We start from the raw sequence: 288,358 nt of genomic DNA, 5'->3' as shown, positions 1-288,358 counted from the left end.
TCCAACGGGTGCCTGCCTCATTGAAAACGCTGAATAGTGGTAGGGTTAAATTTACTATTGCTACTCCAAAGGGTGCCTGTCTCAGGGAAGATGCTGGATAGTGGTAGGGTTTAAAATTTCTATTCCTACTCCTAAGCGTCTATGAAAATGCAAAATAGTGGTGGTGTTAAAATAACTATACATTAAATATGATATGGCTATGAAATGAAATGTCCGCTATGTATATATTTTGTTTATTTAAAAATTACGTGCTCCATTAGGATGACGGGCGGTGGCCCCACCGCGGTGGTGGCGGGCGGAAAAACAGCATTTACCGCCCGCGGGCAGCGGAACTCACGTCCGCAACATTAGGATAGATAAACACAGGTCATTTCCCGTCCGCCGCGGAGCGGCGCGCACCGCCATCAAAGTGCACCTGCCACAGCGGTGGAGGGAGCCAATCGAGACCCTCCGCCGTGCCCGATGACGTCCGCCCCTCCCGCCAAATCAGGATGGCGCAAACAAGCAGACGCACCTCAGCGGACACACTGCACCGCTGAAGCAGGCGGAAAGTCGACAGTGGAGCACGAACGCCGAGACCCGACATGAACCCCATGGACCTAGCCCTCCATATGCATCCGGTAATGTACCTGCTGCAACACTATCACCAGATGGGCCTCCGCGGACGCCGCCGCAGGTACGTCACTACACATATGCACCACACAACACACATGCCAATACAGGGCCCAAGCACCACACAGGCAACCTGTTGGGGGGCACAACACATCCGCATGGGCACACACACATCACCCACCTCACAACAAGGCACCCCACAGCATCCGGAACACACAACGTCCGCCAACCAGCAGCGACGTCACGGTCACTGTGACGTCACCGCCGCACCCAACACATGCGCCCATGCAGAAGGCAGGGCCACACCAAGGCATGGGCAGGGCACAAACACCACAGGGACAGACCACCCAGAACCACACTGCACCCCACCTGAGCTACTCACAGTCCATGTGCTCATCCCGTGCACCCACATGCACACCAACAAGCATTGTAACAACAAGCCCAATACACACACAGCAACACACAACACACAGCCAGGGACCCAGGCACTGCAGGATTGGCTGACAAGGACAACACAACACCAGTGCACTCCCACAGCCCACACAATTGCATACAACCATCCACACAGGGCAAGACAAAACAAACAACAGGCACACAACTCCTGGCTGACACATGTGTGTCTCACACTATACAGGGGCACACATGCATACCCTACAAACTTACACCCTTCACACTGCACCCCTCTGCTACATCCAACACCACACATGACATGTAAGCCATGCCACCAGGAATAATGTCCAACACAAGATGACACATACACGCCTGGCCATACAGAAAGGAAAACACACACATACCTCATGACATCACAGCCAGCAACAAACCCACTGAACCGCAGCCCACCCTGTGCTGCCAGTGTCCCCCAACATGACCTGTGAACAGTGTATGCAACATTACCAAATCACCAACAAGAGAACAGCAGTCCTGTAAAATAGCCATCACAGAGTACAACATCAGTAGTGTCAGAATGGACTGAAGACCCTGTCGCTCCTGTTTACAAATCAGATGGCTACAAAGAGCCATGCAAGATTGAAATGATAAATAGAGCATGGTACACAGTCAAGAAAATGCAGACAAGACAATGAATTTAATCAGCAAGGAGACTGATAAAACACACACCAGAATTAACTGTATTTATTCACAAATTGCACAGATGTAGCAATACAATATTAGTAGACAACAGCAAGCCACAAAATCATGTACAAATGGCAGAGACCATGTACAAGTGAAACACAAACAAGAAGCCCAGAGTCCATGGCAGGTGAGACAGCAAGTACATGAGAGGCTGCACAGGGGAGAGTACAGCACATCAGAGCAACAGGCCCAGAGTCCATGGCAGGGGAGACAGCAAGTACATGAGAGGCTGCACAGGGGAGAGTACAGCACATCAGAGCAACAGGCTCAGAGTCCATGGCAGGGGAGACAGCAAGTACATGAGAGGCTGCACAGGGGAGAGTACAGCACATCAGAGCAACAGGCTCGGAGTCCATGGCAGGGGAGACAGCAAGTACATGAGAGGCTGCACAGGGGAGAGTATAGCACATCAGAGCAAGAGGCCCAGAGTCCATGGCAGGTGAGAGTACAGCACATCAGAGCAACAGGCCCAGAGTCCATGGCAGGGGAGACAGCAAGTACATGAGAGGCTGCACAGGGGAGAGTACAGCACATCAGAGCAACAGGCTCAGAGTCCATGGCAGGGGGGACAGCAAGTACATGAGAGGCTGCACAGGGGAGAGTACAGCACATCAGAGCAACAGACTCATTGTCCATGGCAGAGGAGACAGCAAGTACATGAGAGGCTGCACAGGGGAGAGTACAGCACATCAGAGCAACAGGCCCAGAGTCCATGGCAGGTGAGTGTACAGCACATCAGAGCAACAGGCCCAGAGTCCATGGCAGGGGAGACAGCAAGTACATGAGAGGCTGCACAGGGGAGAGTACAGCACATCAGAGCAACAGGCCCAGAGTCCATGGCAGGGGAGACAGCAAGTACATGAGAGGATGCACAGTGGAGAGTACAGCACATCAGAGCAACAGGCTCAGAGTCTATGGTAGGGGAGACAGCAAGTACATGAGAGGCTGCACAAGGGAGAGTACAGCACATCAGAGCAACAGGCCCAGCAACACACACAGGTCGCAAACAATGGTCTTCACTAGCACACTTGTGTGGGGCACAGGCGCATGAGTGTGTTGACAACTCACTCCTGGCTTTCATGCGGACTGGGACCTGGCTGTGTTTTGTGGACAGCAGGCCCACTTGACTGGGCTGAAAGAGGCCCATGTGATGTGGTAATAACAGAGGGCCTGCAAGGTGGAGGGCTGTGTGGACCAGGTGGCACAGTGGCACGTGGAGGTGGAGTCATGCACACCCCTGACACAGTGTGGGTGGGAGAGGTTGGAGGGGTGCCCTTCCACTTTTTTGGTAATTGAAATGGCTATCCTGTCTTGGGGTTGATGGGAAGTGGTGATGGCACAATAGGCACACGCACCAACTGTCCCACATCAGGAGCAGACACTGGCACTCCCTCTGGTGATGTGCTTGATCCAGCAGAACACTTTGGCTGGCTACGCCTCCGGACCACCTTACCCTCTCCGGAAGGTGTACCTCCTACAGTGCCCACCCACCCACTTCCCCAGGGGTGGTGCCTACAGTGCCCTCCTGTCCTTTCTTGCCAGGACTGTTCACAACACTGGCCTCCTTTCCCTTTATCACTGGCCTGGACCTAACACTGGCCTCCTTTGCCTTTATAACTGGCCTGGACCCAACACTGGCCTCCTTTCCCTGGGTCACTGGCCTGGACCCAACACTGGCCTCCTTTCCCTTGATCACTGGCCTGGACCCAACACTGGCCTCCTTTCCCTTGATCACTGGCCTGGACCCAACACTGGCCTCCTTTCCCTTGATCACTGGCCTGGGCCCAACACTGGCCTCCTTTCCTTTGATCACTGGCCTGGACCCAACACTGGCCTCCTTTCCCTTGATCACTGGCCTGGACCCAACACTGGCCTCCTTTACATGAGATCACTGGCCTGGACCCAACACTGGTTTCCTTTCCTTGATTTCTGGCCTGGACACAACACTGGCCTCTTTTCCCTTAATCACTGGGCTGGTCACAACAGGGCTCTCCTCTGCCTCAATGACTGGGCTGGTCACAACAGGGCTCTCCTCCACCTTCCTCGATGTACTGTGTTTCGGGTTGATGTGGCTGGTGGTTGTGTCCCTCTACTCCCCCCAGGTGTACTCATAACATGCCACACATCCTCTGTGGGCATAGGAGAGTCAATTGCTGGAGATGCCTCTGCATCAAATGAGCCTGATGTCTGCCACAATGATCTGGCATTGCTCTTCTGTGACTTTTCCTTGTCTGTGCTTGTTAGGGGGGCCCTGCTCTTGTTCGGGGATGGAGTCTGTGGACGTGATTGTTTTGTTTGGGACTGACGTGTGCTCCTAGTGTTGTATCTTGTAGGTGATGTAGTTGCCAAGTGGTGACTGTGATCTGATGTGGCCACTGAATGGCTGGTCGTCACAGACACATGAGCTTCAATGGGAGCAGGTGCCTATTGAAGGGCTGACGTGACTGTGGCTGACAATGCCTGGACTGTACGGTGTAGCCCACCCACGTCAGAGTGTATGCCCTCCATGAATGCAATCACCTGGCCTAATTTGTTATTGTGTGCACTAAAGGCATTGAGCAGGGCGGTCTGGCCCATGCAAATTTGGCGCAGGACCTCGACGCACTCTGTACTGAGGGCAGCAGGGGAGACAGGTGCAGGGGCAGCAGTGCCATGTGTGAATGCCATTCTTCCCCTCATAGTAACACGGACACGGCCAGCACCAGAGGAAGTTGATGGGAGGCTGGGCACTGGCCGCTGGTTGTCAGATGCAGCAGCAGACTCCCCATCCCCTGTGCGTGCTAACATGGATGCATCACTGCTGGCATCAGATGAAGTGGTACTCTGTCTCTCAGCCACGGATTCCTCCTGCATACTCCTGTCACCCTCAGATGCGCTGTTATGCTCACTGTCACTTGGCTCAGTCTCACTAGGCTCCGCTGCCGCTGTCGTGCTGGTCTCGCCACCACTGGTCTCCGGATCATGTTCCGCCGTGGTGTCTTGCAATTTTTCATTAGTGAGGGAAAACAGGATGTGCAAGTGTCATCATGTGGTCACACGATTACAGATCAATGCAGCACTGTACAGGCCTTGGGCTACATGGTAATCATCACACCCTGCAATTACTATGCAGCTACACACCATATATTCCACAACAGTGCCTGTCATGCCGACAAACTGCCTGGATTGAGGCATGTAGATGCCAAACAGCACAACACCCTGCCAGTGGATGGAGTGCCCCCACCCCACATAGACCTGCCCCATGGACATGATGTGGCCACAACACTCATCACCACTGACAGCCATACATTGAACCAGAGGGGAGCACACACACCTGTACTCACTTCACATACCACAATGCCAACCAGGCCACAGCAAGCACCATGTGCCAATCTGTATCCACATTTTCGTCGGATGTGTGGTCCTCAAACATAAAGGTGCATGCAAAGTACACAGACATGGAGTCACGTCACACCATCCCAATGAAGAGTGAGCATGTGGCCACAATAAATCTGTCACGGATTGAGGACTGCAGGCAGGAGCTGCGCAGTAAGGCCATGGTGGGCCAATGCCTCATACAGGCACACATTACAGTTGCCAGTCACATCAGGCAGCACAGCATGGCAACACACGCACATCACATGTGTCACCGCTGCCACAGGCCCTGTACACATGCATCCACTCCCAGACACACTATCCCTCCCCAGATACTCACCATCTCTGTCTTGCAGCTGATGCCCCTTCAGACGTGCAGCCAGGTCTGGATTGGTCACTGCCAGGATGCGTGCCATCTGCGGAGTCATGGTTTGCCGTGCCAAACGCCCTGTGCGTGGTAGCATCCCCAAGGTCATCTCTGCCACTTGCTTAGCCTGCCGGCTGATGTCGTCCCACCTCTTGTGACAGTGTGTGTGTCGTCTGTTTGATACCCCCAGGGCTCGCACTTTTGCTGCTATGGCCCTCCACACAGCCTTACGTTGGTGTGCCTTGAGCTGCAGGTATGAGAGTTAAGAAGGGCAAAATAACATTAATGACATGTGGAAAGTCAGCATCTATCAGTACAGCTGCCACACACTGACTCAGGACTCACAGTAACCTCCCTCCCTCCATAACTGGGGGTACCCTCACGAGGGCACTCAGTTTGACATAGACATTAGTGATTGCATGCACACATTGTGGTTCCTACTCTCAATGACATTCACACAAATGCATGATGCCTCAACAAAAATGATCTATCTCCAAACACAGTTGCCCCTGACACCATCAATCACAAAAATCTTTTTGTAACAGTAGTCCCTTTTATTGACTATGTATGTGTTCAATTATTTCACTTTTCTTTACTTTTTTTTATATATATCACATTTCCAATCGTCCTCTTTACTTTACATATAGTTCATTTACAATATTTCCAATGTTCTCACTGTACATTCCTATACATAAAACATTCCTATACATAAACTTTCATATTGTCGTGCTGTATATTTACAAGAACACCTCTGGTTGCTATACACAGTGTCCTACTTGTTTTAAACTGACAAGATATAACTTTTTCTTGGTCTTGTCCACCCTTACTGGTGTTGGTCCTATCTCATATGATCAAAGCAATTTGTCTTTCACTTTGTTTTTTCACTTTTATGGCACAAAATATAATTCTTTTGTATACCGTGTAAGTAGTCACACTATCTTACTTTTAACAAAACATTTTTTAGCTTTGTAACTCATATATATCGCTGACGCGTTTCGACCTTGTCGTGGTGGGACCTGCACGTATACTTTATCAAGGTCTTCCTCAGGGCTGTGATTACAGTGTTTGTAGGACAATATTCCAATCTATGGAATTAACAATAGATATATTTGTTTTAATAATGGACATTTACAATTCAAGGAGTACCTTACATCAACTTTCAATGTTTGTCTTTAAGTTGTACATACCCGCCTGGATGTTATCGCTGGGTATTTTGTCTGTTCTCACCTGTGTGGTAAGAAATGTTTATTACATTTTCTGTTGTTGGTGGTTTTTAGGCAGGGGTCATGTATGTATACATTTTAATACTTTGGAGTACATTACTACCTACCCTCTGTATCTTCTGTAGATCTTCCTCGAGGGGATCTGGAGTAGACTCTTATTTTTGTCTGGCAGTGTTTTCTTTATGGAGTACTGTGGAAGGACCAATGCGTATGGGTCAGTTAAATTTAATTCGCATGTGTGTTCATTTAATAAGCTGTTCTATATTTCATGGGGTTCGAGCATTCAGTCTTAAATTCACTGTGCGTGGCTTTACTTCAAACCGCTACCATGCGCTCTTGCCGGGATTCGAGCAATCCGTCTTAGATTCACTATGCGCGGCTTTAACTTCAAATGCTGCCTTGCGCTCTTGCCGGTTCTCAATCAATGTGTGCTTTGAACATTGCCTTGCGCTTGTGTTGGTGTTCTCGTTCAACCTCTACTGTTTTGTAATCAATGGGGTTCGAGTGCTCCGTCTTATGTTCAATATGCGCTTCTATACTTCAAACACGGCCTTGCGCTCTTGCCTGTGCTTTCGTTCTGCTTGGCACATATCGTTTACAATCTTTTAACTATGTCCCGTAATTCGAGCGAATATTGCCTCGCGCTCATGCTGGTGCTCTCCTTCAACCTCACTCGTATCACTTATATTCTTATATCTGCGTACCTTTTAAACTTAGTTTTCTCTGCTTGGTCCTTGCACGATTCACTTTCTCATCCAGCGTCTTTGTATAACTTCCGTGTTTGGGCGTCTTGAGACCGTGATCTGCGTGTGGAAATACTTTTTGATTTCATTTCCGTGTCACGTGGTCCACCGGTTTTCTGGATTTGTAGTTTCGGGTTTAACAGGTTGCCATTCGCCCGTATATCTTCGTAAAAGGCACTTAAATTACATGTCTTTGTAGTGTACACGCAGCACTTTCATTTATTTTACTTTATATTACTGTTATCCAGCAACGTTGTGCGCACATTGATTTTGTCTCTCAGGTCTTTTTATATGCAAAACTGTTTCGCCTTGCGGTCTTGTGTTTCAAATACAATTTGTCAATTCTGACATCTCGTTCAGACCGTTTTCTGTTGTCCCCAAGTATACAATAATTTTGGCTTCAAATTTGGACATAATATTTTCCACATTATTCCCTACAATGTGTTTAAGTACTGTCCATTTTATCTCTTTTTCTGAGTGGCCCATCTCGATGTAGTGAGCTACCATTGGTGCATTGGGTGTCTTGCATTTAATCCGTGACCGGTGTTGGGTTATTCTTTTTTTTATTTGTTGGCTGGTCTTTCCTATATATGCTTTAGAGCATGGACATACTACACAGTATATGACATTCTGCGTATTGCAGTTGGTAAATTCCTCATGGTAGATGTGTTTATTCCCCTATTGAAACTTTGTACCTTCAATGGTGTTAATACACGAGATACAGTTTCCACATTTCTTGTGTCCTTTCACGGGTGGTAAAGACAGCATGGACCTCAATGTTGTATTTTGTGTTTTTACTGAAGTATTTGCCCTCACTAGTTTGTCTTTAATACTTGAGTTCTTCTTTAGGGCAAAGATGGGCAAATTACTGAATAGCTCTAGACTTTTCACTGTATTCCAATTTTTCTTGATTATTTTCTGTATTTCATTTGTCACTCCAGAGAAGGTTGTGACACATACCAGCGGTGTATTAGTGTCTTTGTTTTTGGGAGTCAGAAGGGTCTCTCTCGGTGTGTACCATGCCCTTTTCATGGCTTTCTTTAAGAGCTTCTTTGGATAGTTTCTCTCTAGCAGTTTGGCAAGAAGTATTGTGGCATTCGCAAAATAGTCCTCCTTTTTGGTACAGTTGCGGCGTATTCTTATAAATTGGCTTAGAGGTAAATATTTCTCTCAAATTTCTCTGATGGAAGCTTTGGAAATGAAGAAATGTATTTCTGTCTGTATCCTTGGTGTATAAGGTTGTATATATATGGCCTTCCTCGTGTCTTATTAAAAGGTCCAAAAAGTTCATCTCTATTTTACTCTTGTTTATGGTAAATTGGATGTCTTGGTTTCTGTCATTTAACCAACGTGTGAAGTTTATTAGTTGTTCTTCACTGCCTCGCCACAACATGAACACGTCGTCGATATAACGGTACCACATTTTAATGTGGCCGTCATATGGATTGTTGTAGAAGATCCATTTTTCTTCGAACATTGCCATAAACATTATGGCCATCTCTGGAGCAAAGGGACACCCCATCGCGGTGCCCTTCACTTGTATGTATTTGGTGCCATTGAAAGTGAAAAAGTTACTTTTCAGACATATCTCAGCTAGCTTCAATATAAAGTCTGTGGGTACATTCTGAGGGCGTTCTCTTTTTTCCAGAAAAATTTCCATTACTTCCAAGCCCGCTTCTTGTTGAATATTGGAGTATAGGCTGACGATATCTAATGTGACTAGAAATTCATGTTCTTCTTCAAATGGATGATCTTCCAGGATTACAATTGCCTGCATCGTATCTTTAATATAGCTTGTTGTCTCTGCTACTAGGGGTTTCAGGAATGTATCGACATATTTTGCCGGACGTTCTAGTATGGAATTCACGCCTGATATTATGGGTCTTCCTGGAGGATTCCTTTGATCCTTGTGTATTTTTGGTAGTATGTATATTAATGGTGTCCGAGGATTTTCATTAATCATGAATTTGGCTTCTTTTTTCGATAGCCACCCTCCTTCTTCTCCTGTCTTTGTGAGTGTCTCTAATTGGAATTTGATTTTATTAGTCCAGTCTTCATCAGTTTTTCGGTAGTATTGTTCATCACTCAATTGTCTTATCACTTCTGCTTCGTATTGTTCTCGTTGAAGTATCACCAATCCGCCACCTTTATCGGCCGGTTTCACAATAATTTTATCATTCTTTTTCAAGTTCTCTAACGCCACTTTTTCTTGTTTGGGCATGTTCCATTTTGTGTAGATTCTTTTGTTTTCAAGGTTGGACAGATCTCGCAAAACATTTTTTTCAAAAGTTAACAACTCTATCGGCATATTTGTAGTATTTGGAAAGAAGGTGGACGGATTTTTCAAGCCCGAATAGTTTCTTTCTGTATAATCTGGTCGATCAGAAAAAAAGATTTTTAGTCTAATTTTTCTAAATAATTGTATGATTTCCAGTTTATTCAATCCTATGTCTGGTTTAACTGTAGGGATGAGTGAGAGCCCTTTTTGTAGGACACTTGTTTCTTCTGGTGTAAGTTCGTGGTCTGATAGGTTGTATATGGGGTTATTCTCTCCTCTTACCAACGGTAGACGTTCCTTCTCGTAGTTATTTGTCCCTGAAATTGGTTGGGTTGTGGGTTGTACCATCTCGGACCTCTTGCTCTGCCCCTTGCTCGGCGATTTCCTCTGTCTAAAAAAGGTGCCTGCTGATATGTATGTCCCAGTTGATTTGTGGATGCACTTGTCGAGGGTGTGTTGTCACTTGAGCTGTCCGATGAAGATGATGCGTCTGAGAATGATCGGCAGCAGTGTGTAAATCAGTAATTGTAAAGGGCACTGATGGGGCATATCTAATATTCAGTGTGCAGATACTGTAGCAGGTGAGTGTGTTGATGTACAACGTTTGGCAGTGCTGCCACTGAACCTACTCTGTGGGTCACATTGACTCTGACTACTGGGGCACCCACAAATGTACTCACAAGCATTCACTGTCCTTCCATCTAATAGGACAACAACCGTTGGTACTGTATGGGCGACAATGTAACACACCACAGTCACACATACAAGTACAGGGCTAGAATAGAGTTACATAGCAACACACACACACTCCCTCGAGGTGGATACAGCTTGTCTGTCAGTGTCTGTCATCACCCCACATCCCCAATCATATAATGCATCATCACCACTACACGTCTCACACCACCCTGCCCTACAGCTCCCTTCATGGTGACTTACCACAACATTGGGCCCACCGAACAGCCTTGGGTACTGTGCCAGCACCTCGTTCACAAGGACATCAAGCTCCTCACTCGTGAATGGACTGGCACGGATCTTATTTGTTCTTGACATCCCTGTGGATATGGCAGACCTGTGCCGGAAGTGAGTTGTGAGGGCTCCGAGACAGCAGGTTCTTGGTGCAGCAGCAGGGCAGGGTCCCAGGAAGCAGGCTCTTGGTGTAGCAGCAGGGCAGGGTCCCAGGCAGGAGGCTCTTGGTGCAGCAGCAGGACAGGGTCCCAGGCAGCAGGCTCTTGGTGCAGCAGCAGGACAGGGTCCCAGGAAGCAAGCTCTGTGAGCAGTGGAAATGTGAGACTCACACCCACAGATTTATAGCCCCCTGCGGTCGTTTGGAAGGTCAAAAGCTGCAACAATTGGTTGTCTGGGTCTGCATTGTTCAAAAGCAACCAATGACCGCCTCCGCGGTAGTGGAGCACACCTTCCGCGATTTTGAAATATGCATCATGCCACCGCCATCATCGCTGCCATTGGCTGCATGCAATGCTCCATGGCTGTGACGCACCGCGGGTGCCCGGGAAGCGCTACCGCGATGGTGCATCATTCAAAATCATCCAATGCCCGCCTCCACGGTTGCGGAGCACACCTTCCGCGATTTTGAAATATGCATCATGCCACCGCCATCATCGCTGCCATTGGCTGCATGCAATGCTCCAAGGCTGTGACACACCGCGGGTGCTCGGGAAGCGCTACCGCGATGGTGCATTATTCAAAATCATCCAATGCCCGCCTCCACGGTTGCGGAGCACACCTTCCGCGATTTTGAAATATGCATCATGCCACCACCATCATCGCTGCCATTGGCTGCATGCAATGCCCCATGGCGGTGATGCACCGGCGGTGCCCGGCGGTAGGTACCGCGACTCATGCGGCGGAGCATACCCACCGCCATATGCACATGTCCTCATGCCAATGGCTACCTTGTCGGGGGAGATGGTGGTGCTGAGGTCACACCGACGGGGCCCTGCGGTGTTACTCCCAATTTCGTACCCATTGGTGTGTATGTCAATCAAGGACACTATATCAGCACCCTGCAGCAACATGGAGAAGGGGACATCATTGTACACACGATGCCACACAGCCATGTCATCCACAGGTGGACGCACGTTCAGTGTGAGTCATTTGGCCTGTGTTTCAGACATTTTAGTGACACATTTGATGGCTGATGATGGTTGACAGACTTCAGCTGTTGTAAATCATGTCATTACGTAGAATGAGTTGATGGTCAATGCAGACCTTGACCTGGCTGGTGGCACCGCATTGTATCGGACCAGACTTCTGATCTCACAACTGCTCATGCACACAACCGGAAGTGTTCCTGCTACTGTGATCATTGTGTTGATGAATGTGTACTGACTGTACATGATGCCTTGAGGTGTGGCAGGTACAGCAGATGTGTATGATAGACATTGTAAGTCACAATACCTTGGCGGGTCTTGCTGCACCTTGTCTGCACATGTGAATTGTTCATCCATTATATCCGCATGACAGTGTGCATGCAACGTGGAGGTCTTGAGGCGGAAGCCGGGACCTGGTATGGAAGTTTGATGCTTTGCTCTAGCGGAAAACTGTTTTAAAACTTGTGAACCTTATCGCTTTTAAAAGAATAATTTTTTTTTTTTGGGGGGGCGTGGCCAAGATGGCGGGCTGAGAGGTCGCACTTGCCGAGAGCTCCCGGACCCCTGAATCCCTGCACCGCTTGTAACCGCTGATTCCCCCCCGGATCAAGCGGCAACTGAGCCTGGTGCCCACAGTGGAGGTGCGGAGCGACTGCTGAGCCTGATTTGCGCCGTCGGGGATGAGATTCTGACCGGTGCAGCCCGGGTCGGAGCCCGCTGAATGGCCCGAGGGAGAGCCGGAAGCCGCGAGTCTCCCGATCCTCGGAGCACGACGGAACGCCCGGCCTCCGGGGTGTGAAGCCCGCAGAGGTGCATGAACTGTCGGAGTGGGAGTCGGCAGCGGCTTCGCGAGCGGCTCGGAGTTGTCCGACGGCGGCTGTACGGAGCGGAGCGGAGGTGCAGAGCGGAGGCGGAGTCGGCATCGCCTCACTACACCAGCCCGTGGTTTGAGGAGGCCCGCTGGAGGAGATCGCTCCGGCCGGTTGTCTGTGTGGGACTGAGGAACGGGGCTCCCGGGGAAGATCTCTCCCTGAAGCTGCGGACCCCGGCGAACGTTGCACCGTGACTTTGCCCACTGGCCGGATTTTTGGATCCCAGATCGGAGACGGCGAGGGGATCTCCATCTTGGGCGTTGGCCCCTCAACATTACTGAGCGGCCATTTTGTGGGCTCCGGCCGGGCAGCTCGGCCTTCCTGGTGCTCTTTGTGTGGGCTGCTCCCGGCTGGCATATAGCTGCTTTCTTTGCTGGACAGTAAGCCTCAGCGTCCTCTACTAAGCTGCAATGTCGAATGCTAGGGGACAGAGACGGGGCGACCGGACCTTGCCGGAAATGCTGGGACGCGGCGCCCTACGCAGCGGAGGAACCCAACCCGCCACGACCTCCCCGGCCCCGACCAGGGGGGCAGATGGTGGAGAACCTCCGGTGACGAGATCATTTCTCGAGTCGCTGTTTAGCTCCCTTCGGGAGGACTTTCAAACACTCAAGCGTGAGGTGGCCGGGGAGGTCCGCGAAGTAAGGAGAGAGATGGACTCCCTGGGGGAACGTGTGAACACAGTGGAGGAAGCGGGTCACTCCAGGGATGAGGAGATCACCCATCTGCAGCAGGAGGTCCTGCGACTGCGGGAGCAACAGATCGAGTTACAGGCCCACGCCGAGGACCTCGAAAATCGTTCCAGGCGGAACAACATACGGGTACGCGGTGTGCCGTCCGGCGAGGAGGGTGAAGACGTGACGGCGTATCTGGTGGCTCTCTTCCGTGCGATCCTGGGAGAGTCGGAGGACTTTCGGATTCGCATAGACCGGGCACATCGGGTGGGTCGCCCCCGCAGAGCTACGACGCCTGCTCCGGACATTCTGGCCTTCCTCCCGAACTTTCCCTTGAAGGAGCGGATCCTCCGAGAAGCACGAGGGCAGCAACCTTTCCGATTCCGGGACCACCCAGTGACCCTGTTTCAGGACTTATCCACAGTCACGCTACAGAAGAGGAAATCCTTCAAGATCGCCACGGACTTCCTTCGGGAGCATGAGACACAGTATTCCTGGGGGCACCCTTTCCGTCTGATCTTTGGGTGGAACAGTGTTTTGCATCAGCTTCGGTCCCTCCAAGATGTCTGCGCGGTGCTGGGCCTCACAGCATCGGACACAGATACCCCGGCCCCGCGGCGGAGGCGAAGCACTCGTGACGGATGGCAACAAGCTGGGGGGGGGGGGGCCTCTCCTCCGGCGGAGCGTCCGGGCTCGCCCGCAATCCGGGCAGAAATGGCGGCCGCCATCCAGGAGGCCTCCAGAGTGGCGGCGAACGGCGAAGTGGCCCTGACGGCCTGAACTCACTCCGGGGGGAGTCTACTCTAGCTTATTCCTATTGCAGGTACGGGGATCCGGGGGGTGGGCTGGGAGGAAGGGCGAGTGCTGGAGGTGGTGGCTGGACGTCCACTAGACTGACTTACCACGGCCTTGCCTGTTACGGGCCGGACTGGGACAATGTCTTTTTCGAAAAGTTTGAGAAGCGGGGAATGGGGTTGGGACAGGCGGGCAGATGTTTTGATTCTGGGGCCTAGAGGGGGGGCCAGGTGCGGGGGGTGGTGTAGATTTGGTTGTGTGGGGGCAGGGGGGGGTTTTCTAGTTGTGGGGTGTTGGGGTTTGGGGACTGTACTGTGCCAGTGGGTGGTTCAAAGTTGCTCTGTTTTGAGGCCTCGAGTGGTGCCTTCTGTGTTTGCCTGCGGGGCTTTGCTTCTTGATATGTGCTCCTTGAACTCCCTCCTTGATGGCTCTTAAGGTGCTTACTCTCAATGTGAAAGGGCTGAATAATCCGGTTAAGCGGCGGGCAGTGTTATCCTTGTTGGAAAACTCACAAGCGGATATCTGCCTGTTGCAGGAGACCCATTTGCTGGCTAAGGATTGCTCGCGGATGCGTACCCCTAAGTTCCCCATGCAGCTGTTCTCCTCTAGCACCTCCAAGACGGCAGGGGTGGCAATCTTGTTTTCTAGGGGGTTCAGGGGGGAGGTCGTGTGCAAGGTAGCAGAACAGAAAGGGAGACTTCTAGTATACAAGATTAAGATGGGGGGTTTAGCACTGACTGTTGGCACCGTCTACTGCCCCAATGATCATCAGGACCAATTCTTGCATAGGGCTTTGGACGATGTTGCATCCACCTCTGATAGGCACATAGTGTTGGGGGGTGATTTGAACCTGGTTTTCGACGCGGCTCTGGACAGGTCTGTGCAGCGGCGCCATCAGTTGGGGGAGCTTTCGGGCCCGATTCGAACTCGACTTGAGGAGCTGGACCTGCATGACATGTGGCGCCACCTCCACCCCACCACCCGCGCATACTCTTACTTCTCACACGCCCATAGTTCTTATGCGCGCTTAGACCATCTCCTAGTGTCGGGCCCAATGCTCCTTTTGGCTTCGAGTGTGGACATGGGGGTCCTCTCTCTTTCTGACCACGCTCCGGTGGAGGGCGCTTTCACTCTTCCACCGGTGGTTCGGCCGAGAGGGGTCTGGAGGCTCCGGGACACGCTTTTGCACAGGCGGTCGGTGGTGGATCAGATCCGGGCGGCCATTTTGGATTTTCAGACCGTGAACGATAATGGGGATACTTCTCGTGCGACACAGTGGGCAGCCCTGAAGGCCGTGCTCCGAGGCGAATTTATCGCGATTTCCTCGGCCGAGAATAGGGACAGACAGCTCAAGAGAGATGAGCTCACCCAGCAGGTGAGGGAGCTGGAGCAGGTTCATCATAGGACAGGGGCCCCCAGGGTGTGGAGGCAGCTGAAGGCGGCGCGGAAACTCCTGGCGGCCCTTGACACGGATCGGGCGGAGTATGCGATGCTTCGCCTGAAACACAAATATTACACAGGGGGCGATCGGTGTGGGCGGCTCCTGGCTAACAAACTTAGGGTGCAGCACCAACAGCACCGAGTGAAGGAATTAGTGGACCCGACCGGAGGTAGAGTCACGGCCGATGAGCAAATAGCAGACGTCTTTCGCAGCTTTTATGCTGACCTCTACACCGGGGAGGCCCCTTCGGCCCAGGCTGAGGTGGACTATCTGGACTCGGTCCCGCTCCCGTCGTTGACACAGGATCAGGCTCAGTATCTGGAGCGTGACATCCGTATCGAGGAGGTGATCACGGCGATATCCCGGCTCAAACTGGGCAAGGCCCCGGGTCCGGATGGCTTTATCCCGCTGTTTTATAAAACCTTCTGTCAGGAGCTGGCGCCTCTGCTGACCCGCCTTTTCAACTCCTTCGCAGAGCCGGGAGCCATCCCCTCCGAATTTCTCCAGGCCACGGTTTCCGTGATTCCGAAGCCGGGTAAGGACAGGACCGCTTGTGGGTCCTACCGTCCCATTTCGCTGCTGAACACTGATTTGAAGGTGTTCACCAGTATTTTAGCTGCACGCCTGGCGTTGCACCTCCCGGGCATGGTTGACTCGGACCAAGCGGGCTTTGTGCCCGGTAGGCAAACAGTGGACAACACAAAGAGGGTGACACACATCCTCGAGAAGGCTTCCAGGATCCCTGGGGAGAGGATGCTCCTGTCCATAGACGCGGAGAAGGCTTTCGACAGGGTGCACTGGCCCTACCTAGAGAAGGTCCTGAGCAAATTCGGGATTGGGGAGAGGTTCCGTCATTTGATCTTCAATTGTTACCGGTTCCCCTCTGCGGTGGTCCGGGTGAACGGCGGCAGCTCTCGACCCTTCCCCATTGAGCGGGGTACGAGACAGGGGTGCCCACTCTCCCCTTTGCTCTTTGCCCTGTACATGGAGCCATTTGCCCAGAGGGTTAGGCAGAACCCCGACATTATCGGTGTCAAGATGGGTGCGTTCCGTCATGCGATTAGCCTGTACGCGGATGATGTCATTCTGACGCTGGATGACCCGCGGAGATCGCTGCCGGCCTGTGTAGAGGAACTGAACTTATTCGCTGACGTGGCGGGTTTCAAGGTGAACCTGGGGAAGTCGGCCGCCCTCGACATTTCGCTTACTAATGCCACTAGAGTGGAACTACAGAGGCTTTACCCTCTGAGCTGGTCCAGGGACCGGATCCCGTACTTGGGGATCCTGTTGGCGCCCTCCCTCCCGGAGATGGTCACGGCCAATTACGCGGCTCTGGGCGCGAAAATCAGGGAGGAATTGGGCCGGTGGGATAAGGGTACACTGTCGTTACTGGGTAGGGTGGCCGCGGTGAAGATGACCCTCTTGCCTCAGGTGCTTTATCTTTCAGAGCGTTGCCGCTCCAGCCCCCCGCGGGGTGGCTTGCGGAGACACAGACTGCCATTGCACGGTTCGTGTGGCAGGGCCGCAGGCCGAGGATCAAGAGAGGCATCGCTATGCTGTCACCGGAATCCGGGGGGCTGGGGATACCGGACTTGCGGAAATATTTCCAGGCCGCTCAGCTCCGCTATCTCGTGGAATGGAGCCGGTGGGAGTCTGATAAGCATTGGCTGTTCCAGGATCAGGCGGTGGCGGGTAGGACGCTGCAGGAAGTGCCATTCTTGAGGCGGGCCCATCGACCCCCCAATCTTTATGCGTCTCTGGTAACGCGGGTCCCGCTTCGGACGTGGGACTCGGTGGCTGCCAGATGCGAGCTTACCACCTTCCCCTCTCCCTTTACGCCGCTCATTGGCAACCCGGTCTTCGGCCCTGGGATGGAGCAGGGTGCTTATGAGCGCTGGCGGGTGGCCCGCTGCTGCACTTTGTATCACTTGTACTGCCCTGAGGGAGTTGTCTCCTTCCCGGACTTGAGAAGGGATTATGGCCTCCCGGAAACGGAGCGCATGCGATACATGCAGGCGCGCCACTGGGCATTACAACCCCAGGTGCGCGACGCGGCACACCGGGAAATCACGGCGTATGAGCGTTGGTTAATTACTCACACGTCGGACGCTAAACTGATCTCAGACCTGTATAAAATGCTGCAGCCCCCCTCCTTTCACATTCACAACCCCGGTCGGGAACGTTGGGAGCGAGAGCTCGGGCGCGTGCTGAGCCATAAAGAATGGGAACACATCTCCTTCCGCGCACGCCACTCGGCCTACCACACGGGTCTTACAGAGACCTTCACTAAAATCTCGACCTACTGGTACCGTACTCCGGAGAAACTGCACGAGATGGACAGGGCAATACCAGGGACGTGCTGGCGCAACTGTGGCAACACTGGTACACTAACACACATACTATGGGAATGCCCCCTGCTGGCTCCTTACTGGGAAGAGGTCTGTGACTACGGTAACATTCTTTACTTGGGCTCAAATCTTGCAGTGATAAAACGACTCCAAATGATCCAAAACGCGGCTGCACGACTCCTGTGTCAGATCCCAAAGTTTGAGAGAATATCTAAACATCTGAATGACCTACATTGGCTCAGGATAGAACATCGGATCAGCTTTAAAACCCTGACATATATGTTTAAAATTAAAACCAGAACTGCACCCGCCTACCTACAAACCCTGGCTTGTCCCTACCTTCCAACAAGAAATCTCCGATCTCTAACAGCAGCAAATTTTGCTATTCCTAGATTTAAACTCCAAAAAACGGGAGGGCGTTCTTTTGCTGTGAGAGGGCCCACTCTATGGAACTCACTTCCCCCTCAGATCCGGAAAGAAGAGAGCTATACGAAATTCCGGAAATATGTAAAAACCTGGCTGTTCCAGAAACAACTGCAGTAATACTACAATTTGGCAACTTTCCTTCTATCTAATCAAATGACTCAGGCGCCGGGAAACCCTTTTTGGGTAGCTGTAGCGCCATACAAATTTAAAAAATAAATAAATAAATAAATTGGGCGAGGTGGACAAATGCTTTGGGATAGAACTGCCTAGATTCCCTGCCTATGTTCTGCTAGGGTTGCCGAATGGGCTGATGTATCCCCTTAGATCTAAGAGAGGTAGACAGATCGCGATTGCGCTGGGGTCAGCGGTGCAGAATATTCTCATACACTGGCGCACTACCACACTTCCCTCTGTAGTTGGTTGGCTGCACAGATTATGGCATGTCCTTGGAATGGAGAAGATGTCCTTAGTAGCCCTGGGGGATACTGATACCTTTGAGGAACTGTGGGAGCCCTTTCACGGCCTGTTATGTTCCGAGTTTCGGGAGATCACTTGCCCTAGATACCTTAGGTTGTTAAGGCTGACGCCGCCACCGGACCCGCCTGCTTGAATGGGTGGGGTCGGTACTGTATAGCAGAGATTCCCAGAGAGTTGCATGTGGCGGAGACTGTAGACATTGGCACAGTACAGGGGGTGGGTTGGGGTAGGGTAGTTGGGGGTTCTGTTTGGTTAGGTAGGTTTTTGGAGCGGGGTTGCTTCTCCTCCCTTCACCCCTCCCCTTTTTCTTTTCCTCTCTTCCCCTCCCTCCCCCTTTTTCTTTTCCCTTTTTCTTTCGTTCTCTCTTTGTCCCTCCCCTCCTGATTTTCTTTCCTCCCCCCCATCCCGTCCCTCCCTCCCTTTCTCCCCCCCCCCCTCCCCTCGTTGTTTGTATGTGTCCACAGGTGCGAAAGCTATGCTCCCGAGTCGGATGGAGCTTCTTGCAAAATTGTAACTGCATTGTTGTACTTGCTGTATAATGCGCACTGGTGTGCGGTTCCTGTGGTTCACCTGTTCCTTGCCCCTTTGTGTCCTACCCCACCCTGCTTCAATAAAATACTTTAAACCTAAAAGAATAATTTTTAAAAGTGTTATTTGTGATTACTGTGATATTGACGCCTATGTTGGGCTACACCTCACTCCCTTGTTCCCGCCCCACCGCAGCTGTCAGGCGCTGCCGGGGACCCTAGCGGAAATCACCTTCAGGTGAGGAGCAGGCGAGCAGCACAGTGCTCGGCCCCTCCCACCTTTAACCTTTAAAAACCCCAGTGACAGCGCGAGCACCGATTGACAGTGTGCATGCAACGTGGAGGTCTTGAGGCGGAAGCCGGGACCTGGTATGGAAGTTTGATGCTTTGCTCTAGCGGAAAACTGTTTTAAAACTTGCGAACCTTATCGCTTTTAAAAGAATAATTTTTAAAAGTGTTATTGTGATTACTGTGATATTGACGCCTTTGTTGGGCTACACCTCACTCCCTTAATCCCGCCCCACCGCAGCTGTCAGGCGCTGCCGGGGACCCTAGCGGAAATCACCTTCAGGTGAGGAGCAGGCGAGCGGCACAGTGCTCGGCCCCTCCCACCTTTACGGCTACTAATGAACCACCCCCCAGGAAGCGACCCAGACGCTATGTGATTCACTTAACGTCTACTTCATCGACAAAATACATGACATCAAAGCCAGCATTCCCCAACCAGTGTGCCCCCTTACTTCTGGCATGTCAATTAAGCCTAACCATTGTATCCTGAGCAGTTTCCCACCCATCACCCAGGACCAATTTCGAGAACTCCTATCTAGAGTAAAATCCGGCGCCCCTTCTGATAGCTGCCCGCCCCACATCTTAAAAGAGTGTTTCCTGACCCACCCAGCTCCTGCCCTTACAATTTTGAACAAATCCTTGACTCTTGGTCTAGTCCCTACAGCTTTCAAAGAAGCCATAGTCATCCCACTTCTAAAAAAACCGGGGGCTGACCCAGCCTGCAAGGCCAACTTTCGCCCGATCTCACTGTTGCCCTACCTGGCAAAAGTCCTTGAGGCACATGTGGCCAAATGTTTATCTAATTTCCTCGAGGAATCCTCCTGCTTCGACCCCCATCAGGCAGGCTTTCGGCCTGCTCACTCTACCGAAGCAGTAGTCACGACAGTTCTGGACACCCTGCGCGACTGTGCGGACAGACGCTCTCCACAAGCCCTGGTGCTCCTAGACCTCTCGACCGCTTTTGACACGGTCGACCACAACATCTTGGTCGACCGTGTCGAACAAGCCGGCGTCAGGGATCTTGCAGCCGGCTGGCTGAGATCCTTCTTGACTGGCCGCAACCAAACTCTGCGCCTTGGTGACTTAATGGGCACCAAACAGGCCATCACCTGTGGAGTGCCACAGGGCTCCTCCCTGTCTCCTCACCTATTTAACCTGTACATACTCCCTCTGATCCAGACCTTGAGAGACAATCAGGTGAGAGTCTTCAACTATGCAGACGATTTACAGTTGCTGTTCACCATCGACAATACTGAAGACTCCATACGGCACTTCCAGTCCACAATGAGTTTCATCAAAACCTGGATGGACCAGAACCAGCTTAAATTAAATCCGGGGAAAACGGAACTAGTCCTGACCGGTGAAAGCAGCAAGTTCTGGGGCCCGCATTACTGGCCTCCCGAACTAGGCCAAGCCCCAACACCTTCCGCGTCAGCCAAAACACTAGGAGTCACTGTGGACCGTGACTTATCTCTTAAAACCCAAGTTGGTCAAGTGGTCTCCAAGTGTTTCTTCCAACTGAAGAAAATCCGGAAGGTACGCCGACTGCTCACACCCGAGGCACTCACCCAGGTGGTGATCGCTACTGTATTGTCCCATCTGGACTACGCCAACGCCATCTACCTCGGTCTTCCCAACTACCTAGTGAAGCGACTCCAGATGGCACAGAATCATGCCGCAAGGTTAATTCTGAACCAACCGAGGCGCCAGGCAGCCACCCCCCTCCTTAGGAAACTACACTGGCTCCCTGTGGCCCAGCGATGTGCCTTCAAAACTGGCTGCATAATCTTCAAGTCCTTATACTACAAAAGCCCATCATTCATCAACAACCTGATTTCCAAATACACCCCGTCCCGCAACCTTCGCTCACTCCACCAGAACCTCCTGCAGTCGCCTTCTTTCAACTTAAAGCGCGCAGGAGGCCGCAGGTTTGCCACCCTTGCCCCCCGCTTGTGGAACTCTCTTCCGTCGGAGATCCGGAATTGTCAAGATCTCCTCTCCTTCCGGAAAGCCTTGAAGACCTGGCTATTCAGACAAGCATTCCCATAATCCTCTTCCTTCGATGTTCATGTTATTGCTGATCATAGCGCCAAGCAACCAATCGGTGATAGTGCGCTCTAGAAATATTTTATTAACATAACATAACATAACAGCATGCACAGTCCCTGATGTGTGTGTGGCACTTGCGTATTGTCACTGGAGAGGCATGCCGTCTGTGTGTAGCTATTGGCCAGCCATGGAACCTGAAGTGTCATGCATCTCTCTGGCACTCGTTGTTTTCCCATGACATCATTGGTGTTTTGTGCTATGCCCATCTCATGATGCTTGTCACTGACATTTTCATTTCACTCCTCAACTAGGAGGAGGCCGGATCTCCTACGTCAACTAACAGTGCTGGAGGACATGGAGAATGAGGCAATCATCAGGAAATTCAGGCTGGACAGACCAACATTGAAGATCTTGTGTGATCTATTGGAGCCCCACCTGCTGCCTCGCCGTCACTATCCTACGGCATTCACACCCACCTACAAGGTGATGGCAGCACTCCACTTTTTTGATGTTGTTTGATGTTTGAGGGGTTTTTATATAGCGCACAAACACTCCAGGGAGCATCTTGGTGCTGCGACTTCATTGCTAATAGATGGTCAGATGATTTTAACTGAGCTTTAGATGTTGTAAGCAGTTTAGACAAGGGTTTTACACTTTGATTCGGCCAATCCATAAATCCAGGTTTTTAAGGATTTTTTAAAGGTTTGTTCTGATGTAGTTGCTCGGAGGTGAGCTGGAAGTATGTTCCAGGCTTTGGCTCCTAGAACTGCCAGTGATTTTCCACCCTTGGTGGCCAGTCTGAACTTGGGGACAGACATTAAGTTGGCCGTAACTGACCTGAGTTCTCTGTTCGGGTGATATCTGTGAAATTTATTGGACAGATATTTTGGGCCGTGCTTATGAAAGCCTCTAAATGTAATCACGAGGATTTTGAATAATATACGTTTCTGGATGGGAAGCCAGTGCAACGTGTCCAAGGCGGCTGATGCTGATGACCTTCTGGGCCATCTCAAAACCAGCCGGGCCGCCGCATTTTGAACCATCTGTAGTTTATGCAGGGTAGATTTTGCCACCCCTGCATACAGACTATTACAGTAGTCAATTCTTGATGTAATTAGAGCAATTGCTACTGTGCGGCGGGCAGGCAAAAGCAGGTAGTCAAGGAATTTGCGTAGGCCTTTGATGATGTTAAAACAAATGGCAGCTACTTCCTTAGTTTGTTGCTTGAAGGATAGCATGTCGTCGAATTTTATGCCCAGATTTCGAGTTGCACTGATGGTGTTTGGGGGAGCTTCCGCATCCGAAGGCCAACAAGTGTGTGGAGAAAAGAGATTGTTTTTTCCGAATGGAAGGATCTCTGTTTTAGCAGAGTTGCATTTAAGATGGTTATCATGCATCCAGATGAAAGTCGCAGTCAGACACTCTTTCAGGCCCTGTTGGGCCGTATCTGTATTATCATCCAGAACTAGGACCAGTTGAGTGTCGTCTGCGTATGCAACTGTGCTCACATTATAGGAGGCAATTAGATTGATCAGGGGTGCCATATAAAGATTGAATAAGGTGGGGCTCAAACTAGAGCCCTGAGGCACCCCTGAACCAATCTCCTTCTCCTCCGAGTGGAACTGACCTAATCTGATTATCTGTTTTCTGTGTATCAGAAAGTTTTTAAACCAGTTCAACACGGTGCCCCCTATGCCAGCTTCAACCAAGCGATGTAATAGAATGGCATGGGACACCGTGTCGAATGCTGCAGATAGATCAAGGAGAATTAGAACTGCCTTCCTCCCTTGATCTAGTGCAGCTCTTATGGTTTCTGTTGTTGACAATAGTGCTGATTCTGTAGAGTGGTTAGCAACTGGTTCCTTCCAGGAGACCGTGGCTAACGCTGCGGGATGTCGCAGCCCATGTTCAGCATGGTGCTGCGGGATGTTCTTGCGGCCATGATGCTATATCGCAATCGCTACATACATTTCCCCAGGGTACGAGAATTGGCTGCCGTGAAGGGTGACTTCTATCCCCTAGGGCGCATCCCACATGTAGTTGGTGCAATCGATTGCACCCATGTGGGTCTGTTGCCACCGATGGCGACGGAGCACATTTATCGGAACCGCAAACACTACCACTCCATGCAGGTGGTGTGCCTTGCGGACATGACCATATCACATGTGTGTGCAAAGTATCCAGGTTCGGCACTTGATTCGTACATCATGAGGAACAGCATGGTGCCACGGATGATGGAGAATCTGCATCCCGAACGTGCCTGGATTGTGGGTGAGTATCACTACTGCTATGGCGTGCTGTGTGTCACTTGCTGCACTCTGGCTGTACAACATTGCAATGTGTGATTGTCATTCACAGGTGACTTAGCTTATCCCAGTCGCCCATGGCTGTTGAGCCCACTCCGGAATCCCCAGACACCAGCAGACATCCACTACCATGAGGCACATGGCAGGACACGACTGGTGATCGAGCGGACTTTCGGCCTGCTGAAGTCAAGGTTCAGGTGCCTTGACAGGACCGGAGGCACACTGGCATACTCGCCTGGGAAGGTGTGCAAGATCTTTGTGGCATGCTGTATGCTGCACAACCTGGCCATCCACAGGGGTGTCCCCCTGCTCCTGGACGATGGTGATGAACCAGGGCCACCACCTGCTCAGGGACCTCAATCCAGTGATGAGGACAGTGGAGAGGAGGAAGGAGTTGACCTGCACCAACAGCTCATTGAACGCTACTTCACTTGAAGGTGGCTGACGAGATACGACATGTACATTGTCTGGTGTTGTTGCTCTTGTTATGAATGGCTATGCGCGGATGTAACCGATAGGCACATGTTCTGTCACCCATGTGTGTTATTTGTGAAATTGACGTTCATTGCCGAGATGTATATTGGACTGTATTTGTGCACATCTGCTAGACATTGTGCAATATGCCTGTGATGTCTTGGATATTTGTAGTGCTGTGATCTGTGTGTTGCCACAATGAGACCAGTGCCTGTTGTTCTGTTGTGTCTCCCTAGGTGCTGCAGAGGGTTCCTGCCCTGAATACTGTACATCATTTATACACATCATGGACATTATCAACAATGTAAATACTGGACTACATTAATCACTACACAAAATCTTGTGCTTCAGGTATTTTATTTTGTGAGTGGACATGTGATTGGTGCCGTAATATTTACATGAAGATGTGGAATGAGCAGTGAGTTGACAGTCCTGTTCAATGAAATGCTAGAGTAGACACCACATGGATGTGGTGACCCAGACCAACAGAGAGGTGCCATTGACAGGGCAATGTGGGGAAAGATAGTCCAAACAGTGAATGCAGTTGGCAAGAGGGTTGTCTTCACGGCTGACTCCGTGACTGGCGTGTGGTAGGTGCTTTGCCTCCAGAGACTCCCAGGCTTTTCTTCGGACGCCCCCTAGATCTTTTGGGCAGTGGGGGGCCTGCTGAATGGCCAGCAGCATCAGGGGAGTCGTCCCTCTCTGTTGGCGCAGGGGAGGATGGTGCACTGTCATCCTGCGGTGCAACAGAAGGGGACGGAGGTGATGGTTGTGACACAGGCCTGTCCCTCTGCAACGCCACTTGCTGGCCCATGAGGTCCACCATCTGTCCCAGGCGGTTGTCGATGGACCTCATCAGCAGGATGAGCTCCCTCAAAAGTTCATCCGACCGGCCACTTTGTCCCTGGACCTCTTGGTAGGCCTCCACAACTCTGGTGAAGTGGTCCAGGGATGGTGTCCACTCCTCCTGAGGTCTGGTGGTGACCCTGGCCCTCCCACGTGCTTTGCTGCCACGGACCTCTTCACTCACCACTGGGGGGCCATGCACTCTGTCCCTGCCCTCCACAGCTGTTGGTGTGGTATGGTCATCCCTTGGGACAAGGTGGGTGCTGCTGGTGGTACTGGTGGTCCTGGTGGTGTTGGTGGCAGTGGCGGTGGTGGCTGTGGTGGTTGCAGGGGTAGAGGCCGTGCCTGCAGGGGCCTGCTGCGTTGTAGTGGCAGCAGAGGTGGTGGTGGTGAGGATGGGGGCCTGGGACCTCTGGGTCTGTGGCACACCAGATATGCCGGGCTGGAGCTCATCATCCAAACTGTCCTGGGAGTCCACATCTGAGAGTCCATGTGCCGGGGGTGGAGACTGGCTCTGCTAGTCGTTGGTGTTGTCCTCAGCAGTGAGTTCTTCGTCACCTGTGGAGTAGATGGGGAGTGGTCAGCGTTTGTGTCATCTGCGTATCATCATCTGTCTGTACACTACTTACATATGCATTCATCAGTTGTACTAATCATGACAACACCGTGTAACATTTCATAGTGCTGAGGGACATCATAGTGTCATACATGTTGATTGTCAATGCTTTGGGTTCCATTGTTGTAGGTTTTCTGGATGCAGGTCACACACACACACTTCATGCGGATTTACTGTAGATACGTGCCTGTTAGGTGACTGTGCAGGATGCAATGGCTGAGACATGCTCCTGGGTAGGGGAGGCCTCCATGCTGCTGGGGTGTGGGACAGGGGGAATGGTGGGAGTTGTAGTGCAGGCCTCCCTCCCTCTCTCCCACACCCTCTCAGTGAAGATGGCTACCAACCTGTAAGTCTGTTTGTTAAACTGTGCAATGGCTGACACATGCTCCTGGGTGGGGGGGGGCTCCTTGCTGCTGGGGTGTGGGACAGGGGGAATGGTGGGAGTTGTAGTGCAGGCCTCCCTCCCACACCCTCTCAGTGAAGATGGCTACCAACCTGTAAGTCTGTTTGTTAAACTGTGCAATGGCTGAGACATGCTCATGGGTGGGGGAGGCCTCCATGCTGCTGGGGTGTGGGGCAGGGGGAATGGTGGGAGTTGTAGTGCAGGCCTCCCTCCCTCCCTCCCTCCCTCACACACCCTCTCAGTGAAGATGGCTACCAACCTGTGAGTCTGTTTGTTACACTGTGCAATGGCTGACACAAGCTCCTGGGTGGGGAGGCCTCCATGCTGCAGGGATGTGGGACAGGTGCGATGGTGGGAGTAGTGATACAGGCCTCCCACCCCACAAAAAACACTCCAATACATGATGGCTACCAACCTGTAAGTCTGTTTGTTAAACTGCGCAATGGCTGAGACATGCTCCTGGGCGGGGGATGCCTCCATGCTGCTGGGTGTGGGACCGGGGCTATGGTGTGAGTTCTTGTCCATACCTCCCTCCCCCATACATGCCTCCTCAGCAGGATGGCTGGCTACATGTTGGGTGGGGATTAATTAAAATTAATTAAAAAATTTTTATAGAGCGCGTAGTCACCCTGAGGTATCCCAGCGCTAAAGAGGATGGACAGTGTAATGGTGTTTGTGTATTGCAATGTAGTGATTGGCATTGTGATGGTTGTCATTTGTCTGTACTTACCAGCCTCCGCTCCCCCGGCTACTCCTGTGAGACTCTCTGGTAGCAGTATGGCAAGCACCTTCTCCTCCCATGGTGTGAAAATCTTCGGTGGGATGGGAGGGCCACTGCCAGTCTGGTGAGCCAGCGTCCAGTTCTTGCTCCTCCTCTCCTTGACAACCCTCTTCAGATCATGCCACCACTTCATGATCTCCTTCTTGGATCTTGGGGTGGCTCCTACTGCATTCACCCTTTGGACTACCCTTTCCCACATTTGTGTCCTGGTGGCTAATGGTGTCTGTTGGACCAGGCTACCAAATAGTTGTGGCTCTACTCTCACAATCTCGTTGACCATGACTGTCAACTCACTCTCGGTGAATTTGGGCATTTTTTGTGCTGTCATGGTGTGTGGGGGTTGAGGTGTTTGTGGGTGCAGGGGTGTGTGTGTGCAGGGCTGTGGTGGAGATGTGTGAGGTGGGTTGTGTGATGGGGGTTTGTTTGTGATGGTGCGATGGTAGTGTTGATGGTGGTGGTGGTGGGTGGGTGTGTGTGCTTTGCTCTATAGTCTCTCCTGTCAGGTGTGGTGTATGGCCTTCTCTTCTGGAGTGATGCAAAGGATTGTGGTCAGTGAAGGGGGTGGCTTTGTACTCAGCTGTGTGGGTGTGTCCCATTGGATTCCGGTTGTCAGGTGTGTTGTGGGAGTGGTTCAGTGGTTTTGTGTTTGATTTTACTTATTTATATTTATGTGTATGTGTGTTGTATATTTTGGGGGCAGTGCTACTTTGTTCATGGGATTTTGGCATCACTGAGGTGTTTACACATCGACCGCTATAGTTTTCATGTTTGTCCGCTGCGGTGGCTTTGCTGCTGCTTGAGCGGCATTTCTCCCATTCACTCCTGGGTGCGACCGCGCCGACACCCTCGGGGATATCGTAATTTACCGTGCGGTGTGTCCACTTTCCATGCGGTGGGATGTGCCTTTTCCGGTGATTATCGGTCGCCACGGCCACTTTTTTGCCGTCTCCGCCTGCGTCGGGCAGATTTGCTTGGCCCGCTACCGCCGCGGTCAGTCTTTTGTGGCGGTTCATCCTAATTTGGCGGACGGTATTTCCGCTGGCCTGTCGGGCGGTTGTTTTCCGCCTCCATGGCGGTCGGGGTGGTTTTCCGCCCGCTATCCTAATGGGCCCCTAGGTTTGTTAGATAACTAATTTTGACATCATGGTATATTATACACAGATAACAACTCAAAGAAAACAGACTGGAAAATCAACAGCGATATTGTGTATTAGATGCCATAATTCATCAAGATTACATTATTACAGGTAAATGCAAAATTCAAAGCTAGTGTTCCATACCTCTTTTGAAAACGCAGGAAAGTGCTGTTTTTAAAAAAATATTCCAACTATGGGCCTATGACAAAATTGATAAAAAACAAACCATTCTTTTTTATATTTAATAATAAAATAGTTTTTTTGTGTTTTTTTTATTTTACTCTCAACAGATCACAGCAATAAGAAAATCCACAGTCAAACAGTTTTGAAGAATAAAAAGTAACTGCAAACAAAGCACCAGAAATATTTTTGAAAGGTAAATATATATTACAATGTAACCAAAATACAGCTCAAAATAGAAATATATACAGTGAATCTCTTTTTCAAAATACAACTGTGTCTGCCTCTGGAAAAAACGTTTAAATTTAGATTATTTTTTTTCATTTAAAAGCAAGATACAATAACCATTCTTTTATATATCATCAAGGTCAAGATCAAGAAACAGATTCATTTTGTGAAAAAACAGTAAGAGATATTTAAATATGAAGATAAACCGTATATTAACTTTTTTTCTCCCTAGAAACAAAGTTTCCCTTTTTAAATATTTTTTAAAAAACATACTTTCTTCTTTTCCAGATACTACAATACTACACAAAAAACCTTTCTCAAAAGCTACTAAACACCACTCCAAAAGGTATAAATAATTTAAACTCTTTTTAAACTTAATATAATAACAATCTCTTCCAAAGTATTTTTTATATTAAATCATTCTCTCTTAAATATTAATCACAAATGTAATCACACTTTTTCAAATTCTTGAAAATGCATTTAATTAATGCATTCATGTCCTTCAATTTAAAGTATTTTACTCTTCAGCTCAGGTAAAGTCATAAAAAAGATCAAAAAATACATTCTTTTTTGTCTTTTTCTTGTCATTTCAGAGAATGTCTACATACCCAGAAGCAATCTACATAACCTCCAGCAGGGGAAACAGACTGCTTAAACATAGTGGTTACATTTATTATAAGGAGAGACTTACTGAACCCAGGTGTCATTGGAGGTGTGTGCAATACTACTCATCCCATTGTACAGGCAGAGCGGTTACTCTTGGTGACTCTGTTTTAAGAACCACTCTACCTCTGCAATGGAGATTGAAGTTTGTGAAACAATTGATGAGAATAAAGAAATTGCATCCACCTCTAATGAACCCTGTGGTACAATTTTGAGGGAGGTGTAGCCCAACACATTCCAGCAAATGTTGCAAGCAGTATGTCCATTATTCCTAATCTGAGACGTATTGTTCAACATAAAAAATAGGCATGTAACCCACAAAGAGTAACTCCCCAAACGTTTTCTGATATAATTTCTTCTGAACTGTCTCTTACTGTTTCTAATGAACCTTTCCTTTTGCATGACAATAAAAACCCTCAGAAGAGAATCCTAATCTTCAGCACACCACATAATCTTGTTAGGTTAGATAACAGTGATATTTGAAACGCGACATCCACTCACCCAAATATACACCATACATGCACACATTAACAACACAGTAGTCCCCTTAGTATACAGTTTGCTACCAGATAAACAATCTTCAATTTACACTGGAACAAAATCACCACCGACCAGCTTCTCACATCGCTCCACCAATACCCTCCTGCTTATTCATCAGACCCAAACCAAGCAGCCACCAACCTGGCACAATGGATCACCCGCAGCGCTGACGAACTAGCACCACTTAAAAACAATCCTACCAAGGTAAACCTCAAGAAAGTCCCCTGGTTCAACAATGAACTTAAAAAATCCAAGAAGACATGCCACACCCTCGAGAAAGCTTGAAAAAGAAACCCATCCACCGAAAACCTAGCCACTTTCAAGAACGCCACCCGTAAACACCATCAACTAATACGTTCCACTAAGAAAACAGCATTCAAAGATCGACTCGACAAAAACGCCCACAGCTGTAAGGAATTGTTCAACATAGTAAAAGAATTCACCAACCCCTCAGCCGGCACCAATGACATCACTCATTCCCAGTACCTCTGCGACTCCCTAGCCTCATTCTTCCACAACAAAATCGCCGACATACACAACAGCTTTGAAAACCAGTCGGGAGACCAGACCACCCCACCCACCTCAGAACCTAATCCCCCTCCTAACAACCTCTGCACCTGGAAACCAGTCACCACTGAGGACACTATCCGCCTGATGAACTCCATCCACTCAGGATCACCTACCGACCCATGCCCCCACCACATCTTCAACAAAGCAGACTCCATCATCGCTCCCCACCTTCGCAACATCATCAATAGTTCCTTCAACTCCACTACCTTTCCGGAAAGCTGGAAACACGCCGATCTCAGCGCCCTCCTGAAGAAACCCACAGCAGACCCCACTGAACTTAAAAACTACCGACCAATCTCGCTCCTCCCATTCCCTGCCAAAGTGATCGAGAAAGCTGTCAACAGTCAACTCGCCGCCTTCCTCGAATCCAACAAATCCCTCGACATATCACAATCTGTGTTCCGTGCCAAACACAGCACCGAGACCGCCCTCATCGCAGCAACAGACGACATCCGAAAACTACTGGACAACGGAGAAACAGATGCCCTCATCCTTCTCGACCTCTCTGCAGCATTCGACACAGTCTGTCACAGCACCCTTATTCACCGCCTCAGCAACATCGGAATTCAAGGAAAAGCACTGGACTGGATCATCTCATTCCTCGCCGGAAGAACGCAAAGAGTCCGACTCCCCCCTTTTAAATCAGAGGCCACCGAAGTCATCTGCGGCGTACCACAAGGATCATCACTCAGCCCCACACTCTTCAACGTATATATGAGCCCCCTCGCATCCATCGTTCGCAAACACAACCTCAACATCATCTCCTACGCAGACGACACCCAACTGATCCTTTCCCTTACCAAAGACCCAAACACCGCCAAAACGAATCTACACGAAGGAATGAAAGAAGTGGCCAAATGGATGAGGAAAAGTCGCCTTAAACTGAATTCGGACAAAACAGAAGTCCTCATATTAGGATCATCCCCCTCCGCCTGGGATGACTCATGGTGGCCACCGGCTCTGGGAAACGCCCCCAAACCTTCAGACCATGCACGTAATCTGGGCTTCATCCTAGACTCCTCCCTATCGATGACCAGACAAGTCAACGCCGTCTCCTCCTCGTGCTTTAACATTCTACGTATGCTCAGAAAAACCTTCCGATGGATCCCCACCGAAACAAGAAAGACAGTCACCCACGCACTGGTCACTAGCAGTCTTGATTACGGAAACACCCTCTATGCCGGAACCACAATCAAATTACAGAAAAAGCTCCAATGTATCCAAAATGCCTCAGCCAGACTCATTCTAGACGTCCCCTGCAGAGCTCACATCTCCAGTCACCTGAAAGACCTCCACTGGCTCCCCGTCAGCAAAAGAATAACGTTTCGTCTCCTCACCCACGCGCACAAAGCACTATACGACCTTGGACCCGAATGCCTCAACACACACCTCTCCTTCTACACCCCCTCCCGCAAACTCCGATCGTCCAACCAAGCACTCGCCGCAATACCACGCATCCGCAGATCCACCATGGGGGAAAGATCCTTCTTCTTCCTTGCGGCCAAAACCTGGAACTCCCTCCCCACCCATCTCCCCTTACTCAAAACCACCTCTCCTTCAGAAAACAACTCAAAACCTGGAAATCCCCCACCCTCCTCAAGCGCCTTGAGACCCTATGGGTAAGTAGTGCGCTATATAAATGCCGAACTTGAACTTGAACACTGAGCTATTATCAGTGGTTAAATCCAAAACATCCAACAAAAATCCTAGAAAAGTAATGATTGATTTTGAATTTGCAATGATTATTACTATTACCAAAATGTACATCGATACGTAAAAGTAAAGGATTTTTTTTTTTCACTTTTCTCAGGCGTATTGGCGTAAAATACAAAAAACATCCTTAGTTGTGGATTATTTTTCTGGTAGTAAACTACAATTTGAACTTAAAAAACTAATTGCCCTTTGCCTTGTTCCTTCCGACAGTGTAGACCAGTACTACACATCCATTACTGAATCTGATTACTTTACAACAAACAAGGAAACATTGGCACCACTTCTAAATTATTTTGAAGATGCATGGATTCGCCATCTAATCAGGTCAGGTCGCAGGAGAAAGGCACGTTTCCATGTGGAGTGGTGGAATTGCTACTCGACCTGCTTAGAAGGAGGAGCAAAAACAAACAATGCCATAGAGGGATGGCACAACTCATTCAATTGGCAAACCACATCCTAATTTCTTAAATTTTTTGGAAACTTTGAGGAAGAAGCAAAGTTTCCAAGAAATGAGATTATCACAAGCTTTGACAGGTAGTCTGAACCCACGTATATCTAAAAAAACTCGAAAGAAATGTCTGAGAGACTATTGGTTGCATTACAACAGTTTACGTTGTGTGTGGCTTCAGACTACCTTGAAAATCTTGCACACATCCTCCATTTCTAACTCACATTACACATTTACTTGCCTGTTTTGCCCTAATTTTAAAATCCTAAACAATTTGCCAATTTTTACATTTTTATATTCAAAAGTCGGGTCACCTTACCTTTTGTTGTTTTCTTTTTTCAAATCTTGGACTTTCTTCATGTCGTCTGTTCACCAAGATTCTTTTTATTGTAATTCCAAACTGAACCAATAATCCACAATTGATTTTCGAAATCCCATACCCGTTTTTTAGTTTTTCATCTGTGCACAAGTTTTTAAAATCAAACGTTGTGCACCCAAAAAAACGCACCCAAAAAACTGGTGCCTGTGAGCACAATGATGTACAATAGATATTTTTTATTTTCTTGTTTAAAAAAACGTACCCTAAAAAAAATCTCCAAAATGTTTTTTTTACTTTAAAAATGCAACAAAATCCAACGTTGCAATCCAGTCTTTTTCGAGAAACAACCATTACAATCCTTCTTTTTCTTGATCCGTTGTACCCAAGTTTCCATAAAAAACCCGAAAGAAAATGTGTTTTTTTCAAAATACGCTACAATTAGAATCCAGCCTTCTTTTTTAGAATTCAAAAATACCAAATCAGTCACGCTGAGCTCTTTTCCATTTTTCTTTTTCGAATTCAAAAATTCAGAAAATGTTTCATTTCCCAATAGAACTGTTTTTTAACATTTAATTAATTCTGCCAGTTATTTACCCAACAAAACGTAAATACGTATAAAAACACATGACCCGACGTGGGCCTACTCTTGCAACATGTATTTTTTTTTTATTGTAATTTGCCAATGATACACAGCTATGATGTGCCAATAACCCTGAGACCGGCAGCGAAAAAATAACCTCAGTCAATCAATAAGCATACAGCTTGAATGCCGACATCCCGGAGGCCCGGCAGCGAATATGATGTGATATGAAATGCACCAAAAGATACTATAACATTAACTTGCCTGCAGGTGTGACCTAAGAATATCAAATGTGTCTCATTGATTTCATATTTCCCAAAAATAAACTTTACATATACACCCACCCCACTGGCCCCCCTATCTGCCTTCATATGTCCAAACCCTAAAGTCATACTTCTTCATCTGCGCTGTCGGATACATGGCTACTACGGTCAACATACACATCATGGTACACTTCCTGAGTCCAATGGATATTGCGTGATCTTTATGCTATATGACCCCTTAACACTCCTTCTGGCCCTTCTGATATCAAAGGACCCGCCTCAAGTATTCATGCTAGGACAGTGGTCCACCCCCCCAACTCCAACCATGCTACATACGGCTCCCAAATGTCAACTGGCCGTGATCTGGTGGGCATTAGTTCCCAATACCTAGTCAGTTGGTCCTTACAATAAGTAACTGAATGAAGCCATCCAGCGACCACAGGCGGCCCCTCTCTCTTCCAGTGTATCGCCACCTGACGCTTGGCCAACAATAATAGCATCAATACTAACTTTCGGGAACCCTTCGGAATCTCTTGGATCTAGCCTAACAGTGTCACTAGTGGTGTGAGCGATATCTGAGCAGTGGTAATATCTCCAATGTGTCGGACCACCTCCCCCCCAAAATTGGGCTATTGGTCTACAAGCCCATGCCAAGTGTACAAACGTTGCATCCCGATGACCACACCGCCAACATGTCGTATCTGCAAAGAGGCCCATGTGGTGCAACTGTACAGGAGTGCGATATATACCCTATGTAGAAAGTTGAAATGTATTAACCGAAGTCTGTAGTTAGGCGACAGGTGCTCCAGCTGAGAGCAGCAGAATGACCATTGCTTCTCTGTGATTGAAGTCTCAATGTCATTTTCCCAGTCTGCCCTTGAGGTATATGACGCCATGGGGGATGTCTTTTGCGTTACACTGTATATACGCGTGATCAGCTTCTTGGGAGAGGGATTAGCTAGAATATTCTCCAATGCTGGGAGGGTCTGCGGTTCCTGGGGATACTCAGCGTATCGCGCTTTACACGCTGCCCTAAACTGGTAATATAAGAGTGTATCCAACAATGAGGGCGCGCGCTCTTTGCACATATGCTGTAGTGTTAGGAACGCGGGCTCTGGATGTAAATCACCGCCCGTTACCAGTCCGTGCGCTGCAGCTCGCAAAGTAGTGGCTTTGCCCAACAGCGGTGTGAGTAGCGGGTTCCCACCTATTGGCATGGATGGAGCATATAGTTCCTGCACTCCTGCTCGTCTTGCTAAGCCTTGCCATGCCCATCTCGTCGCCTATACCGTGTCAATTTCTTGGCGCGGTCGTTTATAGGCCTGGTACACTGCCGTATTCAATGGAATCGGTGCGACCCTATCCATCTCTATCGCTACATGCGGTTGGAACGGCGTTGGGTGTTGCCAAAAATATAGAAACTACGCCTGCGCACTATACGCATAAAGTTCGAAGTCAGGGGCCCCCAACCCACCTTGTTCAAAAGGCAACGTTAGCAAGTTCCAGGCAACACGTGGCTGCCTGTACGCCCACACAAACTCGAGTACAGCCGATCTGAGGCGCCGAAAAAAGTGTACTGTTAGCGGCATTGGTATATTAACGAATAAATATAGCAGTTTAGGAAGAAGAACCATTTTTGCGATAGCAATACGCCCTAATATTAGGAGAGGGAGTTGTTTCCATCTCTGTACCTTAGTGTTTATCCAGTCCATAACTCTCCTTTAATTGGCCAACCACAGGTCCTGCGTAGATCTACTTATAATGATACCCAGGTATCGCGTCTCAGACTCCACCCACTAATGGGGTACTCTGTCGTGCAAGGGTCCGTCCCGTCCTTGAGAGCTCTCTCTCGTGGATTTGGTCCAATTCATTTGTATCCCCGTAAGATCTCCATATCTGATCAGCTCCCTCATTATGGCGTTAAAATTGTCCTTGGTGTCAATCATATATATGGTCATGTCATCAGCGTACATCCAAATTAATAAACCCCTGGATGTAAACCCTATGCTCCTATGTGTGTGGTGTTGACGGAGCCTCGCTGCCAGAGGCCCAGTTGCGATCGCAAAGAGCAACGGCGACAGTGGGCATCCCTGTCTCGTGCCTCGTTTAATGTCAAAGGCGTCCGACACTTGTTCATTTACTCGCACTCTTGCCTTCGGGTTAGAGTATAAAATTTGGATTTGTTGAATAAAAGTCAGGCTTAGGCCCATGCGAGCCAACAATCTAAAAAGAAACTTCCATTCCAGTGAATCAAAAGCCTTGGTTGCATCCAATAATGCCGCCACTGCCTGTACATGCGGGGCTAGGTAATGTAAAACCCCAAACAGCGTGCGCAGATTATGTGACGTTGACCTTTCAGGTATAAAACCGGATTGGTCCGGTAGCGCGATTTGTGGAAGCATTGACTGCAATCTATTAGCCAGGAGCTTAGCATATATCTTAGCATCAAGGTTAATGAGCGACAAAGGCCTGTAGGAATCAGGGGAAGTAGGGTCCTTGTCGGGTTTTAGCAAAGTGATGACATAGCTTCCCTTAGCGTAGGGGGGAGCATGCCCGTGTCCATCGCTTCCAGGTACACATTCAATAGGCGAGGGGCCAGTAAGTCAGCGTACTCTTTGTAGAAGGAGGGCGATAGGCCATCCGCCCCAGGGGCTTTACCAGCCGGCATACTGCTAATCACCTGACGCACATCTTCAACTGTGATCAGCATATTCATATATTCATGGGCTCCGTCATTGAACCACGCAAGGGCTACAGTGTCCAAGTAGTCTGTAATTTCTGACTCCGATGGGCACATACTGGACGAGTAAAGTTTCTGATAGTATTTGTACATAGTTGCCAAGATATCCCTCGGCATCTTAGCCACTACCCCTTAAGCTGTTTTCAATTCAGTGATATATTCCGCACATCTAGGAGTACGCAGTAAACCCGCTAACGTCTTTCCCGCTCTATCGCCCTCACTATACCGTCTGGCCTGTGCATATTTGTGCAGATATTTTGTTTCCCTCTCTGCCTCTTCTTGAAATTCTGTCAGTTTTGACCTAATCTTTGCAGTGGTGGTCGGGGATGGGTTAACCTGAAAGTCTCTCTCCAAGTCTCCGATATCTTTCTCCAGCTGCCCCAGTGTATGTCTGATATCCCTTAACACTCCTGTTTTAGCGCTATACAGTGTCCTCTGATCACCACCTTAAAGGCTTCCCAGAGCGTCCCAGGTGAGTCCACTGAGCCCTCATTTAGCGCAAAATATTCGTCTATCTTTTCACTCAAGTTTTCTCCAAAGACCAGATCTAACAGTGCATCGGACGGGAACGTCCAGATAAAAGGTTGTACATATGGCTCAGGAATGCGCAGCGTCAACACAGTAGGCGCATGATCTGATAAGGTCCGGGGGTCGTGAGTCACGTCAGTCACCCAAGTGTGTATGTCTTTAGACACCAACCAATAGTCAATTCTCGACCATGAGCTCCTATGGTGTGTAATGCATGTGCCCTCCCGCTATGTGGGATGTGACGCCCTCCTGGAATCTACCAAATGGACATCTTGTAATATGCCCAATAGTGTCTGAGCGGCTTTGTGATGATGGTCTCGGGATACTCCTTCCCTATCTAGCGTGTGGGATACGACAACATTAAAATCTCCACCCCAAAGTATCGCCATCGGCCTCAGTGCCTGTATCCTGTGACAGAGTTGCTGGAAGAATTCCGGGCTATCTGTATTTGGGCCATATACATTAACTATCAATGTAGGGGTGTCATATAGCGTGCCCTGTAGGCGAATAAACCTGCCCTCGCCATCCACTATCGCCTGATGTGTCTTCCACTGTAGCCCCCTGCGTGTAAGAATGGCCACTCCCCTGGAATATGTCGAAAAGCCTGCCATTGTTATCTCCCCCCACCTGGAACTTTTCGCAATCTCTTCGGGCGGCGCTGGGGATGCTGCAGGATCCTCCTAATGCCCCTGCGGGACGGTGTCTGCTTCAGGTCCTTTCGTGACCTTCTTGTCGAAATTGAGCCTTGGCTGTCTAGTGTCTGGCTTCCCCATCCTTGGCGTGTAGCACTGTCCAGTATACCAGAGGCTTGGGTGCAATTCCTTCGTCATCCAGATGTGCCTGTAATTTTGTATTGCTAGTATGCCAGTGCATTCACCCAGTTATGCAGCGCTCTCCACTAGGCCGGGATCACACTCCTCCTCAACGCCGAAGCTTTGCGCAAATATTTGACCCTCAGAACTCGTATGAGCATCTTCAACACCTACTCATGCTGTACGCTTTTCATACATGGTGCAGCCCAGATAGATATCGCCGTGGACAAGCCGCTGGTGTCACCAGTTGGACACTGACTATTGTGGCTAGTCAGCGTCACCGTCGCATTAGCGCCACTCCGCTTTCAAATAGTGGCATGAGGGTGGGGCCACGGTGTCATGGATAATATGCGCAGTTTAGGGTGTTCTCCAACTATGGCATCCAGTATAATATGTTACATGGTAACTTTCTGCACCCCCCCTCCAGCTGCGAGCAACAGTGTGTGCTGCAATCTCCTTCCAGCTGACCAGTCCCGCAAGCTTTTAGGATGGACGACTTACTTAATGCGGCAGCTCCCGTGGAAAAGCTGGCCGTGGCGGGCATAGGTAGGTAGCATCGCTCAATACGCCCCTGCAAGCACGCCAGCGATGCAGTCTAGATGGCGGCTCCTCAGTTTATAGGGCTTCGGGGGGGGAGTATCGCCATCAATGTGGAACCAGTACAATCCTGACTCTCTGTCCCTAATTATCGAAGCAGCAGGCTCAGGTCGCCACTCTCTCCCCTCTGCGCACCACAGCGCCTGCCCGTTTTCATAGGTATTCAGCCTCGCACTCCCCCTGTCACCACGGATCGGCAGCGCCGAGCACTGCCGCCTCATCCTCCCACTGTGTTCTCCAGGCGCGGCACTTACTCCTTGCAGCTCCCACTTGGTTCTCAAGGCGTCGGGGTGTTTCCTGACCAGCTGCCGTTCCTTTCCCACTTAGTCTACCGGTTCAGTCGCGAACTCAATGCGCCAGTACAGAGGCGCCCAAGGGGAAAGCGAAATCGAGGTCCCGGCGCTAAACGAAAGTCCGGGCCGTAGTCCGCAGTCAGGCACGGAGCTCACCCAGCCGCAGCGCGGCTCACGCAGGTCGTGTTTCTTTGCTTCCAAGGTCAGCCACAGACGGTAGCTTGCGTGTGGAATCACTGGCCAGCGTGTGTATGCCGGATTATTGTCGGATTAATTGCCGGGCCGGCGGAGCCGCTCTAGTGTGCGGCCATTTGGCTTGCCAACCAAGCCACGCCCCCCTTGCAATAAGTATTTGAATGCATATATTCTTAAAAACATTTACGATTCACATAAACCGCATAGCGTATACCTAACTACCTCCCTCCTCTCTCTTTACAATACATTTTTCACCTAAACATAGTTTATTAAGTAGTATAAATTGTCTTACCTTAGCGCAGCTCTCCCTTGCTTCTGTTCTGGCTCGCGACGATCTTTGTCATGACGTGAATCCCGTATACGCGTCTACGTCATTGCAAACTGTAAAAATTAAAAAAGGACATTATCCCCCATTGACTGCAATGTTAAAGCATGGGAAACTTTATTTTTCTTTTTTTTAAATGATAAACTGTACCTTCAAATGTTTTAATTTATTTTTAATAAACCATTTACTAAAATTATTTTATAACAATTATTTGTCTTTCTCATAAATGTAATTATTTATAATAAATGTATATTTTGTGCTTTGTATTTTTCTATCTCAACTATGCCTGTTTGTATTAAACAAATATTTAATATTATATTTATTAAATATTTCATTTATTTAAATATTACACTTTATTATTAATAAAATATTGTCTATTTTTTAAAATATATTTTTAATACACTATTTAAATCTTTGTTATTTGACTTTTTTAAATACAAATCTATCCTAAATCTGTGATAATTTTAAAATAATACTTGAGTACTAATTTTCTCAATAATAATAAATTGTGTATTTTTTAAATATTATAAAACAAATCCCTTTAAAAATCTTTTTAAATAACTTGTCTTTTTATCAAAAAAATCCTTTTAATATCTTTAATAATTTTATCATTAATAATGGCGTAGGGAGGAGCCGAGATGGCGGACAGAACGGACGTGTGAGCTCCCGGCTCCGCAAACCGTCTGCTTTCCCATCGAAATCCTGACATTTATCCTCGCCTACATCGAGTTGAAACGGAGCCATGAACGCGCTGTTGCTAATCGCGTTCTTCTGAGGTCTCTGCCGGCTGTTTGGGTTGAGAACTCGCAGCGTTTGCCGACCTCCGACGCTGCCCCTGGAATCTGTCCCGATCGCCGCCGCTGGACGCCGCTGGACGTAGTCGGTAGGACGAGCTGGGGCAGTGCCGGTGTTTAAGGGAGCGTGGCCGATTGCGGAGATAGGCGGAATTGACTCTATCCATTGTGACGAGACTCCCTTTAAAGACGGAGTGTGTACTTGCGAGGCTGGAGCCGTACAAGCGACGCTTTCCTTTGTTACGCGACTTGCAATCTGAGCGGACTCCATCTTGGAGCACCTTCTCTGCCGTGGACCACCCGCACCAACAGAAAGCGAGGGGGCTTTCACTCCGAGCAGCCCCCGGACTGTGAGCCGCGTTTCCTTTGGTGGCTCTAACTGCTGTTTCTCTTGGTAATGGAGTCGCCCCCCTCTCTCCATTGTGGGCCAACTGAAGGGGTGGTGATGGCGCCTGCCTATCAGAACGAAACAGTGGCTGCTCCCCTATCCCCAGTATTTGCTGCCCTGCCTGTCCTCGAGCTGGAGGCTGTTCTGAGGGCATCGCTGCGCAGAGCTGACCGGCCAGTTTTGCGGAGAGACCTGACTTGTGGCGACATCCTGGTAGCCCTTGCAGACCTAAGGGCGACATGGCGGAGAAACGCCCGAGAGCTGGGGCGGAAGATTGAGGAAGCTGCGTCTGACATGGAGCGACTGCGGCTGGCTGGCCCCCTGCTGCCTCTCATTACTCCCGAGGTGGATACACTGCTGCAACATGAGAGTACGGAGGAACGACATGTCCCTGGCTACAGTGTTGAGTGTTTCCCTATTGACGAGGCTACAGTTACAAAGTCTCCCTCCACTCCGAAAACTGAGACTTTGCCTACGCAAGTGCTGCCAGGGCCTTTTCTACATTGTTGGAGTGTGTGTCATTCTGCGATAAAAGGGGCGTTCGTCAACTTGGACACTGAACTGGTTGGTGACTGGGGACACTCATCTCCTCTTCCTCTGCTTCTTATATGTCGAGAGCGGCCATCTTGCTCCTTTGTTCTGCCTGAAGTGCGCTCGCAGCGGTGGCCATGCTTGGAGGGGTTTCGACGTTCAGGCCAGGGCTGATGTTGTTTCTCTCGCTGGTTTTGACTGATCGGCTGGCTGGGACCCGTACTGGAACGCTTGTTGATATATTGGTTGCGTTGTATATGCTGCTCTCCCCCATTTCAGGTTGCAATTGCTATTATTTGCAATGGTCTTTTTCCATTTCAGGTTGCGATTGCTGTGTCCGATTTTTTGTTCCTTCCTAACGGGGTGGATGTTTTTGCGGGCTGGGGGTCCGGGGGTAAATGTTGTTGTTGGTGGTCTCGGACTTTGTGTCTGATCGGCTGGGGGGGACCCGGATTGGAACGCTATTTCGGTATACGTAGGGGCTCTATTTGTGATATCCCTCCCCACTTGCGGTTACAACTTTTGTATTCTTTTTGACCTTGTTGATGGGATGTAGGTTTTGTGCGGGTAGTGGAGCCCGGGATTCAGTGATTATGGCCCTCCTCCGGGGTTAGGTGTTTCATGGGAGTTTTAGATTAGGCTACTCTTTTCTTGCTCCCTATATCTTAGGTGTTATGATATTTCTCTTTTTCTTTCCTTCTCTTACTTTCTTATTCTATATTTCGGGTTTATTGGGCGACAGACACACTGCTGGGGGGGGTAGGCCGTAGCCTTCGCCTTCGCATGCGTGTAGGGTGGGGGTTGGGGGATGGGTTTTTAGTTTCTTTTCTGTTTCTATGGTGCCTTGTTTTTTCTTCATTAATTTATTTCTTCTTTTCTTTTCTACCTTGGGTCCGTGTCGATGTTGCTGGTGGGCGGGTGGCGGTAGACAATTGTTAGGATTTTGGCTCTGATACCCTTGCTGCACACCTTATGGGCCGCCATGCCGCCTGGGGGGATTTGACATTTGGGTTGCTGGGTTGTGTGTGACTCTGTCGCTATTGTTATATCACGCCTACATGGACCCTGCTCTTTTATTTTATAGTTTCTATTTTCAATTTAAACGGAACAGTTGGACTTTAATAGCTGCTATAGAAAACTTTTCAAAATTAACCTTCATTGCTCCTGAGGCGTGATAGCACGTGATCTACAGTGTAACTGCTGAATGCTCGCTTATTGATATTGATGTGCTATTGCGTCACCGTATTGCATGCACCTGTGCTTAAACAGTATTCGTGGCCGGCCTGAGGGTTGTGGGCCCGTATTTGTACTTTTGTGGATGCACTAATAAAGGTTTTCAAAAATTAAAAAAAAAAAAAATAATAATGGCGTATTACTGTTCTCAATATTAATACAATGTCTACTTTTAAAAAGCTTAATTCTTTTTTTAACAATTTTTAAAATAAATCTCCTTAGCTATCTATTAATAATAAATTGTCTGCTTTAAAATTAATACTTATTATTTGGAAAATTGTTATTCTTTTTTTAACATAAATACACCTTCTGTAAACTATAATAATTCTTTTTACGTTTTTTTGTCAAAGTTGTTTTTATTGTGGGTTTCAAAACATGACTCAGGGCACAATCCGCCCACATGCCCTCGCAGGGGTTCTCCAAAGTGCAAAGTCAACAGTTGCATCACTGGTATACAATAAATCTGAGCGCTCCTTAGCTACCATGGACCCATTTCCAAGCCATGTCACTTGAGTAGGTGTTGGTGGTGGGGCAAATGGGGAGCGGTTGACACTTCACATATAGGGGACCATCAGGAAGAATGCTACCAACTCACTGGGTGTCCCCACGTTCCCTCTTCCGTCAGCGCTCCCGTGACTGCCAAGAAGCCAGTTTGCACCACCGGCCTGCCAAGACCCCCAAGGTACTCGAAGAAGATCATCAGTGGGTAGTGCACATCGAGTCAAAAAAGAATAAAAGGCGCTAAACAAAGGAGAAAGAACCCCAACTTGTCCCCCCTCCCTCCAAGCCCCCCCAAAGAGCCCCCCTAAACCCCTCCACCCCCTCCCCTCCCCAGTGGTGGTGGATTGGCACTAAGGTGTGTTCCATATGTGGAGTGGATCTTAAATGTGAAATAGGTGAAGGGCCCTGATCGTGGAAGGGCATACTGCAGATGGTAGACCCTGCGACAGAAAGGAGACCAAAGGACCCCAACGGAATTCAAAGTTCTTGAAATCTTCACGTGCTATGTCAGTCATACGTTCTAAGCTAAGTAACTGCCACAGGCGGGAGTGCCACAGGGATATCGCAGGTGCTTCCTTCTTCTTCCACGCCGCCGCTTTGGCCAGTTTAGTCTTCCCCATACACAGCCACATGATCCTTTTATCAGCCCTGGTTTGATGTTCAAGTGTAGGGTCCCTAATTCCCAGTAGAGCTTCAGTCATAGAGGTCGGAACGGGGTACCCCAGGATGGATTTTATCTGTGCCAGGATCTCCTCCCAGAACGGTTGGATGGAGGGGCAGTCCCACCAGATGTGTTGGAAATCCCCCAAGAGGCCACATCCCCTCCAGCAGCAATCCGATGTGCCGGGAAAGATCCTGGCTAGTTTGGATGGGTATAAATACCAGTTCATCATTACTTTCAGGTGGGCTTCCCTGAGTGCTGTGGATTGGTTGAACTTAAGGATATCTGACCATAGATGGCTCCAGTCGTCCACCGAGATATCGCGCTGAGATCCTGAAAAAGTTCCACCTCATGACCTTGGAAGCAAAGAGGTTGTTTGGGCCGCGCTGCTTTCAGAATCCGTTCCTTGAGGGGGTAGTCTGGCAGGAAGGCAAAAATATCCGGTGGGGGACCGCGAGCTTGGCGGGCTGGGCCTACACGATGGGCTCTATCGATGCGAATTTAGAAGTCCTCGCTCTCGTCCAGCACTGATCGGAACAGGGCCTGCAAGTATCCTTTCATGTCATCCCCCTCTGCTTTGGGCGGCACATTTCAGACCCGGATATTATTCCGCCTTGAGCGTTTTTCCAGATCCTCCGTGTGCGATTGGAGATCAGTCTGTTGGTCGTTAAGTCTGATAATTTCTTGCCTCAGAAATTCCACTTCCTCGCTCCTTGTCTGTCCCGCGAGTTCAGTGGCGGCCACTCTTTCCACCAAGTCATCGATGTCCCGGCGCAGCTCCTTAAATTACCCCGCCATTTCTTGTCGGAGTGAGTTGAAGTCCTCCTTGAGAGAGGCGAAGAGAGTCTCCATGAAGGCTTTGGTCGCAGGTGCCTCCCTCTCACCGTGATCTTTCCCTTTAGATGGGGGAGCCTGGGCCAGCTTGTCAGGGCTTTTGTCGGCCTTCGAGGGGCCTTTGCCCAGCAGTTCGGTTATGGTGCGGTTGCCTTTACGATTGGAAGAGGACATCCTCTCTCTTCAGGGCGAGGCTGCTTGCTGTCCTCCCCACTGGAACCCTATCGAGGTGCGGTGGGAGAGCCGGGGTGGGGGGATCGATTTCCGCTCGGGTACGGGCCGCACCCGATCTTAGCGCCTCGTGGCGGTCTCAGCCAGGGAGCCTGGTCTCGTTGTGCGCCCTCTCAGGGGTGCAGCAGATTCCCTCCTACTTTACTCCCAAGTACGAAAGTCCGCACATTCACCTGTGGCTATGCCTCCTCCTCGGGGGGTCCTACCAACGCCCCGCGATGCCCCTCTCAGGCCTCCGCAGTTGTGGCGCCCTCGCTTCGGTCGGGGGCCGGCCACCGTGGTCCGTATGGCGTCGTCTGCTTTGTTCGGCCGTGCCACCCCGGGTCTCTGCAACACCCCACAGGGCCGTCTGGCGCCGAAGTGCTCGATAGAAGTCTCCAGTGGTGCTCTCCCAGGTCATTTTGCGCCACTTCGCTCACCTTCGGAAGCGCCGTCACTGCCGGACAGGCCCAAGCCGGGACCTCGAGTGTCATCCAGATCCGGCCTTGTGAGTGCCGCCCCTCTCAGGCCGTCCTCCGAGGTCCGTCGCCACTTCCCTGCGAACGTCTCTCCTGGATCCCCACTCCAACCAGGGAGGGTCTCGGAGCAGCCCCACAGGTCAGGATCTGGAGGCGGAGGATGCGCTTGCTTCCCACGCCAGGGCAGGGGATCACCACCTCCCGCTTCTCCACCGGTCTCCTCCGGCGGCACCGCCTTGTCGGTCACCGCTCCGTCCCCAAGGTCTGCCTGACCTCTGCAGGGGAGCAGGGGACCACTGCAGGGGAGCCTCCTGCTCTTGTCGGTGCCGGCCCCGCTGCCAGATGAGGAAACGGTCCGCTTTAAGACTCAATTCGAAGAACAGGGACGGGGAGCCTCCGGAGAACACGTCTTGCGAAGCTGCCATTTTGGCCACGCCCCCCTCTTTTTACGTTTTTAACAAAAAAATAAACATTGTCTAGTTTAAATTTATTTAAAGAAAATGTATATTTTAAAATTTAAATAATGACTACTTTCAATTTTTTAAAACACACAATTTAAAAAAAATAAAAATACTTACCCATATATGCGTTGTAAAAACGTGTAGTAAAATACTCTGCATTGTAATAGCATGCGTTGTAAAAACATGCATTGTAAAAGTATTTGCGCTGTAAAAGTTGCGTTTCAAAGGCATTGCGATGTAATGCCCGCGTTGTAATAGTTGTTTCCCATGCCCAGGAATCAGCAATAATATTAGCAAATATTATGGGGAAGGCAGAATCGGTGGTCATCCGCCAACGCCTAAGGGAGTTCAGTCCTTTACAACAGGAGCACGAACTACCCAAAATAATTGAAACTGCGTATGCAGAGCTAGGAAGGGACAGTTTGGGTGGAAAGGCGTTAAAACCACAACTAATGGGTAGTCCCCAAAAGGAGACATTCAAGCAGTCACCTACTTCTTCTAAAAAGAAATGAGACAACAACAAAAAACAAAATGTAAAGGAAAACAGATCTCAGTCCAGAGGTAGATTCCCTCCACAGGAGCCCTCCGAAAGCAGGCATATCCTTAGGAATAGGGATAATATTAGGAAACCTGACCAGTATCAGGATACTGATGCACGTTTCACTTGTTCCTTTTAGGGTTCATTGAAAAACTCTGAGAGGGAAGCAGAAAGCTTGTCATATAGCTACTTCTTTTCTATATACTGTGTTAAGTTAGCATGAGCTTATTAAATGTTTAAATTCCATTTTTCCTTTTGCTTCATTTTTGCACACAACACATAATTGTTATTTTAGCTTTCAACCTAGAAGAGCGTTGTGATTTACTTGGGAAATAATATGTTATTGCTCTGATATCAACTTTGCTCGGTACACTGTCTGCACAGTGAGTGCTGAAGCTTCCACGGATAACTCGACACAGTGTTGTTGTGAAGTCTGATCTTCGCACCTTTCTAGACATAACACAAATGCAGCTGCTGCCAGAATCTGTCTCGAAGCGGGTTTTATATTGCTTTGCCGAAAACACATGTAACACACTTGATGGTGCTTCGCATGCAGAGAGCTGGTGGAAGATGATGTGATCCTCTGCCACTGAGATTTTGAGGTATGGGCCCGCCCTGCTAAACTCAAATGAGACTTTCATAGATATAAATATACTATCCTAAATAGGGAAGGTGAGAATTAGGTGTTGTTAATTCCTATTCATTACAGCATCTTAGTATGCTGTCACCATTCGCCTTTTATGGACTAGTAACTATGCTGATAACTTTGTTGCTTATAAAATGTTTGCTTGTATTATATAAGATACTGTATTTGAGAACCCTGCATTAGTAAATAAATATTTCAAATATGCACTTGTCCTCATTTACTCCATGTTCTGGTTTGAAATGATTATATAGCGAAAGAGTGTTCATGTGTTCCACAATACCTGAGGTAATCTAAGTTCAATTTCTCGTTTGTCTAAGCATTGGGAGTTTGTTATGACCAATGAGACACTGTAGCTAGCTCGGTAAGGGGATTTTGGGTACTGAGGTGAGTTTTGGGTCATCCTAATTCACTGAGGTTCCGAATCTCTATGCACAGTTCTGTAGGAGAACGGAATTCCCGCTACATGGCGCCCATACGTTGTTGGCCTTATATCATGACACTCGAGTAGTATATCATTCAATCCTTAACCCCTTCACTGTCGTTTCCGGAAAACGGTGGTGTCGGAACAAACCTACCTATTTTTGAAATAGGTCTTTTCAAGCTTGAATCTTTCTAAAATGGTTTCCTTGAATTACTACCCAGTTGTGCTACGAAGTTTACTTTGTTTTTCATATTTCCTGTGCTGTCATGGCTGCCGTGGACATTCCGCAGCATAGTCGCATTGCGGTGCGCAATCATTTGTTGACTAAAAATGTACCCGTGGAGGGTTTGGCTGTGATAATGGTGGTGAGTGCGGATGCTGCTTACCCATACAAACTGTTTTATTCGTGGGTGACATTTCCGGCGGTGGACGCTAATTCTGGTGTGTTCCACACATACACTCCCTCTGCTGTACCAAATGAATATACTCCTTACAGTGTGGTAAATAAATTTACCTGGACATTTTTCCGTATAATTATCATTACAAGACAGCTCATTCAAATGAGAGGCAGAGTCCGTGGTATCTGAGTCATACGGGCTTTAATGGACAATGAACCTCGAGGTTGGATATCATGTTCCGTCACCACTAGGGTTCGGGAAGGGACAGTCAACGTTTTATTAACATTACACATTATATATAGTAAAGTAGCATAATTGAATCCAATACAGTAGGCGTAACAGGTGAAAAGAGGGAGATAAGAACACATGTGCGTAAGAGGAGGCGTGAAAAAGAGGCGTACATATGGGCGTGCACTGTACATGTCAGAGAAACATCACAAGATACGTCACATGTGGGTGGATGCATAGAGAAAGTTGCAGAATCAGCGGAAACCTATGACCTGCATGCGCGCGCAACTAGCATGACGTGAAACTGGGGGGCTTTGACTTTAGCACTAGTGGAGGAGACTGATGTCTGGAGTGTCAGGGCAACCTGTACCTATAGCATATCTGATATCTCATGTTTGGAGGATGTAGTGTCTGAAGTAAAGGTCTCTCGGGCAGGGGCCATCCAATTCTGAAAGCTGGAGCATGCATACGTGTCTGGGTGCACCGTGTGGAGCCGTGGGCCTACCATGGTAACGGAGTCAGTAAATCACTTGCAAGGAGGACAGAAAAGGCCGGGCCCTTTACTCTGCAGCCGGGAAGATGTTTTCCTATTTCACTAGACTGGAATGTGTTTTCGAGGAGGCAGAGCAGATAACTGTAGGCAAAACATGAATTTGGCAGGCAGTCCAGGCCGAGCCGGGCACCGCTGCACTGGCAGGGAGTAAGGCAGAGGCCAGGGATGCGTACAGCTTTCGGAGACAGGAGAGATGAGGCAGAGAGGCCTCGTTTAAGGGCCTAGCTAGACTGGGCCAGGAAACATGGAGAAAACGTGTGCGAAATTCAGAAGTGTACCATGTAAAGACGGTGGCACCGTATACCTAGGAACATATTTAACGAGACTTCTTGGTATGGTTGGATAGCTTACATGTTAAGGATGGACGCAAATGTATTTGCGTCTGTCTAGCATACACAGAACAGAAGTTACACGACATACATGGAACATGGGTGCATGGGGATAGGGTGCGAGTGGGGGACACATTGGCTACCTGAAAATTTCTATTACCTCATTCCCTCCTTGGACCCTACTACACCCTTTAGGATATATCTATATTCATGAGACCATCTATCTGTTCATAAAGCATCATTTGTTCATCTTTCTTTATTTGGGAACGGGAACGTGTACTTGGATGGGGAATACAAGCTGTGGCGCACAAGCCGCAAATCGCTGGCCCACATTGCAGACATAGACAACAACTGAATACTATGAGCAGTGCGATTCCTAGGAACGACAACAACTTCCATCCCCAGGCAGATACTACACTCCAGAACCAACCGGACCAAGACCAGGAGCCTGGATTCTGGTGTATCAGGTGAGCTATTTCATGAAGCCGAGTTATGGCCTTATACACGGATGGCGCGTTATTTGGAATAAACACGCAACAACTGGATCCGATGACTCTACAAGCCCCTCCCCTATCGGCCAGGATGACGTCAAGGACAAGGCGGTTCTGAAGAACAACAAGTCTCATAGCAGACTGCTCTTCTGTTAAGTTACCTAGGGCAGAAGTAGTTTCGTTCACTACTGCTTCAAGGATTCTGGTCAATTTGCGTATAAGTTTACTATTTGAGACAGTGCCTAAATAAGGAAAGAATCCTTTATTGAAATCTGTGTATTGTCCCCATGTGGTTTCAGTCTGGTCGACAATTGGGAGATCTCTCTTCTGTCTAACGTGAGTGAGGCGAGAATTTCTATGATAATCAGATGGGGCTAGAAAAACAGGTGGCAATAGGAACGCAATATAGCACGTCCCATCCCAATCCAAAGGCAGACGTTCATAGGCTGTCTGACCACATATGAAATAGGAATGTCGGGAAGCTTTGAAAGTAGACTTGCCTTTATCACTGAATTCGACAACAGTATCACAATCACTGTGTCCTAGATGTACTGAACCATTCTTTCTGACGCATAATTCGCCTCTTACTGGTAACACTGTAATAGACGGCAAATCCGAATTAGTCTCAGACTGCACGTTCAGGATCATGAGGTTAAGTGTAAAATTACCTAATCCATACACTTCATTTTTTAGATCAGTCCCTGTCCTCTGGGGAAGACCTTCTTGGTCTGGGAAACATATTTTATTCATGACTGTGTTCAGGTTCCCCCATATCCAATTGCCTTGGGAAACCTGGGACTTACTATCTAGGGAAGACATTAAAGTAAACCATGCACCACACGAACCATTATGTGTGAATGGGTAAGGAAAGAGGGGCAGAGCTCCCTTGTAGTTCTGATAGGGAGGGAGTCGGCCACATATCCAGCAATTAGTGGCATTGCTGGTCTGGTGAGAATGGTGTAACATACGGATGAATGTATTGTTGCGCATCGCTAAACGATAGGAAAGCTCATGTGGGGGCAGTTCACTAAACGTGTGCTCTGCAGTGTCATTAGTAGAAAAAGAATGTGCAATAGGAAAGAACATATGAAACATCCAACTCATGCAGATAATCGTAAGACTCAGAAAAAACATAATAAGTAATGTTAGAACACAACGACTTCGGAGATTTTTACAATATTTTTGTTTCTTGATCTCCTGTCTATCTCTCTCTCTAGTGGGGTCTATCTTGTACATGTCAGGAACCTGTCTAACCGCTTCACCCAGGACGGGGACTTAAACAATTAAACTGTCTGACTTACTAGACCTCAATTTTAACTTGTACTCTTGCTGCGGAGTTAACTCTAGCAGGGGGAGTTTAGACTCAGTCTCTGGAAGTGGGCAGTCCTTAAAGGGAGAGTCTGGCAACAGTCCGTGAATTTTTTTAACATGGCTCGAATGCAGCCATCCTTTCCTCCCCTCCACTTTAACTGCAGTCCTTGTAGATAACAAAACCAATTTCGGCTGCTTCCATCTGGGTTCCAGCGGACTCTTCCGGTCGAAGTTCCTTACGAGGATTAGGTCTCCTGGGCGGACTTCATGTGGCTTTACTTGGGTGTTGTCCGGAAAGGCAGCCGCGACCTGTGAACGACAAGATTGTAGTGCACACATCAATGCAGCCAAGTAATCCGTCAGCATAGTACTATCAACATCTGTGATTCTACGGGGCATAGGCGTCCCCCACATATTAGGAGGCCTACCGAAGACCACCTCATACGGGGATAGCCCTGTCCTAGAATGAGCTACCATTCGCATGTAAAAGAGTGCAACTGGCAAGGCAACTATCCAATCTACTCCTTTCTCGGCACATATTTTGGCAAGGCGTGTTTTCAGGGTCTGATTATGTCTCTCTACGAGACCTGCAGCTTCAGGATGTCGGACACAATGGAACTTCCACTGGTAATCTAACAGGAGTGACACCTGCTTCATGAGCTCGGATGAGAATGGCTGTCCATTATCAGAGTACACAACACGGGGCAAACCGTACCGCGGGAAAAACTCACGTACCAGCTGTTTGTCCGTGGTTGCAGCAGTGTAATCGGGGACTGGATATGCTTCTGTCCATCGGGAAAGAGCACACACGACTACGAGGACATACTTAAATCCTCGGCATCTGTCCATCTGAATATAATCCATCTGGAGGACTTCAAAAGGATGGTCAGGAGGATGAAATCCACCCTGTTCCACGGGGACACCTTTTCCTGGATTGAACTGACAACAGATCATGCAAGTACGCACTTTCTGTTTTGCGGCTGCTCGTAAATGTTTGTTGTACCAGAGATTCTGTAAACTGTCTAACATGGCTTTCTCTCCTAAGTGTGCTGGACTATGTGCTGTATTAATAATGACTTGAACCATAGAGTCGGGGAGGAACCATGTGGCTCGCACCTTCGTCATCCATCCCTGATCTGTCTGGATCCCTCCTTGTTCAGTCCATTTCTTGATTTCGTCTGGTGTTGCATGTGTCTGTATGTCGAGTATATCTAGAATGGGATCCTTAACTGTCAGGCAATGTGTCGGTGTAGGTGTGTCCATCTTTGTCATGCCAGTCAGAAAGTCTGTCTGAGCTGTGAATTTGGCTGTACGATCTGCCAGGTCGTTACCCTGGGAAATTGTGTCGGTGACTTTAGTATGTGCTTTGCACTTCATGATGGCTATGGCTGTAGGCAAGTGTATTGCTTCTAACAGAGCTTGAATAAGGGGACCATGCTGGATCTTGGTACCATGAGAAGTTAAGAAACCTCTCTCTTCCCAAAGAACTCCGAAGTCGTGAACGACTCCGAATGCATACTGTGAATCTGTGTATATGTTAACTTTCTTGTTCTTGGCGATTATACAGGCTTGAGTCAGAGCAATGAGCTCTGCAGCTTGAGCAGATAGAGTGTTTATACGGTGTGTTTCTATGACTTCAGTTTCAGTGGTCACTGCATAGGCGGCTACTAACTCTCCTGTACTTGTTCTCATACATGAACCATCCACATAAAGTGTCAGGTCCGGATCGGGTAATGCAATGTCTGTCAAGTCTTGTCGGGGCTTCGTCACTGTATTAATGACTTCAACACAGTCATGTGGTGCTGGATCTGGGGTACCCGAGGGTAACAGTGTGGCAGGATTGAGTATGTTGCAGCGTCTGATTTCTATGTGTGGCTGGAACAGTGTCAATTCATAACCTGTCAGTCGTGCTATGGTCAAGTGCTGAGTCTGTGTACGGTTCAGAAGTACTTCTACGGAATGTGGAACTTGTACTGTCAAGGGATGTCCTAACACTATTGAATCGCTTTGTCTGATAGCTAGAGCTGTTGCTGCAACTGATTTCAAGCACGCAGGCAGAGCCTGGGCTACTGGATCCAATGTACTAGAAAAATAAGCACAAGGCTTATGGTGTCCTGCTTGATCTTGTGTGAGAACGGACAACGCTGTGCCATCGCGTTCAGTGACAAAAAGTGTAAAAGGTTTGCTGTAACATGGTGTCGCTAAAACTGGTGCTTGGCATAATGCTTTCTTCAAGTCATTAAAAGCTTGTGTATGTTCCTGAGTCCAAGGGAGGACAGTCGAAGTCGCTACCTCCTGTGTTGTCAACTGTATGAGTGGTTTGGCTAGGAATGCATACTGGGGAATCCATTGTCTGCAGTACGAAGTAAGGCCAATAAAGGCCCGTACCTCCTTTGACGTCTTGGGTTGTGGCAGATGTGCAATTAACTGGATACGATCTGGTGTCAATTGTCTACCCCTCTTGGACAGCAAGTGCCCAAGGTATACCACTTGCTGGGCACAGAATTGGAGCTTCGAAGGGGATACCTTGTGCCCCTTTTCGGCTAGGAAAAACAAGACTGTCAGTGACGCGCGCTCGCAGTCACGTTCGGTCTGTGCTGTGATCAGTAGATCATCGACATACTGTAGCAGAGCAGTGTCAGTAGGCATGTGAATACTGTCTAGTTGTCGTTTTAGAGCTTGGCTGTAAATACTAGGACTCTCCGTGAACCCTTGAGGTGCACGTGCAAATTTAAAGCTTCGGCCATTTAAACAGAATCCGAATAAGTATTGGCTGTCAGGATGAATGGGGACGCTAAAGAAGGCGTTCTTGAGGTCAATTACAGTAAAGAACGCTGCTTCGGAATCAATGGCAGTCAATAGGGATGAAATATCTGGGACCACTGGGTACTGTGGTACTATGCATTTGTTCAGCTCTCGAAGATCGATCACCAAACGATAAACTGGAGGTGCATTTGGGTCAGTTCGTTTAAGAATCGGAATGATAGGAGAATTACATACATTGGAGTCAGTTTCTACAACTACTCCTTGGGCAATGAGTTCGTCAATAATTTTCAGTAAGGCTGCTACAGCCTCGGGGGGCAATTTGTATTGTTGGATTCGGGGCAGTACAACACCTTGCTTGAGTGTGACACGATAAGGAGTAATGTGCATACAACCTACATCAGTTGGACCTTGCGCCCATAAATGCTGTGGAACATCTTTCAATCTGACATCAAAATCTCTCAACACATAATGGCCCTTGAAATCACGAAGGAACAATCTCACTCCTTCTGGGGAACAACATATAACAGCTCCTAGAGCTTTCAGTGTTTTTATACCAAGTAAGTTTTCAGGACATGATTTCGTAAGCAATAAATCTGTAGTACGGGACAATGGGCCAACTGCAAGGGGAACTGGCTGTGATACTTCGTTAACAATAGGCTTTCCTGAAAATCCAAGGGAAACATTCTGTGAGCCTGAGAGGGGTGCCCCTGGAACCTCGTCATGACTAATGGTAGTTCTGCTCGCCCCCGTGTCAATCAAAAAATTTCTGTCTTTCCCTAACACCTGACTATGTACATAGGGACCATCTTGATCTACAGGAACCTCGATAAGGGGCAAGCCAACCTCCCTCTCTAGGCTGTTTCATGTGTACTGCTGATAATCGGGATACTCGGATTGTGCATACTGATACATTTGCTGAGTGACGTGTTGTGTTGCGGCAATGGGTTGAGGTTGGGGTACAGCTACTGTCTGTTGCTGTGCATGTTGTGGAGGAGGTTGCGGATGCTGTTGAATATTCTGTTGAACATATTCTGGTCTAGGCGGACGTGGTCTTTCTTTCGTTTTGCCTGTAGCAATATTGTGTCTGAGAACGGCACAATCACTTATAAAATGACCTGGTTGCTTGCAATAATTGCAATTCCCTTTAACAGGACCTGTAGGATGACTAGTCTGTGTATTCTGCGTGTTACCCCTCTTCTGACCATCTGCTGGAACAGACTGGGCAACTAATACTTTCATTTTAGTGTCTTTCATGCGTCTCTGTTCATGATCGTGTTCCTCTCTGATTCTGTTCTGGTGGTACTGTAACATTTGTAACATTTGTGAAGGCGTATTAGCTTGCCATGTACTTTCGACTTTCAATACTCTGTTCTTAACCTGTGGTAAGGAATTCTCTACTAATTTGGTCACGAAAAGATGTGGATATGATTCGCTACTTGTTTTCAGGCCACTATTAATAATAAAACATTTCTCGAATCTTGAATAAAAATCACTAGTGTCTTCGTCTTGTTTCTGTTTGCAGGCTGAGATTGCATCCCAATCTTCCTTTTTAACTGTCAATAATCTAGGCAAAACCTGTACTAATAATCCTGGTAACGCTTTAGTTTTCTCCCCAAGACCTAAACCTGGGGTACGTCCATTTTCTTCGTTCTCTAATTCAGCCCAAATGATCTTTTTATCTCCCACCTCCCATTCCTTTTCTTTCAGTTTTTCGTAAATCCCTGCTGGCAATAATACTTTTAGCATTTTAAGAATGTCGGTATATGTGTAATCACCCATAAGTAACATGTCTTTTAATTCACGGTGGAAACCTGCAGGATCTTTATCGTGACAAGGTACAATTTTCTTCATTTCCAATAATTCCATTTTAGTCAAAGGAGTGTATACGAATACGCGTTCAAGCGTATCATCTGGCTTCCGGATTGGATGTACTTCTCGTAAGGGATTCTGTCTGTCTAGGTGATATGGTTGTCTTACTGGGGGTGGAACGGAAACATGACGTGGAGTCAGGAAAGTTCTGTATTTATGACGTTGTTCTAGAATAATGTCAATTAAATCAGTACCTAGACCTCTCCATCTTCTCAGGAGTAAGTCTTGCAATAGATTATACAATGGACCTGGATCACATTGTTGATTTTCATACTGTGTAATGAGATGTTGGGTCATGTATATACCAGCTAATCGCTGTTCTTCTGGAGTAAGACTCAAAAACGTTTGTACTACTAAATCATCTTTATATATACTGTCATCCCCGGCCCATTGGACGGCCGACCGGGCTAGTTCCTGATCACGTAAGGTAGTAAGTTCATGATAACCTATTCTTTCTTTCAGTATTTTATCAGTGACTTGGAATATATGTTCAAGAGAACATTGCTCTGGTATCGGGGAAAGGTAACGTTTCTTGTTTTCTGGACGAATGGGTCTGTCGAAAGGTCTATCAAGAGAATACTGTTTAGGGAGTTTCACTCTACCTACGTACGCTATTCTATCTTCTGTCTCTGCTGGAGTCTCTGCTTCTACCTCCTCCTCCTCCGAGGAGTCATCCTTGTCTGACTCGGCTTCTTTTTCGGCTTTCTGTCTGGTATGTACCGCTACTATTTCTTTACGGATCTTTCTGGACATAGCATCTATACAAGTCTGTTTATCATGTTTACATTCTGCAATATTTTGACTCCATTTTGTCAGTACATTCATCTCTTCCTTAACAAAACCTGTCTGATCTTGTTCCCTTATCAAACAATTAATCAAGAATCGTAATAGTAAACCTTGTGTCTCAACTTTCTGATATGCCATGGCCTCACGAATACATTCTGGCCTCTCCCCTGTTCTAATAAAATGATATATGTTGTCTAGATGTTCTGGCATTTCTGGTAATAACATCAGATAATCTGTAACACGTCGTAGACGCAACGAGGCTAACATCATGTCTCCTGTCTTGCCAGGTACTGGATCATATCTACAATCCGTAAGATACTGTTTAAGTTTTTTATGGGGCATCGCTTTCGGAGTACGCTGTGTAGCTAATTCTCTCATTGTCATTCGATGTAACTGTGGCGGGGTGTGAGGGAGGCCGCCTACGGCACCTCCTGAAGCAGAACCATGAGCATGACTTGACGTCATGGCGTGTGGGAAAGGTACATGTAACGGGGACGACTGACTCTGAGTCGCATCTGTAGCAAAACGGTTAAGAGGACCAATAGTAGGGGGACCAATAACAGCAGCAGTAGAAGGGGAAGTGACAGCAGGTGCGGGAAGTGAGTCTCGGCGTGGAGGGGTCGTGGCTTGATCAGCCGGAATATGCTGTGGCAGATTATTATTAGCAGGTTGTACGGGTACATTGGTATATGCGGGAGCTACGTCATCTAAATAGGAAGAAAGGAAAATGTCTGCTGCGGTCTTTTTATGATGGAGTTTAGTCGGAACCAATGGTGGCGGCAAGTTACGGGGTACTTCCGGGGTCGCCTTGGGCAGGCCCTCGGCAAGAACTGGATACATGCCTGTAGTGAGTGCATTTCTTTGGCGGTCTAATTGTTCTGATCTGACCTGTTCTCCTTCTTCTAGTAACTCTTTTTCTCTGGCTTTTTCGGATTCTTCTCTACTTCTCTCGGCTTTTCTGATTGCTTTTTCTGTTCTTCTATGTGATTCTTTGCGCCACAATTCTATGGCATCTTTCTGAGATTGTCTGGCTTTCTTTTTCCATAACGCTTCTTCTACTCTCATGATGCATTCGGCATCCCATGTCCCTGAGACAGGCCATCTAAACTTCTCTTCCAGATTCTTAGTGTAGTCCACCCATAAATCTAAATACAACACAGCATCTAAGCCATGTTTATGGTACATAAAATATCCTGGTGTGTCCCTAGGCGGGACAGGAACTGCTTCTTCAAGTATCCCTTTCCTAGTACCTATCTGACGTAACTTTGAAAACAGCGGCATGACTAGAGTGAGTCGGACGTGTATACAATAAACACAGTAATAAACAGTAAACAATCATTCACCCCACAACATTGAAACACATTAACCACATGGCTGCTGCGGGGATTTTTGCGCTGTGCTGAATTATTCAGATTCCCCTTTTTCATGACGAGCTCAGCTCGTCATCAGCACACGACACCCGTGGGTGATGACGAGCTGAGCTCGTCATCAGCAGCGAAAGGGTTAAAACATGTCGGACTGATATTACCTGGAACACAGAAAACACAGTAAAACTCTCGGGATAAAAGTGAATAACCATGAACTGAACCATAAACTGAATAACTAGATGCACTGCTAAAACAGTACAGACCGGTCTCATAAAGAGACACGTCGGACCGTATCCACCTAAGTGAACACGTCAGGACCAGAATTGTGTACCCAACTCTGTCTTTCCCGGGCACAAATCAATGAACCCGTCTAGATGCGTTCCCAACAACGGTACTCACCGGGAAGCAAGAAACTGAAGGCCTCGGAACTGGACTGGACTGGACTGGACTGCTACGTCATCGGACTGGCATGCATCACGCTACCACGCATGCGCTTCGGAGCTTCGGAACAGGTGGGCCTCCGGACACCTCGGACCTTGCTCTCTCGACTAGGGCTCTGGTCGGGATCCTCCGCATTCCTCACCGCCTCGTCTGGACGCCGGACCGCAGTCTCCGTCTCCCTCGTGGACCCGAGGGAAGAAAGCAGGAAGACCCGCAACGTGCACGGTTTCCGTCGGGGTTATAGAAGGGGCCGAAAGCCGCGTGACTTCACCGGCGAGTGGGGAAGGGGGGGTCCCTGTTCGGGCGCCAAATTATGTGGTAAATAAATTTACCTGGACATTTTTCCGTATAATTATCATTACAAGACAGCTCATTCAAATGAGAGGCAGAGTCCGTGGTATCTGAGTCATACAGGCTTTAATGGACAATGAACCTCGAGGTTGGATATCATGTTCCGTCACCACTAGGGTTCGGGAAGGGACAGTCAACGTTTTATTAACATTACACATTATATATAGTAAAGTAGCATAATTGAATCCAATACAGTAGGCGTAACAGGTGAAAAGAGGGAGATAAGAACACATGTGCCTAAGAGGAGGCGTGAAAAAGAGGCGTACATATGGGCGTGCACTGTACATGTCAGAGAAACGTCACAAGATAAGTCACATGTGGGTGGATGCATAGAGAAAGTTGCAGAATCAGCGGAAACCTATGACCTGCATGCGCGCGCAACTAGCATGACGTGAAACTGGGGGGCTTTGACTTTAGCACTAGTGGAGGAGACTGATGTCTGGAGTGTCAGGGCAACCTGTACCTATAGCATATCTGATATCTCATGTTTGGAGGATGTAGTGTCTGAAGTAAAGGTCTCTCGGGCAGGGGCCATCCAATACTGAAAGCTGGAGCATGCATATGTGTCTGGGTGCACCGTGCGGAGCCGTGGGCCTACCATGGTAACGGAGTCAGTAAATCACTTGCAAGGAGGACAGAAAAGGCCGGGCCCTTTACTCTGCAGCCGGGAAGATGTTTTCCTATTTCACTAGACTGGAATGTGTTTTCGAGGAGGCTGAGCAGATAACTGTAGGCAAAACATGAATTTGGCAGGCAGTCCAGGCCGAGCCGGGCACCGCTGCGCTGGCAGGGAGTAAGGCAGAGGTCAGGGATGCGTACAGCTTTCGGAGACAGGAGAGATGAGGCAGAGAGGCCTCGTTTAAGGGCCTAGCTAGACTGGGCCAGGAAACATGGAGAAAACGTGTGCGAAATTCAGAAGTGCACCATGTAAAGACGGTGGCACCGTATACCTAGGAACATATTTAACGAGACTTCTTGGTATGGTTGGATAGCTTACATGTTAAGGATGGACGCAAATGTATTTGCGTCTGTCTAGCATACACAGAACAGAAGTTACACGACATACATGGAACATGGGTGCATGGGGATAGGGTGCGAGTGGGGGACACATTGGCTACCTGAAAATTTCTATTACCTCAACAGGGCACAGGAAGTTCCTATTGCTGTTTGGCAGCATCGTGTTTGGTTTGGTGGCGCCCTACCCCATCCTTTGACCGCTCCGAGGTTAGGTCCTTTGTCCATTCCAGGTGCAAGTTGGCCTGTTTTGGCTGGATTTACTCCTCATCCTCTACACGGCAATTGCAACCTAGCTCAACTTCGAAGACTACATGTTGTCTCTATTGCCGTGATTAGAGCCTTAGTGCATTACATGGGCCGTAATCTTCCGGGTGGCGCCCCGGATGGGGGGGGCGGCGCTTCCGGCCAGACAGGGTGTTTTGAAACTCAGTCCCGTCATGGTCAATGCTGTAATGGGCAAGAAGCCCCAGGATAAGGACGATTTTCCTTTCTGGCTTGCTGAGAAATTCGACCAGCTGGAAGTGGTATTTCCTAATACGACTCCTGGTGAAAAACACCGGATTCTAACGCTTAGTTTGCCGAAAGATTTGGCCCCTGAACTCGTTGACTGTGAAACCTGGGGTAAGTCTTTTGCGGCAGTCTATGCGAGGTGCTACGGCACTCCGTCTATGTCTGTCCTGCCTATGATCCTTAAACGTGTTCAAGATGATCACGGACCGGAGTCTGCGGTTGAGTTGCTTATGCGCCTGTATGGCTCCTTTGATGTGGTTTGCGATCTGATCCTTGCAAATGTCAAGGGGGATGCAGTGAACTTTCAGGTAGCGAACGCTTTGGCAGCTATTCGCGATGCCGAGAAACCCCGACAGTTAGCGAGAATTATTGGGGTGGCTTATAAAACCAGTCGCAATAGTAAGAGTCTTAAGCCTTTTTCTGTTAACGATAAAAAACCACCCGAGGGACAAGCTTCGGAGGCAGAAGTTCAGCCCAAGTCCAAGAAACAGAATTGGCCTAAAAAACAAAAACAGGGAAAGCAACAGCAACAACAACAAACACAGGTTTCACTCCCTGCGTCTCCGTTGCCTGCGCAAACAGAATGTGTTCATGACTTGCGCGATCGCGCAACGATTAAAACTTCTGATTGATTTCAAGTTTCTGATCAACGCTCTCCTCGTTCCTTTCAGGACTCATCGGCCTCGTCGACCGGTGGTGGGGGGGTGGCAGGGGTCGGGGTGGCCAACAAGGACTTGACCAGCCCCGCCTGAAAGACGGTGCATTTAAGCAGGGTGGCTCGACACAGAGGAGACCACAGTTTGCAAAAAAGAGAGTCACGGATTTAACAGCGCATCGATATGCCACAGATTGTGAGAACGCGGCTTCAGAATCTGACGTGGGCTCTGACCTTGCTGGACAGCGCGGCGGAGATTACCATAGTGAGAGAGGCCCTCCGTCCACTACTGAAGGTGACAGCGACTGATACATATGTTGTGATAGAAACAGCTGATACAATAGTTGCACCCCCTGATAGACTTTTTGAAATTGTCCTGTTAATCGAAGGTGACATACAGCGAACCATGAAAGGGGTATTTGGGAAAATCTTTCGTCTACGTATGACATTTTGCTTTCTGAGGCTGACTGGCCCCCACCTTTTGATCTTACAGCACCACGAGGGGAGGAGGTAATCCTCCCCAGTTTCGCGAACACAGTCTCGAAAGAGGATGCGCTGAATTTTGCAGAAGAGTGGGCTCTGGCTCTAGCGCCGACTGTGTACCGCAATCAATGTCGTTGGGATAAATTGTCCCCGTGCCACGAAATTCCTTTACGGTCTCAGCCGCAGCCTCAACCTCAATATCCCATACGACGTGAAGCCAAACCTTCCGTCGCGGCGATCCTTGAACAATTGGAATATCAAGGTGTAATTGAAACATGTGTGTCACCGATGAATAACCCTCATTTTACTGTAAACAAGCCAGACGGTTCATATCGTTTGGTGTTTGATTACCGGCATTTAAACTCGCATTGCCGTAACTGTGCAGTACAGAATACTCCCAGCTCTGCTCTAGTGAATAGTCTTGTGCGTAAGCGGTTTAAAACCACGCTTGACATTTCCAATGGTTTTTATGCCCATAGATTGGATGGTCTAAGTTCCCAATGGGCCTCCTTTACTAGCGGCGGTGTGCAAAAGAACAGTTTCGATGTTTGCCTATGGGCTAAAAGAATAGTCCTGAGATTTTTACTGCTCGAATAGTCTCTCTTTTGGAGAGAATCGACCCGGATGCTTCTTCGTATGTGGATGACATTTATCTCACAGACGACGAGCTTTGGGAGCATCTGTGTCGAGTCAACGGAATAATTTGTACCTTTGCAAATATGGGTTACAAATTTAACTTTGCGAAATCGCACATTGCAGAGTATACGGTGTTGTTTCTGGGCTACGAGCTGAACAATGAAGGAAAAGGTTTGGCTCCTCACTTCCTGGAGAAATGCGCACAACTGCGCTCTCCAACAACACTGAAAAAATTACAATCTTTACTGGGCTTCTTGAATTTCGGGAGGACATACATTCCGGAATATGCCCAGCATATCAAGCCTTTGTATGATTTGATACAACCATCTTTTTCCAAGTCATGCTGGCTGCCTGAGCATTCAGCTATACTGCAGGCTTTGCAAGCTGATCTGCTCGCTTCTAAATTCTTACAGACTCGTGATAACCAGACCAACCTGGTGATAAGAATTATCCCTGGGATGGTGGGTTTTCACGTACCTAACTTTTAATGAGATAGACACAGTACCTATTGCTTACAAGTCAAACTTGTACACTTCGGCTGAAATGCGATTTTCCACTGTGGAGAATGTTTTAACGGCTGTGCAGATGGCAATTCTTAAGGAACGAGCCCGGTCACAGGGAAAACGCATGTTGGTTGTTACCCAGTGTCCTGCCTTGGAGGCAGTTACGAAAGACAGTGTACCAAATTCTAAAGCTTTGCACCCTCAGTGAATTCAATGGGCTGCATCCTTGAAGTCCCAGGATGTCATGTTTATTTTTGACGCCTCAATACGGTCGCAGGAGTACTTACAGTATGAATTCGTTCATCCGGCTCCTTTAGCAATGCGGCCTTTGGAGGATTTCCATTGCATCATTTACACTGATGGTTCGGCGCAGGTTGCGCATGGCTCTAAACATGCCTACGTTTCCGCATGCGCCATTGTGGTCGGTGCCATGGTGAACGATGAGTTCTAGTCCAGTGTCGTGCACACGCAGACACTAGGGGACTGCACCGCACAATTAGCTGAACTTCATGCTCTGATGCTCGAATTGGAGTACGCTAATCCTAGTGTGACAACTTTGACAAAGTGATACTTATTACTGTGTCAAGTCTTACAATGAGAACTTGTTCTTTTGGATTCAGAATGACTTTCGTCATTCCAAGGGTAGCACAATGAAACATAAGATGATCTGGGTCCGAGTGGCTGAGCTTAAAGAGCAGTTGCCACTTGTGTTTGTGATTCATACTCTCGGCCACCAGCGTGTTGGAGTTCACGCTGTCGGTAACTCGCTTGCTGATGAAGTGGCGAAATCAGCAGTATCAAAATATTTGGTTGCAGCAGTTACACGGTCCAAAAGTAAACTAGATGATGACATCTTGGCGGCTGTATCTGCCACTGAGAAGGGAGGTAAATATCCTACGGGGTTCCCTTCGAAGTACGCATACTACTTAAGTCCCGATAAGGTTCCTTATGTGAAAATTCCTGAAGTTGGGGAACGGTTGATTCCCAACTTGGATCGCAGAGCTACGTTGATTACAGCGGCGCATGAAGGTGTGGCGTCTGCGCATGCGGGAGTCTCGGCCACTGTAACTCAGCTACAACAACGTTTCTGGTGGCGGGGACTGTACAAACAGACGCGCGATTATGTCCTTCAATGTGACATTTGCCAGCAGATTAAGCCTTCGAGTGCTGCGCGTCCGCCTCAGACACAGTTGTAAATATCTAATAAACCACTGGGTTGCGTTTATTTAGATCACAGCGGTCCTTTTTCTTCTGATACTGCGTATAAGTACATCTTACTAGCAGTTGATTCATGCACACGCTTTGTGTGGGTATGGCCCCATCGCAGCGCTGATTCATGGACTGTCATAAGAGATTTGCATGTCTTTGTAGGGATTTTTTCCTGTGGTACCTTCCATTCGGATCAGGGTCCGGCTTTCGCCTCTAAGGCGTATAAGGATGCTATGATTTCGTTGGGGGTCCAAGTCAAGTTTTCGTCTCCGTACAGACCTGAGGGTAATAGTGTAGTGGAACGAATGAACCGTGACTTAAAGCAATCTTTGACAGCTCGAGTTATAGGCACTGGCATAAACTGGTTGGCCCATCTCAATGGCGTGCAGCGTGCTCTTAATAATCTCCCTAGAAGGTCTCTGGGTGGGCGGACTCCGTACGAAATGCTCTTTGGTATCAAGATGTATGTCCCTGACCTCGACGATCTAGACTGCGTGGCCAAAGCCACGGCCTTTGACGTATGGAATGGAAAGAGAATTTATATAGCACAATGGCTAGCCAGGGGCGTCCCAGCACTGCAAAGAAAAGTGGGTTGAGCAGGAGAGGCTGGATTCTGTGGAGCTGAGGAAAGATTTAGATCAAAGTTTTATTGAAAAGCCAGGTTTTAAGAAGTTTTCGGAAAGTGAGTAGATTGGATTCTGATCTGATTGGGAGGGGGAGAGAATTCCAAGTCTTGGCTAGATTGTAAGAGAGCGAACGGCCTCTGCATCTAGCTCTTCTGATGCGTGGTACAGAGGTGAGGTGGGAGGTCGCAGATCTGAGGGGGCGGGAGGGGTGATAGGCTTTCACCAAGGGGCGATTGATGGAAGGGCCTGTTCCCCAGTAAGAGCGATGTGCAATGCACATGCTCTTGAATTCGATTCTGGCTCTCACAGGGAGCCAGTGGAGGTCCTTCAATCTGGCTTTGACTGAGTTTCGACGAGGGATGTCCAGAAGGATTCTTGCCGCGCAGTTTTGAATAATTTGAAGTTTGCTAAGTGTGGACTGTGGGGCCCCAATGTATAGGGCGTTGCCGCAGTCGAGACGGGAAATAATTAGTCCTTGGACCATGATCCGTCTTGAGTGGAACTGGAGGAGAGGGAGAATCTTTCAAAGTAGTCTCATCAGCCCGAAGCAGGTGGCGGCAAGCTTGGTTGCTTCGTGGTTGAAGGTAAGAGTTTGGTCAAGCCAGACGCCTCCTCTTGATTTGTTCCTTGGGTTGCGGGGGGCTGCCTAAACAGAGGGGCCAGATGGAATCAATGGATTTCATGATGTTATTTCCAAGAAGCATTACCTCTGTTTTCTTCCCGTTAAGTTTTAAACAGGAGCCTGACATCCAGGCGGCAACAGCTTCCAAGCATTTGTGTAAGCTGTGGTGGGAGTTAAGGGGGGGATCCAGTGCTACCACTAGCTGTGTGTCGTCCGCATAGGTGACAATTTTCACACCGAAGGGGCGGACGACATCAGCTAGAGGACTAAGGTAAACATTAAAAAGGGTAGGACTCAGGGAGGAGCCCTGAGGCACTCCGCAATTAAGAGGTTTACTGGAGGAGGTGAAATCCCTCTCAAATACTTGGAAGGATCTGTCTGTGAGAAAGGATCTCATCCAGGTAAGTGCTGTTCCTGTCACTCCTATCATACCAAGGCGGTGGAGTAGAATGTTGTGATTTACAGTGTCGAAGGTGGCACTTATATCGAGTAGGACGATGGCCGTAGACCCGCCACCGTCCAAGATCCTTCTTGCCTCCTCCGTCACTGCAATCAGGGCAGTCTCCGTTCCATGACGGGGCCTAAAGCCCGTCTGGGAGGGGTCCAGTATGTTGTTGGATTCCAGGAAGTCGGTTAGAACAGAATTCACGTGCTTCTCATGAAGTTTGCTGAGCCAGGGTAGGAGGGAGATGGGTCAGTAGTTGGAAGGGTTGGATTGATTGAGGCTGGTTTTTTTTTTAATAAAGCTTTGACCATTGCTCTATTCCATAGGGGCGGGCCGATGCCAGTATGGAGGGAGGAGTTGAGCAGGTCTTGGATGGTAGGAGAGATCTGACTGGATATCGGGGTGAGAGCCCTAGGGGGAGGTGGGTCAGTGGGTGATCCAGATTTGACCTGTCCCATGATTTTTTCTAGGTTAATTAGGTCTAGTGACGGAAAGCTATTGAGAACATTAGGTGGGACTGTCGTGGGGCCTATGTTGGCGGGGTCTGTGGACGAGGTGGCAGAGTGAGGGAAAGATGAGTTGATGACTTCTATTTTATGGTGAAAGAACTCCGCTATTTCCTCACAATGGGTCTGGGTATTGTTTTGATCCTTTGAGGTCTCGGGAAGTTGCAGGAGGGATTTAGCTATCCGGTAGATCTCCCTGGGTTTAGATGCTGCCTTATCGGTCTTTTGTTTGTAGTATTTGGCCTGCGCTAGTTGGATGTCTGCTTTGTAATTTTTAATGGCTGCTCTATAGCTCGCTTTGTCTGCTGGGCGGTAGTCGAGGCGCCATTTCCTCTCGATTCGTTTGCAGGCACATTTGGCCTCCCGTAGATCAGTCGTGTACCTTGGGGCTGTTGGATTGCCCCGCTTGGGATGGATCGTTGCCCTGGATGGGATTAGATGTGTTAGAGGGTTTGGTGCGTTGTAAGAAATCCTGCCACTCAGGTAAGGGGATTTTTGACCAGTTACGTGATTGTTGAATCGCTGGGGTTTTAGGGGGGGGTGGTGGGGGAGGGTTTAAGATAATGGAATAAGAAAGTGATCGGACCAGGGAATGGGGGAAGGGTTTCCAATGTGAAGGTCGGGGCAGTTGCTGAAGATGGGGTCTAAGAGATGGCCTTTTAGATGAGTGGGCCCAGGGACATGTTGATGTAGTTCGAGAGCATTTAGGCTGGAGGATTGTTCTCTGGCGATGGGGTTGTTCGAGTCATCCAGATGGATGTTGAGGTCGCCCAGGATTGTAAAGTTGGCAGAGCTGAGTGCAAGGTTTGCAGCTATCGAAGCAAGATTGGAAAGAAACTGACCTTGTGACCCTGGCGGGCGGTATGTGAGCATACCAGAAAAGGTATGTGAGGGACTAAGTTTTAGGTTTAAAGTATTTTATTGCAGTAGGAAAAGAAAGAGGGACAACATTACAGACAAATAACCACAGGTGCACCCCCAAATCAGTGCGTACAATCCAATAAATGCGTGAAGGCAGTTCGTTCAGTGCGATGGGCACGGTCGTGCCAAAGTCTCATGGCTAGCGCACCGGTGGGTGGGAACAAAACAAAAGGCAGGAAAAAGACAAACCCCCCTCCCCTCCCCCGACCAACTACCCCCGAACCCCCCAACTCCCCCCCCCCCCCCCCCCTGTACTGTGCCGTCAACCTTCCGCCTTCTCACTGTGGCAGCATGGCATCCATCCCTCCCGCCGACTGCCTACTTGGCCAGCTCAGGCTGATGGGTCCGGCGGCGGCGTCAGCCGTAACAATCTGAGATATCTAGGGCAAGTGATTTCCTTGAATTCCGATCTTAACAACGTGTGAAATGGCGCCCACAGCTCTTCAAAAGTGTTCACCTCCCCAGCCACCACCAGGGAAAGCTTTTTCATGCCTAGGACATGCCACAATCTATGTAGCCAGCCAACATCAGTAGGGGGCGTGGTAGTGCACCAGTGTATGAGTATGTTCTGTACTGCCGATCCTAGGGCTATCGCTATCTGTCTACCTCTCTTAGACCTTAGTGGGTACATTAAACCATTTGGTAAGCTCAGTAGAACATAGGCGGGGAAGCGGGGTAATTCAATCTCAAAGCACTGGTCAATCTCATTCAGTACCTCCTCCCAGTAAGGAGTCAGCAGGGGACAGTCCCATAGTATGTGAGTGAGAGTGCCAGTCTGACCGCAGTTGCGCCAGCATGTCTTGGGTATTGAGTGGTCCATTTCATGTAGTTTCTCGGGGGTGCGATACCAATAAGTCGTGATTTTTGTGAAAGTCTCCGTGAGCCCAGTGTGGTAGGCAGAGTGTCGCGCCCGATAAGAAATGTGGTCCCAATCAGTGTGGCTCAACGCTCGTCCAAGTTCTCGTTCCCACCGCTCCCTCCCGGGGTTGTAGATGTGAAAGGGGGGAGGTTGCAACATCTTGTAAAGGTCAGAAATAAGCTTGGCGTCCGATGAGCGAGTTACCAGCCATCGCTCATACGCTGTGAGTTTCCGGTCCGCCGATGCTCGGACCTGCGGCTGTAGCGCCCAGTGGCGCGCCTGCATATACCGCATGCGCTCCGTCTCAGGAAAGCCGTAGTCCAGCCGCAAGTCCTGGAAGGAAACCGCACCCTCCGGGCCATACATATGAAATAAGGCGGAGCAGCGGGCCGCTCGCCAGAGTTCGTAGGCTCCCGACTCCATACCTGGGCCAAAGTCCGGGTTACCAACTATTGGCGTGAAAGGGGAGGGAAAAGTAATGAGGTCATGCTTGGTGGACACGGAGTCCCACACACGGAGCGGGACCCGTGTTACAAAGGACGCATAGAGGTTGGGGGGGCGGTGGGCCCTCCGCAGGAAGGGCACCTCCTGCAGCGTCCTGCCCGCCACTGCCTGATCCTGAAACAACCAGTGTTTGTCCGATTCCCACCGGCTCCCCTCCACTAAGTAGCGCAGTTGAGCAGCTTGAAAGTACTTATGCAGGTCCGGTATTCCAAGGCCCCCAGATTCAGGTGCCAGTGTGGGTATGGTTCTCTTGATCCTAGGCTTACGGCCCTGCCACAAAAAGCGTGTGATAGCAGACTGAGTCTGCGCTAGCCATCCCTTGGGGGGTTGCAGCGGGAGAGCTCGAAATAGGTACAGGACTTGCGGCAGGAGGGTCATTTTCACCGCGGCCACTCTTCCCAGCAACGACAACGTGCCCCTATCCCAGCGGGCCAGTTCCTCTTTGATCTTCGTACTTAAAGCCCTATTGTTGGCCACGACCATAGCAGGGAGAGAGGGCGCTAGAAGAATCCCCAGGTAGGGCACCTGGTCCTTAGTCCAGCTCCGAGGAAAGAGCCTCTGTAAATCAGTCCTGGTGGCGCCGGACAGCGAAATGTCAAGGGCCGCCGACTTCCCAAGGTTTACCTTGAAACCGGCTACGGTCGCAAAGGTTTCCAGTTCTGCGATACACGCAGGCAATGATCTCCTAGGATCATCGAGCGTCAATATTACGTCATCCGCGTAGAGACTAAGGGCGTGATGGAACTCCCCCATACGGACACCTATGACATTGGGGTTCTGGCGAACTCTTTGTGCGAACGGCTCCATATAAAGAGCAAAGAGCAAAGGTGACAGTGGGCACACTTGTCTGGTGCCTCTCTTTATTGGGAAGTGCTGAGAGCTGCACCCGTTCACCCTCACTACCGCGGATGGGAATCGATAGCAGTTGAACACCAGGTGCCTGAACTTCTCGCCTATGCCAAATTTGCCCAAGACCTTCTCCAAATAGGGCCAATGCACTCTATCAAACGCCTTCTCCGCGTCAATGGAAAGGAGCATGTGTTCCCCAGGTATCCGCGAGGCCTTCTCCAGTATATGGGTCACCCTCTTAGTGTTGTCGACAGTCTGCCGGCCTGGGACAAACCCGGCCTGATCCGGATCAACCATACCCGGGAGGTGGAGTACCAGACGTGCCGCTAGGATACTGGTGAAAATCTTCAGGTCTGTGTTCAGAAGTGAAATCGGTCAGTAGGACCCGCAAGCAGTCCGATCCTTGCCCGCTTTCGGAATCACCGATACCGTAGCCTGAAGAAATTCCGGGGGGATAGCGCCCGGTTCATAGAACGTGTTAAATAGGCGCGTCAACAATGGTGCGAGATCCTTACAAAAGGTCTTATAGAAGAGAGGGATAAAACCATCAGGTCCCGGGGCCTTCCCGTTTTTGAGTCGGGAGATCGCCGTGACCACCTCCTCAATCCGAATCTCCTGCTCAAGATGTTGAGCCTGATCCGGCGTCAGGAACGGGAGTGACACCGACTCTAGATAATCAGCTCGCGCCGAGGGAGGAACGCTGGCGTAGAGGTCAGCATAGTAACCACGGAAAACGTCCGCGATCCGCCCATCCTCCGTGACCGTCTCCCCAGTGGGGACCGCTAGTTCCTTCACCCGGTGCTGCTGGTGCTGTACCCTGAGTTTGTGCGCCAGGAGCCAGCCGCATCTGTCTCCGCCGGTGTAGTACTTATGTTTCAGGCGAAGTACTGCGTACTCCGCTCTGTCCATATCAAGCGCGGACAGGAGCTTCCTGGCGGCCTTCAGTTGCCTCCAGACACAAGGGGCTCCCGTCCGTTGATGCACCTGCACTAGCTCCCGTACCTGGCGGGTAAGTTCGTCCTTCTTAAGTTGGCGATCTTTGTTCTCCGCCGAGGAGATGGCAATAAACTCACTACGGAGCACAGCCTTCAAGGCGGCCCATTGTGTCGCACGGGTGGTGTCGTCGTTGTCATTAATACGTTAAAATTCCGCTATGGAGTCACAGATCTGTTTCGCCACCGATTGCTTGTGCAGCAGAGTGTCCCTGAGGCGCCAGACCCCTCTCGAGGGAGACACCGGAGGCAGTCGGAAAGTGCCTTCCACCGGGGCATGATCTGAGAGAGATAGGACCCCCATGTCGGCGCTCGAGGCCAGTTCGTACATCGGGCCCGTCACCAAGAGATGATCTAACCTTGCATTCAATTTGTGGGCGTGGGAATAATAGGAGTATGCGCGGGTCGCGGGGTGGAGGCGGCGCCACATGTCGTGCATATCAGCTCCTCCAAACGGGTACGAACCGAGCCCGAAAGCTCTCCCAATTGTAGGCGCCTCTGTTCCGACCTGTCCAGGGATGCATCAAAGACCACGTTCAAGTCTCCCCCAATCACTATATGCCTGTCAGGAGTGGACGTCACGTCTTCTAGTGCCCTGTGTAGAAACTGATCCTGATGATCATTGGGGCTATATATGGAGCCTACAGTAAATACCAGACCACCTGCCTTGATTCTATACGCCAAGAGCCTCCCCTTCTGCTCCGCTACCTTTTGCAAGACCTCCCCCTTGAACCTCCTAGATATCATGAGCGCTACCCCTGCCGTCTTGGAAGCGCAGGAAGAGAAAAGCTGCGTGGGGAACTTTGGGGTCCGCAGCCTGTGACAGTCTTTAGCCAGCAGATGGGTCTCCTGCAGAAGACAAATATCTGCCTGCGAGTCCTCCAGGAGGGACAGTACAGCCCATCGTTTAACCGGGTTATTCAGCCCCTTCACGTTCAAGGTAACAATCTTAAGGGCCATCGGTGAGGGGAACACCAGAAACGCTCACCAAGGCGGGCGAGGCCCACCGGACAAAACTCAAAGGCCACAGCAAGCGGCTCCAGCGCACAGTGAAAGCAAACCACTCCGCAGCACAGTACAGTCCCCGAACCCCCAACTGTGTGAACCCCCCCTTCCCTGGAACGCCCCACACCCCCCTCCTCCCCCGCCTCCCAGTGAACCCCCAAACCCCAAACTCGCCCGTCCAAATCCCCTACCCACCCCCCTCTCCCCAAACCATTCAAAATACGTCATTGTCCCAGTCCGGACCTTAGCGACAAGGCCGAGGAAAGTTGTTCAAGTGGACGTCCAGCCACCACCACCAGCACCCCCGCCACCCCCCACCCCCGGAACCCCCGCACCTGCGATGAAGATAGGCTGCTGCAGACTCCCCCCGGAGTAAGTTCAGGCCGTCAAGGCCACATCGCCATTCGCCGAAGTCCTGGAGGCCTCCTGTATGGGGCTAGACATTTCTGCCCGAATTGTAGGCGAGTCAGGTCTCGCGGGCGGCGGGGATCGCCGCTCCCCGACCAGCTGCCAGCCATCTCGTGTGCTCCGCCTGCGACGGGGCGCCGGGGTGTCCGTGTCCGAGGCAGTGATTCCCAACACCCCGCATACATCTTGGAGGGACCGGAGCTGGTGCAAAGTTCCATTCCATCGCAAAATCAGGCGGGAGGGATGCCCCCGCGAGTACTGCGTGTCGTGTTCCTTTAGGAAGTCCGTAGCAATCTTAAAGGCCTTCCGTTTCTGCAGCGTTATCGCGGACAGGTCCTGGTAGAGAGCCACCGGGTGGTCTCTGAAGCGGAAAGGCTGTTGCCGCCGCGCCTCACGGAGAATCCGTTCCTTCAAGGGGAAATCTGGTAAGAAGGCCAAAATGTCCGGAGGAGGCACCGAGGCCCTGCGAGTCCGGCCAACTCTGTGTGCTCTGTCGATCCGAATCGGGAAGTCTTCGGACTCTCCCAGAATCTCACGGAACAGGGCTCCTAAGTAGGCGGCCGCGTCTTCACCCTCATCGTTGGATGGAACTCCTCGGACCCTGATGTTGTTCCGCCTGGATCTGTTTTCAAGGTCCTCGGCATGGGTTTGTAGATCGATCTGTTGGTCCCTCAGCCTCAGGACCTCTTGTTGCAGGTGGGTGATTTCCTCATCCCTGGAGTGGCCAGCCGCCTCCACAGTGTTCACTCGCTCTCCCAGGGAGTCCACCTCTCTTCGGACTTCCCGGACCTCCCCGGCTACCTCCTGCTTCAAGGCCTGAAAGTCCTCCCTCAAAGAGCTGAACAGGGACTCCAGGAACGATCTGGTCACCGGGGGTTCCCCACCTTCAGCGCCCCGTGAGCTAGTCGGAGGGCTCGGGGCGGGTTGGCTCCTGTCTTGCCTCGGAGCGCCTCGTCCCAGCATGTCCGGCAAAGTTCAATCGCCCTTCCTCTGTCCCCTGGCATTCGACATAGTGGAGAGGCGGGGGTTACAAAAGCCCGCGTGCCGCGGTGAGGAGGTGCTACAGGCCGGGGTAGGTCACACAGCTCGTGCTGATGTGGGATCACTCCCAGTGAGGTGCCCTCGCATGCCTCGGATAAGGGTCGATGCAACCGCTCCGCGCCCGTCCAAAATGGCCGCCCGTCCCGGCCCAGGGACCCAGCGCCGAACTGGCGTATTCTCCACTCCCAGACTTTGTGTCGCGCTGTCCGATGCGGAGGTCCAGGTCTACCAGTGCTTCCAGGCCTGTTCCGAACAGTCTCTCCGGTGATCGCCCCCAACACCACATCCGATGATTCCGGCTAGGACCAGATCCGGGGATCGTGGCAGTTTTTCCCCACTGGCCCACTCGAAGATCGCAGAGCCGGGGGCCAAGTTTGCAGATTGTGGGGCAGCCGGAGCCGGGGGCCGCGAAGGCGAGCAAGGGCGCCGGAGGGCCTGGCAGCGCCCAGCAGCGGTCAGAGGAGGAGCTCCGGGACGGGCCACGTGGTCAGGCCCCGCGGCCTTCCCGATCCCCCGGCTTGTGTAGTTGCTTCCTGTCGACTCCGCCTTCGCTTCCACTGTCAATGCAGCTCCGCTCCGCCGAGGAAGACTGCCCCAGTACCCACCGGGGACGATTGCGGTATCGAGTCGTGCGCAATCTGTTGGCCCACTCCGTGCTACAGGCTCCCTTCGTCGGGACACCAAGGCCTCGTGATCGGGGGCCTCCGGGCCACTCTGCAAGGCCTCCGGCGGCCACTGCCTCGGCTAGTTCTCTAGCGGTTCCGCTGCCGTGGCAGGGTAACTGAAGGCTGCGGACTGTTCCACACCACCACGGGGAGCACTGGGTGCGTTTTCCGCTCGATCCGGGGGAGATCAGCGGTGTAGAGCGGCGCAGAGTTTCCAGGGGCTCGGGAGCTCACGGCAAGTGCGTCCTCTCAGCCCGCCATCTTGGCCACGCCGATAGGGACTAAGTTTTATAAAGAAAGGAAGGCATTCACTGTCTGGAAGATGCACGAGGGTGCTGGTGACTACGTATTCTGCTTTATGAATTACTGCTAGACCACCGCCAATTCCTTTTTTACGGTCAAGGCGGAGCATTTGTATCCAGGTGGGAGTGCTTGTACCAAATCGGGTTCTGAGTGTTCCTGTAACCACGTCTCTGTGACGAAAAGGATGTCTGGGCCTATTTCCTCTAACATTAGGGAGATTTCCGTGGAGTGTTTTGGAAGTGAGCGGCAATTGAGCAGAAGCATAGAGAATGTTGTGGGTTTCGTTGTAGTATGGGGTAGAAAATGAAAGCCACACTGGTTGCAGGCGGGATGTTTTATAGATGGGTCCCATGCATGTAGGCAGGGTGGCCCAGCTGCCTGGTTTAGTTGACGCAGGGATTGAGAATTGTAGGTGATGGTCTGGCATGCTGGCTGAGCAGGGGGAGTGGCCTCTGGCCTCGGTCGGTCGCAGACGGGCGCAGACGGGCTTACCTTTGGCGCGCCTTCGGCACGCAAACATCGCGCCCGCTGCGCTTCCGGAATATACACATGATTTGTACTGATGTAAGGTGAGGACCAGGGGTGTGTGGCCTCCGAAAGGGACGTGGCCTCCGGGCTTGGCGTAATGGCGCCAAGGAGTGTTGGAATAGGGTCACGCGTCAGCGCTAAATCCGCTGCCTCGGACAACTTACTGCCAGTGAGGGTGAGTGGTTAAAAACACAGGTATCAAGTGACAATAAGTAATTTTTAAAATATAGCTCGCTCCCGGCTTCCACCTCAAGAGCTCAACACAATAATTACCAGGCGCCCTAATTCGGCGTCTATAAGTAGTGGTCGGCGGGGGGCATGGCCTCCGAAAGGGGCGTGGCCTCCGGGCTTGGCGTAATGGCGCCGAGGAGTGTTGGAATAGGGTGCCGCGGCAGCGCTAAATCCGCTGCCTTGGACAACTTACTGCCAGTGAGGGTGAGTGGTTAAAAACAGAGGTATCAAGTGACAATAAGTGATTTTTAAAATATAGCTCGCTCCCGGCTTCCGCCTCAAGAGCTCAACACAATAATTACCAGGCGCCCTAAATCGGCGTCTATAAGTAGTGGTTGGTGGGGGCGTGGCCTCCGAAAGGGGCGTGGCCTCCGGGCTTGGCGTAATATCGCCAAGGAGTGTTAGAATAGGGTGCCGCGTCAGAGCTAAATCCGCTGCCTCAGACAACTTACTGCCAGTGAGGGTGAGTGGTTAAAAACACAGGTATCAAGTGACAATAAGTAATTTTTAAAATATAGCTCGCTCCCGGCTTCCGCCTCAAGAGCTCAACACAATAATTACCAGGCGCCCTAAATCGGCGTCTATAAGTAGTGGTCGGCGGGGGGCGTGGCCCCCGAAAGGGGCGTGGCCTCCCGGCTTGGCGTAATGGCACCAAGGAGTGTTGGAATAGGGTGCCGCGTCAGCGCTAAATCCGCTGCCTCGGACAACTTACTGCCAGTGAGGGTGAGTGGTTAAAAACACAGATATCAAATGACAATAAGTGATTTTTAAAATATAGCTCGCTCCCGGCTTCCGCCTCAAGAACTCAACACAATAATTACCAGGCGCCCTAAATCGGCGTCTATAAGTAGTGGTCAGCGGGGGGCGTGGCCTCCGAAAGGGGTGTGGTCTCCGGGCTTGGTATAATGGCGCCAAGGAGTGTTGGTATAGGGTGCAGCGTCCGCGCTAAATCCGCTGCCTCGGACAACTTACTGATAGTGAGGGTGAGTGGTCAAAAACACAGGTATCAAGTGACAATAAGTGATTTTTAAAATTTAGCTCGCGCCCGGCTTCCGCCTCAAGAGCTCAACACAATAATTACCAGGCGCCCTAAATCGGCGTCTATAAGTAGTGGTCGGTGGGGGGCGGGGCCTCCGAAAGGGGCGTGGCCTCCGGGCTTGGCGTAATGGCGCCAAGGAGTGTTGGAATAGGGTGCCGCGTCAGCAATGTTTACAGGATATACAAGAGACCAGAGACAGTCTTGCAAAGGAACATTTGCCCTCCACATCGGATGATGCGTTGCAGATCCCGATAGTTGGCTGGCTACCCCAAGTTGGAGAACTGGTTCGAGAGAAGATCGATACCAAGAAAGAATTTGGTCCTTCCTACTGAGCTCCGGTTCCCGTTCTTGGAGTGAAGGGCACAAGAACAAACATTTTTTTCCAGGTCGTAAGGAAAACAGGTTTATCTCAATTGACAATGTCAAGATGCACAGGGTGGCCGATTCTTCATAGTATGACACCGGCTGTCTCATGCCCTTCGATGGTGAGAAATTCTGTTTTGGCCACAACTTCTAATGCTGAAGTGGCCCTCGAGATGCCTGCTGTTTCCAATCCTTTATTAAGTACTTTTCCCGTTAATAGCATTGATGACCTAGATTACACCTATCTGGCTGATTTATCGATGCCTGATTTACAAACACGTTTGGCCACAGAATCCAGATTCTCCTTTGACTCTGTTTCAGTGAGTTCGAAGAATCCCTCACGTTATGCCTCTTTATTTAAAAAACATTTTTTAATTCCCCCTTGGACATAAATTTGGCTGGTACTTTTTTCAGTTTACCTTTTTATGTCAATTGGTTTTGTGTTTTATTTTTTCCGTCTCATCTATGGACACTATGTCGAGGAGAGAACATGCATTCTGCATCTTAATGGAACTTTGGCCCCACTTTCCTCGTCACATTCAGCACACAGACTGAAGAGAGACTTGACTTTTGTTAACATCACTGCTTGGCCTGTTCTTGATGGGATTGTGTGGAATGCGGTTAAATTTCAAATCCATGGCCCCACTGAAGTGGTTAATGTCCCTATTGTACTCAGAGTGAACATGGGGGATGTAGTGAAACAAAATATACATTCTGATGATTGGGATGTTCAGGCCGTAGAATCATTATTCTCTGATTTGAAATATTATGCTGCCTTTGATGCTAAAGATTTATATTTAGAATCTGCTAATTATGGTGAATTATTTTGCTTTCAACATTTTGGTAACCATTTTCTTCATAAAACAAGTTCCAGAAGGGGTGCTGTAAATTACACACAGTTGGAACATTGCCAGCAACATTGCAAGGCAGCTCTAGTACGTTTTTGAAAAAGTACAATTATTTTACCGACTTTAATCAATCATGTCCTGAGTCATTTTATTTTAAAATGACACAGAAGTCCATGTCCAAAGTTAGACTTACCGATACTAAATAATTGTATTCGAAGTCCTTTCTAGACAAATTAGCTGTAGAAGGCTACGAGTTATGGCAGGAAACCCTTGACCTTAAATCGGTTTGGGGTTCCAAATGTTGACAGGTACAAGGCGTTGAGGCTTTGCACCGTGCATGTCTCATCCCAAATCATATGTTCTTTTTAAATTCTACCATTTTCCAGACAACATGCTTTGGATTGGCTACTTCTAAAAAATTAAATACCCCATCTATCCCTGATTTACAGGAATATTCCGGTTGGAATAATTTCACACAGTTTTCCATTCGGGAATTGCAAACACTGTTACACAATTCATCCTTTGATATATCCAGTTTGGATTCGAAGGGTTGGCTGATGTGGCACAGAAGTTCTGATTCTTACCAACATCGCTTTCCGGGTTTAGCTGAAGGTTTTACACAAGTCAGGCCTGATTCACGTTTTGATACTGACCATACTGTCACCACTTACTCAGTAGGCAAATTGTGTCAGAATTGGCTACAGCAGTCTACTTTGGCTGCGGTTAAATTACATCTATCCAAGCTGACTGATGATGTGGATTTAAATGATTTCATAAAGGGCCCGGCTAGTGGTAGATCTAAAGATGGAGTTATGCGATTTACAATGAAATCAGGAAAACTTCACAGGTTGAGGCTGCTAAGCGCCTAAGGGAAATTGATCAAGCTAATTTGGAAAAGGTGCTTGCAGTTGTTGATAACAGTATTAACATGCTTTCTTCCCGCATTTATATGTTGAATAATATTGTATCTTCTGTTGTTGATATTGTACATGATGAAGTGTCTGTGTTATACCATGGTCAAAATCAATTGCGTTCTATTATGCAATTTGCATGGACCCTGCAGACGCTTAAGGCTGGTAGAGTACCTTGGAATTATATGAACGTGTCCTCCCTCTTTGCCCCATTTAATTTGACAGACAAACAGCGCATGTTTTCAATGTGTGATGCATCCTTTTCCATGTTGTACATTGAGAGGTTGGAATCTTTACCGTTCTCTGTAGCTGAAGCCACTGCTGCAACGTGGCTTATCCACGGTTTAATCACATTACCATTTGCCTTGTACAAGTTCACTAATTGTATGCGATATATTGCGATAGGGAGATATGAACCATTGGGTAGCTCATTCCTCCATGAGGCATGGTCGCTTCCATGCCCATCTTAATGGGGAGGAATGCACAGAGTCACCTGACCATTCATTGATATGCAGGCACATCCAGTTGCATGGTTCTTGTAATCAGGACCGGCCTGATTTAGCCTGTGTTTTGAAAGGCACTCCGGTTCCCGCAATAGTTCCCACTTTCACTTTACTGGCGAACGGTAGCTATTTACTGTTGAATAACGAAGAATGTTGTGGGTTAATTAAAGGTATTGCTTATGTGGTAACAGTATCAGAACGTGTGGTCTGTTGCAAAAACGTTCTGTATCCTCCTACACAAGGGAATTCAGATGTTTCCATCTGGCCGCGCATCCCAAACTTGAAAGCAGAGTTCAATGGTATGAGTAGAATAAGAGCCCTTTTGTCTCAAAAAGAGGTGGCCCTGAGTTCGGCCCGAGAGACATTTGTCCTTCACATAGCTAACACGCGCACAGAGGTGCAGGCACTTTTAAATACTGATTTGCCGTTACATTTCAGCGAGCTGGTACATCAAAACTTTAATGCCTCCTCCACTTCTGGCCTCGCTCATTTTTTAAAAATAGTTAGCAGTGGTCTTGTGACTTCCTTCGAGAAAATATTTGGAGTCATCTCTGCTTTCTTTCATTCTATATTTTCAAGCCTGTTTGGTGGCTTCCCAGTTTTGCTAGCATTAGCTGCAGGCGTTTTGGTGATATTTTGTTTTATTAAACATGGATGCCCGTCCTGCGTTAGTGGCCGCACAGCCCCTCCTGTCAGTGTTTCGCAACCGGATGCTAGATTACTATGGCACACCGCCGCTTGCGACTTTAAGCACGGCATTTGGATTATCGTTTCGGTTTTCCTATTTCACATGTGTCCAGCCTGTGTTTCATTGCATGAGCTGCGATTTTGAGTGGGCCCTTGATTTGTGTCTCTGCAAGACGGTGTCTCCTGACGTCGATTTTAATCATCTGATGATTTCCGTAGTTGCTCACGAGTTGATTTGTTCTGGCGAAAGGATTATGGCCTTGGCAGCGATGCATGGACTCATGGGTCATTGGGACATACTAGCAGCAGCGCATGAGTTCTTGGCACAGAGCTTTCTTGAGAACCCACCGAGTTGCACTCTGATGATGCAAGAGGATCCAGTACTGGAACAGCACGTATGTTCTTTCCCACTACTTAATTGGATGGCTGAACTGTTTTCGGATGATGACAGTGATTTCATGCTGGAAGCTGTTGCTGCATCTTTTGCATATTTAGTCCTGTCCTGAGGAGCCTTCGGAACTTTTGCTACTTGCACGTTCCAGGTTGCATTTTTTTAGAAGTACTTTTTGAGTGCAAACATTTTTTTCCAAGCCCCAGGCCTATTGACTTTGTTAAATGTGTGCCTTGATTTCATAAGTTTAGGACTTTTTAGTTTGGCCGCTGTTAGGCCTTCGCAGTTGCTTTTGGATATTACCGTAGCTCATTATTATTGAACTTTGCTTTCATGAATATGCCCCTATTCTGGTCTTACTTTACCTTAATTTTGACCGTGCTCGGATCATTGGGGGGGGGGGGGTGTCATATAGCTACTTCTTTTCTATATACTGTGTTAAGTTAGCATGAGCTTATTAAATGTTTAAACGCCATTTTTCCTTTTGCTTCATTTTTGCACACAACACATAATTGTTATTTTAGCTTTCAACCTAGAAGAGCGTTGTGATTTACTTGGGAAATAATATGTTATTGCTCTGATATCAACTTTGCTCGGTACACTGTCTGCACAGTGAGTGCTGAAGCTTCCACGGATACCTCGACACAGTGTTGTTGTGAAGTCTGATCTTTGCACCTTTCTAGACATAACACAAATGCAGCTGCTGCCAGAATCTGGCTTGAAGCGGGTTTTATATTGCTTTGCCGAAAACACATGTAACACACTTGATGGTGCTTCGCATGCAGAGAGCTGGTGGAAGATGATGTGATCCTTTGCCACTGAGATTTTGAGGTATGGGCCTGCACTGCTAAAACCCAAATGAGACCTTCATAGATATAAATATACTATGCTAAATAGGGAGGGTAAGAATTAGGTGTTGTTAATTCCTATTCATTACAGCATCTTAGTATGCTGTCACCATTCGCCTTTTATGGACTAGTAACTATGCTGATAACTTTGTTGCTTATAATATGTTTGCTTGTATTATATAAGATGCTGCGTTTGAGAACCCTGCATTAGTAAATAAATATTTCAAATATGCACATGTCCTCATTTACTCCACGTTCTGGTTTGAAATGATTATATAGCGAAAGAGTGTTCATGTGTTCCACGATACCTGAGGTAATCTAAGTTCATGTTCTGGTTTGTCTAAGCATTGGGAGTTTGTTATGACCAATGAGACACTGTAGCTAGCTCGGTAAGGGGATTTTGGGTACTGAGGTGAGTTTTAGGTCATCCTAATTCACTGAGGTTCCGAATCGCTATGCAGAGTTCTGTAGGAGAACGGAATTCCCGCTACAAGCTCAAGACTACACTTCTAAAAAAGAAGATAAAGCCAAACCAAAACCACAGTTCAAAAAGTAGAAGGTTGCAGGTCTAAAAATCAGACATGCCCAGAATTCTGAGGACTCAACTACTGAACGGGGAATGGGCTCTGACGATGCTAGACAGTGCGGTAGAAGTAACAATAGCTTGCCAGAACCTGTTGGATTTCTGATGACAGCAGACTTGAATGATTATATCATGGTGGAAACACCTGATACTAGGGTAAGTGTCCCACATAAAGTGTATGAAATAACACTCCTAATGGAGGGGGAAAAATGCAGGACAGTTAGAGGTCTTTTTTGGGAGAACCTGACGGTTGCCTATGACAGTTTGTTAGCTGAACAAGATTGGCCGCCAGCATTCGTCATGGATTGCTCTAGGGGAGAAACTGTAAATTTACCAGCATTTTTTTACCATGTTCCAAAATATTTGAAATGTACATATGCGCGGGAGTGGGTTGTAGCCTAGGCTCCAGAATTATACAAAAACCTTGTTGGATGGGATTAAGATTCAACCCACCAAATATTTCACTAAAAAATATTCCAACTGCACAAAGGTAGTATCCTATAAAGCATGAAGCTAAAAAACAAGTCAGGGAGATCTAGAAGCAGAGGAAGCCTTAGGGATTTTTGAGAGAGAATAGAACAACATCGACACAGAAAGCCCATCCCTCGTAGGCTTCTCCACCAGACGGCATAGCCTTCTACAACAGCCTCCCCAAGAGAGCAGCTAATACCTTCTGGTTCCCCTTAGAGGAGGAAAAATAAGTCTCCTGTTTCCTCCTAGAGACTTTAGCATGGTACACAATACCTCCCAATGCTACCAAGCATCCTGGACCAGGCCAAGGAGGCTTTCAAGGAGCCTGCCTCAGCAAAAAGCGTAACCCTAAGGGTGGAGAAGAAATATAAATCCTCAACAAAAGACCCTAAATACATTCAGGGAAACACAGTGCCAGACTCCATCATTGTCACCACGGCAAGTAGGGGCAAAGCCCACTCCTCCACTGGTCACCTTGAGAGAGAGAAAGTAAAAGAATAGACATGGTAGAGAGAAAGATGGGGAAAGAAGCAGCAACACAATGAGGCATTTTAAACCCCAATAATCTCCTCAACAGGTATGGCCACCAACAATAGAATGACATCGAAAAACTGATGAACAACCTCCCAAAGGAGGGTAGAGAAGGGCAAAATCTATCATACAGGAGGGAAAGAGCATAGCTACACCTGCCTTAAAATCGGCTCTAGACGCAGCCCATACAACCAGCAAACAAAGTGCACAGGCAAATTGTTGAGAATGCACGGCAGGCTCTGAATATCTGGTTTCAAGCAGGAGGTCCAAACCTCAATAATTAACAGACCCTTCACAGGAGATACCTGTTTGAAAGTGAGGTAGATGAATCGCTTCAACAAATAAAGGACAATGGAATGGCCAGGGGAGTCCTACAACAGAGGGGCACCTTCAAGATAGGAGGTTTTAACACCAGAGGACCCACAGTAAGGGGATTCTTCTCAACAGGCGAACATCAACGAACTCAAGTCGATGGACAGCATTTAAACCATCAGTCTGGATACCAAGCCTGGGAACAACAACCAAGGCAGACCTTTCGGGGCAGAGGACAACCCTCGGGAGGGGTAGGAGCAAATTCCAAGTGACTTGCCCTCAACAAAAGACCCCCACCCAACACCAGTGGGAGGCAGGAGAGCACGGCACCTACATCAATGGAAAGACATTACCACAAACAGTTGGATTTTAAATTTATTACGCCACTGTATAGAACTAATTAACAAACCCACCCAAAAAGAAAAAGTTCCAAGGAACAGAACTCTTACAATTAAGACAAGAAATAAAGGAACTTCTGCAAAACAAGCAAGAGAAGGTACCAAAAAGGGAACACTCAAGAGGAAACTAATCACCTTACTTCTTAGTCCCAAAGCAAAATCTCACGCTAAGACCCATCTTAGACCTCAGATTCATAAACAGATTCATTCGCACACAGCATTTCAAAATGTCAACACTACAGGAAGTAATCCCGCAGCTGCAAAAAGGGGACTTCACGGCAACAATAGATCTAAAGGGCGCCTATCTACACATCCCCATGAACTAAGCTCACAAAAAATACCTTTGATTATTCCACAAGAACACTCACTACCAATTCAAAGTCATGCCTTTCAAGATAAAATCGGTACCAAGAGTCTTCACAAAGTGCCTAGCAGCAGTTGGAGCATCCCTAAGCAGGAAAGGAATCCACGTCTATCCCTACCTAGACGACTGGCTGGTGGAAGCAAATTTAAAGCAAAAATGTTACACACATGTCCTTTAGGTGAAGGAAACTGGGTTACTGTTGCAGTAACGCCCCCCCCACACTTTTTTCCAGCCTGCTGATGCACAATGACTTCATGTGCCTTGGGTCCCTGCCAATCAGGTTCCCAGGGCTTGGTTTCTTTCCCAAAATAATTTGTACCCCCATTTGGCACCAATCTGGCCACATGTCAGTTACTTGTAGAAAAGTTCTATGGGTACCAGGGCGCTGTGGCCAGGGAAAGCCTCTAAGGGCTGCAGCACTTATTGTGCCACCCTTAGAGGGGACACACACAGACACACACCTTTTGCATGTTTTGGTGCAGAACAAAGTGAAGGGTCGACATGGCACAGGAGAGCCAGTATCTTTTTTATAGCGCAAAATCACCTTCAGCGCTTTTAGAGAGAGTGACCAGGATCATTGACGGCAACTGGTATCACAAGGCAGCATATTACACTGTAGCTAATGCCTCCCTTAATAGAAGCGTTTTAAGTTGTTTCCTAAAGGTAAGGATGACTGGTTCAGTGCGAAGGTAGATTGTTCCAAATTTGTGGGAGCATGACAGAAAATGCTCTACCCCCTTGGATTTGGTGCTGTATCAGGGAAGAACTATGTTCCAGGCCAGGACACCCAAGGGTAATTGTGCGCTCTACAAGTGCAAATAACATAACATAACCTAGTTCTCAAGGCATTCTTTTATGTACACTGTAGCTTGGCCGTAGATTTGAATTGAGCTCTCGGTTTATTGGGGAGCCAATGCAATTTATGTAAAAGAGGGGTAGCGCGGATAATTCTGGGAAAATGAGCCTGGCAGCGTCATTCTGCACCACCTGTAGTCTCTTGATAAGTTTCTGGGGGAGACCAATGTATAGGTGTTGGACTTGGCCCTTCTGGTAGGTTCACCCCTAATCTTTTTGCTTTTAATCTGTGATCTGTGGGATGATTTTCTGGTCTCTGCGCACTTTTTCCCTGTGTCCCAGAGTAAGGTGCGTGCATGTAGTTAGGCTGGCCTGCTCTCCAATAGGGATGCATGGGGAATGTCTGTGTCCCTGGTAGTTCCTGATGCATGGGGAGTGCAGATTCGAATTTGGTATGTGCGAGCTCGTGAGAATGAATGCTTCGCAACAATGTATGTGGCATGAGTGTGTCATGTGTAGAAATGCCACTTCTAGGAGTTGGCATATTAATGTAAAATATGCCTGGCGTGTGATTGGCTGGAGCTGGCTGGTGAGCCTGGCTCCAGGAAGGCTGGATGGGTCTGCCCGGTGGTGAGTGTGAGATTAGCATGTTGATGGCTTGGGAGGAGTGCACCTGGTCCCTGATGGGGCTGGACTTTCCCCACACAATGCTGGCTCCACCCCCTGTAGTGCGACTGATGACCCTAGCCCTGCCAGTGAATGAAATGGGTGGTTGAGCTATCAAGGGTACTTCAAAACCAGCTGCGACTGGTTTCTCCCCCACCCTGCACCTACAGACAAAGGGTTTCACAGTATAAGAAGGGGCTGTGTCCCCATACAATTTGTTCTCTTCAAGGATCTTGCCAGAGGGGGCTGCTGCTGTTGCTGGGGCCAGGAGGACCGCCACTTGGACTGTCTCCCTGGCTGGAGACCCAGTGAGCTGGCTCTGGGCCCAGCCTTGCCCCCCTGCCTGCCTCCAGACCTTGCTGGAGCTTTGCTTTTGCTCTTAGCGCTTGAGAGCACTTTATTTCATGCCCCCAGCGCTTGGGAGCACTTTATTTGCCTGCTAGCGCTGTGGAGCGCTTTATTTTGATTATAGCGCTGGGCGCGCTGATGGTTCTACCCCGAGCGCTTACTAGCACTTTGCCAGTGCCCACCTCGCTTTATATTTGAATCGGAAGCCGGTGCCACCCGGCATTGCCCCGTGGTATCTTTATTATTTACAAGCCGGTGCCCACCCGGCATTGCCGTGATCACCGCCGCAGCCCAGGAGCATCGAAAACCGTTGCCGGGCCGCTGCCTAGTGCGACCCGGAAGTGACTGGTTGACCGGCCAATCCCGCTGCGGCCCGACCGAGAGACCCGGAAGTCACGCCCCGCAGCCGTGGAGCGAGAAGGAGTGTGGAGCAGCTGTCCTGTCTGCAGCGAGGCCCCGGAGTGTAGGAGCCTCGCCTGCTGCACCCTCGAGTCTGCCTAGAGGAGGAGCCGTCCCGCCAGCGAGACAGCCGGTGAGTGGGGCCCCGGGAGTGCAGAATCGGTGAGGAGGGCGTCGGGGCACATTGCCGGTGCCCGCCCCTCCCCGTCAGTGTGTAGAGCCGATTGATGCTCTGGGGGCACTATTTGATCCTGAGTCCCCCGTGAGGGACTCCAACGAAGCCTGCAATTAAGATTGGAGCCCCTGGGCTCCTGGGGGCAATTCGTTTATTTAGAGCCCGAGCGGCTCCCGCCCTAATTGTATTTACTCTGGGGCCATTTTCAGTGTTTAGAGCGCTGAAGCTCTATAGTGCCATCATATTTGTTTTGCGAGCCCTGAGTGGCTCTTAGGGGACACGAGTGTGGTCAGAAGCCCAGAGGCTCCCACACAGTACTTGCCCTCACCTGTGTTCTTGAGCCCACGTGGCTCCAACGTTGCCCATCTGTGATTCACAACTGTCCAGCACTTAGTAGACAAGTTGCTACGTTTAGGCTTGTGTTCTTGGCTGCCTGCGCAGCCTTCCCTGACAATTTGGACTCAGGGCATTTCAGCCCTTGCGAGGCCAGTTGGCCTGAGGGACAGTTCTAGTGTGGTACTACAGGCACCCTGCGCATTGTAATTTACTTGTTTTGATTCATGCGCAAATGTTCTACCTGCACCTCTGAATGTGTTTTAATGCCTCATGTGCAATGTGCTTTATGTTTTATCCCCTTTGCTAAAAGTGACCTGCTTAGAGGATTGTTTATGTCATTACCTTTGCTAAAAGTGACCTGCTTAGGTTTTCTATGTTTTATCCCCTTTGCTAAAAGTGACCTGCTTAGAGGATTGTTTATGTCATTACCTTTGCTAAAAGTGACCTGCTTAGGTATTGTTTAGGTTTCCTTCCCTTTGCTAAAAGTGACCTGCTTAGGTGATGGTTTTCCTTCTATATGTTCTGATGATAAGGTCCTAGTTCCCTGCGTGATTTTCCTACAGTGTTTAGGGTTGCGTAGGAGGTATTTACTCTTTACCAGTGATTACTGGTTGTGTGCTTCATTGACTATTTTAGTGCTACAGTCCTACAAGTATTATTTCTAACAAGTGCCTACCCCTGACAGTGGTCCATGTGGCCCTGTCCTGTACATAATCCCTTGTAAATTTTGCCCGTGCCTGTTGGCACATTATAAAGTTTGTGTGTTATCTAATGTGTTTTTGCTGTAATACAAAGGCTATTTTTTTATATAACCTTGTGTGGAGTTTCCTTTGTGGTGGGCCTTGGGTGTTGTTGCTGGGTGCACGCGCAAACGCTTTACACATCGCCTCCGATATTAGCCTTGCTGCTCGCGTCACGTTACCTAGAGGGTGAGCAGGGGTTATCTTGGTGTGTAACTCCCTTGCCCTGACTTAGACTTGGTGATCCCTGACTGACTTTGGCGTGAGCCTTGGCCACCCCGGGGTCCCGGGTCTAACAATAGGGCATTCCCATAATCCTGCCTAGAGATGACAGTGGGGAATACAATCGCCTGTAGTGAGGTCGTTGAAAGAAGAGGGGCAAGTTTCCGCAACTGCCTCATAAGCCCTATACAGGTTCCCACCACTGTGGTGACCTGGCTGGACATGGGCAACTCCAAATCAATTTTTATACCCAGGATTTTTACACTGGCACTGGTATTGGGGTAGTGTCCAGTTCCGGTGGCCAAAAAAGGTGACACCACGGGTTGCTTTTTTTGGGAATGACGAGCACTTCAATCTTTTTTTTTTTTTTTAAATTTTTGAAAACCTTTATTGTGCTCAAAGTCAGTACAAATACGGGCCTACAACCATCCGGCCGGCCACGGTCACACATTTAGCACTGGTGCATGCAATACGGCGCCAGGGTAATGCGGCACGGCAATGGTTACAGTACAGAAACAGACTGGAAAGCGCCGACACACCTTGGCACAGGAGCAATGTAGGTTAATTTCAAGGTATTTTTTTTTGTGCAAATATCAAGATCAGGACATACTACTCCGCACTTAAACAACGAAAAAAGAAAAGCAAGATCCATGTAGGCGGGACTCGACAAAAAGGACATAAGTTTCTGGTAGAGCAATTCAAAACCTGCAAGTCCCAACCAGAGGATGGCCACAGAATAGTCTGACCACTGGGAGCTGCCTAAACAACCCATCTGCAATAGCGCCATCATCCATCCCCCAGCACACCTAACACGGGCCTAAGAAAGAAGGGAAAATCATAAAAGAGCAAAAAAAAAAAAAAAAAAGAACCATAGAAAAAAACCCAACTAATAATAAACCCCCCACCCTACACACATGCAGAGGCTATGGCTTATCCCCCCCTAGCAGAGTGTCTGTCGCCCCGTAAACCCGAAATATAGTAAGAGAAGAAAAGAGAGGAAGAAGAGAAAGCGAAAGTGAAGGAGGAGAGATGGAGAAGAAAAAAGGAGGAGAAAAGAAAAAGAGAGAAAGCGCAATCCACATGAGACCAGGGAGAGAGAGAAGAGTATAATACCCGACCCCTCCCGGGGAAAGAAAGAGCGGGGGGGGGGAGCCCACCCAACAACCGAGCTCCCGGACTCCTTCGTCGCCAATCTACCCTGCGCCACAAACAACTCAATGTCAGAGAACCCTAAACCCGGTGGACCCGATTCAATAACACCAGTACCCCAGCACCGCACAAGTCCTCCCCTCTGCAAACGGATTGTATATCAGGATAAATCGACAACGATGCATAGCAAAAACAGGATAATAATGACTACTCAGCCAAAATTGCAACACGTGTAGCAGTCCAGGTCTCCGCCAGCCGATCCAGCCAATTCGAGTAAGTCATCACCCCTGTCCTGTTCGACAGAAAGGTTCCAGGCCTGTCCATTGCTGTGAGTCACATTCAACCTGGACAAAGAAGCAAAATGGCCGCCGACGAGGAAGGAGAACAAAGGAAAAGCAGCTTGCCGCAGGGTCCCAAACACAATAATAGCGTGCCACAAAAGTTCCAGCGATAAATGTAGCGGGGGTAGCATTCAGCAGGGATAGTGAGGAGCAGGGTCCCGATAGGCAACTCGTAGGCAGAGTCATTGTATCCAAAATGAGGGGCATATCCGCAACTGTTGCTTCGTCGACGGGCAGACTCGCTACATTAAAACCAGGAGAGCACCTCGCCGCCACTCCCTCGCTCGGCAACACTGATTCTTCTCCAGGAGAAGACAGGGGCGGCGGGGGACCCTCCAGCCGGGATCGTCCCGCAGCGGACATCGCCCCATCTAGACTATAAGCCAGCGCCCGGGCAACGCTCTGCATCTCCACCCTCAACGCCGCGAGGGCGGCCAGGACCTCACCACGGGTCGGGTCTCTTTGTTGCGATCGCCATTCCGCACCTTCCAGCTGCTCCCTCGACACAAGCTGCGGCACAGGGGCACACGGGCCTGCAGGCGCTCTACTGCCAGGGTCAGACCGCATCTCGGCAGGAAGAGCAATCGCCAAGTCCTTCACCATTGCGGGCAATTAGCAGCGAAACGGGGGGGGCGTCCACAGGGGCCAGGAAAGCGAGGGTGTAGCCGCCGGGAGAGCAACGCGCCCAACGCGGAGGCAGCACAGGATGAAAGCGGCCAAGGTTAATTGCGGGAGCCTGCCGTCCACCGCGGAAAGATTGATCAAAATGGAGGCTGCCCGTCACCTCCGCAAAGTAGAAGAGGAGAGCCAGCCTCAGGGGCCTCCAACTGTTTCCGTATCACCGTCTGCGCGAGGGGGAGTCCGACCCGAGTAAAAGGGTCCGACTCCGATCGCGCCGTGAGCACAGTCCACCCCCGTGGCCACCAGCGGTGCCCCGGCTCGTCCTCCCATCCACGTCCCCCGACGTCCAGCAGCCACCGCAAGCGCAGGGTCCAGGGGAAACGCCGGAGGTCGGCGAAAACACCGAATCTGTCACCAATTCCGCCGTGCGAAGCATCAGGAGAACGCCAGTCCCTGCAGTGCCGGCGTTCCACGATAACAGAGCGGCGCAGTTCAGGAGAAGTGTCCAGGATTTTCAAAAGAAGCCTGGCGGCTCACGGAGCCGGGAGCTCAAACGTCTGTCCCGTCCGCCATCTTGGCTCCTCCCCGAGCACTTCAATCTTGTCAGGGTTTATTTTCAGAGAATTGGCCGTCATCCAATTCACCGTGAAACTGAGTAGATTTTGCGCCGATTCCTGGGCCTGACTAGAGTTGTTGATCCGGATGAGGAATTGGGTATTATCTGCATAATTGAAGACCCGGCAATCCTTGTGAGCCAGGGTCTCCACCAGGGGTTGCAGGTATATGTTAAAGAGGAGTGGGGACAATGCGGAGCGCTGGGGTATGCCACAGGTAAGAATGCCCTTAGCCGATGCATGCTCACCCAAATGAGCCCTCTGAGTACGGTCTGAGAGAAATGATTCTAGCCATTGATGTGCTAGCCCGCTGATGCCCGGGTCAGAAAGACTGGGCATCAGCTTTTTGTGGCTGATCGTATCGAATGCCGCTGATAAGTCTAATAAAATCAGGGCACTCAGTTTTTTGTTGTCAGCCATAGTTCTGAGCTCGTCAAGTATGGACAACATCACTAGCTCAGTACTATGATGAGCTCTGAAACCCGCCTGTCGTGCTTGGAGTAGCTGGTGGTCCTCCAAATAGGTCGAAAGTGTCCTCAGTACATGTTGTTCTATCACTTTCGCCAAGAAGGGGAGCTTGAATATAGGTCTATAATTCTTAGGAGTAGAAGCATCAGCACATGGCTTCTTTAGCAGGGGGGTGACCCTGGCTTCTTTTAGGTTGACAGGTAAGTAGTTGGTTTCCAGGGAGTTGTCCAGCAGCATAAGAATCTGTTTTTCCAGCCCTGGAAGGGCCATTTGGAAAATCCTCGGAGGGCAAATCCCTGTGCCATGCCTACAACCCACTGCGGTGGCATAGGTAAGCCACCCCTCTAGCTGGATGTACTATACCAGTGGTGAGGGTACAGGTGCCTGAGCCCTGTACCCCTACAGTGCCTAAACCAATTCTTAGACATTGTAAGTGCAGTAATGCCACTAAGAGTATATGGTACTGGGAGTTTGTAATTCCAAACTCCACAGCACCATAATGGCATTACTGAAAACTGGGAAGTTTGGTATCAAACTTCTGAGCACATTAAACCCACACTGATGCCAATGTGAGATTTAATGAACAATGCATTTAGAGGGCGTCTTAGAGATTCCCCCTGAACTACGACCAGCCTCTGGTGGGTTTGAACACCTTACATTGGCTACCCATTAAACAAAGGGTGAAGTACAAGATTGGATGTACTATATATAAGAGCCTCCAGAACAGAGGGCCTGAGTATCTAAACAGCAGATTCTCCCTCTATAAACCTGTACGGTCCCTGAGATCTAGTGACCAAGCCTTACTGCAGGTCCCAAGAGCTAGAAAGACCAGGCAAGGTGGAAGGGCGCTTTCCATAGCCGGACCAAGGTTGTGGAATAGCCTCCCTCTCTCTCTGAGACTATGCCAGGACTATCTCCCGTTCAGAAAACTGTTAAAAACCTTCCTATTTTCCAACTAGTGATATCTGTGTACTTACTGCCACAAGCTGTAAAGGTGTTCAAGGCGCGGAGATACTCCTTCGGGAGGTGATCCTAGCGCGGTATAAACCCGTAAATAAAATAAAAAATAAATTGCCTGTCTGGTACACACCAGACTGCCACAACAAGATATGTTTCTGGACCCCTCGGGTTAAGTTCAGGAATTTGTATAGCGCATTACTCACCCAGAGGGTCTCAAGGCGCTTGTGGGAGGGTGGGTGCTTTACTTATCGAATAGCCAGGTTTTTAGCTGTTTTCTGAAGCATAGGTGGTTCTGTGTAAGGCGGAGGTGGGTGGGGAGAGAATTCCAGGTCTTGGCCGCCAAGTAGGAGAAGGATCTTCCCCCCATGGTGGCTCTATGGATTCGCGGAATTTTGGCGAGGGCTTGATTGGACGATCGTAGTTGGCGGGTGGGTGTGTAGAAGGACAGTTGTGTGTTGAGGCATTCGGGTCCAAGGTCGTAGAGGGCCTTGTGTGCGTGGGTGAGGAGACGGAACGTTATTCTCTTGTTGACGGGGAGCCAGTGGAGGTCTTTCAGGTGGCCGGAAATGTGAGCTTGACGGGGATGTCCAATATGAGTCAGGCTGAGGCGTTTTGGATGCGTTGGAGTTTTTTCTGTAGTTTGGTTGTGGTTCCGGCGTAAAGGGTATTTCCGTACTCCAGTCGGCTTGTGACCAGTGCGTGGGTGACTGTCTTTCTTGTTTCGGTGGGGATCCAACTGAAGATTTTTTTGAGCATGCGTAGGATGCTGAAGCCTGATGATGAGACGGCGTTGACTTGTCTGGTCATCGAGACGGAGGAGTCTAGGATGAAGCCCAGGTTACGTGCGTGATCTGTAGGTATGGGTGCTGTACCCAGGGCTGGTGGCCACCATGAGTTGTCCCAGGCAGAGGGGGATGATCCTAAGATGAGGACTTCCGTTTTGTCCGAGTTTAGTTTTAAACGGCTGTTCTTCATCCATTCGGCTACTTCTTTCATTCCTTCGTGTAGATTGTTTTTGGTGGTGTTTGGGTCTTTGGTGAGGGAGAGGATCAGTTGGGTGTCGTCTGCGTAGGAGATGATGTTGAGGTTGTGTTGTTTCGTGATGGATGCGAGGGGACTCATGTAAACGTTGAAGAGGGTGGGACTGAGTGATGATCCTTGTGGTACGCCGCAGATGACTTCGGTGGCCTTTGATTTGAATGGGGGGAGGCGGACTCTCTGGGTTCTTCCGGCGAGGACGGAGATGATCCAGTCCAAAGCTTTTCCTTGTATTCCGACGTTGCTGAGGCGTTGTATGAGGGTGCTATGACAAACTGTGTCGAAGGCGGCGGAGAGGTCAAGTAGGATGAGGGCAGCTGTTTCACCGTTGTCAGTAGCGTTCGGATGTCGTCTGTAGCTGCGATGAGGGCGGTTTCAGTGCTGTGTTTGGCTCGGAAGCCGGACTGTGAGGGGTCGAGGGATTTGTTGGATTTAAGGAAGGCGGCGAGCTGATTCTCAATGACTTTGGCAGGGAATGGGAGGAGCGAGATGGGGCGGTAGTTCTTAAGTTCCGACGGGTCTGCTGTTGGTTTCTTCAGAAGGGCGCTGAGTTCGGCATGTTTCCAGATTTCCGGGAAGGTAGCGGAGTTGAAGGAACAGTTGATGACATCGCGGAGATGGGGTGCGATGATGGAGTCTGCTTTGTTGAAAATGTGGTGGGGGCATGGGTCGGTTGGCGATCCTGAGTGGATGGAGTTCATCAGGCGGTGGTGTCTTCAGTAGTGATTGGGTTCCAGGCGCAAAGGTAGTTAGAGTGCTGTTTTGGTTCGGAGGTGGGTGGAGTGAACTGGTCTTCGGACTGGTTTTCAAAGCTGTTATGTATGTTGGCAATTTTGTTGTGGAAGAATAAGGATAAAGAGTCTCAGAGGTCTTGGGAGGGAGTGATGTCGTTGGAGCCGGCGGTGGGGTTGGTAAATTCTTTGACGATGTTGAATAGTTCCTTGCTGTTTTGGGCGTTGTTCTCGAGTCGATCTTTGAATGCTGATTTCTTGGTGGATCGGATCAGTTGGTGGTGTTTGCGGGTGGCGTTCTTGAAGGTGGCCAGGTTGTCAGTGGTTGGGTTTTTTCTCCAGGTTTTCTTGAGGGTGCGGCAGAACTTCTTGGATTTCTTAAGGTCATCATTAAACCAGGTGGCTTTTTTGGTACCTTGCTTGATTTGATGGTTTTTCAAGGGTGCTAGTTCGTCGGCGCTGAGGGTGATGCATTGTGTCAGGTTGGTGGCTGCTTGGTTTGGGTCCGATGATTTGGCAGGAGGGTTTAGGTGAAGCAAAGAGGAGAGCTGGGCGGTGGTGATTTTGTTCCAATTTCTTCTGGGAATCGATTGTGGGGGGTTATGGGTCGTGGTCTTTTTGTAGTTGAAGTGAACGCAGCTGTGGTCCGTCCAATGGAGAGCTGTGGTGTGATCGAAGGAGATGTGTTTGCTGGAGTTGTTTGAGTCTGAGATTGGCCAGGTTGTCCAGAAGGGTGGTGGTGTTGTTGTCGTTATTCTTTTCCAGGTGGAAGTTGAGGTCTCCCAGTAGGATGTAGTTCTCGGAGGCGAGGGCATGTGGGCTGATGAAGTCAGTGATGTCTTCGCTGAATTGTGTGCGGGGTCCTGGAGGCCTGTAGATGAGGGTGCCTCTGAGTGTGGTCTTGGGGTCGGTGTGGATCTGGAAGTGAAGGTGTTCGGCGGTAGCGAGGTTATCGTCGGAACTGGTCGTGATGCGGATGGTGTTCTTATGGACGATGGCTATGCCTCCTCCAGTTTGGTTGATGCGGTCCTTTCGAATGTTCTTGTAGCCGTCCGGGATAGCTATGGCGATGTCGGGCGCTGATGAGGCGTTCATCCAGTTTTCCGTAAGGAAGGCGATGTCCGGCGCTGTGGTGTCGAGTAGGTTCCACAGTTCGATGGAATGTCTGTGGACCGAGCGGGTGTTGGGCAGGATGCACTTTAGGTGGTTAGTGTCGGAGCTCTGTTTGGAGTTAGTGGATTTGGTGTGGGTCCTGATGCAGTCGAACTTGCAGGAGTGGCAGGTGAAGGGTCCATGGGTGTGTCCTGGGGCGGCTTGGTAACAGTTTGGGAGTCGGCCGGGGTTAAGTGCTGAGAGGGATGCGGCGTCGTACGATAAGCGGGTGGAGTGGGTTTTCCGTGGGCCAGGGGGTCTGGCGCTGGGCGCGGTCCAGACGCGGACGGGCGCAGACGGGCTTACCTTTGGTGCACCTTCGGCGCACATATGGCTTGACAGCTGCGCGTGAACGCTGCGCGCGGAAGCATCTGTCATAAGTGGATAGTGGAGGGGGGTGGGGCGAGGGAGGATCAGCTGGGAGGCGGGAGCGGGGTGGAGGGACGGACTGGGAGACAAACAAACAACAAAATGGCTGAAACAAAAGCGAAACCAGGCGAATCACTCAGGCAATGCGATGTAGCGCTACGATGTGGCACAGTTTAAATGCAACTAATGAAGCAGACCAGCGCAGTGCTACGATATCAATATGGCACAATATGTATGGAGGCAATGTACACAGTTCTGCGCAGTACTACGATAATAATTCAGCACAATTTAAATGCAATCAGTGTCCGGCGCAGCGCTACAATACCAATCTGCCTTGAGAAAAGAGCACGCTATGTAGAAGCCCAGCACTGCGATAGCGGGGAGCGTGGGGAGCGACCTCCTCAACAGGAGTCAGGATGGTCACAGCGTGAGTGCAGGCAGGGCGAGTCCTATGCTATCTGTGGGAGGGAGGATCAGCTGGGAGGCGGGAGCGGGGTGGAGGGACGGGCTGGGAGGCAAACAAACAACAAGATGGCTGAAACAAAAGCGAAACCAGGCGAATCACTCAGGCAATGCGATGTAGCGCTACGATATAGCGCTACGATGTGGCACAGTTTAAATGCAACTAATGAAGCAGACCAGCGCAGTGCTACGATATCAATATGGCACGATATGTATGCAGGCAGTGTACACAGTTCTGCGCAGTACTACGATAATAATTCGGCACAATTTAAATGCAATCCGTGTCCGGCGCAGCGCTACGATAGCAATCTGCCTTGAGAAAAGAGCACGCTATGTAGAAGCCTAGCACTGCGATAGCGGGGAGCGGAGGTAGTCACACCTCCCCAGGTCAGGAAGAATCCTGTGTGGCAGGGGAGCTTCAAAGGCCCTTTAATGCGACCCCCAGCCTCTCCTGCTATCAGGAGCAGGTCCCCTTCCTGTCTCTTCTCCTTTTCATTGGGATGAAACACAGGAAAAATTAGCAAAGCCCAGAAGGTGTGCCCACCTCTGCCAACCCCACCCCTCAGGTGGGGGAGGCAAGGTGAAGCCCGCTCTTCAGTCGCTGTCATCTTGTAGATGGCAGGCACTCTCTAACCAGGATTAGGGATTGTGCCCACTCCCCCTTGTGGGGTGAGCACACCAAGGCTGTAGTCACCCTATGTTCAGTAGCCCATTGGCTACTGACCTCGAGACCCCTAAAATGCCACCTAAATATAGTATTTAGGGGGCAGCCTGGAACCAAGAAGACAGATTCCTGCACCCTGTGAAGAAGGACGAAAGATGCGCCCAGCAGAGGAGACTGCAGAGAAGAACTGACTTAGCCCCCAGCCCTACCGCCCCGTCTGTAGTATCTAGAGATTCTGCACCAAAAAGTCACCTTATTCTGCAGCCAGTGACCTCCAGAACCCCTGAGAGGACTGACTGCATTCAGCAAAGACTGGATCTCCTGTGAACAGCAGCTCTTTTTAAAAGAAACTCCCAGGATAGACTGAGCCTGCTGAGGACAAAGAAACCCGATGCCTGGAATCACCACTGAACCCGACGCCTACGGCCTGAATCCGGGTGGCCCACTGGTCCCAGTGAGGTCCCCCGGTGCTCCAGAGTCCGAGTACACTGTGGGTTGACCCCTACAGGACTCCCCGATGTCGACTGCAGCCCCTGCACAGAGACCACCCCCCAACCGCGAGTGGCCCGCTATGGTGAAATCCAACCTCAAAAGACACTCTTGCATCCAGCCGCCCTGCACCCTGGAGAAGAAAACCCGAGGTGCACCAACGTCCCAGAGCCCTCCAATGTACTTGCCCAGCTGTTGATTCCTCCCGGAAGTCTTCTTGGACCAAGCCTGCAGCCAAAATCCCAAACTGGCAACTCCCTCTGAAAACAACAGGGCACCCAACGCCAAAACAGCACCTTGCACCCAGCTGCCCCTGTGCTGCTGCAAGTGCACTTTGGGTGATAACTCGGATCCACCTTTGCCTTGAGCCTAAAACCATTAACTTTGCTCCCACAACCTTGTGGCCTGCTTGTGAGCAGCGACCAACCGGAAGCCCCTTATCCCCCATTGGATAACATTGGCCTCAACACTCTGCAGCCGGCTGCCCTAGTGCCGCTGAGGGGGCTTTGAGATTGCATCCTCGACCCTAGGGGAACCCTGGTTTTAACCCCAGAAAGCCAACTCCCACAACAGTAAACCTGTAAACCGATAACTTCATTTCTTCTCATGGGATTGCATTGACTGCTTTTCCTTGAAAATTCTTCCAAGTGTGGAGTTAGTTTGTATAAAAACTTGAAAACTGCATATGTGTAAAAAGTGAATTACTTACCTTTTGTCTAGGAAATGTCTCAGTGTGATATCTAGGCACATCACACTGATTAGCAAAATTAACTTAAAAAATAATCCAAGAAGTAACATGTACAGTAATCTGTAAAGTAACTGAAAAGTAATTTTGCACTGTTGACTTACCTGTAAATCAACCAACTGCATTTGAACCCGCATTCAACTGTAAATCACTGCATAATTACTGCAGAGTATTATTTCACTTACCTATAAAATATATAAGTAATATTATTATACAAAAAAACTTGGACTGTGTTCAGTCTGTGTGTGTGACATCATTTCTTGCCTGAGTGTGTACAACAAATGCTTAACACTACCCTCTGATAAACCCTAACTTCTCGCCCAAACTACCACAAATAGAGAGGTGCTATCTACTTTTACCTCTGCCTTCCTTGGGGGTTCCACTGGACTCTGTGTACACTATACCTCATGTTGGCATAGTATATACAGAGTCAGCTTTCTACATTAGGTTATCACAACACTGAAAAAATCGGGGTTTTCAATAAACAACAAAAAATCATCAGCAAAGCCAGAACAAGATAAAAGCTTCTTAGGATCAATATTAAACTCCAAGGTTGTACGTGCATTCCTAACCCAAAGGAGAATACAAACCATCAAACAAGAAGCTCGCCTGTACCAGAAGGGTCAGTCTCTGACAGCGAGAACTGTCATGAAACTCATGGGCATGATAGCATCATGCAACCCCGTCATCACCTATGCACAACACCACATGCTACCGCTGCAGGAGTGACTTTGCAGCAGTCGGTCACAAGCCACAGGGAGTTGGGAGGATCTAGTTGTAATACAAAGGGTTCAGACCGAAATACAATGGTGGTCATCCAAAAACAGAACACTAGGCAAACCTTTCAAAACACCAACTCCCTCAGATGCACCCTACAGGGTTGGGGAGCTTATTCAGGTAACCTAGTGGCATAGGGTAAATGGAACGATGCAGAATCTATAACGCACATCAACTTCCTAGAAATTAAGACAGTGTTCCTGGCACTAAAGGCATTCCAAGCCCACATAGGAAGGAAGACTGTACTAATCCAAATGGACAACACCACAACTATGTTTTACCTCAACAAACAGGGAGGGACAAAATCATTCACACAGGAAATATGGAAATGGGACAATTTAAGGAAAATCAGCCTACAGACAATTCACCTGCCAGGAAAAGTGAACACCGAAGCGGATCAACTCAACAGACAGAGCAGCATCTCTCATGAGTGGGAGATGAAACAAATGACCCTGCCACAAGTCTTCAAACTCTGGGGAACCCCTGAAATAGACCTAGTCGCAACAATAGAGAACAAGAAATGCCAATCCTTCACCTCCAGAATCAAAAAGGGTATGCCCTGTCACTAAAATGGTCAGGGACATTTGCATACACTTTTCCTCCAATTTGTCTACTACATAGGGGTCTGGGGAAAGCCTAACAACCAGGAACACATCTAACACTCATAGCCCCTCAATAGGCAAGACAAACCTGGAATTCAAGCCTACTCAAACTCTCCAAGGGTCAAATGATCAAGCTAAAGGCAGACAAGGACCTCCTCACTATGCAAAGGGAGCAAATATTTCATCCAGAACCAGCGACGCGCAGCCTGGCGCCTGGATACATAGGAGTTCGGACACTTAAACTTACCGCAAAGAACAATGGAAATACTAAAGGAGGCAAGAAAACAGACCACGAGGCAATGTTACGCAGCTAAGTGGAAACCACACACCATATGGTGCACAAAAAACAATACCCTAAGTGCAAATTCCACACAGGAAACAGTGCTCATAAATCTGACACACTTGGTTAACAGTAACATCAACTACTCAAGCCTCAGGGTGCATCTGGCAGCAATTGTAGCCTACACCATGGGAAATATATATGAACATTTCTTCACCTCACCAGTCATCAAAATATTTCTTGAGTGGTCCAAGAGGATTACACCCCCAAGAAAGACTCCAACCCCAATGTGGAGCTTAAATACAGTCCTAACATAACTAATGACAGGACCATTTGTGCCCCTGCCTGAAGCCGAATTAAAATTAATCAACATAAAGACTACCTTTTTAATAGCCATAACACCTCTATGACGAGTAATTGAATACAAGCATTAACGATTGCTAGACCAAACATGCAAATCCACATGGACAAGGTTATCCTAAGACAAACACTCAATTCCTACCTAAGGTAATAGGAAAATTCCACATGAACCAAAGATTACAGCTAGCAGTTGTCTTTCAAAACCCTCAAACAGGACTAAAAAGAAGCCTTCATCCCCTGGATGTAAGAAGGGCTTTACTATACTATCTACAAAAGACAAAAAAACTCTGCATAGGCAAACAATTGTTCGTCTCTTACTCAAGGTCCAACAATGGAGCACCTGTGACAAAGGGTCCAAAGACCCACTCAGCAAGGAAAAGGGGGGCAACTCTGGTCTTTATGGCCAGCATGCCAATAGACACCATATGTGCTGCAGTGACTTGGACATCTCCACACACATTCACCAAACCTTACTGCGTGAATATACAGATGACTAAGGAAGCTCAAGTGGGACAAAAGTTACTTCAACACCTGATCGCAAAGTCTTCCTCATCTTTAATGCACAGCATGTGAATTCAGAAAAGGATTCAGAGACCCTCAAGAACAGAGCCCCCGATTTGTGCTCTGCTGGCCCTGCCCCCAAGTCCCCACCTGCAGTCTTTCTTTTGCACGTACTTCTCGCATAGACTTTAACATGTAGCAATCAAGGCAACAAAGGCGACCAGCACCTTTGCATCTGGATATACCAGGGTAGGTAAAAAAGGACTGCTGGTGATTTCTTGGACCTTGGCCGCTAAGCAACGAAATGGTCACTTACCAGTATGAGTAGTTTTGCAGCTTGAATAGTTTTCTGGATTCACATGCAACCCACCCACCTCCCCTTAGAGGAGGAATGCTAACAGGTGGACAAGGTATCAGGGAAACCAAAGAACTAACATCTAGACACAAAAGGATTTAAGACATTCCCTAAAAAAAAAGGGGGAAAAAGAATTCGAAGATGGATACCACGCACAGGAACTCCTGGGGTGCCGTCTGATGTCACACAAGGGATAGACCTAGTACCAAATGGCCGTCGCCCCAAGCAAGAAAAAGACTTCTGGACCCAACCACAGCAGAATAATTCACAGTATGTGAATCCAGAAATCTCTTCAAGCTGCAAAACTACTCCTACTGGTAAGTGACCATTTCGTTGCTTAGCGGCCAAGGTCCAAGAAATCACCAGCAGTTCTTTTTTACCTACCCTGGTATGTCCAGGTGCAAAGGTGCTGGTCGCCTTTGTTGCCTTGATTGCTACATGTTAAAGTCTATGCGAGAAGTACGTGCAAAAGAAAGACTGCAGGTGGGGAATGGGGGCAGGGCCGGCAGAGCACAAATCGGGGGCTCTGCTCTTGAGGGTCTCTGGAGCACAGGTGTCCTGTCCAACGGGTCGCTGTAGTTAGAGGCTCTTACATGGCTTTGGTGACCTGCACAGGGTGAGAAAACAGGATATCAGGGCCACTCTTGATGAAGTCCTCATGGATCCTGAAGTCCCTTATTGGCAGGTCAGCATCAGTGGTCTGTGGACTGGACACACAACAAGCCTTGGTAGGTGCAAGGGCTCCAGTACCCAGGGTTTTGGTGCTTAGAGGCTCTGGTAGGGGACAGAAGCTCGAGACTTGACATTGTGGACTCACAACAACCTCTTCCTGGTAAGTTGCTTCCCCAGTGGGCCCAATTGCCAGCAAGAAAGTACCAGGTTGATGCGGCTTGGTTGTTGGTGAGAACAGTCCTTCAAGGGTTTGGGGAGACTCTTCACCTTCTGGACGACTCCCTCTTTGTGGTTGTCATGGTGGAAGCAGAGCAGCCAAGCATGGTTTGGCTCCAATCTCGGTGCAGGGCCACTGTTCTCACAACTTGGGCTCTTTATCCTTCCTTTGTGTCTATTTTTTCGTTCCTTCTGTTCCCATTAGACAAATCTGAATTCCTGGTGGCAGTGGGAACACTAAATACTGAATTAGTGGAGTGTATGGTAGTAGCCAATGGGCTACTTACCCCTAAGGTGACTACACTCCATATATGACCACTTTCTGCAGAGTGGGCATAATCCTGACCCAGAGTTCCTAGTTTCACCAAAATCAAAATGGTGAGCCCTTCCTAGGCTGTCCACTTCAGGTGGCCCACCTAGGATTGTGCCTAGACTGAAAGTGCGACAAGCCATCTGATTTACTAATTTCCTATCTGCTCTTTTGCCAAATGGGCCCCAGGGCAGGGGGTGGCGTTCCCCAGGTCTAGAGTAAGCTGTTGTCGCATATCAAGGGCGGCAGAGACTTTGAAGGCACTGGGGTTGTGATAATTCAGTAGCCAACCTGCAGGAGGAACTTTGATCACCTTCTGCTGGAGCAGGCACTTTTCCTGACCTCTGAGAGCGTGAACTGTCACCTACTGGGGGTCAGCAATTTGTCTGTGGTGGCAGGCTGGGAGATAACAGTCAGCCAGGGTACTAGAGGAATATTAGGTTTTCAGGGGACACCTCTAAGGTGCCTGTCATAATAAATGTAGTACTGGCATCAGTGTACATGTAGAAAAGTGCCCCTAATTGTCATAGTCACCCTTACTTTTTGCCACTGGTTCCGATGTTTTTCTATTGCTGTGCTTCGGGTGTCTGATAAAAAGGTGTAGAGAAGTGGCTTTCTGTTGCAGTAACGCCCTCACCCCTCACCACTTTTTGCCAGGTTTCAGATTCACTTTGACTTTATGTGCCCTGGGTCCCTGCCAATCAGGTTCCCAAGGCATGTGTTCTTTCCCCAAAACTGTACTTTTGTACCCACAATTAGCACATCTTGGGCCACAGGTCAGCCCATTGTAAAAGGTACTATGGGTACCAACGGCACTGTGACCAAGGAAGGCCATTAAGGGCTGCAGCACCTGTTTTGCCACCCTTAGAGACCTTGCACCTTGATGCGTGTTTTGGTGCAGAGAAAAGTAAAGAGTCGCCATGGCATACATCCTTGTGTGCCATGCCTGTAATCCACTGCTTGTGGCCTAGGTAAGCCACCCCTATAGCAGGGTGCACTAAACCACAGGTGAGGGTACAGTTGCATGACACTGTACCCCTACAGGGTCTAAGTCCATTGTTAGACATTGCAAGTGCAGTAAAGCCATAAAGAATATTTGATTAGGGAGTTAGTCATTACGAACTCCACAGCTCAATAATGGCATTACTGAAACCTGGGAAGTTTGGTAGCAAACTTCTCGGCACGATGCCAGTGAGGGATTTAATGTAAAATGCATTTAGAGGGCATCTTAGAGATGCCCCCTGAAAAATGATCAGCCCTGGTGTGGTTCCTGAATGGCTGTCGGTCATTTGCCACCACCAGACCGGTTTCTGGTCCCCTGGATAGAGGGCCTCTGCTCTCTGGGTCTAGAAACAAAGGCCTTCATGGGCATAGGTATTGTGTCTCGTCCCCCAGTATGGGCTGGGTCCACGAAGGGGAAGCTTCAAAGGGCTGCCGCCTTTGTAAGCTGTTCCTGCCTTTTGCTGTCCCCAGCAACTGACTCCCACTGGTTCTGACCCCCACTTGGATTGGGAGAATCAGTGGGAAACCCAAGTTAGCAGGAGAGGTGTGCCCACCTATGCCAACCCCTCCTCTCGAGGGGAGGTGAAGCATACATTTCATTCCCGTCCATCTTGCAGATTAGGGGACCCAGCCAATTAGAGAGGCTTATGCTTTCCTCCGGCTGGAGGATGGAATAATAGGGGGTGCACTCACCCCAGGAAGGGACCTGTTTGTCCCAACCTGCACATCCATGTAAACGCTCCCTAAATTTAGTACTTACAGGCAACACTTAGATTCTTGAAACCTACGAAGAAGGACCGAACAAGTCGCAAAGCAGACTGTAGAGAAGAACTGACTAGGCCCGAGCCCTACCAGCCCATCCGCAGTTTCCAGAGATCCTGCACCAAAAGTTGAATTGTCCTGCTGCCAACGACCTCCAGAACCCTTGAGAGGACTGACTACCTTCAACAAAGACAGGATCTGCTTCGAACAGCAGCTCTGTTTAGAAGAAAGACTCTGAGCCTGCAGAGGACGGAGAAACTCAGCACCTGGAACCACTACTGCACCCGGAACCACTACTGCAACTGTCACCTACGGCTCAAGTTCAAGTGGCCTACTGGTCCCAGCGAGATTCCCCAGTGCTCCAGAGTCCAAGTCCACTGTGGGTTGACTCCTCCAGGACTCTCCGACGTAGCCTACAGCCTCCGCACAGAGACCATCCCCCCAATCAAAAGTGGCTCAGTAAGGGGAAATCCGACCTCAAAAGGCACCCTTGCATCCAGCCGCCCTGCTCCTTGGAGAAGAGGACCTGAGGTGCATCTACGTCCCCGAGCACTTCAACTTACCTGCCCAGCTGTTGGTTCCTCCCGGAAGACTTCCTGAACCGAGCCTGCAGCCAAAATCTTGCATTGGTCTCCAAACCCCTCCTAAGGACCCTGCACCTGCCCGCCCTTGCACTTCTGGTGCTGTGGACTTGGTACCAACCTGTGATCCCCTTTATCCTGACCTTAACCCTAGGAGAATGGCTCCCAAGACCGAGTGGTCTGCCCGTGATCAGCCCTCAACCGAAATGCACCCTAACCCCATTGACTAACATTGGGCCTCTGCACCTGGAAGCCGGAGTACAGCTGGTGGTGCAATATTAGTGCCTAACTGGACCTTCAGGGACCTTGTCCTAACCTCTAAAACCCATGCTTACAGGTCGAGTACTTACCTGTAAACCGTTAACACTCTTTTTTCTATATGAACCAACGTTGTGATGTTTTGTTCTTAAAAATGTTGTTGAGCTGAATTTTTATATGAAAGAAAAGTAACTGTGCTTTAAACCGCAAAGTGTCTATCCTACCTGTGTATTGTAGGATCCACCGTGTGATATCTAGGCATATCAACCCGAGTAGATTACGTAATTCAAAAGTAATCTAAAAGTATTCCAAAAGTAATCTCCATGTATTTTAAACTGCTTTCAAAGCAAATACAAACCTGTAACAATTGCAATTCATCCACAACTGCATTTCCTTGTACAGTTTTGCATTTGAAAGCATATTTAACTTACCTGCACCAAGTCCTACTTGATTCTAGAAATAAAACATAACTATACCTTTTTAATACCTGCCTAACTGTTTTGGATTCTGCCAAGGAGTGTGTGTAATCAGTCCTTGATTGAGTGAATACAATAAATGCTAACACACCCTTCTGATAAGCCTACCTGTCAACCACACTACCACAAAGAGAAAGGTTAGTGATCATCTAATTTAGCTTATGCTATACTGACACAACTTTCTGTTGAATTATTTTGTGTTAATCTTAAAGAGTATTGGCGCAGTATGTTTTTCTTTCTTCATATAGATACTCCTTCTAAACTAACAAGGAAGGAGATGCCTATCCGGGCCCGGCAACGGAAGCTGGAGGCAATTGTCACTGAATATCGGTGGCTTGGGCCTCAGGAGGAGGAGGACTCGCAGTCAACAACATCCACAACAGCTGCATCCTCCTCCACTGCCAATGGGTCATACAGCCAGCGCAATCCTCCAGCGGTACGGTGCCGTAGTCCGGCAGCCACCCGCCGCCGAGCAGTGAAAACAACAGCTGTCCCCCACAGTACATGCAAGACGCGTATGCACCGATTGACCCTGCGAGTGGCCTACCTTGAGCAGGAGGCGCGAGGCAGAAAGCCCTGCTCAAGGACCTCCGAAGAGAGCTGCGTGACCACCTGCCCACAGGAGGACACCGCCGGCGAAAGTAGAGAGACTGTCCCTTGCTCCCTTTTTTAAAGACTTTTCGGGGGTTGGAATTGAACGTTGGGGTTATAGGACTTTTGGGGACATTTGATTTCATTTACATTGGTTGGGGTTAGGGAGGGAGGTGGGTCGGTCTTGCGGGATAGTTTATTTTTGTTAGGGATCAAAATAACTATTTCTTTTCTACTTAAACATAGCATACGCGTTTTTAATGTTTTGTGGGGGAGGCAGGGGGTGTTAACTGTACGTTTGTTTTCCTGAAACTTAACTTGGTGCTTGATTCAAATTGTCTAAGTAATCACCCAAATTTGTATAAAAGTGCCACAGACAGAGTTAGTGAATTCAATTGTCCTACTACTTTATTAGTACTGCCCTCAGTCTCTCCTCTCCTCCTACTCCATTATTCTTCCTCCCCCAAAATGCTTATCTTACCTGTGATTCGTGTTTGAGAATAGGGCTAGGCACAGGGCTGGCTGCATGGCAAATGACGATTAAGGTTGGCTATGAAATCCTGGACGGATGAAATGTCATCGTTGTGGTGGTAGTAGTAGTGGTACACACTGGCAGTAGCAGCATATGAAAAAAAAGGAAATGAAACATTGAGTGGCCTGAGAGGAGCATTAGAACAGTACGATAGATAGTACAGTACACAAGAACAGTGCCATAAATTGTAGCCTAAGCAATGCTAAAGCATTCCAAAAGTTAACTACTAGTTGCGTGGAGTATGGCTACTACAAGAAATAGTACTGAAGGACACAGCAGCGTAAGCATTCATCATGTGTAGGAGGAGGATGTTGCTGATGATGAATCCACTCGATGGCGCACATGAAATTCTGAATTGATTTGCAAATACTCATGGGTGTGTGTCAAGCAGAATAAGAATATATCCTCGGATTCCTTGACCTGCCTCGAAATAGATTTTCTGTTGCTTTTGACCTTATCGTCCCCAGCAAGTGTGTGGAATTATTGTTGTCATTTAGTCACACCTCAATGAAAACCACACAGCCCTGGGGAAGAGGGTTAGGGTTTTAAAATTGGATGGGAATGGGGGTTTTTGGGAAACTTTTGTGTAGAGAGAAAAAAAAACACAGCATGTACAAACAACAAATGAAGAAAAACAAATTTTTGGATACTAAGATATCCATTAATCTTTTAAAGGACATAATGGAAGTGCATGCATGAAGTTGTTTGCTAAATTGATGGTTAGGTTACTGAAAAGTAGTACCTACTACAACTTACTAACTATGAATAAACATTTTGACAGTACAGGGCTGCAGTAATTACGCAATTTCACTTGCCTATCTAACCTCAGAGAGCATAGTCCCTTATTAGTACATTAAATTAGTTTTAAAAAAATGCAAAGAAACTTATCAAATAGCTGTAGGGATGAATTTGAAGCAGAGAGCAAATGTACAGAGTTGCACTCATAGAAGTTCACAACAATAACATTATTTAAAAGATAAGGAGAAGTGAAGAGGATACTGTAACTGTATGGTATAGTTGACCTGTTCAATTTGGGAAGTTGCATGCATCCAGCCATTCCTCTTATTCGCGGTACTCCTCAATTCCATCTGACACTCCGTCGATCAATCTTGGTGACCACACTCTTCACTGCCTGCCTGGCGGATGCAGAATTACGGATTGCTATGGTAAGCCTGAGTTAATTTTTTTCCCATCACACAGGGTAAAAGCCGGCCTGTAATTGTCGATGGAAAAACAGGAAGGGATATTAAAACACCCCGGATGAAAAATATAAGGTACGGTGTGTAGTGCAAAAATAACACTTTCACTTTCAGAGGCGACAGTATTACATACAAGCATCATTTCTAAAGTGTGCACTCTGAGTCTCCTTTTCAAGGATAATGATTAGCACACAGCAGGCCAGGGCCATACAGACGGTCAAGGCACAGACAGACAAAGCAGATCTAATTTTATACAGCAAGCCACATAGCCGCAATTTCACATGAACTGCTGTCTGGACTCTGGCATAACAGCACTACACTGGCTCGACCACTCCATACCATGACTAGACAGACATGTAGTTCTGCTGTGGTGGTTGTCTACTTGTTTACCTGTTTGCCACTCACGAAATGGCCATAGTTCTTATGTAAACGGATGATGATGATCCATTCATCCCAGTGAGTGACTGTAAAGATATTATGTAACTTTGATCATCAAGACTCATCATCATGGTATTGGCAAAGTCAATGTTATTCATGCAGTCACAGTCTACACACAGTGAGTCCAAGGACATTTTCCATATTAAAAAATGCAACGTAGTGGCCCCTGCAATAGAAGTACAATTTGCAGTAAACAAGGTAAAAACAGAGTAGACTTGAGTTGCATTTAGTGTGTAAAAGATTAAATAATAACAGAACACATAGGATTAATTTCATGCACAACAAACAAACAGCAATTGCTTTCATCAGAGCCAGACAACCAGTGTTGTCCACTCTGCATGCCATCTCATCATTGATTACCTGTTCCACTTTTTGTCAGCATCTTATTCTTAAGTGAAAGACAACAGGTCAGCCTCTCGTGTCAATTCAATTCAATTCATAAACTTTATTCGGTTTTACAATAAAAACCGTAAAAGTTACACAACACTAATACAGTTAAAACAATCCGTGCTTGATCAATAAAAGAGCGCTAGAGTTGCAATAAAGGACAGGGTAATAAATAATTATAAAAAAGGTCAGAGGAAAGCATACATTGTTGATCCAAGTAGTTCCTGTAATTAACACAATCTTTTAAAAAGCCCAATATAAAAGGTAAACAGTCTTCCTTCAATAATTGCAAATACATCAGTGCGGGTCGAACCTGGTTAAAATTCAATCTTTTTAAAATTGGGACCAGTAAATGTTTTCGAGGGAAAGCATAAAAATTATGTAAAAACATAAAATGTAGCATATCCTGCGGAGACTGATTGTCACAGCCGCGGGAAACTCATCATACCTCTAAAAGAACATTTGGGTCTGGCAAGTAGGAGGTCAAAGAGGTTCAACCGAAACCTGGTTAGTAAAAATTTATCGTGTGTAGACAGAGACCCCATAAGGTATTGCCCTTTCCTAGGTGTTGTTTTTAGCATAAAGTGTGCTCGCACACTGGAATTCTCAAACTCCTTGGCTTCCCTTTCCATATTCCTCTCTAGTAAAAAGGCTACCTTAATTGCTTCCACGTCCTTCTTTACAATACAGTCAGGATTAGAGAATAGGTCCCCCTTCCCCAACCTTTCCAGACTTCTCTTCACGTAATTCAGCCACGGGATACGTGCTGAGTTATCAAGAGACAGACAATCTCTTAAAATTAAATGAGTAAGGGGGATATCTATATTCAACCAGCATTTTATCAAACACGTAAGTGGTCGCAGAGATATTAGGTCATTTAAATATGGGACCCCTAGTTCCTCGTGGGCCACCATATTAGAGGTGCCCTGAGGAACACATAGCAGGCGCTTCAGAAAGTCATTTTCCGATATTTGAAGGGACTGTCCTGCAGTATAGCCACATAGTTCACTGCCATACAAGGCTATTGACAAACCTTCAGCTTTATACAGTTCCTGCGTGGCCCCTGTGGGCTTCTACCCTATTTTAGATGAAAAATTTTAAATTGCAGAGTTCGCCCTCAACATGTTCCCTTCTGTTTTCTGCAATAATGGACCCCAATTTATCTTGTCGTCAAAAAGGACCCCTAAATAGGAGAACACGTTGGTACATGGAATCTTAGAGTCTCCCACTTGAAATTGATCATTCTTACTGTGCCTCTGCCCACCTGTATAACATATGATTTAGAATTGTTAATCAACAAATCTCTATCTAGCATGAACCTTGAAAAAGCAGATAAAAGTGTTTGTAACCCGTTTGCCGTCCTAGATATAAGAACGTCGGCATCCGCATAGACCAGAACGGGAATCCTACGTCGTCCTACTCTCGGGTAATCTGTACCAGTAGCCCTTAAAACATTATCCAAGTCATTAATATAAAGATTAAAAAGAAAGGGAGCTAGTATACACCTTGCCGGACTCCCTTTTTAATGGTAAAATCCCTTGTGACCCGCAAACCCTGGGATAACCTAACATTGGCTTTGGTGGACTTGTGCATGTCCTCCAGGAAGTTAACAATGCCATTATCTACCCCCATAGTCCTCATGGACTGCCACAGCCTCCCCCTGTTAACACAGTTGAAGGCCGATGACAGATCCATGAAGCCAAGTTGCTGGTCCCAGAACGTGTGACGGTATTCTTGCTCAATATCAAGAGCAGATTAAGACATTGAGCTACAGTAGACCGACCCGCACAAAACCGTATTGAACCTCCAACAGGATCATCTGTTCCTCAGCCCACAGTGTCAGTCTCCGTAGTAGGATACACCCCACCACCTTTACCACAGAGTCAATTGAGGAAATCACTCTATAGCATAGTGTGCTATTTCTGTAACCTTTTTTAAAGACAGGGATTATTGTAGATGTTGGCCAAGACTCAGGACGGCCGTACTGTGCTGCCGCATTAAATACCAGTTCTAATATTGGGGCCCAGAACAAAAGATATGACTTAAAAAGATCTGGGGGGATCCCATCCGGTCGGGTGATTTACCCATCGTTAATCCCATTATTCCTTCCAGGATTTCACCCATCTCAAATGTCATTCCTTCCTCATAGGTGTCATGTGGTTCCCTATCATGATGCCCATTCCTAATATCAAACATAGATTCAAAATGTGTTACCCAATCCTCCTCAGTTATGTATGATTCGAGCGCCTCCCCCCTTCCTGCATAAACAGGGGCCGGTGCACAATACCCCAGAACTTTGAACTATTTCTAAGGGTGTTAGATTCTAATAAGTCCCTCCATGCTTCTTCTTTTAATACTTCCTTTAGAGTGGCCAGGGCCGCCTTGTACCCCCTACGACATTTTAGAACCTCAGTTTGAATTCTGTTTTGTTTTGACAATGCCTCCCTCAACATTTTTGCAGCTTTGGTGCAATGATGGTCAAACCATCTGGATCCCAGCCTAGCATTTCCTTTCACCTGAATGGATAATAGCATAGACACCTTATGTGAGATGATGTTATAAGCCTTTAATATCTCTATGGCGTAGATCACTCCCCTAAACAGAGGGACAATTCAACGCTACATGCTGACTGTAAAATAGTTCAGGCATTACTTGGGACCTTTTTAATCTACGCCTGCCATCAGCTAAGCGTAGTATGCCCTTATTTGCTTCCACTACACCCTTATCTGCTAATAATCCTGACAAGTACAGTGTTAGGGGATTATGATCACTAAATTCACTCCATGAGATTTTAAAGTTATTCACAGAAGATTGTAATGAAGATGAAATTAAAATATAATCTATAAAGGATCCCTTCCCCTGGCCCTTAAATCTAGGCACAGTAAAATTACTGCAAGGGGCAGTTAAGGACAATGTGGCCATCAGATCTAATCCGTTAATGATATCATTTAGCATCTCGCCTTGAGTCGAATGCTCGAAGTGGAACCCATGTATTAGAGGGAAACCTAGTTCTGACAAACAGGCCGTGTGAGGGTCACCACATGGGTGTACATTAAAATCACCAGCTACCAGGATACTATGAAGTCTACCACTCTATGCTTGTTTTATAGCATCACCCTGTGTAGATACATTGCTACCCTCAGCTGGGGAAGAAAAAGAGTTATACAAATACATTTATAATTCTCCAACTCATACCACCTTTACAGGCCCTTATCACCTGGATATCCGGATGAGAAATAGGCATCAGCTATGATTTACAGTTAATTGCTACAGAAATATAAGTTGCCAGTCCACCTCTATGTCCCCCACTGCTGGATGATCTAGCTGGAAAAAAAGGCTTTATAGCCATCCAGGAGTAAGTCATCATCAGGAGACCACGTTTCCTGCAGGCAGATTACCTGAAATTGTTTAACAAAAGCTACCCACCTGGGGTCCTGTAATTTCGGTGCTAGCCCGCAATATTCCATGATAGGAAGTTATTAGGGGGTCCCTTGATAGTCTTGAGGTTACATCCCCTTGAACCTGGGTCAATTTCCCCTGCTCTACCCCTATTAAATTGTGATCCTCCAGTTAATCACATTCTTCCAAGCCGGACAGGGTTTCAAACCTGTTCTGTAGAGCTAAACTATGAATAGTGTCAAATGTCCTATCTATAGGTATCAGTGGGTGGGCTTGAGGAATGGAATAGAGACTGGGGTATGGTCTTACACTGCCGCCCCTTGCTGTTAAATCCTCCTTACCAACCATTGTTGCAGCCCTGCTATTAGATGGCCTATAGAAAAAACCCAAGGGCAGAATCTTAATTACGGATCCCACCAGCAGGGTCAGACTGAAATCCCTAGCAAATAGTCTCCCGGCTGTATGACGGTTATCAAAGTTTATAATGATACAGTCACCCACCCCTTGTTTGCGCAGGCCCCCTATCGCAAACAGGGGTTGCGATAGGGGGCTACGAGTCATAAGGGTGTTATTAAGTATACGCGGGCCAATCGTGGTATTTTGTGTAAACCAAGGATGTATTTTATTGAGAAGCTGGTCATAGTCTTCCCCCTCTTCCCTGATGGTAAAGCAGGGACATTTCCGAGAATAACTACATAAGGAGTTGATTCTGGAGAAGATCAATTAGTGGGGAAGACTACTGTATTAGGTGACTTATCTTCTTCTGTCTGATCTCTTTGCGTGCTATGAGGTAGTGTTATTGTAAATGGTAACTGTCTAGAAACAACAGGGTCAGTGCTAACAGGCTTTGGTTTAGTGATGCCATTTACTACAAGCGGCCTGCTAGTAGCAGATGACTTTGCAGCAATATTTCCTCCATCCCTGTCTTGTCCCAATCTTCCATCTTGCGTAGACGGTAGAGCAGTAATTGTGGTCCGACTTGACCTCAAATTCTTTGGGGGAGCAGATACCATCATTTTCTCTAGGCTACCCAGTCTGTTTTCAACAGTGCTTAATTTCTGCATAATGGGATCTATTATTGTATGTAACATGGATTCTAACTTACCCCAAAAATCACCCTCTGATTTAGTTCCTAATGCTGGCCCGGCCTTATCTTGAAGTATAATATTACCCTCAAGACTAGTACCTAATAGAGAATCTGCATCCTTAAAACTCTTTGTGGGCTTTGTCACAAGTTTCTTTATTTTCGGAACACCCTGAGTTTTCCTTACTACCTCAGGTGAGTTATAAGGACGATTTGTTTTCCTTAAGGCTTTCTGCTCTCTGGTTCTGCTTTAGTTTTGTTTGGGTTTAGCACCTGCTCTCTGACCACAAATGAAACAGGAGTATTTGATGATACAGACATTCCAACAATGGATTGGTTTAGCTGTTCTTGATCTATAGCCTGATTTGTGTTTGGAGCTGGTGAGACTATAGTAAATGCCGGGGTAAGAGAGAGCCTCCCTTGAGCTACAAGGGGCTCCAGAGATAACCTGCTTCTGTTAACAGGATTTCATTGTTAGTGCTGATTCGGCCCTCGTTAAGAAGGCATCTAGTGTTCCTACCACACTTTTCCATTGGTTCATTTTGCGTCGACTCATTCCTGTCCTGGGAAATAGCTTTCTATAAATGCTCCCTACAATTTAGCTATAACAATTTACACTATGATCAATAATTTGCAATCAGAAAATTAAAGTTAGTCCGCATGATGAACTCCATCCACTCCGGATCCCCGACCGACCCCTGCCCTCACCACGTCTTCAACAAGGCCGACGCTGTCATCGCACCCCACCTGCGGGACATCATCAACACCTCCTTCACCACCGCCACCTTCCCTGAGAGCTGGAAGCACGCCGAACTCAGCGCTCTACTCAAGAAACCAACAGCGGACCCCACCGAACTCAAGAATTACCGCCCCATCTCGCTGCTCCCGTTTCCGGCCAAAGTCATCGAGAAGACCGTCAACAAGCAACTGGCCGCCTTCCTCGAGACGAACGGATCCCTCGACCCCTCACAGTCTGGCTTCCGAGCCAACCACAGCACCGAGACCGCCCTCATCGCTGCCACCGATGACATCCGAACCCTGATGGACAACGGAAAAACAGCGGCCCTCATCCTCCTAGACCTCTCCGCGGCCTTCGACACCGTCTGCCACCGCACCCTAGTGCAGCGCCTCTACAACGTCGGAATCCAGGAGAAGGCACTGGAATGGATCATCTCCTTCCTCGACGGAAGGACCCAGAGAGTCCGCCTACCACCGTACAAATCAAAGGCCACCAAAGTCATCTGCGGCGTACCCCAAGGATCCTCGCTGAGCCCAACCCTCTTCAACGTCTACATGAGCCCCCTCGCGGCCATCGCACGCCAACACAACCTGAACATCATCTCCTACGCCGACGATACCCAGCTGATCCTCTCCCTGACCAACGACCCCGCCGCCGCCAGAGCCAACCTTCACGAAGGAATGAAAGAGGTAGCCGAGTGGATGTCGACCAGCCGCCTGAAGCTGAACTCGGACAAGACGGAAGTCCTCATCCTGGGATCCTCGCCCTCCGCCTGTGACGACTCCTGGTGGCCCCCCGCCCTGGGAACCGCACCCAAACCGACAGACCACGCACGCAACCTGGGCTTCATCCTGGACTCCTCCCTCTCCATGACCAGGCAAGCCAACGCCGTCTCCTCGTCGTGCTTCAACATCCTGCGCATGCTACGTAAGATCTTCCGGTGATCCCCACCGAGACCAGGAAGACTGTCACCCAGGCACTCGTCACCAGCCGACTGGACTACGGCAACGCCCTCTACGCCGGAACCACCGCCAAGCTCCAGAAGAGACTCCAACGGATCCAGAACGCCTCAGCCAGACTCATCCTCGACGTCCCACGACACAGCCACATCTCCGGACACCTAAGAGACCTGCACTGGCTCCCGGTCAACAAGAGAATCACCTTCCGTCTCCTCACCCACGCACACAAAGCCCTTCACGATCAAGGCCCGAGCTACCTCAACAACTGCATCAACTTCTACGCTCCCAAACGATACCTCCGATCAGCCAGTCACTCCCTCGCCGCCGTCCCCCGCATCCGAAGAGCGACAACAGGAGGAAGGTCCTTCTCCTACCTGGCCGCCAAGACCTGGAAATCCCTCCCGACCGACCTGCGCCTGACCCAAGACCACCTCGCCTTCAGGAAGAAGCTCAAGACCTGGCTGTTCGGGTAGTAGCAGCACCCCCCCCAGCACCTTGAGACCCTCCGGGTAAGTAGAGCGCTCTATAAATGTCTATGATTGATTGATTGATTATGTCTATATGAACAGCAAAAATGTAAAAATCCTACAGCCACAATTTAAACTATAGGCAACTCATTTAGCATCCAGCACTTCTTTAAAACAATCATGCACATTAAAAAAGAACTCGAATGTCTAAACTAGCGGAGGTAAATACCAGATACAACTTCAGAATCAAGACTTCAACAGTTGTAATTAAACATCCTCTGCCGGGTGCAGATCCTAAAATAAAACGATGCCATAGTTCACACAGGGCCGGTACCTGGATATAATCCAATAGAGCCAGTACCTCCACTGATGTCCACTTAAGTCCTACCTACAACAGGTAGCTCCCAGGTGCTTAAGTCACTCCACTCTGCCTAATACCCCCTCTGTGCCCAGCAGAATCCTAAATCGTGGCACTAACTCTTGTTGGCCCGAGGGAATGAGAGGGGCCGCCTAGTCCAGTCTCCAATGGGCTCAGACTGGCCCGCCCTTGGACTGGGCTTAGCCCAGCGCGTCCCGCGCGCGTCCCGGGACATGGGAGCCCTGCTTCCCTTAAAAACGCCTCCTGGTGCTTCAAAGACACATTGGCGGCGTGCTTGCCGTGTGTGCTTCTGGGGATTGTGGTCACCCGGTGGCGTCAGTCCCAATGGCGGCGGAGTGTCCCGCAGCGTCCCACAGTGCCCGGTGAGCTGACACTGAAAAGGTATGCACACAGGTAGCTAAGGCAGGGCTCCCGCTCCACCGGAGCCCTGCTCGCCTTAAAAACACCACTTGGCGCTTCAAAGATGCGTTGGGGGCGTGCGCTCCGCGCGTGCTTCTGGGGATTGTGGTCCCTTGACGGCATCAGTCCCAATGGCGGCGGAGTGTCCCGCAGCGTCCCGCAGTGTCCGGTGAGCTGACACTAAAAAGGTATGCACCCAGGTAGCTAAGGCAGGGCTCCCCTGTCAATTTCAGAAGTAACAGTCAGCATAGCGACAGTTTCTTGATTCTGCGTAATCCAACCATCTGCCGTGAGGGAAACAAATGGATAGGGGGAGTCTGGAGGAGGAGGATAGAGGAGCATGACTGAGTTATGAACTTGTGAACTTCAGGAATGCAGGCAGCGTCACCTTCAATATGGAAATAAGACGAAGACAGTTCTGCTGATGGATTTGTTGTGATTATAGTTTTGTTGTGCTAAAAGTTGCAAAACAAAGAAAGACACACAGAAATAAAAGTGAATAAGGATGAAATAAAAAAAGTATGTATTTCAAGTCAAGGTGTCAGGGAAGTAGAGCTTGTCCTCAAACTCTGTGAATTGAACCTGGAGTAGGTCAGCTAACAGAGATGAACTTCTGTCACCTGAGTCAGTGTCCTCTTCTTCCTCCGTGGATTCACATATTTTGTAATCTGGTAGAATGAAGTGCTGATTCATCTTGATCAGTGTTAACCTCTCCACGTTTTTGGGCGAGAGGTGGGTCCTTTTTGAAGTTACAGTGGCACCAGCAGCACAGAAAACACGTTCAGAAGACACGCTTGCGAGTGGGCAAGCCAAATAATTTATAGCCAGCTTGGTGATCAGTGGCCATTGAGGCCTTTTCCCATACCAATACACCAATGGGTTCTGATCAAAGAAGACCTATGTTGGGTCATCCAGATAGGCCTGCACCATCCACTCAAGGTCCTCCATGGGTGCTTCACTTTGCATACCATCTGTTGCCTTTGCATCAACACTGGAACAAGCAAACCCATGATGAGTTATCCAATCCGCTTCAGATAATATTATGGCTGGGCCTAGTGCAGGTGATGATGATGATACAGTTGCTGCTGTTGGTAACGGCTGTGAGGGAAAGTGGCTGCCTTCGGCCACAGAAGTGGACCTTGACGCCGGATGGCCTGCTGATTCAGTAGTACTTGTGGTGGTTCCTTCAATTTCCTGCCGCTCTTTATCAAACAGAGCTAGCCAATGTTTGTACTTGGAAACATCTGCTTCATAAAAAGGAAGACTGTATTGCTGGCCACTGCCGTTTTGTACAGTGGATCCAGAATAGTGGCGCAAATGTAATGTTTTTCTGAATGTATTGCTTTAAGCCTTTCATTGTCAACTAGGCGGCCTAATAAGCTCTCCGCCAACTGATATGCGTCTTGTTTTTCAGCATCAACTCAGAACGTTGAAGACACCGCCTTTAGTTGGTGCTCTAGCATGCGCAACAATGGGATGGCTTTGCCCAAAGTACAGTCCTCCGTGCTGATTTCACGCGTGAACACCTCAAAAGGACAAAGCATGTCTGTCAGGCTTTTAACTATGTCCCATTCATCCACCTCTAGCCTTGTGTCTTTCATAGAAGCACCCCGTGCGTTAAAGACATACTCATTGATTACCAAGTACCGTTCAAACAGATTATCAAGCATGTAGAAGGTTGAGTTCCAACGTGTTGCCACCTCCTGGATGAGTCCTCTGACTGGTACTCTACGGTTACGTTGAATGATCCTCAGCTGCTTCCGGGCCTTAAAAGAATGGCTGAAATGTGTGCAGATTCTTCTGCAGGTGGTCAGTAACTTGCTGATTGTGTTTTCTTTTTTCAAGAAATCTTGAACAACAATGTTAACACTGTGCGCCAAACACGGCACTCCGAAATAGCCACCATCAGACATGGCCTTAACTATATTACTGCCATTATCCGTGGAAACATAACCAATCATGCGCTTTCTTGGCTGCAGCCATTCAAAGACCTTACTGTTAAACTCCTCCAAAATATTTACTGCATTATGAAATTTCTCCTTGGCAAACATGGCTACTGGTCAATGATGATGAGGATGATTCCTTGTTCTTCTTAGTCTTTGTGCACTTAAAAGCAAAGGAAGCCAGAGGAACATCAGTTAAATAAATGTTGCATATGTCGTGCTTCAATTAATATTTGCAACTAGGCATTTATTATTATTAACACAACACACCCAAAAACGGAAAGACCCAAAATAAAAATTGAAATTCTAATCCAGAATGGATGTTTAAATTAATAGAAGGGAGAACACACAAGAGAGTTTTTTCATGCACCACTGAGTACCCCTAGGCATAATGTTATGTTATGTTATGTTAATAACTTTTATTCAGCGCACAGCTGCCCCAGCGAAGGGGCGTCCTGGCGCCTGATCAAGTACCACAACTCAACAAATCGCCGCTGAGAAGAGGAGATCAGTTAACAGAGGTGAACAGATGGGTCTTAATCGCACGTCTGAAGAGAGTCAGGCTATTCAGGGCACGGATATGGACAGGAAGGGAGTTCCATAATCCAGCCGCCATAACGCGAAATGAGCGACCTCCTATCCTACTCAGTCTGAATCTAGGCGTGTTCGCTAGATGAAGAGATTCCGACCTGAGAGACCGCCTGGGGACATATGGGGAAACAAGACCCGTCAGGGCAGGAGGAGACGAGAGTTTCAAGATCTTAAATGTCAGACAGAGTGCCTTAAATTTGATTCTCTGTCTGACCGGCAGCCAGTGCAGGGAGGTCAAGACTGCAGATACAGAGCACCGTCTCGGGAGGCCTACAATGACCCGCGCAGCGGCATTCTGCACCCTCTGCAGTGTGGTCGCCTCGGCCTGATTAACGCCAAGCAACAGAGCACTCCCGTAGTCCAGCCGGGAAAGAATAGAGGCTTGGACCACCAGTTGCCGAGTAGGGGAGTCGAAGAATTTGAGGACTGGTCTCAGTCCTCGCAGAATACCATAACAGGTGGCTGCGATCTTCTTAGTATGGCTGGTAAAAGAAAGGTTGGAATCCAGCCAGACCCCCAAGTTCTTCACTTCGGCCGCTGGAATGGGAGTCACCCCCAATTCAGGAGGCCACCATTGATCTCCCCACAATTCCGCTTGCTTTCCTAAAATCAGGACTTCGGTTTTCTTGGCGTTTAGCTGTAAACAGTTAATACGCATCCAATCCGCCACGGCTAGAAGCCCTGCGCGAAACCTGGGGGCAGTCACCTCAGGGTCCCCACTGAGTGTCACCGCCAGCTGCGTGTCGTCGGCGTACGATGTCATGGTTAAGCCAGATTGTCTAACTACAGCAGCCAGGCTGGATGAAAGCAAGGCAGCCTGGGTACAGGTCTAGGGCACAAAGCGCACTGCCTGGCTTCAAAATGGCCCTTAGACCTCCACCCACATGGCTAGGCCCTGGACCAGGCCTCAAAATGGCCCCCACCCACATGGCCAGGCCCTGGACCAGGCCCCAACAACACCCAAAAAAAATCGAAATACACACAAAAATCACCCCAATCCAATGCCATCCATGCCCTAAATGATGTTTAAATTCAAGAGACCCCACAGAAAGACATGTCCCATGCACCACTGAGTACCCCTGGGCATAATAGAGGAAAGCAAGGCAAACTGGGTGCAGGCCTATGGCACAAAGTGCACTGCCTGGCTTCAAAATGTCCGCTAGACCCCCACCCATAGGGCGACGCCCTGGACCAGGCCTCAAAATGGCCCCCACCCACATGGGCAGGCCCTGGATCAGGCCCCAACAACACCCAAAATATCGAAATACACACAAAAATCACCCCAATCCAATGCCATCCATGCCCTAAATGATGTTTAAATTCAAGAGACCCCACAGAAAGAAATGGCCCATGCACCACTGACTATCCCTGGGCCTACTGGCTAGTGTGGCTTTAACACGCACCCCAAAATTACAAAAAACTTCCACATAGATATAACAGTGAACTATTCAATTCCATGCCATCCATGCCGTAAATGATATTGAAGTTCACCAAAACTCACCGAAACAGTTGTATCATGCACCCATGACTAACCTTGGGCCTACTGGATACTGTGGCTACCCAGATGTAACGGCCGGATTCTCGGACCAGATAGGATCAGCTCCTCGGAGCACCACCAACCCAGCCGGAACGTAATCACCTCCCTCCTCAGGACGTATTTACAATAGGTATATATATGCCTTGTACCTAAGGATGGGGAATTAGCAATATACATGCATAGGTTTTCTACAATATCACACTCACACCAGTTAGTCTCGTGGCCACTTAGGCCCAGACTAATCTACCCTAGGGCAGTTCTGATTAGCTACCATTACACACTGATCACAGTCAGTGCCCACCCGACAAGCCGCAATCCTGCGTGTCTAGACACCAGTCTTCTCCCTGGTGTTCTCTCACTTACATTCCGAGCCGCAATCCGGCGGATCTAGGCACCAGTATCCTCCCTGGTGTTCTCATTACTTACATCCCAAGCCGCAATCCTGCGGGTATCGGCACCAGTTTCCCGCCTGGTGTTCTCATTAACGCCGCTTACCAACGACGATCACTTTCCTATGAATACCCTTGGAAGGAATCTCTCATTGGTTACTAGGGATACGATACTACAATATTATAAATCACATAACAGTTTACCAAATTAGATGATGTACAATCTATTCTCCTCCTCAAGGGGCCCCTCTCTCCCTCATTGCTCAGTCACTACTTACCTGACCGGGAATTACATCCGTTCATAAAAACAATGCCTGACTAGAAGAACAGGTTACCCTGATTGAACAAGAATACGAGGCACATGCTGGTTCACTAAGAACTGGGGTACTTTATTACAATAATCATAAAAACACAATACTATACTATAACATATAGCCGGCAAAGGAAAGTGAAAGAGTAGAATGTGCACACTATAGAATATAGACAGATGTCACCTTATTAACGTGAAGTCGGGGTTCAGCAGTCATCTAGGTTCCCTTCTCGTCTGTGTCTTGGCTCATCTTAAAGTCACCCTTCAGCAGTCACGGGTACACGTCTGCACCGCTATGCTCGGTTTTCTCTGCTTCCCTCCAAGTCACACTGGAACCTTCCTTTTATTGGCTGCTTTCTCTCTGGCTGTTCTGCGCTACTCCTCTCTCCTCTCAATCACGGACCATCTTCACTTCTCGGCTTCGATCTTATAACTCAGTTTCAGCCACTCTGGTATTCGTTCTCTTGACTAACTGCTTCATTCGGAATGCTCTGATCTTATGGGTCAAAGCTCGCCAGCTGCTCCAACTAAAATAACTTCAATCTTTCTCAGAGAGTATCAGCCTCTCGGTCTTTCTCAGACTTCAAAATGGCGACTGTCTGCCTGGAAATAATTAATGGCATTGATGCTAACGGCTAGCTGCCGCCTACAGACTGACTAACTCACTGCCTCATGCTTTCGCTAATATGGAACCTTGTCCCTTCATGGAAAGTAACGGCCAGTAACCTGCCGCCCACCAAATTCTTGTACCTCCCCGTACCAAGGACACGTTCTCAGTCGGCCGATCTGATGTTATGTCTTCGACACAGAGAAAAATACAGTCTTTCGATAAGGGCCAGCCTGAGCCGGTTCTCTCCAAGCAAACAACACTTCGAAACTAAAACATTACACTTGACCTAGAAGCATCTCAAGCTGCCGGGGCAGAAAGCAAGATGGAGTCTCTCCCGTTTGAGGCCTACAAGGCCCGAAATAAGCATAACTCCATAGAAGGTATACTAACACTCTTGCAAAAGGACGGATTATCACTAATACTAATGAATCTATCCCCTAACATAAGTTTATAAGCCCTGATCTAAGTAAAAGGGTACGAAAGTGCATTACTGTGCCCTATGAATAGGCCCTGTCTATGGTTCTAATCCTTGCACTAGAATGATAATAGACTGGAGTCACCTCCAATCATCCTCCCTCAAAGGAGGGCCGAAAAAGTCGGTCAGAACACTTCACCCTTGACTTTAGTCTATTAATCATTCGTTATACGGAACTGACATCTGTGGAAGAATAATAGGAAACAAAACTAACTGATCTATTCCTCGTGCCGAATCTACAGTATTGGAGTAGGGAAGGAATGCACTGAATAAAGCAGCAAATAGCCACTAAAATACTAATAGCAATCATAATACCCCCTAATATTTGTCGTAAGGTAACCAATTGAAGAGCCAGTCAAACCAGCCCTGGTCAATGTGTTTTCTAACCTCTTCAGTCAAGTCATGAAGTTTGTCAATATGAGCCTGAATGGATTTAGTATGGTCTGATAGGTTGAAACAACAAAGACCCTCAAAATCAGAACAGTCATGTCCATGTTTAAGCAAAAGATAATCGATAGCAGCACGATTTTGCAGAATAGCTCTGCGTTCACCCTGGGCATCTAATAACATGTCAGACAAAATTGTAGAAGTATGATTGAGTGATTTGACCATCCAACAGGCCATTTTCCCGATGGATTTAGCGTTATAAACAGCCAATGCTGGGACACCAATAATCGAAATAGCTAAACTAAGATATTCAGACTTGGAATAGAGATGTAAGGAAGAATCACAGTCCTCATGTAACATCAAAGCATTACGAACTATACGGGAATAGGTATTAGGATGCGAAGAAAACATTAATAAACTCAGTCTGGTGTAGGCACATGGGCCTCCGGAAATATTTGCGGGAATATAGGGCCAGGAGGTGTTGCCGCACGAAAAAAAGCCAACCAGAATGTAACAACATTGTGCGATAATGGCTAGGGGCAACTACTATACTCTTGCAAGTCATATTATTTTTAACAGAAGTACATGATTTTGGAGGTCTCCGGGAGCACAAAGTAAGAAAGAAACACAGGTCGCCCTGTGTGATATTATAGGTAGTGATTTTCGAATGAATCGGGGGCATTGAATCCAAAAGGATAGTACACAAGGGACAGTACTCATGCGCGGCAAGATCACCAAGAATTACATTGGGTCGGGCATTAGATATATTAAAACTATGCTTCAAAGTCTCTAGTGAGGCGGGGACAGCAATCAAACAGGTTTCTAGAATGTCAGTCACTGAACGCATCGGTGTCAAGCAAAAATGTGGAGAATTGGTAACTCGTTTAGCTAAAGTTGTCCAAAAGTTCGATGATGAATCGCACACAGCGAAGGAACGCGATACTCGGGTTCTCGAATCAACCAAAGTCTGTGGGTTCCCTCCTCTCCCGACGTAGCAGGCCAAAAGGAGTCCAAAGCCGGCACATCCTGCAGCAACAGTCCAGAGAGTGATCTAAAAGAAAATCAAATACAGGCATTATTCATTCTCGTAGATAACATTTGTCAGCCGGGACAGCTTCCCAGCTCTCTTTCCCTGGTCTCATTACTAAAATGGTATTGTCATGACCGGTTGCAATAATTTCAGCTTGTTCAGGGGGGGTTTTAGGCAATTGCACCCATATTCTCGCTCCAGGATTATCCGTAGAGCCAAAGCCTTTCTGGCCTCGCACAGTTAGCAAAGTTGGGGCGGTGCCTTTCTGAATCTCACCACTGAAAACAGGCATAATTAGCAATTGAGCAACTCGGTCAGTCTTTTGAATCGATAAATCAACCTCACTGCTATTCAGCAGGAGAACCTTAATCTCACCCTGATAATCGCTGTCAATTACTCCTCCGAGTACTTGAATGCCTTTTAAGGCCAGGCCCGATCTAGGGGCAATCAGTCCAAAATTTCCAGTTGGTATACAGACACCAACACCAGTTTCAATGATGACTCGATCTTTACTCTTAATCACAGTGTCATTCATGGCATGCAGGTCCAAGCCTGCGGAACCTGGGGTTGCTCTGCATGGAGCCAGAGCTTCGGGGGAAATTTCCCAGTACATTACAGTATTGCCAATGGAGTTGGGCTTTGCATCAACAGATGGAGGAAATAAGCGCATTAAAGGAGATTCAGCATTCAAAGAGGGACGATTGTTCAAAATTAACAGTGCTTGGAACAAACAATCTCTCCAATTCTTATATTTATTGTCAGTCAATTTTCATAATTGTTCTTTTAGCAAACCATTCATTCTTTCAATAAGGCCTGATGCCTGTGGATAATATGGTATATGAAACACCCATTCAATGTTATTTTCCACACAAATTTCCTGTACCAATCTTCCACGAAAGTGGGATGCATTGTCAGATTGAATTTGAAATGGAGCACCATAATAGAGTATAATCAATTCCAATGTTTTAATGGTATTTACTTGGGTAGCTTGTTTACAAGGAAAGGCCACTAAAAGGCCACTATAGGTATCGACAATTGTACAGACATATTGGCAATTTTTACTCATAGGGAGTGGACCAATATAGTCAATCTGCCAAATTTGAGCGGGCAATTTCCCTCGATGTAAATGACCTCTAACAATTTGTGGTACTTTTCGCCGTCGGGAATGTTGACAGATAGAACAATGCAAAATGGTGTCTTTAATGAGATCTAAGGGAATATAAATTCCTCGATCGGCGGCCCACCTGCTAGTGGCTCTCTCTCCAAAATGTCCTGCTTTCTGGTGGGCCCATTTCGCCAATCCCGCCAAAACAGAATCTTGCATGTCCACCACTGCCTCAGCAATTTTAGATTTCTCATCTGCAATGTTATGAAAGAATTTGTCAAGGGAATCTATCGGGGTATGAGCATCCACATGAAAGATTGTCACAGTACTTTGTGGGAGCATTTCCCAAATTTCTTGCCATAATTCTTTTCCCCACAGTTCTTTTGAATGCAATTCCCAATTATGAGAATGCCAAGTCGGTAACCAAACCACCAGTCCATTAGCAGTGGACCAGGAGTCAGTAAAAATATGACATGTGCCAGGCAATTCCTGTTTCAAAACTTGGTAAACTGCATATAATTCAGCGAATTGACTACTCTTTCCCTCAACGGTTGTACTCAGCAACTTTTGTGTGATCGGATTATAGGACACTGCCTTCCAATGCCGTTTCTCTCCTATGAACTTTGCTGAACCATCCGTAAACCACACATGTTTTCTGTCCTCCGCGGACAAATCATCAAATGGCTTACCCCACTTAACAGGGGATTCCTGTACTACAGGTACAGAGCAATCACTTCCAGTCTCCATCGATAGCGCCTGCGCCACTTGCTCATGTAAAGATGCTACACCTTTCGGACCCACACGTGCCCTATCTTGAATGTACCATTTCCATTTAATCACACTCGCTTCTTGAGCATGTCCAATTCGATGAGTTTTCGGCGAACTCAAAACCCACTGCATGATAGGAATTTCAGGTCTCAAAATCACATCATGACCCAAAGTCAATTGCTCGGTATCCACCAGAGCCCAATAGCACGCAAGCAACTGTTTCTCAAAAGGTGTATAACGCTCACCAGCCTCAGGTAACTTTTTGGTCCAAAAACCTAATGGTACTTTTTGTCTGCCTTGCTTTTGCCACAGACTCCAATTTGCATAAAGACCTTGCACAGATACATTCAAATCCACATCACCCTCGCACACAGGCCACAGATCCAAAGCATACTGAATCGCTTCTTTTGCTAGATTGAACGCAGCCTGCTGTGGTTCGCCCCATTCAAACACATTCTTTTTGCGAGTGACTCGGTATAAAGGGGCCAATATCTGACTCAAATGTGGAATATGCTGACGCCAAAAACCAAACAAACCAATGAAGCTCTGGGCTTCCTTCCTGTTTCTTGGGACTGCAAAATCTAAAACTTTTTGTTTAACCTGTGGGATCACCTCTCTGTGACCCTCATGCCAATTGATGCCTAAAAACTTCACACTTTGGGATGGACCTTGTAACTTATCGGGATTAATTTCCCAACCTTTCTCACGTAAGCACTCAAGGGTTTGATCTAATTGAGTCTGAACTTGATCTTGTGTTTCGCCTTGAATCAAAATGTCGTCAATATAATGACAGATCTGGATTTGCGGGTATACAGATACTTCGGACAAATGTTCCGCCACCAGCCGGTGACAGATCGTAGGACTGTGTACATAGCCTTGGGGAAGACTTCTAAACGTCATTTGACGTCTATTCCATGTAAAACTGAATTGTTCCTGACACTCGGGGGCAATCGGAATTGAAAAGAAAGCGTTGGCAATATCAATGGATGCATACCATGTACCTGGATGCTTTTGGATTCTTTCAATTAAAGTAATAATATCCGGTACTGCAACAGTCAAAGGGGGTGTATGTTTGTTCAGCTCGCGATAATCAACAGTCATGCGCCAAGAATTATCACTTTTGCGCACAGGCCAAACGGGATTATTCCAAGCAGAAGTAACCGGAGTTATATCTCCTGTATCAACCAAATCCTGAATAGTGGCTCTAATCTCTTCATGGCCACCTGGAATACGATATTGCTTCTGAGAAACAACTTTTGTAGCCTGAGGGATTTTTATGGGGGGCATTCGTAAACGACCAACCCGTACGGGTCTGGACGACATATAATGTTTAGTTCCAAATTGATAACAGCCGTCATCTAAATATAAAATCATTCCTTTTAGAATGTCAATTCCAATTATATACTCCAAAAGTGGTACAACTAATACAGAATATTCTTTTCGGGGAATTCTGCCTATTCTCATTTCAAGTGTAGTTTGCACTGCGGGAGTTTCCTTTCCACCTAAACCAGTAATTGTGAAAAATTGGCCTTTGAATTTCTTTGATTTTCCATGAATAAGAGTGGCCTTCGCTCCTGTATCTACCAATGCTCAGGCCCTTTGAATATTACGATGTTTCCAAAAAATTTCAATGTCTACATAGGGTCTATTGTCTTTGTGAGCCCACCTGTGTACTGGAGCTTGACCTATTTCCTAGTCATTCTTACTGCGTTCTGTCAACCAGGACAAATCAGGGTAAATGCTCTCATGTTTCTTGGGTATTAAAACATCATGTTCATATCCATCTCCATTACGAAATGGATTCCTGTCATCTGTATGGTACTGTGAATTACGATCGGAAAGTCTGTGTCGATCCTCCCTTCTCCTCAACTCAGGGGACTGATCCCTTTCATCTCTATATCTGTTGTTGACACGATCATCTCTCCCCCTTTCTCTTTCCCCCTCTCTTCCCCTCTCCTTCTCACGACGAGGGGACACATCACGCTCATATCGCCGTTCATCACGACGATCAGAATCCACACGACGCCTGTCATCACCACTATCATCAGAACAACGGCGATCACAATCATTCTTATGCACACGACGGGCACCCTCCTTTCGATCCAAACCACGCTTGCGAAACATTTCCCATAAGCGATTATTAGGCTCACCATCAATGTCCTCCTTTTTCACACCGTCATTCAAAAGTGCAAGAAACATATCACGTCTAGAGAATTTATAATCCCCAGCAGTACGACCCTCCGGTCGGGACTGTCTCTCAGGTTTAAACCAGTCACCCAACTCACCAAGCTGACGGACAGATTCAAGCACCATAGATAGAGCATTGCCAGTTTGATTAATTAACAAAGTCATCATAACCTGCTTATAAGCAACAGGGGAAGAACGGATAATGCGATTCCGCACAGAAGATGTCAATAAGCCATCCAACAACCTGTCAGCAGTACTGAGAAAAATCGCAGTTTTCATCACCTCCTCTTTCAATCGCTGCGCCGCATCGCCTAAAGTGTACCACGGCTTGTCATTGACAGGCCAGTCAGATTCAGTAGGATATTTATGGTTACAGCCATCAGTCGCCAACTTGAGTAGGCTAATCTGGCCAGCACCATTAAAGTTTCGAAAATGATCTTGTACAGTAGAATCGGAACTCAAAGAGCAAAATTTCAAGGCCTCTCCTGCATCTAACATGATACCTACAGCGCCCAATTCATAAAGGTGCACAATCCACGTAAGCAAAGCCTCACCAGGCCGTTGCCGAAATCGTTGCAAAATGTCACTAACTTCCTGTTGAGTAAAGTCTTCCAAGCTATCCAAAGCAACACCATTTGGGTTACCAGGAGCCTGTTGTAATTTGCATCAAAAAACCGGATGCGCAGAAACCTCCGGACGAGCATCTGAAGAAGCCCGATCCATAGAATTAGAGGAACAATCAGGACGAGAAACGTCATTAGAATGGGAAGAGCGACCATGGTCGCCAGAATTATCATCTTTGCCACAAGAAGTAGATTTACAGTCACGTCCGGAGCGAGGAAACTCGCGCCTGTCAGACTCCTCAGCCGAGGAGCCAGAACCATTCGAGTCCCAGATGTTACCATCCCACTCATCGGGGTTCCAATCCAGTCCGGCTTTCGCCACGACTAGACGCACTTTATGTTTGCAAACACGACCACGACGATGCCTATATTTATATTTCGCAATGCGAACAGCAGCCCTTTCGGCAATTGTCTGATAAGTCTCAAGTTTGTCGGCAAGCAATTTATTTTTACATCGCAAAAGAGTATGAGCATTTTGCACTTCAACAAACTTCTCCTCCACATCCACAAATCATTGCTGTAATTTTACAAACTTCTCATGTAGAATTCTGTACGCAGTCAAAACAATCCAACCTCTGCGTCCTAAAATAGGAAGCTCATCACCCTTCACTACTGGTGCCTTCTGCAAGCAAGAAACCACATCAGCCGGCTCCGCCAGCTCCAAACAAGAAGTCCAATTCTCACTCAAACCAGTACAATCGGCCCACTCACGGGCCAAGGCCTCGTAAGGTGTTGATTCCCAGCCGGTAATTTCAACAGGCAATTTGAAAGTAGATTTCGACTTGCGCGAAAACATTGTGATACACAAAAAAGATATATACAACTATTAACAAACAAGACAAAAGAAACCACGTACGAGCCGAGCGCAAACCAACAAGATAAAAACAATACAGCGCACACAGGCTTCGTAAACAGTTCGTGACGCCAGATGTAACGGTCAGATTCTCGGACCAGATAGGATCAGCTCCTCGGAGCACCACCAACCCAGCCGGAACGTAATCACCTCCCTCCTCAGGACGTATTTACAATAGGTATATATATGCCTTGTACCTAAGGATGGGGAATTAGCAATATACATGCATAGGTTTTCTACAATATCACACTCACACCAGTTAGTCTCGCGGCCACTTAGGCCCAGACTAATCTACCCTAGGGCAGTTCTGATTAGCTAACTCGGTTGCCGATGCACTCAAGACGGTGTATACACTGTTAAGTAACAATATACAACAAAGATAGTAACAAAATGACAGAGATATCAAAACAAAAACTCTCATGAAGAGTAAATCTTGGAGTCTTTAATGTAGCAAACAGCCAGCCGACACGTGTTTCATCGCACTCGCGATTCCTCAGGGCTGAAATGAACAGAAAGTTGACAATGGAGCATGTATCTCGCAAGAGTACAATATACAATAAGACCTAGTTACATGGTCTTGCATGCTCAGTTTTTGCTTCTACTCCAGTGAGTGTACAAAAATACATCTTTGGTTCCTGAGTGCCACCCCAACACGTCCGTGTCGTAAGTGTGAAAATTACCACTATTATGACTAAACGTGCAGTTTAATAGTGATTTTGTGCACTAATACGTAGGTGTAGTAGAATTATTAATCTTAGGAGACAGAGTATCTGGCTAAAAAGTGATCTATCTGTGTACGACTCAGTCATACTGCATGCTCAGTGAATCTGTGAGTAGTGTAGAAACTCTGGACCTAAGGGTGTGTACGTCACATACCTAGATGGCTGTGTACAGGTCAGAAAGGTCTAGTTATTCAACATGGAGAAAAGAAAAACACGAAAACAGGAAAAATCTCATCACTAATTATCCTAATTCCAATTGCTCAGGCAAGAAAAAACACACAGTTTTGAGAATGTAAGGTAAAGTAAATCGAAGCTCACCGCTCAGCTGGTGATAATTCCAACCCAGCCGGGCCCTTGACCGCAGATACTCCGTATGAGTATACACTACTGTGTGTTTTTTCTTGCCTGAGCTACGTATTAGTGCACAAAATCACTATTAAACTGCACGTTTAGTGATAATAGTGGTAATTTTCACACTTACGACACGGACGTGTTGGGGTGGCACTCAGGAACCAAAGATGTATTTTTGTACACTCACTGGAGTAGAAGCAAAAACTGAGCATGCAAGACCATGTAACTAGGTCTTATTGTATATTGTACTCTTGCGAGATACATGCTCCATTGTCAACTTTCTGTTCATTTCAGCCCTGAGGAATCGCGAGTGCGATGAAACACGTGTCGGCTGGCTGTTTGCTACATTAAAGACTCCAAGATTTACTCTTCATGAGAGTTTTTGTTTTGATATCTCTGTCATTTTGTTGCTATCTTTGTTGTATATTGTTACTTAACAGTGTATACACTGTCTTGAGTGCATCGGCAACCGAGTTTGTTTATGTAGGGGTAGTTTCTATCTACTCAATTGAGTGGTTTAGGGTTTCTCCACTCGCCGTTTTGCACCTGATTAAATAGCAATTCTGTACTGGTGTGCGTATAAACGGGCAGTGCACCCGGAGCGTAACTGATCAAAAGCCTTCAGAACTCTGTAGTAAATTATCAGTTAAGGGTAGCCGCCACGCACAATCTGATTTCTTCGTCATCCCGCATTATCTAGAATACCCCTAGATAGGGAATTATAGCCATCCTTGATATGGATCGTACCAAAGTGGCAGAAGAGTTATTTGACAACTTAGCCAAAGGGATGTCCACTCAATCAGCTTCTACCAGCACCAATCTCCCTCACATAGAGGGTCTTAAAGATAAATTTCTGAAATTAGAGAGATTAAAGAAATGGGAAAATTCAAAATGGTGGGATGGGGTGACCTTAAAACAATACTTAAGATTGAAACGTATTCCTAGAGGGTTAAGAGGCCAAATATTCCCCACCTATGACGACCTAGATGCGGATCTCATGGTAAAATGGGAGGAATCTCTGACTAACAACTCCATTACTCTTATGGAGATATTGATTGTTAGTTCGGAACGCAAAGTAACCAAATTGCAGGCAGATATAGCAACTCTGAAACAAGAAATTAAGGATCTGAATCTGCCCGAACCAACAGTTAAGAATTATACCATTTTGGATGAAATCCTATTGAAACACCAATCGGATATTAAGAACAGAAAAGCTCGGCAACTTAGAAGGGATGAGTTGGATTACACACGTGGAAGAATTTTTACTTTTGATAAAAAATATGACTCTCTGATCCCGAATAGCTCCAAAACTAACATTAGAAATAAAACTAGCTCAGAACCTGCCTCCATGTCCTCTAGTAATACCTCTCTAAATTCTGTCAATACCACTGGGGGGGACTCAGATAATCAAGACAGACAAAACATGCCTGCGTTTTTTCAAGAGGTTTTACGCATAAGGAAGGGCAACAGATACGTGCCCCCAAGAAACCAGTCCGAGCCAAAACAAGACGAGGGAGGGGCAGCAAGTTCAGAAGATTATCGAAGGAAACTGAGATCAGGAGCCAACAAGAAACAGTAAACATAGAAAATCAGGGTGTACAGGTTATCAACCTCTCAAAACTAATTCTTACTCCAGATATGATTTCTCTCTTGAGCAAGGGTTTGAACTTTAACCCATATGCTACTGGAGATATCTGCAAGCTAAAGATTGATCTTTTTAAGTTTATTCGGAATCTAAAATTAAAAAAGCATTTCTTTGGGTCAGAAATAAGTGAGAGAGAAATGAGAATTACACCTGTACAGAGTACTTCTGATTCATTGTCAATAAAAGATGTGCATACAACCCACCTTCTTTTGTCACTGACTGATATGGAGGATTCTCCTCTAGATATGGACCAATTATTGGAGAAACTAGACATAGAATCTGATTTTAGCATTGTCAGTGGTTTAAAATCGAAATCCAAATGGATTCCCACACTACCTGGTGGCAATGCAATAGACACTTTTCACAAACGTGTGATAGAGGATCTGGATAACCTGAATCGTCATCGAAAGGACAGGATGTTCAAATACAAAGATAACCTCACCTATGGGGAAAGACATGCACTAACCACACTCATGAAAGACATCACAATCAGGGAAGCAGACAAAGGGGGCAACGTAGTGATAATGGACCGTGTAGACTATCACTATGAAATCTCCCAGCAACTACTGGATGAGTCCTGCTACGAACACCTGACATATAACCCCATGGGTCCTTTAACACTGGAGATTAATTCACAATTATTGAAATGGAAACAATCTGGGTTACTAAACGAGGAAGAATATCTATATCTCAAAGTGTTCAGACCAACTTATCCGTGGCTATATACTCTCCGAAAGTCCACAAAAAACTCCCTTTTCCACCAGGGATACCAATTGTTTCTGGCATTGGGGGCCCTACCGAAAGAATAGCTGAATATGTGGATCTCTTTCTGGGTCCTCTTGTCAGAAACCTGCCTTACTACATACAGGACAGTAAACATATTTTAAGCACCCTAGCAGACATCCAGTGGCAAGTGGGATCTCTACTTGTCACGTTAGATGTAGTTTCTCTGTATACCAGTATTAATTTAGATCTAGGCATACAGGCAGTGAACACATTTCTGCACAATAGACCTGCCACACTATGGCAACACACTGTAATGTTATCTACAATGATTGAACTGATACTCAAAAACAACTTTTTTATGTTTGACAAAAACTGGTACTGTCAAAAGAAGGGAGTGGCCATGGGCTCAAAAATATCACCCTCGTTTGCTAATTTATTCATGGGCGCATTGGAATCCGACCTCATCTGGAGCAAGAAGGGTGCTCAATATATCGACTCCATTATCTTTTGGGGTCGGTATATTGACGGTTGCATCCTAATCTGGTCTGGCTCTGAGGAGCTTTTACAAGATTTCTTTAGACATCTCAATGACAACACCTGGGAAATCCGATTCACGATGAATTGGAGCAAGACTAATATTGAATTTCTGGATATTGAGTTCTATGTATCATCAAACTGTCTTCACAGTAGACTTTTCAGGAAATCCACTGCATGCAATGCAGTCTTGCATGCCTCGAGCTCACATCCCCCACATCAAATAAACGCCATACCTTATGGCGAGTTCTTAAGGGCAAAAAGGAACTGTAGTGAGGATGGTGAGTTCGGGAGGTGTTTGACTAGCATGAAGGAAAGATTTTACAACAGAGGTTACTCAAACAAGATTATTGGGAAAGCCGAGAAAAGAGTTAAAAAAGTCAAGAGAATACATACTCTTACCTCCACACATAAACCTACCACTTCTGGAAGGGAACAGATCAGAATGGTGACTGACTACAATTCACTCCATGACGCTTTACGGAAAAGCCTGACCAAACATTGGGGTTTATTGAGGTCAGAAAGAGCTCTCACCAATTGCATTACAGACAGACCTCAAATTTCATTCAGACGAGGTAATACACTCAGAAGTAAATTGAGTCCCACGGTACCTAGAGATACCAGAATAACAACTTGGATGACACAACACAGTCTAGGCTTTTACAAATGTGGATTTTGTAGCATGTGTAAATGGGCTAAACATGGCACAACCGAATTCATGGGTCCAGATGGTGTTTCCTTCAATGTTAAGAGCAACATTAATTGCACCACTAAATTTGTGATTTATATCATAGAATGTGAATGTGGGAAATATTACGTAGGGAGCACCATCAGACAACTAAAAGAGAGAATGATGGAACATGTCAGGGCAATATTAAACTGTGATCCTAAATATCCGGTGGCCTTACATGTAGCCTCTTGCCAAAGTGACAGGACTAACAAAGTGGTTAAATTCTTTGGCATAGATACAGTCCCCCAAGATGTCAGAGGGGGCAACCGTGAATTGAGGCTTAGGCGCACAGAGGCAACCTGGATTATGCGTCTTAAGTCTGTGGAACGGGGACTTAATTATGACCACGAGATGCAATATTTCCTGGGTAATTGACATATAGAATGGTACTATGATTATGATACTGTAACACATTACAATTCATACCAATTGATATTGTATTCAATGTGACACTATGATTGTGCTATTCCCTCATGCCAGGATAACTCTCCTGTACTCTGTTCTGACTAGCTTTTGCTTGTGTAATGTTTCACACTTGGTAGTTGAAAATGAACTTATGTGTATATATATTACAGATAATTGAAAATGTACTGCTTATGTTAATTGGTACTGAGATACCCACGTGTGACTGGGACAGGCACTGGTAGTTTGTTGATGTCCATGCACGGTGCTCACGATTAAGCTCACCCGGAGGACTACCTATGTCTTCCTTTCGTAGGTTAGCCAATGGTTACTATAACAAAGTTTTTCTCAAACGTTTTTCGACCGATAATACTATATAGGAATGAATTAATTTCATTAGTACGTATACCGCACTTCACCAACCACATAATCAACACATTGCATTAATATAACCTTCCTATTCAAGCGTTTGCCGAAATTCGGTCCTCTCCTTGCGGATCAGTATCATGTTGATATATCGCTGCACGACTGTGTGGCCATAAAATCTCGACAGACTAATCAGCTTATAATAAGTCCGTATGTAGATAATTGAGTTCGAGGGTTCTATTGGGAATCCAACATGGAGGTGAATGAAAAGGAAGCGAACGGTCTAGTTAATCGTCACGTCACGTAGAGATGCTTTTTAACGTCCGTGGAGACCCGGTCACGTGTCCAAACAGGAACACTGCCGTTTGGGTCCGGACGCGCTACACGCCGCTTCTCTGCTTTATCGAGGTAAGCTGTTCTAAATGTACTGGCCCACGCTTCCATATCGACCTATGGAAACCAGTAATAATAATACTCCAGGAGCATAACTCCAATTTCAATTCTGGTGTCTTTTCAGCATGAGGCGCCATACACATCTGAGCCATACCCGGCATTAGAAAAATATCTTCACCAAATAGGTAAGGCAACGCTTTTGTTGCACCCAAGACAAATCCTTGAATTCCATGATTTATATCGGAACGAATGACCAGTGTGGCCCATAATTTTTACAGAACAATACCCTGTTCGCCGTGGGCAACAATTGGAAACAATAATACACCGTTCGCGCAGCGGACGGGCGCAGCGGGCGCGCCGTTTGCGCGCCGAAGGCGCGCCTAAGGCAAGCCCGTCTGCGCCCGTCCGCGACGGGCCGGGACCAGGGGCCACAGACTCTGCCCCTCCTCTGATGTATTCTTCTGTCCAACTTTTCTCCTTTTCCGCTACTACCCCTCTCTCTCCTTCCACAGTCAAACATTTATCTTTGCACGGTATTCATGTCCCCTCCCCCACTAGCCCAGTTTTGCCCATTTCCCCTCCCTTAATCTCTTCCTCACCTCCCCTTGTTCGCGCTTCCCCTGGTTTCCCCGCTGCCTCTGCTTTTCTTCTCAACACTCGCTCTGCTATAAAAAATCAAACCGCTCTCTTTAACCTTTTGGTCACTGACTCCCCGGACTTCCTTTTTCTTACTGAGACCTGGCTCTCCTCGGATTCCCTCCCTGACCTTCTGGCTATTCTCCCTAGCACCTATTATGCTCTCTGCGCTGACCGCCCTGATGGCAAAACTGGTGGTGGAGTGGCTATGATAGTCCGCCGCTCCTTGCAATTCCAGCTCCTCCCGCATCCTAGCATCCCTGGTGTCGACTTCCTGGTGGCCCGCTCGCTTAAGCTTCCTGTTCCCCTCACGGTGATCCTTCTGTATCGCCCCCCGCAAAACATGCCATCATTTGTGTCTACCCTGCAGGACCTCCTGGCCACTTTGGCTGTAAATAACTCCTCGCTACTCCTACTCGGGGACTTCAATTTTTGGCCGGGTGACCCGAGGGAGGACTCCTCTTCTAAAGACTTCTCTGCCACCCTTCGTTGTCTTAATTTCCTCCCTCATGTCTCGGCCCCCACTCACACCCATGGCCATACCCTGGACCAGATCTGGTCCTTGCGTTGCAATCCCTCGCTTAATTCGATCTCCCCCTGCGTTTGGTCTGATCATTTTTTGATCTCCTTTTCTATCGACCTAGGCCAATCCGAGAAAGCCCCCTTGCCCAAAAACATCTGGGCCCGGAGTTGGAACAAGATTGATCTTAACGATCTCTCTTCCTCTCTGTCCTCATCGGCTCCCACCCTGACCGACCTCTCTGTGGAGAATCAGGCGGATGCTATTAACATCTGGCTTTCCTCGGCCTGCGATCGGGCTGCTCCACTCAAAAAGATCCGATCTGCTCGCCCCCACGACGCTCACAAGTGGTTTTCCAGCGACCTCAGATCCCTGAAATTAGACCTCAGGCGTTCTGAGCGTCGCTGGCGCCGTAACTATTGCCCCCCTCCGCCTCACTTACAAGGCCCTCTTAAATACTTATAAACTGGCCATCTTAGCGGCCAAATCCAAATACTTTTCGGAGCGTGTAGCTCTCGCGGCTAACAAATCACGCGAGATATTTTCACTGGTGCGCAGTCTCGCCACCTCCGACCGTGCTAGTCTGTCCCCCGCTCCTTCTCAGTCCCTCTGTCATTCTCTGAATGATTATTTTATCAATAAAATAATCACTATCAAGGCTAACATTCCGACTGTATCTCAACTCAACTTACCGGATCATGTCCTCTCTTTATCCTCTGTTCTGGATCATTTTACACCCATTTCACCTGAGCTCTTCCGTGACCTTCTTGTAAAGGTCAAGTCCGGCTCTCCGGCGGATTGTGCACCTGCACGGATCCTCAGAACCCTATACACCTGCTGCCCCACCCCTCCTTTAACCCTTCTTAACTCTTCCTTGGCTCTGGGTTCTGTCCCCCTCTTCTTCAAAACTGCCATTGTGCTTCCTATCCTGAAGAAAGCTGGCCTGGACCCCTCCCTCCCATCGAACTTTAGGCCGATCTCCCTTCTTCCCTACCTTGGGAAGATTCTTGAGAGCTACGTAACATCTTGTCTCTCCAATTTCATCGAGGAAAATAACATCCTGGCCTCTCACCAGGCTGGCTTCCGACCAGGCCACTCTACCGAGAGTGTGGTCCTTGCGGTCCTGGATGAACTGAAGGGGAAGGCCGACAGCAATCTCCCCCAGGCCCTAGTCCTGCTGGATCTGTCCGCTGCGTTTGATACGGTTGACCATGCCATTCTTCTCGACCGTGTCAGCGCAGAGGGCATTCAGGGCACTGCCCTCTCCTGGATCGCGTCCTTTCTTCAGGGCAGATCACAGGCAGTTCACCTCTCTGATTTTGTTGCACCCCCCCTCCCGGTCACTTGTGGGGTTCCCCAAGGTTCCTCCCTTTCCCCTCTTCTTTTTAATCTTTACATCCGCCCCCTTATTTCTTCTCTTCTCGGTCTGGGGGTCTCTGTGTATAACTACGCAGATGACCTCCAGCTCGTCTTTGATCTATCTTCTCCTACTCACTCTCTCCCCAAGTTCAGCTCTACTCTTGTCTTTATCTCCCAATGGATGAGCTTCAATCATTTGAAGCTCAACCCTGACAAGACAGAGCTTGTTCTCACTGGTGGCCCCTCTAATCCCTGGTCCTCTGCTCATTGGCCCCTTTCCTTCGGTCCTCCCCCCTCCCCAGTCCCCACTGTCCGGACCTTGGGTATTAAGATCAGCAATGATCTTTCTATGCATGCGCACATCAGTTCCGTCGTTTCCTCCTGCTTTCTTTCCCTCCGTCTTATTCGAAAAATTTCCCGGTTTTTTTCTGTTGATGCCCTCAAAGCCATCATTTCTGCCCTCATCACATCCCGCCTGGATTATGGTAATGGCCTGTACGTAGGCATCCCGGCCTACGAAATCCGCCGGCTCCAGGCCATCCAGAACCAGGCTGCCCGTCTTGTTTTCCGTCTTCCTAAGTTTTCCCACATCACTCCCGCCCTTAAATCCCTCCACTGGCTCCCCGTTCACTTTAGATCCCAGTTCAAACTTGCCTGCTTGGCTTTTCGGGCGCATGCCCGCTCCGCTCCTCTCTTCATTAATTCTTTAATCTCTTCTCATGCCCCTTGTCGCTCTCTTCGTTCGTCTTCCCTTTCTCTTCTTCACGTCCCCCGCTTCCGCAAATCCCGCACCGGCGGCACCCGCTTCTCGGTGCGGGCTCCCCAGATTTGGAACACTCTCCCCCTCTCCATTCGCTCCATTCCCATCTTTTCACACTTTCGCAAAGCTCTAAAAACTTTCTTCTTTCTTCAGGCTTTTCCCGACTAACTTCCCCCGGACCCCTTGGCTGACTTGGATGTGTTCCTTAGCGCCAGGAAGCCGCTTGGCCGCAGTGCGCTCTAGAAATACTTCTTTCATTTCATTTCATTTCGTTTCATTGTGATCTTCAAGCCTGAGACTATCAAAACAAACCAGTAAATGTAAGTGTATATTGTACTTACATGCTGTATGATAATTGAACGGAAGGTGAATGCGTGAATCACTTTACCGGTGTAACAGGGGGAGGTGCAGATTGCATCCGGACTTGTACGATGTCGGTTGTGTGACAGGTCTAAGTGCGCTTTTTATAGCTTTTAAGTCGGGTGACTTAGTGTTAGAAATACCAGGTCTGTGATTTGGCTGCATTTATTAAATAATTAAATGCCAACCTGTTCGTAGTGACTCAGATTACTTAATCTGATTACAGAATTGTCTTCTCATCGTATACTCATACGGAGTATCTGCGGTCAAGGGCCCGGCTGGGTTGGAATTATCACCAGCTGAGCGGTGAGCTTCGATTTACTTTACCTTACATTCTCACTACTGTGTGTTTTTTCTTGCCTGAGCAATTGGAATTAGGATAATTAGTGATGAGATTTTTCCTGTTTTCGTGTTTTTCTTTTCTCCATGTTGAATAACTAGACCTTTCTGACCTGTACACAGCCATCTAGGTATGTGACGTACACACCCTTAGGTCCAGAGTTTCTACACTACTCACAGATTCACTGAGCATGCAGTATGACTGAGTCGTACACAGATAGATCACTTTTTAGCCAGAGACTCTGTCTCCTAAGATTAATAATTCTACTACACCTACGTATTAGTGCACAAAATCACTATTCAACTGCACGTTTAGAGATAATAGTGGTAATTTTCACACTTACGACACGGACGTGTTGGGGTGGCACTCAGGAACCAAAGATGTATTTTTGTACACTCACTGGAGTAGAAGCAAAGACTGAGCATGCAAGACCATGTAACTAGGTCTTATTGTATATTGTACTCTTGCGAGATACATGCTCCATTGTCAACTTTCTGTTCATTTCAGCCCTGAGGAATCGCGAGTGCGATGAAACACGTGTCGGCTGGCTGTTTGCTACATTAAAGACTCCAAGATTTACTCTTCATGAGAGTTTTTGTTTTGATATCTCTGCCATTTTGTTACTATCTTTGTTGTATATTGTTACTTAACAGTGTATACACCGTCTTCAGTGCATCGGCAACCGAGTTTGTTTATGTAGGGGTAGTTTCTATCTACTCAATTGAGTGGTTTAGGGTTTCTCCACTCGCCGTTTTGCACCTGATTAAATAGCAATTCTGTACTGGTGTGCGTATAAACGGGCAGTGCACCCGGAGCGTAACTGATCAAAAGCCTTCAGAACTCTGCAGTTCTGATTAGCTACCATTACACACTGATCACAGTCAGTGCCCACCCGACAAGCCGCAATCCTGCGTGTCTAGACACCAGTCTTCTCCCTGGTGTTCTCTCACTTACATTCCGAGCCGCAATCCGGCGGATCTAGGCACCAGTATCCTCCCTGGTGTTCTCATTACTTACATCCCAAGCCGCAATCCTGGGGGTATCAGCACCAGTTTCCCGCCTGGTGTTCTCATTAACGCCGCTTACCAACGACGATCACTTTCCTATGAATACCCTTGGAAGGAATCTCTCATTGGTTACTAGGGATACGATACTACAATATTATAAATCACATAACAGTTTACCAAATTAGATGATGTACAATCTATTCTCCTCCTCAAGGGGCCCCTCTCTCCCTCATTGCTCAGTCACTACTTACCTGACCGGGAATTACATCCGTTCATAAAAACAATGCCTGACTAGAAGAACAGGTTACCCTGATTGAACAAGAATACGAGGCACATGCTGCTTCACTAAGAACTGGGGTACTTTATTACAATAATCATAAAAACACAATATTATACTATAACATACATCCTGCAAAGGAAAGTGAAAGATTAGAATGTGCACACTATAGAATATAGACAGATGTCACCTCATTAACGTGAAGTCGGGGTTCAGCAGTCATCTAGGTTCCCTTCTCGTCTGTGTCTTGGCTCGCCTTAAAGTCACCCTTCAGCAGTCACGGGTACACGTCTGCACCGCTATCAGTTTTCTCTGCTTCCCTCTGAGTCACTGGAACCTTCCTTTTATTGGCTGCTTTCTCTCTGGCTGTTCTGCGCTACTCCTCTCTCCTCTCAATCACGGACCATCTTCACTTCTCGGCTTCGATCTTATAACTCAGTTTCAGCCACTCTGGTATTCGTTCTCTTGACTAACTGCTTCATTCGGAATGCTCTGATCTTATGGGTCAAAGCTCGCCAGCTGCTCCAACTAAAATAACTTCAATCTTTCTCAGAGAGTATCAGCCTCTCGGTCTTTCTCGGACTTCAAAATGGCGACTGTCTGCCTGGAAATAATTAATGGCATTGATGCTAACGGCTAGCTGCCGCCTACAGACTGACTAACTCACAGCCTCATGCTTTCGCTAATATGGAAGCTTGTCCCTTCATGGAAAGTTACGGCCAGTAACCTGCCGCCCACCAAATTCTTGTACCTCCCAGTACCAAGGACACGTTCTCAGTCGGCCGATCTGATGTTATGTCTTCGACACTGAGAAAAATACAGTCTTTCGATAAGGGCCAGCATGAGCCGGTTCTCTCCAAGCGAACAACACTTCGAAACTAAAACATTACACTTGACCTAGAAGCATCTCAAGCTGCCGGGGCAGAAAGCAAGATGGAGTCTCTCCCGTTTGAGGCCTACAAGGCCCGAAATAAGTATAACTCCATAGAAGGTATACTAACACTCTTGCAAAAGGACGGATTATCACTATTACTAATGAATCTATCCCCTAACATAAGTTTATAAGCCCTGATCTAAGGAAAAGGGTACGAAAGTGCATTACTGTGCCCTATGAATAGGCCCTGTCTATGGTTCTAATCCTTGCACTAGAATGATAATAGACTGGAGTCACCTCCAATCATCCTCCCTCAAAGGTGGGCCGAAAAAGTCGGTCAGAACACCACAATATATATTTTTTTAAGTTGTGAAAAAGTTTATAAATTGTAGTTGCAGCAACTGCAATTCCCCAAACAAAGAAAACCAACTTACTTGTAAAATCTCAACTTCAAAAGTGATCCAAACAAAAAGTCCTCAAATACAAATATCCAGCAGCAGCCATAAAGAGTAATCCTTCCAGCTCCAGATCCAATTGAAAAGTGACCAGGACAAGGACAAAGAACTGGGAGGAGCCTGCTGGACAGGAACAGGAAGTTGGAGACTCTGGGCACTTCTTTCCTCCCAAACCCCCCAAAAACGCACTCCTTGTATAAAAAAGTGCAGCCAAATGTCAATCTGAGGAGTTATTCTGATCCACATCATCAATTTCAGAAGGTTTATGCTGCCAGCGATAGATTTCTTGTGCAGAATTGCAAGATGTTCAAATCTCCCGCCGGATGTCAGCTGCACGGCACATCTACGTGTTCGCAATTGTTTACTCCTGCGATGTGTGATCGCGGGCCCTTATGATGTATTTGCGTTCTGAAAGTCTCGCATTGCAAGATGGCGGGACTCCATGACGTACTTGCGGTCTAATAGTCTCGCACGATCACGCCATGACGTACTTGTGGTCGAAAAGTCCTGCGCGATCACGCAGCAAGATCAAAAATGGCGCAGCGCACGCAAACCTGGAGGAAAACAACTCGGCGAACTCAGAATCACGGTAAGTCAACGCAGCGCGCATAAGATTGTATTTTTGAAGCGCGACCAAGCAAAACTAGCGAATTGCGAATTCTTTGAGCGGAACGGATTTTCAGCCCTTGCTTACCCTAAACCTTAAATCTACCTCAGCACGACTTCTTACACTACCCGAACACCACTATACTACTCTAGAACACTATTCTAGCACGACCTTCTACACTACCCAAACACCACTGTACTACTCTATGACTCCATTTATAAGAAATACTGTTAATTGTCTAGAATCACACTGTGAGTCAGTGGGTATACACCTGTTACAACGCATCTTTTACTCCGCACTACCATTACAACGCGACTTTTACAACGCATACCATTACAACGCATTGCGCTGGGGGGCGCTCTAGGATAGGGAATAAGTATAATTTACTATCCAACACCTTCCCTAGGGTCCACGGGGACTGGAGTTAGAATAGTAAATTATACTTACCACTATCCAGCACCTCAAAGCGCTATGCGTTGTAATGGTATGCGTTGTAATGGTCGCGTTGTAATAGTAGGTAGTTGTAACGGTATGCGTTGTAACATGGTACATCCGAGTCAGTGTCTATTTGGGAAAATTGAGAGAGAATTGTTTGGTTGGTTGATGTGTTTGAAGATATATAAGTATATGTACTTTGCAGTGAGCCAGGCTTTAGGGCATGCAGTGCTTGAAACTGCTATGCACTATGTAAATAGTAGTGTAATCACCTTCACACTTGTGTGAGGTCTACATTTCCCCAGTTAGTATCTATATATTCCATTTATAAGAAATATTGTTATTTGTCTAGAAGAAAAGTGTGAGTCAGTGTCCATTTGGGAAAATTGAGATAGAAAAATTTGGTTGGTTGATATGTTTGCACACATATAAGTTCATGTACTCTTGCAGTGACACTACCTCCAGCATGACCCCTTACACTACCTAAATACCATTGCATTACCCTAAACCCTAAAACACTACCCCAGCTCGACCCCTACACTACCCAATCACTATTGCTGTACCCTAAACCTTAAACCTACCGCAGCATGACACTCTACAGTACTCAAACACTACTGCACTACCCCAAAACACTATTACAGCATGACCCCCTACACTACACAAACACCAGTGCACTACCCTAAACCCTAAAACAGTACCCCAGCACGACCCTCTATGTTACCCAAAAACCACTATATACTACCCTAAATGAGTAATTCAGCAGGATCCTCTGCACTACATAAACACCAGTGCAGAACCCTAAATTCTAAATATACTTACAGCATGACTCCCTACAGTAACCATTCACCTCTGCAGTTCTTTAAACCATAAAACACTACGTCAGGCCGACCCCCTACACTACCCAAACATGATTCCTGTACTGTAAACCTTAAATCTACTCCAGCACAACCTCCTACACTACACAAACTCTATTGCATTATCCTAAACTCTAAATGTACTCGAATCACGACCCTCTACACTAACCATTCACCTCTGTATTACCCTAAACGCTAAAAGAATACCCAAACACGACCCCTACACTACCCAAATACCATTGCAGTACGGTAAACCTTAAACCTACCCCAGCACGACCCCTTATACTACCCAAAGACCACTGTACTACCCTTAATAAGTAATTCAGCACGATCCCCTAAACTACATAAACACCACTGCACAACCCTAAATCCTAAATGTACCCCTAGCACGACCCCCTACACTACCCATTTACCACTGTACTACCCTAAACCCTAAAATACTACCCCAGCACAACTGCTCCACTACTCAAACACCATTACAGTACTCTAAACCTTAAATCTACCCTAGTACGACCTCCTATACTACACAAACACCACTGTACTACCCTGTACCCTAAATATACCCCAGGACGACCCCCGATAGTACTCATTCAACACTGCACTACCCTAAACTCTAAAACACTATACCAGCACGACCCACTACACTACTCAAACACCATTGCACTACTCTAAACCTTAAATCTACCCCAGCATGACCCCCTACACTACTTAAACACTACTGCAGTACCGTAAAATACTAGCACAGCACGACCCTCTACACTACACAAACACCAGTGCACTATCCTAAACTCTAAATCTACTCCTAGTACGACCCCCTACACTACATAAACACTACTGTACTATATTAAACACTAAAACACTACCTCAGCTTGACCCCTACACTACCCAAACACCATTGCACTACCCCAAATCTTAAATCTACCCCAGTACTATCTCTTACACTACCCAAACACCACTGCACCATCCTAGAACACTACAGCAGCACGACCTCCTACACTACTTAAAGACCACTGCACCACCCTAAACCCTAAATCTACCTCCAGTACGATCACCTACAATACCCATTCACCCGTGCACTACCGTAAATACTAAAACACTACCCCAGCACAACTCCTACACTATCCAAACACCATTACAGTACTCTAAACCTTAAATCTACTCCAGCACGATGTTGTACACTACACAAACACCACTGCAATACCCTGAACTCTAAATCTACCACCAGCCCGACCCCCTACAGTACCCATTCAACATTGAACTACCATAACGTCTAACACACTATACCAGCACGACCCACTACACTACCCAAACACCATTGCACTACTCTAAACCTTAAATCTACCCCAGCATGACCCCCTACACTACCTAAACTCTAATGCACTACCCTAAAACACTAGCACAGCACGACCCTCTACACTACACAAACACTAGTGTACTAACCTAAACTCTAAATCTACCCCAGTAAGACCCCCTACACTACATAAACATTACTGTAGTACCCTAAACACTAAAACACTACCCAGCACGACCCCCTACACTACCGAAACACCATTGCACTACCCTAAACCTTAAATCTACCCCAGCATGGCCTCCTACACTACCCAAATACCACTGCACTATCCTAGAACACTACCCCAGGACGACCCCCTACACTACACAAAGAACAGTACACTACCCTAAACCCTGAATCTACCCCCAGTACGACCACGTACACTACCCATTCACTAGTGCACTACCCTAAACCCTAGAACACTACCCCAGCACGACCCCTTACACTACTCAAACACCATTCTACTACCCTAAACCTTAAATGTACCTCAGCATGACCTCCTACATTACCCAAACATCACTTCACACCCTACAATAATACCCCACAATGACCCCCTACACTACATAAACACTACTGCACCTGTCTAAACTGTAAATCTGTACTGTTGCTAAACCATAGCGGCTGTTTATGTACCATATAGTAATCTTTTTACTAAAGTAAAAGTGAACCAATTATGAATTCACTCAGTGTCTCTCCTTATAGTATTGTGATTAGTTAGTTTATATGCATGTACTGATACAGTGCTTCAGGTTTTAGTGTTATGGAGTGCTTCAAACTGGTATGTACTATGTACGGCCATCGGCTGTGGGGTCCCTCAGGGCTCCTCCCTGAGCCCGACCCTTTTTAATGTTTACATGTCCCCCCTTGAGAAAGTCGTCGCCCCTTTTGGGATCAAGCTCCTAACATACGCCGACAACACTCAACTCGTGGTATCCCTCAGCCAGCAAGATCACTCTCTTCCCAACCTTCAAACCTGCCTCACCGAAATAACTAAGTGGATGAACCTTTCCCACCTCAAATTGAACAACGACAAAACGGAAATAATGATTCTAGGAAACAAATCTCTCTACAACCCCTCTTCCCTATGGCCACCCACCATGGGCCTTCCCCCCGCCCCGAAACATGAAATTAAGAGCCTGGGCATATGGCTAGATGAAGGCCTCAACTTCTCTGCCCAAGCAAGGAAAACGGCGGGAACTTGCCATGGCCTCCTAAGGTCAGCAAGAAAGGTCCTACCTCTTCTCCCTGTACTTTCCCGCAAACTCCTAGTCCATGGCCTGGTGCTGTCCCGCCTGGACTACGGTAATGCCTTGTACCTGGGTGCCCCCAAAAAAGTACTGTCTAAACTTCAGACAGTACAAAACGCGGCAACGCGCATTCTCACAAGAACCAACCGCCGCTGCTCAGCCAAACCAGCCCTAGCTGCTCTACACTGGCTCCCCGTCCAGGAACGAATAAAGTTCAAGGCTCTCTGTACCACCTACAAAATTCTCCACGGCAAGGCCCCTCCAATACTACAAAACTTGATTTCACCCCATACCACTACAAGAACTCTCCGCTCCTCCAACTGCAACCTAGCCTCCATACCTAGAATCAAGAAAGCTCATTCAGGTGGGCGATTGTTCTCATACAACTCATCCAAACTCTGGAACACTCTTCCCCCCGACATCAGAGCCCAACCCAGCCTGCTCTCATTCCGCAGAGCGCTCAAAACATGGCTATTCCCGTGAGACCCCTCCGCAGAAGGTTCTTGTCACTTAGCGCTGGGACGCTCACGGGCAGCCATGCGCTCTAGAAATCTGTTAAATAAAATAAAATAAATAAATATTTACTGCTCGTAACACGTTCACAGTTGTGCTTCAGGCCTACAATTTCTTAGTTAGAATTTATATGGAATGTCTTTGTATAGTAACTAGCAGCCCGCCCCAGTGTTGCCTGGGGCAGAAGGGGGCTGGAGGCTGCATTTTTTGGCCGGGCAGAGTGAGCAGAGGTAGGTGTGATGTACCTCACGACCCCCGCAGCCCCGACCCCCTGCGCTGACAGATTGCTCCTCCACCCTGCTCTGCTCCGTTCTCAGCCGCCCTCAGCCAGTCAGCTCTGCTCCGCTGCTGCAGCTGACGGGACTCCTCCTTCTACTTCTCTGGAAACACGGACATGTTCACGGACACGGATCACTTCACCCTCTCGCCCCCGCTCCCGCCCCCGCTACCCGCCTCGACATGTTTGTAAATGCCTTACCTGATCTCCTCACATCACCGTCGCTCCATGTCCCGTCATCACGCACGTCACGGGCAGCTGTTCACGGACACGGATCACCTCCCGCCCCGACATTTTCAGTGTTTGTAAATGCCTTACCTGATCTCCTCACATCACCGCCGCTCCATGTTCCGTCATCACGCACATCGCGGGCAGCACGTCGCGACCAGCGCTACGTCATGGCCGGCGCTTCTTTCAGGGGACTACTTTGTTTTTAAAGTTAATTTTTTTAATTTACGTTTTTTTAAATTTTATGTAGCCTATGTCCATCTACACACCCTGACATTTTCAAGGATGTATCGGGTGTGTAGATTGGCGCTGTGGTTCCCGAGTTTACCTGGCTCAAAGGTGAGAGTTCTCTCTTTATAATAGTAGTATAGATAAATAAGTGTAATTTTAAAGTTATTAATAAATACTTATTTATGATTATTTTTTACAGATACTGTTTATCATCATTAAAGAAAAGTTATTATGCCGGAGAAAAAAAGAAGAAGAAAAGGTCTGAAGAAGGATACTTACTTGAAAAAAACTCAACAACAAGTATTGGAAAACCAACATAATATGTCTAAAAAGAGAAAACTGTCTGGTAAGATGACAAAGGACTTCATAAAAATATTACTAGATTCAGAAAAAAATGGAAATGTGCAAAGTAGTGAAAATGTTCCAAACACAAAAAAAGTGCAAAGAATAGGAAAGGAAAAAAAGGCAATGTACATACAAAAGATACAACTTATAGTAAAAGAAGAGAAAATCAATATAAAGAAATCCGCAAAAAAATATTTTACAACAGAATACTCCATAATTTTATGAAAGATACAAAGGAATATAGAAAGAGAACAGTATTTTATAAAAAGAAGAAGTCTATTGAATCCATTGTTGAAAAGGCTTTTGAAGTAAAGAGGAAACTATTTATTTTAGTATTAAAGAGAACATGATCACTAGATAAACCAATCCATTTAATGAAGGCCAAAAGTAAGAGGAAAAGAGTAATTACCAAAAGTAATTTTTGTGATATTTTCTTAGGGCAATGGAAACACAGTTCAAGTTCTGAACTTTTTTTAATGAAGGGAGTTATTTACAGAGTAATAATTTGTTGCATGCAGTTGACACCGGTGGTCGAGCTTATGAGGTTAAAAATGATTGTCTAATTGACAAAGAGCAAATCGTTCCTAGAAATGCAGAAGGAGTGATAGCTGATGAAGTTCTAGGCAAACGTCCTAAAGCCCCAGTGTACACTTGGAATTGTAGTAGTATTTGCAGTGTACGACAAGAATCTATTGATAAATTACGTAATTTTTCACAAGCATATTGTAAAAAAAGTGTTAAACAAAAGATTAAGGTGTTGCAAGGACTAGACCCTTGCAGTGTGAGAACAAATACTGGTTTGCATGGTCATTCTCTGGCTTGTCTTTCTTGGAAAGTATGTCAAAGTGATTTTCACCATTTCAGGATGTTGGCAGTACATCATACTCAAATGCGGAAGTTAGTGAGAAGATTGCATTATGCAAAAAGTCCAGCACTAAAGTTAAATGAGTTGAACAATGCTCTTTTGCGTGGGTCAGTATCAGATGTGAAAAAGGTTTGTGATGATATTGAGTTTTGTTACTTTGGTCCTGAAGAAGAGAGTGAAGAAACTCAGACATTAATAGAAGAAAATGTTGTAGAGAATGTTGAACATAGTTGTACAAAAAATTTTGAAAATGAAATTACAAAGTTTAAGTTGATTTCAAGTGAAGGACCACATTTTTCTTGTATTTTTTGTCGCGAACTCACTATAAAAATCAGACTAGGAGTGTTGATCTGTATTTAAAAAGTGAAAAAGAAAATAATGATAAGTGGAAGGAGTTTGCAACTTATTTGATGGTAGAGAATTATTTATATTTGGGTTCTGATCAGTATATTTGTAAATATTGTTATAACAAATTAGATGAGAATAAAATGCCCGCTAGAGCTGTGCATAATAATTTAGAGTTTGTTGCTATTCCTCCAGAATTGATAGATTTAAACACGTATGAGTCTATTCTTATTCAATGTGTGCACCCTTTTCAGGCTATTGTTCGTATGGAGCCTAAAACAGGTAAATTGCCTCCTTCAGATTTACAAAGAGGATTAAAAGGAAGAGTTGTCTATTTACCGTTAGATTTAAAGAAAAATATTTAAACGATTGGTGTAGAGAGTGTAGAAAGTGAACCAATAGCTATTCTTGTTAATGGTGTGCCGACTAAGAATAAGACAATCTGGCAGGAGTTAGTGGATGTTAGGAAAGTGCAAAAGGCAACATTGTATTTGATAAAAAAATAATACATACTATAAGAATGTTTATATGGGAGAAGAAGAAGTAGTTTTAACAGAAGATACTGAAACGTCAAGTGGACAAATTGAAAAAGTGGACATGTTAAGACGTGAAGAAATCTATGAATATTACAGTGTGCATCTACTTCATTTAAAAGAAGTGATGGGGAACACTATTGAGTTGCTCCAAATTAAAAAAGCAAAGGGAAGTCCCATGAGTGTATGGGAAGAGAGCTTGGAAGCTCGTTGTTTTCCGCAGTTGTTTCCAACTGGAAAAGGAGGACGATATGATGAACGTCCTGTGCAGAATCCTGCATCTAAATATCGGACAACAAGATTAAATGCAGAAGATCCAAGATTTCAACAATGTATCCCTTATATATTTCATCTTTTGTTTGAAAGTGACTTGTCTGGACTTTCATATGCAGTCAATCGCATTTAAAAAACTGGAATACATCTGCAGAAGATGTTATGGATAAAGTGCACCCGAGAGATGATCATCTAGAATCTCAGCTCATTAATCTGATGGCATGTTAGCGTGGCACTAATGAAGATTGGTACAGCAGTCATGGAGAACTGAAATGTATGCTACAGAACATAGGAACGCAAACATGGTTCCTTACCTTAAGCTGTGCTGAGTACGCTTGGGATGATTTGCTTGAATTTCTTCGAGAGGCAAATTCCAATATAAAAAATATTGAATACAAGACACCTGGAGAATTGTGCTCTTTGGAACCTGTTAATGTTTGCAGGTATTTTGATCATAGATTTGAGGCTATGATGTCTTTTATCTGCAATAAAAAAAATTCTCCTCTTGGAGAAGTTGTGGATTTCTTTTGGAGAAAGGAGTATCAAGCAAGAGGTGCTGCTCATATACATATGCTGTTATGGATTAAGGACGCTCCCAAATTTGGAACAGATGCGGATGACACTGTTTTGTCTTATATTGAAGAAAATGCCACATGTGCTGTTCCGAAAAACACAAAAGAAAATAACTTAAGAGCACAAGTCTTACGATTCCAACGCCACCGATGTGGAAAATACTGTCAACGAAAGTACAAATCTAAAGACAAGTTCTACACAAAATGTCGTTTTGCATTTCCATGTCCTGTAATATCCAAAGGAAGAGTGAACAGTTTTATGTCATCTTTACGACATACTATCACAAGAAAGCCTCCAAAAAATACCTACAACTTAAGAAGAAATAAAGAGTCAAAATACATAAATGATTACAATCCAGTTATTTTGTCCATGTGGAATGCTAACATGGATATTCAGTATGTTGCGGACAATTCCATTGCTGTTGCTCGATATATAACATCTTATATTACAAAATAAGAAAAGACAGAATAAAAAGAAATGTGAGAAGAGATTTCTCACGCGAAGACTCTAAGTTAAAAATTATACAGTTTCAGTTTGAAGATGTTATCCCATTGAGAGATCGGAGCATATGAATGCTCAGATCGGTTATCATCTGCAAGTCTTTACTCCAAATCTAGAAGAATCATTTGGGTGAGTCTAGGTCTTGCAGCAATGCGAAATCGAGTACTGAAATCTGTACAAGAAATTGAATATTTAGCAGAAAAAGATCCAGAAAGTACAGATATTTTGAAAACGAATATGTTGGACACATATTACCCAAACAGAAGTCATCATCTTGAGAACTTGTCTCTATGAAGTACTGCAAAACTACTGCTTTAAACGGAATACTACAGAGAACATCAATGATGGAAAATATGGAGTCATTGGTAAAACAAACAAAAGGAAATTTGATTAATCACAGTAAGCTTAGTTGTGACACTGTTTATAAAAGGGAAATTTACTATTTAGCCCTTTTACATCTATTCAAACCTAGGCGTTCAGAACAGAAATTACTTGGAGAGTTCCAGAGCTATGAAGATTCCTTTAATGCTTGTAAAGATAGCAGACAATGCAGTGCGTTTGCAAATTATGTGAAAATGTTGAACAAGGAAATTGATCAAGAAGCTACAATTGCAGCTGAAATTGATAGAGACAGTTCTCAAGAAAGTCAAAGTTCTGCTGCGCTGAGTCAAGATCCACTAGGACAACCAATTGTTGAAAATGAACCAGCAATCACCATGAATGAGGTGGAAACAGCAATGCATCAACCTGAAGAAGTTATTATGGACTTAGTAAAGTTGTAAGAACAACTAAATGTTGAACAAAAACAAATATATGAGCAAGTGAGACAACAGATTGACCATGGATTACTTCATGAAAAGAAAGAGTGCTCATGCACTTCATTTCAACCTATCCATATGTACGTGAGTGGAGAAGCTGGAACAGGAAAAAAAATCATTAAAGTAATTACAAGTTATCTACAGAAAACAACAAGAGTCACATTTGTCTTGTGTTGTCACTGCTCCAACTGGGTTGGCAGCACGCAACATCAAAGGAATTACATTACATCATTTACTGATGCTACCTGTGGAGCATGAAAACAAATTGGAATATTATTAAATTTCTTTATTCGGTATTTCATGATAGAAATCCATAAAAGCATTTTTATACACATTTTACCATTAAGAATAGAAGGAAACACACCTTTTAAAAATAGAAATTTTACATAAACATTTTGAAAAAGGGTACTTAGAAATAGTTCAGTTCTGTTTACATTTGATAAAATTCACTATATGAGCAGTTTCCTCACAGGTTATTTCCATGTTTTAAAACACATTTTAAATAGTTAACCATATGGTAGCAAGTAGCTTCAGAGTCCAGAAATTGAAGGCGTAGCATTGCAGGGTGACACTGTCTTAGGTCCCACGATTTCAGCAATGGTGCCAACCAGATTTTGCGATGGACATGATAGTACTTGCAGAACAATACTGTATGCATAGTAGTCTGTACAGATGTATCATCGCAAGGACAATGGTCTAACGTTTTTTCCCAAGTGTTTCTCATGGGGAAGGCTACTAACCGATGGAAGAGATTTAATCTGAATCTGGTTAGTAAGAAACGATCAAAAATGCCAATTTCAAGCGTTAGGTAAGGCTGAATTATAGGGACAGAATGGACCATGATTGCATGGTGGACCGAAGGTTTCCTTATTTCGCTTGTGAGTCTTAGTCCATCAAGATGGCTCAGGGCCATTTCTTTCAAGTCCTTCTTGGTTATTTCACAGATCTTTTCTGGTGTTATGTAATAGTCCTCTAGGCCTAGATCCGTGAAAAAGTCTGATATAGGCGAGCCATTTTATTTTTCCCAATGGTCTAGTGACATTGAGTCCGCCACAATCCCTTTAGTTAACAGGTTTTTCTCTGAGGTCCATATACGCCGCCATAATAACAGGGGTTGGATTTTTGCCAGGACCTCAATGTGGGGTATGCCTAATTCAATGTGGGAGGCATAAGTGGAGATTCGCCTTGGTGCCACCAGAAGAAATCTTAAGAAGGTTTATGATCAGGGTCCTGCGGAAATACGGGCTGGGTGAGCCTTTCTTGCAGATGCTGGGGGCCCTGTACTACAAGCCGACTGCCCGTTTGAAATTAGGGAATGTGGTAACTGCCCCTATTGAGATCAGCAGGGGCACCAGGCAGGGCTGTCCCCTCTCCCCCCTTCTCTACGCCTTGGTGGCGGAACCTCTGGCGTGCGCTATCAGGGAGTATCATGGGTTTGAAGGCATCAATTTTCCTACTTATCAGATTGGCATTTCTACGTACGCCGATGATACCCTGCTGTATGTCCGGGAGCTGTAAAAGAATTTGGTGTCGGTATTGCGGGAAGTGGTGCGATTTGGAGCTTTGTCTGGCCTGCGGGTCAACTGGGACAAGTCAGTGGCGCTCCCTTTGAAGCCGGTGACCCTCCCGTTTGACTCGGAATACCCGCTACAGTGGACCACGGACTCCATTCGTTATCTGGGGATACGTTTACATACTGACCCCGAGATCCTTGTACGCGAGAATCATGGAGTGGCGTATTCTAAACTTGTTGATGACGTGGAGGTGTGGTGCAGACTCCCGTTGTCCTTGATGGGTAGGATAGCGATTATGAAGATGGTGGTCCTCCCCAGGTTTCTTTTTCTTTTTGATAATATCCCTGTGGTACTCTCTAAGGCTTTTTTCCGGCAGCTCACGCAGACGCTCATCAGACTTGCGTGGGGTGGCAAACAACCTAGGGTCGCCTGGCAGACTTTAATGCTCCCCTACGACCGAGGGGATTTGGGGGCTCCTGATTTGGAGTGCTACTATAGGCTGGCGCAGGGAGCTCACTTGCACACCTGGGTTCATGGGAGCCCCGATATTCCGCATATGAAACTAGAACGCCTATTTGCGGACCCCACTCCGCTCCCGGCTACCGTATGCCACTCAGTTGATCGCAGGATTGGAATTTTAGACTCCATAACAGCTACGAACCACGCCTGGCATGGGCTGGTCCGTTCACGGGACAGCGAGCTACTGTACTCGCCTCTCATGCGTGTGGAGTGGGCGGTGTGGTTGGCCCCATTGACGGAGAAGGGGGTACTTAGGGCACTACGGGAGTTGGGAATAGAAAAGATGGGGGATCTCTTCCTGAATGGCACTGTAAAGACGCTGCAGCAGGTCCTTCGATCTCAGTCTGGGAAGACGCTCTTGCATAGTTTTTAATATCACAGGGTCCGAGGCGCGCTACAAAGGTTACTGGGCCCGGAAATGTCAGAACCCCCGGAGGTGCCGGAACTCACCTATATTTTCAAGACTCCCTCGTCTAGCAAACTGATCACGAATCTCAAGAAACTAGGGGATCGACATATGCAACACCCGCCCTCCAAGGCCAGGTTGGCTTGGCAGGATGATTTGCAGCTGACGGTCACAGACGAGATGTGGCAATATTGCTGCACAAACACCCGGAAGATATCGCTCAATGGTAGGCATAGATTGGTACACTTCAAGTATTTGCAACGTGTCTATTATACCCCTGAGAGATTGCACAGATACGGATTGAGGGACTCGGCGGAGTGTGAACGGTACCACTTCCCTTTGGCAGACTTTTTACATGTGGCTTGGTCTTGCCCTAACATTTACAAATTCTGGCAGGGGGTATTCCCTGAACTTAGCTTAATGTTGGAAGTGGAGGTTCTACCCTGCCCGGCTCTGGCGCTTCTGGGCTACTCCAAGACGCTGCCGGTTGCGATGCGGCGATTGACGGACATGGCGCTGCTGATGGCTAAGCGTCTGGTCGCAATGTGCTGGATGAGGGGCCCGCTACCAACTAAAAAGAGATGGGAGGTGGATTTACTATATTGTTGTACACAGTCGGAGGTCTATAACGAGCTGTTACACCCGAAGAGTAGACCCAAGAATTTCTGGGGGCTATATAGGACCTATCTGTGTGCCAAAGATAGCGAGGGGTCGGAACCGGACGTGGAAAGAGAGGAGCTGGATGAACTACAAGAGGAAGGGGTGGAGGCAGCGGGGGGAGACGCACCATAAGTCTGAATGCGTTGTTTGGCGAGGTGGCTTCCTGACCCCCCGGGGCAGTTGACTGCGTTGAGTTGGGTGGACTGTGGCAAGGTGGGTGGCACAGGGGGGCTGGTACTGGGTGGTAATCACGGTGGGGACATTCTCACACATGGGGGTAGGTGGAATCTGCTTGTGGGCACAGTGTTCACTGTTGGACTATCACAGATAACACGGGTGGATGGACAGGCACATGTTCGGGTAGGCTGGTTGTTGGGGGGGGTATCGTTTTGATGTGGTTGCACAATATTGTTTCATGAGGAATGCTGATTTTTGATTTCAAGAAATGCTATGCACAATTGCTCTGGCTGCCCTGTTACTGCTCAACAATCCACGGTTCTGGGTTACTTCATGAGGATAGTTCATTTCATCCTTTCTGCATGGCAGTGCTATTCATGCGTGACAACCTCTCCATGTGCGCCGCCAGGCCCCCGGGATGCTGGCACTATGGCTGTGTATACGGTTGTTGAACTCTGAACCGGATCATATTTATTGTTGCGGCCGGCCTCCGGGTTGTGGGCGTAGAGTGCTGTGTGTTTCTTGAATATGCAATAAAGTACAAATTTAATAAAAAAAAGAAATCTTAAGAAGGAGTTTTCTGCCACCTGTAGAGCGTTAACGTCGACGTGCCCCCAAACGCCAGCCCTGTACAGGGCTACTGTCTGGCACTTCGCATTATAAATTTTCAATAGTTCCATAGGCGGCCGTTTGCCCAGTTTTTGTGAAAAGGACATCAGTGCAGCTATTGCCCGTTTGAAGGAATTCTTTCTAGACTCAACTGCCGCTTTCCAATTCAATTTATCGTCTATCGTAATACCTAAGTAGGGGTACTGGGCCGTCAGTTCGAGAATTTGGTTATTGAGGGATATATCCCTAAACCCTTTATTCCCTTTACCTCCCACCATTACAAAGGGCTTCTTAATATTAATGTGGAGGTCAAGGGTGCCCATGAAATCCGCATACCTGGTTACTGCTGTTTGTAGCTCACATGGGGTACGGGCCAGGATGACTGCGCCGTCTGCATGGAGCAGGGCGGGAATCAGGTGTTTTCTTACTCAGGGGAGGTCTTGAGCCCCCCTCAGAAGCTCCGTCTCCAGGCTGTTTGTGTATAAGGAGAATAAGAAGGGGGCCAAGACACAACCCTGCCTGACTCCGCGCTCTACTCCGAAGGATGCAGTCAACTCGCCCCTGACACCGTAACGTACTCTTGCGGAAGCCTTGGAGTATAGTTCTCTTAAAAAGTCTAGAAGTGAGGGGTCCACGCCCATTTGTAACAAGACTGACCATAATTTTGAATGGGACACGCAGTCAAATGCTGCGGACAGGTCCACATACACCATATATAGTTTGTCTTTCTTTGCATGGATGTATTTTCCCACAATTATTGATAGGTTTAAAGCCTGCTCCACCGTACCAAAACCCTCTCGAAAGCCGAATTGTAAATCAGACAGTATCCCCTTAACCTCTGCCCATTGTTGGAGACGCTCAAGAATGACCCTACCGGCTACCTTACCCACTGAGTCCAACAGTGAGATGGGGTGGTAGCAGGTAGGGTCCTGACGGTCCCCTTTTTGAAAATCGGGACCATAACTGACTTGGTCCAAGATTCTAGAAGTCCCTTTTTTGCGGCTGCCGTACACACCCTGGTCAGTATGGGGGCCCAAAGGTCCGGATTATATTTAAAAATGTCCACCGGGACTCCATCAGGGCCCGGGGCTTTTCCATTTTTACTTCGGAGATATCGAATTCTATTAAAATGGGGTAAGCGACAGCTGGATGAGTTGTTTCTTCATTTTCAAGAAACGTTTGTTTCTTACAAATTCTTGAAAAATGAGAAACCCATGCTCCTTCTTCGATGGCCACTTCTATTTTTGGGAGGTCTTCGTCAGCTAAGAAGGGGGATTTTACTACTCGCCAGAATGCCTCCATATTTTTGTATAGGGCACTTTTATGCAGTTCTTCCCACAAGGCCTGCTTTAATTCGGTCTTTCTCTGCTTTCGTGCGGACAGATATTCTTTTCTGGGTCTGGTAATTAGCTGTGGGTCTCTATTCTCATTATTCAGGGCCACTTTAAGCTTGGTATGTGCCGAGGTGCAGCTATGGTTAAACCAGCCTCTCTTGTTTAGAGTTTCTGCCTTTAATTTTTTTGTTAAGAGGCCCTTGATGACAGTTAAGATTTTGGAGAAGTTACTTATGACTTCCTCCTCTATCGTAGTTAGATCAAGGCATTTTAAGATATGGGGGTATGCTGCTTTGATCACCTCTTCGGTGATTTGCCCAGGATTTATCTTCCCCCATTTTAGAGTATAACCATTTACCTGAGCTTGTTGTAGGTTATTCTGATTCAAGGCTTTTGCTATTGTTGACTCAAGGGATTGTTGGTATAGTAAATTAAATTCTATCTTGACAGCAGAGTGATCGCTTAAAGTGTTTGATAGAACCTCAGCGTGCTTAATCCTATTTGACAGCCCTTCTGATATAAGGATGTAATCGACAGTAGACTGGTGACCCATCCCTACATACGTAGCTTCTAGTTTTCCTGTTTTTAGGTTTAGGTAGTTGGCTATTATAAGACCCAGGTCTGACAGAAGGTCGTTCATGGCTATGCCCGATTTTGTATGACAAAAATGGGTAAGGGGGATATCCAATTCATTATCCATTTCACTACAGTTTTTAATAGAGTAAGGACAGGGATGCAGGTTGAAGTCCCCTCCCCATAAAAAGAAAATAACCCCCCTCCCTCCTTTCGTCTGTCTAAAGTTAATGAGTTTTTCGTGTAGATTTAGTACTACTCTCAAAAATTCTCCTTCCTCCAAGTTATTATAGAAGTTAATGAGTAGAACAGTCTCATTTATGGGTAGAGAGAGGGAGAGAAGCTGGAAATTTACATCCAGTTCAAGAGTAGTTATTTTTATTTGTTGCATGGTATTCGCTATATAGATGGTTAATCCCCCTTTGCTCTGCCCAGGGTCCCAGCCAAGGCTGGAGAAAAGAACGTCCTGAAACCCAGGAGGTGTAGTTCTGTTGGTGACCATGTCTCCTGGAGACATACAATTTGATGACTGTCTAGGAAACTTATAGCTGTGCCGTCCTCGATCTTGGGGCGGAGACCGGCAATGTTGCAGGACACAAAACTCATAGTTTGGGGATCCCTTTTTGGATTTTGAGTTATTTGGGGTCTGATATTACCCTCTGATTCCCTTTTCTTGGGGCTGAGATGATTTTCAGCCTGTGGTGGTCAATCCACTAACTCAAGACCACTGTATCTATTCGTCATTGGGATGCCGCTCCAGGCCTCCCAAGAAGGTGGTTCTCTATTGGGATCCCTATGGTATGGTCCTCCCCAGTCATCCCTTTCTCTACCCCGATGTCGAGGGCCTACTGTTTGCCAGGGTCCGTCATAATGATAACCATTATGATGTCTTGGGGGGTAGAAGAAAGAAAGGCGCTTTGTTCCTTTAGTGCCAGTTGGGGTCGGGTGGTCCCATGAACAAATATGGTCAACCAGTCTAGGATCGTCGAAGGTGATAAGGACACAATCCCCCTGTATCGTTTTTTTACCATGCCCTACCCAGGGGGCTCTTCTTACCATTAGGATCTTGGTTGAGCAATAGGGAGGAGTTGGGTGATTTGCGCTTAGCCAATGTTGGACCTTATTCTTTAGCGACCAGGTTGCTTCATTAGTATGATCTACCAATTCTGGTACGCCGGTCATTACCACTATGAAAGGACTGGCTTCCAGTGGGAGATTAACAGAAAATCTTCCATCAGGGGGTCTTCTATCCCACTCTCTGCTAGACTGTGCAGCTGGTGTTTTTGGGCCCATATTATTGTGTATCAAATCTGTGTTTGTGGTGTTAGTGTTAATCGGGGTGTTACTTAGGGTATTTTCTGGTGTCTTTTTTTTGTCACAATCTGTTGGGCTGGTTTAGCTACCGGGGGGATAGGTTGTTTACTTTGTACGGTCGTGGTTGTAGATAACTGTTTACCTCCCCCTGTCTTTTGTACCACCTGATTTGTTTTAGTTTTTACAGAGGCTGTCAAATCAGCCAATGTCTTTTCTATTTGACCCAGTCTCATTTCTAGTGGTTTAAATAGTTGTTTAAAAAGGTCTCCAATTTTAGTTAATAGTTGGACATTGAAGTCAGAGTTACCACCTGCATCCTTACCTAATGGGAGGTCAGTTATGATTTCCCCAGTAATGGGTGGCGGGATATCATGTAGTGTTTGATGAACAATCACATTTCAAATTTCCTGATTTCCTCTCGGCGGGGTAAGGATTCGGGTCTCTCCTGTCTTATTAGGGCCCTTATCTAGTTTTTTTGTTTTTCGGTTGTTTGTAGCTGTAGGTTTTTTCTTTCTTACTGCACCCTCCCTCCTCCCTCCTCCCTCTTGACTGTCTTATTTCCTCTGGGGTAGGATGGATCACTAGGTCTGGGGTCTTTTCTAAGTCCAGGGAGAGTTGTGAGTCAGAAAGCTGTGAGACTGATAGGTCAACCGTGGTTGGAAGGCTATGCCTTTGGCCACAGGCTTCACTCAGTTCAAGGTCCCTACGTTGGTCTGGTGTTCGTGCATCCGCCAAATGTCCCATAGAGGATCTTTTGGCATTTGCTAAATCTTGGGACACTCTACGTTCTATCAAAGAAATACTTTGATCGATAAAGGTATTCGCTCTGGTGATAAAATTATCGATAGGACTGGTAATTTGCCCGTCCTTAGCGGCAGTTTTGCTTCTACTCCCTCGTGTAGACATGATGGACGTGTGAGTACTGTCTCACTTACAAAGAAGAGGGTGAACGTGTGAAATACAGGCAGAACCCCAGGGTTGGTATGGGACAAATGGCGAAAATATCAATGATTATAAGTTACGGCTAGGCGAGCAAACTTTTTAGGGGGGTGGACCAGCCCAGTCTATAACAGTCTCTAACGGCCTCAAACGGCCCGCCCTTTGCCTGGGCTTCGCCCCGTGCTCCGACCCACGCGCGTCCCGCATGCGCGAGTGGAGACACTCCTTTAAGCTAGGGGTCGGGGGCGGGAAGAGTCGCAGGTGCGCCTGCTGGTTATCGCGCTCCGACTGCTGGGACTCGCAGTCCCGCACCCTCTGGACAACAATTAGCAAGGTCAGTTGGTCCCCAACAGCGTGCGCCCAGGTAAACTCCTCGCAGGTCCCAGGGAAGCCCTTCTCCTCTTTGCAAGGGAAACAGATTCAGTTCCACACCGCTGCGAGCGGCATACCACATACCACGAGCTATCTGGTGAAGCTTGTTGTGAAGTTTCAAGAGTCTTGAAGAAAATGAAACTTCTCATTATTGATGAGGTAAGCATGGTCTCAAACTTAATGCTTGCCTTTGTGCAATTAAGAATGCAGCACATTCTTAAAACAGAGTACGACGTGTTATTTGGAGGGAAACATGTCATAGTTTTTGGAGATCTGCTGCAACTGACTCCTATAAAAGGACAACCAGTATTTAAAACACTTGCGCATGAAGACACCAGAAAGTCTCTGGATTGTGTTGGAAACGTGAACATTTGGTCATATTTTGAATACAAAGAACTCATTACAAATATGCAACAAGCAAATTATGTTGATTATGCAACTATTCTCCAAGATATAAGAATTGGACTACTGACTAAACATGGTAAACAAGCTTTGCAGACTCGATTACTTTCCAATTTGTTTCCAAATGATAACGTAGTTCCTGAGAAAATATACATGAAAATTGCAGAAAACAAATCTGTAATCTGCTTAATGCCAACACTGCGTGAGTGCTGTATATTCAACAAAGAACTTTTGAAACTGGAAAATGAAGAAATAATAAAAATGGAAGCCATCGATAAAAGAGAGCAAGAAGGAATGACTATTATTTTGACAGAAAAATTGAAGACAAAATTGGAATCTTTAGACAAAATCAATATCTAAAACTGCTTGTTTAGAAAAGATTCTCTATGCATGTAGAAACTGTCAAGTCATTTTAAGGCGAAATTTGGACGTAGAAAAAGGTTTAGGTAATGGGGCAATGGGTAAAGTTGTGGATTTTGTTAATTATCTGAATAAAGATGGAATTGAATTCTTAAAAATGTTATTTGATCAGATTGAAGAAGTTAAACAAATTGGTAGTTGTTTAGTTAGTTTTTTGCTCGTTAAAGATTTATATGTCCGTAGAAAACAGTTTCCAGTTTCTTTGGCATATGCAGTGACTATTCATTAATCCCAAGGTATAAGTGTTGTCCGTGCTTTGGTGAACATTGGAAATAATGTGTTTAAAGAGGGTATGGCATATGTTGCTTTGTCGTGAGTCAGAACATTATCTGGTTTGTTTTTGATTAATTTTGATGATACAAAGGTTTTTGCAGATGCAACTTGTGTCAAAGATTATAATAGGTTAAGAAGAACATATGCTCCCAATTTAGGTCAATATCCTGTATTTGAAAAGCGTGCGGTTGGTCGAAAAAGAAGGTATGAGAATATCTGTACTGAAGGTGTGGAGAAGGGAAAAACAAGATAATGTTGCGATTGCAAGCAAAAAGAAAAAGGACACTGTTGAAGAGATTGTTGGTTATCAGTTTGAAAATAGTTCTGGTGTTAACTGCTATGCTAATGTAGTGGTCAATGTTTTCTTCAAGCTTTGCAACAGCTAATTATGTATAATCGGGAAAAAAAATGTTTTGCTTGTAGCATTCTGTGTATGAAAAATTAATAACTGATACAAGTAAAATACAAACTGTTTCCGACGTTCGTAATCGTTTGGATGTATGTTCTGGTTCTACACAATTTACTCAAAATATCCAACAAGATGCTCAGGAATTTCTAATGTATATGCTTACTGTATTGGAAAATGAAGGTGTAGACAGAGAATATTTTTGGCCTTTCTTATAAATGGGAACATCAATGTGAAAATTGTATGTATACATGTAGCACTAATGTAGATACTGAAAGATCTCTATACTTGACATTACCGGACTGTAAATCAGTGTCTTTCAATAAATTAGTTAAAGCTGCAAATCAAAATATGGAGTGTAGCCAATGCAAATCAGAAATGTTATCAACATTATTTATACAAAGATATGGACAATATATAATTCTTAGGGATTTGCGTAATTGCGTGACGCAAATCTCCGCGAAATGGTAAAAAATCTCAGCGAACACGCAGAAATTCCGCGAACACGCGGAATTGCATGTTCGTGATGCTTTTTTACTGTTCACAATCGCTGTTTGTGTGCTCGGGGGGAAATATCTCGCGAACTAGCAAATAATTTAGCGAAGTAGTGGAACGAAGAATTTTGGGCAATTTTGCGTTCTCCGCGGAACGCAAAATTACCCAATTCCGCGAACGGAACGGAATTTACAGGCCAGGCCTAATAATTTTCATGATACAACGTTGTAGAGCTGACAGAAGAAAATTAGACACTTTAATAAAACATTTTGTAGCTTCTCAACTATCAATATCAGGAAGGACTTTTGTGGCAGTAGCAATAATTCTCCACGATGGTCCTTCAACAACATCTGGACATTGCACTGCTGATCTAAAAAGTAACAAAGGCTTGACTCTTTGTAATGATGCTGAGTTGGTTTTCAAACAACATTTGCCTTTCGAATTACCAAATTCCTACCTTATATTTTTAAAAACAAAGTTTTAGGAAGATAATTCAGCCTTAGAGGAATTTATTATTATGATTTAATAGAATAACCATTGGACAATTTACATAAACATGATTGCAAAAATACAATTTGGCCTCTAGGAAAGGTATTTCTTTGAATTATGGAATTTTTGTTGTCTCGGTGTATAATTTCAACCAACAACATTTACATTGTTTATAAATGTAAGGTATAAAATTTTCTTAGCAGTAACCATTTTATATGTGTGTGATTTGTAAGCATGGGCGAATTTTGCGAATCTGGCGTTCACAAATTTGCGTATTTGCGAATTCGCAATCCGCAAAATCCGCGAACTCTCGCAAATTTGTGGATTTTTTTTGTGTTCGCAAGGGTTTCTGCCAGTTCGCGAGGGTTTTGTACCAGTTCGCAAATGCGAACTTACTTGTCGGCTCGCAACGGTCGCGACTTTGTTGTTTCTACGTCTGGTTCATCATCACAGGTTCACAGCACCCTCTGTTTCACCACTGCCACCCTCTGATTCACCCATGCCACCCTCTGGTACATCACTCGCACCCTCTGATTCATCACTGTAGATTATGGGGGGGGGAAAAGCAAGCACATCTGCCCTGCTTCAACTGACATGAATTAATTTCTGGTTCATCACTGTAGATTATGGGGGGGGGGAAGGCAAGCACACCTGCCCTGCTTCAACTGACATGAATTAATTTGGGGTTGATTAATGTGTCACTGAATTTAAATTTCCTGTCTGGCACCTGCTTCCTTATCTGTAATTTGCTTTCTGTTGCAGTGAAAAAAAAATTCCCAGGACCTTTGTGGCCTACTTGTAGCTATTCTATGAGCCTGCTGTGAGGGTCAGAGCAGGGTCATAGAATAGTTGCAATGGTTACTAATGATGAGTTTGAACTTTTGCATCTGCTGAGTGCTTTAGTTTTGCAAAACTCGTTTTTCTGCAGAACAGCAACTGTAATGCCCCAAACAAACTTACTTGTGAAAATTGATTTCTAATCCAAAAGTGATCCAAAGAAGGTCAAAAAGGCCTCAAATCCAAAAAAGTGCAGGCAAATGTCAACCTGAGGAGTTATTCTGATAAAAATCATCATTTTCAGAAGGTTTATGCTGCTTGCTGGTGGATTTCTTGTGCAGAATTGCAAATTTTGTAATTTCGCGAGTGCGAGATTGTTGCTGCCCGCCGCATCTACATGTTCGCAATTGCGAACTCTCGCGATGCGTCGCCAAACTCCCGCGGGATCCCGCAGCAAGATCCAAAATGGCGCAGCACTCGCAAAATATCGAGAAAAACAACTCGGCAAACGCTGAAGGACGGTAAGTAAACGCCGCACGCCGCAATATTGTATCAACAAGCAAAAAAAATCCGCTGCGTGCGAATTTGCGGATTTTCGGTAAATTCGCGAGAGTTCGCGGATTGCGAATTTACTGAAAATCCGCAAAATCCGCGAGCGGAACGGATTTTCCGCCCATGCTTTGTGATTTGTATTATCTGATGTTTTACTGTAGATGGATTGTTGTTTTTTTAAGCAATCTAATTGATTGATTTTTTTTTTGCCCGCTGTTATGTGATGAGTATGACTGAAATCACTGTTTCTAGTGTAATTCAATATATTCTGAGAACAGCAAAAAAGGCAAATAAATTACGTTGTAAAATGTTAAAATTATGTTGTGCTTTTAAAAATTTATTATTACATGTTATAACTATTTTTTGTTTTCTTTTACAGATCCTAATTCTAAAATATGGAATTTACTATATTTTACATTACAAACTGAATAGAATGTGTAGCGTTTTTAGTTGTAATACTGCTGAGGTGAGTTTAGGTAAGTATTAAGATGCACAATGGACTGTGTTTTCAAACAGTTGAAAAAATTAAAGATTGATGGACTAGATTTGTGCTAGAGAATTCCATTGCAGACAGGTATCAGATCGGAAACAGCTTCAGAACAGGTGTCTGCAAGGTACATGGTATAGTACACAATAAAGACATATGGTGGTCTTGTAGGTCCTGGTAATTTTAGAACTATAAGAAATAAAACTATTTAACTTAAAGCACATCACTGAGTGTTTTTCCACATGTGAGAGTAGGCCCTATCCCTTCTCTTCAGTCATATATAAATATGTGCTTTAAGTTTCGTAAAACGTAAGTACTTATAAATGTATCTTGTTCTCTGTTAGTAGTACAGAAATTTACTCCTGTAATAAGAATTGGCCTAGCCATTAACTCTCCTTCTTATTTACATGGTGAGAAAAAGACATACTATATATACGTTTTGTTTTCCATGTAAATACAATCTCATCATACACAGCACTTTCTGGTGAAAAAGTGTTCTATAGATTTTGCTGTGCGTGTTTGCACAGAACAGTCATAGAATAAGACATATATCCAGTTTGATCAAAAATTATAAATCTGGCCATGTTTGTGAATGCGGCACCATCCTCCAATTGGTGTAGCAAAGCACATCAAGGAGAATTGTTTTCACTTTTCATGTTTTTCACTTTCAGTATATGCTATATGCACAGCATATATTGAAGGTGAAAAATGCCTTTTCTGATTGTTTTTGTGCAGAAAGGAGTCCCTTGCTGCACAAAAACCATCTTCGCATGACACGGACATCCTTGCACCATGGTGCAAGGGTGCATGTGTCACCACATGGCTGCAATTTAAGCAGTTGTGCAGAGGGAAGCACAGGCTTGCAACATATTTATGTACAAATCTTGCATTCCTGTGGTTTGGAAATACCGCAGCATGTTGTAGCTAAAAAGTTTAAAGTGTCATGCTGCAGCGTTTTCTTATAGATCTGCACTTATGTCTTCACCACATATTAAAAAGGCATTCTTTCAGTCAATTATGCACTACACATACATAAATCTAAACTTTCACACACTAGCATACAAGTTTAGCTCTTTTTTAACCAGAGTAGGTAGTTCTGAAAATAACTTTTTTGTTTTGTATTTTTTTTTTGGAACGATTTTTTTGATTTTCTTGTTTTTTTCTTAAGTGCGAACAGAACAATGAACTTTAGGGCAAAGAAAACAGTCTAACAATGATGGTTCTCCAGAGCCCTACAAACCAAATCAACTGATTGCTCCCCATAGCAAAGCAACCAATTGCATTTTTTGTAATTAATTTTTGCATTTGCCAGTTGGGGCCGGATGTCCAAAGTAGATGTCGAGTGGATGCCCCAGAAGTGCTTGTAACTTGAGGTGATGGTGGTCCAGTCTGTTGCAGTCTCTTGCACTCATCTCTTGCCAGATTGACAGAATGCATACTGTGCAGATGTTAAAACATGCTGGCAGTCCCACAAGAATATTTTTTGTCGGGTTCTCCTTTTGATAGAACTGTTTTGCAAATTTTGCAGGTTACCTTTGTGGCATTTGTTTTCTTCAATCCTTCTGGAAATGTAAAAAATCTTCAGACAATTGATTCAAATCTCTTGGGGCGTCGTGGTTCAGGAAGAAACCCCTTTTCATTGGACTGGTCTGAATCAGAAGAAGGCTGATTTGAAGCCATTTTTGCATTGTTAAGATGAAACACGCCTGTAATCAACAAAAACAACAGCTCTTGGTAGCTGAGGTCTTCTCCCAAGGAAGGTCTAAAACAAGTGAATGAAATGGGTGAGGTCGTTCAATACTTACAATAGGAAGTGTAATGAACCAATCAAATCTCTCTTTTTTCTGGTCACATGGGGTCACCGTAGGGTGCGGGTACGCAGCTCGCACCCAGATCACGCCCAGCGCGACTTTGCGAAATTGCATTAATGTAACTTTTTTGAAAGTTAAAGAATTTTATTTTTATAAATAGCTCAGATAATGTCTTGTCTTAATATTTATATTATATATATATATAAGTTTTTGAATATTAAAAAATTTCTAGCGAGACGCGCACACATCGCGTCCGATATGCATACGACATCACGTGCTACCGCATGTCCGTGACGTTGCGTAATACGTACATCTCGTGTATGCGCCAGAAGTCTTGTAGAAGCCGCATATCGTCTGCGGTTAAAAAGTCGTACTCGTCGCATACCCTACTCAGATCTTATACAGCAATCTTTAAATGGCGGACACGTGACGCGCAGTGAACGAGCAGGGTACGCTTTGGGTGCGTGACTCCAAAAAAAAGGGAAAAAAAATAATTTAAGTATATTTCAAACAATATCAAATGATAAAAAAATATATATTTTACTTAAAAAGAAATTTTTTTTAATATGCGTAATGTAATTTAAAAAATAATATCTAAAAATAAAAAGATTTAAAAAATGTAGTAGAAAAATATTTAAAAAATATAACAATAAATATATTTTAAAATTATCATTTAAAAACTATTGACATTCACTGAAAAAAAACATAGGTTTCAGGGACGTTATAGTTAGGAAATAGCATTTAAAAAACCTTTGAAATTCACTGAAAAAACCATAGGTTTAAAGCAGGTTATAGTTAGGAATTAGCATTTAAAAAACCTTAGAAATTCACTGAAAAAACCATATGTTTTAGGGGTGTTATAGTTAGCTGGACATTTCACTCGTAGAAAACCATTTAAATCAGTGGTTTCCAAACTTTTGACTCCAGAGGACCCCCATTGACTCACCACTGGAAGCCGGGGACCCCCGTAGTTTGTATGATTTAAATTTCAAACATTAAAAAAGTAATCAAAAAAAAAATAAACACACATGTGCACACAGAACAAACACTCAAATTACAAAGGATTCTAGTATTTTATATTAAAGAGTTTGCAAAAAACGGAAACATGTTAAGGGAAAGTTGGTGCTGCATCTCCGTTATTAACTTTTAATTGGTTAGTTTTTTTTCGCAGTACAAGGCTCCTGCTCCTGCCAGGGCCAGAGTGGAAACCCAAAGCAGCCCTGGCAAATGTTTTCAGACCAGGCCCCATACAGTGCACACCAAGTGCAGTGAGTGAGCCTGGCCACTACAAAGGGGATTTTGGGAGGCTTTCCCCTCAAAACAATTTAGGATACAATGGTGCATTCTGCAACACATTTATCATTATATATTAAATTGCATTAGCTTTTAAAGAATAGTAAATGATGACCTTATTATGCACCAAGATACAACAATCTTTGTTGGGGTTCTTCAATGAGTCCCTTATTATCAGCCTTCAACAGTGCCTCTCATTTCTCCATATCACATCCGTCACATGTATTTCATTTGTTTTGTAGCATCTCTCATACCATTGTAGGATGTCAGAATGCTTTACATCACACACACACAATGAAGCATACGTGTAAATCAGTGTATAGAAAATGTTACATAAGGCAAAGGGGACTCCAAGGTGTAGGTTTCACATATCATTCATACTGGTGGGCATTTTTAAAGAGTGCTTAGTGTGGAAAAGCACAAACTCAGGATGCAGAACATAACACAGTGGTTAGCATTGACCCCTTTAGCAGCATCGGGATAATGAAAGACTGGGAAAAACATAAGTTACTAACTTGTACCATGTAGTGTGTAAGCAGCTCTTTGATGACAGTTTATAGGTCACTGTGATAGATTATGATTGTCTCTCATGAACTGCAGAGTAACACAAGAATATCTGTGACAAAAGCAGTAACCCACTGACCTTTGCACATAAAATACTGTTATTTAAAATGCATGGTACGGTTCTTTGAAGCAGGCATATTAACCCTCTGTGCTACATTAGATAAGTCAAACCTACCAATGGACAAAACTCTCCTCTCTCTCCCCAGCAGGTACATTAATCACTGGTGTTAACTGCTAATTCTACAAGGAACTTTGCAGTGCTTTTAAAACTGCTGCCTGAGGACCCCCTGGGAATGTTTCCGGGACCCCAGTTTGGGAAACACTGATTTAAATGACTCCGTTATAGTTAGTTGTACTAACTGTAACTCTCGCGCCCGCAATCCACTGCTGATGTTGTCACATATTACATCATTCATGACATGGTCAGTGACATTCCTGATGACATCACTGATCACATCTCAAATGACAAGGATCTAGGGAAGAAGCAGAAATTTTTGTGGCACAAATCAATAAGAATGATTTAAATTTAAAGTTCACTGCAGAAATAAGTAAGCAAAGTGTGATTTTCTTTGATACCAAAGTGTACATATGTAATAATAAACTAGAAACCACTTTATATCACAAAAAAACGGCAGGTAATTCGGTGCTACACGCATCAAGCGCTCACCCACGACACCTAGTGAACAGCATACCTTATGGCGAAATGCTTAGAATAAAAAGGGTTTGCAGCACACCAGAAGAATTAGCAACAGCTCAACCAAAAAGCAAAGAGAGATTTTTAGACAGAGGATATTCCCACCAAATAGTAAATAGAGCCATTGCCAAGACAGAAACTCTAGCAAGGAATGACTTACTGGCCAAAAGCAATAGTAAAGATCAGGTGAAGAATCCTAGTGAAGAAGCAAGAATAGGGGAGGACCATAGTTTTCCGTTAATAATAGGTTTCAGCAAACAGCATAAGGAACTCCACAAAATTATCCAAGGGAGCTGGCCTATACTCCTCAATGACCCAGTATTAGGACCCCTGCTACCGCAGAGGGCGTCCATTACTTACAGCAGGGCTCCCTCTATGAGAGATTGTCTGGTGGTATCGGATCCTGAAATTATATCCAATCCTGCCTGGTACCAAAATTTAAAAGGGTTCAGAAAATGCAAAACCTGCAAAGCCTGTACCCACGGAACTAATACTACGACATATTGTAGCCCTTTTAGGACTAAACCTTATACAATAATGAAAATGTTAACATGTAAAACAGAATACGCAGTGTACGTCCTAACTTGCCCATGTGGGTTAATATATGTGGGCAGTACAAAGTTACAAGCCAATGTGAGAATACTCCAACACCTCCGCGCAATTACCAATATGGACAACACCTATCCGGTGGCAAGACATTTTAAGGAATGCCACGGATCAAACAACAAAGGAGTGTCATATTATTTAATTGATACAATCTCCCCAAGCAGACGCGGAGGTGACAGAGAAAGTAAATTACGAAAATTGGAGACTAGATATATTTTATTATTGGATTCAAAACAGCCACGAGGCTTGAACATAACGGAGGATATGTACACGTGTCTAGAGTAATTACACGTTAACTCTACAAATAAGACTATACTTGGATGTCTAAATGGGATGAAAGGAGGAAAACATGAACCATATGTCTAGAGAAATAGCTGTACTTTTTATAAAACAGATATCTTGTAAATATAATGATTTTTTATTAAGGATTTTTTAATATTTATTTATATTTTAAATATGATATTTATTTGACATATGAATGCACTGTAAGCAAGTATCGAATGTCAAATCAATATATGTATTAAACAGGAATTTGTAAAAGCTAAGACAATAGACTAATATGGAATTTTACTCCTCTATCGTGTTAAAATGTGGATTTGATGCAGAGTATCCAAATGAAAACAAAGAGAGTAATCTGAGATGTAAACCATGATACAGGTTTACACAATGAGTCAGGCGATATACACAACGATCTTTTGAAAAACCCTGCACAAATTAAAGTATATGAAAGGTAAAAAAACTTGAATGCATAATGGGTTCGTGAGAACTTAAGAGTTAAAAACATCGAGTTTTAAAAATAACAAAAAATATGTATTTTATTTTTCACACAGCACTTTAAGCACTATCTACAATTATTTTCAAAAACAATGTTTGATTTCATTCACAATTAGAAATGTGTTGATGTATTTTACAAGAACACCATTATGTGCAATAACAGTGTGACCCAACTTAACATTGTATGACCCCAATCACACTTTACTATTTGTGTATAAATACAGCCTGACAGATTGTCAATATTTCAAATGTGTGAAAAGCCTAGGATCAGTATTTTACTGAGTGAAACATTGATGTCGATTGAAAATTGAACAAATTCATATCGAACTATACTTAACCTAAAGGCATGTTATATTTGCAGGGTCATGTGTTAAAATGTATTTTACTGTTATATATCTACTTATTTATTCATTTATTGCGAATTTTGCACATAAATAATGTTAAGTTTTGCACACTACATTGTGAAGAAATCACACGAAAGTATTTTTTCCATTGCAATTGAAAATGTAAATGACGTGATACACTTGAAAACGCACTGCCACTTTAAAATGTTTCCCAACTGCACAACAATTGTCGAGTGAACAAGCCGCGAAAGCCGCGAAACGCGTCACTGACCTTTTGGGTAATAAATAATTGAGGCTCGAAGACTGGGTCCGTGACCTGTTTTGCTGGCGGCATAGCGTGACTGACTACGCGGTGGCTGAGTTGACAGGATTCCCGTGATATATATATATATATTTCAAAAAGAAATCTTCCTTCAATACTCGACAAGGAAAGCAAAACGGACTCCTCTTGATTAGGTGCAGTTTTTCTGTTTATTCAGTGCATATTGCCGCCATGACGCGTTTCGGGCTACAAGGAGCCCTTGTTCCCCCGCCTGTAGGCGTACACCAGGCGCTTTACAAATGCCCCTAATAATAATAATAATAACATATCCATTTACTTAAGTACTCCGGATGATCTATCACCCAAATTGGACAGGCGACTGATAATCTACGTTGCAAATGATGACGATTTTATCATTTTTTCCTTAACTCCTTGCATTTGGGGAGAAGTAGAAGCATTTACCATGGCAAACTGACAAACAAGCTCAGCGCCAGCTATTATGCCGGTTTTTGCAGGCATCAGAGGCCACCTAAAGGACACCGCCCGGGCCGCCATACCAGTGAGGAACTCCATTCTATTGGTGAGTCAGGCTGGGGTAAGGAGGCTCTTGTTTTTGCTCTGTCTGCCTTTCCGCTGTCTGATTTTCTTGACACCGGACTATTGGCGTGTGGATTATTGAATGTCAGGTCTCTACCTAAGCACCTTACGGAAATTCAGCTGCTGTTGGAACATCATGAACTTGAGATCTTGTTCACGACTGAGACCTGGACCTCTCCTGACTGCAAAATTGATCCAGGGTGGGCTTGCCCGCCTGGCTATAACATTCACCACAAAACCTGCCCGCATGGTAGAGGTGACAGATATGGTGGCCAGTCCCGCCGATTAGTGATTTTAGGGGACTTTAACCTCTGGTTTAATGGGTCACTTGACTCCGCCTACCTGAATGTCCTTCAGTCCTTTGAGGGCCTGGGTCTTTTTCAGCAAGTGCCTAAGGCCACTCATACAGGTGGGCAAATGCTTGATTTAATTTTCTCAGAGGCTAATCATCTTCTGATTGGGGAAATTCTGCCAATGGAATGGACTGACCATTCGCTGATTAAGTTTTTTGTTAACGATGCTTCCTGCAATGGTCGGGGCACAACGTTGCCCTTGATTATGTAAGCAGAGATTGGAAGTCCCTCCTGCGATTGAAGGGCGTTGCCCCAATGTTCAGGGTAGATGACTGTTTTTTTTCCCATATTAGCCGGCTGCCGAGAACTATGCCTCCTTTTGTGGTGAGATCAAATCTATCTTGGATGTAGTAGCCCCCAAAAAAATCATTGTGTTAGGGGTAGACCTTCGGCTGCGTGGTTTAATGAAAATCTAAAAAATATGAAATTGAACTGTAAGCAGGCTGAAAGGAGATGGAGACGTAGCTACCTTGATATCGATAAGATTATGTGGAAATATAAGATTACGAGTTACAAGAAAGTGATAAACGTGGCTAAGGCGGATCATTATTCTACCCTGATACTCAAGCCTCCTAATAGCTCGAGAAGTATTTTTAACATCTTAAATAGCTTGACCAGTCCGGAGTGTGCGAAGAATGTGATACCTCCCTCCCAAGAGCTTTGTGAAGACCTAGCTAGGTTCTTCAAAGTAATAATTAATACTATTATCAACGATCTGGGAGGGGGCCAGCATCCCTCGGGGACAGTGGACTTGGAGATGGGTAGAAGCGATAACGCCGTCTGTGTGGATGGCGAGGTCCCTAACTGCCTTTCTGAGTTTGTACCCCTCGGACTGGATGACTTTGATAGGGTGGCCAGTGGTGTCCATTCAGGATCTCCGCTGGATCCTATGCCTTTTAAAATCTGGAGTGAATTTAAGGCGGAGCTGTTCCCCAATCTTCGATTAATTTGTAACCAGTCACTGTCTAGTGGGGTGGTCCCAATACAGTGGAAACAAGCAGTGGTGACTCCACTGTTAAAGAAGCCTTCGTTCGATCCGGAATGCCTTAAGAACTTTAGGCCCATCTCCCTCTTGCCTTTCCCTGCCAAAGTCGTAGAAAGAGTGGTGAGTAGCACTCTCTCCATGTATTTGGAACAACACGACCTGCTGGAGGAGGTGCAGTTTGGGTTTCGGCCAGCTCATGGAACTGAAACTGCTCTGGTGACCTTGATGGACGAACTTTCGACGCGGGAAGACAGGGGGCAGTCAGCGGTGCTGGTTCTGCATGACCTGTCTGCCGCGTTTGACACGGTCAACCATGGGATCCTGCTGAAGAGTTTGAGTGAGGTTGGGGTGAGGGGAACTGCCCTGAGGTGGCTATGGCCATTCTTAGGGGATAGAAAGCAAGCCGTATCCCTACCCCCTTTTCAATCTACCTACTCATCTATTTCACATGGCGTACCACAGGGCTCGGCCATCAGCCCTATTTTATTTAACATCTACATGAAACCTCTGCTTGCTGTCATCAAAAAGCATAACATTAACATCATTAACTATGCCAATGACACGCAGTTGATTTTCTCCCTTGAGGGAGATTAATCAATATTAACAGAAGTGTTTCATGACTGCCTGCGTGATTCGGGTTCTTGGCTTAAGAAGAACTCGCTGCAATTTAATGCAGATAAAACAGAGGTACTCTACTGTCCTAGGGACAGAATTCCCTCTACCTTACCTTGTAACTTTTGGCCAGCCACCACCGCGACCATGGTTCAACCGGTAAAGAAGGTGCGTAATCATGGCATCTTGTTTGACTCTAAACTTACTCTTGAATCGCAGGTCAGGAAAACGGTGACCTGTTGTTTGGCCATTATTAGGTCCTTGCAGAAGTTCCTTCATCTGCTTCCATCTCACGCTCGGGCCTTGATAGTTCGTAGCACCATTCTTAGCAGGCTTGACTATTGTAACGCATTGTTTCTTAAGTCACCTAAGTTTTTGCTTGAAATGCTGCAGAGGATCCAGTCGATAGCTACCAAATTGGCTTTGGGGTGGCTTAGAAGATCTGCCTCCTCAGTGGCTATGGCGGAACTACACTGCCTTCCTTTTGCACAGAGAGTCCAGTTCAAGTCTCCCTGTATAGTGTTTAAAGCTCTACAAAGGGAAGATCCTGTGTCTATGTAGCGAACGTTCAAGTGGTATGTGCCTGCGAGATGTCTCCGCTCCTCTACGGCTAAACTGGTGGCAATGCCGAGATTTAGGAAAGTCAGGGCAGGTGGGCGAACCTTTAGGTATGCTGCTGCCAAGCTTTGGAACCAACTCCCTCTGGAATTAAGACAACTTAGTGATTTGTGTGCCTTTAGAAGAAGACTCAAAACTTGGCTGTTTCCTAAAACTTAGTCGGTTGTCTGGTCCCTGTTCATTTTCATGTCTCTCCTTGTGTTGAGTCAACAGCGCCAGGATGCCTTTTTGGTGGTAGTGCATTTTATAAGTTAAGTAAATAAATAAATAAAAAAACAATGAATGGACATTGCTTGAAACTGTCATTATCTAGATGGCACAATTGACTCCAAACTAACCTGGACATGGGCAATGCGAGTCACACATTTCTCTGCCATTTATGATGGCCATCCAATCATGCAAATGTCTTCTGGTTTTGAACACCAAAAGTCCTGCTTCCTCTCTATGTGTCTGTGGCATTATCTTTTAAGCAGAATAGCATTCTTAAAACAAACTACACAAAAAACATCAGGCTTTTACTCAACCTAAGGGCTTCTACTCCTAAGGCAATTCTTCGCCTCAAACTGCACCTAAATTCAGCAAGCATCCTAGATCAAGCTTCTCTTTCCAACTATGCATTCAAATGCTGTCTTGCGAATGAAAGCATTTTGAAAAAGTGGACCGTTCAAGAGATATCCACCAATGACCCAATTGGGAGCTCCCTGACTTGTTGCCACATGATGAAACTTTTGACAGTGCACAACTTGCCTTCTCTCGCTGACTTACCCACCTTACAAAGATGCACTCATAAACATCTAGTACAAGCTTATGATTTTTTTACCTTGGTTACTATAACAACCCAAAGAATGTGAAAATACAAACAAAGCCATCTAGTTTCTTACACCTTCTGCACAATAAAACAGCCTTTCCTCGCGTCAGACCTGGCAGCAGCCCAAAAAATCTAACAGCTTTTGTACATCCCCACTACTGAATTTGAGGGCTCTTTGAAAAAAAGCACTGTGCCCACACACTTGCTGACTTCCTTGTGGCTGCAGATCTGAAAGCACTGGGTTAGCGTAACAAAAGTGATGCAAAACAGCACAAAATGTTTTTGGGGGGAATTTACTTTCCATTCAAAACTTGTTTTACTTTGGAAAGTAACCTGAAAGTAACATAAAGAAGCACAAAGTACTGCTTTGCATTATTTAGTGTCGAGGCGCCATACATGGATAGTATGTGGGTGTACCTATGCAACCACTCATGATTTTTGATACAATACCCGACCTACTAACATTTGAAGATAGTGTTTTGTGTGCAGGTTCAAACAGGAGTTAAAAGTAAAAATGCTCTCATCTCTCCTTGCTTTTCTGACTTTGCGTGTGTGCTGTACTGTACAGCTCACATACAAAGTGAGAACAGTGTTAGTACTTCTCTAGGTATAGTATTTTGTACTGGAAGAGTGTGAAAAGTGACCTGGCATATGCTGTCCACTATTCTTGTGCCACCTTGCACCAGTCCAAACGGCCCTTATTGATAGTAGGTTTAAAGCCAACCTATATAGAAAGCTATCCTAGTGGTAACTATGGAGAGCAGCCTTCAGGCTAAGTCTTGAAGGAATGTAAAGCAGCTTGTTTTACCAGTCTATAATCTCATGAATGACCAAATGAAAGGAGAACCACACCAGGTATATATATAAAATATATGTATTTATTCTAAACACATCCCTCTAATCTCTTTATGAGGCTAGAGGCAAAAGTACATACAGAAAAATTATTTAGCACACAGGAAATTAGCACAGTATACCTTTAGCCCTAGGGCCTCACACACCATATACTTATAAAGTGGTATAAGTACTGCTTAGGACATAAAGACAAGGCCTAGGGCCTGTAGTACCACCGGGGCAACCAGGGACCACCCAAGGTAGTGACGCAGGAGACTCACGGGGGGCACATGCATTGTCTAAACACATCCGCGAATCACCATTTACTTCTATGGAGAAAGTTGTGATTAGACTTTTAAAGATTAGGGACATTTAGGAGTGGACAAGGAGCAAAACCCTTCAGTCCTGGACAGTTTGAGAGTCAAGACTCACTGGAGCACCGAAGTACCTCACCCAGGGAAGCCAGGTGCATATGTGTTTTTTCGTTTCGGGTTTCGTTGTCGTTCCCTATGGAGAGATGCACTGCAGGTGGCCAGATGAAAAGTGTCCGGATGGATCCAAGGGTGGATCGAAGATCTGAAGAACCTGAAAGCAGAGAGGACAAAGTCTGGGTCACTCGCCAGTGATCAGGGAGGCAATAAGAAGATGTCCACCGATGTCAGGTGATTTCAGGTGCAGAAGGTGAAGCTTGACTCTTCAGCCACGAGGACCAGGAGGCATCGATGACAACCAGGATCTGGATTCGAGCTGTCCCACGTCAGATGTCGAGTGCTGCGGAGTCAGTATCCAGATTGGACCCAACAAGCCTTGGCAACAGCAACCCATGTAGAATGCAAAATTTGGCTTTGGAGCAGACGAGCAAGGTCTGAGGGACTCACCCTTTGGAGGGGAGTCAGGGCACGTCTGGAGCAACCAGGGAAGTCCAAGAAGCAGAAGAGTTACCTTCATGGGAACCCACCAGTCGATGGACCAGGGATCGCGGAGGGGCCTCAAGCAGAAATGCTAGAAGCGGGCCCACAGAACACTCGTGGACTGTAGGCACACAATCTTCTGTGCAGATGGTGCTCATGGCTTGGACTAAAAGTATCCCAATGCACAACTTCAGGAAAGCTCGGGAAGCAGATGCACTAGCAAATGTGCACAGTGTCCAGGAGTTCCGGTCCCACGACATGGCTGGGATCTCGTGTCGGCCTCGGAGATGTCTGGAAATCCATGTAATGTGTTGCAAATCCTTCAGGATCCGGCGGGAGCCTTGGTAATGCAGACCAGCAAGATGCTTCTTTGGTGCCTGTTTGAACAGGGGAGTCACTCCTTGATCCCAAGGGAGATTCTCCCGTCTTCTAGTCGATATAGAATATTGAAATTCCAAGATATATGTTGCAGAGTTTCGTCCAGGATGATCTAAAGTCCTAGGGACTGGGTTCCTATACTTATACTAAGTTTAGGGGTTGGACTAACTCTAAGGTCCAACCTATGGGAGAACCTGGGGAGGGGGAGACTAGGAAGGCTTGGGTTGAAGCTAGATGGCAGGACCTTAAACAGGCCCGCTCTTAAGGACTCCACTTGGTTTTGGACCCTTGTTAAAGGAGGGAGGGACATATCTGTGTATCCCATGTACATTAATATAGTCCCACAATCATGGATAACACATTTTTTCTAGTCTTTATTGTGGTACTGTCTCATTGAATGTATTGATTTTTCTCAGGGGGACAGAGGTAATTGAAGATCTTATTGATACAAAGTACACGTTTTTTACCATGAGTGATGTTATGTCCGCTAACACCAGAGTCAGAGCCTCTGGTTTGAACAGCATATCGGCTAACATTTTTTTGTATGAAAGAGATATATGGGCACAAAATATTCTCCTGTTGGCAAATGCAATTGAAAGTGGCTCTCCGATCCCAGACTCATGGCAGGAAGCAGAGATCATACCAATATATAACAAGGGGGATAGATCCGTCCCTGCGAAGTATAGGCCGATCAGTTTGATCGAGATATGGATTGAGGAAATGGCCATCATTTTTCTTTTTCAGTCTGGTTTCTGGAAGAAGGTGTCTACAATTGATCAAATCTTCTGTTTCTTTTTACTTTATTGGAAGATTGTGACAGTCGGCGGAGAGACACTATATGTTGCTTTTGTCGATATTAATTCTGCCTTCGATCTGGTCCCGCATGATCGGTTATAGCTAAGTAGGGGATGCACCTGTCCTAACAGATTTTTAACAAACTCTTTCATTTGGTTTTAACAATGACACTTTGTAATGTATTGGTTATATTTTTTATCACGTATTATATAGGTTGCATTTTATGAATAATTCTGTATTCGCTATATGCTTTTATGACGTATTGCTGAATAAAGCAGTAATTAATTCATTGATTGGAGTAATACCTGTGTATTATTAAACACCCCTCTTTTTTAACTACTACTTGAAAATTAAAAGACATCTAAAAGCAACTTGCTCATTTCTATTAACTTATAGGGGTTATCCACCAAACCTCCTATATACTATGTTTGAAATTAATCTTTATTACAGATATTTTGAGGGGTAAACCCCCCAACCCAGATTACCTTTTTAAAAAAACATTCCTCAATGTCTTATTTTTTTAAAACAAATTAAAACATTTTTCTTTAGTTTTTGTGGAGTAAACTTCCCAAGGCCCCTAAGTTTTCAATAACTATGAATCTAGTATTTTGGGGTTGAATTCCTAAAGCCACATTTTTTAAATAAATAAAAATGTGCTTTCCAACCCCCTAATTAAAATTGAGCCCATACTTGGCAATACTTACCATGCGTTGTAGAGGAATGCTTGTAAACGCATGTATTGTAATGACATGCTTGGTTATGGCATGCTTGGTAAACGCATGTATTGTAATGACATGTATGGTAAAAGTAATTGTGTGGAAAGGGCTGCATAGTAAAGGTATTGGGTGATACACACTGTTTGCTAAAGTCTGTTTCCTATTAATTAACCTTATATTCTTTTTTCTTTTGAGTCTGATGCTGAGGCCAGAGGAAAAAGCAAAATAAATAGCAGTTTAATTGATTTACATGTTAATTGAGGGGCAGGTGGAATGTTTCCGAGCAGCATTAGTAATATATTTCGGAAAATAAAATAACTTGTGTAGTTTGGGTGATGAGCAAAAGTTCTGTGGTCTCCTGAATTCTGCCTGAGTTACTTGGAAAGGTACTATATATATTCTGCTATTCACAAACATCATGATGAGAGTGTGAAAAATTAACAATCTCAGTTGTTGTAGAAGTTTATTTGCATTGACACATCAAGACTGTTAGATTAAATTGTAAGTATTTAGAAAACTGTTCATCCTATAATGTTTTCACTTTGAAAAGGAGGCTAATTTTCAAACCCCATAAGTCACTGTTCTGGGAGCAGACACCCAGGCTTAAAGTCCCCTCATGGCTACAGGTAGGCTTGAAAGTGCAGAAATGGAAGAGGTGATGTCAATAAGGATCTCCTCTCAGATGCACATCGATTACCCAGCACCCTGCCCCAGCACTGAAAGGACAGAGCTCAGTGGAGTCATTGATGGATGGAGTGCAGCCAGGTTACTCTTTGCTTACAATACCATGGTATATGCTGGCTTGTTCTCTACCAACTACACTTGCACATTTCCAGATGGCCCATATGTTCACAAACAGAGGAAGCCTTGTTGCACTAACTGCCAACCAGAATCAATCGCACATATGTACAGAGAATGCGTGTGCGTCTCGCCCCACCTGGATGTCTGATACTGCAGACCTCTAAGTACAAACGCCCTCAGCTCATCGTGACTAACGAGTATAGCAGTAGCTCTAAAGTGTATGTTGTTTGTGTATGAAGAACACACAAAATGGTTTCGAGAGCCGCCGCGATAGAACAAAAACTTCAAGGTACAATGCAGGATTCCACCCCCACAATAACTCAATCACAAAGGTATGCTACTGAGTGCATTTTCTTCACGATCTTTGTAAATCAATCTACATCCTATTGACTGATAACAGCTTCCATGTCTTCCCTCTTCTTAGCCCACGGATGATCAAGACATAAGCGGCTTCCTTCATATTTGCAAAAATAATTCAATCATTCGGGACAAGAGGCTGCACTCCACCTGAAAAATCCATACCATTTCAAAATACAACATCTGGACTAGAAAAGTATGGCTGTTCTCTGATTCTTCTGAACAGATGAGAACGGTTGATCTCAAATAAAAAACTCTTTATGAGTTCTAGGTCCTAAGGAGAACCCTAATAAATCATGTTTGAGTTCGAAACGCGTCAACCGCTAAGTGACAAAAGAAGTGTGAGAAAACACACTATCAGGCTAAACCCCCTCTTTTTTACATTTTGTGAAGGAATGATAACGAGTTCTTAACTGCGCTGTGGGCCTTGAATAGTGCACTGTTGTGCCGCTGCCCTTAACAAGGTTGTGAAAAGCATAGTCACAAAAATCTCAATCTGTTTGAGCTTTACTTTATTGTTTTGTTTCACCTATTTAGTTGCTTATTTCTTTTGTCTGTTATTGAATGTGTTCACTCTTTTTTGAAGCATTGAACTCGAGCGTATTCATTTGAATGTCAAAATTATTGTTTATGACATGTCTAGGTCTTGTCCAACGATATAATTTGTGATGGTCAATTTTTTGTATTATATGTGTCAAAATTTAGTTTGTGGTCTGTTGACGTATTACTTTATATGTTGATCTTGTGCAAACTGATGTAAATGTTCAAACAATTGATTTTTTTAATGGAAAAATGAACTCTTAAAAAGAAAGAAAAGTAAATAATACTGATGTTTTTTGGGTCACACTTAGGGGGCCATTATGATGTCGGGCGACTCGCCACCGCCCGACCAGCAGTGGCAGTCCGCCCGACATCTTTCCCCACCAGCCCACCATTTACCCTCCAGGGGGGCGCAGGGCGGACAGAAAGACCGTCTACCGTTTTTCCGCATGCAGGCAATCGTAACGATTGCCTGCCGTGCAGTCCTTGACATTAATATGGTGGGGGTGCCTAGCAGGCACTGCCCATCATATTATAATGAGTGCGGAATTGGGCCTTTCCGTGGCGGCGCTGCACCTCTGGCGGGCGGTCTCGTTTACCTTTATGGTGGCAGGCAGACAAAGTCCGCCTGCCACCGTAATAGGCCCCTAAGTGTCATGTGTGCTCTAATGAAATAATGAGCAACTAAAATCAGTACTGGCATGTGTGTTGTGTGCTTGCTTGTGTATGAGAGCAGTGGCTGCTCGGTTACTGAGTACTAAGGGCTAGATGTAGGTAATTCCCATTTACAGACTCTTAAATACCGAATTTTACCGATTCGGTATTTAAGAGTCTGTAAATGGGAAGGGGGCTGATGTAGGTAATTTTAAAATCTGAATTACCAAATCTGTAAATTTCGGTATTTACCGATTCTGTAAATACAGAATCGGTATTTCCCATTGATTCCTATGGGCTTTGAAGCCCATAGGAATCAATGGGAAGGATGTATGACGGTACTAACCCTGGGCGTAGTTCGCGGAGTCGGACTCAGCGGAGCTACGCGAAGACGCACTTGCACTCCGCGAACTACGCGTAGCTCCGCAGCCATGCGTAGTTGCTTGCTAGACCCGTTCGCGCGCCGTTTTTCGTCTTCGGGAGCGCGGTGCGCGTGTTCGGGGCGTTGCCTGCATGCTCGGGATGGCTAGCGCGCTAAGTTACCCAAGAGGTTTGTCCCGCCCGCTTGCGTTCCCTTATTTCCTGTTCCGGGTCACAAGTAACGTATTCGGGTTGTGCAAGACATGTTCGGGAACTCATCTACTCGTTCGCACTACAAAAGTGCGTGATCGCGCTAAATATCGCGCGAACCTACCCAAGCGGTCGTGATGGGCGCAGCCATCTTGGATCACACACTCTGGCTATGGTTTTGGGCCTACTTTAGCATCTTGCTGATATCTCTTCAATCCTGGTCTTTTTACCCACTTTTTCAAACTTTCTTTAGTTATTACCTATCTCTCTCTGTGCCTAGGTTTATATTTTTCATTTTATTTCTACTTTTACAACTTTTCTATTGTTTTATTTTACTTCCTTCTTTTACCTTGCTTCTTCTTTCCCCTACCTTTTTGTCTTGAACTTTTCTTCTCCCCTCCACCCAGAACCATGGTCAAGGGCGCCAGCAGCAGCGGCGGCTCAGAGGGCAAGGCGCCTGTGCCCCAAAAAAAACGGCTGCCTTGTGGCAGAATGCGCCCCCTAGGGGTGAGGACCCGCCAACTTTTTGGGGAGGAGGAGGTGGCTGCCCTGGTCTTTTTTATCCAGCGCCACCTCCCCTTGATCTTGGCAGCAGGCGGCAGGCCCGGCTCCGGCTACCACCAGATTGAAGAGCGTCTCCGGTGGTGGGCGAAGGTGCGCCGGGCAGTCTTCCGCTGCTCCGGTATCCGGCGTACCCACCATCAGCTGACCCACCGCTGGGCAGACATTTTGGACCTGGAGCAGGACCTGTTGGACCTGCTTGGTGTCGAGGTCGTGGGTCTTGGTGAGTGGCTACCCAAAAAAAAAAGTGTGTGTATAATATATATCTATAGTAGTATAAGTATTGTTATTGTATCTTTGTAAATCTTGGCTGAATAAGTAACGCGATGACTGGTGCTCCTAGTTACATTTCCGATGTATTCCGTTATATCTACTGTAATTGTATGACACTGGTCTGTGCTGCGCTTCTTCACTGACTCTTGCGTTTTCAATTTGGCGCTAGCTTTTGCTGTTTATTGATGTGAGATTTTCTTGTAGAGAACTGAAGTTAGTTAATGCTATTATTAGAGTCTTGTCCTTCCTTTGTCCGTCAATGAAATAGCGGTTGATGGATAATTGTACGTGTTTGCATATTGTATCATTTTTTTTTCACGGCCTTCTCTTCTGCATGAATCCTCCTCTGGCAATGAATGCTAAAGTTACTTTGTTCTTCTTACCTCAGCCAGGGCCGGCTTTAGGCATGTGCAAGCTGTGCAACTGCACAGGGCCACCAAACGCCAGGGGGCACCACACCAATATATATCCTTAATTTAATAATCCTCAGAGGATGGATACATATTTGCCTGGCAGCACCTGGCAGGGATTTGGTGCCTCCGGCTCTGTTCCACTTCCAAACACCCTGACTCCCCCCTCTTCACTGGCCTCCGTGCTCCGCCCCGACCTCCTCTTCCGGGCCCCCCTACCTACGCTCCCTGGCCAGGACCACCATGAGCCTAGAGCCGCCCCTGCCTCAGCCCTCCATAGAACTGATGTAGTTTGTTTAGTGAGTGGGTTGGGCAGCAGTAGCATTCAGTCAGTAGCAGAACAAAATATGATGCAATGAACGTACAATTTCGTGTTAGTATGCACAAAGTTAAGCATGTCTCCTCCTTGTGATCTATGCATTTTGCTGGCAAAAATAAAAAAGAAATGCCTACTTACAGATAATTGATTACCCCATTCTTGAATCGGTGGTGTTGTTCAGGTGTTACTGCCTCTGTGTTACTTAGTAATCTGCAATCAGAATGTTTATGGAACATTTGATTTGTTTTCTCCAAGTATATATACAGTCAGTGAATCATGCAAGGCAGTAGTCATTTGGTTGATCAATGTTTGTTTCTTTTAATGTTGTAGCAGTGGTTTTTGAAATGCTGTCTATGTTTCACAGCACTCAATGTTTTTCTCTTTTTTTATTATTTCTTACATGAACCACAGAACCCAGGGGCAAGCAGAAGGCTGGGACCGAGTCGGCGGGTGAACCTGAACCACAGGCACAGAGCTCCTCTACTGAGGATCCTGCTGCTGTCCCCAGTAAGTCCAACAGTGCTTTCTTTTGGAACAATGATATTTCCCTAACTTTCTAACAGAGCTTTTTTTTCCAACCGATTAATGACATTTCATTCCTAACTCAATTTTGACAATTTTTTTTTTTGATTTTGATTATGTTTTCATAATTTTGGGTATCTGTCCCTGCCTTTCTGTTCCTTCAAAGAGCCTCTGCTATGACTCTCTGTGCTACTACTAGACTGTCTGTAGGTAAGCTTGCCCTGTTGCTCACTCTTTAGTTAAGGTATTAATCTTTTCAAAAAATCTGTGATAGAATAGCTGCAGGCACAGGGTCCACTCCTGTCTTATGCTTTTTCCTCTGTAATGTCTCTTCTTTGCCAATTGACACCAACCAAGTATGCATCCAGATGTTGGTCTAGTATTTTGTAAACGTTAGTATACCACTACTACTCTTGCGGGTATTCTTCTATGCAGTCACATCCATAACTATGTATGCACCACAATATTGGATGTTGGTGATAGGCAGGTTGGACCTTACTTACTTACAGTCTTACACCTCAGTCACAGAACTCTGAGGAACCCACAATTCACTGAACGACAACCTATATGGGCTCAGTCATTGGTCAATTATTCAATTATCCCACTCCTGAACCCCAATACCAAGATGCCCAATGCTTTCATTACACAATCCATAACCTAAGTAACCCCCTTTTGCTCACTCTCTCGTGTAAGTCTACAAGACAGCAGACACTGAAAATATACTTCCGAGTCAATGTGGTACTTCAAAAGCTTTATTTTGTTAGAAGTAACTAAGTAAGTAACATCAATGTTTTTAAGTTGTTCCGTGAAATACGTCAAGGCCCACCAGAAAAAATCCAGAGTTAAAAAAGGCTGAATAAAGTAATCTACATTTGTACAGCTACCAGTGCACGATAGGGAAATGTGGGAAATGTCGGAGACCCCTCACCATTGAACGTATACTGGTTACATATGCCTCTTTTTGGTAAGCTCTGGAAATCTCTGCTTCGTAGAAGGAAATCTTCTCATCTGCCGAAAAATAATGACAAAAGTGGTGCACGTTAGACAGTATGAAAAAATTAAATACATTTATGCAAGTTTTTAGCAGTCATGCTAAAAAAAAGTGTAACCTGAGGCTGTAAGCAAACTCGATTCCACAAAATCCACATTCAAAAAGTAAATACGGGCCTTTTTATTTTCCAAACTCTTCAGGTGTATGCTTTGAACAATCATGTGGCCTCAAAGGCGTCTTCTCGTACTGCGCAACAAGCTGCGAGGTAGCATGCGCAAAACTGTAGACATTGATGTACAAACTGGTTAGGTTACATGGTTCAGTCTAACTTTCCAAGGACTAGAGTAGCAGTAGAGATGAGATGAGCTTGGGTACCATACCATAACAAATGAATGCTAATATGTGTAGTAAGTTAGTGACTCTGCTGTACTAGGCAATGTGGACTACTACTGATTACGTTGTACTTAACTGTTTTGCAGAACTCCATTCTTGGTGAACAAGTACAATGGGGGCTGTGCATCCATCTAAAAAGGTGTACTTATTTTTATAGGTTCAGAACAGGTACCATCCACCAGTGCCGACGGGGACAGCGGCGCAGCGTCAGTAGAGGCGATCCCGGAGGGGACAGGAGGACCAGAGGCACCTACACCAGCACCAGCAGCAGTGGGGGAGGAGCCAACAACGGTGGGCGATGGTAAGTTACATTCAATAGTGATCCGCATTACTTGGTGGGTGGGGAAAACTTCCTCACTGTACTCTGATATTTATAATGAACTTGAAGTTCTACTGGACAATATATGACGCCACCTTTATTTGTCATTACCAAGTTTAGCATTACCACCGGCGAGAATTGATAAAATAACAGGCCTCTTCTATCTGACTACAACTCAGCTGTGAAAGGTTGGTGGCAGACTAAAAAAGTCTTATCCACAACATTACATGACCGCGATGGATTAACGCTAAAGAGATTGATTTTAAGTATGATGAAAGGAGCAAGGAAAAAGCACCAATCATCTAATATAGAAGGATACTTTGGAATCAGCAATGCAGGTGGCTGATAGAAGTCGGATGCATGGGTTGCTGTGGAAGCATGGAAAGGGGAAAACACAGCTGCCAGCGTGGGTGGGAGACACATCCAATATCGGTGGGTAGTGGATAGTGTCAGCAGCGGTGTTTTGGTCAAACCCAAAGGCAAGGGAAGGAGGGGACGACTGGATGCATTCCGGGTCGTTGCTGGCGAAACACAAACCACCTAAGGTTTGTTGCGCGATATAAAGAATGACAGTCTCTACTAGACATTTACTAGTACTAGCTGGCCCCTGTTAATTAATGTTAGTTTGAGACTGTCACTGTTCCCGGAAGCACAGAGTATATGTTATAAAAAAACGAGATATGAAAAAGACAGGTGTTCGTATGTGTGTGACCATTGAAGTACACCCATGCTATGCTACTAGGGCAGGCATAATGCCGTGCCAAAAAGTCAAACAAATTAAGTATATAAGCCGTAGAATGTTCAAGATAGATAAAACACCATTTTTTGTACTCAGCTTGCTTGCTAGTGCTACTGTACTGTGCCACTATGTGTTGAATACATTTTGTGTTCTTGATTTGCTGGGATTTTGGATTACAACAATTCTGTCTCTTTCTTTATAGTTACTCCTTCAAAACCAACGAGAAAGGAGTTGGCAGTCCGGGCCCGGCAGCGGAAACTGCAGGCCATCGTTGAGGCCTACCGCCGGCTGGTGGCTCAGGCCGAGGAGGAGGAGGAGGAGGCGGCGGCAGCAGCTGCTGCCTCTTCCAATGCCCAGGCCCCCAAGCCTGCAGGAGTACGTCGCCGTGGTCAGGCAGCCGCCCGCCGCCAGATTTTTTCAGCATCGGCCACCCCCCCACAACATGCATGCCAATGTAGGTGCCGTCAATTCCAAACAAAGATTCTCCTCCGGGTAGCCAGGCTTGAGGGTGAAATAGAGGAGCGTGTGAAGCTCATTGTGGATAAACACTTGAAAGCCCGCCGACTTTGAGATGGACCCTGTTTGTTTGCCCCTTTTTCAATCCATTTGTTGGTGGGTGGGAATTGGGTGTTGGGGTTTACATTACATTGAACGTGGAAATTTGGTTGGAGTTAGGGGAGGCGGGTAGGGACAGCTGTGGGGTAAGATTTAATATATATTTTATTTTTGTATCATCTTTATTTATATTATGTTAAAATAAACAAGACACAAAGTTATGTTCAAAAGAAAACATTTGAAGTTCATTTGTGTTTGTTGGGGGGGTGGAGGGGGGACTGTTTCACCAAATAATGTACGTTGTGCAACATCGCAAGGTTTAATTGGCCATGCAGGTCGGCGGACAGTGCTTTCAAATATAAAAATATATTGGCCACATCTTTAACATGCAGACAGATAGATTCGGTAAACCCTCAACGAGTTATATTTGTAGTATTAGAAGAACTACCAGTCTGTCTTGCGTTATACCTCACAGCAAACTTATCTTACCTGTGATTGCTGATGATGATTTATGATGAAGTGTGGCACTGCAAGGGCTGCATTTGTTTCCCAAGACAATGGAGAAGAATCTGTGGTTCTGAACTTCTGTGATAGTACTAGTAGTAGACAGACCCTGCCAGTAGCATTTTGAGACAAAAAGAAAGAGGCAGTCATTTGCGTGACAGACAATGTGGGGGTAGTGTAAGTATTAAGTACAGTACATTACACGACTGACCCAATATTGCAACTGCTAAACTGAAACAAAACAATGGTTTTGGGGACTGGAAACTAAGTGCAAGAGAAGATAAGAAGTTCAACTGTAGTTGTAGTACTCACGGCAACGTCAAACTTTTCAAAATCATAATGCTTTAAACTGAAACCCAAACAATTATGCCAATTCATTAGATGTATTCGTTGTTTGATGGTAATGGTAAATTATTTGGCATTATACACAGAGCTTGAGTTGGGAAGCCGAAGAAGATCCTGGCCATGCCTTGTTTAAATTTCACTATTGTTGCTTTCACCACATCTGCCCCAGCAAGCGCGTGATCAAATTGTTGGTGTATATTTAATGTAACAAACATCACACCTCAATGAAACCACGCAGCCCAGGGGAAGAGGGTTAGGGTTTGTTGAATGGATGGGTACGGGGGTTTTGGGAAAGGTTTGGGAAAGAAAAACAGTACGCATGGAGACAACAAAAGCAAAACAATGAAGACGATGATTTATGATGTTGATCCACTAGCAAATGAATGTAAGGAATAAACGTAAGAAAAGGACACCCTGAATATCATTCTAGGTTTCCCGCTATCCAATTGCTTGATGATGAGGATTAGTGGTAAGGGTGAGTTGATGCTCATAGTATAATAGCAGTGGGTGAAAAACGTCCAGCCTGAAAAAGAAAAGGCAAATACAAAAGAATGTGAATGACCTGAATGAATGAATGAAGCTTATAAAGCGCACGACTTACCCTGGGGCATTTCCGCTTAGGGAACCCGTCCTGGTATTCCCCTGTGAGATAACCCTGGCAGGGTATCCACAAGGTGAAAGCCAGGCATCCCACCGCGAGGGGCCGTTGTGGAGATTAAGCAAGCTATTGCCCAGAGTCGCAGAGTGTGAACCCGTGAGTCGAGAAGGCACCGGAGCGAGAATTAACGAGTCCGTGGAATTTTTGAGCCCAAGACCCGCCGAGGCGGGGAATTGAACCCTGGTCCAGGGCCAAACTCAAGCTCCAGGTCTGCCGCCTCTAACCCCTGAGCCACACTTCTCCACAAATTGTAATACAGTGAAGATCAAAAAAATAATACAAGAGGAGTAGTCGTATGAGAGGACTTTCAGACTGAGGCGGCTTCGATACAATATGTATAAGTCTACTAGTTGCACATCATTATTAATCTAGAAGTACAAAAAAAGACAGGAGCCAGCACAGAACAGGCCCACGATGACACAGGGTCGCCCGTAACACAAACTGCATTTCCCTAAAAATTTCACTGAGTCACAGAAAGGGGAATAAAAAAGCAACCTAGCATTTACAAAATTAATCAACAAAATCAATGCGTCATTCTCAGTCATCAATCATACCACTATTGTACTCTACCACTGCACAGTGCACACACATGTAGTAGCTGGGTCTACTGTGCTGTGCCTCTTATTTGTATTTATTTCCTTGTATTCCGCTCCAAGAAACATCGTACATCAATCAGCTCAGATCCAACTGCCTGACAGCGTGCAAAGATATGGTGGTCACCATCATTATCAGCTGTGGCACATCTAGTCCAACAGCAACAGCAACTCAGTCTGTAGTGAGTGACTACGATAAATTAAGTCCTGACTGCACCTGTAGTAGTAGGAACACAAGTGCGTAAATAATTTATATTATTAAATAACATGGAAAAATTGGCTATCACGTGAGTCTGAAGTTACTAGTATACTTCAACTCCATGCACATTTGCTCAGAGTCAGCAAAACAATACATCCAATGCAATGCATGGCATCATTCATTTAATATACCTGTCTTGCTCTTCTCTTTCACTGTCAGATGATTGATCACAGATGCTGCCGAGCCTTTTAAAAGTAATGACGAGTCACAACAAGTTGACTTCAGTTGTGGATGCCTGCTCAAGTTTCTTTTGACACTGAAGAGTCCTCTATGAATGCCTGCAGACAGAGGTGGTAGCCTTAAGACTCAGTAAGACAGTGATGAGTTGCAGATTTCAAATGAAATAGAGGATGGCTGTAGTCATGTACGGTTCACTTGTTATGGAGGGACTGTTAGAGGCTACATTATTGTTATTGTACTATACTCCATCTACAACATCAAATGTATGGCTGCCAAGATGGAATTGTATTGACTTGAGTGGGAGTCAAGAAGATGGAGCAAGACTCTGAGGAGTGCAGTCAACATGGAACATAAATGCACAGGCGTGCAACTCCAGGGGGTAAATAAAAAGATACAGTGAAAATAAATGTACAGGCGTGCAACTCCAGTAGGTACATAAAAAGAATCATTGGTGGGGATGGATTTGGTTGTGGTTTTTATTAGCAGTTTTGCACCAGAAGGCCATTGTTAATAAGAAAATAAATAACACAAATAAAGGAAGGGAGAAAGTAACAATTTAAAAGCCTAGTTGTCAGGGAAGAGGAGCTCGTCCTCAAACTCTGGGGGTTCGTACAGAAGTAGGTCATGTAACACAGTAGTGATGATGTCTTCGGACTCGCTTTCTTCATCCTGCTCTGGCCACTGTCTCCTTCTTTCATACCAATAGACCAATGGGCTTTGCTCCATGAACACCTCTGTTGTGTCATCCAGATAGGCCTGAACCATCCGCTCAGCGTTCATTGGTGCTCGGCTTTGCTGGTCCTCTTTCCCCTTTGCAACAGCAACGGACTTACCCATCCCTTTTTGTAGAAAAAAAGCAGTTATGCTTTTGGTTGTGTCTGCTGAATCAGATCGTGTAGGTGCTGCTTTTGGTACTGTTGGTGCCTGCTGGGAAGCAGACGCACTGCTCTCATGCTCTGAAGAACTTGCCTCAGGAGGATGGCCTGGAGTACTTTGACTGTCCTGGGCTGGCACTGGCAGGCCTTTAAGTAACAGCCGTTCAGTTTCTAAATCATTAGCTTCCACAGCTATGGAAGTTTTGTAATTGGCAACATCCCCATCTGAAAAAGGAATTACTGCGCTACTGCTGACAAACAATTTGTACCGTGGATCCAACATTGTTGCAGTTATGTAATGTTGATCTGACACAATCATTTGAAGCCTTGCATTTAGAGATAAGCGGTTGGCTAAGGCCTTGGCCAAGGTATATGCATCAACTTTTTCTTCGTCACCTTCGTATGTTTCACAGACCTCCTTCAGCTGTTGCTCAAGCATGTACAACAATGGGATGGCTTGGCCCATAGTACAGTCCTCCCTGCTAACTGCACGTGTGAAGACCTCAAAAGGTAGTAGCATCTCTGTCAAGCATTTAATGATGTCCCACTGCCACATCTCAACGGTCAGGGTTTTAAGATTAACAGTAGGATCCCCTAATCTTCTTGACATGACATAAGCATTCAGTGGTATGTACTGCTCAAAGAGACGCTCAAGCATGAAATAAGTAGAGTTCCAACGTGTTGGGACCTCCTGGATCAGTGCTTTGACTGGCAATTTATGCTCACCCTGAATGACGCGTAGCAGCTTCCGTGCTTTAAAAGAATGGTTAAAATGCGTGCATATTCTTCTGCAGATGGTCAGTATGTTGCTGACTTTGGCTTCAGTTTTCAGAAAGTCTTGCACGACTAAGTTAATGCAGTGTGCCAAACAGGGTACCCTGAAATAATGTCCTTCTCTCATTGCCTTCACTACATTACTGCAATTGTCGGTGGCAACAAAACCAATCTTAAGGCCTCTTGGTTGCAGCCATTCAAAGACCTTGCTGTTAAACTCAGACAAAATGTTTTCAGCAGTATGAGTTTTCTCCATACCAAACATGGCTACAGTTGCATGTCTGCGAGTATCATTAAAAATCCCAGCAACGTCAAGGCCTGAAGTTAACTTGTCTTTAACACCTGCAAAAGAGATCCAGTGTGCGGTGATGCACATGTAATCTGTGGCTTCGCAACTGCTCCACATGTCTGTTGACAGGTGGATACAATGGACAACACTCTGTTGTAAGGCTTTCCCAATCAATTCCAGCACATCGTGGTGTAGTGCTGGAATAGCAACTCTTGCAAAATAGTAGCGACTGGGAACGTTCCATTTTGGGCAGAGTGTTGCCACTAATTCCCGAAATCCCACTGCCTCAACAAATGAAAATGGGAGAAGGTGGAGTGCCAACATTTTTGCAAGTTTCGCATTGTACAAACGTGCTATTGGGTGGTTCCGCTCGTACTTTCCCTCCTGCCTAAACATGCTAGTAATGGTAAGCTGCTTGGTATTTCTTTCTGTTATGCTAGACGGACCACCTTGCAACGCAGACTTTGCACTCCTTGGTGTTTCCGGCTGACTCTGGTGCCACTGAGAAGTTGCTGATGCGGAGGATGTGGACTGTACCACTCCAGTGCTGGCGACAGGGCTCATTTGTATACCACTCCCAGATAGAAGGTCATCGTCTCCCTCTTCTTCCTCCTGGTCAACTATGAGTGGACCTTGTAGTACTGTATCCCCACCAACACCAGTGCTTACATTTTTTAAGCTTGCAAGGTGGTTCTCCCACGTGATTAAGTGTGTTTTTTTCAAATGGGTCGTTTGGCCTCCAGTACCATAGTTTGTACCAATCTTACCACGACTAACATTGACATGACAAATGGTGCATATAGCAATGTTCTCCTGATGTGGGTGAACCGTAAAAAAATCCCACACTGGGGAGGTAAACTTTTGTCTCCTGCCATAGGAAGAGGACCCACTTCCAATGCCGGATGAACTGGAGGATTTTTGTTGAATTTCCCTATGTGACAGCTCAGTACTAGTACTGCCACTACCTCCTTCTGTTGAGGTGGCGCTTGTGCTGGATGTCGGACGCTGCCGGGCCTTCACTGATGAAAAAATGGGAGCTGGTGTTACTTTGGGTGCTGAGTGTGTAGGAGTTATACGTGCTACCTGCTCATCACTAATCGCAGCCCTTCTGGATAGGGTGAAAATGTTGGTCTCTACATCCTCTGCACCAGGAATAACGCTCGTGATGATGACAGTGTCAGACCCGTCTTTATCACCAGCAGTATCCTGCTCACCTACATCGACCTCCATAAGTTCAAGCCTTGGTGGACCCTTCCTTTTTCCTAGCCTGGTCTTGGGATGTCTCTCCTTTGAATGCTCAGATAGTTGTGGATGCCAATCCTTATCAAGGTCATCTGAAGGGATGCTTGGCGAAGAACTCGATGCACTGCCACTAACCCTCCTTTCCCTTGGTAAATTGAAAGACAATAGATCACCTCCAGAAGTGGCTTCCTCTTCTTCTTGCTCGGAATGAGGCTCTACTTCCTGAACTGCCCCGACTTCGGGAGGAACAACTACTACTATTGCGTGCGGAGATGGTGGTTGTTGTTCTTGAGGAAGTACTATAGCGGGCTGTGGTTCTTCAACAACTACTATTGTGGGATTTTGTTGTTGTTGTTGAACAACTATTGCGGGTGGTGGTTGTGGTTGTTCAACAACTATTGCGGGAAGTGGTTGTTGAACATCTACTGCTGGCGGTGGTTGTTGAGCACTTTCATCTTGCGTGGATTGTGTACTACTTTGAGACAGCGATAAGTTTAGTTCAGGCTCAGTATCACTGCTTTGTAACACTAGGCTGGCTACCTCTTCGACCCTCATGTGCTTGGCCCTGGGTTGGTGGCTTGCCCCCGCTAATGCGGATGTGCTGGCCCCAGCTTGCACCCCGGACACCGCTGCTGCAGGCGTACCTTTTGGGGGCCCAAAAAAGGTTTTGGGGTCCATACTAGACTTAAGTGACACTTCCTTCTTCTGTACCTTCTTCTCAGCAACTTTCTTGGTGGTGGAGGACCTGGTACCTGCTTTCTTAGGGCCCATCTTCTTCTGATTTCAGCACACAGCAGCACTCAGTAGCACAAATTGCAGAGATGTGTGGTCAGATGAGTCACACACCACACGTGGCGTACAACTGAAGGACGTCCGTCTGGCAGTAGAACTGGCGATGGATGAAAACAACCAGCACCTCCTCAGTCTTTTTTTGTGCACCTACAAGCAAAGAAGACAGAACAACATCAGTCAAACAAGCAGTAAGCCAACACGAACAATTGAAAGACACACAGGCCAATGTATAAAACACAAAACAGAAGACTAATACTACCAGCACCACAGCTCCCAGCCACATGAAGTCCAGAAAGAACCAATAAAGTCAAGCAGGCCTATATATATACCAATATGGACAGAAAAAGGAGGATGCCTGCTACACATGACAGGTTAATGCAAGGAATAAAATACCCCATGGTTAAGAGGTTGGAAACCTACACCGCAAAAACACATACAAGGCATAAAATTATTACACACACAAAAAAGTTACCTACACCCCTGCCCAGACAACACATTTGGGAATGCAATGCCATACACACATGCCCTAATGATGTTAATTGAATAGACCGAATAGAAACAGCTACATAAAGCAGCCCCGCTAACTACTACCTCTGGGACTCTGGCCTACTGTCAGATCAGACCAAAAGCAGGGAGGCCAATGATAAATGCACAAAGGAAGTACCTACAAAATGGCCGCCACCACATGGCCTAGCCACCCACAGCAACATGAAAAGAAAGAGGAAAGAGAAGACAGACAATAAATGCCTATGGGAAAGGAACAATGCTTTGCTTTGCTTCACAAAGTAGCTGCACCACTGCCCACGTGGTCAGCCCACCCAGAAACAAGAAGACAGACACAGGAATTGTTCCATGCTCCAAAAACTACAACCAAATGACAACTCCAGTTTTTTTGGGTGCACAAGAAACACATTAAACATTTTCGAGAAACTTTTATGCAACTCGGGACATATTGTTCGCGAGATTGCAAAATCGGCGTGTTCGGCAGCGCGAATTGAATGAAACGTCGTTATCGCGTTCCCGAGCAAGTACATTGAGCGCGCGAACAAGACAAAAAATGTAATGTCGCGTGTCCACACTGTGCGACGTTACCAAAAGTACGCGAGATGTATTCCAAAGGTTACCTACTGGCAGGGAGTGCCATATTAGTTACACACAAGCAACCAAAAGCTGAAAGTACCAACATAAAAAAATGTGAAGCAATCCAAAGCCATACACGATGTAATTAAAGATACACCACAAAAAGAGTTGATTAACTTTAATGCACCTATGGCTATGAGTAGTAGTACCTCTGCCCTACTGCCAGAATAGTCAAAAACCTTGGATGCCTATGGCAAAAGCACAAAGGAAGGACACACAAAATGGCCGCCACCATTGGGCTTGGCCACCAACAACAACATGGAAAAATCACAAAGTATGTATACCCAAAATGGCCCCCACCACATGGCCTGGCCACCAACAACATGGCAAAATCAGTCACAAAGGAAGCATACACAAAATGGCTGCCACCACATGGCCTGTCCACCAACAACAACATGGCAAAATCATCACAAAGGAAGTACACACAAAATGGCCCCCACCACATGGCCTGGCCACCCACAACAACATGAAAAGAAAGAGAAGACAGACAATAAATGCCTATGGCAAAGGGACAATGCTTAGCTTCACAAAATGGACACATCACCGCCCAAATTGGTCACCCCACCCATAAACAAGAAATCATTACATAGAGGACAGAAACTGGAAGTGGTCCATGCTCCAATAAGAGAAAACTACAACCAAATGACACATAAATGAAGACTTTTTGTAGCACAAGAAACACATTAAACATTTTCGAGGAACTTTTATGCAACTCGGGACATATTGTTCGCGAGATTGCAAAATCGGCGTGTTCGGCAGTGCGAATTGAATGAAACGTCGTTATCGCATTCCCGAGCCAGTACATTGAGCGCGCGAACAAGACAAAAAATGTAAGGTCACGTTCTCACACTGTGCGAAGTTACCAAAACTACCCAAGCTGTATTCCTAGGGTTACCTAATGGCAGAAATTGACAGATTAGTTAAACACACCCAAAACCTGACATACCCCACACATAAAAATAAGATTTTCTAAATCAATCCAAGCCATCCATGATTTTCTAATTACGGGTACACCACAAAAACAGTTGATTAACTTTCATGACCCTATGAGTAGTACCTCTGGCCTACTGGCAGAGTAGGCCACAAGGTTGGAGGCCTATGGCAAGAGCAAAGTGGCTGGGAAACATAAAATGGCCGCCAACACATGGCCAGGCCAACCACAGAAAGTTTATACAATGAACTCAAGCATGCCTACACACTAACTACATGGAGTACTAGGGTCAGCTATTGGCTTAAAAAAAATAAAAACATTTAAATTACACAAACAGAAATTCCACAACAGACATTGCTATTGCATAATGACCATGATCCAATGCCATCCATGATGTTTGTTTACAAACTTGAATAAAAATGTAAACACAGACCACAGAAACATGATTTTACCCATGGGTACCTCTCTATGTAGCCTGGATGAAATTTAAAAAGAAATACAAGTTGGGACCTCATAAAAGTACAGGCCCCCATCAATAATTTAAATCCAGGATTGAATACTGTAGTTAAAAAAATCTCAAATCAAACAAACACAAGTCTACAACATCATACTCACTCATACATTACTCAAACTTACTTGAAAAAGAGAATTCCAAATCCAAAAGTCCTCAATAAAATCCAAGAAAAAGCAGTAATGCAGCCAACACACACAGAAAGTGATCCTTCCAGCTCAAAATCCAAATGAAAGTGAGCACCTCATAGACAAAGCACTGGGAGGAGCCTGGTGGACAGGAACAGGAAGTTGTAAACTCAAGGGCCCTTCCTCCTTAATCTTCAAAAATAGAGTATAAACAAAAAGAGGACTCCTTCCCCCCAAAAAATACAGCCAAAGGTACAACTTTAAGGGGTTTCTCACTTTTTTGCTAACCAAAATGGTAATTTATTATTATGGTTTTACTTTTAACATGCTCGCGAGTTATTCTGTGCAAGATTGCAGTTTCTGCGTGTTCGGCAACTCGATCTTACCAACAAGCATCCTCGCGCGTCCTTATGACACTATTGCGCATCCAAATGACGTTATCGCATTCGCACAGTCGCACGGAATTGTGCGGGAGGGTTTACAAACATGGTGGCACACACGACCGGGAAAAAGCGAACGCAGAACCAAGGTAAGCCATTGCCGCACATGCGATAATGTTATTCAGCGCGCGAGAACTACGCTACGCACCGGATCGCGGAGTAATCGACAGCTACGCGTTCTCCGCGGAACGCGGAGTTGCCGAAACTCCGCAAACTCCGCGAACGGAGCGTAGTTCTTCGCCCAGGGTTAGACGGTACCACGCGTACTTTTACAATGCGTACCGTTACCATGCTACATTTACCACGCAAGTCGTTACAACGACTTGCGTGGAGGGGCGCTGGATAGTAAATTATTTAATTTACTATTCCAACTCCTGTCCCCATGGACTCTAGGGAAAGGAGTTGGATAGTAAATTAAAGTATTTACTATCCTGGAGCGCCCCCCAGCGCATGTCGTTGTAACGACTTGCGTGGTAAAAGTAGCGTGGTAACGGTACAGCGTTGTAAAAAATGCGTGGTAACCGTTGTATACCCAATGGGAAATACCGATTCTGTAATTACAGAATCGGTAAATACCGAATCCTGCAAGGGTGCAGGGGGTGTCACTTTGACAACCTCTAGCCCCCCAAGTACAGACTTGTGTGCAATGTGGCACACATACATGCCCTAAGGGCATGTGCATGCACAGCTGAATTCGGTATTTTACCACACAATAGAATTGTGTGGTAAAATACCGACTCTTAAGGGCCTGTGGCACTGTAAACTGTGCCACCTACATTTGTAATTACAGAATCAGTATATTTACTGATTCGGTAATTTACCGAATCTGTAATTTTACCGAATCGGTAAATATACCGATTCTGTATTTTTCAGCCCCCTACATCTGAAAACCCTAATACCGGTCGGAAACGGCCGAAATCGGCCGTTTCCGACCGGTATTAGGGCTCCTACATCTGGCCCTAAATGACCAGGAGCACTCTGCCTGCTTATTTATTATTCAGTATACCTTTCCCTCGGCCACTGGATATATGAAAAAAGGGGGGACCACATTATGCTGCAAGGGTGAACAAATAATGCTGCAAGAATAAATAATAATAAAGATATTTGTAAAGCGCCTGGTTAAGCCATCTCGGCGTGTCCCCGCGCTATGGAGAAAGGACTGTCAGAAAAAGAGACACAGACCCTAGACTTTTACCAACAACTAAAGAGTAAACAAGTGAGTTTTAAGAAGGCTCCTAAAATTAGTTTCCGACCTTTCCACCCTAAGACAGGCCGGAAGTTTGTTCCAATTTTGTGCTGCTAGAACGCGAAATGAGCGACCGCCCATTCTCGCTTTCTTAATCTTAGGGATTGCCAATAGGCCAGTACCCCACGATCTCAGGGCCCTGCCTGGCACATACCTGGTGACCAAGTCCCCCAGGTATGTCGGAGCCTTGTGCCAGAGGATACAATGACAAATAAGAAGAGATTTAAACAGCACCCTTTTTTTAACAGGTAGCCAGTGCAGAGCCTTAAGGGCTGGCTTAGACGCCGCCCTTTTGGGTAGCCTCAGAATCAAGACGGGAGATAACAAGGGCATGAGTCATCGTCTTTATGGCTTCCAGCGGGAGCAGATCTAGTGTTTTGTGTAACGTTTTTAAAACACCAAAACATTTCCCCACTAAACGACAGATGTGGCCATCATAAGAGAGGGCGGGATCCACCCACACCCCTAGATTTTTTGCCTCAGTACATGGTATAGGGGTAGGACCCAGACACTGTGGCCACCAATCTGTAGTCCAGCTGGATTTGTCTCCACCAACCACCAGCACCTCGGTCTTGCCTCCATTTAACTTTAAGCAGTTCTTATTCATCCAGGAGGCAAGAAGAAGTGAAGTATGCAGTGTAATGCCATTCATTTTGAGATAGTATTACATCTTATATTTTAATAATTTTACACATGGTAACACTGCCTGGAATAAAGTTGTACCTTATCAGTACCAATTTAACATCCAAATAAAGAAATAAACAGTCAACCTTTGTAAAGGGCCTTCCAGTGTGCAGGGACACATGTTGCTACGTTTTAGTAACTTTTAATCTGTGTGAATTATAAAACATATTTTTATTGAATTCTACAGATTATGAAGCAGCTGGTGGATTCTGTGGTAAATGGAGAAACTCCATAATTATGTGAAAAATGCTGCTGCTACGAATCACATAATTCAAGAGGGCCTGACCTTCACTTGTCTGTAGTGTACAGTGTCTCGTGGCCTGACAAGCTCCTGCATGTTCTGCTGCTGCCTGCACATTAGTGGATAGAGGAGGTCATAGCAGGTAAAGAAGGTAGGAAACATATCTTTTCAGATTTTTGCAGCATTCATAGATCTGCTCCTTTCATGTATCCCACAAGCTCTAGGGCACTGTGCACAAACCAATTTGTGTCCTAGCTGCCCTGGCACTGAATGCCATTCTTATATTGGAAGATGTGCACATTGTGAAATAATCTAACTGGTGTTACCCACAATCATGTGAACCAATACCTGAAAGGGGCCTTTTTTCATGCTGAAAGGTTCAGTGGGGTGGTAGCTAAAGGGTACATTGCAGTTTAAAAGCCCAATGCTTGAATACTGTTGACGGTAAGTCTCTCTCTTCTCTGAGCTTAAAGCCATTTTCCAGGCCCACTCTTTAGATGGCACAAAAGGCACAGCAGTCCACAGGTGGCATTTATCTACTAGGCCCTTGGTACATTCTTTGGGTATATTTTCTACACAATATATTAAGGATGTATAGTCTATGTACATAAGTTGATTAGGGGTAAGCCAATTGAACCATTCTGAAATTCAGAGGCCCACTTGCAGTTTAAGGTAATGCCCTTCATGTTGAAGATTCCCTGTCGCCTTTCAGAGGCACTTTAATGCAGCATATTTAAATGATGTCGCTTTCTTACCTCACTTTGCAAAAGTTTCTGACCCAGCTTAGGGACATGCTTCATGTCCCCACCAGGCGGACTGATTGCCAAGGCCTGCAAGTTACAGATAGGGCAGGGGTCTGTACCTGGGCAACCTAGTTGGGGGGGAACATGTAGAGTCTCTACTGAAATCCAAACTATCATGGCTTGGCAGCTCCCTACACCCGAAGCTCCAGTCAGAGCTTTCTTGAATCTGACGAGCTATTACAGGAGGTTTGTCAAAGGGGTCTGATATCATTGTAGCCCCCCTTATCCTTCAGTAGTGCCATTATCCTTCAGAAACTCCCACTAATTCGCTGCCAACAATTCCTCAAAATGCAAAAACAATCAATTCCTCCTCTTGTTCCTTGGCATATTCCTGCACTCTCCCTTTCACACAGCTCAGCACAACAAATTGTCCCTATCTGTTTGGGACTCAGATCCAGGTATAAGATGTCCACAGACATTTCCAGCTAATGCAGATGAGAGGAGAGAAGCTCCTCACCTTTCATCAGGGGTTTTTACAGAGTGCCTTTTTTGTATGGTCACCTCATTTTCTGTGGACTGATGCTGCAATTTTTATGAGTGTGTGTTCATGTACACTGCTAACCTCTTTCTAGTACATATGTTCTGATCCCTATAACATGTTGACATTATCTAACCCCTCATTGACATATTTAACTTCTCTATAAGGCTATGATATCTGGTGTTCCAAAGTCCACCCATGGAATGCAAAGTTAAAAGTCCCCCGTGGACAAAAGCACTGGGGAGGGGACTGCTTCTACCTTAGACATACATCTGGGTAGGCTCACAGGCTCGCCACAAGGGGGGAAGGGTTTCTTCATCTTGAAGTTAGTGAGTGAAGAGCACTGTGGAATTTTTTGCAGTAGGTTACAGAGGAACCTCTGCAAACTGCTGGATAGGCAAGTAGGGTTACCCTTAGGATCCTTTGTCTGTTGCTTTAGAAAATAGCCAGGAGCTACCCCACCAACAAGCTAGTACTGGGAGTACATGTGGCATCCCCTGGCACCCTCCTCAGAACACTACTGGACTTAACCTGTAGTTGGTACCTGAGAGTATAACTGAGGGGCTGTACCTGTTCCAACTTTTGCCAAGTGGATTACACAGAAGTGGACTTTACATTAGTTGGCTGACCTCCTGTATAAGCTACAGGGCCACAACAAGCTGCAAGAGAAATTTCCGGAAGTACCCATCTGACCATCACCAACTGGGACCTGGCTGTGATCTTGCTGGTGGCCTGTGATGGAGTGAGTCTTGATCAAATAATGCTATTCCTGTGGTCCTAGGACAATTGGCTATGTCTACAGGGACTTCTCTCAGCATCCCAGTTAGGACCTCCAGAGGATCACTCTTCCAAGTTGATTCACACCATGTGCATTAAGCCTCTCTGCTCTACAGCAGGGCTACCCCAGAGGTTGAGTTCATGTTTAATTTACTGAAACGTTTACTGGATCTAGCAAAATAGTGACGTTATTACTTGTTGCGGGCTTCCATCCACCACAATAATTCCCTTTCTCACAAGTTATGTTAAGGAAAATGGTGCAATAGAGTACAAGAAACTGCAGATTGTGATTAGGTAGAAGGGTGGTATGTGAATAGGATCATAGTGGGCAAAGCTTACAGGTAAGAGTTTAATTCATAATGACCCGTATTGCAAAGGCAGATTCCCATCACACCATTTAAATATAGTAATCTGTTTAAAATATGATTTTCAAAGCATCAAAGGTTGATCGGAAAGACTGGCACCCCCAAGCCTACCTAAAGACCAATGAAACAGTGTTACCTCAAGTACTTCCTGTGACTTACCTAACTATGTCACCCTAGCCCCTCCCCCTCAGCCCTCATGGGTCGTAAGGGATTTTTATGCAATGGAAGTTCACATCCCAAACACGCTGTCGAAATTTGGGATCTACTGTCCTCAATGGCACCCAAAACAGGATTTCTAACGGCTCCTTCTATCGCGTAAGCTCTCCTGGACAACTATCGCATGCGGAGATCAGACAGAGAAGGTAGAATGGGCGATAGAATCACCAACATTTGTAAAGATTCATTGAAAGTCTCTTTCATTCACACCCTTTATGAGGAGTGGGTGGAACTCCCCCACCACAACTGTCGGAGAGCCACCCTTGTATATAACTCCCCTGGATCCGCAGGGGACCTTAGTTTCAAACGTATGGAGCTCCTTACGATGCATATACTAATATCTAAACATTTTCTCTGATTCAGTGACTCCAACATCCACAGTAAAGATCCCTTAAATACAGATGCAACGCAGCGCCTCTCTGACCTATCTATACTTATCTAGCCTTAAGTAGAGAGTCAAAGGACCCACACACACCGCGGGCCACAGACTTGATCCAATTTTTACCAATTCCCCATCCTTGTCAGGTGAGGACCCACTCCTTTGGATGGATCATTTGTTAGTCCGGTTTCGGGTCCCCTTAAAATATTCGCCTGAACACCCAAAAAACCTAAGCAAAACCTTGTGAGACAATGGCGCAAAATCACACCGTCTCTCGTGCTAAGGAATTCAATTTGCTGGAGTCACTGGAGGATCGTGGCACGGACAAAGCACTATCAGACTATCACATGGCTCTAAAACCGGCACTAGACAACCTGGCCCCTGTGAAAAACCGTTATGTAGTTAAGCATGCTCCACATGTCCCATGGTACTCACCAGAATTGTGTAGTGGGAAAGCCTGGTGCAAATAGCTAGAGAGTCGTTGGCAGCAATCCTATATTCCTAATGATAGAGAGGCTTATAAAAAACCTTTAGTGCTTTACCATTATGAACCTCAAAAAGCGCACAAATTGTAATACAGCTTAGCTGGCGGGGATCTCCTTGGAAGACTTATACAAAGTTCTCAACTCTTTCTTAACCCTGCATGCCTACTCATCTGACACCCTACCTTCACAAGCTCTATGTGATGCTATGGCGAATCACTTTGAAGAGGACCTTAATACAATTTACAAACACTTTCTAAGACCAGTGGTTCAAATATGCTTGGAATCTCATACCAGCCTCTCAATTGCTGATGGTACCTGCACCCTGGAAAATGTCTTATGTCTCAGGCCAGACTCTGTTTGTAAAGCACTGAAAGCAGCAAAATCAGAGACTCCCCTGGATGTCGCTCCTGCCAAGCTTTTAGCAGCTCTGTCTAATCAGCTCGTCCCGGTCATCTGCTCTTAGCCTTTACTCAATCTCTTGATCAGCTCAGTAAAACTTCTGTTAGCTTGGAAAAGCTGCCCAGGTTATTCCTACCCGCAAGGAGGCTAGTCTTCCAGACAAGGACATGTCCAACAGTCAACCTATGGAGTTTCTAGAATCTAATAGGATTCTGGATCCCTCCCAGTCAGGGTTTAGACCCATGCACTCTATTGAAATGGCTCTCACAGCACTTATAGACTACATTATATGCGCTCTGTATGAACATCAGGCATCACTGATGGGGCTGATTGAATTGTTAGCACCATAGAGTGCTTTGGAGGCTAAAGACAATGGGAATCAGCGGAATGGCACTTAAATGGTTCACAAGCTTTCTTTCGCATGGAACCCAGACCATCAACCTAGGTCTCTGTTTAGATCACAAACCTTAGAGCTCAAAAAGGGGGTGCCTCAGGGTTCTTGTCTTAGCCCCATTCTGTTTAATATTTAGGTTGCTCGCCTTGCCAAAACCATCAGAGTTCTTAGGTTCATACCCCTTTCATATGTGGATAACACTCGACTTCTTAGCTCTTTTGATAAAGACGTCAACAATATGAAATCATGCTGTGCTAGATCAGATGCTTCCCATGAATGATCGGGGAGTGGCTACCACTGCCATCTGCTTTCATATGATGTGCTTTACTTGTGCTTGTTTAGCTGGGATTTTGATTAGTGATAAGCAGAGCGCTGATTCGCAGCATCGAATTGCCTGCTTGGGACAGAGAGAGAGATAAACACATTAGAAGAAAATATAGAATGTTTTAGTATAGTTTACATTTCGAGGAGAAGCTGAAGGAAATACAACATTAAACCTTCACATAAATGATGTTTCCTTGGTTGTTTAAAAATAATTGATTTTTAAAAGTGATTTAATCTCTCTATAGTGGGCACCAAAGATAGAAGGACTTCAGAACCAGAGCAGCAGGGCAATGGCAGGGTTCTTTCACCAGTGACAGGGGCAGGGGGGTCAGATGACTCCCTCCCGAAGAAAGGATCTGAACAGTGGGTCCAATAGTAACATATATATATATATATATATATATATATATATATATATATATATATATATATATATATATATATATATATATATATATATATATATATATATATATATATATATATATATGTGTATATATATATATATATATATATGTGTATATATATATATTCACTGAAAAAACCATGGGTTATAGACCATATATAGTTAGGAATTAGCATTTACAAAACCTTATTTTACTCACACAAAACCATTGAAATTCAATATATAGTTAGTTGCACTAACTATATATCGCGCACCCGCAATCCACTGCTGATGATGTCACATATTACATCATTCATGACATGGTCAGTGACCATGTAATTTTTTTTTTTTTTTTTTATTCCTCATTAGCCTTTTCGCCACCCTTGTTCAGTAGTCTCCGCCCTGGGCTTTTATCTCAATCTCAATATGCTGGCTGTGGACTCGAGTATGTGCAGCTCTCCAGCCCGGACTGGGCCACAATCTCCTATACCACCATGTGTGTATTATAACACAGCCACACCGGAGGCCGCGACCCGATTCTTCCACTCCGCCTTCACGAAGGACGGACCTATTCCACCGGCCTGCGAGATAGGCTGAGGCCTTAATCATAGGAATTTTCCATTATGTACTAGTCTCTTATCCTGTACCCAGACACAAGTCTGCCTATTATCCAAAATGTTCCAAAAAGAGTAACCAAAATCTCTGTTTCTTATTTATCAGACCTTTAGAGTCTAGTGTCGCAAAATATCTCATGCTATTTAACCAATCTATGAGTGTCGGTGTCTTAGCTTCTACCCAGACTTTACAGATTTCCCTACGGGCTAGCAGCACCCCATAAAAAACTATCTTTACTTTATCATTTATTCTGTTATCAAATAGGTCAAGTCTCCCGGTAATAATTAGTTCATGGCTTACCTCTATCGTGTGGCCGATTGATTGTGATAGACAGTTGCTTACCATCTCCCAAAATTCCCTGATGTTTAAACACTCCACAAACATGTGCAAGTCATCCATGTCATGAATGATGTAATATGTGACATCCAGATCTCGGCGCGTTGTGCTGCCTTCGGCCTACTGTAGCAGCAAGTGCGGGCGCAACTCAGCTGGACAGCGAGTGAAACGCTAAGGGGCGCCCCACTACAGATGAGATGCCTCCACCTGGGGAGGCGGAAGAGGCCCGTTTGCGCCACCTCCCCCGGGCACCCCACGCCGTCTTTCGGCGCAGCATTGTAGGATGGCCACACCAGTACAACTTGCTGGACACCAACTCGGTGCCATCCGGATCTCGCGCGTTGTGCTGCCTTCGGCCTATTCGCACATCGGTCCGCTACTGACGCCGCCTCACAGGCCAACGGATTTTGTCAGCTTTTTATAGCCCAAAGCCGCATAACAGGTCATGTGATTTGTTTATAAAACTTTTCATTGGTTCATTTTACTTTTGGTTTCCTAATGATGGAAGGCCTGATCATATGACCTAAAAATAACACTTTTCATTGGATTGAAACATTTTTTTTTCCCATATGATGAAAGCCCCACCTTTTTTTTTTCTCACTCGGCAGTCCAAAAAAGTTCCGTTAGATGACAACAGAGGGGACAGGCAACAAGAACCATCAGTCAAAAGAGGGGAGGGCAAGTTCTTCCCTACCGGGTCACGTTGGGGCTCCACCGGAAGTCATCGAATTGGTAGTCTACAGTGTTTCTGGATGTTTCAGACTGAAGCTGGCATCAGCATGAGAGCACCACCATCTCGTGGCTCTGCGTTGGCCATTCCGCAAGCAATCATGGCAGTTGCTCCCCACCGGAAGCCTGCGGGCCAGATGACTTTTGTAGAATCTTCAAGGCTGAGAGTACGCTTTCGGGAATGGGGCCCATGCTCTAGCAGGCAAACATCCGAGTTCAAATGTGTCCCAGGGCCATTTTAGTGGACCAGGCCCAAATCCGAAGAGCCGGCCGCCATTTTGAGAGTCCTGTGGCAGCCGCCTATCGCTGCACCGCAAGAGTGGGCGCAATTCAACTGGATGGTGGGCGAGACGCTATAGCCGCAAGAGCGGGCACAACTCAGCTGAATGACGGATATATATATATATATAGTTAGGAATTAGCATTTACAAAACCTTATTTTACTCACACAAAACCATTGAAATTCAATATATAGTTAGTTGCACTAACTATATATCGCGCACCGGCAATCCACTGCTGATGATGTACAAGAGCGGGCGCAATTCAGCTGGATGGCGACTGAAACGCTAAGGGGCGCCCCACTGCAGCTGAGGAGCCTCCACCTGGGGAGGCGGGGGAGGCCCGTTCGTGCCGCCTCACCCCCCGGGGCGCCCCACGCCGTCTTTTGGCGCAGCATTGTAGGATGGCCAGACCAGTGCGGCAACTTGCTGGACACCACCTGGGTGCCAACCGGATCTCGGCCGATTGATTGTGATAGACAGTTGCTTACCATCTCCCAAAATTCCCTGATGTTTAAACACTCCACAAACATGTGCAAGTCATCCATGTCATGAATGATGTAATATGTGACATCCGGATCTCGGCGCGTTGTGCTGCCTTCGGCCTACTGTAGCAGCAAGTGCGGGCGCAACTCAGCTAGACAGCGAGTGAAACGCTAAGGGGCGCCCCACTACAGATGAGATGCCTCCACCTGGGGAGGCGGAAGAGGCCCGTTTGCGCCACCTCCCCCGGGCACCCCACGCCGTCTTTCGGCGCAGCATTGTAGGATGGCCACACCAGTACAACTTGCTGGACACCAACTCGGTGCCATCCGGATCTCGCGCGTTGTGCTGCCTTCGGCCTATTCGCACATCGGTCCGCTACTGACGCCGCCTCACAGGCCAACGGATTTTGTCGGCTTTTTATAGCCCAAAGCCGCATAACAGGTCATGTGATTTGTTTATAAAACTTTTCATTGGTTCATTTTACTTTTGGTTTCCTAATGATGGAAGGCTTGATCATATGACCTAAAAATAACACTTTTCATTGGATTGAAACATTTTTTTTTCCCAAATGATGAAAGCCCCACCTTTTTTTTTTCTCACTCGGCAGTCCAAAAAAGTTCCGTTAGATGACAACAGAGGGGACAGGCAACAAGAACCATCAGTCAAAAGAGGGGAGGGCAAGTTCTTCCCTACCGGGTCACGTTGGGGCTCCACCGGAAGTCATCGAATTGGTAGTCTACAGTGTTTCTGGATGTTTCAGACTGAAGCTGGCGTCAGCATGAGAGCACCACCATCTCGTGGCTCTGTCGTGGCCATTCCGCAAGCAATCATGGCAGCTGCTCCCCACCGGAAGCCTGCGGGGCCCCGATGACTTTTGTAGAATCTTCAAGGCTGAGAGTACGCTTTCGGGAATGGGGCCCATGCTCTAGCAGGCAAACATCCGAGTTCAAATGTGTCCCAGGGCCATTTTAGTGGACCAGGCCCAAATCCGAAGAGCCGGCCGCCATTTTGAGAGTCCTGTGGCAGCCGCCTATCGCTGCACCGCAAGAGTGGGCGCAATTCAACTGGATGGTGGGCGAGACGCTATAGCCGCAAGAGCGGGCACAACTCAGCTGAATGACGGATATATATATATATATAGTTAGGAATTAGCATTTACAAAACCTTATTTTACTCACACAAAACCATTGAAATTCAATATATAGTTAGTTGCACTAACTATATATCGCGCACCCGCAATCCACTGCTGATGATGTACAAGAGCGGGCGCAATTCAGCTGGATGGCGACTGAAACGCTAAGGGGCGCCCCACTGCAGCTGAGGAGCCTCCACCTGGGGAGGCGGGGGAGGCCCGTTCGTGCCGCCTCACCCCCCGGGGCGCCCCACGCCGTCTTTCGGCGCAGCATTGTAGGATGGCCAGACCAGTGCGGCAACTTGCTGGACACCACCTGGGTGCCAACCGGATCTCGGCCGATTGATTGTGATAGACAGTTGCTTACCATCTCCCAAAATTCCCTGATGTTTAAACACTCCACAAACATGTGCAAGTCATCCATGTCATGAATGATGTAATATGTGACATCCGGATCTCGGCGCGTTGTGCTGCCTTCGGCCTACTGTAGCAGCAAGTGCGGGCGCAACTCAGCTGGACAGCGAGTGAAACGCTAAGGGGCGCCCCACTACAGATGAGATGCCTCCACCTGGGGAGGCGGAAGAGGCCCGTTTGCGCCACCTCCCCCGGGCACCCCACGCCGTCTTTCGGCGCAGCATTGTAGGATGGCCACACCAGTACAACTTGCTGGACACCAACTCGGTGCCATCCGGATCTCGCGCGTTGTGCTGCCTTCGGCCTATTCGCACATCGGTCCGCTACTGACGCCGCCTCACAGGCCAACGGATTTTGTCGGCTTTTTATAGCCCAAAGCCGCATAACAGGTCATGTGATTTGTTTATAAAACTTTTCATTGGTTCATTTTACTTTTGGTTTCCTAATGATGGAAGGCTTGATCATATGACCTAAAAATAACACTTTTCATTGGATTGAAACCTTATTTTACTCACACAAAACCATTGAAATTCAATATATAGTTAGTTGCACTAACTATATATCGCGCACCCGCAATCCACTGCTGATGATGTACAAGAGCGGGCGCAATTCAGCTGGATGGCGACTGAAACGCTAAGGGGCGCCCCACTGCAGCTGAGGAGCCTCCACCTGGGGAGGCGGGGGAGGCCCGTTCGTGCCACCTCACCCCCCGGGGCGCCCCACGCCGTCTTTCGGCGCAGCATTGTAGGATGGCCAGACCAGTGCGGCAACTTGCTGGACACCACCTGGGTACCAACCGGATCTCGGCCGATTGATTGTGATAGACAGTTGCTTACCATCTCCCAAAATTCCCTGATGTTTAAACACTCCACAAACATGTGCAAGTCATCCATGTCATGAATGTCTCTCGCTCGCCCCTTAGCGAGTGAAACGCTAAGGGGCGCCCACTACAGATGAGATGCCTCCACCTGGGGAGGCGGAAGAGGCCCGTTTGCGCCACCTCCCCCGGGCACCCCACGCCGTCTTTCGGCGCAGCATTGTAGGATGGCCACACCAGTACAACTTGCTGGACACCAACTCGGTGCCATCCGGATCTCGCGCGTTGTGCTGCCTTCGGCCTATTCGCACAACGGACCGCTACTGACGCCACCTCACAGGCCGACGGATTTTGCCGACTAAAAGACAGACCAAAGCAGCCCATTGTTGCTTTGAGATGGATGTTGCAGCAGGCTGCCATATAGTTGTTAAAAATGTTTTTTTTTAACGTGTTTACTTTGTTGAAGCGTTCTATATATTTATAAGTTATTAAAGTGTTATAATCCTACTACTTTGTTGGAGTGCTATATATTTTTAATGTGACACATAATTGTGAAGACTTTGATGTACAAAAAGGCATCCCTGGAATCTTCCGCTTCAGACTCGGTCCCACACACCCTTACAGTGAGAATCCCCTCCCCAATCACAATACAAGATCGTTATCAGATAGTAGGAACGCGTGTGGTGTGACGGATCTAAAGGGGTGGGGGTCTTGATCTACTGTAACTCCTTTGAAGAGGGGTGATTCTTTACAGTTGGGGCCATAAACTACATCCGCAGGGCTAGGTGATAGCCTGGGACCGGCCTGGACAATCGGACACAAAGGAAGAGGAGTGTCAGAGGGTGCGGTAGTGAATAGGGTGAAAGGGAGGTGTCGGGCGGGCACAGGGTGTGATTCTCAGGAAAGAGCAGCGCAGATGGGGGGAGGTTTATGGCCCATGCATAACAGAGAGAGCGGGGGTGACCAGTGCGTGGGGGAGATGCTTGCGAGGGTGGGGAGCCATGCTGAGGATCGGCGGCGTGCAGAGAGTGGGTCTGGTCAAGGCATCTAAAATGGCTGCCGTGCACGACAAAAGTGTGGCATTGGAAAAAAGGCAAGATGGCGCAGACAATGTTTATCAATACGGATTAATTTATAACAATTATTTTTAACAATATATTTACTCGCAGTGACAAAATGGCGGTCAACATTTCCTGATTTCCTTCGAATCAAACGTTAACAGACGTCACGCGGCAAAAAAAAAAAATCCGCTCACGCGCAGCCGCTGGAAGACATTTATCAACATATATGAGCATCCTCAGCCACCCTCAGAAAACATAGGGGGTCAGGATACGTCTCCCGTACCCCCTTATACCCATTTCTCACATTATTTTTCCTCCATCTTGTAATTTAATTAAAACGAAACACAAAATGGCGAATTCCCGTTTCGCCACCGGTTTGCGACCCGGTTCGCGAACCGGGAAGCGCTTCTGCCGCGAAAAATCAAATTTTTTTCATTTGCCCCACAGGACCCTTTAATAACCCCAACATCATTCCTAGTGGGTCAAGAGGGGTCTACCTTGCCCCCTTTCATTAAATTCCCCCTTCGTTTTTCTCCTCCTCTTGTCTCTCGATCCTACCGAGAGACAGGATGGCGGCCGTTCCGGACTGTTTAGAATGTTGACAGACACCGGAGAGCCAATCAGCTTCGCTTCGCAAAGTTCCGTTGCGCGAAAAGTACGCGAACCGGAGCGCTACCTGGGACGCTGTCTCAGATATATCTGTTTTTTAAAACGTTAATTTCTCAAAATCCACTGGAGCACATATATTGAGACCTAGCAAAGGCACATCGGGCTAACAGTCCCTACAATTTTGCCAAGTTTCGTGCAAATCCATTCAGCCGTTCGAGCTAAAAGTGAGGCCAAACGCCCTCTGGAAAAATGAATGGGAAAAACGCGTTTTGGGACCCCCCTTTTTTCTCGGCCCCCCCTTGTCGAAACCCTCCTAAATTTTCAGGGGCTGCTCAAAAACAAAATGTGCCATTTTCCTGAAAATTTCAGCCGATTCCCTCCACAAACGCCAAAGTTATTAGACATAGAATTTTCAAAAGTCCCATAGAGAAAAAATCCTAACTATATATACCTACTGGCAACCGCCAGTAGGTAATATATATATATGTATGTATGTATGTATGTATGGTACTATACCACAAATGAAACTATTAGTTGTACACTGTGACTTTTAGAAATAAGTTAAAACTGTGACTATCTTTATAACAGTGAACTCACTAGTAACACAATGCTATAGTACCTAATGTCAATAATTAGGTGCTTAAATTGCTAATGTCATAATCATGTTAAACAATCTTTTTTTATTACATGAACTACATATCCCATATTTCACCATAGTAGCCAGGTGGGATAAATAGTAAACATAGTGGTATGCTCACTTACCGTGAACAAAGCCTGTTCCTAGGCTGAAACGCGTTGGTCTGAGCTGGAGTAATAAATCGTTATGAAACTGAATTGGAACTGTGTCGTGCCGCATCTCTTGTGTCAAAATTGAATATGGGCTAGGATCCGGCCCCCATGCAGCAGCACCCACAACAGAGCACTTGGAGCCGTGTGGATCACTTCGGAGGTTCGTGAAAGTGACTCCTGAGCGCCCGCTTGCATCGCGAAAGGTGGAAAAGCTGAGTGAAATCACTGGAGGTTGAGCGCCGTGTGACAGTGTCGGTGGACGCCGTCGGATTTGGGAGTCTCCCGAAGGTGAGTGGCGAAAGCAGCCATTGTGAAGACTCGAGCAGCAAGCGATGTGTTCTCCGTATTGCCCATCACTGAAGCCGTTGCCGTACACATTACGGAGGTTTCAAGAGGCAAACGGGGAAACAGTTCCACCGAGATAAAATAAACATTAACGCTCCGTGCAAAGCTCAGAAAAGTGAAAGTAGGAAGACATTAGCAGCTAACGTGAGCACGCTGCGTTGTGTAAACACACTAACAAATTCCACAATGGAAGCGCGAGTTGCAAAACGCACTGATAAAGCAAATAATATGTTTAAAACCACCCGACCACAGAACAAGATAAGGAGAATCCGAGTGCCAGTAATGTTAACGCACGGCAAGTAAATGCCTTAAAACAACTATACAATCAAGTAGAAAAGCTGTACAAAAAGGAAAGAAACAAAAGCTGGGAAGTAATTGCATTAGAGAAATACATTGAAGTCAAAAGAATTCCAAGGGGATTGAGAATTTTCACAATGTCGACACATCCTGAAACTAAAAGAGAACTGATTGAAGAATGGATGCAAAACAACACTGCATGCTCTTTAAACATGATGCGCATATTAATAAAACATGCCAAGATGGACATACTTGATATCACAACCAAAATCAATGAAATTGAAGAGAAAATTAAACAACACCCTGACAAAGGAGAAGTAACGAAACTCAGGAAAGAAATGGATGACAGACTAGAAAAATATGAAACTGAGATAGAAGAGCGCAAAGAACGCAAATTTAAAAGAGATGAGAAGGACTATCTCTCAGGGAGAATACTAACATTTGCACGTAGATTCGATCATCTGAAAAAGAATTTCCCAAAGGGAACTACACCACCAAGTACCAGTGGGTCACAATCTAGTGATGGAATTGAAAGTGAAACTAGTGACACTGGTTATGATTTTTTAGAGGATGTGCGGCTCTGGAATCTGGACAAATCATTGTCCCGAGGAGGGAGTCGCAGATGAGGAACATTTCGTAGCAGAGGAAAGGGGTCAAACACCGCTGCCGGAAAACAAGGAAACCCCGAAGAGTCAAAAGAAAGAAAAACCTACCCCTTGCGAAATCGGAAATAGAGAATCTAATAATAAATCTATCTAAACATGAACTCACTGAAGAAGAAACCTCTCTACTAAACAAAGGACTTTCCTTTTGTCCGGAGAAACATTTCAACCCAGTTGAAACAAGGATTGACTTTTACAAATATGTCCGTAAATTAAAATTGGCAAAAATACATGCACGGCAACCAAAACAATCTGAAAACGTGGAAGCCTCAAGAATCCCTGAGGACGAATCACCGTGGCAGATCCAAGAGGTCCCAGACTTACAAAATATCTTTGGGCTATTATATGATGAAGATACAGCACAAACATCAGGATCACAACTGATGGAAGAACTAGACATAAGAACTGATCGGAGGATCAACAGCGGATTGAAAAATAAATAAAAGTTTTGCCCCACACTATCACCTGGCAACAGAATTGACATGTTTTCTGAAGCGGTAATAGAAGAAATAGACAAACTCTCAAATACTCGCAAGAAAAACAACAGAGAGAATCTAACCAGCAAGGAAAGAGATGCTATAAAAACATTGAATGATGACCCATGCCTTACAATAAAACCGGCAGACAAAGGCGGCAATATTGTCTTAATGGAAACCAAAAATTACATTAAAGAGGCAAATAGACAATTAAACAACCCAGCCAATTACAGCAAATTGGAAAAAATTCCCATAAATGAGATGGTGTTACATCTAAATGGATTACTAGAGAACTGGCAAAAAGAAGGATTATTGTCTGAAGATGAGAAAAAATTTCTTACCAATGAATTTCCAATAATCCCAACAATCTACTTTCTGCTGAAAGTACATAAGACATTGATTGATCCACCAGGGAGACCCATTGTCTCATCATGCTCTAGCCTATAGGAAAATATCTCACAATATGTAGACCTATTTCTAGCTCCAATTGCGAAAAGTCAAAGCTCGTACATTAAAGATACTGGAGACTTTTTAGGAATATTAGAGAATATCTCCTGGAATGAGAATTATTTGATGGTGACAATTGATGCAGTCTCCCTCTATACTTCTATAAAACACGAAGTAGGTTTAAACGCGTGCCATTACTTCCTAAAACAAAGAAATATCAGCAATCTTAAACACACTGAAATGCTAATGGCAATGATCAAACTATGTCTTACCAATAATGTATTCCTGTTTAATCAGCAACTTTTTAAGCAAGAATGTGGAACTTCTATGGGCATCTCTTTTTCACCCAACTATGCCAATACCACCATGGGCTGGTGGGAAAAAAAACTAGCATGGGACCCCTCAAATCAAGTTGACCTAGAGAAACTGATCTTATGGGTTCATTACATCGACGATTTGTTTTTAATTTGGAATGGTACTCAAACTGAATTTGACTCTTACTATGCCAAACTGTGTGATAACAACATTGGACTGGATTTCACATACAAAACCAATAGAAAAGAAATCGATTTCCTAGATTTGAAAGTCTATGTAGAAGAAGAGCAAATACATACGACTCTATTCCGTAAGGAAACTGCAACCAATAGTATCCTACATGGGACTAGCTTTCACCCTAAACCATTACTAGCAAGCATCCCATACGGCGAATTTATTCGCATGAAAAGAAACTGTTCAAAAAAGGAAGATGCAGAAATCAAAATTGAGGAAACAGCTGAAAGATTGAGAACACGAGGATACAGCCAACAAACTTTGGAAAAGTGCAAAAAGAAAGCTGCCAAGCAAAACAGAACAACAATACTCATTCCAAAATTGAAAACCAACGATCCTAAAGGACCACCACGCTTTGTAACAACCTACAACAAAGAAAGCGGAATCATAAAAAGCAAAATTAAAAAACATTGGCACCTGATATCAGGGGACCCTGATATTGGAAAGATAGTAGGAACTGAACCAACGATAACCTACAAAAAAACTTCCTCACTAAAGGATAAATTGGTACATAGCCATTTCAAAGAGAAAAAGACTAAGAAACAAAGTGACTGGCTAACAGACCAAAGAAAAGGGTTTAAAAAATGTAATGCTTGCAAAGCTTGCAAAATTGGCCTAAATAAAACTACCTTTGAAGAAACTGATGGAAAAAGTTTCCCAATCACCGAAAAAATGTATTGTTCATCCACACATGTGATATACATCATACAATGTAAATGTGGATCCAAATATATAGGAAGCACGACCTGTGCCCTAAAAAAACGAATTCTGGAGCACATTAGAGCAGTTAAAAACAAAGACATGTCTTATGCTACTGCTAAACACATGGCTACCTGTCAAAAAAGTGACTGGAGGGCCATGTCATATTATGGTATACATATGATTGAGATGGATGAACGTGGAGGCAACAGAAAACGTAAATTACGACAAACTGAATCAAAGTTCATCATTAGACTTAAAACGAAAATGCCTAGAGGGATGAACTTTGACGAGGAACTTTACGTACATCTAGAATAACATCAGTGACCGACCTAATGAACTGCGATGGTTACATATGAGAAAAAATATGAACTACCCAATTGGGTACTATACCCAGTGAGATGTTACAAACATATGATGGAATACTGTTAACTTATGGTACTATACCACAAATGAAACTATTAGTTGTACACTGTGACTTTTAGAAATCAGTTAAAACTGTGACTATCTTTATAACAGTGAACTCACTAGTAACACAATGCTATAGTACCTAATGTCAATAATTAAGTGCTTAAATTGCTAATGTCATAATCATGTTAAACAATCTTTTTTTATTACATGAACTACATATCCCATAATGCACCATAGTAGCCAGGTGGGATAAATAGTAAACATAGTGGTATGCTCACTTACCGTGAACAAAGCCTGTTCCTAGGCTGAAACGCGTTGGTCTGAGCTTGAGCAATAAATCGTTATGAAACTGAATTGGAACTGTGTCGTGCCGCATCTCTTGTGTCAAAAAAAAAAAAATATATATATATATATATATATATATATATATATATATATATATATATATATATATATATTGTCCGCTCGTTTCATCTCAGCTTGCGCCCACCATCCGGAACCACAGCAAATGAAGAAACGGAAGACCCAGGGTACAGGTGAGTTTTTTAATTTTCAGGCACACCTCGTCAGCATAACGTTTCGGCCTACACAGAGGCCTTGGTCACATGACGCACCGAGAGAAGCAAGCTAAATTTAAAGTGCTAGTGCATTGAAAACCAGTACATTTGATTGGCTATTGCAGTAGGAGGGAGATGTCCTTAATGAACATAGAAAACATCTAGCGTAAAGTGCAGAAAGAAATAAAATCATTTCATTTTTTTGATGATTACTGTTTAAATACAATATGGTCCGTAAACTTGCCAATACCTATTATCATATGACATCCATATCACTATAAAATCCAATAGATAAATAGTTCATATTTTTTACATTTCTGTTATATCGAAAATAAAAGAAAAAGAGGAAAAATATAACAAGATAGTATTTACATATAATATGTTGAATTTGATTAGGATTGGGACCTCAGACCGCGTGACACTGTATTCTAGATACACTGCCATGTTATTTCTGCACTACAAAACCATGGTGATGATAATGCTAATGTAGAGCAAAAAAAACCTATCACCTATACAAGTCAAATACATAGGGTTTATATAATTCTTATTTACTAACCTCCTAGGCCATATTATAAGTACTGGTGTGATAAATGTTGAAATAAACTAATGTGTGCAAATAGAACCAAATGTGATAAAAAAGGATTTTATGACTCAGATTTTGGTTAGTTGCTGCCTAATGCAACTTCCAACAGAAATATAACAGGTGTGATCATTACATAAGTACCATACTATGCAACCTAGTTGTTAACGCATGAATAGTTGTAATAGTAACCGGTACACTAAATGGGGTAGTAAGCAATTGATATGTTTAGCACAAGTAAACAGGAGGGTGACAAATAACTGCATAGCATTGAGAGATATTTATAGACACGTATAAGAATCCTCTGTGGAATTGAGGCCATGTGGGGTCTTGCTGTCCATTTCCAGGATGTACCTGGTCTCTAATGCTCTTAAAATACCTTCTCTGTATATATATGTATGTATGTATGTATGTATGTATGTATATATATATATATATATATATATATATATATATATATTTACATATATATATATATTACCTACTGGCGGTCGCCAGTAGGTAGTTATAGTTAGGATTATTTTGTATAGGGATTTCGCAACATTCTATTGGGAACAACTTTGGCGCCGGTTGAGGAATCTGCCTGAAATTTACCTCAAATTTGCCTCGCGGCGTTCCGCTTCTTCCCTGAAAGTTTGGGGGGGATTCGTGAAGCGAGGGCCGAGATAAAAGGGGGTCCCAAAATGTGTTTTCCCCATGTTAATTTCCATAGGACGGTAGGACTCACTTTTAGCCCGAACGGCTGAATGGATTTCCACCAAACTTGGCAAAATTGTAGGGACTGGTAGCCCGATGTGCCTTTGCTATGTCTCAAGCTATGTGCTCCAGTGGATTTTGAGTAATTTAGGTTCAAAAAAATATATATATCTATAAGCGCGCCCCGGTACGCGCACCGGGCGCGCTACGTGAGTTTGCGAGCGGAGAGCTGATTGGCTCTCGGGTGTTTGTCAACATTCCAAACAGTCCGGAGCGTCCGCCATCTTGTGTCTCGGTAGGATCGAGACACAAGAGGTGGCAAAAACCAAGGGGGAAATGAGCAAAAGGGGGCAGGGTAGACCCCCCCCTGACCCCCTAGGTTTGATGTGGGGGGAGCGCCCGGTACGCGCACCGGAGAGCGTACGGGGGAGCGTAGCATGGGGAAAACCTAGTTCATTCACTGCATCACCTCTACGACCCTTTCTTGAGTCAATACGCCCCTTTTGCATACATTACACCTGACGTAGGTATAATGTGGCGCAGGGGTTCACAAAGTGACGCATCTACCTAGATGCGTCACTTTGTAAATATGACTCAATAAGGTGCATGTTTTACGCTGCCGATGCGTCACAAAAAGTGACGTACCGGTGGCGTAAAAGTGACGCATGGCCTCATAAATGAGGCCTTCAGTCTTCTACTCATGCGTCATATTTAATATATGACGCATTATGTCGCAAGTACTTACAGATACGTCAGTATTTCAGACGTATCTGTAAGCGCAAAAGTGATGCATTGCTGGAGTGTGTCACAAAAATGATACAACTCCAGCAATGCATCCTTTCACATGGGGCCAGGCCCATGTGAAAGGGCCTGCATCAGTCTTACGCCTGCTGTGAAACTGGTGCAAGATTTGGACGCAACAGCGTCATAAAAGTGACGCAGTGATATCTCATAGAATTCACTGCGTCACCTGTACGACCCTTTCTTGCGTCAATACGTCCCTTTTGCATACATTACACCTGACGTAGGTATAATGTGGCGCAGGGGTTTACAAAGTGACGCATCTACCTAGATGCGTCACTTTGTAAATATGACTGAATAAGGTGCATTTTTTACAGCACTGGTGCGTCACAAAAAGTGACGCACCGGTGGCGTAATAGTGACGCATGACCTCATAAATGAGGCTTTCAGTCTTCAAGTCATGCGTCATATTAAATATATGACGTATTATGTCGCAAGTATTTACAGATACGTCAGTATTTCAGACGTATCTGTAAGCGCAAAAATTATGCATTGCTGGAGTGTGTCACAAATAAGATGCAACTCCAGCAATGCATATTTTCTTACCCTTCCACACCCCCGTTCCTTTTCTACATTTTCTTTGAATATCCACATTCCCCATGTTCACTCTCCTTCTCCTTACTTTCCTTCCCAACACTCACCTTCTTTCAGTCCCCCTACTTCACTTCCTTTCTCCTCTCATTTCTGTTCTTTCTTACTCATTTACCTTTCCTTTATCAATGCCCTCCACTTCACTTACTCTTTTTCATTTTTTTAAGAATATAGCTCTTTGATGAGAATTGGAGGTAGTTCTGAAAAGAACTTTTTTTTCTTCTTTTTTCTTTTTTTAGAACAAAAACAAAAACAGGGAATGGAAACTGCTCAATAGGAGCAGAAAAAAAAAAAATTAGGGCTGGGAACGGCAGCGATGGTTCTCCAATGCTCGAACCATGAGCAGAACACTTTGCGACAGAGTGACAGACCTCATTTCAGTGTAATGTAATCCTTGAAACACATATTCAAAAATAGAAACTCAAATTTTCCTAAAAATGGAGATACCCATACCAGTTACAACAACCAATTCAGTAATTCAACCAACCATATACACATCCACTCATTCACCAACAGTTCTATATAGTCACTCATACATATACTCACTCATCATATGTAGTGATACACCTATACATCCTGTTACACACCGACAGTCATCCAAAAGTTACTCACACATATACTCACACATGCAAATAAACTATTGAACATCTATTTATTTTCATATACACCTATACACACACCACCACCTTACTTCTAAGGAAACTTACACATACTTACTCTCTTAAACAATCACTTATAGAAACACATACTTATTTAAACAAGAACTCTTTCAATATCTCACTCTCACATATACTCACATATATACATCAATACTCACATATACTAGATTAAAACATATGTAGTTACTGATAAAGACACTAGTGAGACAGTCATTCACTCACTAACACACACATATACACACTCATCCACCCATACAGTCCTGCACATATGCTGTTTTCAAAACACATACAAACAGTGAGTCAGTCATTGGTGCATCTATGTGCTAAGTAACACCCCCACCAAACCATACAGACACTCATACTGATACTAAAAAAAACATCTAATAACCCATATGCACACACATGGAGCTACTCACCAACCCATGCAGCCACTTATACACAAAGTGAAACACTGATACAAACATTTAAATATTTAAACAATACTCGCTAATATATGTATTCACTAAGATACACTTAATAAGCCTGTTAACCAATCAATTAAAAAAAAAAACATCCATTAAGACACTTATTTAAACATTTATTCTTCAATCGACCTTTACATATACATATATAAAACATATTTATTTTTCAGAAAGACACATTCACTGGATGGTGTCATCAGTGATGTCATGAGTGATGTCACTGACCATGTCATGAGTGATGTAATATGTGACATCATCAGCAGTGCATTGCAGGCGCGCAAGTTATATTGAGTCCAACTAACTATAACGTGGGAATTTCAATGGTTTTATGTCAGTAAAATGTCCACCTAACTATAACTGGTGTCAAACCTATGGTTTTTTCAGTGAACATATATAAATATATATATATCACCAAAACATCTCCATTTTACCGGGGGGCCCCGATCCTGCAGGGCGAGCCCTGGAGCCAGGAATGGAGATCCTGGTTACAACGGTACTTCAACCAGCACAAAAAAGAGCCCAACATCGACTGAGAGACAGGCTAGACTTTTATTCGTCTATGGAAAGCGGAGCTTTGAACACCCATAAGTCCTTACGAGTTTCAGCCGTTAGGCCTTGGTCACAGGTGAGTGTTGATTGCAATTATAGTCCCAGTGGTCAAATGGCTTGTAATACAACTTCAAGCCCCAGAATGCAATGTTCTTTGCTTTCTTGATCGAGACATAGCATATTTCCAATTTAGCATTAGTAGCATATGTTTAAAATGTCCCAATGATTCGTTTTTGCATTGCGCTTTCCTGAAATAACCGCTTGTCATGCGATGCCGTCAGAGAAAGAAATGTCATTCTCATCTCCCTTTCTCGTCTAGAAAGTTGCCAAATCACAGCGGAAGTCCTTTTTGTTGGCGCTTTCTCGAGCGGATCATGCCCCCTCAATTTACATCACCATATATATATATATATGTTTCTCCAAAGCCGCCAGCAATAACACACGCACTCCACAGACATTACGTTCTTTCGATTTATTTAGCTTATAGCAGTGCCATTTCCCCCTTCACCAACGCGTTTCACCCGTCAGGGCTTGATCACGGTGCAATCTATCATTAGTCCATTATCTCTTTCTCAGTTAAATACCTTTTTTCCACACTTGCAAATTAAGATGCATTGTGGGAATTGTATTTTAAAAGTTTGTGAAAACACCTTTAGTGCAAAAAAGTAAACTTTTGTTCATCTTGTTTTCATCAGTTATTATATAATTTTCGTTTCATTTGAAGATGTTATTTTTGGTTGCCAAACATTGTGTGGGAATAGTTTTTAAAGGAGTTCAGAGGTTGGATTGTCATCGCTTATTCCATATTAGACTTTGTATATGCTTGTTTTCATGGAATTCTTACTGTCTTTGTTTTGTTTTGTAGCGGTGTCAGTGACCTTAAAATCCATGCTTTTTGGATAAACAAGATTCTTCTCTTCTGGTCTAACGCGATCAATAAGTATGATTAAAATCATTAGTTAATTTTGGGGCTAAGTGCCCTTGTGGTATCTTCCTTGTTTTTTTATACTTTTTCAATCCCCTGGTTTTTTGCTCCTATATTCCCCTTCTTTATATATAACACTCCATTATAATCATATTGATGTTTTGGAGGTTTTCTTGTTTCATTTTTGCTATTTCTTGTCTCTCCTTTTAGAGATGTACATACATCTCTTCGTCCCCGTTCAATCCAATCGGACTCTTTGTCTTGAATCTTATGATTAGTCTCGAATCCAATCTTCTCAGTTTCATGGTTTGATTCCCTCCTCGTTCATTCAAGGGTATCGTAGCCAGTCCAAAATAATTCATAATCTCCCAGGTTTTTCCAGGGTGTGTCAGCATGTGTTTCGACATGGCATAGGTTAGATCCTTGTTTTGTATTGCCCTGGTGTGCTCTAAAATTCTTTTCTTTAGAGGGCAGGTTGTACTTCTGATGTATCTTTTGCCACAATCGCTCTCTAGACAATATACCACATGTGTGGTATTACATGTGATAGTCTCTTCAATTTTGAAAAGTTTTCCTTGTGGATCCATGATGTTTTTAAAGTTTTTTCCAATTTTGCAAGCCTTACACTGGCTACATTTGCTAAACCCTTTTTGGAGTTCTTGAAACCAGGTATCTGGACGTTTATTAACAAAGTGGCTATTCACCAGTCTGTCCGACCGGGATGGTGGTTTTCTGTAGGAGATTTGTGGCCATTTCCCCAACTGTTTCCCAATGTCGGGATCTTTGATTAGGATGTTCCAGTACTTTTTCAAAGAGTTGCATATCATCGAGCTTTCTTTACTGAATGCCATAACCATTCTTATTGGTTCCTTTGTAGATGTTTCATTCTTTTGATTGTCCTTTCTTATGAGGGTATCAGACCTTTTTATTGCACTAGCTTTCATTTCTCCCTGTGTGATATCATTATATTTGTAGCCTTTTTTCAGGAAATGTTTTTTTGTGTCATTAAACTTGAGGTTCGTTGGTGAAGGGGGAAATGGCACTGCTATAAGCTAAATAAATCGAAAGAACGTAATGTCTGTGGAGTGCGTGTGTTATTGCTGGCGGCTTTGGAGAAACATTTTTACGAGGTCTTGTCCGACCTCTACACGTGCACCAGCTGTGAAAAGAGCGCATTCTTTCTGAGGACAGTTTGGTGGATATATATATACATATATATATATATATGTCCAAAGGTCGTAGTCAAAATCCTGCCTTCTGCAGAACAACGAAGAAAGCGAGACCACAAAGTAGGTGCAGTTTCTTAGCGTGGTTTATTCAGTGCAAAAGTCAAAGCCTGCAACATCGCCATATATATATATACAAAAGTCCATCCAACTCCACAAGGAAGAGGCACGTACATGAGGTAGGAAAGAATAAGGCTTTTTTATTAAATTCAGGTCTCCCACAACCCTCGCAAAGAAATATATATATATATTACCTACTGGCGGTCGCAAGTAGGTAGTTATAGTTAGGACCTAGTTTCCATAGGAAATCCACAACATTCTATTTGGAATAACTTTGGCGCCGGTCGACGAAAAGGAGGGTCCCAAAATGTTTTTCCCCATGCAATTTTCCATAGGGACCTTTAGACACGGCTACAGCCCGAACAGCTGAACGGAATGACACCAAATTTGGCAAAAAGGTATACTTCGGTTCGCAGATTACGCTGTTTGTTAAATGGTGTATATCCGTTCAGTAGTTCCTGAGAAAATCAAAAGTAAAATCATAGATATATCTATAGACTAAATACCGTACACGTATGGTAAGCGTACCGTAAAGCATACCATTACGAGCATGAGCTGCATGCTGATTGACTGTCAACTGTCTGTCAACACTCGAAACCAGGAAGTGTTGGCAGCCATCTTGTGCCTCGGTAGAACCGAGGCATAAAAAAGCAGTGAAAGAACCGCAATAAACACGCGAAGGGGGCAGGGTAGAAACATCCTGACCCCCTAGGCCTGCTCAGGGGTCCCACATGGACCCTTAGGCCCAAAATTATTATTGTTATTTTTTTTAATCGCGTGGTACGCGTATGGTATGCGTACGCGGTGAAAAAGAAAAAAAAACGAAGTCCGCATTATTGTTAATTAGTCCCCGGGGGGCCAAATCCCGGGGGCAATTTTTTTTGATAATGGGGGCCCAGAGGGACCTCTGCCCCGGGGATCACCACTCCCGGGGCTTTAACTATATGTATGTGGGGGGGCTCATGGGCTCCCCCGCAACCCCGGGGACTGCCACCCCCTGGGGCCTCTTTTTATTTTAAAAAAACTTTGTGTGGGGGGCTTAAGTCCACCCACATGCCCCAGGGACCGCCACCTCCCTGGGGCTCTAATATAGAAAATCGGGGGTCCGTTACAGACCCCCAGCCCCGGGGGTGTGGGGGGGCCATGTGGCCCACCTCCTGGAGCCTTTGATGGCCCTGGGCTCCGCCACCTCCCAGGGCCGGCTCCTGCAGTGCTCCGGGGTGCCTACCTCCGGGACACTGCTGTTTGCTATGGTAGGGGAGGAGCCTTGTGGTTCCCACCCTACCCTAGAAAACTGCTTTCCTATTTGAAAGAGAGAGCAGGAAACCTGCTCTCTCTTTTAAGTAGGAAAGCAGATTGCTTTTCGTCAGAGAGAGCAGCATGTAAGCTGCTCTCTCTGACGAAAAGCAATGCCGGCTCCCGAAGGACGCCGGGAGCCGCCTGGGACCGTGGGGGCATTGAGGTACCCCCCACGGTCCCCAACTTTATATTTGAGCCCCGGGGATGGGGTCCATGGGGATTATAAAAATTAGTGATAGAGGCTATTTTTAGGTCTCGCCTTTTCCATTCCGAAGGAATGTGAAACGGCGAGAATTCAAGTGCTCAAAATACTCGTGAAACCACAGGTTTTTCGTGCGGTTTTCTTCGAGTTCACGTGGCCACAGGCACGCGCTTTTGGGCCATAAACTTTCACGGCCATCTGTTCCCCAATATCCCTCCCACCCTTCCTTTGATCTTGCCGCTGTTCATGTGTGCGCGCGCACCTCCTCCTGATTGCGGTTCGCTCGGCTCAGTAGCTTAGCCCGAAACTATGCGAAGCCAGCTGCTCTCCCCGTGTGACTTCACACACAAGTGCCAGGGAGCCTGGCTGCCACTCCCTGGGCCAATTTATCCCTCCAACCAGCTGCTCAGTTCCTAGAGGACCGTGGCTCCACCCCGGGTATGTTCTATTACGCCCAGTCCTCGCACCTTGTCTACAGCCTTTTGGTTTTCGTGTGAGAACTTTCGCTGCATGTTCCCGTTGCTTTCTGTTTTCTTAATCTCTTTATTAGTGCCATTTTAAATTCGTCTCGAGAGACACATTGAGCGGGATTATTATTTGTCCGTAGTGTTTTCTGTATCTGTCCGTGGTGTCTCCATTCTCAGTCATTTCATTTTGAGTTTGGACTGTTTCCACGCTGAACGTTGTCTTAAAATGTTCTTTGTTTTCTGGCATTTTCTCATGGTTTTGTGTACTAAAATGCATGTGTGTGAAAGCAAAAATGGTTGACTAGATACAGGGCAGCTTGGCATTCCTATGTTCAGAAAATTGCCTGCTGCCCGTCGTAATAGTTCCAACATAGTAACACAAAGTTCTCCCGATCTCACTGTGCAGCGTTTTCAAAATCTTCAAAAATGGTTACAGTTGCTGTTTGATGCATTTTAGCGGGACTTTTACTTGCGTTAGCCGCGCTACATGTTTAAGTCCATTACCTTTTAGTCACAAGTCCCTGTTTCGTAAAGGTGTTCGACTTCGATTCTTTTGGAAGAAGAAAAAAAACACATTTTTGGCAAGTGCATTTTCACGAAACTTGCACGCTTAGTTAGTGAAAGTTTTATCGCTCTCGTGGACGTGCCAGTGTACGTCCAGGGCAATAATGCCAAGTTGAAATAACAGCCGCAAGAATTGAACATGTTTCGATCACTGTACCCTTTTGGACATCTAAATGTTCCCAAATCATGTGCAACACTTCTCCATTTTTATGTAAGTCATGTCACAATCCCCGTTTCGAGTGCACGCTTGGATGTGCATCATGGAAGGGCCGATAGCCAAAAAAGTCGAACATGGCACGGAGTGTCATATTGTAATGTACAAAGGCAACACTTTATTGGAAAAATGGTGTATGTTGCCATGTGTGATATTTTGCGAGCAGCTATGTACCGCCTGAGACCAACTGACGTGTTTCCCTTAGGCGCAAATTCTCATCCTAGTTTCAAACTGAAACACACAGGTTTCTATTTCGAGTCTGACTCTACGTATGCCATCTTTTCCTGGGGTGCAAATACTCTCTCAGTTCTCTAGCTCACATGCACAAAGGATTTTCGACCTCCTCCAGAGCGCGACGGCAAAGAATAGAAGCATGCTTTTGAAACAAAGATTCTTCCCATGAAAGTCATTCTTTAAAAATAGTCCCGACTAATTCTCCTGTCATAAACTCGTAATCTGAGTTGTTTTTTTTAAATGTGAGGTTGCTTGCAATATTTTTTTTAAACGTGAGCTTGCTTGCAATGTTTGTGCTTTTCCAGGCTGTTTATGTCTTTTTATATCTCGTCAAAACTCCCGTGCCATCAGTCCTTGTCAGACCGTTAATACATGATGGAGCAGAACTTAGTAACAGTTTTAGATCACGATTTTCAAGAGTGACTTCCGTCAGAGCCAGCTTCAGCGTTGATGGCGCCCTGTGCGATAGTTTTTAATCGCGCGGTGCACCCACCACCCTCCTATGACCTCCTTCTCAGTGAATTTCTTCACTACCACCCCCGTTGCCCTTCATCTCTTCATAAGCCCCGTTTTACAACAATTTAATTTCTTTAATAAAAACTACCAGTGGTGTAGTCAGTAGGTAATGGTTCAATTAGTCCTAGTGCAAGGAAGGAAATGGGCATTCTGACTGTTGTTGCTGCATTTTAAAGTGCATTGTCCCACATTACAATACGCTATGTTGCCTTACATTCATTTATTTTCGTTTCTGCGGGGCACATCCTATGCTGTCATTATTATCTACTTGTTCTAGTAGGGAGGAACTGAGCATTGTTTGCTTCTAAGTGCCGCGTGCTTCTACCGGGCCTGTCCGATCAAGCTGAAAACATAGGGAAAACGTTAATCCATGTGCCGCAACACCCCACACAGGACGCCTACGCGTTTTGGCTACCGCCTTCAACTGGGCAACCCCGTTACCACAACCAACGTGAAATTTAAAAACAAGCACTGGCGTTGCCAATAGGTTTCGCATTTGGAAAGTTGGAGCTATTGGTTTTGTAAATGACATTTTATATTTATATATTGTTATTGACAATGCCAATAACGATATATAAATATAAAATATCATTTACAAAACCAATAGCTCCAACTTTCCTACTGCGAGACCTATTGGCAACGCCAGTGCTTGTTTTTTACAGTAGATTTACATTACAGTACGCGTACCATGCATGTACATACGACGTACGGTGCGATGTCTGTAAGTCTTCCTGTAACCATACCTATGCAGGAAAAAGAAAAATATTTTTCAGATATTTATGAAGTGTTTATATGTTGGGTGGCTCTAAAAAGCGCAGGTGGGTTTATTGGGAAATTTTAGTACCTACACAAGTAAGTACCGATGCAGAGTCTAAAGTTCATGAGAAAGACTGTTCCCTTCATCTGTAAAATGTACACCATCTTTCCTATAGATGCCTTGAATATTGAAACGCAGATTGTTGTTGTGAAATGGACCCCATTCTATAGTCCCGGAGAAAAGCAGAAACAGATCTATTCACATGTTTCCTGGCTTTCTCAATTTGTGGACAAAATTGATTGGACCAGTTCCAATTCTGCCTTTGGCATATATTAGAATAGACAAAGGTAGTTTGGGGGAAAAGTGACACTAGTTCTTTAAAGGTGTCCTTCATAAACATTTCCAGACCTACCCCAGTCAAAGTGCCTCAGTCATTGCTACCACAGTGCACAATTATGAGGTCAGGGTGTTGGAGATGCAAAAAGGATTTCACCAATGGCATCAATTGGTGCCACTTTAACCCTCTCTGTACAATCCATTTAATCAGGGGCGGGTGGTGACATTTGAAAGTGGTGGGGCGCAAAGTGATTAGCATACTGCACCGTAGCGAGCGAGCGCAGCGAGCGAGCCCAAACCCCTTTAAGGGGGGTTTGGGGGGATAACCCCCCCCAAGAAAATTTCGAAAAAAGAGAAGAAAATCGTGCATTTTCCAAGCAAATTTGAGAAAGCAGGAAGGTTAATAAAGCAATTGTGAAAGTGCAGTTATTACATTAATAGATGGCATAACATAGGTAGCTGCTTCTACAGTATAACCACAGAGCTTCATACATTCCGTCCTATTACGCTGCTGAATTCAGACTATAAGACTTGCATGAAAATCTCAGCTCTAAGAGTAGACGTTGCACAGCAGTTGGGAGACAGCCTTTACAAAGCCCTCTGTACCACTTGTTTTTTGTACCTTTCTGCCCTCTGTACTACTCATTTTTGTGCCTTTCTGCCCTCTGTCCCACTCATTTTTTGTGCCTTTCTGCCCATAAGGGGGCTTTGGAAAATTTTGAGAAAAGAGAAGAAAAATCGTGCATTTTCAAGCAAATTTGAGAAAGCAGGAAGGTTAATAAAGCAATTGTGAAAGGGCAGTTATTACATTACAAACACACGCCCACACACAGAGACACGCTTTCACATACAGACTCACACACACACCCACACATCAATCCACACACACACTCACACAGACACCCCCCCACACACACACACGCTCACACACACATATCTAGATAGATTCCACTCTCCACAGTCACTACATGAGGTGCTAGCTCGCTACCACACATGCCTATTCTTTCGAAAAGGCAAATAAAGGATTTAGCATACACACACAGACACACACAGACACACAGCAGATTGTGTTCCTGCAGGGAGATTGCTGTCAGGCTGTTTGAGGCCTAAGTACTTGCAGCCAGTTTTTAGAGTCCATCTTTGTTTACATGTTAGATGTACCCCAAAAGCGACCACATCCCACCAGCAAACCGCAAAACCATAAATATTGTAGCAAGGCCAACTCTTAAACAATGTAGTCTTACAGGCTAAAGGAAAGATGGAAGCAGCGGGGCCCACAAAAATATGGTGGCACTGTGGCAGCCATTGTGTGCTCTTTAGTCACATTAAAGTGCTGTAACATTAACATAATAGCGTTTAAGTGTATTTAGGTTCCGACAGGACAGGATGTGAGGCTGATGCCAGGCTTCCAGAAACAGGGTGCGTGTAACACAGTAACCCAGAAGACGGCAAGGCGTAGAAAATTGCTGACATGAAAATTAAAATTAAGCTACTGCTTCTCCCCAGCCCACGCCATCTCAACCCCTTCATGGAATTCACACTGACTTCACCTCTGTACTGTATAAGAGGAAACAGCCCACAAACTGTCCATTTGAATCCCTGAGGTAGCCATAGTGATTTCTTCATGTTAGCTACTCAAACACCATTGCCTAAAACTAAATCAGTAACCCCGAATGTCCAGACGGCCTGTTCCTGGCTCATTCATACCAGTTGTGATACACCCCCAAAATTCCTGTATGTGATCGTTGAACAGGGCACTTGATTTACACAAAACGACAGTCTGTGACGTTATGTGTCTGCCAAGTCACACACCCACATCTCCCCTGCCTTATATTGGTTACCTATTGGTTACAATCTGCATGTATATGGATCACTCTGTCTCTGCAACAGCTTCAGAGCTTCTCTGTGAAGTATGGCAGAGGTGGAGAAAACTACCAGGGCTGTTGTACATGTTGCAAAAAGTCCCAATGAATTTCGCCTTAACTATTACATTCTAATCAGCAATGGTAAAGACAGCAGGGAATTGTTATAAATGAAGCTGGTCTTTATTCATTGTTTCTGTATGGAGTCTTGGATGCCTGTTTTGTGATTACCAAACCGCTGTAGCACAAATAAAGAAATACAACACAGAAAAAAAAAAAAATCGATGCTCGAAGATAGCCTCAAATTCCTTCATAAACTTTACGAGCTGGATTTCATAACTCACATTATTCTGTTTCTTCGGGGGCCCATTTTCATGCAGGGTTCTTAACTATTAATTTCTGGATTCCCACAGCACCAGCACCTTTGCCAGCTCGTTATGCTATAGCCTCAACTGAACCTGACCTGATTTTACTGCTTTGGCATCGGTTCTGTTTTTCTAACAACTTTCCACCTATTAACTTTTAATAAGCAGTCTCTTTCACTCACACCCAAAGCACCGCCTATTCATAGCACATTCACTGCAGAGTGTGTACAGGTGACGTTTATCAATAATCTGAGCAGCCCAATAAAACAGGAGGAGCGTGAGCATTGCTCTCACTTACAAGCTGAGTATAGCATCCTCTGGCCCAAAACAGTTGAAAGCTATAAAGAACGCTTGTGTTTGAAAGAAATGTGCAGCCCCTTTGCACACCAGATGAGTCCTGATCCAGCTAAACTTGGCATATAAATGACCCAAGAGAAGCACACTTCCTGTTGAAAGAGAGCATGAACCCACTCATCCAAAATGATGGGGGCTCCCTGCAGTGTGTCATGAGGGGCCGCGAGTCTCCCAAATCTAGCTTTCGGCCAGGGCTGGAGTGTACGTGTGCAGTTGTGTACCTACAGTGGGTTCAGGGGCCTACTCTACACCCCTGCACTCTTTCTGGAAGTCTGCACAAGTTTATCCGACACAGTAACCAGAGTACAAAACCGTGAAAGCAGTTTAAGAAATACAATAACTGCTGTTTGAGAACAGGGTCTGACTAAACATGAATAGATTAAAAACAAACAATTTCATGACCAGAAATTAATCATTGCGGCACAATGTTTGAATTACATTTAAGAAGGCAATGTTACTGCTTCCTACTGCAGAGATATGTTATTTGTGAATGGTAATGTCACCCAAGCAAAAAAGTGTCACCACTTTAAATGCCTTAATAAAAACAGTCGAAAATGGGCTAGTTACTTTTCAAAAAGCATTTGATGCACCCAATGTGTGGTATGTTTTAGTAACTTTAAATGTGTTTAAGCAAGAATACTTTTGCTGTTGAAATCTATAAATTATGCAAGACAAATGCCAGATCAATGCACTGCATCCATTTTATACTTGGCATCTAAAAGTACCTCATACAGTAAAGTGAATTGGAGTGTGAAACTTATTGTTACATTAGCAGTTTGCATCTTATTGCTACATTTGTAATTCTACTTGTTATGAATGTTGTGTAACAGATCAAATTTTGAAGCATGCATGATCATATAGAGGAGCTGCCATATTAATACGGAGTAAATTATAGAAACTTATTTTTACTAAAGATATCTCACTTTCTACCACTGCCTTGAGAAAGATCTATAGCATTCGACTTGGACAGATCGCCCTGTTCCAAACTGGACGGATGGTGCCCAGGTGATGCAACAGTGATTTGAACTGAAAGGTGAAGGAGCATAAATGACACCCATGAACTGGTCCCTAAAGCTTAAATTCCCCATTTCTTATTCATTTTTGCTTCATACATGTAGACAGGCCGAAGACCAAAGTAACATTGTTTACAACTTTGGCCCTCAAGCATCATATATACTACACATGTAGTCCAGAGAGACATTTCTGCTTCTATATTTTTCAAGAAAACCACATAATGAACCACCTAATGATCAACTCACCCACATTTTGCAGGTGACACTCTCTTCGCTCAGTCACTCTCATGACAAACAAAATGACCCCATAATCATCAAAGTGCTCACATTCTTTTCAAACCCATATCACCTTCCAAAGAAACAATGTATTCACCTTATTGGAATCTCCCTCTTAAACCTCAAACGTCACCCTAATTTTACAGTCAACAGATATACAAACAGCTCACCATATCGGTGAACGCTTTCCCACCATTTTTGCATTGAATACCTTTACTGGGAGAGACACTGCCTCAATACGCCCCTATCGTAGAAGTGGCTCCAAATCTCCCTCTCAGCTTATATTGTAATCAGTTCTGCAGTTTTATAAAGCGCAAGCACTAACTGAAAGAATTAGACTGTTTTCGTATGAGTATCAGATTGTATTACACAAGGCCAGATTATTTTTTTTAAAGGCATGTGAATTTAAATGGTCTGCCCAGAATCACAGGATGTTGAGCGGACGCCGGGATTTGAATCGGGTTCTCTAATCCAAAATTGGCAACTCTGGTAGTTAGGTTTAATTTCCTTCTCTTGTACCTGTACTAATAGACGTGTGGCGTTACTGCTCCAGCTAACGATTTCTTTCTAGCTCTCTGCAGACACCTGCCTTAATACCCTCGTTGCGAAACGACCTTCGTACTGAATCTGAAACGTTCGCATGTAACAGTGATTCTTGTTCTACAATATCTACAATAAATCTACATGGAAATCCAACTGGTCTCGGTCTCATTCACCTATTACAGAGACACCGCCCAAATCGGCCACCCAGAGTGCTCAAAAAGGCAGCCCACAGCAGGAACTCAGACACCGCCCCCCGTCATTGCCCGAGTGCCCGCATTACAAATCTGACACTGCCCACAGGCCGGGGTTAAAAACTAATTTCACTCGCTCCTATCCGGGACACCCCCGAGTGAGTGTGGAGATTGCAGTGCTATAGAAAGGAGTATACGTAAAGAACACCCCGAGTGGTTTGGGAGCCCCTACAAGTTTCTCTCCCATTCTGTATGTCCCTGTATGATACTGAATGTGTCGCCAGCACTTGAGAGAGCTTATTTGCTGTCAAATTAATGTTCTATGTTGTGGGTTTTGTACGGCCAGTGGTAAGGATGGGGTTTAAGGCGATATCCAGCTTCCCCATCTCAGTGAAAGCTACGAAGGTGGAAGCGTGTGTGAACTTCACATAATTTGAAACGTTTTACAAAAAAAATATAAGTGCACGAAAATGAATTCTTTTCTAAATTTGGTAAACTTAGCATACCTTACAAACTGACCTTGGAGCGAAGGTTATTACGTTTGCAAAACTACAGAGCGCAGTGTGACCGAGAGGGCGAAAGTTCCTTGTGAGAGCACCACCCTAGACCCTCCTCAACACTGAGAAATTAATTCAGACGCCTGCCGACACACACTGACAGCTGCGCCTGTCAACTAAATAGAAATGTATATATTTTAAGTTTCTTCACAACTAAATGCTGTTTTGTGTTTGTTTAGTTAAAGGTTGCAAAAGTTTTCATGGAAACGCCACTATTATCTATTATTATTATGACTGTTTCTGCCATGTGCAACTCTCCAGGTAGACATCAACCTTGTCAGTAATCTATATTTAAATTATATGTAATGACTGGTAAGAGCAATTCAGGTGTTATGGGCAGTGTATATATTTGCGAACAACCATTTAACAACCGTGGCTAATGTAAACAGTGCTATTTAATAGAGACTCTGCTTGATTCATTTTTTTTCCTCCCACCGGCTCCTCAGGGCGGGGGGTTCCTTGCCAGCCCTGTGCCTGAGCTGGGGGCCACCTACAGAGCATCTTTAGGTGGCAGCAGGGAACTCAATTAAATTTACAAAAGAAGGAAATTAAGAAAACTTACTCAGCCCGCCGGTCCGCACCACTGCTGCAGCTTGGCGCCTTCACGATTACGAACGGCCCTGGAGGAGTGGCCCCTCTCAGCCAATCCTGGTGCTGCCAGGAGTGCCAGGCATGGCAAAGGCACGGCTCATTATCGCCCGAGGCACGCCCATTTGGAGCCCGAAGGGCTCCTAATGGGCATGCGCAAACAAGGGACACCAAAGGGAAAACACAAATGCGCATGAGTGGGCAAGTCGCCTCCGTCCCCACTCATGTGCACTTGTGGTTTGCTGATGGTACCCCTGGTGACAGAGTCATGTCAGTCATGACGCCAGACCGCCCACCCCCTTCGTGGGCGGTCCGACGACGTCATGCTGACTAGTTTAGATCTCCATCGGAGTCTTTAGCTTGAACTTAAGTAAACTGTTTACTTAAGTTCTAATGCCGAGGGAGCTGCGGCGAGGGCGGGGGGGCTACGCCCCCACGCCCCAATGGACGCACCGCTACTGCATTTAATGTCAACATTTGGTAAACCTAGGTCTTTGTGAATTTCCTTCTGTTCTGCGTACCTTTGGCTCCAGAAAATATAGCTGTGTCCCACAATCCACACTCTAAGCATCTTGAAGAAAGGTCTGGGTGCACTCAGATGGTATCTGTAAATGAAAGGGCAGTTTGATGGATAAGTGGAGTTTTTAAAAAAGCAAGAACTTGTTTGAAAACTTTTTAGATAGAAAGATCGATAGATGTTTTTCAAAAGCCTGTTATTTATTGGTTAAGAAAAAGTGATAGAAAAGAACATTACTTTAGATAAGCTGGTATATTGACAAGTCAAGCACACTTGCTGTTTTGATTTGCAACAATGTATGATGAACTTTTCACCTGTGTGTTCAGTTAGGTGTGAAGAACTGAAATCTTCATTCTCAGGGGTCTTACTAATATCAACAAAGAACTTGGCACAGAAGCTGAAATATGAAAAGACATCTTTATTAAACTTTCAATAAGTGAAGCTACGTCACCCAGCTGCCTTAGCAACTGAATGAGGCAGTCTGAGGAATACAGAGGACAGAGGCCTTTTATATGTTTTAGGGTTACATGACTCAGCACAAAAGTAAGGGCCATTCCTAGTTTTTGCAAGCATGCAAAAAACCCAACATTCCCTCTTACACAAGCTGAACAAACCCATAATAAAAGACCACAACCCATATCGTAAACAGGTCATAAAAAGAAGGAACAGAAACAGATGAGAGGTAGGATAAGGGGTTTGTATGTGCATACCAAACTTTACAGTCTCCTGTGCTCTGATCCTTAATCTTGATCAGCTACTGGGCAAGGAACTGGTCTAAACAAGGTCAGCTTCAGGCAACAGGGTCAGTTCACTCAGGTCATTCAAAAGTCAGCTAAAGTCATCAGCCTATGTGAGGGCAACTACAAAATGGCTGCCATGCACAAAATGAAACCCAAGGATTCAGAACGAAATCTTCAAATACACAGTGAATCCATCGGTGTAACATGATGAAAACACTCTAAACTTGCTGAGCTCACTGTTTACGGTTCGCTGTTACCAAAATCGTAACAGAACCACGACCTTTATGACCCAGGTTCAGAATTCATGGAACCTCAGGTGTTCCCTGAAGTGTTTCTATGGTAACAGGTAGAATTTGGAATGGGGGAAGGGTTGAAAGTTTTGTCAGTTGGAAAGGATTCAAAAGTTGAAGCAATAGAAAAGTGTGTGCCGTTTTGATTTAATGAGGGAATAAATGTGATTTGTTATTTATTTGTATGTGTGTAGATTGAGTGTGTAGATTGACAGGAAAAGTTTGCTATAGGACTTCTTGACCCCTAGGGCTGCTTAGGGTTTTTTACAATGAGCCCCAATGTCAAATTCTTTTGTTTGTTCTTGCTTAGGTACGCTTACGGGACGACTTACAGACTTCGCACCGTACGTCGCACGTACGTGCATGGTACACGTACGGTAAATCTACAGTAAAAAAAAATAGCCTCTATCACAAATTTTTTATAATCCCCGGGGACCCCATCCCCTGGGGCTGAAATATAACGTTGGGGACCGTGGGGGTAGCCTCAATGCCCCCACGATCCCAGTCGGCTCCCTGCGTCCTTCGGGAGCCGGCATTGCTTTTCCTCAGAGACAGCAGCTTACATGCTGCTCTCTCTGACGAAAAGCAATCTGCTTTCCTACTTGAAAGAGAGAGCAGGAAACCTGCTCTCTCTTTCAAATAGGAAAGAAGTTTGCTACGGCTCCCGCCCCTACCATAGCAAACAGCAGTGTCCCGGGGGTAGGCACCCCCGGACACTGCAGGAGCCGGCCCTGGGAGGTGGCGGTCCCCAGGGCCATCACAAGGCTCCAGGAGGGGGGCCGCACGCCCCCCTCCCAACATTCAAAAGCCCCGGGGGTTGATGGTCTACAGGGCTGGGGGGTCCGTCACGGACCCCCCATATTTCCTATATTATAGCCCCGGTGGCGGCCCCAGAGGTGTGTGGGGGGGGCTTAAGCCCCCCACACAGGTGTTTCAAAAAAAATGTAATGAAGCCCCGGGGGTGACGGTCCCCGGGTCTGCAGGGGGTCCATGAGCCCCCCTGCATACAAATATTTAAAGCCCCGGGGATGGGGTCCCCGGAGATTATAAAAAATTAGTGATAAAGGCAATTTTTTCTATGGTAGATTTACCATGCGCGTACCATGCACGGCACGTATGACGTATGGTGCAATGTCTGTAAGTCGTCCCGTAAAAGTACCTAAGCAAGAAAAAATCAACTGAAAAATATATTTTACAGATATCTATCAAGTTTGTTTGTTTATATGTTAATTGGTTCTAATGAGACCTTTTCTCTTTATTGGTACTTATAAATAAGTACTTACGCATAGTCTAAACTTGTTGAGGAGCAGTGTTTTATAGAGTGCTGAACTTTTGTCAGACGAAGTCTTCCTCGGAATCTGATGCGATGATATAAGGGCCCACCTCTCGATACCTCCAATTCTGATTGTAATTATTACACAGAATATTGAAGTGATCAAGCGGGGGAAAAGGGGAGTTGGGAAGGGAACAGCTGGGAGGGAGATCTGAAAAGGAAAAGGTTAGACACACACTAATACCTATTTACTTATATTTCAGTAAATTTTCCTTAATGCAAGCAGCAATCTAAGCATGGAGTTTTCATGTAAAACTAGATTCACTTCACAAAATTCTGTGGAATAATATCGCAATTAAACCTCTTGCAATTTATTTATTTATTTATTTATTTTTAAAATTTATAAAGCGCGACGTATGCCCATGGGCGTCTTGGCGCTGAGACTCATTATGGCCTGGGGACTCAGTATGCATTTTAATGGTGCAGCAAGGTGAAGGGCGTATTGGTTGAACAGCCACGTCTTCAACCGTTTTCTAAACTGTAGCAGTGTGGGAGAGGATCTAATTTCCAGTGGGAGTGTATTCCAAAGTCTGGCTGCGGCTATGGTAAAAGATCTGTCTCCCCAAGTGACTGTCTTTGTTCTAGGTACAGTTAGGCGGAGAGCATTTAATGACCTTAGTTGTCTGGTGGGGCGGTAGAGTATAAGCTTCTCCTTCAGGAACTTTGGCCCTAGCTGACTAGTGGCTTTGAAGGTGATACACAAAGTTTTAAACTTGATTCTGTTCGTCACCATCAGCCAGTGATAGCTCCTGATAGCCTGTTTAATTGGTTGAAATTTAGGGGTGCCAGACAGCAGCCTAGCAGCCGCATTCTGGACCATTTGGATTTTAGCCACAACCCGGGCTTGAGCATTCAAGAACAGGCCATTGCAGTAATCTAAGGCGGACAATACTAGTGAGCTCACCACTGTTTTTCCTCCTTTGTCTGAAAGAAATGGGATAATTTTTCTAAGGAGTTTAAGTTTAAAGTGGAAAACGCACTGCCATTCGGCGGGTCCGGGTCCCTGGGGCTGGTTTCCTGGATTCTTGGGCGCCATCTTAGTTTGGGGTGAGTGTTTGTAGCGCGGGCGCCATTTTGGAGCGTCCCGACGCTCGAGTTGGTCAGGGAGGCGCCTATTTAAAGTCGCCCTCTCCCGCGCAGCGGGATCGCGCAGTGGGACGCCGTCGCTTAGCCGGAGTCGTGCCAGAGTCCTGCCCGTCTGCGCTCGTCCGCATCGAGGTAGCGGGTGCGGGCCATGGGCTCTGGCCACTATCTTTAATATCTTCCTCTTGAATATGGTGATGCTCAGGTATGATCGCGCAACCCTCCTGTCTATAAAAGACAGTACTCAGGTGTGTAACCATGTCCCTCTATCCCCTCTTTCGGGACCCTTTGATTGCGCCTGTGGCTCCTTCTCTCTGGACCCACCCATTGGGGTGCGCCCAGTTGATAGGACTGCCCACAGTACACCTATAGGTCGTACTGGGCAAGTACTTAACATATGGAGCTTGAATGTTAGATCTCTGGTCAAGCACCATCAGGCCTTACGGGACATGATTGATACGGACCTTCCTGATATCATCTTCCTGACCGAAACTTGGCTACAGGACACCGATACTGCCATTATAAATCTGGCCTTCCCATCCACCTATACGGTGTTTGTTCTGAACCGTTCGACTAGGGGAGGTGGTATAGCCATGGCGATCAAATCTTGTTTCCCGGCTGAGTGGAAGGCTCTGGATCTGCCTAGGTGTGAAAGCGCCTCGTTTAAGGTAAAGGTGAGTCATCAATTTACCCTCAGCGGCGTACTTATCTATCGTCCACCCGGGAATGACACTGCTTTTAAAGCCGCCCTTGCGGACGTGGTTAGCTCGCATGCTCCCTCTTGTGCCAACTTCAATATAGTGGGTGACTTAAACATTCATCTTGACCAGACGTCCTCCCCTTCCATCAGCTCCTTGCTGGCGGACTTGGAAGCGATGCAGCTAAACCAACTGGTCTCTTCTCCCACCCATATAGGAGGACATATACTTGACCCCTTTTTTACCACCTTAGCTCAGGCTAGATCAGCTGACCCGATGGTAGTGGGCTGGACTGACCATCTGCTGGTCAAAGTGATATGTCCCCTTGACAACCCTCAACTTAAACCTGTTGACAAACAGATTTTAAAGCGCAATTGGCGCAAACTGAAGCTAGAGGAGTTTGTCAGGATTTTGGAGATGCAACCACTAGGCAAACTGCAGAATGCAGAACAGGGATATGAACAGTTCTGCAATTGGGTCCTTACTGCCCTCGACTCTCTTATACCTTTGCGTTGGGCAAAATGCCATACTAAAAATCGGAGCCCTTGGTATAATGAGACTCTTGCCGAGCTCAAGAGAACTTGCCGGCAAGCTGAGAGGGCGTGGAGAAAATCTTTTGATCCCATGTTAAAATCACTGTATTTTGCTCAGCTTAAGACATATCACAGAGCTATATGCCAAACCCGGGCTGCATATTATGCTGCTGAGTTCTCCAACAGCCCTAACCCCTCTAAATTAATCTTTAAGGTACTTAAAGATTTGATGGGGAAACGGGCCACCTCGCAAGTAATATGCACGGACCCGCACTGCGAAAACCTGGCATCCTTTTTTGTAGAGAAGGTGCAGAAAATCTACCGTGGTTTTATTCCTTCTGCTCCCGGGGATACCCCGAATGATGTGAAGGTCTCTGTGTCCGAAACTTTGTCCACCCTGCCGGCCATGTCTAACGGGGTATTTGACATTCTGAGCCTCAAAATTAAATCTGGCTCCCCCCTAGACCCACTGAAGCCGGAGCTCTTCGCCCGTCTCCCGCCTCTCTGTCGGGAGCCCATCTTGGATTTGATCAATCTTTCCCTCAGTGAGGGCATGGTTCCGTTATCCTGGAAGCAAGCTGTGGTCAGCCCTATTCTGAAGAAAACCAACTCTGACCCCTTGCTCCCGGAGAATTATCGGCCCATCTCCCTCTTACCTTGGACTGCCAAGGTCACTGAGGCGCATGTGAATTCCATCCTGTCTGCACACCTCTCTCGTAATAACATTCTTGACGAGAGCCAAAATGGGTTTCGCGTGCAACACAGCACTGAAACTGCTTTGCTCTTTATGATCGAGCATTTGCGGTCGGTGCTGGACGCGGGGCAGACTGCGGCGCTCCTATTGTTAGACCTGAGCGCCGCGTTCGACACGGTGTCTCACGATATCCTGTTGCGACGTTTGGAGGAAGTGGGTATTGTGGGGAAGGCTCTTCAGTGGTTCCGCTCCTTCCTCTCGGACCGGTCTTTCAAGGTAGCCATTCCACCTGGCCAGTCCTCGCTTCATCCTCTGGAACTGGGAGTCCCTCAGGGCTCTGCCCTTAGCCCCACCTTATTCAACTTGTATGTGAAGCCGCTGGCTGCTGTCGTCAGGCAATTTGGCCTCACTATGACATCGTATGCCGATGACACGCAGCTGGCGGTGACACTCAGTGGGGACCCTGAGGTGACTGCGCTCAGATTCCGGGCAGGACTTATAGCTGTGGCTAGCTGGATGCGTAATAACTGCCTACAGCTCAATGCCAAGAAGACCGAGGTCCTGATTGTAGGGAAGCAGGCGGACCTTTGGGGAGATCAGTGGTGGCCTCCCGAACTAGGGGTGACTCCCCTCCCAGCGGCCGAAGTTAAAAATCTGGGGGTCTGGCTGGATTCTAATCTATCTTTTACCAGCCACACGAAGAAGACAGCAGCTACCTGTTATGGTATTCTGCGAGGACTGAGACCAGTCCTCAAATTCTTCGACCCTCCCACTCGGCAACTGGTGGTGCAGGCCTCCATCCTTTCCCGGATTGACTACGGGAGCGCTTTGCTTCTAGGAGTCAACCAGGCGGAGGCCACTAGGCTTCAGAGGGTGCAGAATGCTGCTGCACGGGCCATTGTTGGCCTCCCAAGACACTGTTCGGTCTCGACTGTCTCGACCTCTCTCCACTGGCTTCCGGTCAGACAGAGAATCAAATTCAAGGCTCTCTGTCTGACATTTAAGATTCTGAAGCTCTCCTCCCCCCCCCGCCTTGGTGGGCCTCATTTCTGCGTATGTCCCCACGCGGTCCCTCAGATCTGAATCGCTCCATCTGGTGAGTAAGCCTCGGTTCAGGCTGAGCAGGATGGGAGGACGTTCCTTCCGCGTTCTGGCGGCGGATTTGTGGAACTCCCTTCCTGTGCACATTCGCGCCCTTAATAGTCTGACGCTTTTTAGACGGGCCATTAAAACCCATTTGTTCTCCCCTTGTATCTGATCTCCTCTCTTTTCAGCTCTGATCTGTTGTGTTGTGTACATGATCTGGCGCCAGGACGCCCCTTTGCTGGGGCAGCTGTTGCGCCTAATAAATGTTATTAACATAACATAACATAACATAAAAAAAGCTGTGGAGGCTACTTGATTAGCATGTTCGACAAAATTGAGTCTCTCATCAAAAATCACACCTAGATTTCTAACTTTCTGCACCGGGGATGGCAGCGCCCCTAGCAACGGAGGCCACCATATTGAGGACCAGATTGGGAAAAGTTTTCCAAAAATGATCACCTCAGTTTTCTCTGAATTCAACCTTAGGCAGTTACAAGCCATCCACTCCTTGATGGCCAGCATGCCTTCCTGAAACCTGGCTGCCACCTCTTCGCCGTCGTCATTGATGGCTAGGACCAGCTGTGTATCATCCGCATAGGTGGTAAGGCTCATCCGGTAGGTATTGATGACCTTAGCTAAGTCCGCCACATAAATATTGAAAAGGGTCGGACTTAGGGATGAGCCTTGTGGCACTCCACATGGGAGAGCCAGGTCCGTTGATCGAAAAGGCCCCAAGGTTACTGCTTGGGTTCTTCCTAACAGGAAGGAAGCGAGCAAACCTCTGGCCATGCACTGGACGCCCAGCTCTTCGACACGGTCAATCAATATAGAGTGATTGACCGTGTCGAAGGCCGCGATAGATCCAGCATGATCAGAACCGCCGTGCCACCTTGATCTTTAATGGCCCTGATATCATCAGCGGCCTTGATGAGCGCAGTTTCGGTGCCATGCAGCTTCCGAAAGCCAAACTGCGACTCATCCAGCAAGTCGTTTTGATCAATATATTCCGAAAGCTGGGCGTTCATAACCTTTTCCACCACTTTTGCTACAAAGGGTAAACTTGCAATAGGCCTGTAGTTTTTTAATAACTCTTTATCTAGGCCTGGTTTCTTCAATAGTGGTTTTAATAGTGTAGTCTTCAGTTTATCTGGAAAAACACCTGAGGTGAACATAGTGTTACAAATTTGCTTTACAAACGCACCGATCAGGTTCATCACTGGAGGAAAAATCTTGGGTGGACAAGAGTCAAGAGCGGAGCCTGATTTAATCGATTTGATAATGTCTGTTATTTGATCCTCTGTTGCCTCTTTAAATTGGGTAAGTGAACATGTAATTTGTTTATCACTTATCGTAGGTACCGAATTACTTGGTGAATTGATCGTGGAAAACTCGGCATAGATATCGTTCACTTTGGAATAGAAAAAATTTGCTAAGGCGTCACAGAAAGTCTGCGAGGGAGGGGGGGCCAAATCAGGTTGATTTCCAGTTAATGACTTCACTACCTCATACAGTTGTCTGCTAGAATTTTTTGCGCCATTAATTTATTCCTCATAAAAGGTTTTTTTGGCCTCCAAGATCATTTTTTTGTATAATGCCAATGTCTGTTTATATAGTGTTCTAGATTCACTATCATAGTTTTCACGCCATTTCCTCTCAACACTCCTACAAATCTGTTTCTGTTTTCTCAAAGATTCCGAAAACCAAGGAGCTGAAGGCGTCCTCCGGTTTTTAGATATAGTTTTTAGTGGCACAGATGTCTCTACTGCCAAAGTTAACCAATCTGAGAATTGCTGCACGGCTACATTGGAATCCTCAGAAATGGATGGCCAAGTATCGGCTAGCGATGTTCTCAACATCTTTGTATCCACGTCCTTCCAAACTCTAAATGGTTCTGATGGTAGGGTGTTCTGATTAACTTTAGTGGCCTGGCTTATGCTAAAGCTACTCACGATAGCAAAATGGTCAGTCCAGATTAGGGGTAATATTTCTTTTATAGTTATATCATTTATATTCGTGAAGATCCCATCTAGGGTGTGACCGGCCTCATGTGTAGGTGCCGTCACCAATTGGGTTAAACCCATGGTAGCAAGATCAGCCACCAATGACGAGGTATCAAAGTCATCGGTTTTTTCCAGATGGAAATTCAAATCCCCCAGTACCATAAAGGTATCTTTGATTGCTAGAGGTTCCATCCAGGAGAGCAAGGAGGCTAGGAATTCTGCCCGTGCTCCTGGAGGTCTATATATGAGTACTCCTTGAAGATTGTATGAAGGAGTTGGCTTGATTGCAAAATGTAGGGCTTCACAAGTTTTAGATGATATTGGCGAAACTCGAACTGAGTAATTATTCCTCGTAATAATTGCCAGTCCCCCTCCTTTTTTTTCCCCTGTCTATCCTGTCGGTATACAGAGAAACCACTAGGTACAGCTATCACTAAATCCGGACCGGATGTGTCATCCATCCATGTTTCGGTAACAAAAAGCAGATCTATGCTTTTATCCAAGATTAGGTCAGAGATTTCCTGCCTATGCTTTCCCACTGAGCAGGCATTTATAAGTGCGATGGTAATTTCACTAGACTTGCTTTTGAGAGATTTAGTTGGTGTGTCTCTCCTGTTATCAAACGGTATTTTGGTTTGACCTTTTAAACGAATTATTCTCCAAATGCTTGATATTTCTTTGCACATAAAACATCTGTACTTTTCTAATAAAACTCTCTCAGAAAAAATAGCACGATTTACATTATCTTCTGTAAATTGTTCACTGTTAGATAGTATCAAAACCTTTAAACTTGTTCACATAGCACGAAACTGTGTATTGCAAAACACTCTAATATTGTCTTGTTATAGCTTCATAATCAAGTTACATGTAGAAAACATAAGCAAGAGTTTTATCTTGTTTCTGTGCTAAAACAATAACTTTCTATTCGAAATATTATGTTGGGTTTACTTCATACCAAAAACATTGAAGATTTCTAATTCCTTAAATAACATGATATAAAAAACTGAAACAGCGTTTAAATCTTTCTTGCTCTTTAGATTCTGTAAATACAAAAAATAAAAACCTTTTTGTGCATTAAATCGCCTTCATACCTAAAGAGTACGACCTACTCTTAATTATAGGTTCATCTGCAAACTCTGGACCCCAAAGGAAGAAATTCCTCGAAGAAATCCGGTCCAAAACCACCTTCTCAAAGACTGCCGGAGAAGTTACCAACTCAAGAAGCTCCTCCGGAAAGGTCTGCTCCAGCGCGGCACACACGAATCTGCATCAAAGGGTTAAACAGCATACCAAGACACAGAGCCTGCCTGGAATCAACCTCCTTCTCAGAAATCTCCAGAATAGTGAGCACAGATCCTTGGGTGTGGTCACGTACATCAACGTAACCACACCCGCGTAATTTCCCCTGCTTGCGGCGTTGAAATGCGACAGCATGCCAAATTGCACGCATCTCGTGACCCTGCCAAACCTCACTCATCTCGCGTACCCTGCCAAACCTCACTCATCTCGCGGACCATAGGGAATCAATGGAATTTTTAGGGCAAAATACATTTCCAAAGTTTAGCCTGCCCTAGCCCTATAACAAAACAACCACCAATGTCCAGCAGGGGAAGACCCATGAGTCTTTCCACATAAACGTTTGGGACATGGCCGAAGGCCAAATGGGGCGGGCCCTAGACCGCAAGCGCCCCTGGGCCTGACAACTTTTGACCTCTGTTGACAGTTGACTTTTGCATGATCTGTTGGCGGTAGGGTGGAAAGTTATGTCAGTTGGAAAGGTTTGAAATGTCGAACCAATAGAAATGTGTTTTTGGTTTTGAATGAATGTGTTGTGGTTCTGTAACTCTGAGGGTCTGTGGTTCCGTGGATTAAAGCTGTACATTGAAGGTCGTCGGATATAGACGATTTTGGTATCAGCGAACCGCAAATGATGAGTGCGGTGTGTACGAGTGTTTTTGTCATAATCGATCAATGAGAACACTACGTATTCAGGGATTTCGTTTGAACCTTCGGGTTCCATTTTGTGTGCGGCAGCCATTTTGTGTGGTTGCCCTCACATAGGCCGATGACTATGGCCGAACGAGTCCTTGGGACACGTACACATTAGCTGACTCTTGTGTGACCTGGCCGAACTGACTCCCTTGCCCGAGGCTGACCTAGCTGAGCCAGTTCCTTGTTAAGCAGCTGGTCAGATAAAGATCAAAGAGCAGGACATTGCTAGTTTTTTTTTTTTTTTTTTTTTTAAATTTTTGACAACCTTTATTGTGCATGAAGAGTAGTACAAATACGGGCCTACAACCCTCGGGCCGGCCACAATACTATTTAGCACATGAGTAAGCATTACGTTTCCCAGCGACACCAGGCAATATAGCAATAATTCACAGCAGTTACACTGAACGGAATAGTGGCGCTAGGGAGGAGGAGCAATGAAGGTTTAGATTTTCTAGAATTTAGTCCAAGAAAAAAACAATGAAGAATAAACCAAGGAGATTCGAGTCCGTATATTAACTACAGCACATGGGCAGGCAGCATCAAGAAGCAGCAATAATAACGAGGAGTCCCATACAAGTCAGCGGTACGGCGTAGAGCAACAGGAGAGTCAGTTCACATTTATATACCACCCACATTGCTACCCACCCCCCACTAATCCTTAACACAGACCCAAAACAGAAAAAAGAAAAATCATAAGAGGAGATCATACATAGGCACCATAGAAACTAACTAAAACTAAATATAACCCCCCACCCTACACACATGCAGAGGCTACGGCCTGCCCCCCCCCCTAGCAGAGTGTCTGTCGCCCCAATAAACCCGAAATTTAGAAAGAAAGAGAAGTAAGAAAGGAAAAGAAAGAGAAAGAAAGGAGAAACTGAGGAAGGAAAGGAAAAGGGTGAAAGAAACATAATCCAGTGATATAGGGAGTAAGAACAGAATCTATCCTTGACCTCCCACGCAAATATAGGAGGAGGAGCAATTCCCAAGTCACCCTAAGAACCCCAATCCCGACCCTCACGTTCCCGCAATCAACTTAAGCAAATAAGGAGAACCAAACAACAATGGGAAGTAGAAGAGTGTCAAAGAACACATCCTCGTGCTGAAGAAGCACTCCAGCCCGGGTCTCAACCATCCATAAGCACAGTCCGTTCAACAAGGGCATGTCTAACCCTGGCCAGTTCGCAAACGCTGTCGCAAACAGAGCTCCGATGTAAGCCCCGCCTCAGGTAGAACAAAGAGATAAGATGGCCGCATTCGGTGGAGAGACGATCCCCGAAAACAAAATGGCCACGTCCAAGCAGACTTAGATTGAGCAGACCAGGAAGGCAACAGTTCAATGTCCATCTGTAGCGGTGGAGCGCTGGGGTTTAAAGTAGCGTAGTGAGGCGTGCAGGTGTTACAGGGAGATAAGAGCCGCGCCCGCCGGGACACACGGAAGGATGGTGATACAGTAGCCCAAACGGAGGTCTTAGGCAGGATAGGTAACTTTGTAGCGACTCCGGGACCGGCAGGCAGCAAGATTTCCGAGCCAGTAGAGTGAGAGGTGTGCACAGAATCACAGGCGCTCTGAGACAATGTAGCCAGCACACCATCATGCAGGGGTCGGCCGGAGGGAAGATGCAAACAATCTGACTTGATGCCCTGAATTACGTGTGCAACTCCATCCAGTTTCTGACCCAGCACTCGGGAACACTCAGACATATCCACCTTCAGGGCAGCGAGAGCGCTCATAATAGAGGCATAAGGATATTCAGGCGGGGAGCCACGTGCGTCCATAGCATAGGGTGCAGCACCACGGTCACTACTCTGCCAACATGCCGACAATACAGCCGATGCCAAGTCCGATGTGGAGCCCATTACGAACACAGAGGAAAAGTTCGCCATATCGTGGTGCCAGGGGTTCCTCCGATCGAGGAGGCAGGCAAGCAATGCGCAGACTAGACGGTAGCACCGGACAGCCGGGTCCGTCTTCGCCTGTGCAAAAGTTAAGAAGAAACCCCCTCACGTATTCACTGGCAGGAGCGAGTGAGGCGGCTAGTCATGGCCGCCCGCTGCATGGACGGCAAGAAGGAGCAGCGCGTCTCACCTCTGTGTCGCGTGGGAGCTAAGAGGCAGAATAGAACCACCGGCAGGCGACACGCACTCCCCAGCAAGGGCAGAGGCCAGCCCTCTCACTGCCCACAGGCCGCCTGAGATCATTCGACAGTCCACCGCTTCATCAGCCCTTCGAGTCGCGCCTCCCTCCGGCGTTGCTCAGGGACACAGGGTCCTAGGTCCAGGGCTCAGTCCCGGTCCGCGGAGAAGCGTGCCCCATCTCCGGATTGCGGACAGCTAGAGAGACCGGGGGAGCACCTCCGGTATCAGCACGACGTCAGCTACCGCCCGCGTGCATTTTGTATCAGGATCCGGAGCAGGATGGCGCTGCAGGGAACAAAGGATCGGGGAGCCGGGCGACTACACGTCCGTTCTCGACATTGCTAGTTTTATGGTACATGCACACACCCTTCTATCTTGCTTTTCATCTGCTTCTGTTCCTTCCTTTATGGTTTAATTACTGATTTGGGTTGAGGTCTTTATGATGGGTTTGTCCGGCCTGATCGAACAGGAAAGTTGGAATTTGCTTGATCATCTTTTAGGGCTGGACAACGGAAAGTGGGATTGTCGTTATGCGATATGTTTGAAATGTCACTTGCTCATTGGTCAGTTTGTATGTAATCGATGCTAGCCTGGAATGTCGCCTGAGGCGTGATTTTTGGCATAAAACAAGATGCTCCGCTCCTTGAATTTGTGCAGTCTCTAGCAAACCACCCGTGTTGTGCTTCGTAGATCTCTGTTCCTGGTTGCAGCCAATAAATTTGGTCTTTGACGTCATCAAGAAGTGTCCCGTGTCTCTGTTTGCCGAGGCAGGGGAATCCGAAGACATCAGGCGTTATCCCTGGTGCCGCTGGGTTCTAAAACCCGGTTCTTCAGTTGGCGCCCAACGTTGGGCGACTTCAGCGGTACCGGTCCAAGCCCAAAGATCGTGAGGAGCTTCGTGTGGAAATTCTGGAGGAAGGCCTGCCACTTCCTCGTCCCCTGTATGTCGTCGTGGTCCGAAAGTCTTTGCTGCGAGGTTCCCCGCTTTCCGACGGCTACGAAGGACTGTTGCACTGACTGTGGCCCTGTCTTCGAGCCATTAGATGATTTGTAGAGCGAGACAATAGACGGGTCTTCTGGTGACACCATCAACATTTCAGTTAAGTATGAGTGGAGCATCTCCCAGTCCTTAGTTTTGTTTGGGTATCCTTCGGGATCGCTTTGATTTGGTACCTGCTGGCCCCAAAGCCGATGGACTCGTGTATTCACGAGACTATCGTTTTGAGATTTCCCTTGAAGTTTGAAGCTAGACTAGTGAGCGAAGATGCCTGGTCTTAGCAGACTTGGAAAGATATTTTGTTGTGGTTGTACTAGGGATTCCCGATTGGAGGATTCGTATCCGGTTCCTCTGATTGGAACTCCGACCTATGAGCTCTACGTAAAACATGGAGTGGGCCCCATCACGTATAATGATATTTGGGTAAAATACACGAGAAAAGACGGTGTCCTACAGTGGCCCCGTTATGGTAACTTTAAAACAGAGATTTTAGACAATCTCGAAGTTAAATTGTTCAAGAAAATGCCCGGCCGGCGATGTGTGACTCTTTCCGCCTATGGCGAAAGGAAGCCGAACAGAAAGAAATTAAGTTAGCGAAGAAAAATAAAAGACAACGAGGTATGTCAATGGTGCAAGCTGCTATACATTTTAGGGATAATGAGGAAGAGCAAAAAAGCGAACAGATGCTTCGGCAACGTAAATTAGCGGTAGATAAGTGCTACCCAGCTTTGCCACCTCAACAGCAAGACGAGAAGAAAGATCTTACGAAAGATCCTTTAATGTCGCATCTATTGAGTTCGCCACACCCATATGCACAGAATGCTACGGCACCACCGCCACCAGTTGTAGTTGCGCAACCTCCGGTTGCTTTGCCTCCTGTGATTCCTCCACAGCCAGCTCCTCTTCCGTTGGCTACTATTGCTTTGGCGCAGCCTTCTCAAGGGCCGCCGACGTTGCTACCTTCTTCGTCTGCTACTCCTCTGCCTGTCTTGTATACTCCTCCTATTTCATCTTTGGTTTCTTCTCATTCTGTTCAGTCTCCTCTTCTTTTATCTCCTTTTCCTTCTGCTCGACGGAGAATGACTGATGCGGTTGCTAGCATCTTTTCTCCTTTGTTGGGTTCATTGGGTATGTCTCCTGTTGTCGAGCGTAGACAACCGCGTAGTCAATTGCCTGATGTTAATGAACGGACAGTGTTGGATCTTATGACGCGTAAATGGATTACGTATCCGTCGCAGTATGATTTTGGGGGTATTATGGATGTTTTCCATCAATGGGAAGCACCGAAGCAACAATAACGTTTTTGATATGATGTGTGCTTTCCTTTGTGAACAATGGGAAGATGAAGTAGGACAAACTCCGCCTGAGTTGTGTCGCATACGATCTGAGTTTGCGAAAGGGACTGTTGTGGGTCTTGAGATTGAGAAAGCAGTTGCGACGTTGTTGTCGTTACGAAGTGAGTCTCCTTCTCAGCGATTGTTTGAGCCTGATTCTTCAGTTAGGAGAAAAGCACGACAATATCCGATGTGTGAGGTTCCTCCAGTTTGGAGACCTGGTGATGCAGCAGCTAATCCAGCTATTCCGGCTAATTTTCTGCGAGTTTGGGTACATGTTCCATGGAAGCGTGTCGAAGTTTTAGCTATTGAGCAGTCTTTGCCTGATCCGCGCAAGAATCCAGCAGGGTACTATAAGGAGCTAACTCAGACTGTGGGTTCATGTATCATGAATCTGGCAGACATAGACATGTTGTTTGGGAATGTTGTTCCACAGCCTATTTGGAGTAAGATTCGTCACACTGATCATGCGCATGAATTAGGTGAAACATGGAATGATCTTAGAGATGCCGATAATAGACAAGTAGGCGGTGCTAATCCTGAAGATTTGATTGCTGACCTTCCTGGTAGGATTATCAATTATATGAAGACTTTAATGCCTGAAGTGCGTGTTAATTGGGACAAGTTGTCTGCGTGCAAGCAGAAGAAAGACGAAACTGTGTCCGACTTTTTCACTCGATTTGAAGAGACTTTTGTAGACCACAGTGGTCAGGATATGAGTACCGAAGGTGGTCAGAGGTTGTTTGTTGACAAATTTGTTCATAATTTGCTTCCAGAATTGTGTAATAGGTTGAAGGATTCTGAGAGTGCTTGGGCTGTTTCTACGTCAGCGCAGATTTTGGCTACTGCCCAGTACTATGAAAATAGGAATAAAGATGAGATAGAGAAAGCGGATAGGAAGACTAAGGAATTGAAGACTAAAGTTCTTCTACAGCAAGCTTATCCGCCTCGTAATAATTAGCGCGATTATCAGCAACCTCAGCAATATCAGAGAAACTCGCAGAGGTTCGAGTCTTCTCAACAGCGTTTTCCCGTAGGTCCTAATCAGTGTGCGTATTGCAAAGAAGAGGGCCATTTCAAGAGTACTTGTCCGGGGTAAACAGACATAATATCGATTCCAAAATATCGATTGGACAAAATATCGAGTAAAAAATATAGACTGGACAAAATATAGACTAGACAAAATATAGACAACAAAAATATCGACTAATATCGACTAGAATAGCCAAAATATCGATTCAAAAATATAGACTAGACATAATATAGACTAGAAAAAATATAGACAACAAAAATATCGAAAATAAGGTAAGTTATTAATATTTAATAATATTTGAGTAATATAAATCTGTAGCGGGTTGTGGGTTTATAGGGGAATAGGGTGGGAAGTAATTTAATTATAAATAATTAATCATGTAAAGTTAATGTAATTGTTACTTAAATAATAATTGGTAATTAATTAAAATATAATAGTTAATTAATTAAAAATGATTAATTGATAAATAATTAATTTTTAGTAATTTATTTTCTGTAGCGGGTTGTGTGTTTATACGGGAATAGGGTGGGAAGTAATTTAATTATAATTAATTAATTATGTAAATTTAATCTAATTGTTAATTAAATAATAATTGGTAAATAATTAAAATATAATTGGTAATTAATTTAAAATAAATAATTGATAAATAATTAATTTTTTTAATTTATTTTCTGTAGCGGGTTGTGTGTTTATAGGGTTCAGGGTCAGTTTTCAGTTTTTGGGTAAAGGGGTATTTTTAGGGTTCAGGGTCAGTTTTCAGTTTTTGGGTAAAGGGGTATTTTTAGGGTTCAGGGTCAGTTTTCAGTTTTTGGGTAAAGGGGTATTTTTAGGGTTCAGGGTCAGTTTTCAGTTTTGGGGTAAAGGGGTATTTTTAGGGTTCAGGGTCAGTTTTCAGTTTTTGGGTAAATGGGTATTTTTAGGGTTCAGGGTCAGTTTGGGGTTTTTTGGTAAAGGGGTATTTTTAGGGTTCAGGGTCAGTTTTGGGTTTTTGGGGTACAGGGATATTTTTAGGGTTCAGGGTCAGTTTTGGGTTTTTGGGGTACAGGCGTACGCTTTCTCTACTGTAGCACCCACTGGAGTGGGAATAGTAATTTTTACCCCTACGCTATCCAACGATCTCTGTAATGTAGCACCCACTGGAGTGGTTACATTAAATTTAAACCTTTTGCTATGCCACGGTAAATATATTCTATATGTTTTATTAATAACATGTATTTATATATATATATATATGTATTATTATTATTAATTTTTAAATTTACATTAATTATGCAATAATGTTACATTTATTTAATAATTTTAACAATGTTTATATTAAATATATGTCATATTATAATAGTTTTAACTTATTTTAAAGACATAAAAAAATCGATATTTTGACAGTCTATATTTTTAACACTCGATATTTTAAAGTCGATATTTTTGTACTTACCTTAGTGAAGATAGAAAGTCGATATTATGTCCCTCGATATTTTGTCATCGATATTTTGGGAACTCGATATTTTGGGAGTAGATATTATTTCAGTGATCCCTTGTCCGGTTCTGTTACAGCGCACAAATGGTGTTCCTGGTGTGAGAGGTCGTGGTGGTCAACAAGCGCCAAGATGTAGAGGTCGTGGTCAGAACGTACGTTCTTTGCCTCCACAGAATTCTATGAATAGCTTTGATCAGCAGAATGGTGCGTCTGGTAGGACGGCACAGTACTATGCGGACGATTACTATGTCGAAGGTGAGACTATGGATGGTAATGATTGCTAGGACAGCCATAGACAAAGAGAGGGAGTTGTTTCAGTTCCAGTAAATCAGAGTTGGCCTTATGTTGAAGTGATTGCATCAGGTGTGTCAGAGCCTTTTGTGTTGGATACTGGTGCTGCGAAAAGTTCTATCATGCACTCTAAACTCCCTGGTGCACCTTTGTCTGGCTCAAAGAATGTTTCAGTAGGTTTTTCTGGCGCCCCGGTTACGAATCCGATTTCTAGTCCATTGTCTATTTCTGTTGGACCTTGTGAATTCGAAGCACCCCTTATTCTGACGACAGGTTGTGGTGAGAACTTGTTGGGATTAGACTTGTTAAAGAGAATGTATGCAACGCTGTATTGTTCTCCGTCAGGAGTACATCTCACGTTGGGTAAAAGAGTGATCTCTCCAATGTACTTATCTAAAGATTGACTTCCACCTGAATTGTCTTCTCTCCCTGATTCTCTTTGGGCTACTGGTCCGAACGATGTAGGTCTTTTAGAGATTCCGCCATATGTTGTGACGTTGAAAGCGAATGCTAGGTTACCACGTATTCCCCAATACAGGATTTCTAGTGATGGTGAAATAGCACTTTTGGCGATCATTTATGATCTGATTGAGAAAGGTGTGATTGAGGAAACGAGAGGTAATGTGTGCAATAGCCCGGTTTTGCCTGTTCTGAAGAGAACTGATTCTTCACAACCTCCTGTATATAGGTTTGTGATCGATCTCCACGAGGTGAATAAGATAGTTGTTCCGCAATTCCCTGTTGTACCTGATATCACCGCTTTACTGACTTTGATCCTGGCTACAGCCACGTGGTTTTCGGTGATTGACTTGAAGAATGCTTTCTTCAGCATCCCGATTGCCGTGGAAAGTAGAGATATCTTTGGCTTCACTTTAGGAGGACGAAGTTTCCGCTTTAAGCGCGCTCCTCAAGGCTATTGTGAGAGTCCATCGATCTATAGCCAAGCTTTGAAGACGCAATTTGTTAGTTTTACCTGATGGTGCTGCTCTTATACAGTACGTTGACAATCTGTTAGTTGCTGCTGACAATGAAGAGATTTGTAGAGAGGCTACTTTGTCGTTGTTACATCATCTGTCTGATTTCCATCATAAGGTTTCTCTCTCGAAGTTGCAATATTGTCGACAAGAAGTTACCTACTTAGGTCACCTCTTATCGAAGGAGGGAAGGAAACTGACCCCAGAAAGAATTCAAGCGATTGCAAAAATGAGTGTGCCTACAACACAGAGAGAAGTACGTGCTTTCTTAGGTAAAACATCATATTGTAGACAGTGGATCCCTAATTTTTCGGTGTTAGCGAAACCTTTGATAGCTCTTACTGTTAAGGATACTCTAAATCCTATTCCTTGGACTGACGAATGTCAGAAGAGTTTTTCAGAATTACGCAATGCGTTGTGTTCGGCTCCTGTGTTGGGTACTCCCGACTACAGTAAGCCTTTCACATTGTATGTCCACGAGAGAGAGGGATGTGCATTGTCAGTTTTGACTCAACAATTTGGCGATAAGCAGCGTCCATGTGCTTATTTTTAGTCGACTTTGGATCCGGTAGCTAGAGCATTGCCGAGTTGTCTGAGAGCTACAGCAGCAGCGGCTGTTTCGATTCGACAGTCTGCTGGTTTGGTGATGGACAATACATTGATTGTGATGGTTCCACATGCAGTGGATACCTTGTTGAATCGTACCAAGACACAGCACTTTACTAGTGCTCGATTGTCGGGTTACGAATTGACCTTGTTAGCGAGTCATGTGCATATTAAGAGATGCAACGCATTGAATCCAGCCACGTTGTTGCCGATTTCAGCTGAGACAGATAACGACGAACAGCATGATTGTTTCCTTAGGACTGAGGAAGAAACGAAAGGGAGGATAGACCTTAGGGATACTCCCCTTCCAGAGTGTGATGGTACTTTGTGGGTTGATGGTTCGTGCTTCAAACTTCCGAATGGCGATACGACTGCGGCATATGCTGTTACGACTTTGCATATATGATTGTTGAAGCTGCACGTATCCCACATAATTCAGCACAAGCAGCAGAGTTGATTGCATTAACGAGAGCGTGTGTGTTGGCGAAAGGTAAACGAGTGACTGTGTACACTGACAGCCAGTATGCGTTTGGTGTGGCTCGTAGTTTTGGACGTTTGTGGAGAGAGCGTGGGTTCCTGACTTCGCATGGGACGAAAATCCAGCATGGTCAGTTGGTGAATGAACTTCTTGAATTACTTACTTTGCCATTGCAAGTAGCGATTGTGAAATGCAGTGCGCATAAGAAAGTCACAGATGATGTTGGTCGTGGTAATGCGTTTGCAGATGTAGTCGCGAAAGAAACTGCGAGAAATGTGATGAGCTGAATGTATGTTGCAGGTCCGGCAAGATGGGTTCCAGATAGAAGTATGTGTGAAGATACGATTGAGAGTGTGAAATCCATCCAAGCTGAAGCTACAAAGAAAGAGTTGAATGAATGGAGAGAGAGTAAGGGTAGACTGGATTCGAATGGATGTTGGATTGATTTATCAGAGCATCAGAGATGATTGTTACCCGATGCGTATGTGCTTCCAGTGGTTACCATGGCTCATGGAATGGCACATATCAGCGTTTGGCAGAATGCAGGAATTCCTAAGTGTGCAGAGAATCTGGTTAAGAATTGTATGGTGTGTTTGATGTGCAATCCTGGTAAGGGAACTCCAGCTGGTCGTTTTGCTCCTCCAACGTATCCGTTTGAGGCTTTGCAGCTAGATTTCATCCACATGGAGAGGTGCAACAACCTGAAATATGTGTTAGTGGTTGTTTGCTCTTTTTGTAGATGGGTGGAAGCTTGCCCTTTGAAAGACAATACTGCCTTGTCCACAGTGAGAGCCCTTATCAAAGAGTTCTTCCCTAGGTTTGGATTGCCGAGAATGATCTGGAGTGACAATGGGAGTGAATTTGTGGGTCAAGTGATGAAGAGAGTATGTGAGGGATTAGGAATCCGGCAGAAGTTCCACGCTGCAAATCACCCCCAATCAGCTGGTTTAGTCGAGTGCTATAACGGCACTCTCAAATTAAAATTGGCCAAAATTCAAGCGAGCTCTGGTTTACAATGGCCAGATGCCTTGCCTTTAGCCCTTTTGTCCACTAGAATGACTGTGCATTCACGAATGGGTTTGAGTCCGTATGAGGTCGTGTTTGGCCGCCCGGCGAACATTTGGAGTGTGCCAAGACCGACAAAATTCTGTGAAATTGAACATCCTGTGTTGCTTGATTATCTGTATGAACTGATGGCAAAATTGCGTGTTTCGCATCAACAGGTTTGTGACTCCCTGCCACAGGCTTCTGAAGATCCAGGTCACACCATTGAACCTGGTTCCTGGGTTCTTGTCAAGAATTTTCAGCGAAGCAAGAACGAGCAGACCCTTCCTCGTTTTGTTGTCTACCCGTTCTGCAGTACGAGCGCACGGCAAAAAGAACTGGATCCACGGCGTACACTGCAAAAAGGCTCCTTTGCCTCTACCGTACGACCAGTGGGTCCAAAAGGGACTTCCTGATTCTGAGACTGAGACCGTGCCTCGTTTTCTGCCTTTCAGCGATGCCCGTTTGATTGGAACGAACTCTGAATGAGAAAGCGACGATCTTCTTCAAGAAGCTGTGCCTCCTTTGAACCGTTTGGACACTTCTGAACCTGAACTCTTGTTCCGTGAACAAACATTGCCTAGCAAAGATCGTTATAATTTGCGACCAAGAGTCGCAGGACTAATAAAGATATAAGTTTTACTTTTTATGATTTTTGCAGGTTAACTCTCCTCCGAGGAACTACTTTGATTTTTGTTTTTCGAACCACCATCCGGATTCAGCTGTAGGGTCGCGGTTGCCGAAGTCTTTGGAGTGCAGCCGAAGACGTCAGGTCGACGGTTCTGGTTGGTCTAAGGGAGTTGCCCTGGACTGACAGAAGCATTCCTTAGCATAGAACACCCTACCACCGCGAGCAGCAATTAGAGAGGATGGAGTTTTTCGAGATGGAGAGACCTGTTGAGAAAATAAGTTTTAAGAGCAAAACCTGTAAATTGATCACTCGGAAAAGATTTTTGATATTGTGTTTATTTATGTTACTTAGCTAAATGATGTTTTTAATTGGTTATGTGACATTCTCGTTTCAAGTGACGTTCATGCCCACTGTGCAGCCTATACCTCCTCCTACTATTTCTCCTCATTCTTTTCACCCTCTGCCCGAACATGAAATAGTCTGAAGATTGGAATTTGCTAACAATTCCTTTATTCAACTTTTGCACCAACACCAGCTAGTTATGAACACGACAAATTGTTGGATTTGTGGTTTAATGCCCCATACGACCGATAAAGGTATTCCTTACCTGGTTTTGCCATTCAGCCTTAATGGTTCTATTTGGGCATATAGAACGATGTTTATTTATGCTCATAGTGTCTATCCCCAACGTTCAGCGAAAGATTATCCGAAGAATAGTGCTCTGGCCAAGGGTATAGTTGATATGGTTAAAGGAACTCGTTCGTATGAGACTATTCCGAAAGATGAGAGACAACCATACATTGGTTGGAACGTCACTGGATATGGAGTTAGTCTGAGTGTTAACCAGCAAGCGAAAAGTTCTCCACCGATTTGGATAGTGCCCCATCAGTTTGCAGGGTAATGGCAAGAATCCGAGAGCTCAGTTAGGGAAGAGTGTTTGCACTGAGACTTATGTACTTGCATCTCAGACTTTCCCAGCGTTTTTAGCAGCTTAGGGTACCTATTTCATCTGCTACGACAAAGCGTATACATGGTTGCCCCCTGAATTCTCGGGCACATGTTTTGTTTCTTTCCTGTTGCCTCCCACTTTTACAGCTGCGGCAGATTACCATAAGATGAGAGTTGCTAGTGGTGTCTTCAGTCAGGAAGATACCGCAGGGCAAGAGTTGGGAGATTTCTTTAAGGGTTTTCTGCCGTTCTGGGGACCTATGGCAAACAGCAGGAACATTCGCCAGTTGACGAGAGTGGTTGAGTCCACCATAATCGAAACTGCCGGTGCCCTTAGTAATTTGACTGCTGAGCTCCAGTCGGATCGACTTATGACACTTCATAATCGAGTTGCTCTTGATGTCATACTTGCAGATAGAGGTAGAGTATGTAAACTGATCCAATCGAGCTGCTGTGTTTTAATTCCAGACAACGCTCCGACAGTCTTCCAGGCCATTTCCAAGCTACATAAGATCTCCGAGTCTGTACATATAGACAAGGGAGATTGGTCATTGATGGGATGGTTTTGGGGATTGATATCCACGTGGGGATGGAAGATTCTGATGGTCATTGGGATGGTCTTAGCTATCCTTTTCCTGTTCTGTCTCTGTGTACAGTGTGCTCCTGCCATATGTGGCCTCTGTGCTACTTCGTGTGCGAGTAGACCTGTCCGGAGAGAGTTGCTAAGTACTAGGATGATGCTACAGCAACATCTTGACGATCTGATGAATATAGACCTAGATTCAGACTGACATGGGTTTGAGTTTATTGCCTATGTAAGTGCAAAAGGAGGGTCTGTGGTTCTGTAACTCTGAGGGTCTGTGGTTCCGTGGATTAAAGCTGTACATTGAAGGTCGTCGGATCTAGACGATTTTGGTATCAGCGAACCGCAAATGATGAGTGCGGTGTGTGCGAGTTTTTTCGTCATAATCGATCAATGAGAACACTACGTATTCAGGGATTTCGTTTGAACCTTCGGGTTCCATTTTGTGTGCGGCAGCCATTTTGTGTGTTTGCCCTCATATAGGCCGATGACTATGGCCGAACGAGTTCTTGGGACACGTACACCTTAGCTGACTCTTGTGTGACCTGGCCAAACTGACTCCCTTGCCTGAGGCTGACCTCGCTGAGCCAGTTCCTTGTTAAGCAGCTGGTCAGATAAAGATCAAAGAGCAGGACATTGCTAGTTTTATGGTACATGCACACACCCTTCTATCTTGCTTTTCATCTGCTTCTGTTCCTTCCTTTATGGTTTAATTACTGATTTGGGTTGAGGTCTTTATGATGGGTTTGTCCGGCCTGATCGAACAGGAAAGTTGGAATTTGCTTGATCATCTTTGGGGGCTGGACAACGGAAAGTGGGATTGTCGTTATGCGATATGTTTGAAATGTCACTTGCTCATTGGTCAGTTTGTATGTAATCGATGCTACTATAACACATACAATTACGGGGGACCCTAGGGCTAATTTAATGACCAGCTCTGGGTACATGCCCTACCGAACACTCACTACAAAAAGGGTACCAGAGGGTCAAAAGTCTTAACAAGGAATGTTTGGATGATGGTTGAGAATTATTACCACTAGCCATACCACAACTCTTCTTTGTGAAATAAACAAGAGCCAAACTAGTGTATGGTCTCTAACACCCATCAGTCACCACTCGGAACCGCCCTTCATCATCTGGGGTTCTGAGGACCAACACATCACCTGATCTGATCTCTATCAGGAAGGAGCCTAGTAGATGATAAACGGTCCTTCCTGTAGGCAGGGTGGGGTCACCTTTAGTTAAAAGTATTAAGTTGTATCAGAGTGATGTAGCTGACGGGGTAAATTGAAAAAGTGCAGTGCAGAGAAAATGTGATACCAAGGGGTTAGGATAGAGTGTATAAAATTGGTTTAGGAAGCAAAGAATTACATTTAATTGGATACAGCTTCCAATGCCAATATTAAAAATAGCCAAGACAGGGAAAATTTCTAAACTGTCTAGTAGTGGAACGTGGTCGACATGTTTCAGCAATTTATGGCCAAGTGGCCTTGCTTTCTTCAGGACCTTGTCATAATGACTAATGCTACTGCAAACAAAACCAAAGTGTAAAGAAATTGTGTTTTAAAAGTGGAACAACGTGGATACTGATATCTAAGTCACCTGGACCTCCTAGGTGTACTGTTCCATATCTTCTCACAAATTCAGTTGTTCACTAGAAGGAGTTAAAAAGAATAGCATGAGTACATTACGCAAAACCTGTCTCCAAACATCCTTGTTCATATCATCATGGGTGAATTCCATCATTAATGAAGCCTATACAGGAACTGAGGCCAATTGCACTGTATATATTAGTGCCTCCCAGTGTTCATAGAACTTGAAGGTTTTCAAATTTCATATGGTACATCTTACCTGATTTGTAAGATGTAGAGACCTCACCCCACCTGGCTGCGGCTCAGGACATAGGTGAAGCACCGCTCTGTTGAGGTGAATAAATTCAAGCATGAGTCGTCCACCGCAAGCGTGTTCACACACAGCTTAGACATTGATATTGTTTAGGATCCCCGTTACAGATATTGGAGATCGCTCCCTTCCATTTAATATAGTGGTATGATGATGGTAAACGTAAGTCTCATAGTGAAGATCTAATGGTCCTTCCCATTTCAATGGACTAGCCTGGTAAGAAGAGCGATACTGTTGTAACTGCATCAGCTCTCTGAGGTATACTGCCTTAGCCCGTGAATAACAGTCTGATGTGCTCGAAGGCACCTGTACTAATGCAGCATACCACAAACAGGAAGAGTAACGCGATCAAAGTTTTGCAAACCCATCTTGTCACTGAAAAACGTGTAACAAAAACAACTACGCGCTAATGCCAAATCGCTGGGATGTCACCAAAAACCATACCTTTCCGTCGGTACTCCAACGCGGCATCTGTGCTGTCTGGGGAGGTAACGACGGTCTGTTGAGCATGGGTTTAAGTTACATTACCCTGGATAGGCTGGGACCGTCACATGGTGCGAGGATAAACCTAGCCATTGGTTGTGTCACTCAATAGGGAATGCTACCCATAAGGGGGTAATGATCGCTTTGATCTGACAAATTAGGGCTTTTTTACTGCCATCTTTTACAGCAATTAAGTGCCCCACATCGCCCTGTGGCAGAGTCGGGCCTTTTTGCAGCATTATATACAATCATGGTAGCGAGCAACCAGGGCGTTATTAGACAACCCATCGAGTGCCTATTTAATCATAGCGCTCGGTGTTTTGCCGGCTTATACATGACCTAAGGCGGTGTTTCGGCCACGTACCATGTGATGTTTCCAGCCCATCCAGGGCAGTGCAACTCCAATCGGGGTTCTTTCTAGCATCACGCTGTTACGTGTTTACTAATGAAACCATGGCTACGGGCAACCTGAGCGTAATTGGACAATCCACCGAGCGCTTAGCCAATCGTAGCACTCGATACTTTTCCGGCTTGTAAACAACCAATGGCTAGGTTTATCCGCGCACCATGTGACGGTCCCAGCCTATCCAGGGTAATGTAACTAAAACCCATGCTCAACAGACCGTCGTTACCTCCCCAGACGGCACAGATGCCGCGTTGGAGTACCGACGGAAAGGTATGGTTTTTGGTGACATCCCAGCGATTTGGAATTAGCGCGTAGTTGTTTTTGTTACACGTTTTTCAGTGACAAGATGGGTTTGCAGAACTTTGATCGCGTTACTCTTCCTGTTTGTGTTATGCTGCATTGGTACAGGTGCCTTCGGGCACATCAGACTGTTATTCACGGGCTAAGGCAGTATACCTCAGAGAGCTGATGCAGTTACAACAGTATCGCTCTTCTTACCAGGCTAGTCCATTGAAATGGGGAGGACCATTAGATCTTCACTATGAGACTTACGTTTACCATCATCATACCACTATATTAAATGGAAGGGAGCGATCTCCAATATCTGTAACGGGGATCCTAAACAATATCAATGTCTAAGCTGTGTGTGAACACGCTTGCGGTGGGCGACTCATGTTTGAATTTATTCACCTCAACAGAGCGGTTCTTCACCTATGTCCTGAGCCGCAGCCAGGTGGGGTGAGGTCTCTACATCTTACAAATCAGGTAAGATGTACCATATGAAATTTGAAAACCTTCAAGTTCTATGAACACTGGGAGGCACTAATATATACAGTGCAATTGGCCTCAGTTCCTGTATAGGCTTCATTAATGATGGAATTCACCCATGATGATATGAACAAGGATGTTTGGAGACAGGTTGTGCGTGATGTACTCATGCTATTCTTTTTAACTCCTTCTAGTGAACAACTGAATTTGTGAGAAGATACGGAACAGTACACCTAGGAGGTCCAGGTGACTTAGATATCAGTATCCACGTTGTTCCACTTTTAAAACACTATTTCTTTACACTTTGGTTTTGTTTGCAGTAGCATTAGTCGTTATGACAAGGTCCTGAAGAAAGCAAGGCCACTTGGCCATAAATTGCTGAAACATGTCGACCACGTTCCACTACTAGACAGTTTATAAATTTTCCCTGTCTTGGCTATTTTTAATATTGGCATTGGAAGCTGTATCCAATTAAATGTAATTCTTTGCTTCCTAAACCAATTTTATACACTCTATCCTAACCCCTTGGTATCACATTTTCTCTGCACTGCACTTTTTCAATTTACCCCGTCAGCTACATCACTCTGATACAACTTAATACTTTTAACTAAAGGTGACCCCACCCTGCCTACAGGAAGGACCATTTATCATCTACTAGGCTCCTTCCTGATAGAGATCAGATCAGGTGATGTGTTGGTCCTCAGAACCCCAGATGATGAAGGGCGGTTCCGAGTGGTGACTGATGGGTGTTAGAGACCATACACTAGTTTGGCTCTTGTTTATTTCCCAAAGAAGAGTTGTGGTATGGCTAGTGGTAATAATTCTCAACCATCATCCAAACATTCCTTGGTAGGACTTTTGACCCTCTGGTACCCTTTTTGTAGTGAATGTAATCGATGCTAGCCTGGAATGTTGCCTGAGGCGTGATTTTTGGCATAAAAGACGATGCTCCGCTCCTTGAATTTGTGCAGTCTCTAGCGAACCACCCGTGTTGTGCTTCGTAGATCTCTGTTCCTGGTTGCAGCCAATATTTGGTCTTTGACGTCATCAAGAAGTGTCCCGTGTCTCTGTTTGCCGAGGCAGGGGAATCCGAAGACATTGGGCGTTATCCCTGGCGCCGCTGGGTTCTAAAACCCGGTTCTTCAGTGTGAAGGAATTTGATTTGTTATTAACGTGTACATATATGTAAATTGAGAGGGAAAATGTGCCATTCATTGGTTCTGCTGCAAGCACTGAAGTAGAGAGATTCTGTAGAAGACTATCTGCTGTGTGAGTGGCATTCTTCCTAATCTACCAATCAGTTTGAGAGGTGAGTTGCTAACTTGTAAGGGAATTTGTGTGATGCATTTTATTTTTTGTATGAGTAATGTGTTTATCCTTCTAAATTTTGTAGAATCATATTCTGAGTTTGTCTGCATTTGGATAACTATTGTGATAATATCATTTGGTAAGGTAATGTGTTTAGTGAGTCACCTTTGTGCAATAAAGTGCAGTACTAAAAAATGTAGAATGTGTACAGTCACTCTTTTAGTTGTAGAGTAGATAATAGTGTTGTATGCTTAGAATTAGACTTGTGTTCTAAATCTACAATTTTCCAGTCAGTATACATACACTGCTGCATACACTCTTGGGCAGATTTACAAGCCCCTTGCGCCTCTTTGTTGTTCTATTGTGTCACTTTTTGGATGTAAAGTTGGCAAAAATAATGCAGTAGATTGTAAATGTATTTGCAAAATGAGTAAGGGTTGTCCACTGAAATGTAGTAATTATATACATAGAATGTGTGCAGTGACTTAAGCGTTTTAGTGTGGTAATTGTGTCTTGGTAAAATGTATGGTCTCATATTTTATGTCTTGTACCATACTAAGCGTCTGTGTACATTAAGGAATTATACTTGCTCCTTTTTCCATAATATCCCCCCTCTCTCCTCACAGTCTACCTCTCTCTGCTTATACTGTCCCCTGTCTTCTGATATTCCTCCTCTTTCCTTATTCTCACTTCTCTCTCCTCATAGTGCTCCTTGTCCTCATAGTCCCCCCTGTCCTCATATTACTCCTCTGTCCTCATTGTCTCCTCTGTCTCCTAATACCCCTCTTCTTTTTTACTCCCTCTTCTGTCCTCATATTCCTCCCTCTCTCATCATAGTTCCCTCTTAACAATTTTCCAGTCAGTATACATACACTGCTGCATACACTCTTGGGAATATTTACAAGCTCCTTGCGCCTCTTTGTTGTTCTATTGAGTCACTTTTTGGATGTAAAGTTGGCAAAAATAATGCAGTAGATTGGAAATATATTTGCAAAAGGAGTCAGGGTTATCCACTGAAATGTAGTAGTTATATACATAGAATGTGTGCAGTCACTTAAACGTTTTAGTGTAGTAAATGTTGTGAGAAGGTGGCCTGATATGCAGTGCTCACTATTCTAGTGAACACTATGTATCAGTCCAGCAACCCTTATTGATGATTGGTTGTAAGTCAACCTTATAGACCAGCTATCCTAGTAGCGTGGATACGAGCAGTCTAAGGCTAAAGACTCGAGAGGGCGTGTTAAGCCAGCTGTTTACCACACATATACCCCTTGAACACCAAGTGAAAGGACACCACACAAGTGTTATGAAAATAAACAAGATATTTATTAAGAATCACAACAGCCCTGTACTCTTTATGAGGACAGGGTACTAAGCACAAAACAAAACTCTTACGAAAATACTTAAGTTAGCACAGTATATACAAATGCCCGAGGGGCACGGAAAACCATATACTCTGAAAGTGGAATGCGAAATTACTAGCAGGTAAGTACAGTACTAATAGGCTTTGGAATCACTAGATCTTAACTATAGAATCTTCAGATTACTTCTAGGAGACCCAGGGGACTCGGGTGCAGAGTGTGCACTCTCACGCGTGATGCGGGACAAAGTCTATGGTAGCTAGTAATGACAAAGTTAGTGTTCTCGGGCGAACCCGACCTGGTAGGAGGAAAACGAAAGTGGATTCGGACCCTTGGATAGTGAGGCTATGCTGGGGCACCGAAATGCCGAAGTTACCTAGCCCAGGGGCTGCAGCTGCATAGGTCTGAAAAGACGTCGGGAATCCTCGTAGACGGACCAGGAGCCTGGAAGAAAGAAGTTGCTGGCAGGCGACCAGTGAAGAAAGTTCGATGGATCCAAGCCTGGATCGAAGGAAGAGGACACCTGAAAGCAGAGGGGACCAAGTTCGTGACTACTAGCCAGTAGTCAGGTGGCACCAGGAGGGCACCGGATGGTAGCCACCTCGACAAGGTGAGTGGGTGACGCTGTGCTCGGAGATCTCACGGACCAGGAGGCGTTGTCGGCGACCAGGATGGAGGAGCGAGCTGTCCCACGAAGATAGAAGCTGTCGGCGTCGCTGGACCCAGGGTTGGGCAACAAAGCCTTGGCAAATTCAAGCCCACGCGGTGGACCTAAAATGGCGTCTGGAGTGGACCAGGAGGGTCCGGGTGCCTCTCTTGAAGAAGGAAGCAAGGGCCAGTCTGGAGCAACCAGACCAGCAGCAGTGATGTCGTCAGGCGTCGTTCAGAAGGCCACAAGCCAGCCGGCTAGTAGCCAAACAACGCGGTGCACAGCAAACAGCAGAAGGGCCCCACGCAGATCGTGGAGATGCAGGGAGGCTGATCTTGGATGCTGGAGCTGCGCAGGGTTGGGGCTTCTCGGACCCCAAAGCACTCACCAGTGGAAGACTCGGTGGGCTTGTTACAAAGAAGTCGTGCAGTCTTGGCGATCGTCGGTCCCTCGAGGTCTCGTCGCACTCACAGTTCTCAGCTTTGCTGTAGAGGTGAGTAGAGGTCAGAGGTGCCAGGGAAGCCGGGTCTTGTCGAGCTGGGTCGTCGGATTCGTGAAGAGGGACTTGCAGCAGACCGCAGTGTTCTTAGGATGGTGCCCGCTTGATGCAGGGTGACTACTCCTTAGCCACAAGGGAGAATCTTGAAGACGAAATCTTGAAGTCCTTTCGAAGAAAGTCGTGTCTTGATTCCAAAGATGATCTAATTTGAACAGGGGGCCCGCTCCTATCTTTATACTAAAAAAGGGGGCTGACTCGGTGAATAGGTCCTGCCTATGGGTGGGACTAGGTGGGGGGTGGTTACACCCCTTTCCCATGCCGGACTTCCCCAGGCCAGGGGCTGGTGTGCCCCTGGAACTGGTTCAGACTGGCCTATGCGTAGTGAGCACCGGGGTGCCACTCAGCAGTCACCTTCCTGAAAAGCCCTGCCTACCCAGGATACACAAAACCATGTCTGGGACGGTGCTAGCACCGCCCCTGACAGGAAACCCTTTGTCCAGGCTCCCCTCGCTGGAAGGACTCCCAGCTGCAGGGGGTCAGACTCGTGTCTGTGGTGGCAGCCTCCATTTTGTGGAGCTGAGGCTTCAGTTAACTTTAACCGGGGTTCACAGTTACATACATGTCGTGTCCCTCTAGAAGGGTGGAATGCTAACCCCGTCGCCAGAATTGGCGAGGGGTTAGTATTCCAATTCGTATGACACCTTACTCGACATGTTTTGATAAAGCAATACCAAAGTTAGCATTTAACCGCGAGGATTATAATGCACTTAAGAGTATATGGTATGCGATATCATGGAACAGCTATTAGGACTTGGTTCCGCAAGCTGCAGACAGGCTCAGCTCATGCCAGAGCACCATCTCACACGATTCCAAGCACTCTGCCTTCAGGATTGTCAAGGCCTGCCATAGGAGTGACTGATAGGAATCTGTGTGTCCATTTTAGGGTTAGGTATAGGTATACTACACCTACAGCAAAGGGTGATTACACGACTTTGCCCCAGCTGTCATGCAGCCAGTTGTGTCAAATTTAGGAGGCCAACCAGGGGTGGCATAATACATGCTGCAGCCCCTGGCAGCCCTGGGTACACCCATGCCCTGAGTTACAGGGTCTGATAGGGGGGCCCAGTACCAATTGGAAATGCACCTAGGGTACATGGAATCCATTTTAAAGAGAGAGCAGTAGGCCTGGGGTCCTGATTGGCCGGATCCCAGGTCGACTATGTCCAAAACCAGCTAAAACACAGGGCAAAAAAGTTGGGGGCAACCATAGTCAGGAGGTACCTTCCTACAAATGTGTTTTGGTAAAATGTATGGTCTCATATTTTATGCCTAGTATCACACTGAGCATCTGTGTACATTAAGGAATTATACTTGCTCCTTTTTCCATAATCTCCCCGCTCTCTCCTCACAGTCTACCTCTCTCTGCTTATACTGTCCCCTGTCTTCTGATATTCCCCCTCTTTCCTTATTCTCGCTTCTCTCTCCTCGTAGTGCTCCTTGTCCTCATAGTCCCCCCTGTACTCATATTCGTCCCCTGTCCTTATTGTCTCCTCTGTCTCCTAATACTCCCCTTTCTTTTTATACCCCCTCCTCTGTCATCTTGCTCCTCCCTCTCTCATCATGCATGCCTCTTAACAATTCCCCAGTCAGTATACATACACTGCTGCATACACTTTTGGGCAGATTTACAAGCCCCTTGCGCCTCTTTGTTGTTCTATTGTGTGACTTTTTGAATGTAAATTTCTCAAAAATAATGCAGGTGATTGGAAATTTATTTGCAAAATGAGTCAGACACATTTACTACACTAAAACGTTTCAGTCACTGCACACATTCTATGTATATAATTACTACATTTCAGTGGACAACCCTTACTCATTTTGCAAATTCCCTGGGGTTAAATGAGTAAACAACAAGAACTAGCTATTAGGGTAGTGTTTGCGTACTATGTGTTTAGTATGGGAAACCATTTGGTTTGTTAGGAAGTCCCTCACCCACCGGCCTAGTTGGTGGCATTCTTCATCATCGGACCCCACCCGAGGCACCGAGTGCACCTCAGTTGTGCTGCGACACAAGGCTACTGTGGAACGGGTTTTTGAAACGTGAGTGTGCTGTGCTGATGTGCTGCGTGAGGTTTAAAATGCTGTTGTTGTGGTCCCAAAGCAGTAAGTTTATTGGTGGGCCCTAGGCAGGAATTAAAAACAAAGGCTAACTCGATATTGCCAAATTCGATAAAGATCTTAAAGAATTCAGCTATGAAAAAGTCTACCCCAACTCGGTAGAAGACAACATGGCCCCAACAAGACAGGACAGATCTTCTGACACCTCAGGGGACAACACCTCGTTATCTAGCGACTCTAGCTCTGGCTCCTCAAGACAACAAAGGAACAGAGGCCAGGGACGACGCTGGCAACAACCATGGGATGCACAACAACACACAAACCAGAACTTTGGACCACCACTCTACAGCCACCCCCCCTCAGAACCCCTACTTTGGCTGGCCAGCTATGTATCATCAGGTGCCACACTACTTCTTTGGACAACAATACCGACAACCTTTTTTAGGACAAGGCAGATGATCGAGAGGCCGCAGGAGGAACACACAACAGGTACACTGGGCAGAAGATGACGGACCAGTAAGTGCCAACACCAGAAACAAAACCAAGGAAACACTCCTGGTAACCAGCGGGAACAAGTAACCACTGAGCCACCAGCACCATCATTGGTCTTCAATCTGTCATCTTCCCCACTAACGGCAATGGAAGAGTAAGTCCTTAACAAAGGCCTCTCCTTTGTTCCCACCAAATGCGTGGACAAGTTCAGTCTCCACATGGAGTTGGCCAATTTCTTCCGAAAGTTAAAATTAAAATATCTTCGAAAAACCACAAGATACAAGTGAAACAGAACAAGCAAATGAAACAGACCTCTGACCCAAATCAACATTTATACCTCCACCGTCAAGCATTTCGGTCGACATTTTGACATTTGAACAAGCCGTATACAATGAAGTGGAAGGAATAACCCAACCAGAGATATACAACAACCTTTCCAAGGAAGAATGAGAGGCCCTACAATCTCTCCAAAATAATGACGATATCATCATCAAGCCCGTGGATAAAGGCGGATGAATCGTTATCCAGGATAAACAAGCATACAGAGCAGAATGCCAAAGACTCCTGGTCAACACCGAAACTACAAACGCCTCAACGAGGACCCTACCAACAACCTACGAGTCACCATAACCAACTTGGTGACAACGGCCGCAGACCTAAACCAAATTTCAAAGCAAGAGGCAACTTTCCTCTGTAAAACTAACCCAAAAGTCCTGTGCTTTTATATGGTGCCTAAAATCCATAAACCGACACGACCACCTCCGGGCCGCCAAATAGTTTCAGGCATCAACTCACTCCTTGAACCCCTGTCAAGGTTCTGTGATTGTTTCCTTAATCCCCTTGTACAGGCTGCATCCACGTACATCAAGGACACTAAACACCTGCCGTCACTAATCTCGGAAATGGATTTTGACCCGACTACCCAACTATTAGTCAGCCTGGACGTCGAGAGCCTGTACACTAGCTTACCCCAGGATGCCACACTTGAGGAAATGCTCACAAGATGCCAATGGGAGTACACAACACCCAGAGAGTTCATTCTGTATTGCGCAAGATTAGCTCTCAAGGAGAACTATTTTGAATTTGAAGGCACATACTACCTTCAAACCAATGGCACCTCTATGGGCAGCGTTTTTGCCCCCCAGTGTGGCCGGACTCTACGTCTACAACCTGGAACTAACACACATCCTGTCACCCGCCAACCCGTTCAAAGGCGCAATGACCTTTTGGCGCCACTACATCGACGCCGTCCTACTAATCTGGAATGACAGTGAGGAAGCACTGAGCCTCTTCCTTACCTGGCTGAACAAGCAAGGACAGTTCCTGCGCTTCACCGCCACCAGCAGCCACAAAGAATTACCGTTCCTTGACTTACTGATTGAACCCAGAGATGGCAAACTTGCCACCTCAACCTACTACAAACCGATGGCTAGGAACTCATTACTCCAATTTGGAAGCTTCCACCCTCGTCCATTCAGGGAAAACCTGCCCTTTGGGCAATTTTTACGCATCAGGCGTAATTGCAGCACCAGACATGACTACAACAAACAGGCCAGTGATCTAGCTAAAAAATTACAACAACGTGGCTACCCAAAGAGAATTATAGAAAACACCAAAAAATGTGCAAAAAAACAAAACCAAGAGGCCCTATTGGAGACACCAAATAGACTGAAAAATACCCCCCATTCACTTGTGTCACAACCTATAACAGCATTTCCACCCAAGTTGCTAAGATAATCAGAAAGAACTGGAGTATCTTGAACACCGAAAACCGCAAATGGGAACAACCACTTTTTACCTACAAGAAATCCAGCAGCATAAGGGATCAACTAGTGGCCACACGACCTAAGAAAAGTGAACCTACCACAACCCCCACAATACACACCACATGGGGGGCTACCCAAAGTCACAGGTCACTACCCCTGCGGTGACTGCAGCGTCTGCCATCTAACTCCAATTGAAACATACCAATTGCAATTCGGCAAACCTTATATATCTAATTGTATGTCCATGCCAAACTATTCCAATACATCATGAGGCTGCAACCATGGGCCGTTACGTGCTTACCAGCGTACATGCACCTGTAATGGCCCAACATTATGGACACAGGCACAGGGCAACCACCAGCAAGCACATGCATCCTTGCCCAGACAGAAACACACGTCTGTTCACCCTTTTATATGGTTCTGGCAACCCTTCTTGGTAAAATACCCCCTAAACAGCATGTAGTGACAACCCCGTCTTTTATCACCATGCGCTTACCAACACACACGCGCCTTTAAATGGCCTAGCCATATTCATACCATAACATTATGGACGCGACATTCCGATTTGCTGGCAAGTCCACGCGTTTTTTTGTCTACGCATATTTTTGCCCAGACAGCACCACGCATCCATTTTACCACCACTCATATTGTTTTGGTATATCACTCTGAATATTAGTGAAGACCCCTTGCTGTTTTTAACAAAACCTTTAAAATGTTAGGGAAAATGTCTCGCACCCTTTTACCATCATAGTTCTGGTGAAGTAGGGCTCGAGAGTATGTCTTCTATGTTTCCTTTACGGACGCTGCTCACATTGAGACACGCCCACTAGGAGCGCACCAATAGCAGCTGAGGAAACGCTACTCACACAAGCCCCACCCAGCTTCTAACGAGCAACACCTGCATCCAGCACTGGGTATTTAACATGCCGGCCACAGGAGCTCAGTTCCTATGGATCCCTCGGCCGGACGACAGGTGTTTCAACGGGTCAGGAGACCAAAGCAAGTAAGTGGGAAGGCTTTGCCAAGCTTGCAGTAATGTAATGTAAGATCACACTTATATAGCGCTACTACCGCTCCAAGGAGCATCTTGGCGCTCAACACCCAACCCCGCTGGAAAAGGTTGGTGGACAGAAGGCAACTTCGAACGCATTACAAGCTTTACACTAGTGCCCTGCAGGATCTTCTCACTCGGAGAGTGAGAAGATCCATGTCTTCAAAGATTTCCTAAAGTGACTCTCCTTAACTGTACACCGAAACTGAGCTGGCAATTTATTCCAGGCTCTTGAGCCTAATACAAAAAGAGATGTCCCCCCTTTAGTAGCCAATCTAAATCTAGGGGTTACCAAAAGATTTTGATTGGCAGACCTCAAACAGCGTGCTGGCAGATAGCATTTGAAGCCATTAGACAGATATCTCGGTCCTTCTAACTGGAAGGCTCTAAAGGTGATAACAAGGACCTTAAATAGGACACGCTTATGGATGTGTAACCAATGTAGGGTCTTAAGCGCAGCCGAGGCAGATGACCTTCTCGGCCAGCGAAGTACCAGACGGGCAGCAGCATGCTGGACTATCTGCAGCCTGTGAAGCACTGCTTTGTTGGTACCTGCATATAGGCTGTTGCAGTAGTCCAGTCTAGATGTTATCAATGCTACTGCCACTGTTTTCCTGGCTGCAAGAGGAAGAAGGTCCAAGAACTTCCTCAGTGATTTGATAATCTGGAAGCATGTGCTAGCCATACCTACTGCTTGCTGCTTAAATGATAATTGGTCAGCAAACTTGATGCCCAGGTTTCGCGCAGAGGAAATAGTATTAGGGGGAGCTTCAGCATCCTCAGGCCACCATTGTTTAGAGGAAAACAGATTTTGAGATCCAAAGGGTAGTATTTCTGTCTTCCCCGAGTTACATTTGAGGTGATTCTTGTTCATCCACTCAAATGTAGCCGTGAGACAGTTTTTCAGGTTTTCCTCAGCACCACGCAGCTCCCTATTCAACACCAGGATCAGCTGCGTATCGTCAGCGTACGATATGGTACTAATCTGGTAAGAGGCGATTAGCTCAATCAGGGGTACCATATAAAGATTAAAAAGTACAGGGCTCAAACTAGAGCCCAGTGGGACCCTTGAGCTGATGACTTTTTCTTCAGATTTGAAGTCGCCTAATACTGTAACCTGACGTCTCTGGGTGAGGAAATTTGTAAGCCATGCCAATACCACTCCTCCTATATCTGCGTTACCCAAACGGTCAACCAAGATAGTGTGTGAGACCGTATCGAAGGCCGCCGATAGATCCAGTAAAATCAAGACGGCCTTCTTCCATTGGTCCAATGCCATTCGTAGGGTCTCTGCCGTAAACAAAAGGGCAGATTCAGTCGAATGTTTGGATCGAAACCCTGATTGATTAGAGTGCAGGATGTTATTCTCCTCAAGAAAACTCGTAAGTTAGTTATTAACAAATTTCTCCGTCAGCTTAAACACCGTAGGGAGTAGGGAAATAGGACGCAGGTTGGACAGAGTGGTTGGATCTGGTAGGGCTTTTTTCTGAAGTGGCATGACCGCTGCGCGCTTCCAGTCACCTGGGATTTCTGCCGTGGCCAGTGAAGAATTAATAATACTGTTGACGGTTGGGTTTATATCCTCAACCAAAGTCCACAAAACCATAGGCGGGCAGGGATCAAATGGAGATCCAGATTTAATTGCTAAGATGGCCTGATGTGAGTCCTTCAGGGAAACGGGCGTAAATGAGTCAAAGCGAGGGATGTCAATTGTCTCAAAGCCTGTCCTCATTTTTTCCACATTTGTCGGAGTAGATAGCATAGAAGGGAAATCCTTAACAATGTCAGAGATTTTCTTCTCAAAATAATTAGCTATGGCATTGCAGAGCGGGAGAGAGGGGGGAATTTTCTGAGAGAGTGCTGTGAGGTTGGTAAATCTGTTAACTATCTTAAAATTCTCCTTCTGTCCCTTGCCAGAAATGACCTCTGAATAATATGTTTTTTTTGCCAACTTGATTGCGGCGTGGTAGTTCCTTCATGCAGATTTATATGTATCACGGGCAGCCGCCTCGTAATTTTTTCGCCACCTCCGCTCAAGTGACCTCACTTCACCTAACTCAATTTTTAAAGCTAATGAAAACCATGGGGCACTCTTTCTATTTTTAGTGCAGCTTGAATTTTTATTCTTCTTCATTGGGTCCAGAGACGAACCAAATGTTGCCAGCCACTCACAGAATTCCTGATTATCTGTCAGAGTGTGACCTGTTAATGCGGGTTTACTAACTCTTAGTTTCTCCAAAAGATTGGGCCGTGCGAGGGCATTTATCCAATCCGGTTTACGGCTGACAAAGCCTGTTTTCGTACATTTCACCGAGGCCTTCTGTTTTACAAAGAGGTCAAATGGTATGAGTTTATGGTCTGACGAAGTTAAAGTATATGGGGGTTTAACTCTCAAACAGTCAGAGTTAGAACAAATGCAGTCTAAAACATGGCCTGCTGTGTGAGTGGGTTCCAGCGTTAACAAAGTAAGGCCAAAAATATTAATAATGTCCATAAAACCAATAGTACCTAATTCCTTAGGGGAGTCTAAATGGAGATTAAGATCTCCCAGCACCGTACAATGGGCGAACCTAAGTGTAAGTTCGCTCAGCACATCTCCAATGCTTTCCAAAAATTCAGTGGGTGCGCCAGGTGGGCGATAAATCAAGGCCCCCGAGAAAGTGAAGGAGTCATGGATAGCAAGGCAGAAAGCCATAGCCTCAGCTCCTTTAATGTCTGGCAACTCATACGTAGTGCATTTTATTGCACTATGATGAATGATTGCCAGACCACCTCCCCGTTGTAGAGGTATCTAATCTAATCGCTGAATTGAAAAGGTATGTGGAAGAGCCACCGCTATGTCCGGATTACACGATGGACGAAGCCAGGTTTCCGTAACAAGTAGCCAGTCTAGGTTCATTTCTATAATCAGGTCGTGAATGTGTTGTGCATTTTTGCACATCGACCAGGCATTAAAAGTCCCCCTCATAATACAATAGAATAAGTATCATCATGGGAGCACAACTCAGAAGTAAGCTTCGTCTTGCAATGAAGGCAACAAACAGAGCCTTCCCACGTGTCTGGGAATAGGGTATTGTGGCAAAAAGAGGAGCACTTATCAAAAGAGCCTAACCACTCCCTGGACTTGACTAAACTATTGACCCCAGAAACAGCATACCTTGCCTCCACCTCGACGCTGACGAGCGCAGACGGGCAGGACTCTGGCTGGACTCCGGCGTGATTACGGCGCGCCCGCTGCGCGTCACCGCTGCGCGTCATCATGGCAGGTTTAAGTAGGGGAATGTGTGTGCAAAAATTAGGGGGTACCCCCGACTAAAGTTCCTTATTCGGGATAAATCAAACAATTGAAAATACAATAAATTAGGAACAAGTTAAATTATGGACTGAGACTGACATCAGACAATAGTGAATGTATCTAAACAAAAATTCTTGGTACAAAAATGTATATTCTTTATTTAATCATATTCAATTTTAAAAGAGCAATCATATTTGGCTACTTTAAATATATATATGTGACAAGCTATCTACATATATAACATACTGCAGATTCCAATTCATTGGTATTTGTATTATATTACAGTAGTTATCTAAAACATGGCTATAGGTTACAGTTTACTTTTTGTACCAAGAATTTTTGTTTAGATACATTCACTATTGTCTGATGTCAGTCTCAGTCCATAATTTAACTTGTTCCTAATTTAAGTAGGGGAATGGTCAGCCCGCCTGAGCCCTAGGGCGCTCACCAAAATGGCGCCGCTATACGTCCCTACCTACCCCCAAGATGGCTGTGAGGAGTGTGGAGCAGCAAATAACCCGCTAAAACAGCGGTAAGAGTGCCGATTATGGTGCAAGTAAGCGCTATATGTGCTAATTAAAATAAGAGGCTGAGAACTAATTTATTAAAATAAAACACAGCAAGTTTTTTAAAACGAGCGTGCTACCGCGAATTGACTAGCTGAAAGCGCGTAATGCAAAGACAGCGCCGCGTTACACAAATGATACCTTTGTCCAAGGCCGAGCAGGCGAAAATGATTGTCTTAAGTAGGGGAATGGTCAGCCCGCCTGAGCACTAGGGCGCTCACCAAAATGGCGCCGCTATACGTCCCTACCTACCCCCAAGATGGCTGTGAGGAGTGTGGAGCAGCAAATAACCCGCTAAAACAGCGGTGAGAGTGCCAATTATGGTGCAAGCGCTATATGTGCTAATTAAAATAAGAGGCTGAGAACTAATTTATTAAAATAAAACACAGCAAGTTTTTTAAAAACGAGCGTGCTACCGCGAATTGACTAGCTGAAACCGCGTAATGTAAAGACAGCGCCGCGTTACACAAATGTACACACGCCAGTGGCGCTGCCTTTTGCCGTTGATGTCCGAGCAAGACATTACCGCTCGTAGCACTTAACCAAGTACTCATACCCTTTCTTTCTTTTCTTTTAACTTTTAAGAGTGCATAGAGTCCCGACCTACCGGCAGGAGATCCTTGGAGTTTGTCCACTGTAGGTAGGAGTAAGCACAACATTACCAATAAAAGTGCATCTTTCTCTCGCCGCAATTTCACCACAATTTGCCGCATTTAGATATTAGCACTATTACCGCATATTTCACGAAACCGGCATTTACCACGTTTCGCCACAAGCGCCGGACACCCGTGCCTTATCCGCTCACTTTTAGGCATCAGGCGCCCTGCCATGATACATGTGGTTGAACAATTTGCATGTTTTAAACAATATGTGTTCTTTCTGTTTGCCCTGTCCTTCCTTTTCGTTACAGGTACGAACTGAGAGGAAACACCTCTCACACATAGAGCAACTTAGCGTGTGCCACACATTCAGGGTACTGAACCATATATATCCCTGTAAATACACTGACACATAAAAGCCATGTTTAAATAGAAGGTCAGTTTAAATAGAAGGCCTGGCTGAAACTAGTCGACCACACTGGACTTGGGAGACCATAAGTCTACCCCTACACGTCCTTAGACTTTGTTTTTAATTTCTGCCTGGGGCCCACCAATAAACATACTGCTTTGGGACCACAAGGACAATATTTTAAACCTCACGCAGCACATCAGCACAGCACACTCACTTTCAAAAAACCCGCTCCGCAGTAGCCTGGCGACGCAGCACACCTGAGGCGCACTCGGTGCCTCGGGTGGGGCCCGATGATGAAGCATGCCACCAACTAGGCTGGTGGGTGAGGGTCTTCTTAACAAACCAAATGGTTTCCCATACTAAACACACAGTACGCAAACACTACCCTAATAGCTAGTTCTTGTTGTTTACACATTTAACCCCAGGGGAACTAGCTGTTCTAGTTCCTCTCTCTCTTTTTGATTGCAAGATAGATTAAATAAATAGCAGTTGGGTGTTGGTGGGGCAGTGGTTGAGGTATCTTTTGTATTCTTATTATAAAAAACTTTTTTACAGTCGTATTAAATATTGTATAACGATTTGGAGTAATTTTTGTACTAAAAAAGTGAAAAAAGTTTTTTCTAATAAATACAAAAGATATTGATTAATATGTATTGATTATAAACAGAGAAAGTTAATAAGGATGAAAAATAAAATGAACTTTTATAAAAGAAAAATATGTATATGTGCACTTGAAAGTTGTATTTATGTAATTTTGCATTTGCTCTGAAACCCATACTAGATTCAATCTTTGGCAAAGAAATATAGGCCACGGGGGAGAATTCTTGTTCTAGATACATTGTTGCTATCCAGGGCCAGTGATTTTGGCAATTGTCGGACGCAGTGACGTTTAAAGTAAGTGCACACCTTTTGCAAGTGGTTGTTGCTATTTAGATGCAGCATTATTGGCAATTGCCGGATGAGGTGCAGTTGTAATTACGTGTTTTGTGCACATCTATAGTGAAATGCACGCTGAGATGAAGGACTCGGACTGCAAGTAAGGTAAGAAGAGATTTATTCGGCCTGAAGATACACCCACGAGCCGACCCGTCCAGTTTCCATGAATCCAACGCCAACTGTGACGTTACCCATAACAGCTATTCGGCCACACTCATGAAACTGCAGTCAAATGATAACATGACACGTGAACAAATATACATGTGAATATAGTCACGCGGTAACACGCGACCCCCACTTCAACTACACACTACAACAGCTTTCCTTCAAACAACAGTAATAAAGTTTCCATGAATTGAAGTTAAATTAAATCAAAACAATATAAATGAAAAAAAAACAAGAGAGGAAGAACATAATTGTATAAAGAACAGCACAGGCGCAGAACAGAACAATTCAGTCTAATGCCTAGTCCTTTAACCTACATGGAATTTGCTTCTGCTGCACCACCCTTGTACCAGACATTTCATCCGTCTCAAGTGTGGCTGCAACTTGTTGTGTCGAAATCTGTGTAGATGTAGCAGACCCCTTACCGAAACTAGGTTGCACTTCTCCTTCCTGGGGCCAGTCAAACCACTCCCAGTGTTCAGTATTGCTGACAGCATGTTTGTGTATGGTGTCAGCTTGGGAACTGGGGATTTTGACCAGAGATCTTGTATTCCATCAACCTTTGTTATCAAGGAGAGCTGAACCTTTGCTTACCTGTATCATAGTTACAGGTGATGAAAACCAGGAACGGCCTTTCACCACTTTCTTGGGATTCTTAATGAGCACCCAGTCCCCTTTCTGTAATGATTGAGCTGCAGAGTGTTTACCTGCATCAAAGCCTGCTTTCATGCTAGCCTGCTTCTGTTGCACAGTCTCTGGGTGCGACCGCAATCACACTTTTCCCACCTTTGTCGCACAACCAATTTGGCAATAGACCAGTGTGTGTCTTCCTACCTCTAAGAAGAGCAAAAGGTGCAACGCCTGTTGTCGAGTGTGGAGTTGTTTTGTAAGCCTAAACCTTGCTACGTACAAATTCTAAAGGATCTTGCCTAGAAGAAATTGCAGTTTGTATATCCTCTTTGACAAATCTGTTCCCCCTCTCAACTAAGCCTTTAGAGGAGGGAGAGTATAGTGTGACACAAAATATCTACCATTATCAGTCACAATAACTTTGGGATGGCCCTCTACGACAAAGACATTTCTCAAGAACTTAATAGCATTCTCAGTAGCTTGCCCCCTTACAAAAACAATAGTACATCCATTTAGTATGAAAGTACAGGCCTCGAAAAAATCACTAGCCCACTCGCAATTGCAAGTGAAATTTTAGTAGGTTGAGCTATTTTGGCACTTACTCAACCCTTCTGGTGAGGTGACTCAAGCTGGAAGAAACAGGTGTTCTGTTACTTCAGCGAGTGAATGAGCAATTAAAAAGACTTTAAATCTTGTTTTATCTTGACACATTGTCAACTGCTCAAGGACAGAGTCAAATGTCAGTTTGTTTTTTTACTAATTGTTGCACATGTGCTCCTGGAAAATGGTGTTTACTTTTCTTTCTAGTTTTACAGTTAATGCTTTTTGTTAATTGAGCTATTTGACAATAATTGTGAAACAAAATGCAGTAAAATGTCAAACTTTTTCTCTAAAACAACATTTGAACAGCTTGTAAATGAATTGTACTAGTAGATCAGAAATTAAGAAAACGTGTTTTTGTAATTCAGAAGTGTAAAACAAACAAAGATTTAAATTGGAGGAAAACAAATTGAAACACTTTACTTGGGGATGTGCAAATGACAAATATTTGCAGAAACTTTATTTCTAAACATTGTACACTTTATAGTTTTATAACCACGTGTCAGTGACAAATTCGGTGGCCATTTCAATGTAAAATCTACTGATTGCAAATCCTTTATGCTTTAGTTATGTATTTATTAAAAGTGATAGTTATTAAACATGATGTGAGAGATCAATTAAGAATAAACTAAGCATGGGCGAATTTTGCGAATCTGGCGTTCGCGAATTTTGCGAATTTGCGAACTCTCAATCCGCAAAATCCGCGAATTCTCGCGACTTTGCGGATTTTTTTGTGTGTTTGCAAGGGTTTCTGCCAGTTCGCGAGGATTTTGTACCAGTTCGCGATTGCGAACTTACTTGTCGGCACGCAACGGTCGCGACTATGTTGTTTCTACGTCTTGTTCATCATCACAGGTTCACAGCACCCTCTGTTTCAACACTGCCACCCTCTGTTTCACCCATGCCACCCTCTGGTACATCAATGCCACCCTCTGGTTCATCATCATCACTGTAGATTATGGGGGGGAAAAAGCAAGCACACCTGCCCTGCTTCAACTGACATGAATTAATTTGAGGTTGATTTATTAATGTGTCACTGTTTAAAAATTCCAGTCTGCACCTGCTTCCTTATCTGTAATTTGCTTTCTGTTGCAGTGCAATTTTTTTTCCAGGACCTTTGTGGCCTACTTGTAGCTATTCTATGATCCGGCTGTGAGGGTCAGAGCAGGGTCATACAATTGTTGCAACTAGCAACTGAACTCTGGAGGGGCCCCAGTCAGGAAGCACTACAGGGAATGCTTACTAATGATGAATTTGAACTTTTGCACCTGCTGCTGAGTGCTTTCAGTTTAGCAAAACTCGTTTTTCTGCAGAACAGCAAATGTAATGCCAACAAACTTACTTGTGAAAGTTTATTTCTAATCCAAAAGTGATCCAAAGAAAGTCAAAAGGCCTCAAATCCAAAAAAGGGCAGGCAAATGTTAACCTGAGGAGTTATTCTGATAAAAATCATCATTTTCAGAAGGTCTTTGCTGCTTGCTAGTGGATTTCTTGTGCAGAATTGCAAATTTTGTAATTTCGCGAGTGCAAGATTGTTGCTGCCCGCCGCACCTACATGTTCGCAATTGTGAACTTACACCACACGCCGCAAAATTGTATCACCCAAAAAAAAAATCCACTGCGTGCGAATTTGCAGATTTTTGGTAAATTTGCGAGCGTTCGCAGATTGCGAATTTACCGAAAATCCGCAAAATCCGCGAGCGGAACGGATTTTCCACCCATGCTTAGAATAAACCTTCATGTAGGATGACTATTAGTGGGGCAAGCATACAAACTGGCAGATTCAGGTACACCATACAAAGCTGTGCAGCATTCTGTGTAGGAAGAAAGAGTTGCAGGTGTTTTTGAGGAATTAACTGACTCCCACTGATGTGCACCCCATTACCTTCACGTGTGAAAGATTCCTATTATTGGATAAGGATTAGTTACGCTTGAATTTAGAGGAAGGAGATCCCGAGGAAAGATTTATGTAGTGTTAAAAGAACCATCTGTCCCTGGGTAGATGGATCAGGGAGCCTTGGTTATCACCTTGGATCCTAACAGTAAAGACCAAGTTGTGTTACTTGGAGAACCAGTCATTTCAGTGGAAGACGAATTGATGGAGCAGTTCCCCAAAGTGTTTTCAGGAGATGTGGGAAAACTGAATGGACACACGCACAAGATTGTGTTGAAATAAGGTGCAGTTCTTGCATGGCGTAAAGTCAGGAACATACCAGTGGGAGTGAGCGGAAATAAGATGGAAGAGTTGGATGAACTAGTGATGGAGTGTGGGCTAACCTGCTCATATTTACCATACTCACCTGGGCTCATAAACATTTATTTCATACTTTGAACAGGTAAGCCCTTTTACACCTTCCACCAAGTTTATAAGTTTTACTTATTAGGTCCTATACCATTAACTTACCAATTTTTATCACTAGTACCTAAGAACCTAAAGGATCAAGGGAGTTAGCAAGAAAATAGGTAGAATATAACATTTCTCTTATAAATAACCACAGACTCAGGAAAAGTCGAAATGTTTTATCTAAGTAATTTAAAATGTCATTAAAGACCAAATAATCTCAATGAGAGCTTGTTCTTTTAGAAAGACAATAATTAAAGCATAATATGCAAAGATTTGCTGAAAACTGAAATTAAGCATCAGAACATAGGGAGGATAAGAAAAGGAAACTATACAACGACAAACTTGCACATATATATATTTACCTAAAATGGTATGAAGACCAACCCTAGCCATGGGCTGGGAAAGGACAGGACTCCAGAATAAAGGTTCAGGTGTCAGTAGACAGCACAGGTGCAGATCAGGACAAGTGAAAGCCAAATTAGGAATGGATGCGGCCTTAACCAGGTACCCTCAGCTAAAGTGCAACGCCTGCATCACACCCCTCGCTGCGGCTAAATGGATGGACCCCGATTGGGTTAGCGAAATCTTCTCCCACAGAACCCCGAATTGGGTTATCAAGTCTCCTCCGGTAAGAACCCCGGTGGGGTTATCGATTCTCCTCCCAGAAACCCCGATTGGGTTATCGAATCTTCTGACAGAGTGCTCCACCAGCACCTCTGCTGTTTATCCCTATTGAGTGCGTTGGGTCAGTGACAGGTCAGCTATTCGGACAAGTCGGACAATCTAACTAGCTAAGCCTACCTTATATATACCATTGTCTAGGGCAGTATACCACCCCCTAATGTTGCAAATTTGTGTATTCCGCAATTTGATTGGACAATAGACGAGGAGAGGTCGTCATACCATGCCAGTTATGAGATCATCTGTTTCAAATATTAAAATTAGCATCCTGCCCATAATTTTATTTTCCCATGCACTTTTATTCCACCCGGCAGTGAATGTATCAATATCAATAACATTGTATATAAATCAGTGCAGTCCAGCTTCCTCTTGTAGGGTTTAAAGTTCAAGCTCCCAGTCGCGTCTTCTAGCAAGTCAAGATTTGGCAAGAGTTCAATGACAGTGATTCAGAACATTCGAGTTTCTTTGCACAGGCGCAGTTCCTGCAAAGATGGAGTTCAGAAGTACATTTCAGGCCCGAATGCGATACATGCAAAATAGAAGAGAAACAGTTTTAGAACACGAAATAAATGAATGCACTATATACCACTTATCTCTTCTCTATTCCCATTACTTTATTTTAGCTATTGCATTAATTATTAGCAAAACAAACAACTTAGTATAAGCAGCAGCAGGTGCTTTAGTACGTGAAAACACAGAGTAGCCATCTTAGTTCTAGTGCGCACAAGCAAGAATTCCCACCAAAGCAGAAATGACGTCATGTCACATGAGTGTGACAGACGCATGCGCAGTACAGATCCCGCGTTGAGACGGCCATATTAGTACACTCGTGTTACTCGTTAGTAAAATCCCATATGAAAGCTCCCCCTAGATACGAACAATATTGTGTGGTGCCGTGCAGTATTAGTAAGACAAAACATATTGATTAATGTATTATTCATTATTCTGAGAGCAACCTTGCTCCATCAATCCCCTCTTGATGATAATTTATATCATCACCAATTAATGAAACAGATGCCAACTTTCACATTTCTCCCAACTCAATTTCTTCAAACTTTCTGTTTTGTTTCTTTTCATTATTCATATGGAAGTTTTTCACTTTCTTGTTCAGATTTCCATTCAATTCTTCAAGTTCTATGTCTTCAAAATGTATTTTCTTTCCTTTCTTGTTTACAGCATATGTATTTTTGTTTCTGCAGCATTTTGCACCAAATTATTACTGCTAGAATGAGTAAAGCTACTCCCGATATTGGCATCAGTAGTCTACCAACAATACTTTTTCCTATGTTAGAAAACCAACTACCTATAGAGGAGAGACCATCTGTAAGTCTCTTCCATGCAACCTCGAGTGGTTTGAGTTCTTTTTCCAAATTTGTAATATTCTTTACATACCCTTTAATTTCAACACTTTTGTCAGGTATGTAAGTGCAACAAGGTTGCGCTCTTAACATTCTACAGACTCTGCCCTCTTTTGCCAACAAGGTATCAAGAGCAAGTCAATTTTGTAAAACCATTGATCTTATCGCAACCAGTTCGGTATTGATCATTAAAAATCCTCCAGCAGTGTCAGTTGATAAGCAATCCACCACTGTTGACAATTTGCAAATTCTTTGAGTATTCAGGAGCACTCCCACTGAAGGTATCAATGCACTAAATATATCACCTACAAATTCAGAAAAGCTAGCTCTTTTACTATGTATTAGTCCATTATTTTCTTCATTGCTTCCAGTGATTTTGTTTACATAATATATCTTTGAGAATACTATTCCGAAATAGCAACTCCCATACCAATGATCCAGCAGTTTATAATATGCTCTATTTCGACATATATAATAAATTCCAGGAAATACTGGTTCAGTTCCAGCTTTGAAACCCCAACCCCCAATGACCTTATAATTGTGTTCACATTCACTGGAACCAATGAATATATTGTTATAACAACTCTTTCTCTCCCTGTGGAGACAGAATTTCCCTTTCTTTTCGAAATCCAGTAACATAGCAGCATGAGTTTTGCCATTTAAGGTAAACCCTATATTTTCAGCCCATTTAGGAATGTTATGTTTCTGTTCTTTGGCTTTTCTTTGGAAATCCTCTCTCCTTTTCACAACTAAGTTTAAAAATATTTTCTCCTTTTCATGTAAAATGCATGTTAAATTCTTCTTGTGTGCTTCAGCTATATCTATTGTACTCATTGTTAGAAAATATTCACCCATATAGTGTGTTATGTCACTCTTAGTATGTACAGGGTTCAGATTACTATGTATAGGAAGTTTAGAAAAAATCACATCTGAATTAGAATAGTAATAGTATAATGGTCCTTTCTTATAAAATAAACTAGCTAAAATACTACATGAAAAACAATATGTCAGGGGTAAATGGTGATAAGTGACACCCTCGGCTACAGATGTAGGTAATTTCATACAAATATAACAATCACTTATTTCCATTGCTTCTATATAATGTACTAACCGATTAGCAAATACGTTTAGGTTGGTTTTATTTTTAACTTTACTAAGGTGTAATCCTTCATCATCTGATGCTTCTAAATCTACCTTTTTCTGCCTAAGACTATCTACTTTGTTATGTGTATTTAATCTTTCAGGTACATCTGCTTTCTCATGTGTGTTAGTGTCATTCTGTATGGTTTTACTTATTAGATAGGTAATAGCTAATGACAGTCCTAACCATGCTATGAGTATTATCACTACACTACATGTGCATATTCTACAGCATGTCTCTTTAGACAGTTTCTTTTCGGTCTTCCATTAACAGTACTATCAGCCATTTTGACTAAGGCGTTTTAGCCCCTCTTTGTAGCTTTTCACAGAAATCCTAACTTGTGAACCTTTTTCTTTCTCAAGTTGGTCTCACTTCTTTGTCAGTTTGGTCATCTATCAGCTCGTCATCACTTTCATCACTTAGTTCCAAGTTTTCGAAATCTTCAAGGATGACATAGGTCCATTCAGTGCCTTTGTACTTAATATTTAGTCTTTTCAACCGTGCACTTCTTCTTGGTTTTTCTGTAGACTGTTCAGCTTGACTTGATATTTCATTTACTTGCTCTGGTTCTTCATTTATTGATTTGAGGCGAAATTTCAGTCTTTTGACAAACCCAGGCAACTTATCTCCTTTTCTGAGTCTTTTATCTGGTACTGTGTTTTGTTCTTCTTCAGATGCTCTTTTATTTTCATTTAGTTGTGGCACAACTTGTACAATTTCATCTTCTGTATCCCTCTCTATCTGACTTGGTCCAGGTATTATTTCTGTTTCTTCTGCCTGGATACTAAGCTGGCCTTGTTCAGGAGTTTGCTGGATTTTACTTTAACTTTGACTTGATTCACCTTCTTCTTCCTGAACAAGTTTTTCTACACCTATCTGGTCCTGCTCAGGTATCACGATCTCTTGTTTTTCTTCTTCCTGAGCCTTTGCCCTAATACCTATCTGTCCCTCCTCAGAATCTGGAGCTGTGACAGGTATGTTGAATCTCCGAGTATTTTGATCTCTCCTTACCTGTTCCTCCTCAGGATTACTATTGGCTTTGATTTCCGTAATCTGAGTACATTCTTCTATTCCTGACTCATCCTCACTATCGCTCTGTCTATCTAAATAGGTTTGACTTCTGGTTCTTACAATTTCTGTAGGTATGTTGACTACTGGAATCCATTCATCCTGACTGGTGCTCGGTTGTTCATCATCAGCTACTTCAGGATTGATTTCTTGGGACCCCTCAGCTGCACAACCTTCAGCTTCTGTCTCATCCGGTTCAGTCACTCTTTCTGTGTGACTTGCATGGATCCAATTCAGAATTCCCTTGCACTTCACAGCTGTGGTGGTAACCAATATCACTTAATGTGGCTTTCCCCACGGTGGAGCTAGGAAAGATTCTCGAGTATGTTCCTTTATCACTACCCAGTCACATGGAATCAGATCATGTGCTGGAGTCGATTGTCTGGCGACAGCGTCTTCTCCAACCTGGTGAGAGATAGAACGCACTTGGTCAGCCAGTTCTTTGCAGTACTCTAGTACTAAGTCACTAAGTCATCAGATATATTTATCAGCTTGTGTCCTGGTACCCATGCCTCCCTCATTGCTTTTCCCATGAGTATCTCATGGGGACTCAAGCCTGTGTTTCTGTCTGGAATGCTTCTGAGTCCCATCAGAACAAGAGGTAAATCATCAGGCCATTCTAATCGGGTAGATGCTTAAATCTTTCCCAATCTTGATTTGATTGTGCCATTCAGTTGTTCTACCACTCCAGAAGCCTCTCTGGGAGGTAAGCACAGTGCAGCTTTTGCTCAATTTTGAAATCTTCACAGATTAGACCAATTTTTTCATTATTAAAATATCTTCCTCGGTCTGATTTAATTGTTACTGGAAAACTGAAACGTGGAATGAGCTCTCTACGTAGGAGTTTTGCTACTGTGATGCTATCATTTCTTCTTCTATGATATGCTTCCACCCATTTTGAAAACAGGCAAACAATGACAAGTATGTATTTCAATCCTCAACAAGGGGGTAACTGAATGAAATCAATTTGAAACCTGTTGAATGGACCTTCTGCCTTCCCAATCTTTCCTGGATTTATTTGTTGACAGATTAGGCAACTTTGGCAAAGACTCTCTGCTACATTCCTGAACCTCGCATTGAACCAAATTTGTCTAAACAACCTTATCATCGCATCTCTGCCTAAATGAGAATCTCCATGGTACATCCTAGCCATAAGAGCAAGCATACAGTCTGGTAACACAGGCCTACCATCAAGGTAAACAATGACACCATCTGCAGCCCTTTTCTGACAACCTATATTTTTCCATTATTCCTTTTCTTTCTTTTTGCTCTGCTTCAATTTTCTTATTTATTGCCATTTTATGCTTGGCACAATATTGGGCTTATTGGTCAGCATATCGGTTACCTGCTCTCACTCTGTCGTTGCCAGATTGGTGAGCAGCACACTTGACCACAGCCACTGTTTCAGGTAATTGGATTGCTTCTAGCAAATCTTTCACATAATTTCCATTTTTAATAGGAGTACCTGATGAAGTCAGAAACTCCCTTTGCATCCAAAGTTGGCCAAAGTCATGCACAACCCCATATCATACTGGCTGTCAGTATAGATGGTTACTTTTCGTTTCTTCCCAATTTTGCAAGCTCTTGTCAATGCAATTAATTTGGCTACTTGTGCAGACTTGACTCCAGGTAAATAGGATACTTCGACTGGACCCCATAAAGTACACACAGTATAGGCAGCACTTAATCCTCCTTCCTCAAGTCTCATGCATGAACCATCTACGAGTAGCTCATGTCCTGAACTGCTCTTATGTCTGGGCGAGGTTTTGTACAGTATTCTGTAAGGTCGATACAATTATGTTCAATTTCATTTTTGACTTCTGCAAAGTGTGAATCAGGCAACAGCTTTGCTGGGTTCAGAATATTACACCTAGCAATAGTCACATTTTCTATACCTAGAAGGATTCGCTCATACTTATTCAGCGGACTAGGAGTAAAATACTGAGTTTTAGTTCTTGTTAACAAAATCACAACTGCATGTGGAACATACATAGTTACTGGATTTCCCATAACAATGGACTCACTTTCCTCAAGACTCATGCAAGTTGCAGCTACTGCTTTCAGACATCCTGGCAATACAGGTGCCACTGGATCCAATGTGGAAGAGAAATAGGCCACAGGACGTCTCATTAGACCGTGAGTTTGAGTCAGAACTGAAAGTGCACAATTGTCTTGTGTATCACAAAACAGTGCAAAGTCTTTTGAATAACCAGGCATTCCTAGTGCTGGAGCTGAGCACAAACAGTCTCGTAGTTTTAGGAAAGATGACATGCTTTCGTCATCCCATTCTACTGGGTCTTTTGCTCTTTTCTTTGTCATTTGTATCAATGGTTTTGCGAGGACTGCAAATCCCACAATTCATTGCCTGCAGTAACCTACAACTCCAAGAAACATTCTGATTTCTTTCTGTGTTTGAGGTAAATTCATGTTTCTGATTATTCTGATTCTTTCTGTGGTAACCCTTCTGACACCTCTCTCTATCTGGTGCCCCAGATATTTCACTGATGTGGTACAAAATTGTAGTTTCTCACGTGATACCTTGTGTCCTCCTTCACCTAAATGAGTCAGTAAAGCAATTGTATCAACAACAAAGTCATTTCGAGTTTTAGACGCCACCAGTAGGTCATCTATATATTGCACCAGGACAGACTGTCCAGGCAGAACCAGGGATTCAAGAATTTTTTTCAAGATCTGATTAAAAATCTATGAACTCTCTGTGTACCCCTGAGGGACACGGTTCCAAACGTAGACATGGTCGTCGAATTTGAACGAGGAAAGGAATTTGCTATCTGGATGTAATGGAATGGAGAAAAATGCATGGCACAAATCAATTACTGTGAACCAACCTGCTGCCCATGGTATTTGATACAGAATCATAGCAGGATTTGGCACAACTGGACAACATGGTACAGTAATTTTATTAATTTTGTGGATGGCCTGTACGACCCTGTACTTCCGGCTCCGTTTCTTTATACCAATTATGGGTGAATTACATGGACTGCTCATAATTTCTTGCAAAAGGCCTGTTTCAACTAATCGCTTTATTTCTGTTGCAACACTTGCTTTTATTTCTGGGCTCATTTTATACTGTCGAATATTTGGGTAACCTGCACCTTCTTTTACTGTCACTTTTATTGGATCAACATTTGCCATTAATCCTACATCTTTTCCTGTAAAATTCCACACATTAGGATTTACCTATGCTGTAATTCTTTTGGTAAGTCTTCTTTAGTCAACCTTTTATTTTCAATTTCTTGCTTTGCTAACATTCATTTATAAATGCCATCTTCATCTGGGGTCTGAATTTCAACACCACCTGGGGTGCAAAAGATTGTGCAATTCATTTTACATAACAAGTCTCTACCTAACAGGTTTACTGAACTGGAATCACACACGACAAACTTGTGCATTTCTTTAAAATTGCCTATTCTGACTTCCATTGGTTCTGTAACTGGGGTACTAATTTGTTTAATAGAAATGGCCACTACTTGGATCGTTTCTCCTGAGAGAGGTAGGTTTGGAACGTCTGCTGTTCTCACAGTAGAACGGGTTGCGCCAGTGTCCAATAAAAAGGTAACATTATTTCCTTCAACCTTTCCTTCAATGTATGGACCTGACTGATCTACCGGCAAAGAGGTGCCAAGTACGCACTCCTTGTCCTCCCCTCTCAGGCACCGTCAGAAACTATCTTCGTCAAAGTATGTGTCACTCAAAAGAAATTGGGGTGTCACTTTGTCCCTCCTACCACTTCCCTCCCAATTTATGGTATCCACACTGTATGGAGCTTGACTCCCAGAATTTGGCATAGGGGCTAGTGGCAACTGGTTCTGTATTACCTGACGTTGTTGTTTTCTCGACACCTCATTCTGCGTCTGTGAATTTAAAGGGTTAGTCTGTATGTTACTATTTAGTACGGCCTTACACTCGTTCTTCCAATGCCCCAATTTTCCGCACACGTGACAAGGGAACTTCTTCTTGGCCTCATCTCGGTTAAACTTTCCCCTAGGTTTGCCCCAACTTCCACCTCCTTGGGTCTAAATGTTTTTCATTTGGAGTTCCTGTTGCTCTGCTGATTTTACCTGTGCCCACATTACTTTTTCTTCTAAATTCTTTCGTGTGTTGTCAATTTCCTCTCCACAGTATTTTCCATAATTTAAAATTTCATCAATGGGTTTGGCCTGCCAGCAAATCTTATAATCTTTAATCATTTGCAAGAATTCTGGCCTTAACCCTGCACAAAGCGATAAATAAAATGTGTCATGTCTTTCGTATCAATGTTTTCCAAACCACTGTACTGTTTGAATACTTGTAGTAGACGTTCATAGTATGCATGTACTGATTCATCTTTATTCTGCGTAGTTCTGTCTAATCTTGTCCAATCAGTTTCCTTTGGGGGTACCTTTCATTTTAAGTACAATATTACTTGATTATATTTCTTCATCACTTCATCTGATGGGGCTCCTGTCTTTGAGTCTCTAGGGTACTTATCTTTAGGCCAGTCAACATCAATTTTACATTCTGTCCATAGATCTACTGGAACAACAATATCAAATAATGCATCTAAATCTTTTAGCAATACTTTTGAGACCTTTACAAATCTTTCAACCTGTCTGTACCATTCTACAGGTTTCTCTCGAAGTTTCGGGAACTCATTCGTAAATTACAAAATATCCTCTCGCGACCATGGGACATGTACATAACCAACTCCTGGCACTTCTCTCATCGGGTACAAACTTTCAATATATTTTCAGATACAGTGCTTTTCACTTGGGCCTCTTCTTTTTTCTTTGCACATCTAGTTTTCCATCTGTTTAAATCACCCCATTTTTGTAATAATGACAATAGTTCTTTTATTTGAACCTTTTGTCCTGACACATTCATATTTTCTAAATCTTTGTCAGAAAATTCAGCTCAATAAGGTTTTTGCAACACTTTAGATTTACCAATATCAATTCCCATCTCAGAGGCCATATTCATGAATTTTTCATGAAATGTTTTAGTATTTCGAGTGATACTTCGACTTAGGAACAACAACTCATCTTCACTTAATGTATTCAATCTTTCTAACCTCACAGCAATCATTTCTTCCAATTCAACCCATAATTTAAATTTATCCAACACTTTCGGTTGTGATTTTGGCTTTTCTATTTCACGGGACCATCTCTCTATTTCTTCTGGGGTAACTACAGTAGCACTCCTTGTGCCTGAGGATGCTTCCATCGTACCTCCCTAGAGCTAGCGGGAGTGTTTTTCCTGACCGAAACACCCATTGGTTCTCCTTTTTTTTTTTTTTTGAAAGACCTTTATTGTACACTTATAGAAATACACAGCACAGGGCCTACAACCTCAAGGGCCGGCCGCAAACATTTGTTGGTACTTATCAATGTTTTCGGTGGTGAACCACAGCCATGTAGCCGACAACCCTGGGGTCCGGCGGCGCAATATTGTTAAGCTTATTTGTTATCAACTGGGTCATATGTCGGGTAAGTCATAGGTCTAGTATTTTTTCTTTTTATTATAAGTAACTGTGCAACTAAAACCAAGATATCAACCTGTACTCTAATTGACACTATGTCCATTTTTCGTTGCTGTGTGGTGGAATATTCCCGTTACTGTCACAGTTGTACTGTAGGAATGTACACTCAGATAGTCGCCTAAGCCACTGTTCAGAAGAAATGTTTCATTTTGCAACAGTTGTACACTCACTTTAGTGGACACAGCAACAATGAACTAAAGAAAAGGTAGATTATTTAGAGTGGTTTAGCAGAGATGTTGATCCCTATCATATTACAAAGAACATACAGTGGCCAGTCTCAACCTCAACCAACTGCATCCCCAATGCGCAACAGTGAAGTGTGCAGAGCAGGACACACGCCATGCTGTGCCCCCAGTGGAAGGCTAAACATGTGCTCCAACAATGTAATGTACATTCAGACCTTCCACTTCATGTGAGGTCAAACTGTAAAGAACAACACAAGAATAAATGCTAGAAACAGAAAAAATAAGGGGCTGGTGGCTTCGAACAATATATGTGTGTGTACGTGTGTGGCTCACAGGGCAGGCAGGCGGTAGTCGCATACGGTAACGGGCCAGTAACGGGGGCCGCATGACGCGGCCAGTAAATCATGCTGTGGGACGAGGGGGGGGGCAAGGCAAGGAGGAGGGGGGGTGGCGGGGGACCAGTCGGTATAATGCCCAGTATGTGACATGCGTCTAAACAATACCCCTTTGTAGGCACTCCTGGTAGGAGGCCGCTAGGACAATATCCCAGTTGTGTGCTATGGGGTACACTCGGAGACCCGCCGTCTCCTCCCTGTGCAGTGCAACACTCTCCGCCCTCGCCCAATTGTCAAATGAGGTGCGCCAGTGTGTCGCCTGCGGGGATGCACTACTTTTCCATCTCTTGGTGATGAGGCGCTTCGCTGTTATTAGCCCTAGATCCCAGAACCTCGCCTGAACCTTTGTCTGCTTTGTTTGCTTAAAGAGGCCCAACAGACAAGTTTCCCACGTGTGGGGCAAGTCGCCTCCTGTCGCTGCTGCTAGAGTGGCAGTGGCTGGGGTCCAATAACCATGCAGTGGAGGACACGTCCAGAGTATATGTAACAGTTGCGCATCCACAAGTCGGCACCTGGGGCACGCCGATGAGTGAAGACCGAAGTAGCGATTAATTTTATCTGGAGTTAAATACGCGCGGTGCACATTGTAATACTGTATTATCTTAAAACGAGAGTTGCGTGGAACATTCCTCGCCCCAGCTAGCACCATCGCCCATTCCTTATCAGTTTCAGTTTATAGTTTATTGCACAGTTAATTAAAACCAATGCGATACAGTACACAATAAGAAAGTTAAAATGCTCATAAAAGAACAAAGATCAATTCTGTACTATAGTACGATAAGCATAAGCGATTCAGCATTAAAAATGATTTTATTTGCCGGCCGCCCACATTAGGCCGTTCAGTACTTCTCATCCACTTTGTAGGCCTGTTAGTCTATTCGTGTTTTCCATAAAATTCATTGAGATTTGCAGCATAGATGATTCATCAATGTAAATGAAATCATATGTCCTGTTTGTAGATTATTCATGGGTCAGTTTTTGGTAGTTTTTTTTCCACTGCTTTTAAAAATTTCACGAAGCTGCAGCTCAGCTGAGGGTCCTGTGCTGAGAAACAGGTTAGCACTGCATCTCCTTCGTGTGCGTACCCCCTGTAGAATAAAATGGCATTTCAGCAGGAGCTTCCTTTCTTCTTGCAGTTCTTCACACGAGCATAGCAGTTGCATCATGTCTTCAGCCCCAATGCCACATAGCCTGCATAGTGTTCCTGCTTTCGATCTCAGCCAGTGAGGGAGGTGTAGGATGCATGGTAGCAGGCCCAGTCTGTATCTTAAAAAGGACAGTTTGGTTTTTTTTGGTGTAACCTAGACCGAGATAAGGCTGGAAGGCTTGTGTCAGGTATGTGTTTAATACCATCCATTCCTTATCAGTCCAGTCACGACCTCTATCAACTGTCCATTTGTCTCGCAGTCGCTGCAATGAAAATTGCGTATGTGTGTGTAGCGCTTGGGCAAGCCAGTGAACTATGTAGGAGCCATTACCCATCACATGTAGATACTGGATCAGCAGGTGTGTCGGTGGTTCCTCCGTCAGGTCACCCCAAGTTTGTGTCAGTTTATGCATGAGTGTTGCATGTGTCAGGAACTGCCCAGCAGGTAGTTCGGTGTTGGCTGCCAACGTCGCGAAAGCAAGCAAAGCACCCCCTGCAAACAAATCTCCCAAGCTTTCTAAATCAACAGCCGACCAGCTGCCTAGCGCAGTCTCCGTAAGTGCGCATCTCTCGCAGGGTGTCCCCAACAGCGACATATTAGGGGCGTATGGTGTGATCGAGCCCGTCAGTTTTAGGCTCCTCATGAAGCATTTCCGCGCCACCGCGAGGTGTAGTTGAACCGGGCAGCGGACCTTAGCTAGCGGGTGAAACAGTGCATGTATCTGCGCTACAGTCATGACTGCGCCGTCCGAGGCTGTATCGCTCAAGTTCTTCCCGCTCAACTAGAAGGCAACCCATTGCAGCTGCGCAGCCAGGTAATAGAGCTCCTGATTAGGAACAGCTAGCCCCCCAGATTCCGTTGCGGCGCAAAGCGTCTTCAACGCGACTCTGGGCCTCCCTGTGTCCCAGATCAGACGTCTGGTCAGTGTTTCAAGTTCCCGGTAGATACGAGTTGGGACATACACCGGTAAGTTCGTGTAAAAATACAGCAATCTAGGCAGTACCACCATTTTTGTAAGTGTAATTCAGCTCGGGACATTCAACGGGAGAGAGTTCCAAAAGGTCACCTGAGCCGTAAGCGACAAAATCATTCTCGTGAGGTTACCCTCCAGCAAGTCGGCAGGTTCACGATAAACTTGTATCCCTGGGTAGCGAAAAACAGTCGGATACCAAAGGAGCCGTTCACCCATCACCTCTATATCGCACTCCGGGGTTTCCGCTGCGAAAGAATACACGCCAGACTTCGCCCAATTAACACGGAGGCCCGACATTTCACAGAATGAGCTGCATATATCCGTAAGCACGCGTGGGAAACAAGTCAGGTCTCTGATATAGATCAGGAGGTCATCCGCGTATAGCGACACTGAGTGCGTCCCGTCAGCTAGAGGGATGCCCCATTCTGTGCCTGAAATACTGAGCTGCGCTGCCAAGGGTTCCAATGCTAAAGCAAAAATTAAGGGAGAGAGGGGGCACCCTTGCCTAGTGCGTCTTCGGACTCGGACTGGGTCCGAGAGAAGCGCACCCGCTCGAACCCGCACCACTGGGTCCTGGTATAGAAGCTCCACCATTTGAAGGTAGCGGTCTCCCAGGTCGAACTTCTCCAGCACTTGCAGCAGGTAGGGCCACTCCACAGAATCAAACGCTTTCTCAAGATCGAGAACCACGCATCCCGAACGAGGCCAGCGGGCCGTAGCTAGGCTCTGCACATGGAAGAGGCGCCTGATGTTATAAGACGTGCTACGTGTTGGCACGAATCCGTTTTGGTCTGCATGTACCAGTGTAGGAAATAGGGGCGCTAGCCACTGGGCTAGCGTGGACGCTAGGATCTTATAATCTGTGTTGAAAAGAGCGAGTGGTCTGTATGATCCCATGATGAACCCGTCTCTGCCTGGCTTCAAGAGTGATATCACATTTGCCTCATTCAGCGTAGGCGGGAGTGTAGCGTCCTCAAAGGCCGCCCCATACATCTGTAAGAGTTTGGGTATTAGGATGGTAGAGTATGCCTTATAGAACTCCGCCGGCAATCCGTCTGGCCCTGGGGTTTTGCCATTGGAGAGGGAATATATGACCGTTCGGAGCTGCTCCGCCGTTAACGGCGCACCCAGCTCCTCCTGTTGAGCATTGGTAGCCGCCGGGAGAGGAAGCGTCGATAAATATTCAGCGATATCGCCTTCGTAAGCCGCAGGCGGGAGCGATAGAGATTATCATAATGGTTCGTGAAGGCAGCGTGAATCGCCCTTTGCATGTAGACAGTGTTGCCCGAGCATCCCGGATAGACATAACGGGCGTCGTTTGAGCATCCCGTCTTATTAACCAAGACAAAAGTTTACCTGGTTTGTCGCCGAGATGGTGTGTGCGGGCCGAGTGCGCAGCGTAATTTAGGTTCTTCAACCTATTCATAAGTTGAACGTGCTGTTCTCGAGCTGCCACCAGTCGTGTATCCTCTCCCTCAACCGCCTCCTGTTCACCAGTCAGTAAGGTGGACTCCACTCGCTCCAATTCCCTCTCCACCTGGCGCCACATTCCCGCCCACATGCCCAGGCAGCGACCCTGCATGACCACCTTAAACGCGTCCCACTCAACTTGTGGGGTGGATGCCGTGTCGCTATTGTCCTCAAAATACTGCAAAATGCAGCTCGAGAGCGCCTCCCTGTATGGGGCATCCAATAAGATGGCCGGTTGGAGTCTCCATGTGCTGATCGGTGGATGCAGGCGCACCCAGGCAAAGTCCAGGGTGTGAGGGTTGTGGTCCGAGTGAGTACGCCCCTGGTAGTCTGTATCCGCGAAGTGGGGTACTAAGTCGCTCAATAGCATGAAT

This window comes from Lissotriton vulgaris, chromosome 3_1, assembly GCF_964263255.1.
Source record: "Lissotriton vulgaris chromosome 3_1, aLisVul1.2, whole genome shotgun sequence".
NCBI lineage: Eukaryota > Metazoa > Chordata > Amphibia > Caudata > Salamandridae > Lissotriton > Lissotriton vulgaris.
This window is presented reverse-complemented; position numbering follows the sequence as displayed.